This window comes from Engystomops pustulosus, chromosome 3 (assembly GCF_040894005.1).
Source record: "Engystomops pustulosus chromosome 3, aEngPut4.maternal, whole genome shotgun sequence".
NCBI classification, from domain to species: Eukaryota; Metazoa; Chordata; class Amphibia; order Anura; family Leptodactylidae; genus Engystomops; species Engystomops pustulosus.
Genome location: NC_092413.1, coordinates 17,401,058 through 17,689,415, shown reverse-complemented (window position 1 = coordinate 17,689,415; position 288,358 = coordinate 17,401,058). Strand labels below are relative to the sequence as shown.

General features: G+C 44.3%; 8 protein-coding genes across 18 annotated transcripts; 5 read left to right on the top strand and 3 right to left on the bottom strand.

The window, feature by feature from the left end:
- Positions 1-19,794: 19,794 nt before the first annotated feature.
- On the bottom strand, positions 19,795-33,567 carry BATF3 (basic leucine zipper ATF-like transcription factor 3). The gene is made up of 3 exons (XM_072139469.1): positions 33,111-33,567; positions 24,364-24,468; positions 19,795-21,065 (listed from the first exon to the last, which is right to left on the bottom strand). The coding sequence occupies exons 1-3, from the start codon at positions 33,195-33,197 to the stop codon at positions 20,877-20,879; spliced, it is 381 nt and encodes a 126-aa protein (XP_071995570.1). The 5' UTR covers positions 33,198-33,567; the 3' UTR covers positions 19,795-20,876.
- Positions 33,568-51,434: 17,867 nt separating this feature from the next.
- NSL1 (NSL1 component of MIS12 kinetochore complex) lies at positions 51,435-60,407 on the bottom strand. Its single transcript, XM_072140156.1, has 7 exons — positions 59,852-60,407; positions 57,550-58,239; positions 55,991-56,066; positions 54,760-54,890; positions 54,503-54,557; positions 53,508-53,575; positions 51,435-52,770 (listed from the first exon to the last, which is right to left on the bottom strand). Exons 1-7 carry the CDS (start codon positions 60,254-60,256, stop codon positions 52,489-52,491), a joined length of 1,707 nt encoding a protein of 568 aa, XP_071996257.1. The 5' UTR covers positions 60,257-60,407; the 3' UTR covers positions 51,435-52,488.
- Positions 60,408-60,669: 262 nt separating this feature from the next.
- On the top strand, positions 60,670-69,015 carry LOC140121029 (putative deoxyribonuclease tatdn3-B). Of its 2 annotated transcripts, none has more exons than XM_072140158.1 (10): positions 60,670-60,774; positions 61,227-61,259; positions 62,089-62,162; positions 62,266-62,350; positions 62,724-62,786; positions 64,286-64,395; positions 64,848-64,903; positions 66,542-66,654; positions 67,708-67,785; positions 68,855-69,015. In XM_072140158.1, exons 1-10 carry the CDS (start codon positions 60,682-60,684, stop codon positions 68,996-68,998), a joined length of 849 nt encoding a protein of 282 aa, XP_071996259.1. In that variant the 5' UTR covers positions 60,670-60,681; the 3' UTR covers positions 68,999-69,015. The 2 variants fall into 2 exon arrangements, with proteins under 2 accessions (XP_071996259.1, XP_071996258.1); XM_072140157.1 differs by having other exon boundaries at positions 67,705-67,785.
- Positions 69,016-71,776: 2,761 nt separating this feature from the next.
- LOC140121027 (putative deoxyribonuclease tatdn3-A) lies at positions 71,777-83,052 on the top strand. Of its 2 annotated transcripts, XM_072140154.1 has the most exons (10): positions 71,780-71,920; positions 75,811-75,843; positions 77,323-77,396; positions 77,874-77,955; positions 78,321-78,383; positions 78,719-78,828; positions 79,406-79,461; positions 80,746-80,858; positions 81,019-81,099; positions 81,322-83,050. In XM_072140154.1, exons 1-10 carry the CDS (start codon positions 71,864-71,866, stop codon positions 81,463-81,465), a joined length of 813 nt encoding a protein of 270 aa, XP_071996255.1. In that variant the 5' UTR covers positions 71,780-71,863; the 3' UTR covers positions 81,466-83,050. The 2 variants fall into 2 exon arrangements, with proteins under 2 accessions (XP_071996256.1, XP_071996255.1); XM_072140155.1 differs by lacking the exon at positions 75,811-75,843 and having other exon boundaries at positions 71,777-71,920; positions 81,322-83,052.
- A 6,275-nt stretch (positions 83,053-89,327) lies between these two features.
- Positions 89,328-121,102, top strand: FLVCR1 (FLVCR choline and heme transporter 1). 4 transcript variants are annotated; one of them, XR_011854017.1, is made up of 11 exons: positions 89,328-90,153; positions 99,131-99,272; positions 105,356-105,496; positions 105,923-105,990; positions 107,695-107,798; positions 107,901-108,011; positions 110,748-110,853; positions 111,814-111,925; positions 116,727-116,794; positions 117,022-117,252; positions 119,377-121,102. XR_011854017.1 is itself a non-coding variant. In XM_072140150.1 (11 exons), exons 1-10 carry the CDS (start codon positions 89,560-89,562, stop codon positions 117,079-117,081), a joined length of 1,506 nt encoding a protein of 501 aa, XP_071996251.1. In that variant the 5' UTR covers positions 89,328-89,559; the 3' UTR covers positions 117,082-117,127; positions 119,377-121,102. The 4 variants fall into 4 exon arrangements, 2 of the variants coding, with proteins under 2 accessions (XP_071996251.1, XP_071996249.1); XR_011854016.1 differs by having other exon boundaries at positions 117,022-119,490; positions 120,926-121,102; XM_072140150.1 differs by having other exon boundaries at positions 117,022-117,127.
- VASH2 (vasohibin 2) lies at positions 119,401-179,308 on the top strand. Of its 3 annotated transcripts, XM_072140151.1 has the most exons (9): positions 119,401-119,490; positions 123,031-123,130; positions 141,771-142,243; positions 148,407-148,495; positions 152,333-152,389; positions 153,703-153,777; positions 165,944-166,325; positions 169,907-170,019; positions 172,782-179,308. In XM_072140151.1, the coding sequence occupies exons 3-9, from the start codon at positions 141,905-141,907 to the stop codon at positions 172,852-172,854; spliced, it is 1,128 nt and encodes a 375-aa protein (XP_071996252.1). In that variant the 5' UTR covers positions 119,401-119,490; positions 123,031-123,130; positions 141,771-141,904; the 3' UTR covers positions 172,855-179,308. The 3 variants fall into 3 exon arrangements, with proteins under 3 accessions (XP_071996252.1, XP_071996253.1, XP_071996254.1); XM_072140152.1 differs by lacking the exons at positions 119,401-119,490; positions 123,031-123,130 and adding an exon at positions 134,408-134,530; XM_072140153.1 differs by lacking the exons at positions 119,401-119,490; positions 123,031-123,130 and adding an exon at positions 134,561-134,796.
- A 2,362-nt stretch (positions 179,309-181,670) lies between these two features.
- On the bottom strand, positions 181,671-192,824 carry ANGEL2 (angel homolog 2). 2 transcript variants are annotated; one of them, XM_072140146.1, is made up of 9 exons: positions 192,671-192,824; positions 190,183-190,644; positions 188,647-188,864; positions 187,590-187,659; positions 186,447-186,868; positions 185,553-185,676; positions 184,547-184,610; positions 184,171-184,334; positions 181,671-182,021 (listed from the first exon to the last, which is right to left on the bottom strand). In XM_072140146.1, the coding sequence occupies exons 2-9, from the start codon at positions 190,634-190,636 to the stop codon at positions 181,873-181,875; spliced, it is 1,665 nt and encodes a 554-aa protein (XP_071996247.1). In that variant the 5' UTR covers positions 190,637-190,644; positions 192,671-192,824; the 3' UTR covers positions 181,671-181,872. The 2 variants fall into 2 exon arrangements, with proteins under 2 accessions (XP_071996247.1, XP_071996248.1); XM_072140147.1 differs by having other exon boundaries at positions 188,647-188,861.
- Positions 192,825-192,956: 132 nt separating this feature from the next.
- Positions 192,957-284,630, top strand: RPS6KC1 (ribosomal protein S6 kinase C1). 3 transcript variants are annotated; one of them, XR_011854015.1, is made up of 17 exons: positions 192,957-193,379; positions 199,772-199,807; positions 201,013-201,133; positions 205,626-205,741; positions 207,874-207,964; positions 217,630-217,689; positions 218,618-218,980; positions 224,373-224,494; positions 228,817-228,909; positions 248,289-248,336; positions 249,919-250,051; positions 263,090-264,586; positions 264,860-264,949; positions 272,498-272,580; positions 274,654-274,749; positions 282,266-282,661; positions 282,770-284,630. XR_011854015.1 is itself a non-coding variant. In XM_072140144.1 (16 exons), the coding sequence occupies exons 1-16, from the start codon at positions 193,275-193,277 to the stop codon at positions 282,374-282,376; spliced, it is 3,165 nt and encodes a 1,054-aa protein (XP_071996245.1). In that variant the 5' UTR covers positions 192,957-193,274; the 3' UTR covers positions 282,377-284,630. The 3 variants fall into 3 exon arrangements, 1 of the variants encoding a protein (XP_071996245.1); XR_011854014.1 differs by having other exon boundaries at positions 282,724-284,630; XM_072140144.1 differs by having other exon boundaries at positions 282,266-284,630.
- Positions 284,631-288,358: the final 3,728 nt, after the last annotated feature.

The following is a 288,358-nucleotide window of genomic DNA, read 5'->3' as shown; positions in this document are numbered from 1 at the left end:
GTTTGTGCAGCAAAAAATTTCGTTTGTGCCGCTATCATTTTTAATATATTCATACTTTTTTGCAGAGGTCATCAGAGTTCATTTCTTCCAAAGTACAATGGGGCAGATTTACTTACCCGGCCCATTCGCGATCCAGCGGCGCGTTCTCTGCGCAGGATTCGGGTCCGGCCGGGATTCACTAAGGCAGTTCCTCCACCGTCCACCAGGTGGCGCTGCCGCGCTGAAAATCATCTCAACGCGCCGGAATGCACCACCTCGGACCAAGGGAAGGTAAGCGCTTCCCATGCGACACTTTTTCGGTTTTTAAATGCGGCGGTTTTTCCGAATACGTCGGGTTTTCGTTCGGCCACGCCCCCCGATTTCCGTCGCGTGCAAGCCGGCGCCGATGCGCCACAATCCGATCGCGTGCGCCAAAATCCCGGGGCAATTCAGGTACAATCGCCGCAAATCGGAAATATTCGCGTAACACGTCGGGAAAACGCGAATCGGGCCCTTAGTAAATGACCCCCAATGTGTTTGCTAGCTCCCCCTGGTGATCAAACCAGGGAAGTGTCACTAGGTTTGTTTTTTACCAGTTCATCCTAAACACCTCAAATACCTGAACATACCTTAAAAATAATAGCGGCACAAACAAAAATTTTTGCTGCACAAACCAGCACAAACGGAGCACTAACGTTTGACACCAGTTTTGTTTGATTCGGTTAATGTGGGGGGGCTGCTTGAACTTTTGAACTTTAATTTTTTGTTCATATATTCAAAACAAAAGCAGCACAAACAAAAAATTGCGCAGCACAAACGTAGCAGAATTGTTCGGCACCAGTTTTGTTTGATTTGAACAAGGTGGGGGGGCCAACTTCACTCAGGTTCACCAAAATATGCAGCAAAGGGAACTGCAGAAAATTCACACAGATGTATCATTGTCTGTTCCTTACACAATGGTAACCCAAATAAATTACTATATATCCATAAACCTCTCTAATTAGATAATAAAAGTAACTTTTAGATGTGCGCCATTGTATTAGCTGCACAATAACAGATCCCTCCGCACTTCATAAGAATGAGAGTGAGAACGTCATAACATAGGTGTAAATAATGGAGGATGATGGGAAATAAAAACTTTATTCCAGGACATGTGAGTGTTTTTGGTGTTACATATAACTTTATGGACATGTTCTGGTCGCGGTGTAGTCACATTAGGCGAAGAGGATTGAATGTTCATCGTATCAGTCAATTTTCCCAACAAAAAATAACCATCACAAAATAAAAGGGAATAAGAGAGAAAGGGCCACATTTATCACTTTTGTGCGCCTAAGTGTAGTAGTTGCGCCTAAATTCTGGCGCACTGTTTTCCAGAATTATCACAAGCTACAACCATCTGTGATAAGTATATTTTCTGCCTCTTATTAATCACTTTACTTTAACACAGTTTAGGCGCAATTTTGGCGCAGTTTAGGCGCAATGTTAGATTCGGGCAGTTACATGTGATCCTGCTACAAGCTCCTCTCTGCTTCTCCCACAGCCCAGCATGAGAATGACCCCCACAGCAGCACCCAGGTGTGTGACACCCAGCACCCAGTGACCTCCTCAGCAGTGGCTTCTCCTGGAGGGGATCCCCCAGTGCTGGTCTCCTGCTGCACCGCTGTAATTCTGCACAGTATCCCCCTCAGACACAGAATTACATGGGGGACACTTGTATGCCGTATCTGCAACATTCTGTAACGTTCTCTTCTCTCCTGCTCTGAGCTCAGGATTCTGCAGAATGTTTTGTAAATTGAAGGTGATGAACTGTAAATAGTCTGCAGCTCCTGTCTGCAATGTATCTAATGTATCTATTATATGTTCTAGTGTCTGCAATGTATCTAATGTATCTATTATATGTTCTAGTGTCTGTAATGTATCTAATGTATCTATTATATGTTCTAGTGTCTGTAATGTATCTAATGTATCTATTATATGTTCCAGTGTCTGCAGTGTCTGGATGAGCTTTGCAGAACAGCTCATTTCTAGCAGCAAAGGGGCTCAGTGCTTTCTTCTTAACGCCACCTTCGGGCTGGAGTGTTTTTGCGCCCGTTTTTGCGCCTAAATGAAAAGTCGCAAGTGATGAATATCATTAGGCGCAGCAAAACATCTGGATTGCTAGGATAAATGAGGGAAAGCTGGTTATTTTTGCTGCGCGGCTAATTTGGCGTTTAGTCGCAAAAATGGCACAAAAATGTTGCGCCTGACTGAAAAGGCGCAAAAACAACAGAAAAAAACGATTAATACATGTGGCCCAAAGTGTGTTAGTTCTGCATAGAGAAGGGTTAAAAACATGAATATTAGTTGATATTATCCCTTCTCAAAATGTAGCAACATATTGGGGCAGATTTACTTACCCGGCCCATTTGCGATCCAGCGGCGCGTTCTCTGAACAGGATTCGGGTCCGGACAGGATTTATGAAGGTAGTTCCTCCGCCGTCCACCGTGGCGCTGCTGCGCTGAAAATCATCTGAACGCGCCGGAATACACCGAGCTGGACCAGGTGAAGGTAAGCGCTTCCCAAGCGACACATTTTCGGTTTTTAAATGCGTCGGTTTTTCTGAATACGACGGGTTTTCGTTCGGCCACGCCCCCCGATTTCCGTCGCGTGCATGCCAGCGCCGATGCGCCACAATCCGATCGCGTGCGCCAAAATCCCGGGGCAATTCAGGTACAATCGGCGCAAATCGGAAATATTCGGGTAACACGTCGGGAAAACGCGAATCGGGCCCTTAGTAAATGACCCCCATTATCTGTGAGGTGCAGCAGCTCCTGTGTCCAGTAAATGCTCCCTGCAGCCTGATGGCTAAAAATCTGGATTGGGGGGGGGGGGTAATTTCAGGGGGCTGTATCTCTGGCTCTGTGACACATAGAACCTCACTTCTTTTTTCCTTTGAAACAAGAGAGTCTCCTCTTTTATATGAATCTAAATTTGTGTTTCTAAAATATAGGAAAACGGAAATATTAACTGTTAAACTGCCGTTGGGAGTGATTTTTAAATATAAAAATGGCACCTGATATTCTCACTTTAAACCTGAATATCTCTGGATCCCTGGCACCTAGAAACAAAATTCAAGATTCATTTGAATGAAGAGATTCTCCCCTTTCTCCCTGGGCCCTGGGCAATTGCCACCTTTGCCTACCCATAGCGCCGGCCCTGGGTATGAGCTCTGAAGCCTCTCTAGAGCACTTGCCGTTTGGTTTATTTTAATTTCTTCTGCCAGGAAATCCCAAGAAAATGCCCCATGTTTTGCTTGGGGTTTTCAGTGTAGTAATAATACGGCACTAGGGGTATTTTTCGATGAGCAGTGTGAATGAAGTCACTTGTAGCTGAAAGAAATTTAGCTCTACGAGAATAAATCTTGAAGGGGTTTTTCTGGACACTGATCATTTTTGGATACTGTTGACCTATGTACAAGATAGTATAGATCTGACCATATTTGATTGTTGAAATTCCCCGTCACATTGGGTGGAGCTGCTCGGGAAAGAGAACCTCAGTGATATTAAAAATATTTAAAATCAACCTCTTGACAACCAGGTAACTTAAAAATGTGTAACCATTTTGTTACTGCTGTGTGTTGAGGGCTCACAGGCTTATTGCAATAGTGGTCAGACCCCTAGGGTTAAAATACACTAGGGGGGCCTGAAAAAATAGTAACATATTTTTTAAAGTTTAAACTTCAAGTAAAGATTCTAATCAGCTTTACCCAGAATGCATTTATAAATAAATGAACAAATCTAATTGCAACATCCCCCACCGGGGCCAAGCCTTTTCTTGGGGCCTGGAGGCAGCCGGGGCCCAGAATACTGGAGTGCGTCCTTGGGTGCGCTGATGTCACAATACTTAGTATGGGGACCCTGGTAGGTCTCCAGCAGGTGGTGTGTGCAAGAAATATGGAAGGAGAGGCTGATATACTGGTTTCTCCTTGGGGCAAACCCTGAGTTTGTGGTGGATAAATCCCTGGGTAATGGATGGGGAAGCCCGTGGTGGTAGACAGCCGTATCCAGGGATCAGACGGAGGCAACCTTGTGCAAATCAACTTACAGTTCTTTAATCAACAGCAGGCAACAGCCAAACGATTAACAGCAGATTCTCAAGCTGGAAGAGTCATGGAGAGACTGTCCGCAGGAAGGTTACACGCAGCCTGGTAGTAGCTTCAGGCTGTTCTGGTAGAGTCCGAGTAGTGGATCTTACCTCTATGGCTTAAGTCTCCGAATTTGCCCTGGGTGCTAGTCACGGGCATAAGGCACCTGTGGTTCCTGGTATTAGGACACTGGCTGGTGCAGCACTGACATGTGCTGCTCATTGGAGCTGACATGTGCTCCAAGAGTCCTGACTATGTGCTCCTGCCCACCAGGGGTTTATATACAACCTTCGTCAAATGGTAGCACTCTCCAATCAGCTTCCAGCTTGCTTTACAACATCACAAGAAACATCATTGGACAATAACATTTGGCATTGTTAACTCTTGCCTTACCAGGCAGTGGCTACAGCTGCAATTACTAAGTTCTCCAGTACTCAGAGACCTCCTAGAGAGGTGATCAGTCTCCCTAACAGCTCCTGACATTGAGTGGGCGCTATTCGCAACTACTACCTTGCTTCTGCATTGGCAGGGGTGTTGCATAATCATCAACTCCATATATGCTCAAAATATAAAAATAATGATTGTATACAGTGCAAAAAAAAAAGTTCTGGCCCTTAGACCTTTACGTACGAACATTCTCTAAATATGCCCCGGTCATTAAAACCTTTTAAGGCCTGGTCAGAATAGAGTTAACAATCAGTCCTTGCAATAAGTTGTGTATCACTTAGTGATGTGACCCGTGTACCGCCCCCCCCCCCCATCCCGAATTACTTTTGTTTTTATTTTCGCATCCTGTCAGTGTGAGGGCAGGGAGACGCTAAAGGGCAGATGACAGCGATGTCAGTAAGTGACAAGTGGAAGCAGAAGTTGCTATTTCCTATTTCTTCTAAACCCGGCGCGGCCATTTACAGGCGACTGACAGTAATCTCTCGCATTTAGGGTCCGAATTCCTCTCCTCTCCTCCGATGTGTCAGCGAGACTTCACTTCTTTTTACTTTTTTAGATCCGTCCATCATCATCAAAACCATTTCCCCTGGCAACCCATAAATACTGTCTATATTCCTGACTCATCCGCTGCTCTCATACTGGTGAAATGTATATGTTATTTAGGGGAATGCTGGGAAGTGTACGGATTATACTATGAATAACAATACGAGAGCAAAAGGTTAAAGTTAAAGGTTTCAGCAAATAATTGATATTGTTTGTGTAATGAAAAGTTATACATTTTTCCAATATACTCTCTATATCAATTCCTTGTGGTTTTCTAGATCTCTGCTTGCTGTCCTTGCTTCATTATTTACTTCCTGAGGATAAAAAACAGTCCGTGGTAATGTGATGTCACACAGGTGCACGGCTCATTATATTCCTGGTCATGTAATGTCACACAGGTGCACGGCTCATTATATCTGTGGTCATGTGATGTCACACAGGTGCACGGCTCATTATATTCCTGGTCATGTAATGTCACACAGGTGCACAGCTCGTTATATCCCTGGTCTTGTGATGTCACACAAGTGCACGGCTCATTATATTCCTGGTCATGTAATGTCACACAGGTGCACGGCTCATTATATCTGTGGTCATGTGATGTCACACAGGTGCACGGCTCATTATATTCCTGGTCATGTAATGTCACACAGGTGCCCGGCACGTTATATCCCTGGTCATGTAATGTCACACAGGTGCACGGCTCATTATATCCCTTGTCATGTAATGTAACACAGGTGCACGGCTCATTATATCTGTGGTCATGTGAAGTCACACAGCTGCACGGCTCATTATATCTGTGGTCATGTGATGTCACACAGGTGCACGGCTCATTATATCTGTGGTCATGTGATGTCACACAGGTGCACGGCTCATTATATCCCTGGTCATGTAATGTCACACGGGTGCACGGCATGTTATATCCCTTGTCATGTGATGTCACACAGGTGCACGGCTCATTATATCCCTTGTCATGCAATGTCACACAGGTGCAGGGCACGTTATATCCCTGGTCATCTGATGTCACACAGGTGCATGGCTCCTTATATCCCTGGTCATGTGATGTCACACAGGTGATCAGCTTGTTATATACCTGGTCATGTGATGTCACACAAGTGCAGGGATAGTTATATCCCTTGTCATGTAATGTCACACAGGTGCACGGCTCATTATATCCCCTGTCATGTAATGTCACACAGGTGCACGGCACGTTATATGCCTGGTCAGGTGATGTCACACAGGTGATCGGCTCGTTATATACCTGGTCTTGTGATGTCACACAAGTGCAGGGATAGTTATATCCCTGGTCAGGTGATGTCACACAGGTGCATGGCTCGTTATACCCCTGGTCATGTAATGTCACACAGGTGCAAGGTTCGTTATATCCCTGGTCATGTAATGTCACACAGGAGCTAGGGGTCTTTATATCCCTGCCGCTATGGGACCCTGCCTTTCCTAATTACGCCATTGGAAGTGCATAATCAGGTATAAATTAGGTGTAAACAAAGGAGAGGAACAATCTTGATTCAGGAGAATATTCTGTAATCTATACACTTTATTTTTTAAGTTAGCAGAAGTTAATCTACCACCAGGATGAAGGTTTGTACACCAGGCACAGAAGCCATACAGCCTCGGGTCTTACAAAGACCTGAGGTTGTCCTGACAATCGATCACTGCTCCTTGATGGCATCACAGGGAGAGACGATCTCGGAGGCAATCAAAGAGTTAATACCAGATATATGACGAGGGCTTTGCTTCATACAGTGTTAGCAGCTCTGCGCCATACATGTACGGTGAATAGTGTTTAAAGGTATAGGGAGCTTAGCTGTAAAGTCTGATGATGTTCACATTTATTTTTGGCTTCTTATAAAGGAAGTCTATATCGTATGGGGGTCTGGATTGTGATTTGGTTCTGCTTGGTCCTGTTGTATTCTAAGGTATGATAAAGGGGTCCATCTATACTATGGGGTACATTTATCATAAGTCTTTTAGAGCAGAACTATTGTAGTTGCCCATGCCAACCAATCAGAGCACAGCTTTCATTTCCCCACAGCTGTTTATAAAATTAAAGCTGAGCTCTGATTGGTTTCCATGGGCAACTAGAACAGTTTTACCTCAGAAACTTGATGATAAATGTCCCCTTATATGTCTGTCAAATGCTGTTGATTTGGGATACAATTTTTTGCTGAACTTTGCATATGTGTATTAATTCTGTATATATTATATATGTCACCCCCTTCACAGCTTCAGATCTCAGGAGATGTAACGTACTTGTGACTCGCCCCTGTGTAATGATCACTTCAGGGATGTTCAATGTGACCAAGAAATAAAACATATTCTTAGAAACAGAAAGGATCAATCATCCTCCCCTCCATATATCACTGGATGTGGCCAAGTGTGAGCGAGGGCAATGCCCGACATTCATAAAAGACACTTAGAAGTGGGGACATTAGAATGGCTTTCCCCGGATGACGCCTCCTGGATGCTGAAAATATTGCTCAATTAGGGCTCATTCACATGGGGACGTATATGCGGCCTAGGCCGAAGCCTCTTGATGTATCGGGAGTAGAGTAGAGGCGGAGCTATCATACGCCGGTGCTCATGCGCGACATTTGTTGATTATATACAACAACAGCAACGTCTGTGTTTGATGTTGCTTATATAGATAGCATCAACATATTCTGCAGCGCTCTACAAAAAGTGTCATCTGTCACATCTCCAGGCTCATAATGTGGTTTTTAGTCTAGTCCACCGATTTATGGATGTGTTTTTTGTAGAGGTAGATTTATGCAACCAACAACAGGTGCCCACACGGCAGTGTGCTGGCGCGGGCCCCTTCCCCCAATGGGCCCACAGGGATCACACCTGCCACAACCCCAATAATCAGTTTTTTCTATAAAAAAAAAAAAATGCATAAAACAGTAAAACATATAGTGGCTGGTACACATTGGGGCAGATTTACTTACCCGGCCCATTCGCGATCCAGCGGCGCGTTCTCTGTGGTGGATTGCGGGTCTTCCGGCGATTCACTAAGGCAGTTCCTCCGACGTGCACCAGGTGTCGCTGCTGCGCTGAAGTCCACCGACGGCCATCGGAGTGCACGAGCCTATACATTTTTTTTTTAATGCGGCGGTTTCACCGAATCCGTCGGGTTTTCGTTCGGCATTCCAACCCCCCCCCCCCCCGATTTCCATCACGTGCATGCGCCACAATCCGATCGCGTGCGCCAAAATCCCGGGGCAATAAAGGGAAAATCGGTGCAAAATGGAAAAATCCGCGTAACCCGCCGGTAAGACGCAATCTGGCCCTTAGTAAATGACCCCCATTATATGAATTAGAATTATTCTCAGATAAGAGAAGAAAGTTAGAACCCCCCAAAAAAATAATATTGTAAAAAAAATAAAACAGTAAAACATATAGTGGCCGGTATATATTATAATATAATTATTCTATGAGGATTTGAGGTGGATATGGAGGAAAAAAAGTTAGATCAAACAAAAAATTATATATGTAAAAGAAATCTACCCGTATATACTCGAGTATAAGCCGACCCAAGTATAAGCGGAGGCCCCTAATTTTACCACAAAAACCTGGTAAAACCTATACATTTTTTACTCGAGTATAAGCCGAGTTTGATTTTTCAGCACATTCTTTTGTGCTGAAAAACTAGGCTTATACTCGAGTATATATGGTAATTAATAAAATTCAAAAACTGTATAATAATAAAAAATAACAAATAAATATATTTTTTTTAAAATGAATAATTCTTGTGTTATTTTTGTAAATTGTGGTTCCCCAAAAATGAATTCTTATATTTTGGCAGGAAATAATGTGGCTTTTAGATTACTGTAATATCTCATTTACTTTCTAATCTGTGGGCGTGAGTCTATTGTCAGACGGTTCCTGTGAGTGCTGTCATTGTAAATTTTTTTGTGGTACTTTTTTTTTTCTGAAGGCTTCCTGCCTGCCCTAGATGAGGTCTTCTGGGAAGCTAAGGAGGATATAGTCCACTAGACTTTTTTTTTATTGATTACGTGAGAAAAATTTTTGAAAGATGTGTTCCGGGCTCGTTCAGGCTTCACTAGTCTGTGCCGTATCGGTAGGGTGTAAAATTTGAGAATCCTACTGTGTGTTTGTGGTCTGTTGGTATAGTGAGTCACCATTCATAGGGAAGATGATGTTGTCTTCAAGGTGGTAAACAGGTTCTCAAGAGACACAACAAAAACAATAAAAACATTTCGCGATAACTTGCTGTCTTTTGTTACCTCTGTCATACATAATATCCCAATAATCCAAAATCAATAAGACAAAAAGGTTGTGGTCCCCAATTTTTGGATGCAGATGTCAGATGCGTAAAGACATAAGCACAAAGCTGAGTCAGGGACAGACCAGGAGAGACCCCACACAGAGGTACAAACAACAGAAACAAACAGACAAGTGAAGTCAGGTAGATCCGGGTCAAAACCAAGGCGAAGCACAGAAATGTATAGCGGGAGAATGGTTACGTAAACGTAGCAGAGGTTGGATACACAGAATAGCAAAGTAATGATGAGTAGACAATAGGAACAGGTATAATGGGACTAGTAGAACCAGTGAAGTGTAAAGGAACTGGGCAGGTATCTATAGGAGTTCCTGAACGCCACCTCCAGCAGCTGACAGTACCAGCCGTCCATCCCTATAGTAATCCTTGCCGGACAGGGCAGTGCTTCAGAGAGCTGGGGGTGTAACAATTCATAAACACATTACTTCCACATACACGAGACATAAACTAATCAACCTGAGTTGGATGACTCATACACAGGAGCTGGGGGATGATGCAGCAATTGATTACTTCTGCCTGTCAGGGACAACACAGTGATGACATATTCTCGGCTTATGCTGGGCAGTGCTTAATAAGGGTAAGAGGAGAAGCGTCAGGGCAGCCACAGGAGCGACAGATACTCATTACCATAATTTTATAATTGTATTTTCAACAAAACCACTCGGTTCAGGGATTAAACAAGATATGTGTCTGCATCAGTGTAGCTACAGCATTCTCAGGGTACGTTTGGTTCATAATGCATAAAAACAAATGGTAGATTTCATTTAAGCCACAGTAAAGAGACATGTTTATGGGCTAAAGAACCTTTGATGATGTCATTGTAGGTCCTTTAACAGGGATTATTACATATCAGCTAAATTGCATTTTTATCATTGTTTTTGATGATGGGAACCCTAGATGGGTGCCTGCATTTATCTACCCCTTGTCTTGGCCAGGCTAGAGACTCCTTTGTGAGCTTCTAATAAAACCTAAGGAGAAGACAAGCTGATTTAGAAGTGACAGAAGATCTAAGCTCTGTTTCTTATGGGTTAATTTTCAAAAAAGTGAAATGTTTTGCTATATGGTTTTAATGAGTCAAAAAGAAAACCGGATGATACATTCCCTTTAAATGCAATGAAATGTGTTTACTATTATGTCCACAGGGGTTTTAAGCTTTGCCTTAAGTTAAGTTCTCCAGTTTGGGATCAATTTTAGATTTTGCCTTAATAATAATTATTTATATAGCGCACACAGATTACGCAGCGCTGCACAAAGCATGAGACTTCATTTCCTTTCCCCAATGGGGCTCACAATCTAATCAACCTACCAGTATGTTTTGGAGTGTGGGAGGAAACCGGAGGACCCGGAGGAAACCCACATAAACACGGAGGGAACATACAAACTCTTTTTTAACACTTTCCCTTCCGATCATATTCCTATTATCATAAATAGTCAGGAAGAACGTCGTCCTCTGGGTTTGTATGTTCTTTGCACATTCATAGCAGGAGAATCATCATTTTCCCCATTCGGGACGTAAAACAACTCAAAGACTCCCGAGAGAATTCACAGCCCGACTAAAATGGAACGTCATTCATACTGAGAGCTGGTGAAAAGTTCCCGCGATAACTTTTGGTATTTTTTGTAGCAAAAACATAATTAGTTCTTCTTTCCAGAAAGGATTTCATTGTCAAAAAGTGTTTCAATAAATAATTATGTAAATATGTCTAAACTTTTTTGCTAAATCATCTACTTACAGATCTCCTACATCATATATGCACACACATTTAGAGCACATACACATCACATATACACACATACAGCATATTCACAACCAATAATCCAGATGCTGGGCCCCCCTGACACTGTGGGCCCCATAGCAGCTGCTTTGGTTGCTTTCACTGTAGTTACAACCTTGCTCCTATCTATCTACGTATCTATATCTGTCTATCGATATGAAGGAAAGGCAGCACTCCACACAAAAATAGAACAAAGAAAAAGGTGGTGTAACCCATGTACAACGTGGCAACGTTTCGGCCTTGGGGAAGCCTTGGGAAAGACTCAATGTGGGGTATTTATCAGGGCTTCTGCAAATGATAGCTTATAGCAATTATAGCATAGAGATAAACTCTGCGCCGGACCCCGCCAGATACATCAAGAAGCCTGACGCAGCACAGTGTATAAACAAACCATGGATGGTCCGGTGAAGCCTCCACAGATTGAGTCAATGGGGCAGATTTACTTACCCAGCGGCGCGTTCTCTGCGGTGGATTCGGGTCCGGCCGGGATTTATTAAGGTAGTTCCTCCGACTTCCACCAGGTGGCGCTGCTGCGCTGAAGTTCCCCGGAACGCACTGGAATACACCGAGCCGGGCTGAGTGAAGGTAAGTGCAAGCTCCGCGACACATTTTTTCGGGTTTTCGTTCGGCCACGCCCCCCGATTTCCGTCGCGTGCATACCAGCGCCGATTCGCCACAATCCGATCGTGTGTGCCAAAATCCCGGGGCAATTCAGGGAAAATCGGCGCAAATCGGAAATATTTGGGTTACACGTCAGGAAAACGCAAATGACCCCCATTCTTCTCAAATATATCCACAGAAAAGAGCAGCACTCAAAAAGTAATGAGAAAACCATAAAGTGTTGGATCTTCATTCCATGGGGGACATTTATCATAAGCTGGTGCTAAGCATGACAGCGTATGATGGCTCCGCTTCCTATTAAATCCATTGGGTGGCAGCGCATTATTGGACCACTCCTCCGAAGACGGCGCCCCCTGTTGCCCCCCTCCACGTCCACTTGGCATGGAGGTGGCATAATGAGGAAATTCCATGCCATATTCCTGCACCTATTTCAGGGCTTGTATGACAGAAAATTGGTATTTTTTGTGAAAAATTGGTAGAATATTGGTGCCCCCATGTGTTTCCACAGACTACAAAAAACTGGATAATCAGGTCTTGTATTCAAACTTCTTTCTATGCCCTACTTTTTCCTGACACACAAGTAAGAGGAAACTACAAACAGTTAAAGAATATATACAGGCGGTCCCCTACTTAAGGACACCCGACTTACAGATGAACCGTAGTTACAAACGGACCTCTGGTAATTGGTAATTTACTGTACTATTGCCTTGGGCTACAATAAACAGCTGTAACAGTTACTAAAGGTGTCTGTTATTCCTGGTTCTCATGAGAATCAAACATTTTTAAAATCTAATTGTCACAGAGACCAAAAAATATTTGTCTCGGGTTACAATTATAAAATATACTGTTCCGACTTACATACAAATTCAACTTAAGAAAAAACCTACAGACCCTATCTTGTACGTAACCCGGGGACTGCCTGTTATTTTGACATAACAGTTGTTCACATGCTGTGTTTTTTTCTAGTACTTTTTTTTTTATCAAACTTTAATGATAAATGCTGTCATCATGAAATTAATGATTCATTAATTTTAATTTTTTTTTTATAAAAATGTATATTGTTTCTTGAAAATACACATAAATTAGCCAGAGCTTTATAAGGACAATTTCACGACAGAACCAAAAAATAGGAAATATTTAATCACCTATTCATTTTGATAAAACGTTTCTATATACATATGTAAAGCATTATTTAAATCAATGTCTTATATTACTCATTATTTTGTTTATGTATTTTATATATTAAAAATTATTTTTTTACCTAAGTTAACAGTCCCAAGAAGCTTTCGCCCTCCGAGACACTGTGAGGAGTTTCTGCACTTTGCATTTCTGTATTTAAGTTTCAGGCAAGTTACGTCTCAGTGAAATTCCTCTTTGCTCGTATGGTAAGTCTTTGCACGTTTCAAAAATGTTTTCAATGTTTAGGCTGGGAAGTTTCCACCCAAAAAATCAGTGAATCATGAAAAAGAAGCTGCATTTTCTCACTACGAATAATTTTTTACAAAGGACCCTGAGGTTTATATATACAAGACACGTGTGAAGAACAGGAAATCAGAGATGGAACAACAGATGAGCCACAGTTCTTAATCAATGACATAATTCACACTAAGGGCCCAAATCGCGTTTTTCCGTCGGGTAACCTGAATATTACCATTTTGCACCGAATTGTTTTTGGCGCACGCGATCGGATTGTGGTGCATCGGCGCCGGCATGCACGTGACGGAAATGGGGGGCGTGGCCGTAAGAAAACCCAATGGATTCGGAAAAACTGCCGTATTTAAAAAAAAAAAGTGTCGCTTACCACGCTCTTACCTGCACCCAGGATAGCTTGGTGAACGCCAGTGAACTCCGACGGACTTCAGTGCAGCAGCGACACCTGGTGGACATCGAGCGCACGACTTTAGTGAATCGGCGGAAGACCCGAATCCTCCACAGAGAACGCGCCGCTGGATCGCGACAGGACCAGGTAAGTAAATCTGCCGCAATATATCCAAAGAAATGTCAATAAAAATTAACAATGAGAAAATATTGATGTAGATTCGATAAGATTGGTAGACGTTTTAAATGAGGTTTTAAGGTTTCACGCTGCTACAAAAAAATTAAAAATATTTTTATTCTATTTGAATGTGATTTTTTGTTTCATTTTTAATAGTTTTTTTAAGCATTTTCGGCTCTAAATTACACATCGGTACTGAAACAAGACCATGTCACTCTAGGGTTCTATACTAAACCTGCCCCATTAATGGTGGGTGTCTTCTGTATTATACAGCAGACACCCAACGCTAACAGCCGCAATCAATTCTGTCATCACCTGTGGATGTCATGTGGCATGGTAGAACCCCGAAACAGTGGCAGTGCTTGGGCATTGCCACCTGGTCGCCATTGGGGATGGCAATCAGTCGAGATAACAGCCAGGAGCCATACAGAGCATCACCTGGAGGCGAGGTGTAAATTGGAAGCCCCAAACTGACAATGTACTGCAATACTGTTGTATGAGTGATCAGACTCCTCAGGGTTTAAGTGCCCTATGGGGCGTGAAAAATTGAGAATTCTTTTATAAAAGTAAAAATAAAAAAAAGTTAAAATGCAAAAATTCAAATTCAAGTCGTCCCCTTTCAAGTGAAGTGATTTGTAGGTCATAAACCACAGGAATACGCAGTTATAATGTAAAGTAATGTATCACCTGAAACTATCGTCACTACACCAAAAATGAAACTGTACATGGGAAACCTCTGACGTCTATGCTCGTCCTATGTGTGAGAAGCCATGTCTATAATGTAGTAACTTCTTCTATACTTCTGTGAGAAATACACCCACTGGCCCAGACTGACTAGGGGGACAGCTTTATGGGTTGCATAGGTAGAAACTGCATCAGTTTTCTGATTTGGTGGCTAAATAAGATGACACATTAGAGGTCACCAATATTTCATATAACACAGGGCCCCCTGGTAGGAGATTTTTTTTTTGGGGGGGGGGGGGGTGAAGCTTCAAGTTAGGTCTCAGGAACAGCAGTCTCAACTTGCAAGATAAGTAAGAAAATTACCTGTTCCCTAAAGACGCTTCTAGGTAGGTGTCAGTAGTGGATTATAATATAGGCTATTTGGGCCCATGACCACCTGAACCAATCACCCAGTGCAATACTGCCCTGTAGATATAATAAAGAGAAGGACCTCCAGGCCTGAAATCTTCAAGCTCTCAACACATATGTATACAAGGGCCCTTCCAGGGTCCTCCAAAAGTCCTCAAACTGCAGAACTAACATTGGATAGAAGGGACCACCCTCTTTTCCCAAATAGCTTGATTCTAGTACCATTTGAAGGTAGTAAATGCCATTAAATAGACTGTAATGGCCCACATTTTTCATACAGCCCAGGGTCCATGGCCTTCTTAATCCTCCCCTGGTAGGTGTCTATTAAAAGGTGTAACCAGGGCTTTGTAGTAGGTCTTGTCCTGAGTTGAAGAGGCCCAGAACAAGTGAGAACAAAACATGAAAGTGTGATCTGCTCCAGTTCCAGCGTTATGGTGGTCTTCTGTTCCCATGACCCACTTTTGACAACTTGTGCCCCCCTTTGACCACAGGAGGTCACTTCCTCTTACTTTACATGTGGTCAAAGGAGACCACTGATAGGCTAAAGTGGGTCCCCTGACCCCAAGCATTTCCATCTGAGGTGTCAGTGCTGAAGCCCGCCAGAACACTAGTACCAGGAGTACCTATGCACCAGGTCCTGTAAAGTGTGTTCTTCTCAAGAGAGCCCTTCAAGGAAGATTCCACTTACCAGTCAGAACTCTTAGTCCACGGTTAGAGAAGAGAGAATAATCCAAGATTTTCTTTGCTAAAGCTTTGCAGAATTTTTCAAAATGTTTAATTCGGATCTAAATCTATGCAGTCCAAACTGATCTTGTTACAATTGTTCTGGAAATTGGTATGTAACGCCCTTTAGTTCTCTAAAATTTAGCATGAAATGCTCCTATCTTGTTTTGTAATTTTTTGCAATTTTTTTTTACTTTTCCTCATTCCTCCCCCTCTCAAAGCTCGGGGATGAATCACAGTATTAGCTATCCGTCATTTTCAAAGAAAATATTCAGATTCGATGAGTGAAAAATGGCAGATTCGTAGTGAGTCTACCAACCAGCAAATTTGCTCTTCTCTAGCCATGGTCTTCGAAGTAGCCACTGATTTAGCCGGGAACTAGAGAGGAGTAATACAGAGTCATACGACCTAAAGATTAACCAGAAATGACAAATCCAGAAGGAGAAAATGGTCCAAGCCATCACATGGATGTATGGTGGTCATCCAGGAAGTGAAGAGCTTGGAAATTAGCGATTGGTTGAAACGGTCACAAATTTGGACCATCCCTAGTCATGGGTAGGTGACATTTTTGCTTAGATTTTTGGTGTTTTTATCATCTACAATACTCATTCTACTTACTAACATAATCTTCAGTGAATTCTTCCACAGAATGGTCAGATGTGAATGATAAGAACATGAATGTCTACCTCATGGTGACGGCACTGATCAGGTCTCTCGGTCTCTAGGTCTGGATTACGCCTGTCCCAGTTTTGCAGCTTGGGTGGTGAATTAGGTCATGTGGTGCTTTGAATACTTGTAGCAAGCAACATTTCCCATCAACAGCAGTAAACTCTATGACTCTGGAGGGAAATTCTGTAATTCTGTCGTCAGTGTAAAAAGCTTGTGTAGATCCCCCTTAAAGACTTCTATGTGGACATTACCGTAAAGCTTAGTATCGTTCAAGGGTGGGTGCACTTTTGCAACCAACGTTTTATTGCTCCAATGGATTTAGAATAAAGAAAATGAAAAAAGTTTCAACATCTAGCGCACTAGAGTAAATAAAAAATCTTTAAAAATCCTGTTTTGTGTGTACTGATCCTATAGAGGACTACACTGTATGGTCAAAAGAAGCAGGCCACACCTTTGTAAATGATGAATTCAAGTGTTACATTCATGCCCAACAGCTGGAATATTGACAGAAAAATTGTACCCCTCTGCCGGGAGCTTCATGGCATGGGTTTCCATGGTCAAGCAGCTGCATGGAAGTCGGACATCAGATGGAACGTTAAAGACACAACTATCCAAGAGTTGTCTGAAAAATGGGTGACCTGCCAGAGTCTTGATGAGTTGGCAAATCCCCCTGTGAAATGGATGCATCAATTTCCAAAAGGGGGCATGTCAAGCCTCCAAATAAGGCATGACTTAAAGGAAACCTACCACCACGGATCTACCTATTAAGGTAGATCCGGTGGTAGGTGCATCTATTGGATGTGAGGATAGCCCTTTTAAGCTCCACATAGCTGTGCGCCGAAGATATCTGGTAGAAGGATCAAAGAGGCTACTTAGGCGTGGAGTAGCCACACCGTGTAGCCTCAGCTCTGGCTACTCCATGCCCCAGTAGCCTCTTTAGAAAATTAGAATATTGGGAAAATAAAAGTTATAAAAAGATTGCGGGGACGTGAAGATTAGCCCTTAAAAGCTATCCTAATGTCCTATAGAGGCACCTACCACCCATTCTACAGTGGGGGCCATGCTTAACCCCTAACAATTTCAAGACAAATCCTGCAGCAGCCTCCTTTACTCCTCCTGTCAGACATTACCTGCCTAACTATAGGCCTTGATCCGTCAGCTCCAGTCAAGCAAAATCTTAATGTTTCAGCTTATGAAGACATTCTGGAAAACTGCATGCATTGTAAGTGTCCATTTAGTAGATGAAAGTTTCATTAGGTGATTTGTTGTGACATCACACATGTATTTCAGTAGGTAAGCTCCTATGACATCATAAAAGCATTTTAATTAGATGCTTTGCCATCAGAACAAGTAACATCAGGTAAGCCCCTTACTCCACCCTCATATTGTAGCTTCCCCAACAGGTTCCCTTCATACCCACATAGTGTCCCCCAGCAACTGCCCTCATAGTGTCCCCCAGCAGCTCCCCCTCATATTTCCCCCCTCATTAGCTCCCCCTCATATTATCCGTCCTCAGCAGCTGCTCCTCATATTATCTCCCCAGAAGCTCCCATCATAGTGTCCACCAGCAGCATCCCCTCATATAGGGTTCCCCCAGCAGCTGCCCTTCTTACTGTACATCCGCTCTTCGAACAGCTGCCGGTGTGTGTCTCCGGGATGAGGGGCGGGGCTTAAACCTGGACTGTGGGAAGGAGCTGGCAGCAGTCATGTCCCACCTCCAGGTCCCAATCCTCGTGCTGTGCATCAGCAGCTAGCATGTCATGACCAGATGAGACATGGAGCACTGGAAGGGAGGAAACAGTCTCCTGGTCCTGATGAGCGATTCCTTTTGGCACCAGCAGGTGGGAAGCAGAAGAAATATGTGGGAAACAGCGGGACAAGCCGGGACATTCTCCCTAGCATTTGTGATGGCAGGACAACCCTGAAAAACCAGCATTATCACGCCGAATCCAGGATGGTTGGAGCTACGCATGTCTGCTGCCAACTATCACAGTCCTTGCTTCAGCCCCGTCCCTCCTCTCTAAATAAAATTTTGGCAGCTGCTGGCAACTCATTTTGGCAACTCATGCAGAAGGGCAGCTGATAATATGAGGGGGAGCTGCTGGGTGGGATAATATGAGGGGGAGCTGCTGGGGGCACATTATGAGGGAGAGCTGCAGGGGGGATAATATGAGGAGGAGCTTCTGAGGGGCACTATGAGGAGGGGCTGCGGAGGGGTTAATATTAAGGGGAGCTACTGGGGGCATAATATAAAGGGGAGCTGCTGGGACGGGTACAATATGAGGGGGGGGGGCTGCTGGGGGGATACAGTATAAAGGGAACCTCCCGGGGGAGCTACAATATGAGGGGGGCCAGAATATATGGGGTACAAAATGTGAGGGGAAGATGGGGGACACCAGGGGGGAAATTATACTGTGTGTCTATGGAGTTCCACGGTGCACATAATCCATCTTTTACCACCAGGTGACTGTCATGACATCACCAGAGGTTTCTTTCGTGTACGGTAGTGATAGCACCAAAGGTTTTCTGTCAGGTGACTGCTGTGACATAAGGGAACCTACCACCACGAATCGGGTGTTAGGTGGATCTATAGGATGTGAGGATAGCCCTTTTAAGGGCTAATCCTCATGTCCCCACACTTTTTTGGCAGCTTTTATTAAGAGAATATGTAAATTTTCTAAAGTGGCTACTGGGGCGTGGAGTAGCCAGAGCTGAGGCTACATGGCGCGGCTACTCCACGCCCCAGTAGCCTCTTTGTTCCTCCTACCCGAAATCTTCGGCGCGCAGCTACATCATCGTCCGACAAACCTGTTGTCTGCGCATGAAAAGTTATCAAAAAGTGCTAAAAGGGCTATCCTTACATCCTATAGATCCACCTACCACCCAATCTACCTTAATAGGTAGATTCGTGGTGGTAGGTTCCCTTTAAGTGACTTTCTATCAGGTGACTGTCATGACATCACAAGAGGTTTCTGTCAGGTGACTGTTGTGACATAAAAAGTGAGTTTCTGTCGGGTGACATGAAGATATCACCAGAGGTTTTCTGTCAGGTGACTGCTGTGACATATTAAGTGTCTTTCTATCAGGTGACTGTCATGACATCACAAGAGGTTTCTGTCAGGTAACTGTTGTGACATAAAAAGTGAGTTTCTGTCAGGTGACATGAAGATATCACCAAAGGTTTCTGTCATGTTCTGTAGTGATATCACCAAAGGTTTTCTGTCAGGTGACTGTAATGACATCACTAAAGGTTTTCTATCAGGTGTCTGTAATGACATCACAAGAGGTTACAGCAGAGGTCGTGTTAGCTATGATACTTTCCCACTCATTGACTCTGCTCATCTTTTTCCGAAGGTGTCATGCTCCGCCATCATAGTCAGCGGCCTACCTACTACCATGTCAACCTCTGCTGACAGGAACCGACATGTTCCCTATTTAGTCCAGCGATTGTCAGTAAACCAATGAAAATCATAGAAGTTTAGGTTCACATTTTTATTCAGTGCAAAACAGAAACAATATTCATAATACCAAAAAAATAGTCACTTCACTCAATCAACGTTTCAATAGTTTACTGTATTTTTACTTCTATGACTGCAAGATCTTAATCCCTATTAGTGTAAAAAGGGGATCAGGGGCCTTGAGTCCAGCGAAATCCAGAATCTGATACCATCCATCCTCGGTCTTATATGGTTCTGTAGATTATCATGTGGTAAAATTTTGTCAAGTCGAAATGGTCAAAAGACAGACTGCACTTCAGAGCGGCGCCCGCTCCACCCATAAAGTGTCAGGACAGAAAGGCTTAGCGTATCTTCCCCATTAGGACCCTTGGCCCTATTCCATCCAGGGAAGGGGGTCCTGTATTACTTTTTATTCCCTAATATACCTGGGTAAGACTTCCCAACTTAGTGCCTCTACATGGTTTCAGTTTCAAAAACTTAATTTGAACACAGTTGGAAGAATATGTCTTCTTTTCCCCATTTTACAGACCATAACCCTATTACTTATGTCTTAAAGGGTATGTATAATTTAGAAGCCTTATAAGATTACACACTGGGTTTGTAGTCATTAAATAAGAAACACAAAATTCTGCATAGGAGCTGTATACCCAGGCTTTTCAATATACATATGTTATTGACTGTAAATACATTTTAAAAATTAAACCAGATGAAATTCTTATTAGACTTGATCCATGAGTTTATCTGCAGATATTTGTCCAAGATCCTCAAACTTCTTGATTAGTGATTTTTACCTCAAATTAAAATTTGTTGAATCTGTATATTGTAGGTTTAGGTTTTCTTTGAATAGTCTTCAGTCTAAAAAAATGTAATTAACAAAAAAATTCCTTTGTATGATAAACTTTGGTCTGCCTCTTGTTACCACTAGGGGGAGTGTATGAGCTTACTGCATACAGTAAAGTCATAAATTATGACAGCTGTAATGATTGACTTTGTCCAAGGAAATGTCCCATCATGCACCAAAACATGAAGATTTTGACACTTTATTTCTAGTCCCAATGGTCAATCCAGAAGAAGAACCTTGTTAAAGGGATATTTCCATGGAAGAGAGAGTCTTGTTGGGTGGATGGGAAATCATCGGGGCAAGCACCCGGCTACGGCGTCTGTCATCCTAGGTACAGTCACAAAGTTCACAGGGCAGTGGAGATACGGACACATCTGCTCATGGTCTTTCAATATCTGACTTAAGTGTTTGAGTTCGTCTGTGAGTTTTCCGATTTCCCTTTTCAAGGAAGAGTTTTCTTGTTCCAGACACTCGTATTCCTGCAATATGAAGGAAAAATGGTATATTATTCTATTATATTTGATATTTATATATTGCTACATATACCCTCAGAAACCATCATATAGGCAGCATACTGCTTTATAACCTCTGATATCATCATATGTAAAAATGCTACCATACAGTCTAAGGTACCATTATACAGGCAGTATACCTCCATATAACCACAGATACCATCATATAGGCATATAACCTCCACATAACCTTGGATACCATCATATATACAGTAAACCACAGGGCCGGCGCCAGCATTGGGCATACCCGGGCAGGTGCTGGGGCCCTAAGCTACTGGGGGCCCATATGAGGCTGTACATAAGAAATCCATGGGGTCGAGGAGGGCTGTATCTAATGAATCCATAGGGGTTAGGGTGGCTTTATATAAAATAAGCATGTGGGGGCTGTTTGGAATGATAAACTAAGGAATATTTTAGGGAACAGGAGACTATTTTTCTGAATTTTGAATGCGCAATGTGAGTTCACTGCAAAGGGGCCCACTGAGGCTCTGCCGCACAGGGGCTTCCTGAAACATGGGGCGGACCCTGGTATACCGCTATATAACCTAAGCTATTATTATACAGGCATATGGATATTATCATATGGAAAAAATACTACCATACAGCCTCAAGTACCATTATACTGACAGTATACCTTCATATAACTGCAGATACCATCATATAGGCAGTATACCACCATATAGCCTCAGATACCATCATATAGACAGTATACCACCATATAGCCTCAGATACCATCATATAGACAGTATACCATCATATAGGGGCTTATTTACTAAGGGTCCCGCTGCTGCATTTCCCTCTGGTTTTTGCGATGCTTTTGGAACAGGTATTTAGCAGGCGATTGTGTTGCACGCGATCGGATTTTGGCGCAATCGCGGGGACGGGCCACGCGCATGGACGGGTAAGTAAATGTGCCCCATAGCCTCAGATACCATCACATAGGAAATACATTTCCATATAATTTCCGCATTATACTGACAGTATAGCTCCATATAACCTCAGATACCACAGCATAGAAAATATACTGCCATATACCCTCAGATACCATCATACAGGCAGTGTACTTCTATATAACTTCATCACATCATGTAGACTGTATACTTCCATATACCCTCAGATACCATCATATAGACAGTATACCGCCATATAACTGGTAATGGCCCACTTTACTAGGGACGCCAAAAAAACGACAAAAACAAACTGAAACATCTTAGTATTAGTTATATGTGGTTTTGTTCTTAGATTATTTGGCTGGCGTGTGGTGGTATTACATCAGCTGAAATTATTATAAAAACTACACTATATCACCCTCCCCAGTGTTAGCTAATACATGCAAATTCAGGCGTGGGCAATCACCAATGTTATCCCCACTATTTCCCCCAACTTTATGGGTTGCCCCAAGTGTCGACAGGAATATAAGAAGTCCAGGGTTTCGCCCGATGTGTCAATGCTACTTGGCACAGATATGACTTTTGTAGATTTCTCTTTTACTTTCACCTTCACTTCCCGCCCTGTAGTTCATAGTTACACACATTGTTTTGGAGAAGTAAAGTGCGGAGGGCGAATACAAGCTCTAATAATAATAATAATTCTTTATTTATATAGCGCACACAGATTACGCAGCGCTGCACAGAACTTGCCAAATCGGTCTCTGTCCTCATGATGTCCACAATCTAATCACGTACCAGTATGTTTTGGAGTGTGGGAGGAAACGGGAGGATCCGGAGGAAACCCACACAAACTCTTTGCAGATGTTAACCCTGGGACTTGAACCCCAGCATTTCAAGGCTGTAGTGCTAACCACTAATCCACCGTAATAGATTGACCAATGTTCTAAAAATGTATGTTCTCTCAAGACTCAGTGACACAGGCTGATACTTTATGGCTCCATCACTTTCTTAGAACAGAAGGAATATGTCATAGGAACATATCACCAATAACTAATCTACAGCGCACTACAAGAAGTCATCAACCCTAATTGGAGGCTCACTTCCTACCACAGATCATTGGCATGGAAAAATTACGAAATATTGCAAACATTTCAAAACCTACTACTGTGTATTCAGCTCCTATGTAACTCCATGGTAACAGACTACAAACAAATCTTGTAGTCTGATCTTGTATTGCCCCATCTAGTCCGGAGATTTATAAAATAACCTAAGTTTGTACATTTACTACAATTTTATTCGATGGTTTAGGGTTAAAAAGATTCGTTGAAAAATGCACGAAATGAGGAAGTAAATAACTATTTCCAGAACAAATGGAGAATCATTGGTTCGTACCGATTCTATTTTGCCACAAATTTTGAAAAATGTAGGGAAAGTTCAAATCTTGGATAATTCATTCATCTCAATTTAGTAAGAAGTAAGGAACAAGTTTGCCTAAATAGAAGCTATAGATAAAATACAATAGAAGATTTTTTTTCTTGTTATTGTTTTGTATTTAAACTTGCCATAAACTTGTCTCTATGGCAACAGACTACAAACTCAGTGTAGTCTGACCTTTCAGTTAAAGGCTACTTGCAAAGCTGCTGTGGCATGTTCTTTAAAGGAAATGTCCCATCTCCCACTTTTTGTGACAATGGCTCTACCGAATCATCGCTATTAAAAAAAAACTCTTTACAGGAAATCTACCGTCAGAATGATGCATGATAAACCAGGGAAATTACTCATAGATCGAGGCATCATGACTGTGGTAATCTTATATTTATTATGCATGGCCTCCTTCTTTCTAAAATCAACTTTTATATTCATGCTAACAAGCCTCTGAGGGTGTTACCAGACCCCCTCCATGTTGTAGCTTACCAGACCCCCTCCATGTTGTAGCTTACCAGACCCCCTCCATGTTGTTACCAGACCCCACTGTGCAGGATCACTCCCTCCTCCCATTGTGAGATTACCACAGACAGACAGAGGGGGGGGAGTGCTGAGGGAGTCAAGGGAGGGGAGACAGTGTAACAGCCTGTGAAGCTACAGCATGGAGGAGCTCTGGTAACACCCTCCAGAGCCCTTCTGGCTCAATAGCATAATTTTAAAAGTTGATTTTAGAAGGAAGGAGGCCATGGATAACACATATAAGAAGATTACCACAGTCACGGTGCCTGGATCTATAACTAGGTGTCCCTGGTTTATCAGGATGGATTTTGTTAGTAGATTTCCTTTAAATGCCTTAGTATTTCACGGTGAAAGGCTAAGTACTCTTGCATTTTACAAGCTGTAGTGCCTTAAATATATAAACATTTTCCCCAAAATACAGTCTCCATTACCTCGTGTAACTTGTCAGCTTTTTGTGTCTGTTTTTTGCGGCTCCTCTGTGCGGCCACCCTGTTTTTCTCTCTCCTTCGTACTTTTCTGTTGCAGACATCAGAGCCCTATAAAGAAAAGGAGATTTTGTTACATCGCAGTAGTTTATATTTCTTACATTTACAACAAAACGCTGCATCCATTTTCCCAGGAACAGCGCCACACCTGTCCTTGGGTCATGTCTGGTACTGCAGCTCAACCTCAAATAGAAGAAATAATTTGTGATTTCGGTTCTTTTGAGGAACTTGCATCTTACTTAATTTTTTTCTTAGTATCTGAGATATTTATTAAAGGAACAGAAACCTTCATCCATTAGGGTTAGATTTCTAATAACTGAGTATATTCCACGTCATAGTACTAACGCCTGGCACTGGTTAAAGGCAAAGTCAGGCTGTCCATGAGGTCAATTCCAAGGGGTCCATGACCCATTAGTCTATGACAAGACAGGGCTAGGAAATAACACCCCTAGTAATAAGTGCAATTTGTGAACCCAGGCCAAGTTTTCGGTCATAGGGACTGGTAAATTTCCTAAAAGCTATAATCTCCTGAGGGCCAGATTAGTGTTTTTACCCTTGGTTAAAGGGGGTGTATGCAGCAGGGACCTCTTTAAAGTGAACATTCTCTTGTGCATTCGGATATAATAGACAATGGGGCGTTGCCATGGTCAGTAGTTTGGAGTTGCTCTCTCCACCCCTGTCGGCCTTGGATGGTGTCATGAAATCTTTAAATTGGACTTCTTCTGGATAAACAAAATAAGTTGTTCTGCTGTTTTGTGTGTGTGCGCCAATTTTTCCTGTACCGTACTATGTTATAGACGACACGTGGTCAATCCCGGCTTGTGAAATGATGCTACCCAGACTGTGCAAGTGCAGAGGTGAGATTTGTAGAGAGTCTGACTGCACGCTTTATATTGTGGTTGTAGTGTGCAGTGAGCCATGAAGAGTGCAGGCAGCCAAGGGCAGATGTAACGTGGCATATGACAGCATAGAACCAGCCTGGTTTGTAAGAGGAGTTCAGACATTGCTACTGAGCCAACAACCATGGGATCAGCATCCTAGCCTTGACCAGGTTGTAGTGTCCACAACAAAACTGTAACCACTAAGCTGTGTGCCCACAAGAGAACTGTAACTGGCAAGATGTGTGCCCAACGGAGATCTGTAACCACTAAGCTATGGGCCCACCAGAGAACTATACAAAGCTGTGTCCACCAGAGAAGGGTAGCCAATAAGCTGTGTGTCCAATAAAGAACTATAACTAATAGGCTGGGTGCCCAACATAGATTGGTAACCACTAAGCTATGTGCCCACAACATGACTGTAATCACTAAGCTGTGTGTCCACCAGAGAACTATACTAAGCCATATGCCCACCATAGAACTATAACTAATAAGCTGTGTGCCCACCAGAAAACTGTTACCAATAAGCTGTGTGCCCACCAGAAAACTGTTACCAATAAGCTGTGTGCCCACCAGAAAACTGTAACCACTAAGCTGTGTCCCCACCAGAGAACTATAACCACTAAGCTATGTGCCTACAAAGAACTGTTACCACTAAGCTGTGTGCCCACCAGAAAACTGTAACCAGCAAGATGTTTGCCCAACAGAGAACTGTATCCACTAAGCTATGTGCCTACGAAGAACTGTTACCACTAAGCTGTGTGCCCTCCAGAGAATTATAACCACTAAGCTGTGTGCCCACCAGAGAACTATAACCACTAAGCTGTGTGCCCACCAGAGAACTATAACCACTAAGCTGTGTGCCCACCAGAGAACTGTAATCACTAAGCTGTGTGCCCACCAGAGAACTATAACCACTAAGCTGTGTGCCCACCAGAGAACTGTAACCACTAAGCTGTGTGCCCACCAGAGAACTGTAACCACCAAGCTGTGTGCCCACCAGAGAACTGTAACCACTAAGCTGTGTGCCCACCAGAGAATTGTAACCACTAAGCTGTGTGCCCACCAGAGAACTGTAACCACTAAGCTGTGTGCCCACCAGAGAACTATAACCACTAAGCTGTGTGCCCACCAGAGAACTATAACCACTAAGCTGTGTGCCCACCAGAGAACTGTAACCACTAAGCTGTGTGCCCACCAGAGAACTGTAACCACTAAGCTGTGTGCCCACCAGAGAACTATAATCACTAAGCTGTGTGCCCACCAGAGAACTGTAATCACTAAGCTGTGTGCCCACCAGAGAACTGTAATCACTAAGCTGTGTGCCCACCAGAGAACTATAACCACTAAGCTGTGTGCCCACCAGAGAACTGTAATCACTAAGCTGTGTGCCCACCAGAGAACTATAATCACTAAGCTGTGTGCCCACCAGCGAACTGTAACCACTAAGCTGTGTGCCCACCAGCGAACTGTAACCACTAAGCTGTGTGCCCACCAGAGAACTGTAACCACTAAGCTGTGTGCCCACCAGAGAACTGTAATCACTAAGCTGTGTGCCCACCAGAGAGCTATAACCACTAAGCTGTGTGCCCACCAGAGAACTATAACCACTAAGCTGTGTGCCCACCAGAGAACTATAACCACTAAGCTGTGTGCCCACCAGAGAACTATAACCACTAAGCTGTGTGCCCACCAGAGAACTGTAATCACTAAGCTGTGTGCCCACCAGAGAACTGTAATCACTAAGCTGTGTGCCCACCAGAGAACTGTAATCACTAAGCTGTGTGCCCACCAGAGAACTATAACCACTAAGCTGTGTGCCCACCAGAGAACTGTAATCACTAAGCTGTGTGCCCACCAGAGAACTATAACCACTAAGCTGTGTGCCCACCAGAGAACTGTAATCACTAAGCTGTGTGCCCACCAGAGAACTGTAATCACTAAGCTGTGTGCCCACCAGAGAACTATAACCACTAAGCTGTGTGCCCACCAGAGAACTGTAACCACTAAGCTGTGTGCCCACCAGAGAACTGTAACCACTAAGCTGTGTGCCCACCAGAGAACTGTAACCACTAAGCTGTGTGCCCACCAGAGAACTGTAACCACTAAGCTGTGTGCCCACCAGAGAACTGTAATCACTAAGCTGTGTGCCCACCAGAGAACTATAACCACTAAGCTGTGTGCCCACCAGAGAACTATAACCACTAAGCTGTGTGCCCACCAGAGAGCTATAACCACTAAGCTGTGTGCCCACCAGAGAACTGTAATCACTAAGCTGTGTGCCCACCAGAGAACTATAATCACTAAGCTGTGTGCCCACCAGAGAACTGTAACCACTAAGCTGTGTGCCCACCAGAGAACTATAATCACTAAGCTGTGTGCCCACCAGAGAACTATAACCACTAAGCTGTGTGCCCACCAGAGAACTGTAATCACTAAGCTGTGTGCCCACCAGAGAACTATAATCACTAAGCTGTGTGCCCACCAGAGAACTGTAACCACTAAGCTGTGTGCCCACCAGAGAACTATAATCACTAAGCTGTGTGCCCACCAGAGAACTATAACCACTAAGCTGTGTGCCCACCAGAGAACTATAACCACTAAGCTGTGTGCCCACCAGAGAACTGTAATCACTAAGCTGTGTGCCCACCAGAGAACTATAATCACTAAGCTGTGTGCCCACCGGAGAACTATAACCACTAAGCTGTGTGCCCACCAGAGAACTATAACCACTAAGCTGTGTGCCCACCGGAGAACTATAACCACTAAGTTGTGTTCCCACAAGAGAACTATAACCACTAAGCTGTGTGCCCACCAGAGAACTGTAATCACTAAGCTGTGTGCCCACCAGAGAACTATAATCACTAAGCTGTGTGCCCACCAGAGAACTGTAATCACTAAGCTGTGTGCCCACCAGAGAACTATAATCACTAAGCTGTGTGCCCACCGGAGAACTATAACCACTAAGCTGTGTGCCCACCAGAGAACTATAACCACTAAGCTGTGTGCCCACCGGAGAACTATAACCACTAAGTTGTGTGCCCACCAGAGAACTATAACCACTAAGCTGTGTGCCCACCAGAGAACTGTAATCACTAAGCTGTGTGCCCACCAGAGAACTATAACCACTAAGCTGTGTGCCCACCAGAGAACTATAACCACTAAGTTGTGTGCCCACCAGAGAACTATAACCACTAAGCTGTGTGCCCACCGGAGAACTATAACCACTAAGCTGTGTGCCCACCAGAGAACTATAACCACTAAGCTGTGTGCCCACCAGAGAACTATAACCACTAAGCTGTGTGCCCACCAGAGAACTATAACCACTAAGCTGTGTGCCCACCAGAGAACAATAACCACTAAGCTGTGTGCCCACCAGAGAACTGTAACCACTAAGCTGTGTGCCCACCAGAGAACTATAATCACTAAGCTGTGTGCCCACCAGAGAACTATAACCACTAACTAGATAACTGTTACTACTAAGCTGAGTACAGCCCTGTAGATTCTGAGCCCTGTGCTCGTTTGTTACTGTAACCACCAAGCACCAAGGTGATGAAAGGTCCTCTTTACTTACAGTGTGTGCGTGCAGCGGATTTGGAGCTCTGTACCAGAAATACTGAGCTCTGGTAACTATACAGACATACCATGAAATGAATAAGAGCTCTACGTGATGATGAAGAGTGGACATTCCCTTGAGGTTTCACAATTTTTGTCTTTTTGTTACTTTTTTATTCTTTTTTTTTACAGCTTCACTTGAAAACCCCTGTATCAGATTACAGAGAAATCCTTTTTTCTTAGGAAACGCACATGAAACCGTCCGCTGCGTTAGAGCAGGAGGCGCTGACACCGACCTCAGGAGGACGAAGATGAATGAAAACTGTTTGTGGTGTAGATGGGACTCCCCCTGCACCTGTCAGACTGATATTATCTGAGATCATTCATAGAAGTAAGTGCAGACATGGAAAACACTGGATCCAAGGAACAGATAAGACCTACTGTAGAGGTAAGTGACTTCTGAAGAAATCTGTAAAGGGATTCTAATCTGTACTTCTACTAAAATTTTCTATTTAAAGTTTTCTCATTGTCTAGTTATTACATTTATATAGACCTGTAATACCTAAACAGCCCTCTGATTGTAGTGGCGCTATTACCTTTCTTCAGACTCTGATCCTCCTAGCAAAAAAATCCTAATAAAATTATCATAAAGCGTTGTACTGCTGAAATCCACTGGGATCATCTATGATCTCTGGGGGAAAAAAACCCTTGCAGTAAGTGTTCAGTTTCCCTGCAGCACCCCCAGAGGGGAATGAGGTATTACACCATGCATATTCAAAACTATAGACTGTCTGAGTAATGAAAGAAGAAGAAGGTGCTCCAGAGGGGGAGACGTTCTTTGTAACTGCAGTTCCCTGTGATTAAGAGATGAAAGTTCAGAACAGGGGACCCCAACCCCCTCTATTAACTAAGATTTAGGTGATATAATTATACTTCAATGACCTTATCGTTAATAAAAATTAGTGTAATAATAATAATGCTTTATTATATAGCGCAATCAGATTACGCAGCACTGCACAAAGCATGTCAAATTGGTCCCTGTCCCTATGGGGCTCACAATCTACCAGTATGTTTTGGAGTATGGGAGGAAACCGGAGGACCCGGAGGAAACCCACGCAAACACGGAGAGAACATACAAATTCTTTGCAGATGTTGACCTGGGTGGGATTCGAACCAGCTCTGCAAGGCAGAAGTGCTACCCACTCAGCCACCATGCCGTCATGTATAATGCTCTGTGCTGCGATTCACTAAGCCCGTGCGCCCGATATCCTGCATGTGTCGCTTCCCCGCTCAGGTCCGCCGCAGTTCACCTTCTTCTTCCTGGTGCATGTAAGTGCTTGATCTCGCGACACAATTTGAAAGTTAAATCCCGCGCTCAGTCCGAATCAGTCGGATCGTCTGACGGCACATCCCCCGATCTCTGTCGCATGGAAGCAGCGCAGCTGCGCCAAAATACGATCGCGTGCGACACAATCCCAGTGCAGACACCTGTTAAATACCTGTCCGAGCCGTGCAATCCCCGAAAAAGGTGCAAAGTCTGAGGAAAGTGAGCAACGCAACCCTTAGTAAATGAGCCCCAGTATTGGGCTAGTACCAGCTGTGCAGCTACACAAGGTGCTGGGTGGGATGGACCGGCACATAATGTTTAGCACTACAACTTGTAATATCAACAGATTGCAGAGAGATAACTTAATGGCGCCGGGCACCCATGCAACTTCTGTATAATGAGTATAATGTGTTGTTGTATTCACCCTAAAATGGGGACAATAGGAAAATACAACTCGTCCCACAAAAAAAGTCCTTGTATAATAGTAACATAATTCTTTATATATATATATAGCGCACACAGACTCTGCAGCGCTACACACAGCTTGTCACATCAGTCCCTGTCCCCAATGGGGCTCACAATCTAATCAACCTAATGTTTTGGAGTGTGGGAGGAAACCGGAGGACCCAGAGGAAAAACTCTTTGCAGATGTTGACCCTGGGACTTGTACCCAGCACCCCAGCGCTGCAAGGCTGTAATGCTAAACACTAAGCCTCCGTGCCACCAGGCTATTTTTATTTTTCATCTTAGCATCCAAGAGCCAAAACGTTTTATATAACGACCTAATAGTATTCTGTACGGGGCTTGTTTTCTGCGTGATGGGTTGTATTTTTGAATGGAACGGTTTTGAGTACATATATACAGACAGTCTCTGGGTTATGTACAGGATGAGTTCTGTAGGTTTGTTCTGCAGTTAAATTTGTATGTAAGTTGAAAGTGTTATATTTTGTCAGTGTTACTCCAGATAAACTATTTTTTTCACCCCTGTGACAATTTTCATAATTTTGGGTTGTCATGAAAAAAAGGATTAACAATGAAGCTTCATTACAGACACTTTTAAAGGGGTTGTCCTCTTTCAGCAAAAAATTGATATGGTTTGTATAAGGAAAAGTTAGACAATTTTCCAATATAATTTCTGTATCAACTCCTCACCGTTTTCTAGATCTCTGCTTGCTGTCCTGCTATGGAAAGAGGATAGAAATCTGCCCATGGCCACACTGGTGCACGTCTCGTTAGTATCACACGTGATCACAGGTGATATAACGAGCCGTGCACCTGTGTGACCATGGTCAGATTTCTATTCACTGGAAGTAAACATAGAAGCTTTCTATAGCAGGACAGCAAGCAGAGATCTAGAAAACGGTGAGGACTATACAGAAAGTATATAGGAAAATTGTATAACTTACAAGTTACCGTATTTTTTGGACTATAAGGCGCACAAAAAATCCTTTGATTTTCTCAGAAATCAAAGGTGCGCCTTATAGTCCAGTGCGCCTTCTATATGAACCGTACTTACAGACGACAGCTGCCTTGAACTGTGCACAGGTCTGCCACCTGCTGGTCAGTCATCCTTATAATCCGGTGCGCCTTATAATCCGGTGCGCCTTATATATGAAGCTAGACGTTTTAGCAGGCATTTATTGATGGTGCGCCTTATAGTCTGAAAAATACGGTATTTGCTAAAAGTGGACAACCCCTTTAATTATTCCTATGTTTGTCATTGCAGCCTGGGGCCAAAGTTCAGTTAATTACCAGCATCCAGAGATCTAGGGGTTGTCTGTAAGTCGGGTGTCCTCAAGTCAGGGACTGCCTGTATTGAATTGATTTTCTGTACTTTTGTAATTGGTTTTGTAAGGTTATAGAAGTATAAGGGGTTCTCTGCTTTGGGGAATCATTCTTTGGTGAAAGGGAGCCCCAAATTATGTGTGTGACCCCCCCCCCCCCTCCCCCCAGAGATCCACTGTAATCTGTTCAGGAATATAGTAGTACTTGTTCAATTTTTCGGTAGCACCTTCACAGGGGAATGGACCGGCAGGACCATGATTACAACTCCAGGGAGTCGAAACGCGTAGGTAAGTTCCTACCTTGATGTGTATGAGGATTTTAGATGCAACTTTGGAAAAAAACCCTCTATTAACCAGGTCTCCTTGGGATAGGCTGGATTTAGTTTTTCTTGTATATTTGTGTGCTTTATTGCCTTTATTGTGCACTGAACGAGAGGACAAGAGGGTGGGCCGCTTCCGGAATTTTTATATATCGCCAGTAATGTAATTTGCCAATAGTACATGATCCAAGTACTATGCCAATTCTAATATATCGATAATATAGCAGTCATGAAAGATAAAAATGGTAAAATATACTAAAATAATACTTAATAATAAACAAGTAGGAATAATACATAATAATATACAAGAAGGCTAATACACAATTATCAAGCATTAATCTATTATACCAGTAGGTTAATGCACAAAAATATACAGGAGGTCCCCTACTTAAGAACACCTGACTTACAGACGACCCCTAGTTACAAATGGACCCCTGGATGTTAGTTATTTACTGTACTCTATCCTTGGGCTACAATAATCAGCTGTAACAGTTATCTAATGTGTCTGTAATGAAGCTTTATTATTAATCCTGGTTCTTATGACGATCCAACATTTTTAAAATCCAATTGTCAAAGAGACCAAAAAAAAAAATTGTGACTGTGGTTATAATTATAAAATATACAGTTCCGACTTACATACAAATTTAACTTAAGAACAAACTTACAGAAGCAATCTTGTACGTAACCCGGGGACTGCCTGTACTTGGTTTCATGATATAAAATAGTAGAAGACAATATAATATACATTCAAGTATTAATATAATAGTAGTAATGTATATAATACACAGAAATATACCAGAAATATATATAAAAAAAAAATATTATATACCTGAGATAGGACGTCTGCCTCAGAGCCAGACGTGTTGTGCGCGCTCCTAGGGTAAGAACTGCTGGTAGAGGGTGACGGCTGGGACATCCTGTCTACTTGGAGACGCTCAGCAGTCAATGGGGACACATGGGGTGGCTTAAGGACCGGTAGACCATGGGTAGGAGGAGACAGAGGTGGGACCACAGAGACTGATGATGATGAGATGCGACTTCCAAGAAGACCAAAGACCGACAGCAACGTAAAACCGGGAACCTAAGAGATCGATGCTCCAGGGGCCATTCCTATTCTGTAGTGTGAATTTTCCAAATTTAGCCCAATCTAATCACAAACTTGGCTGTTGTGGGAGAAAACTAAAAAAGTCCTATAAAAAGTAAGTGCAGGCACCACAAGGGGAGCAGTGAGCGCACCTCTACACCCTGATTCTTGGGGCCCCAGGTAACGCAGAGTAAGGGTCGTGAAGGAGACGCAGGCGATGTGCGGCCGCTTCTGCTTCTTCTTGGAATGAAGACCTTAGCTCATTTCATGTAAGTCACGTGGGAAACCCTTTGAAACGTAGAGGAAACCACAGTGGTGCGAGTGTCAGGGAACTGAGATGGGTGCTCGGCCCTCCGCCATAACCTGAGAATTACTCACTGTATACGTGTTACATGAGACGAAAAAGACACAGAAATTCCACATTAGCCGTGACACCCGCCGCGTGTCTTGTACTGATAATCGGACGAGCTGCCGACGGGTCCTTCCTCTTTATTATCTCGGTGAAAATGGACAGAAAGTCATCAGTTACAGTATTACATCGCTTAATCATCCATGCAAGTGAGACATAGGGGGTCATTTACTAAGGGCCCGATTAGCGTTTTCCTGACGTGTTACCCGAATATTTCCGATTTGCGCCGATTTTCCCTGAATTGCTCCGGGTTTTTGGCGCACGCGATCAGATTGTGGCGCATTGGCGCCGGCATGCACGCGACGGAAATCGGGGGGCGTGGCCGAACGAAAACCCAACGGATTCAGAGAAACCGCCGCATGTAAAAAAAAAAAAGTGTCGCTCGACACGCGCTTACCTTCACTCAGCCCGGCTTGGTGAACTCCAGTGCATTCGGCGCAGCAGCGACACCTGGTGGACGTCGGAGGAACTGCCTTAGTGAATCGCCGGAAGACCCGAATCCACCGCAGAGAACGCGCCGCTGGATCGCGAATGGACCGGGTAAGTAAATCTGCCCCATAGGGTCCAAACATCTGCTCCGAGGTCCCTGAGATCATATATATTTATATGTTCTGATTCCAAAGCATGATAATGATACAGAGATAAGCGGCAATAAGTCTCCCGTGTCACCTAAAAAGTTTTCTCAAATGTCCTTCTTCAGCGTCTGAAGTGTGACCCAGAACTGTGTCCAGATGCTGCAGAACATCATAACACGCATCTCAACCGCTACTGAAAATCACAGAATATTAGAACCTCATAATGCACGCCTTAGCTGCTGCAGAACATCCTAATACACACCTAAACTTCTTCAGAACATCAGCGGCCGCAGAACCAGATAATAGACACCTCAGCTGCTGCAGAACATCATAATACACACCTCAGCCGCCGCAGAACATCATAATACGCACAAAAGCTGCTGCAGAACATCATCATACACACCTCATCTGCTGCAGAACCTCATTACACGTAACTGAGATGCAGCACAATGTCATAATATACAGAGTATTAGAAAATCATAATGCACGCCTCAGCTGCTGCAGAACATGATAATACACACCTCAGCTGCTGCAGAACATCATAATACACACCTCAGCAGCTGCAGAACATCATAATACACACCTCAGCTGCTGCAGAACATCATAATACACACCTCGGCTTTTGCAAAACATCATAATGCAAACCTCAGCTTTTGCAGAACATGATACTACACACCTCAGTTGTTGCAGTATATCATACTACAGATTATAATATACATAATATATAATATACAGGGTATTAGGGGGTACCCCACGCCGTTTTTTCCTCCAATTTTTGGCAAAAATACGCGTGGAGTCCCCCCTTAAAGGGGGCTCCCAGGCTTTTTCCCACATATTTACAAAAAAATGGGGGGAAAAACGGCGTGGGGTGCCCCCTTTCAAATCAGCCAGATACAAAAAAGCAGCAGCAGCCTGCTATTACTGAGCTGGGATAGGCCACTGTTAGAGGGCTATTCCAATGCAACAATAACAGCCTGCGGACGCCCCAGCACTTGTACATCTATAGACGGTCAGGTACTGGTTTGTACCCGGCTCTTCCCGGCACCCCTGGTGGCGGTGGGTACCGGGGTAATGGTATGGGCGTTAGTGTGAATTTGCAAAAAAATTGAGGCAAACACTAAGGCCAGCCCTTAGTAATGAGCACCGTCATCTAGCCGGCACCACTACTATGGCACACTATGAAGAGTGTCGACACACCCTCGTTGACCATTTTATTTGTTAGAACTGTCGGTCATCGACGTAAATCATTCGAATCCGAAGTAGTCCACAGCAGGCACGGTCCTGGAAGATACAAATAATACACACTGTGGCGGATGCACTGAATTATTGTGACATGCTCCGTGCACCCGCTCAATAAGATGTCCCCAAAATGGTATTAATGTGAATGTCATCTCATACCGCAAAAATGACACCTTAAAGAGGACCTGTCACCCAGAAATTCGGCACTAGATGTTACTAAAGTAATCAGCTCCTAGTGCTAAACCAAACGCAGCGGTGTTACACAGAAACCTCTGATAACGCTAACTAACACCGCCGCGCTGTACACTACAAACGCCGGACCGCTCTCAAAGTGGCGTATTCATGAGGGGGCGGGATTGTGGGCGGTGACTGCCGCATGACACGCGGCAGTCACCGCTGGCCTATGGAACGAGCGGGGCGGTCAGGGGAAGAGGCAGCGCCTCGGACCGCCCCCTCATGAATAAGTAGGACCCTTAGAGAACGGTCTGGCTTTTCTAGGGTACAGCGCAGCAGTGTTTGTAAGTGTTATCGGAGGTTTCTGGTAACGCTATCAGTATAACACCGCTGTGTCTGTCTAGGAGCGGCTTACTTTAGTAACATTTCTGGGTGCGTTTACACGTTGCGTTTTGCCTGCGTTTTCATTGCGTTTGAAACACATTACAACAGCTGAGGAGGTGATTTGCCTAATTACATTACTGTTTACACTTGTTAACACATGCATTGACATTGCGTTTAAAGTGCGTTCTGTAAACGGAAACGTTAACAGTAATGTAATTAGGCAAATCGCCTCCTCAGCTGATGTAATGCGTTTCAAATGCAATGAAAATGCAGGACAAAACGCACCGTGTGAACGCACCCTCCTAGTGCTGTTTTTCAGGGTGACAGGTCCTCTTTACACAGCTACACACACCTAAGTATAGAAAAGCTATTGGCCCCAAAATATGGCAAAATGAAGAATTTTTTTTTTCTACAAAATATTTACCGTACGTTTTTAAAAAATCTACTAAAACACAATAATTCTTCTATAAATGTGGTGTCTCTGTGATTGTACTGACCAAAGAATAAAGCAGAGGTGTCATTTGGGGCGCACATTGAAATCTGTAAAAACTGGGAACAAAAGAAAGTGGCGCAAATGCATTTTTTCACCATTATCACTGCATTTAGATTTTTTCCCCACTTCCCTGTACATGGCGCAGAATATTTAATACCGTTACTAGAGAGGACAATGTGTTACACAGAAAACAAGCCGCACACAGCTCTGTACATGGAAAAATAACAAGTTATGGAATATTGAAAGTGGGGAATGAAAAATGGAAATGCAAAAATAAATAAGGGCCTGGTGGTTAAGGGGTTAAGTCACATCTAGTAAAATAAAAGCAGAATAGCAGGCACTGGGGGGGGGGGGGTCCTATTTGGCAGAGGGTCTATGGCAGTGATGGCGAACCTATGGCACGGGTGCCAGAGGTGGCACTCAGAGCCCTTTCTGTGGGCACTCAGGCCATCACCACAGGACAGAGGTGACCAAATAGGACAAATCCACCAAATCTTCCTGCAGTCTCAAGCAACATATGAGATGCTGTTCTCAGCTCTATTTTAAAGCGACACTTCATTGGCTGATTGGAACTGCAGGAAAAGTGAGGTGTGGACAGGGCTGCATTATCTTTGGAGGTCCTCCTGCTGGACGCACCATTCTTCCTCTACCTTTCAACTTTATTGGTGGCCCTAGGTGGCCGATACAATTGAAAGATGTGGAAGAACACGTAGCAATAAATTACAGCTTAAAATGCCACGTTGGCACTTCACAGTAAATTACTGGATTTTGGTTGTAGTTTGGGCACTCGGTCTCTAAAAGGTTCGCCATCACTGGTCTATGGGAAGTGAAGTATTTCACATTTGTATCAGACACACAGCAGATAGGAGGATCCTCCGAGTGCAGCTCTCGGCATGGAGAGCATAGAACAGCCCTGGGGGAGGAGGAGACTGGGCTCTGATTGGTCCCTGGGCTGGGGGCGTTGATGGGGGAGGTGCCGGGCTGTGCAGGAGATCGCACAGACCTGAAGATACCAGGAAGGCAGAGGCGGCGCTGGGGGCGGGACACGGAGCCAGGACACCCACAGGTAGCGCCGGGAAGGGAGGGACTAATCGGGACTTTATCTTAGTGGCCCGTTCCAGCGGGACAGGGGTTAAAAACCGGGACTGTCACGCTGAAATCGGGACGGTGGGGAGGTATGCGAGTGGTTACAAAAAACTTCTCTCTCTCTGGCGGACCAGATCTGTCTTGGAATATAAAGACAGCCATGTAATATATAAAGCTGAGTGTATGTATGTATGTGTGTATGCATGTATGTATGTGTGTATGTATGTGTGTATGTGCAACACCCTCGCCGATGCAATGGCGAGGTAGGGTTTGCGACTACGTCCCACCTGCATGTAATCCCATTACACAACATGGTTCTGATAAGACATAGGGATATTGCAGTGGTTAATCCTGCCTGGCAAGGCAGAGGTTAAGTATTTTGTATAATGCAAGATGCTGTTATCCAATGATATGTGTTACATCCTGTGCTCTGTAAGCTGAGATGTGATTGGAGGAGCAGCCACCACCTGACCAAAGGGAGGTAATAAAACTCCCTGGCCAGGAATGTTCTGGAGAGAAAGAGAGAGGTCTCAGATGAGATGAGGTCTTTCCAGAGATCTTTTCAGAGAGATTCTGTTGTAGGAGAATCAGTGAGTGAGTGAGTAATCTCTGTCTAGCCCATACCAGAGCAGGAAGAGCCTAGCCCCTGCCTCTGAAGAGTGGAGCATCAGACTAGAGTTAGTGTAGTGAGGAAAAGGGGTATCATCTTACCTTTGAAGGTGATACCTGAAGCCCTACAGGACAAGCTGAAGCTTCCTACCAGGACACAGCTGCCTCCCAGCCTGCCCTCTACATCCAGGCTGGTGAACTATCTCCTGAGGCTCCCTCCAACTCACATCTCGGCACCCTACCTACCTGTTAAAGGCACGTTTGCTGCGGTTCAAATAAAGAACTGTAAGTTGTTTTCTTCAACTTCTGTCTCCGTCTGGTCCCTGCTAATACGGCTGCCTTCATCACCGGCACCCTGTCCATCACCCAGAGACTCACACTCGGGACATTAAGGGGTTGCCCCAGGGAGATCCGCTATAGCAGCCGCTCCCTCATCTTTTCTTGCCAACACCACCCTGCTGGAGACCTGCCAGGCTGTAGGACAGCCCTCCGGTTCCCCCGTACCAAGCACCGTGACAATAGCGTGCTTAGGCCGCAACCGCCAGCCACTCCGGTACCGCGGGCCCCGGCTGTCTCCAGGCCTCCCCTTTAAGGCTAGGCCCCAGTGGGGGATGTTGCAAGTGGCGTCACGAACACAGGATATATACTTCTGTGCCTTATTCTGGCACTAAAGACTGTACTTTATTAAGAAAAAGACTGTGCTGCCTAACCCTGCTGCCATCCGGGTTAGGCCCAAGTAATTGTGTGTTTCTGGATTGAACTGTGTTATACCGCTGCCACGTGCTGTCGAGCGCCGCTCCAGCACTCGAGAGGTTAATCCTTGCAAGAACTGTACCAGCTCTGCTACATCCGGCGTTGCCGCGCCTGAAGATTTTACCTCACGAAACTGTGGCGCAGCAAGTAATTCCAGCCCGCCAAAACTTTCACTGGCGGGAAACCCAGAGACATCGCTAAGCTCCGCCCCCTGCGCGTATGGCGCGAATCCTGCCTCAGCGCGCTGTGGCGCAGCAGAAAATTCAGCCCGCCACAGCTCCTGGCGGGAAAGACTCAAGCTCCGCCCTCTGGCGCGAAACTCTCCCGCGCTGCAACGCCAGGGAGAGCCCACGAGGTACCTCAGAGTCAGCGCAGCCGCCATCCAGCATCAAAGAGGTTAATCGGCCATCTTGGATTTCTCCACGTGCTGTCTCCTGTCCTGCCGACATGCCGCACAGCCTTCGAGATGAAGAACCAAGTGTCGCATGGCTTACCCACGAGCCTCGGGCCCCTTCCTCTGCTGCACTGCTTACTGCTGTCTCCCGTACGCAGTCTTCAATGGCGGATTCTCCACAGCGGCTGCCTCCTCCGATGACGGACCTCCTGAGGACCACCGCGGATGTGAGTACCATGGCCCCCAGGGCCTATATCACAGTGACTGTGACTTTATCTCCCTTAGCCCCGGCTGGGGTACAGTCCGGCCCCCCTGCAGAGGGTCAACATCTCCCCATAGGAGGCCTGGCTACAAAAGGGACTCTCTTAAAGGGGCCTGACCCCTTATCTAATGCTGCTGATCGTCCTGCGGAGTATCCAGGACCACCTGCTAAGAGGCCCAGGCTGTCCGGTGAGAACGCCCTGCCAGCTACAGAGGTTACCACCGCCAGCGCAACAGCGCCCCCAAGAGCTACAGGTCAGTCCAGGAACAACAATCCTTCAGCTGTCAGCAGTGAAGAAGTTACAGCTCCTGCGGTCATCATCATGCGCTCCACAGCGCCCCCAGCTACAGAAGGTCAGCCAGAGAAGTGCCTGTCTCCTTCCTTTGCTGAGATGCCTGCCGCCGCAGATGACCTCCCTGCTGTTCCAGCTCCAGCTTCTGGGTGTTCCATGTCAGCAGTTCCAGTGTCTACCACCAGATGTCTTCAGGTGACAGATCTCAACACTGCTGTCTTCACCCAGGCTGATGATGTCCCTGCTGCAGTTCCTGCTTCCATGCCTGCAGCCATTGCTCTTGAGCTTCAAGATTAACCCCTGAAGGGCTGTAGCCCACTTCAGGTACTGCACTGTGTACATATTGTATATTTCTGTCCTTACCCCAAAGAGCCAGAGACTTTCCTGAGACTCTCACCCTTATTTATCTCAGTCAAGAGACATACCTTGAACTGATTATTGTCATGTGCTATGATAGCACCCCTTCCTCTGCCACAGCAGAGATTTCTTCAAAGGACTCTGTCCCTCTCCAAATAGAGGAGACCCTTTGCTTCTCAGTGCACTTTTCCCCACATCAAGGGCTGTACCCAGAAGACGGACTTTGTCATTAGAGACCTTCTGAGAGACTTTTGCCAGATACTCCAAGGAAAAGTTGCTATTGCTATTGACTTTTATATTGCACTTAATGCCTTCCTTTTAGGTACAGACATTCTGTTTGCACTTTTTATGCCTTTCCTTTGCAGGAAAAGAGACATTTGCTATCTTGCTACCCTGAGTAGCCTATCTACCTCTGTAACGTTTGTAACGTTCAAGATGTGTACCCATTGGGCTCCTAAGCCAATGTGAATTTATCACCTGTTTGCACACTGTCAGAAGATATGCCAGTAGTCTGCATTAACCCTTTCATAGGCTTTTCAGGTTGTAGTGTGGCTGTGTCGGACCGTCTTCTATGTAAAACACTGACCACTACCTGATCCCTCAAACTGAGGTTTGCACATGGGGGTAGTCCGTAAACTGCGGGTCTTACGGGGACCGGGGGTGTTACACAGTTAGCACCTGGATGCCACCCATACATGGGTAAGGGTACCAGTCAGGAGGTACTCGTGTCGCATATGCTAACGCTATGCAGGTAGACACCTTATATAATTGCCGCCAGGGAAGAAGTGTTGATAAAACAAATATACAGGCCTTGGTGCAAGGAGTGGATTACAGGACATGACACCACACCTTTCCTACTGTACAGTTCGGTTTAATGGCGTCAGCGACCAACTGTCATACAGCTACATGTTTTGTCTTAGTCCGACACCAACTCAGGTGCCTGTCTCCAGGACCATGGGCGGTTTGTCCCTACACCTCACATAGCCTGCACTTCCTAGAAGTGCCCTTAGCCCCCTCTGTGCCCCAAAACATCTGTAGTCGAGCCGAGGGCGGCTCTTTCAATTGCCCCCGGGGTATGCAACACCCTCGCCGATGCAATGGCGAGGTAGGGTTTGCGAATACGTCCCACCTGCATGTAATCCCATTACACAACATGGTTCTGATAAGACATAGGGATATTGCAGTGGTTAATCCTGCCTGGCAAGGCAGAGGTTAAGTATTTTGTATAATGCAAGATGCTGTTATCCAATGATATGTGTTACATCCTGTGCTCTGTAAGCTGAGATGTGATTGGAGGAGCAGCCACCACCTGACCAAAGGGAGGTAATAAAACTCCCTGGCCAGGAATGTTCTGGAGAGAAAGAGAGAGGTCTCAGATGAGATGAGGTCTTTCCAGAGATCTTTTCAGAGAGATTCTGTTGTAGGAGAATCAGTGAGTGAGTGAGTAATCTCAGTCTAGCCCATACCAGAGCAGGAAGAGCCTAGCCCCTGCCTCTGAAGAGTGGAGCATTAGACTAGAGTTAGTGTAGTGAGGAAAAGGGGTATCATCTTACCTTTGAAGGTGATACCTGAAGCCCTACAGGACAAGCTGAAGCTTCCTACCAGGACACAGCTGCCTCCCAGCCTGCCCTCTACTTCCAGGCTGGTGAACTATCTCCTGAGGCTCCCTCCAACTCACATCTCGGCACCCTACCTACCTGTTAAAGGCACGTTTGCTGCGGTTCCTGCAGTTCAAATAAAGAACTGTAAGTTGTTTTCTTCAACTTCTGTCTCCGTCTGGTCCCTGCTAATACGGCTGCCTTCATCACCGGCACCCTGTCCATCACCCAGAGACTCACACTCGGGACATTAAGGGGTTGCCCCAGGGAGATCCGCTATAGCAGCCGCTCCCTCATCTTTTCTTGCCAACACCACCCTGCTGGAGACCTGCCAGGCTGTAGGACAGCCCTCCGGTTCCCCCGTACCAAGCACCGTGACAATAGCGTGCTTAGGCCGCAACCGCCAGCCACTCCGGTACCGCGGGCCCCGGCTGTCTCCAGGCCTCCCCTTTAAGGCTAGGCCCCAGTGGGGGATGTTGCATATGTATGTATGTATGTGTGTACGTTTGTGTGTGTATGCATGTATGACCCGAATAAATAAGCAAACTAGATTAGGGGGATATAATAATATGTCCAGGGTTGCAGGAGCAGGAGCACACGTGTGCCTCCCTTCACTTACCTTGCCGCACTCCAGCAACAGCCAGTGCACCGCTAATTGGCGCTGGCCACCTGACTACCTGTAAATAGCCAGCCTCTTCCTGTGTCCCCTGCCGGATCTTTGTGCTTCTACGCATGAGAGAAAGCTGTGTTCCATGCCCTTTGCGATTATCCTGATTTCCCGTTGTGACCTCGATTCCGTTCCTGACTTTGCTCCTGTGCCGCCTGTCCTGACCTACCGCTACGTCCCCAACTCTGATCCTGTGCCACCTGTCCTGACCAACCGCTACGTCCCCTACTATGATCCTGTGCCGCCTGTCCTGACCAACCGCTACGTCCCCTACTATGATCCTGTGCTGCCTGTCCTGACCTACCGCTACGTCCCCTACTCTGATCCTGTGCTGCCTGTCCTGACCTACCGCTACGTCCCCATCTCTGATCCTGTGCTGCCTGTCATGACCTACCGCTACGTCCCCAACTCTGATCCTGTGCTGCCTGTCCTGACCTACCGCTACATCCCCAACTCTGATCCTGTGCTGCCTGTCCTGACCTACCGCTACGCCCCCAACTCTGATGCTGTGCTGCCTGTCCTGACCTACCGCTACGTCCCCAACTCTGATGCTGTGCTGCCTGTCCTGACCTCCTGACTTTTCCCGACTACACTTTTGCCTTACGTCTCTGTACTTCGCTTTGGCCGCCACCGCGGATAAAGTCGCGCCTGTGGAACAACCTGGTGGTATCACGCCGCAGCAAGTTTATCCCGCTTTGCGGCGGGATCTGGTGAAAACCGGGTACCACGTAGACTCCAGTCCCAGGTGTCGGTTTACGTCATCGTCCTCGGTGATCGAGTGGGTCCACTACTTCTGGTTCCTTACAATCCTTGTCCCAGATGATGCCACCCCCAGACAAAGGCGATTCAGCCGAAATGTGTGCGTCGGGACTCAGGCTACAAACATGGGTGTGATTGAACTACATTGGTGTTGGCACATTTCTCCATGTGAATTTGGTCCACTTGGATCCTAAGATTTATCATGATCTCACATAAGTTATATAGTGTGTTTCCAAAATCCACTTATTCACCACCACATACAGGAGCCATTGGGGCTCATTTACTAAGGGTCTGCACGGCACATTTTCGTCGGGTTTCCCGACTATTTCCGATTCGTGCAGCATTTAAGTGGGGTATTTGGCGCAAATCAGGGGCGTGTCTGACGGACAACCCGACTGATTCGGACTGAGCGCGGGATTTACAATTTAAATTGTGTCGCAAGACAATGCACTTACATGCACCAGGAAGAAGAAGGTGAACTCCAGGGACCTGAGCGGGGAAGCGACACATGCAGTATATCGGGCGCACGATCTTAGTGAATCTTGCCGGACTTCATCCTCGTCAGAGAACGCACGTTGGAAATCGCGACAGGATCGGGTAAGTAAATCTGCCCCATTATGTGCTGCTGCTGCTGTGGCAGTTGGAAGGTGAGCTGTGATTGGTTGCTGTTTTTCCACAGGTGATTAATGTGAGCTCTGAGCTGTGATTGGTTACTACAGGCAATGAGTATAAGACACTTATGTGTGAGGTAAGATGGATAGAGACAGAGATAGGGGAAGATTATCAGAAATGTCTGAGGTAAAACTGTACCAGTTTCCCATGGAAATCAATGAGACCTCAGCTCTAATTTCATAAACATCTGTGGGAAAATGAAGGCTGAGCTCTGATCGGTTGCCATGGGCAACTAGAGCATTTCTGCTCTCAGACACCTCTGATAAATCTCCCAATATACAAAGTGACAGTCGGGGACAGAGACAGTCACTGGAATGAGAGTGTCAGAGACAGTCACTGGAATAAGAGTGCCAAAGACAGACAGCCACTGAAATGAGACTGCCAGCAACAGAAGTCACTGAAAGAGACTGCCAGCGACAGACAGACACTGAAATGAGACTGCCAGCGACAGACAGACACTGAAATGAGACTGCCAGCGACAGACAGACACTGAAATGAGACTGCCAGCGACAGACAGTCACTGAAATGAGACTGCCAGCGACAGACAGTCACTGAAATGAGACTGCCAGCGACAGACAGTCACTGAAATGAGACTACCAGCGACAGACAGTCACTGAAATGGGATTGCCAGCAACAGAAGTCACTGAAAGAGACTGCCAGCGACAGACAGTCACTGAAATGAGACTGCCAGCGACAGACAGTCACTGAAATGAGACTGCCAGCGACAGACAGTCACTGAAATGGGATTGCCAGCAACAGAAGTCACTGAAAGAGACTGCCAGCGACAGATAGTCACTGAAATGAGACTGCCAGCGACAGACAGTCACTGAAATGAGACTGCCAGCGACAGACAGTCACTGAAATGAGACTACCAGCGACAGTCAGTCACTGAAATGGGATTGCCAGCGACAGACGGTCACTGAAATGAGACTGCCTGTGACAGACAGTCATTGAAATGAGACTGCCAGCGACAGACAGTCACTGAAATGAGTTTATAATAAAAGGGACAGAGCAGTATGAGAAAGTATAGATACATATAAAATATTTTTTGTTAACCCATTCTATTTTGTTGCAGATAAGAGCAGTTATTTACTATCCTGGGCAACACTTGGAGCTACATCTAGCTTGATATAAATGATGTGTGATGCTTTATGTTTCCTGTGGTGGCGCTGCAGGTACACTGAACAATTACTACAAGGTTTCTTCACAGATGAAATCACTGGGGTTTCCAACAGGAGATGATTACTGATCAGTTAATTGTCTAGGGACCAGAGTAACAAGTAGGGACTGTCCACAGTACAGAACTACATGAATATATAGCAGGGACTGCAAAAGTAAGTTATATGATTATAATGGGGAGTGATGAGTCCATGATGTTTAATAACTCCATCCCCACCAGAGACCCAGTATACTGACGGGAGACCCCTATAACATACCTGTTGGACGACTTCTCTTGTTAACTAAACTGTCAGTGTGTACATACATGACATTACTTATCCTGTACTGATCCTGAGTTACATCCTGTATTATACTCCAGAGCTGCACTCACTATTCTGCTGCTGGTGCAGTCACTGTGTACATACATGACATTACTTATCCTGTACTGATCCTGAGTTACATCATGTATTATACCCCAGAGCTGCACTCACTATTCTGCTGGTGCAGTCACTGTGTACATACATGACATTACTTATCCTGTACTGATCCTGAATTACATCCTGTATTATGCTCCAGAGCTGCACTCACTATTCTGCTGCTGGTGCAGTCACTGTGTACATACATGACATTACTTATCCTGTACTGATCCTGAATTACATCCTGTATTATACTCCAGAGCTGTACTAACTATTCTGCTGCTGGTGCAGTCACTGTGTACATACATGACATTACTTATCCTGTACTGATCCTGAGTTACATCCTGTATTATACTCCAGAGCTGCACTCACTATTCTGCTGCTGGTGCAGTCACTGTGTACATACATGACATTACTTATCCTGTACTGATCCTGAGTTACATCCTGTATTATACCCCAGAACTGCACTCACTATTCTGCTGCTGGTGCAGTCACTGTGTACATACATGACATTACTTATCCTGTACTGATCCTGAGTTACATCCTGTATTATACCCCAGAGCTGCACTCACTATTCTGCTGCTGGTGTAGTCACTGTGTACATACATGACACTACTTATCCTGTACTGATCCTGAATTACATCCTGTATTATACTCCAGAGCTGTACTAACTATTCTGCTGCTGGTGCAGTCACTGTGTACATACATGACACTACTTATCCTGTACTGATCCTGAATTACATCCTGTATTATACTTCAGAGCTGTACTAACTATTCTGCTGCTGGTGCAGTCACTGTGTACTGTCATCCTGTATTACACTCCAGAGCTGCACTCACTATTCTGCTGGTGCAGTCACTGTGTACATACATGACATTACTTATCCTGTACTGATCCTGAGTTACATCCTGTATTATACTCCAGAGCTGCACTCACTATTCTGCTGCTGGTGCAGTTACTGTGTACATACATGACATTACTTATCCTGTACTGATCCTGAGTTACATTCTGTATTATACTCCAGAGCTGCACTCACTATTCTGCTGCTGGTGCAGTCACTGTGTACATACATGACATTACTTATCCTGTACTGATCCTGAGTTACATCCTGTATTATACTCCAGAGATGCACTCACTATTCTGCTGCTGGTGCAGTCACTGTGTACATACATGACATTACTTATCCTGTACTGATCCTGAGTTACATCCTGTATTATACCGCAGAGCTGCACTCACTATTCTGCTGCTGGTGCAGTCACTGTGTACATACATGACATTACTTATCTTGCACTGATCCTGAGTTACATCCTGTATTATACTCCAGAGCTGCACTCACTATTCTGCTGCTGGTGCAGTCACGGTGTGCATACATGACATTACTTATCCTGTACTGATGCTGAGTTACATCCTGTTGCACTCACTATTCCACTGGTGGTGTCACTGTGTTCTTGGCCCTCTCCGCATGTTGGTTCTGTATTATTAGACATGGTGTGACCTGAGGAAGGAGCAGTTTGTGCACTTTTTGACTCTAGACTTTATGAGGCTTTTGCTCCACTTCTCCTTTATGTCACACACATTTGGTCAGACTCTTTGGTCTGCGATACATGACTGGTCTCATGAACATGATACAACATATTTGTTCTAGTTTGTTTATCTATATAGATAATATCCTCTTAACCCTTCAATGACCAGTGCTGTCCATTCATAATGACTGCAGCACAAGGCCGGACAAGAGTTCTGTGGATTTATATATCGCAAATAGATTGTGCTTCCAAATCATCCGGTACGCAGCAGGGCAGTTCCAGATTTTGGGGTCTGTCCTGTTGACCCGAGGTGCGGGAATAGAGTATTATAGAGAATAGAGTATTATAGAAAAGCGGAGACACGTCAGCTCCAGGAATCTAGGTTCTTGGAATAAATTGAAAATGAGTCCTGCTCCTCATCATGTATTATTCAAGGAATTAGCTGTGATTGGAGCGTTCCTTTAAGACTCCTATTTTAGGTATTCATGATCCCCTGATGGGTGCTGGTCTTGCCTTTGGCACCTAGGCACACCTTAAGAATAGAGGTCTCTGTCACCCCCATCCCACCACCGGCTGAATAGGGAGTTGTGCATAATGGTGGCTCTTCATTGAAGACAATGGAAGTTGTGACTTCATCTCCACCTGGAATCCGCCTCTATGACACATCCTGTGGATATGGGATGAGTGGGATGGGAACAGCCCTTTAAAGAGAATAATGCGTCACCACAATCTACCTGTTACGTCGGGCTATGTGCACACACGCCATCCATGTTGCCTTCTTCGTTTCAGTTGCTTCTTCTGTGCCAAAAGGTAACTTTAGAAACATGCAAATTAGCTGGAAGTGCTTTGGGGGGCGTTAGCAGAGCACCTCAGTAATAACAATATCCCCAGCTACACCTCCACCTCCCAGCGCAGTCTCTCATCCTTCTCCATCAAGATGTGGAGTTAGAGCCATTAGGTGCTCTGCCAAAGCACTTCAGCCTGGTTTGCACATTTCTGTGAAGTTTGGGCACCAAAGGAGAAACTGGAGTAGCATAGCAGTTAGTTCTGGTAGGTAAGTAGTAGTGACCGATTCTCTTGAAGCGGAGTTCTGCATGTTCCCCTCTGGCACGCAGAGCCTGGTGATGTCGCATTGTGGTTGGTGAAGTTGTAGACTGGATGTCGCTGGAGACCACAGAGAAGACTTCCTGCACGCTGCCACATACAAGTCTGACTCTCTTATTTACATGTCAAGTGTAGTAGCGAGCGCCGGATGCCCGTGTCATAAGGGGGGGGGGATTCCCCGAAGTTCTCTGATGTCACAGTGTGTAGGTGATGATGTCATTGAGGTGCCCTCTGTACATGGATCACTTTAAAGCAGGACCGAATGGTGACGTTACAGAGTCATACCTTGTGCTGGATGACTGTGGATAGGTGCTACACCACAAGCACTTAGGGGGACATTGATCATAGTTTTTAGACAGTTTTTAGCGTTTTTTTGCACAAAAACGTGGCACAGTTCGTTAATTTGGCCCATTTTTGCAACATTTTCTGGCGCATGGCAAAGTTTGGCACTTAGTGGTTCTGAGTCCCTGCGCTTTATCTGACATAGTGAGCGGCTGTTATACAGATGTTTGCACGGAATCTATCACTAATTTGTGCCTAAAAAGTCGCAAAAATGCCCCTACTCTGAGCAGCGGCACTTGAAAAAAACTTCACTTTTCATTACTGAAAACAAAGGTTTTTGCTTCCCAAATGAAAAATTCCCTCTATGCAACATGGAAAATACTTCGGAGCAGTTATAAAATGTAAACTTTCTCCAGTAACGACTTCATCACTTTCTATGGGATCATCTCTGGGAGTGATTATTGTCTTATTGTACAGATCTGAGAATATTATCAGTCTCCATTTACTGGACATTATAGAGCAAGATTTTTTTTCTTTTTTTTTTCCATCTCTGTAACTTTTAGTCCCTGCAGTTACATCACAATGTGCTCCGGACATTGTACAAGCTGAGACGTTATGTGCAGAGATGAAGCCCTGAACGTTCTGTCACATTGTTTCAATCTTGTTCCATTATTGGTCACAAATGAGATTTACTTTGTAGGGTAAAAATTAGAGACAAATTTGGCGCAAATGAATCAGACATGAGACAATTCCAAAACGCTTTTACTAAGTCAGAACTAGGAGGGACTGGAAAGGAGCAGTTCCACCCCACCCACCCACCCTTGGGAAACATGTGACCTTTTCAAATATATGAATAACTCCCCACACTCGGGATTGGCTGTAGAGGAGCAGGGGGCGTCGCTAAGCCAAGTGATGGGTGTTTTCATATATTTGAAAAGGTCACATGGAGAAGCTGTTTCCCAAGGGTGGGGGGGAACTGCTCCTTTCCAGCCCCTCCCATTTGGCAACTGCCTAGTCACACAGCAGATGCTAATGAAAGGTACAATATAACAGATCTTTTTTTCTGTAAAACCTATTTTTTTTATACAAAAACACTTTGGCAGTGTATGTACTATGCTCTGTGGGGACAACGGGAGTGCTAAAAATGGGTCTCCTGGTGACAGGTTCCCTTTAAGATCGGTAGCGATATTGGATAGGAAATGGCATATTATTACAGGAAGAGCTTCTTCTGCTTCTCCATCTGCAGACAAAGCATTTACCTGCAGCAGCCACTAGGTGGAGATAGCTGCAGGGATTATTTCAGAATCTGCTAGTTAAACAGGAGCTGATTGATCCACATACAGAGGAGCTCCCCCTAGTGGTGGCTCTGGGAGGCAAGTTTCAACATTGACTAGGAAAACATCAAGATTTTACATCATTAAGACCTTCCCCTTTTTTATCTCTTCCCCTTTAAAATCTCATCATTTTTATTGTAAATAGCAGTGTTTTTTGCATAACAAATTGTACGACTTAGTGAAGTTATTTAATATTTCATGCGGTTTTCTGCAAAGTGTGAGATAAATTCCAAGTGTTATGAAAACGGCAAAATAACCCCCTGCACTTACTCTACTTTCTTGTGGGCTCCGTTTTTACAGCGGTCACTATTCGCTTCAAATGACACCGCATCTTCATTCTACGGGTCGCAGCGATCACAGGGAGACAAGTTTTATTTGCTTTTAAATAGATTTTAAATAAAAATAAAACCTATATGGAAAAAAAAAAAAAAAAAAAATCTTGGTTTCGCCATATTCTGAGGCCAATAACTTTTTCATACTTCAGTGTACAGAGCTGTGTAAGGAGTCATTTTTGCGTTACGAGATGCTATTTTCATAGCTACCATTTTGGGGAATGTACCCGTTATTGATAGCGTTTTATTAAATATTTGTGTTCCAAAATGGTGAAAAATTGTTGTTTCGAACATTTGGCTAAAATTTTTCATTTCAATTTTTACCGTCGGGAACGACTTATTATATATTGATAGATCGGGAATACTGGGACAAGTTGATACCTAACTTTTTTTTGTTGTTTTTATGGGCAGCACAGCAGTTTAATGGTTAGCACTACAGCCTTGCAGCGCTGGGGTCCTGTGTTCAAGTGCCAGTGTCAATATCTGCAGAGTTTGTATGTTCTCTCCGTGTTTGCGTGGGTTTCCTCCGGGTCCTCCGGTTTCCTCCCACACTGCAAAACATACTGGTAGGGTGATTAGATTGTGAGCCCCATTCGGGGCAAGGACCAATTTTTCAAGCTCTGTGCAGCGCTGCATAATATGTGTGCGCTATATAAAGGAATTATTAATATTATATCAGTTCTAGGAAAAGAGGACGATTTGAACTTTTAGATTTTTGAAAGTATTTTTTTTTTAACTGGTTTTCAGTCCCCCTTAGGTACTTTAACCCCAAAGTACCCAAGGGGGACTGATTGGTAGGTGGTCTGATTGTTCCTACAATATACTGCAATTTTTCTGTAGATCTGTAAAAGTCTGTGTTACGTACCTTCAGTAATCACAGGTCCTGAATAGGTCACGGTTACAGACCACCGCTCTCCAATGATGTCACGACGCTCCGAGACAGTATGGCGTCTCCCATGCGCCTCTGTCAGCATTGCTGAAGGCATTTAATGACTAAGAGCTCCTAACTAACACCTCCTTGCATCAATGTTTTATAGGATTTTTAAATCAAATACAGTAGAATCATCTATTTTTGAACCATTTGGAGGATTATTACAGAGCACAGACCAGCCGCCCACCATTGCACCATCTTCTATAAGTAGTCTATGAAAACCCATCAAGGCAAAGGGGATGCAAAGAAAAGATACAATAAGACCTGATTCAAGTCCCATCTTTAATAAACAAGGACAGATAAGAAAAAAAAAATGCATCATTACAAAATGGTTATTAAAACTGCAAAATGCATATATACAAATATACAGCTCTGTGAGAACTAGACAATTTACACCATCATACAAGATGGTTGTGCAATGTACAGGATTGGCCGAAGACACGTGATCCCTGAATTCATCTATGTACAGCACCTGGATGAGCAGAGGGGGGGCTACAGCGCATTACTAGGCAATTCCCTCTAGGATCACCGCTGCTTACAATACAATACTATGGCCAACACAAGTGTATCACTACCTGCACAGCTTGGATGGCCAAGGTCATGTGTCATCTTCATGGAGTCTTTTGTATTAAAAGCAGGTTGTTCCAACCTGTCAGGGTGGGCGACTGACAGCGGAGACTACCGGCAATCATGAGAATGGGACCCCCTAACAATTAGAAGAGTGGGATTGCCTTTCTCAGGAAGGGATGAAGTTACAGGTCATGATACCCGAGTGCTGTGCTCGGCAACGTTTGGCCACTCGTAGGATTGAATGGAGCGACGGGACACATTCTCTACCCATTAATGAGAGTCAGATCGTCACCCTAATTGCAGGGCGTCCCAGCTGTCAGACCCTCATTAATTAGGAAGGTACCCCCCTGTACTGTGGATTGGAGCTGCCAAAGTTGGGAAAACCCCTTTGTGAGCTGTCCGACAATTACATTGTACCCCGCCGCAGTGTTTGATAGCGTTACAGGAGGTTTCCGGTAACGCTATCACTCTAACACTGCGGCGTTTTATCAAGCACTAGGAGCTGCTTACTTTAGTAAAATTTAGGTGACAGGTCCTCTAAGTATTAGATTTATAATTATTGCACGTGTTAAATGAAAAAAACTCTTCTCCTAGGTCGATAATGAATATACACCACAGAATGGAGCACTTACCGCCACATGGGGGGGCAATGGAGTAATGTGATCCAGTGCTCACTGCTCCTAGACCCTCAGTGTCTGGCGTTGGGATATACAATAATAAATTACACTTCATGAAATCTACATAGGGGATTTTCATCCTTCCAGACTTATCTTCCTCTTTGACCTCAGGGGATACAAGTTATTCTGGACTGATGGGCTCTGCCGCCTCTTCATGACCCGCACTGGTGCAACATTGGCCGCAGGCTCACTTTCCCCTGGGGTGGTCTCTAACACTGTGGGTACAGTCTTTGCCATGTCCTTTAATACTACGTGACTAGAAAAGATGTCTTGTCTTATCCGCGATCCCTGCAACATTGGCTGGAGGTTGAGAACTTGAGAGAATCCTTCCGCTTTTTCTAGCTGTGCCGGGAGTGACTGCAAAAAATACAGATGTGCAGTTACTTCAATGTTGGGTTAGTTACAAAAAATATCAATATACAGTGGAACCTTACGTGTATTATTCGTTCAGAGAACATGTAATCCAAATTGCTTGTACATCAAAGCAAGTTTTCCCATAGGAATCAGAAACAATTTGTTCCACACCCCAAAAATATTTAGTCTTGTATTTATTTCTTATACTTCTTCAATGTTGCGTTATACAATTTTGTGAGAGGGAGGAAGATACAGTGGAGCTGGGGCTCACATAATGCTTGTAATATGAAATTTTGCTTGTAAATAAAGTTCCAATTTTTGTGAAATGTCAGGACAGACACTTGTAATCTTATAAAATGTCATTACTATTGATGTCTCATAAGGCATAGCGCCACCTGGTGGCTGGAATCTTATCTATGCCGCACATTGCAGCTGCTTCTTTGTAATCCCCTTGAGACCGTCAGTATTTGGGCATCAACCCAGGACACACATGGATCAGCAACACCAAAGATATACATGTATTCTACAAACCCACAATAAGGGATAGGGATAAAAGGTGGGATTGATGCTCTGCAATTAAAAGTGCCGAGAACAGCTGATTGATCGGGGTGCTGGGTAGCAGACGCCTATAAATCTGGTATTGATGACCTATCCCAAGGGAAGATAATCAATATCAAACCACCCGCCAAGGCCCACTCTCAACCCTTTTGAGAGCATTTTCACCTTCCTAGGTTTCTTACCTTCATGGTTTCTTTAATCTGCTGAGAGATGGAGGCAGTGGTAGAAGTTAGCTCGGCCATTCGCGCTTCTAAAAAGACACAGATTGTACACTGAACACACACAAATATTATATACAATAATAAAATGATAATATTTTTATATAATTCTATATTCAGATTATAGTGGTAACACCCACAGTGATCTCTAACATATCCTCCATTCTATAACTTATTATGGTGGGACAACAACAACTTTAACCGAGTCGCCGCTTTCTATCCAGTTTCTCCATTTTGTCCTAATCAATAATCTTTATTTCTATAGAGCCATCACATTCCGTAGCTTTACAAATCATAGGGGACGTATACAAATAAAATATGACGTTACAGAGAAAATACAGTCATGTGGAACACCAGGAGTGAGGCACCTGCTCCCAAGAGCTTACAGTCTACTTTGATGTGCAGCGTCAGGCTGTGTTGTGGGACTTGCCGACAGGTTAGAACCATCAGGCTCAACCAGCAAGAACAACCTCGGTACCAGCCAAAGGCCGGGTCTTCCGGCGGTAGCTAATCAACATCTTAGGAAAACTGTTGCATTAATAAGAATCGAGTCTACAAGGTTTTCCGACTAGGAGAGAAAGTTGTTACCACCACTTTGCACAATTTTGTGTGTGTGGGGGGGGATTAATTTATAAGTATTTTCTGCTGCAGATGTCTGACCATGGATAGTAAATCTGGATAGCTCAATGAAGGCCTAGTTTACACCTCCCATTTATTTGCTTATGTTTTTTTTTGGAGCAGGCTTCCACTTAGGCCACCAGTCTCCTCCATCTTTCGAAAACCCATAATAAAAGTGGCGTTTTATGTATTGTAGGCTTTTGGCTTATTAAATCGTCTTTTATAGCTTTATAGCTGATCCTGATGATGTATATATAGATGAGCCATTATGTGTCGGCAGCTCCTATGTGGATCCAGGCCTGTAGTTACTTCAGTTTTTAATATGCTGTGGAAACACTCACCGGATGTGGAGTCAAGCTTCAGCTTCTTTGGTTCCACCACCGGCTTGTAGTGATCCTGGAAGAAGGAAATTGTGATTAAAAATAAAAATCAGTGTCGCTAAATTCAAATACCTCATTGTAGTCATGTATTTCAGTTTTTAGAAGGTGCCATACAATCCCGGCCTCTCTAGAGGTAACTGCTAAACCCCAGGGATCACTTCATCACTGAAGACAGACCGCACTTACAGAGCACAATGAATAAGTATTCAGCCACATACCAATATTTCCCGCTCAACCTTCAGCCCTTTTACAAAGTGGCCGAGGATTTTTCTGGGGTGTCGCTTCCTTTTCATGGCAGTCTCTACAATGGCGTCATCCAGCTGGTCCTCAAGAATTTTGATATCCGGTTCTGTGTATGTAGCAAAACAGATAAAAGTTAGTTTTATCCGGCAAGTTTGCAAGACATCAATTATCATAAAGGAGAGACAAACTGTAGATTTCTGACAACTACCTGCCTTAGGCCGGCGAGTAGTGACGCTTGTGATTCAAAATATGGATTTGCTGTACCTATGAGGCTGCTCACATGTACTGTCATTACCATGCCGTATTCAGAACTACACTAAGCTTGGATATTTTGCCATGTAGTGACACCTGCACTGTAGGGAGAGGGGGGCTATGCATGTCTTATGTAATTTGGAGTGTGTTTATCTTTTCTGTACTTATTATGTCATAAAAAAATTGTTCAATAAAAATGTTTAATTCAAAAAAAATGGAGCAGAACGTTCATGCGCGGCCGTCTGCTCGATTAATCTGACGGAGCGACGAAGGATCCGCCGAAGGTACGTGGGACCCCATCGGACAGCACTGAGACCACCACTGATCAGCAGGTTAGGCCCTATCCCGTGGATGGCTTTCTGCCATCAGCTCCCAGACTGGATGTGGCTCACCTCAAAATCTCATATCTCCAGCAGCAGGGCACCTAGAGACACAAATGGTGTCCATTTAAAGTGGAGAATCTCCCCTTTAAATGTGATATCAGCATTGTTTTTTAAGGTGAAACTGAAGCAGAGATATCCCCTCTTAAAGTTACAGTCAGGACAGTCAGGAATTGAGTTCTGCATTAAAACAAAAAAAAAAAGAATTCACTTTTTTTACTGTAAATTTAAGGCTGGATCTCTCTGGTTTTGTTTTACCTAGAAACACAATCCTGATATTATATTAAAGGGGAGATCCTGTTAAATAGGACACCAGAATTATGTTTCTAGGTGCCACAATTCTGGAGATAAGATCTTTGAAGTTTGACACCGTCATCATGTATGTGTGTATATACATATATATTATATATGCGCCACCTGCATGGGGCATTTAGGAGGTATATAGCCATATGTTAGTTGTGAAGGGGTTAAAAGGGTAGTTGTAATTAAAGTATGTCCAGCAATGCCTCATTACCCTGCTACACTTCCAGGATTCCTACAAGGCTAAAGAAGTGTTGTCATAGGTCATCCTTACCAGAGGCAGCGTCGGGGGCTTCGTGCCAAGACTCTCCATTAATGCTGATGTTATCTTGAAAAGTCGTCTCAAAGTTCTAAAATTAAAACAAAAATATCAGTCATGTATAAATCAAGACAAAATAACTGCTAGCAAAAAATATCATTTGGAGTTATGTTTTATAAACTGCAGCCCTAAAATAAAAATAAAACCCATACATGGCTCCCCTTTCAAGTACGGTAACTTTGCAGAACTCAATAGCCCAGCGAGTACATGAGGAGCAGCGCTGGTTGTGCTCATTATAAGCTCGGCATTCTATATGTTTTTAGCAGCTTTCAGCACAACCTTTACAAGTCGTGTGTATTTTGTGCAGGGAAGAGCTCTCCTTACGGAAAACTCTGGGTGCTGAACGCGTGCGTTTCAAAGCGCAATGGATCAGCTGAAGAGAGATTTGCCCAATTAAACGCCTGTTAAAACTAGCGTTTACAAAACGCATGCGTTAACAATTGCGTTTTGTAAACCCAAATGTTAACAGCCATTTAATAAGGCAAATCTCTCTTCAGCCGATCCATTGTGCTTTGAAACGCATGCGTTCAACGCCACCTGTGAGTTTATTAAGGTTGCCATGCAGGCGTGTGGAGACTTAGGGTGGCCATGTGTGGCGTTTCTGGTCCGTTTTTCCCAATTATCTTAATAGATAAACAGGTTGTAAGCAGCCAAATGCACGGTAAACTGCCAAAAACGGACTGAAAACGGATGTTTAAAACCGGACCAAAACGCCATGTGTGACATAACCCTCAAGGTGATGCCACACATTGCATTTTTGCTCAGTTTGTAAGCATGCGTTTTTTGATTGTTTACCATGCTTTTGGCTGCTCACAACCTGTTTATCTATTAAGCTAATTGGAAAAAACGGTCAAAACTGATGCGTTTTTGAACTGACTGAAAACGCATGCTTAAAATAGCCATGTGTGTCGACACCCTTAGAGTGGTGGCACACGTGCCGTTTTGTCTGCGTTTGCAAACGCAAACAAAGCTGCAACCACCAGGGCGGCCCGATCGCATTGGTGTTTGCAGACAAAACGCCACGTCTGCCATCACCCTTAGGGTATGTGGCCATGACTCTGCTGCGATGCAGTCGGCCGTATCAACTAAGGAAAAGTAATTATTAATAACAGTGTCACGAACTGTTAACATAAAAAGCTCACTAAATTTTCTTATAAATTATTGTTACAATTGAGGAGGCCGACTGCATCAAAACTCCATCATGGCCGCACAGTCTATTCATACAGTTATAGTCATTGATGCTCCACTGGGGGTTTCTGGCGAAATATGCAAATACACTTTTTACAGTTTCTTGTACAACTTAGCACTTCCAGATTATGCAAAGTTTGTGTTTCCCTGACCATTTACGTCTTACACCCATGCACTTGTTCCCATGTTACTTCACCGTCTGACAATTTTAGCAAGTTTTTGTTTTAAAGTGACATTAGAAAAATCACTACCAGGTCACTTCCGCTCAATAATAGAGCAAGATAAGAAATGGAGGGGGAATGACAAGTCCATGGTATTCTCCTTACCCAGATGACATTCTTGTGCTCCAGTTCCTTTTGCTCTGGGTTCAAGTACTTTTGACTTTCCAAAATTTCTTTGCTGAATCCAGCGCACATCCCCAGGACCTCCTGTAACAATTGCTTGGAGGTGCAGCGCACCCTGCTGTCTCTTGGGGGAGCAGGATCCATTGTTCCCTGGTCTGCATTTCTTACAGGGCTCTTGCTGCCACAAGCAAAGCGCTTTGAAGGACTTGATACAGAAGAGATCGGGTTCTTATGACCTGAGGGCCCGGCATTCTCCCTGCTGTCCACACCCACGGGCCTGGCTTTGTGACTGCTGGCCACTTTGTCCACTCCTGAGGGCCCGGCTTGGTCACTGCTGCCCACTTTGTCCACACCCGAGGGCCCGGCTTGGTCACGGCTACCCACTTTGTCCACACCTGAGGGTCCGGCTTGGTCACTGCTGCACACTTTGTCCACACCTGAGGGCCCGGCTTCTTGGTCACGGCTACCCACTTTGTCCACAGCTGAGGGTCCAGCCTCTTCTACATCAGTCCTTGTCTTCACTATAGAGGGTTCAGCTTTCTCACTGCTCAAGATGGAGGACAGCGTTACTTCACTGGTCATATTGTTAGTTTTTCCCATATTTTCTTGACCTTTCTTTCCGCTGACCTGGGAGGACCCCGCATCTGCTGCATCAGTTTTTACTTTGTTAACCTGTAATGAAAAAAAAAGTGAAAGGGAAACTAACTTATTACTTATAAATAGAAATTGTCATAAATAAAGATTCTAAATATTTTTTTTCTGTGTAGGATTCAACAAACACCACTAATCGATGATACTGATAACCTATCCAAAGTAATTTGGAAACCTGAAAACCCCTTTAACACAAAACTTGTCCAAGTCCCCAAAGTAAATACAAGACAAGACTAAAAGTTCATTCACTTCTATGGAGCAGCTGCTGGGCACAAATCACTTAGGGTTTTATTGGTTATAGAAACTGATGATCTAGCCTGAATAATAGGGAGTCTGAAACCCAGTGGGCAGATGAATCATGGGGGCGTCGAGCCTCAATGATGTTAATAACCTCAACAACTGTATCCTGGAACCCCCAGTTAAAGCCTATGACCCACAAGAGCGTTCATCCCAACAAATTCAATCCAGGGAGCTTGTGGGAATTACTTGCTCGAACCTAAAATCCCTGAACTGAAAACACATGATGAGTTCAAGTTCAGCCCAGGAAATTCCACAAGTGCATGGATCATGGATTTGTTGGACCACACTCCCTTATGGGCAACAGGCTTTAAAGGGAACCTGTCACCAGGGGCCTCATTTCCACCAAAGACCGGTTGAAGCTTATTACATCTGCAGTGCAAATCTGCCTTTTCTAAGCATTTGCATTACAATATAATTGTGTGTTATAACTTACCTTGCACCCTGACAAAATCCTGGGGTAGTCACAGGGGTTTAGCTTTGGTTTGGATGCACTTTAAATAATATGTGACTTGTCTGTGTTACCCACTCCTCAGAGCTTGGCCCCCACCTTTGTGCTCCTGTACAACTCCTCCCTCCTGCTCCTTCACAGAGCTCACAGCCTGGTGAGATAAAATCAGTGGGGGAGGGACAAGCTGTACAGGAGCACAAAGATGGAGACAGCCTGCAGCTCAGACAGGTCACATGTTTTTTTTTTAATGCATCCAAACCAAAGTCTAGCCCCTGCGACTACCCCAGGATTTTGTCAGGATGCAAGAGTAAGTTATAACTCACAATTATATTGTAATGCAAATGCTTAGAAAAAGCAGACAGCCATTTTTGCACTGCAGCTGTAATGGGCTTTTACAATCTGCCTTTAGTGAAAATGAGGTCCCTGGTGACAGGTTCCCTTTAAGGGGTTGTAAAACATGGCTGCTTTCTTACAAATACAGCGCCACACCTTGGTATTGCAACGGAGCTCCATTTATCTTTACACAGCTGAGCCGCAATACCGGCACAAACCTTAGTAAGGAGGGGCGCTGCTTTGGGAAGAAACAAGCCATGTATTTCTCTGTCCTATCCCTTTAACCATTATTCTGTGGTAAATAGAAATCCCTCTGTTATTCCTCCTGTAAGGTGGAAATGTATAGATAAACTGACTTTAAGTTGTCACCATTGCCCTGATCTCCAGGGACCAGGGAGTCCAAACATTATCCGATCAGTGGAACTGGTGGAGGATCCCGGAAAGAAAAATGGGAACTCCTGGTCATCGACTCATGCATTCCAGGAGGAATAACAGAGGAAATCCTTAAATATTGTGTAAAATTGACACCCATGGAGGGTAAGAATTACACACCACGGATGGGCTCGGCTTTCCGTTGTCTTGTGGAAGCTCTCGACTTCTCCTCGTCCTTATGGATCGCCCATCAGGGGCCGCAGTCGCCTTTTGGGGACATGTGGCTCCTCCTGGTAGCTGGACCTCCGCTGTGGCCCCTGAGGGCCCCACATTCCCAGCCTTAGCTCCTGCTCTGCTGCCATCATCCTCTGCTTTCTGCCCCCTGGAGCTCCTCTGGGGTCTCTTCTCAGAGCTGCCTCCTCCAGACCCCGGATCATTCCGTTTCCCTCCAGAGAGCCGAGTTCTGGGGCCTGATGTTCGACTCTGTGGCCCCTGAGGGCCCCGGGCCTCAGGCGGTACATGGTCACTACTGCCTTTCTGCAACCGTAAACTTCTCCGTTTCGGGCTGTCAACATTTGCCGCCATTTTCAAAATTCCGGAAGCCGGGGCCGGATGTGTCCCCCGACAAAACTCTTCCCCGTTGAGGCGACAACAAAATAGTTCCGCATGCTGAAGAAGAAGTCTAAATGTCTATAAATGTAATTACAGTATGCGTCTCTTAGAAACTATCGGTGCCGGAGTTTTAGTATACAGAGGAATAAAATAATGTCAAATATTTCATATACCAGCTGGAATCCCGTACACCGGAAGTGGCGGCGCCATCTTAGTGCTCTCATTGCTCGATTTAAATGTCTTCGGCTGATAATTGTTTTATAATTTTCAGTCACATATAATGTGAATAGTGTTTACTATAGATAAAATATTTATCTATACTGCAAATAATATAAATTTTTTATTTCTAATTTTTATGTCTTCATTCTAGTTAAGAGGTGTACAAAGATGGCGGATTGATGCGCATGCGCATTGGGGCCGTAGCATTCATGGACTGGAGCAAAGGGTTTGTGGATTGTCACTGTCATCTGTCTGCCGCAGAGTTCTGCCATGTAAGAAGTTTTTGTGATTGCTCTTTGCAAATATGTCATATATAGGTGCAGCAGTTACTGACTATGAAGAATGCTGGGACTTGTAGTCCCACAGCAAATCTAACCTTAGTATGTTATTAAATGATTTTCTGTTAATAAGATGTGCAATTGGTGCGACTATGATTCCAGCAAAATTGGGATATATTGGTACAAGTGCATGTTAGCGATGCCCTAATATTAGTGAATGAACGCCATGATGGTCACATGACGCTTGTATATAAAATAAGAATTGCGTTGCCTAAATCTTGTGACATATGTTATATCATTGGGGGGTCTGGACATCAAACCTTACTGTAATAGAGGTCCCCACAGTCAATACTCTGTGATTGGTGCCTTGTAACTTTTTAAATAAAGTTTCAGTAACAAACTTTTATTTTCTTTGATTGTTAATATTTGTATTGTGATCTGTGCAGGACATTGAACATGTCTTGGATGAAGCCAAAGCGGTGAGTATTGTTCACATTCTTACTGCAAAGTATTTAAAAAAAAAAAAATCTTTCATTTCTCTTGTTCTATCAAATTTATCTTTAGCTGGTCCTCAGAAAGTTTGGTATATGGCTAACAGTTCTTATTTTTTGCAAAAGGCTGCATATTTATAGGCCAATATTTATAGGACAATGATGATGTTACCTAAGGCGTAACTGAAAGATGTTCTTAAAGGGGTTAATCCAAATTGCAACATAATTCCCTATAAACAGAATAGATCACATGTGGTTTCTCAACCTTCGTGAAGATGAGGTTCCTGTTCTTCTGAGGAGCATGTGCACCGCTTGTTTATCCATCGTGTATGGGAAAGTGGAAGATGGCATAGTACAGTACTTGGCTATCTTTGGCAACGTGGTCAACCCCTTTAACAACTTGCTTGAAGGTGTTATCCAGAAATGAACGGGATTGGTTGCAGTTCCCTGCTTAGCCAATAGGCCAAGAACACATCTACGCAGGGAATAACAGTGCAGACCTGTGACCCCTCATTCATGTTCAAGTGTGGCACTGTTCTTGAAAGAAAGCAGCCCCTTTAGAGGATTTTTTTGTTGATTTTTTTTTTTTTTTAATCTTTTGCTTAAAGGAACACTCCAGTCAAAGTTGATTCATTTTATTATACCTTAGGCAGGGGGAGGAGCATGACCCAAGGAATACAATGAAAATGAGTCCTGCTCTTGCCTTCAGGCACTGCACAATGTATTATTCAACAAATTAGCTTTGACTGGAGTATTCCTTTAAGTTTATGATTTTGCCCCATAATACCCTTATGTACCATTTCGCCATCCATTGCAGGTCGGTGTCCAGGCCCTTGTAGCTGTCGCAGAACACTCGGAAGAGTTTGATAAAGTGATTCATCTAGCTAAACGGTGAGTGAATAATGTTCCCTGACCTAATGCAAGTAAATTGGGGGCTAGGACATGGTTGTCTGTAGTGTCCTGTTGTCTATGTGACATTATGTATATGTATTAGGTATCCGGAGCTGGTTTTTCCATGTCTTGGAGTGCACCCAGTACAAGCATCACCGGCAGAACAACAACGCAGCGCCACACTGAAGGTAAGGAGGATTCGGAGACGTCCTGGTTATCTTGATTTTAAATGGAGTGGAGAACTTATGTGTCATCTGGTCATACAGGAGACACAGCGTCCCTTTTCTCATGATCAGTTGGGGTCTTGTTGGTCGGACCCCCAGCAATAAGATGAATACCACAGTATTCTGTTGTGTGCTGGCGACTGCATTGCCTCCTGGTTTGATGTTGGTTTTTACCCAGCAGCATCATGAAATCTATTTTCTCCATTATTTAATTAGGACTCTTAACAGATGAGCAATGATTGTCCAGAAACTCCCAGAACTAAGAAGCGGCTGGATAGAATTTGTGACCTCTTAAAAAAATAATTATACCTAAAATAACCTATTTTTTTTCCCCCAGGACTTAGAAGATGCCCTACCATTGATAGAACAGTACAAAGATAACCTGGTGGCTATTGGCGAGGTATTATTATATATATTATAATATATACACATACATGCAGATGCTGGTCTCTGGTTCTGTGCAGTCTGATTGCTGCTTTCTATAATTCTCATTTTTTATCATCTATCTACAAAAATCAAATCAAAAAGTAGCTTCAGATATCTTGGGACCTGCATGTGAGTTCTCTGATGTAGAGGAGTATCAGGCTGTATAGACATCTATGCTGCAGAAAGTTCTGTGACAAAATACACCTACGGGACTAGTGGATTTTTCATGCAGACTTTTCCCCTATTATGGAAATAAGGAAAGTCGGCACAGACAATTGATATTCTGTTAATAAAATCCATAAAATGCCTTCCTAGGTGTCTTGTGAAACTGAAACACAGCCTGCGCGGGCCCTGCTGGCATGTTCCCAAGTGGCATGGATGCACAGGGCGGAGCGGCCCTGCAGAATTTACTTAGCCCTTAGCCTATTGCAGTTCATAGATGCTTCTGCATGCCCTGAGTATCCTCTGCCAGGGGTGTAGCTAGAGGTAGTGCAGAAGGTGTGATCACAACCGGGCCCATGAGGCCTGAGGGACCCATAAGGTGTCACTATCCCATATAAAAAGACTAGCTTTATAAACCATACATTCTAGTCACGGGTCTGGCACAGACTTTGCACTGAGGCTAATCGGCTTCAAGTTATGTCACTGGCCTCTGCACGTAATTTTCATATTAATAGATTGAAATTAGGTTTTGTAGAGCAGGTTGCATACTAGGGGATATTTATATAACAGTTTAGTGATGATGCAGCCATGAGGAATCTACCACGGGATCTACTTCAGTAAGTACATTTCTGATGGTAGATTTCCCATTAAAATATTAGCTGCCTGCAGTCACCACTAGAGGGAGCTTACCGCATACAATTTAGAATGCAAGTTAAAAAACTAAGCCACTACAGGGGGGGGGGGGGGGTAAGTAAGACAAAGGCTGGTGGATCAACATCAGGAAAAAGGGATTCAACTCAAGTATATACTACTAAGGCTACATTCACACTGCTGTTGCCCGCCCGTACCGTACTGTAGCGGGCAACAGCAGTGCACGGGGAGAGGAGGAGGTGAGCGTAGCTCACCCCCGCCCCTCTCCATAGGGATACATGAGGCACGGCGCCGTATTATGGGTAAAGATAGGACAGGTCCTATCTTTTTTCCGGGTACGGAGCGGTACGGTGCCGCACGTGTGCTGCACCGTACCGCTCCCGTAGGGCGCCGTGCGCCCATTGCCGTCTATGGAGGACGTATATCGGCCGTATATACGTCCTCCATACGGTCGTGTGAATGTAGCCTAAGTGTTTTGTTTCTTTCTAAAATGTAGGTGTCTTGGGGATTTTGCATGGAAATGAAAATATAATTTAAAGAACAAAACACAGTATCCTATCAGAGATCTACCCCTGCCCCTCTAGTTGAGAGGCTGCCCAGGTTTAGGACAGGTCTTTACTTCCAGGTGATACTTAACGCTCCGCACCGTTTTCTCGTTAGGTTGGTTTGGATTTTACGCCACGGATAGCGAGCACAGACGAACAGAAAGAAGAGCAGCGTCAGGTGTTCATCAGGCAGATACAACTGGCCAAGCAGCTGGGGCTGCCGCTGTGAGTCCTGCTTCATTCAGTTTTTGCTTAAATAGGAAGTTTAAACGATCCTCATAAAACCCATCATGATTATCTCTTTCCAGTCGGGACAGAAATTGTATGGTAAGATCAGATGCAGTTTCCAAAGACTATCCACACCACAGTCCCTGATAGTAGGGGTGTCAGGTTTTGGTGGTTCTATGTTCCATTTTGTCACAGTAGTGCACTGTCAAGCTACACGCATCGGACTGCAGGCGAGCAGCGGCCGGGTGCAGAATAGGGGAGGTGGAAGAAGGCTCTCCTCACCCCTCCCCTCTCCATAGAAAGCTGAGTGCCAACAATTTGACATTGGGTGCACATCAGATGTTGGCAGGTCACATCTATGCTTTCAGCCATTCGTTTATCCACAGTGCCATGAGCTAAACGTGACGTAAGCTTATATTAAATGTCTTTTCTTTCCTTCTTCATCACAGAAATGTTCACTCACGTTCAGCTGGAAGACCAACTATAAACCTCTTAAAGGAACAAGGTAACATACGCTTCATTTCTGGACTCCTCTTAAAGGAAATCTACCACCCGGATGAAGGATTGTAAACCAAGCAAACTGACATAATGGTGTGTGCCTCCTCATGCAGGATCTGCTTTTCTTTAAAGGGGTTTTCCCACAAACAAAAGTTAGGCCTTATCCAGCCCAACTTGCTGATCTGTGGGGTCTCTGTACTGAGACCCCCACAGATCACGAAAATGAGGGGTCCGTCGGACTAATGGAGCAGACGGCCGTGCATGACCGTTCTGCTCCATTAATCTCTATGGAGCTGACAGAGTTGGGTGAGCGCAGTGCTCAACAATTTCTGTCAGCTCCATAGAGATTAATGGAGCAGAACGGTCATGTGTGGCCGTCTGCTCCATTAGTTTGACGGAGCGACAAGGGGTCTGATGGAGGTACGTGGGACTCCATTAAACCCCTCGTTTTTGTGATCTGTAGGGGTCTCCGCACTGAACCCCCACTGATCAGCAAATTGGGTCCTATCCCGTAAGGACCTTACTTTTGTTAGTAGGAAAACCCCTTTAAACTTCCTGTGCCCTTTTTTTTTTTTTTTTTTTTTTTCAAATTATTTTTATTAGTTTTATCAAAAAACAACATAACATGTATTCCAGTGTTGTACAGTGTCATATAAATCAGATAACAAGATTTTGTAGATCTTATGATTACTTTATATCTTCTTGTCTTCTCGTATCGTACTTGACATATCTGATGATGACGACAATTTTAGGGATATCATATAGTATACATGTCCTTAACTTTATAGAACCTTATTTAGTCCTTTAACAAGAAAAAAAAGAAAAAAGAAGGTATGGGGGGGGGGGGGGGAAGCAAATGAGCCTGAGGGGCTCTGGGCTCAATTAACAGCTTAGGAGCCTGGAGCCCCTCAGGCTTATTTGCATAATGTTTAAAGTCTATTTGTGTAAAAACAGGGCATGAGATGCTAAAATAAGAGCGCATCCTGCCTGAAATGGGGATAGGGCGGCATGTAAGTGTGCTTGGTTTACAATCCTTCATCCTGGTGGTAGATTTACTTTGAGTACAAGGAGTTTTCTGTCCCTCCAGCTGTGTTTCAATGTCTTTGGGGTAGTCTCAGACACACCCCTTCAGTCTTCATTGGTTTAATCTACTGCTTTCTCCCTCCCTCTGTGCTGAATGACATACAGGCAGTCCCCGGGATACATACAAGATAGGGTCTGTAGGTTTGTTCTTAAGTTTAATTTGTATGTAAGTCGGAACCGTATACTTTATCATTGTAACCCCCAGCCAAATCTGTCCTGTGACAATTGGATTTTAAAAATGTTGGGTTGTCATAAGAATCAATATTAACACTAAAGCTTCATTACAGACACCTGTGATATCTGTTATAGCTGATTATTGTAGCCTAAGGCTAAAGTACAGTAAATTACCAACATCCAGAGGTCCATTTGTAACTAGGGGTCGTATGTAAGTCAGGTGTTCTTAAGACCGCCTGTATTTGAAACATAGCTACTATAACAATTGTGCACTAACTGTTGTGTACTAAAATTTGCAATTCAGTTCCATTGCAGGTTGAAGGTTATGCTGCAGAGACTTTAGTCAGCTCTTTGGATTACTGATTACTGACACATTTTGATCTTTTAGGCGCTGAGCATGTCCTACTCCATGCATTTGATGGGAAGCCATCAGTGGCTATGGAAGGTGTCAAAGCTGGATTCTTCTTTTCTATTCCCCCTTCTATTATCAGGAGCGAGCAGGTATAGTAGAAATATAGAAGAACTGTGAACTTCTAGAGAAGAGATGTATCCTGTCGTTTTAAAATATATATAATTAATGTATCCTTTATATAAAATGAACATACAATGCAGAGTTATTGTGGAGGTACATGGCATTTCTTATTTTATACTTCTCTTAAGATACATCCTGTATTATACCCCAGAGCTGCACTCACTATTTTGCTGCTGGGGGTGCAGTTACTGTGTACATATATATCATTACTTATCCTGTACTGATCCTGAGTTACATCCTGTATTATACTCCAGAGCTGCACTCACTATTCTGCTGCTGGTGCAGTCACTGTGTACATACATGACATTACTTATCCTGTACTGATCCTGAGTTACATCCTGTATTATACTCCAGAGCTGCACTCGCTATTCTGCTGCTGGTGCAGTCACTGTGTACATACATGACATTACTTATCCTGTACTGATCCTGAGTTACATCCTGTATTATACTCCAGAGCTGCACTCACTATTCTGCTGCTGGTGCAGTCACTGTGTGCATACATGACATTACTGATCCTGAGTTACATCCTGTATTATACTCCAGAGCTGCACTCACTATTCTGCTGCTGGTGCAGTCACTGTGTACATACATGACATTACTTATCCTGTGTTACATCCCGTATTATACTCCAGAGCTGCACTCACTATTCTGCTGCTGGTGCAGTCACTGTGTACATACATGACATTACTTATCCTGTACTGATCCTGAGTTACATCCTATATTATACTATAGAGCTGCACTCACTATTCTGCTACTGGTGCAGTCACTGTGTACATACATGACATTACTTATCCTTTACTGACCCTGAGTTACATCCTGTATTATACCCCAGAGCTTCACTCACTATTCTGCTGCTGGTGCAGTCACTGTGTACAAACATGACATTACTTATCCTATACTGATCCTGTATAACATCCTTTATTATACTCCAGAGCTGCACTCGCTTTTCAGCTGGTGCAGTCATTCTGTAAATGTGCAACAATCAGAATTTTATGTAATTAATATTTATTTTCTTTAAGAAGCAGAGACTGGTGAAGCAGTTGCCTCTAGAGAACATATGTTTGGAAACTGACTCCCCTGCTCTAGGACCAGAAAAGCAGGTATTGAAGAGTCGCCTGATATTGTGTCAATTAGTTATCAGTGATGTGACTTCATTCAATGACTTCTTCCAGAACAGAGAATATTTTATGATGTCATTAATATCTTTTTACTAATATGTGATCTTACTCCCTGGTATACTATAAAGTCTGGCACACTATGACATCATTAATTGCTTAAATCTGGTATTCTGTGATGTCACTAATTGCTTTTAGAGAAAGATGGTATTGTGCTGCAGTACCACACATAACCTGTGAACAGGGGTGGCACTGTGCTTTATAAAAAGTAGCTATATTATTCTAATAATGGATAACCACTTAAAGTGTTATTGCAGAGTGCACACAGCGTATGGACTTGGCTTATTTGTGTGTCTCCCTGCCTTTCCCTGATGTAGTAACGCCAGACAATATATATTTCCATGCGGTTATTTTGATATGCAAAATATTTTAAATCAGACCGGATTGAAGCTTGTCATCACTTATACAAAGAGTCCTGTAACCGCAGTGATGTCATGGACTAGAGAGCCTAAAGGGATTGTCATGGACTAGAGAGCTTAAAGGGATTGTTGAGAATTAGGAAGGAAGAGCTTTGTATCCGGAAACTGCGCCACTCTTGTCCATTGTCTATTTGTGGTATTGCAGTTTTCATTTGAATAAGGCTGAATTACATGGATAGCAATACATTATCTTCCTCTGAACCTCTAACCCTTATTTCTCTTAGGGTGATGCCACACATGGCGTTTTGAACCCGGTTTTGGTCTGTTTTTAAGCAGTCCGTCCAAAAATGCATGCGTTAAAATACGCATCCGTTTTTGACAGGTTTGACCAATTAACTTAATTAAAACTGGTCTAAAAGCGGATGTGTTTTCAAGAAACGGACTGCTTTAAAACGGACCAAAAACTGGTTCAAATTGCCACGTTTGGCATCACCCTTACAATTCGTTATGAATATCTAAGGAGCCACTCTTTCTATACTATGACATGAATATGAATTTCATATGGCTATAGATGAATTAACAAGCATTATCTCTGTTCACTGAATTCTCTCTTGATTTATTTTTCTATCTTTTAGATCAGAAATGAACCTAAGAACATAAGATACGCTGCAGAGTACATTGCCAAGGTCAAAGGAATCTCCATGGAAGAAGTTATCCATGTAACTTCTAAGAACGCCTTAAGACTGTTCCCAAAAATGTTGCAAATTGTACATAAATAAAGAAGCTATTTTAGTAATTTTGTCATTTTTTAATCTTATGTGAGGGGTAATAACGGAGAGACATCTACAATTTCAATTGTAAGGAGTTGAAGGAAAGATGGGGAGTGGGTAGGATGAATGGATAAGGTATAGGGGACATGTGGAGTGCTACAGGGAGACGGGGAGGGTGAAACTACACAGGACATAGCAATGATATGGGATAAGTGCTGTATTCTGACTTGTGGGATGTGCTGGATGATGTTCATCTTTGGGCCACAAGCAACAAACCTATGGACCTGCTTCTCATCAGAGTGTGAGGGGCGCTGACGTGTCGATAACTGAAGAAGAGCGTGCCCAAGCCGCAAGCACGTCAGGAATAGATTTGTTATGGGGTTGGGGCAGGTGACGCACATACTGATACGTGCAAACTACACCCGTGTGTGGGAGCGGATTCAGATTCTATTTGCTGTGTGCTAATCCTATGGCTAGAAAGTATGGTTCCTCCTTATTGTCTTGGGGCGAGGGGAAGGGAGATGTGCTCACAACAAACCCTGACTTTCGAATGAGCTTTTATAATCAAAAATGGCTACCGGTCCCGGGATGAGAGCAGACGCTAAAACTCACCAGTCTCTTAGAAAATGCAGACTCACAGTGTTAATTAGCGCGTAGCCGTATATATAAAACGCAGAAAATCATCTGCATAAGGGCGTGAAAAGGTGATAAAATACCGCAATGCTATAGGCCAGCTGAATATACCAGAACATCCCCTTTAAGGCCTCATTCACACGCTCGCCTGTGGGGATGTATATGGAGGGATCACCTCCTCCTTTTCTCCAGCACCGGGTGGGCATACAGCAGTGTGAACGTATCCTGAGGGCGCGTTCACACGTTCCACTAGCATCGCGTTCATAACGCGACGCTAGCGCACAGGGGGCAAGGCTCGGGGTGATGGCATATGCTTTTCTAAAGAAACGCATGCCATCGGGTTATCAATCGCATGCGTTTCCCGGGAAACGCATATGCAATCTGCCCGTTATGAACGTGGCGCTAGCGGAACATGTGAATGCGCCCTGAGGGTGATGGCACGCGTGGCGTTTTGAACACGATTTTGGACCATTTTTAAGCAGTCCGTCAAAAAACGCATGCGTTTTTGACCAGTTTAAGATAATTGGTCAAACCTGTCAAAAATGGATGTGTCTTTTAACGGACTGCTTAAAAACGGCCAAAAAATGTGTTCAAAACGCCACGTGTGCCATCACCCTAAGGCCCCTTCCACACTCGCGTTGCATTTCACGTCAGAGTTTGATCAGGGTGCGATCAGTTTTTGGTCAGTGAAAAATGCACATTTTGCATCAGAGTGCAATCAGTTTTCAGTCAGAGTTTGTTCAGTGTCTCAGTTTTTCACGCGCGTTTTTGATGCAATTTCAATGCAATTTCAATGCGTTTTCAATGGACTCAGGACTGAGCTCTATCTTTTCTATGGCAATTGATGCATGAAAAATGCATTGCACTTGCAAGTGTCTCAGAGTGCGATGCGTTTTTGATGCGTCTCCATAGACTTGTATGGTGCGTTTTTCACGCGCGTGACTTGCAAAAGTAGAGCATGTCGAGATTTAAGCGCGCGTTAAAAAAAACGCGGGTGTGTGCGTGAAAAAAAATGCAAGTCTGAAAAGACCCATTGATTACAATGGGTCAGAGTGCAATGCAAGTTCTGCGCATCAAAAGCACGCGCAGAAAACGCGCGTGAAAAACGCAAGTGTGAAAGGGGCCTAAGACATTCTCCCAAAATGTTGATGAACTATGCACCTCGTTCTCATATAAACAGAATGTTTCTACTAATTGTCCTTGTGTTAGCTTTGTATAAGTCACAACATGGCCTTCAAGCAGAGAAGCTGCAGAAAAGATAAAGTAAACAACAGCGAGGACACAGTAATTTCTAAACTGTTCACACAAAATAATGTTTGACATGGCTGGACAGTGATCAGCATGACCCCTGGATAAGACAAGATGGCCTCCCGTTGGACCAAAATGGCGTCTCTGTTGAGAAATACTGGCGGCCCCGACTTAAGGACACCCTGCCCACTATGACCTCTGGTGACCTCTCTGGATGTTACTATAGTCCCAGGCTGCAATAATCAGCTGTAAAGTGTCTGTAATGAAGCTTTATTAATAATCCTTGGTTCCATTACAGCAAAAAATTTTGAAACTCCAATTGTCCCTGGGACAAAAAAATGTTTGTCTGCAGCTACAACTGAATAAAATATTCAGTTTCGACTTACATACAAATTCAACTTAAGAACAAACCTATGGACCCTATCTTGTACGTAACCCAGGGACTGCCTGTATCTCTCACAGCTTGTTATACCCAATCCTGTGGACCCCTCACCCATCATAGACACTGCGCGCACTGCTGCTCTCCTTATATCCAGGTTACTACTGGAAATAACCAAATACAATCAGAAGTGGACAAGAGACTTCATTTTTGATATCACGGGGGCAGAACCTGCTACAATTTTCAATGTATTCATTATCTGGGGGATGTGTTGTATTAAGATCGTGCGAATTCCTTGAAGCAACGTTTTGTGTCCCATAGCAACCAATTACAAATCTAGTTTGTATTATTTATATTTCACAAAAATAAAATCTGTGTTGTGATTATTATTAAGGGCGATTTAGACTATTTATTTTTTGTATGGTTTACACACATTTTAGCATTATTACAAATTCTCCAAATATGAGGGAAAATACTTTATTAACCAGGACATGGCAGACATGCTCAATCGATTTATCTGCACTCAGCTACATAGACTTTCGCGGTGAAGCCTTAAGCCCCGCCCACTAAGCTTTGGTGACTGAGGGAAAGGTTTGTCTTATTTTGGAGCAGGAATGGCCGGGGGTTATGTGGACTGTCACTGCCATATGACAGCCGAGGAGTTCTCTCAGGTAATCACTGCGCAGTAGTTATGTGTTTTCCTCGCACACTGCACACACCGCTCTATAGATAAAACTAACGGCGACCACGGAGTGACGGTTTTTCCTCTGTAAACCTATGGCGGCGGCCATTTTCTTGGAGACCACGGCTGGAGACGTCTTGTGTTTGATCTCTAGTGTTTAGTGTCAGTTCTTCACAATGTCTTGTGGTGTTATAATGAGCTGATAGTACCACTGCTTGCTGTATGTCAGTATAGGAGGTGCGCTTTGATATGAGTGCTTCCATAGACAGCTGCTGTCCTAGCTACTTGCATGGGGGTCAGTTCCTATACAGCCTGTAGTTACAACAGTCACTGTTTATGTAGGCACTATGATTCATAGTCATTTATTTAGCAAGAAGTTCCTACTTTCTTTCCACTGGAAGTAAACACAGAAGCTTTCTACAGAATGACAGCAAGCAGAGATCTAGACAACAGCAAGGAATTGATACTGAAAATATATTGGAAAATTGTATAACATTTTCTTACACAAACCATATCAATTATTTACTGAAAGTGGACAACCCCTTTAAGCACAAGTAAAGGAAGCATTGTGTAGAGCACTTTATAACCTTTCCAGACTTACATAATTTTTTTCCCGTATCATTTTAGAAAAATTAAGTTTTTCTAATCTTTATGCAAATTAGCTGTGCAGTGGAGACAGGCCCGCTGTGCACCTGTTCTTTCACAGCACTGACCAGCAGCACCCATTTTAATAGTGACATCCCTTGTAGAAAGAAGCTGAAGAAACAAGAAGCTAATTTGCATAAGAAAACAAACTAAATTATCTGTAAAATGACGGGTGGCTCAGAAACAAGTAATGTACATCAATAGTACTTATGGAGCGCTCTGCACAATGCTAGCCTCACTCAGGATTCCTTTACAGGAAATGTACAAAATCAACCACGATAAACCACGATCAACCACGATAAAAAATTCTTTTTTTTTTGCACTCGATCTTAACAGAAAAAAAAATTAAATGTAGAGATTTTTACTAATTTATTAAACAAGAAAAACTGAAATCTCCCCTGCTGATTTGCCCCCTGGTGTTAACTATTTGGCCACAGGTGATGAGTATTCGGCCCTCGTGATGAGTATTCAGCCCCCGGTGATAAGTATTCAGCCCCAAGTGATAAGTATTCAGCCCCAAGTGATAAGTATTCAGCCCCAAGTGATAAGTATTCAGCCCCAAGTGATAAGTATTCAGCCCCCGGTGATAAGTATTCAGCCCCCGGTGATAAGTATTCAGCCCCCGGTGATAAGTATTCAGCCCCCGGTGATAAGTATTCAGCCCCCGGTGATAAGTATTCAGCCCCCGGTGATAAGTATTCAGCCCCCGGTGATAAGTATTCAGCCCCCGGTGATAAGTATTCAGCCCCCGGTGATAAGTATTCGGCCCCCGGTCATAAGTATTCAGCTCCTTGTAATAAGTATTCAGCCCCCGGTGATAAGGATTCAGCCCCCGGTGATAAGTATTCAGCCCCCGGTGATAAGGATTCAGCCCCCGGTGATAAGGATTCAGCCCCCGGTGATATGGATTCAGCCCCCGGTGATAAGGATTCAGCCCCCGGTGATAAGTATTCAGCCCCCGGTGATGAGGATTCAGCCCCCGGTGATGAGGATTCAGCCCCCGGTGACAAGTATTCAGCCCCCGGTGATAAGTATTCTGCTCCTGGTGATAAGTATTTAGCCCCTGGTGATAAGTATTTAGCCCCTGGTGATAAGTATTCAGCCCCTGGTGATAAGTATTCAGCCCCCGGTGATAAGTATTCAGCCCCCGGTGATAAGTATTCAGCCCCTGGTGATAAGTATTCAGCCCCCGCTGATAAGTATTCAGCCCCCAGTGATAAGTATTCAGCCCCCGGTGATAAGTATTCAGCCCCCGGTGATAAGTATTCAGCCCCCGGTGATAAGTATTCAGCCCCCGGTGATAAGGATTCAGCCCCCGGTGATAAGGATTCAGCCCCCGGTGATAAGGATTCAGCCCCCGGTGATAAGGATTCAGCCCCCGGTGATAAGGATTCAGCCCCCGGTGATAAGGATTCAGCCCCCGGTGATAAGTATTCAGCCCCCAGTGATAAGTATTCAGCCCCCGGTGATAAGTATTCAACCCCCGGTGATAAGTATTCAGCCCCCGGTGATAAGTATTCATTCGCCCCTTTGCTCACTGTGGAGTAGAAGCAGTTTTGGAGCTGGTACAGCCAGGAGTCTTCTTGGGAAGATGGTACAAGTTCCTCACCCCTGGATTTGGGGATCCTCTGCCTCCTCCTTGAAGTTTCTTTCCCTTCTGTCAGGTTGGATGGTGAACGTTGGTGGAAGACATTTTCCAGTCTCCCCAGAGATGCTCCATTGGGTTTAGGTCCGGGCTCTGGCTGGGCCGGTCATGAGGTCGTGGAGGCTGCAGTGATTGGAGACTCCCATCTCCCTACTGCATCTCTGGAGCTCAGTCACAGTGATCCTGGGGTTCTTATTTACCTCTCTCACCAAGGCTCTTCTACCATGGTTGCTTAGTTTGGTTGGACGGCCAAAGTTGTAGTGGTCCCAAACTTCTTCCATTTAAGGATTATGGAGGCCACTGTGTTCTCAGGAAACCTCTTTGTTGTAGCTTCACAGGCTGTTACACAGTACTGAGAGGTGAGAGGGAGACATTGTAACAACCTGTGAAACTACAGCACTGAGGGTCTCTGGAAACATTAACCAGTCACGGTGCCTTGATCTTTGAAGAAGTGCCCCTGGTTTATCATAATGATTTTGATGGTAGATATCCTTTAATCAGTAAATGTGTCTTTTTGCAGCTGCACTGAATGTAGAAGTGACCACTATTTGTGCCCCTTTTCAGTCACTTCACAATTAGCGCTAATTGCTGAGCTGAACCTGTACCTCCTTGTGAACCGTGCGGAATTGCAATTATTTCCCCCTCTACACCCATAGCCACTGATTAACTGTCCTCGCAGTATATAGTAGATGAAGCTGGATATATAGCAGCAACACAGGGAAAGCTTCCTTGAATAGGACCGGCTACTGCATGGGGTGCCCCTTCCCACTTAAAAAATATACATATTAGTATACTCACACATTGTTACAATCACATATAAATACACTCATGTGCACACACAGCATATACACACACATACAGTGCCAGATGCTACATACTCACATACAGTGTATACAGCCACCATATACACATCACAGATACTGCATATATACATCACTGTATATGTTATATACATATTATGCTGGACATGTGCAGTACAATATAGATATAATGGTGCACACTCTCCATTCTTTATTGTGTCAGGTCAGATGACGGGGCCCCCTGACACTGTGATAAAAGTTGATTTTAAAAGGAAGGAAGCCGTTGATAACAAATATAAGAAGATTACCAAAGTCACGGTGCCTGGAGCTATAAGTAAGTGTCCCTGGTTTATCAGGATCAATTTTCATGGTAGATTTCCTTTAATGCATGACCCATAAGGCATCCTTGGAATTTTTCCTTCATCTCCCTCCCACATCCCAGATTCTTTAACAAGCAATGACACATTTTGCTGAATTGGCTCAGACTGGTGCACAACATTTTTCGTTCACAGTTTTTTTTCCAAGGAAAAGCCTCCTGTTCCGTCAGGAAATGAACAGAACAAATCTCTGTAATTATCACCCATTGTCTGTAGCACCCGCTGCGAGGTACCTGTGCGCTTCCTTCTCATTGATCCCTGTACATGTGTATGGACCAGTGACATAGATTTCTTTGAAGACAGAAATTGATCAAATAAACAAATTTACAGGAAAGAATAAAACATGACTCCGTTCTTGCTGTGTGGCTTCTTGTAATGTCAGCAAAAGTAACACAAATATTTGTATTCACAGGACATAGCGGATATTCTGGAAAGGTCAAGAAAAGTAGGTGGAAGTTGCTTTTTTTCCCCCTACAAATTATTTAAAGGATTTTTCCAAGACTTAAGAGATCAGTCCCTGTACAGGCGGTCCCCCTACTTAAGAACACCCCATTTACAGTGATCCCTAGTTACAAACGGACCTCTGGATATTGGTAATTACTGTACTTTAGCCCTAGGCTACAATAATCAGCTGTAACAGTTATCACAGGTGTCTGTAATGAAGCTTTAGTGTTAATCCTGGTTCTTATGACAACCCAACATTTATAACATCCAATTGTCACAGAGACCAAAAAAATTAGGCTGGATCTACAATTATAAAATATACAGTTCCGACTTACATACAAATTCAACTTAAGAACAAACCCAAGGAACCTATCGTGTACATAACGCGGGGACTGCCTGTATTAGTGCAGCAAGATCCCTACAGAGTGTATGGAGCCGCCTGTACACTGTGCGGTTATCAGATAGTGAGGGCCTGGGGGACAGACCCCCACAGATCTCCAATTCATGGTGTTAAAGGGGTTGTACCGAGTAAGAAAGTTATCTCCTATCCATAAGATCGTGAAGACAAGCTGATCAGCGAGGGTCCGACTAGCAGGACCTCCATCGATTTGGATAACCTAGTGTCTAATTCTCACTAATGGGTGGCATTCGTATAGACGCTGCTTGCATTGAGTGGAGAGGTAGGACGGTGGATGCTCATCCTGCCACTCCACCCATTAGTGAGAACAGGACCCCCATTTTATAAAGTATCCTGTTAATACAATCAGTGGGGGTCGCTAGACAATCAACTTGTTATCTCTTATCCTGTGGCTGCTGCATAGGGGATAACACGCTAATCAATGGGGGTCAGAAAACTTTTCCAAAAACAGCTCTGCACCTGCCCATGGTTTGTTTGGGTATTGCAACTCTCTGATATAAGCTGCAATACCACACACTACCCATGGTCAGGTATATAGATTTGTCTCTGAAGAAAGCAGTCAAACTTTGCAGAACGCTCTTAAAGGGGTTTTCCATCAAAGCAAGTTAGTGGATCCTGTGGATAGAGCCTAACTTGCTGATCAGTGGGGAGCTCAGTGATGGGACCCCCACATATCACTAGAATGAGGGTCTGATGTACCCCTATTGCACCTCTGGTAGCACCACTGATATGCTGGTCGCGATCTGCAATCTCCGTCAGCTCCATAGGGCAGCCCAGCCATACACGACCGGCTGCTCGGGGCATATCGGTGGTGCAACGGGGGAACAACAGACCCTCGTTCTCATGATCCTTGGGGGTCCTTTCACTGAGACCCCCACCGATTAGCAATTTAGGCCCTGGCCTGTAGATAGGGCCTAACTTGCTTTGTGGGAAAACCCCTTCAAAGGGATAAAATGTTATAACTATTCTTCATACAGAAGTGAAATACCCTGAAATCCCCTTTAAGAACTCCGATCTCTGCCTTCTTGTGTTACTGAAGAAAAGTATTCATGTATTTTGCAGGGAGGGGTCCAGGCTCTTGTGTCGGTGACAGAACACGCGGGGGAGCTGGAAAGTCTTCTACATCTTTCAGAGAGGTTTGCATTTTTTTAGTCGGAATTAAAGGGATAAGGTTGTGGCATATCTATTGCTGCGTACACGTAGTGTGTAGTAAGCTGGATATGTGTTACGTAGATATGGGTGACACCCATAGTTGTTAAGCCCCCAATTAATCTATCATTTATAATAATGGACTTTATGCCCACCCATGGGTGATGCCACACGTGGCGTTTTTGGTCTATTTTTAAGCATGCTTTTTTTAAAATTCATCAGTTTTTGACCGTTTTTCCTGATTATCTTAATAGATAAACAGGTTCTAAGCAGCCAAACGCATGGTAAATGGTGAAAAAGTCCAAAAAATGAATGCATTTTTAAAACAGGCTTAAAACGCATGTTCTAAAACGGACCAAAAACGCCACGTGTGGCAATACTCTTAGGCTAATGCATCCTCCACACCCCTTTCAGGTACCCCTATACATATGTCATGATATTTACGTATTCTATGTGTTTTCCAGGTACCCCCATTATATCATGCCATGCTTCGGAGTACATCCTATCCAGAGTAAAGCGGACGGCTATCGCAGTGTCACATTGCAGGTAGACAATCACTTTATGTACCTCTAATACTTGTCCAATACTGAGCAGTGATGACCAGTGGCCATCAGAATGCAAAGAGTGAAGTGTTAGCACCATGTCCTATAAAGAAGCTGTAAGAACTGTTATCGGCAGTGCAGTTCAGCAGATTGGGAGTCCTTGCATCATATTTCTGTATGATGCAAGGACTCCCGTCCTGTACAATGTGTTCAGTCCCTGGGATCAGACTGACATACGGTTTAGTTTCCACAGGCTGAACAGGTCATGTGCAGTCGTCCTTACAGTACAATTATATTGCGTGTTTTTGGCGCAGAGTGATGCAGCTTTATATTCTATTACTTATTACATATTACTTCTTGCTATTGCAGGACCTGGAAGCCGCACTTCAACAGTTTGGAAAGATTAAAGACCATCTTGTCGGAATAGGAGAAGTAAGGGTTCAATTATGTTAAAGATCTCATTTTGTGTTTTTTTCAGTTTTTGCTCAAAAAACATTTGACTGTATCTGTATCTCAGCTGATCTGAGTTAATCACTCCTTTAAAGGCATATGTTCCCATTATCAGCAATGTGGATTTTTCACGGATATCCCACTAGACATATGATCAGGCACCAATAGGAGTGTGTATTGAGAGGAATACAAGGTGTATACATTCATATACAGTTTAGCACCCCCTAGTGTTGGCTGCTTGCAGATCCATTATGTCATTTTTTTCAAAGTGAAAAGAACTTAAAAATATAATGTTAAATATTATTTTAAACTTATAGATTGGATTAGATTTCACCCCCTGGCTCACCCCTACAGCCAAGGAGAGAGAAGAGCAGCTAAAGGTCTTCCAGGCACAGCTGGACGTCGCCAAACAAATGGACTTACCAGTGTGAGTATGCAGCAGAACCAATGCAGATACCACATCTGAGATAAATCCATCTTCCTGGGTCTACGTAGAGTATCTTTGACCTTTTAAAAGGATATTCCCATCATTTATTGCATATCCCATAGCAGTGAAATCAAAGAGGTTAGGACTTTTGCAGTCCCTTGCATCATCAGATGCAGATCCTAGAGATGAACATATTCTATATTCTTATACAGGCCGTCCCCAGGTTACGTACAAGATAGGTTCTGTAGGTTTGTTCTTAAGTTGAATTTGTATGGAACTGTATATTTTATAATTGTAACTCCAGACAAATTTATTTGGTCTTTATGACTATTGGATTTTAAAAATGTTGAATTGTCATAAGAACCAGAATAAAGCTTCATTACAGACACCTGTGATATCTGTTATAGCTGATTATTGTAGCCGAAGGATAAAGTACAGTAAATTACCAACTTCCAGAGGTCCGTTTGTAACTAGGGGTCGTCGTAGGACTAGTAGGACCCCCTTCTACTGATCACCTGGAAGGGATCTATGACATAAGATAAAGTTGTAAAAGTTTAAAAAATTTCTATTATTACAGAAATGTCCATTCTCGATCAGCTGGAAGACAAACTATAGCTTTCCTTAAGGAACAAGGTAGGAAAATTGTAACCAAAAAACTAATTGACATATCCAACTCAAAGGGATAACTTGCAGATTGCTGGGGGTCTGATTGAAAGCCCCCTGAATCCTCTCTGTGAGTGAGTTGTTCTTGCACAGACCTATAGAAATTAATTGAAAGCTGGTCACACATGTGCATTGGCTCAGGTATTTTGGTCCCCTTTTTCCCCTATTGTTGGAGGTCTCTGTAGTCGGACACATATTGTCTTTATTTAGGAAGCTATCCCTAACGCACCAGATAGGGAATAACTTCCTAATGGTTGAAGTCCCAACAGTTGGGACCCCCACTGATAATGAAAACGAGACCTCCATTAGGAGAACAGATATCCCGTTCAGGCCAAGCATGCACCCTGCTTCTCCATTCAGTTCTATGATATTGGCTGGAGTTAACCAAGCGCTGCGCTTGGCAATCTCCAAACGCTCAGTGGAGTTCCAGCTGCAGGACATTCAATATTTAGGAGGTTATTCCCTGTCCTGTGGATTGGTGATCACTTCCTTAGTTGGCACAACCCCTTTTATGCTGTGCATAGTATATATGTGTCTTTGGCAAGACCAATCTCTTTGCGGGGTCCAACCTTCTCATTCTAAAGACGCCCATACACATTAGTTATATGTAGGAAGAACCTTCAGATTTCAGCTGGACTCTACTATATACAGTTTGTAAGCCTTCTGAACCACAGGATTACAAGCAGATTAAAAAGAGTTGGATATGCTGTGACCCCACTGATCAGAAGAACAGCACCCCAAGCGATCCAGAGAATGGGGGTCCCGTTCTCATTGATGGGTGGAGTCGGACAAGAATCCTGCTTCCCTATTCAATAGTATGGTTGGGTTGGAAATTGCCAAGCACTCACCTATCTCATAGACTGTGAATGAGAATGCTGTAGATACCGCAGTATTGTGCGCCTCCCATAAGTGAACCCATGTGGTTAGTGGGGGGTCTAAGCTGTTGGACCCTCATTGATAAACTTGTTATACCTCACCCTGTTAACAGGGGATAACTTGCAGTGTTGTAACTACCCTTTTAAGGGTGATGGCACACTCGGCGTTTTGAACGCGGTTTTGGGCCGTTTTAAGCAGTCAGTTAAAAAACGCATACATTTTTTGAAGCGCATCCGTTTTTGACAGGTTTGACCAATTATCTTAATTAAAACTGGTCAAAAAGGGATGCGTTTTTTAACGGACTGCTTAAAAACGTCCCAAAACGGGTTCAAAACGCCATGTGTGGCATCACCCTAAGGTGTGTGGTGTGTATTTCAGGTGCTGATAAAGTCTTAATGCACAATTTTGCTGGCCGCCCCTCCGCCGCTCTGGAAGGAGTGCACGCCGGATACTTCTTCTCCTTCCCTCCCGCTGTCGCTAATAACGATCAGGTAACTTGAATTATTACAGTCTTAATAGCCTCGTAGAAGGCGGAATCTATATTGTAATTTGTGTAAATGTTTCCAGATTTTTGATTAGTTATTATAACTTCATACAATCTATTCAACAATATCCTGCTGATTACCGATTTTTGTCTTCTGCCAACTAAAGAGAGAGAAATTGATCAGACAGATCCCGTTGGAGAATATCTGCTTAGAGACGGACTCACCAGCTCTCGGCCCTAACAGGGAGGTATGATATGTCCGATCACAGGGGGTCCGACTGCTGATATTGGCCTCAATGCATAGATTTAGACTCTGGCATTGGGTAAGGAGTCCCAAAGAAGTGAATGGCAGCCAAACATTCTGCCAAACATGGGGGTCTAACCCCCACTATAAGACATTTATCCACAGGATACAGTTATCTAGTACACATAGTGGACATTGTATATTAACATTTCTTTCTATATTTCAGGAAAGGAATATACCATCCAATATCTTTATCTCCTGTGAATACATCGCTCGTGTGAAGGGCCTATCACCGGCCAAAGTCTGTGAGGTGACTGCACACAATGCCTTCCGGCTCTTTCCAAAGATGCGCCACAAGCTGAATGAATAACCAATATTAAAGGGAGACTATCAGCAATTTTGACCACCTCCTGCAAACTCCACTCCCCCTCCCCACCCCTCCGTGCCTGTGTGACAACTTTACTGTCCAATCAGGAGACCCTTACAGAGCAGAGCGTCCGTTAAGAAAGTCGTGAAGGAAGGGTCCGCCCCTTTGACACTTAAAATTACAGCATTACCCCGGACTGCAGTGGCCAAAGCTCAGGAGAGTGATGTGTCCTCTTCATTGTCTCTACCAGACACAGCGCCAATCATTTGGTAGTGGCCGTGTCTGGTATTATAGTGTCGCTGTATTTACTTCAATAGAATTCAGCTGAAATTAGCTGTAATACCAGGTATAGACACTAGCCAGAATATGGCGCTGTTTCTGATAAACAATGAGGGGGATGTGGTTTGGTTGGAAGGGGTGCAGGTAGTCAGACCCAACTCCTTCTGATATTCTTGACTTTTCCTAAGGAAAATGTATTAATTCCAAAGTCTTGGAGAAAACTGAAAAATTCTATGAATAGAGTATGAATGAATAAAATGGAGTAGTCTGTTTGTCTATAAAGTTAACTTTGAAGTTGACTCCGTTTTTATATGGCTGCAGTTTTCTCAGCCCCTAAATTGGAGATCCATCAAATCTGTTGTCTATATCATCCAATCACAGCACAGCTTTCATTAGTCAAAAGCAGAATTTGAAACGTGAGCTATGCTGTGATTGCTTATTATTGCCCATAAAGATTGGTTTTCCTTATACAGATATGTATGGGTGTCATACATTTCCCCATAACGAAGTCAGATGAGATCATCATCAAAGCTGAGGACAATGGATACTTATGAAACATGACCATGTTTTGTTGACTATAGAAACCTATCATACTGCAGCTTTTAGGGTTGCGCCTAGTTTGCACATCACCGAGACCCCCACAGATCACGAGAACGGGGGGTTCCGATGTGGTCCGAGGTACCTCATTGGACCTCTTGTCGTTCCCTGCATGTCTGTTCTGCTCCATTCATCTATATGGAGTTGACGAAGATTGTCCAACTTGTTAGGTGGGAAAACCCCTTTAAACTGTCTTTTTTTTCCTAAATTACACCCCCTTTGCGATGTGACATGTCCCATGTTGTGATGCTGATACTGTAGATAACTATCACATCCCAAAAATTTGCCATCACATATAAAGTATCTAAGCCAGTGGATGCGGGAGCACTGCGTTGGGTCCCAGAGATTTGGCGACTCTGGCAGGACATTGGGAGACTCCTAAATGTTCTAAAGTTTAATAGGGGGCTCATAGGTATTTTTATTTCCCAAATATCAGAATACGGTTGTGTAGCTGATTGTGACTGCAACGTCTGCCTCCATTTGCTGTAAAACAAACATGTCATTGTTCCCATCTTGTTGTGATAACCTTCACCCGCAGAGAATATCTGGAGTGCTTCATTCTGTATGTGACTCTGAATGTTCTCCCTGACCGCGCCATTAACAGCGGGAACAGGACAAATAGCGAGAACGAGCCTCCTGAAATCTTACCAAGCTAAACAGATGGAAATAAATGTGTAGTGAGCACGGCCGTGGCTGAAATCTTTTATGGAAATGCTATTTTTGCCTAATACAACTTGCAAACTTTCCACCGCCTCCTGCTGGGGTGTTCTTTAAAGGGGAAATCCTTCCTGACTCCCATTGATTCTCAAATGAATGGGCTGGGGAGCTCCATAGAGGACCTGAAGCCCTTCAACGACGGATGGAAATTTCCATCCCTGGTTGAACAAAAATGGGACCACTTACCACTGACACCACTCGACACAGCGCAGAACCTTTAATCTAGGCATACAAGTTGTGTTTGTTAACACATTGTAAACGTAATCCAATTGCATTTACACTTTGTAAACATTCTGTTGACATAGCTTTTACATTGTGTTAACAGTGCATAAGCGCAATGTAAACACATGTATTCACTCAATTTAAATGTAAATTTAGTTATGCGGCTACTGGGGCGTGGAGTAGCCGGGCACGAGGCTACACGGCGCAGCTACTCCACGCCCCAGTAGCCACGTTACTCCTCCTACCCTGTGGTGTGCGGCGCACAGCTCCTCGTAGCTGCGTGCCCTCATCCGACATGCAGGCCCGCGGCAGAGCGGCAACAGCTCCGGGGCCGGAGCTACTGCGCATGCGCAGTAGCCGGCTTGTCGGACGACAGGGTAGGAGCCGCACACAACACGGTAGGAGGAGTAACGTGGCTACTGGGACGTGGAGTAGCCGCGCCGTTTAGCCTCGTGCCCGGCTACTCCACGCCCCAGTAGCCGCATAACTAAATTTACATATTAAGGGAATAAAGTTTATTAAAAGTTAGCGAGGGCGTGAGGATTAGCTCTAAAAAGAGCTATCCTCACGTCCCTTACATTCGCCTACCACCCGATCTACCTGTATAGGTAGAATCGTGGTGGTAGGTGCCCTTTAAGTCACTTTACTTTTCTGTTGTCCACCTCGTACGTCGTTCCCCTTAGGGTGCTGAATGCTTTTACAAGGCACTGTATATACTTATCTATTGTACATCTATGTCTGCTTTTCTCCATCCCAACCGAACAAGAAATACACAGAGAACATACAGTAGCACATATGAAGAAACACAAGGGAAGGCTTCATACACTATTTATTAGATAGTATCTGAAGAGTGGGAGGTAGCAGTTCACATTGTAATAACCATAAATATTCCTAAACGTTCTGCAGGTTGCTGGTGGCAGTGGCCATGTCATATGTTTCACAATAAGAAGCTTATACTGCTTACACCAGATGTCCAGCACCTGAAAGACAAATATATACAGATCAATCACCGTGCATCATATATAAAGGACATACTGTACTGTATATAGGAAGGTACAGCCTTCTGTATAAGAGTACATTCACATTATACATACGAGATGATCTGTAAATACAACATTCCCCCACGTGTGTATGACAATGGTTTGTTAATATTTAGGAGGAGACCGTCACCATGGTGCATTCTGTGACAAGGAGATGAAAACATCCACGTTACTAATGCCATGTACATTACTTTTAAAGGGGGTTCCCTTACTGTTGTCTTGAGTAAAATGCGTTGACCCTCAAAAAAAAGCAATAACTACTATGAAATGTGAGTGCAGATGGATATTTTGTTTCCTCTATTGATGATCTATCCTTCGAACAGGTCATCCTTTTCACACTGGAGGGGGTACAGGATTTTGTACTCCCAACAATCTGATATTGATAATCACCCTGTCCATAAAGTTACTCTCTCTCTGAAGGACCTCTCCAGGTTTTATGTAATACTTAATTCCCCCTGTGGAGGCACTATAGGGATATTGAATGATTATGTTTAAAGGGAACCTACCACCACGATTCTACCTATAAAGGTAGAAAGGGTTGTAGGTGCATGTATGGACGTGAGGATAGCACGTTTTAGAGCTAATCCTCATGCCCCCACTATCTTTTTAAAATCTTTATTGCCCTAATATGTAAATTTTGTAAAGTGGCTACTGGGGCGCAGAGTAGCCGGACATGAGACTACACGTCGCGGCTACTCCACGCCCCAGTAGCCTCTTTGCTCCCCCTACCCCAAGATCTTCGGCGCACAGCTCCTCGTAGGCCCCTGCTCCAAAGCCAGAGCTACTGCGCATGCGAAGAAATCTGGCTTTTCGGACGAGGGCGCGCAGCAACGAGGAGCTGCGCGCCGAAGATCTCGGGATAGGAGGAGCAAAGAGGCTACTGGGGCGTGGAGTAGCCACGACGTGTAGCCTCATGTCCGGCTACTCTGCACCCCAGTAGCCACTTTACAAAATTTACATATTAGGGCAATAAAGATTTTAAAAAGATAGCGGGGACATGAGGATTAGCTCTAAAAAGGGCTATCCTCACGTCCCATACATCCACCTACCACCCGTTCTACCTTTATAGGTAGAATTGTGGCGGAAGGTTACCTTTAACCACAGATTACAACAGTTTGTTCGGGTCCCTGCCAGAACCGAGAGAGATCCTTCTAAGAAGTCAACTTAGAGGCTGCCTATACTGTATATCTGTCATCTTGCTGACCGAAACCAACATACCCTACACGTTTTTGTTCTTGTACAATAACTAATTGTGGTGTTTAGTCTGTGATGACTCAAAAATGATCAAAAAGCAAGTTCTTAGTATTTTATGATGATGGGACTAATTCCTGTCACCCAGAACAGTTTAGATTGCTCAATACCTGTCATGATAATTGTGAACAGATTGTTCCGATTGTATTTATAGCAATTATCAAAGTGTATGGGAACTTTAACATGTATTACAGTATATCTTTGACTTTCGTTCCTTTGTGTCACCCCAGTGAGTTTGAATGGAAAGCTACTCTACTTCTCCACTTCTAATGCAATAGGGGTTGTTTAATCCTTAAAGCAACCAATACGATTTAAAGCAAAAGAAAAGCAGGAACAAAAATAGCCTTGTGACCCCAATTTTTTAAGTTTCTGCAACAAACCTGGCTACTAGTAGCTGCTGACAGATTTCAGATGGCGATCCTATATAGGGCCCAAGGCGGAACTTTTTCACTGTTCATTAGATACACCCCTGAATCGTTCATATTTTAGACATATACCAGTGGCGTAACTAGAAGCTGGTGGGCCCCAGTGCAAAGTCAGTGCCAGGTCCCTGATTATAATGTATGGTTTATAGTAATAGTCTTCTCATGTGGGAAAGTGACATCATAAGCCTAAATCTCTTGGGCCCGGGTGCGATTGCAACCATTGCACCCCCTCAGGTTACGCCCCTGACATATACCATCTCCATATATGGTGAAAACTGACTTATAAGGAGTCGGCCTTATACAGCAGTAGATTAGAATAGTGAGGATTTGGGTGGTAGCCCGGGGAGAGGGGGGCAGGCATGGCCACCCAAACCGCCCGCCAAATTTGATGCCGAGTAATCCTTGTACATCTGTTTCTGCTTTCAATACACAGTTACCCAAGAGCCATTACGGAACCTTTGAAGGTCCTCCATAGGTCCTGAAACTCTAGATTGAAAGCAGGCAGAAGGGACACATTCTGCATTCCCTAAAAAGTTTGATTGTATCATATGTAGGAAGTGATTCCAGACTTGTAGGGGCTATAATATTCCTAATCCGTCCCAGCGATTGTGTATGGAGCACTCAGTCCCTGAAGTTTAACATGATAACTTGTACTGTCATTGATTTAATGGTCACCTTTTTTTCCAGCCCCTAGTCTGGTACGGTCCATCAGCTCTATATGTTCCTTTACACTCCAACTTCATTGCCCACTTACCTGCATTGGAAAAATGCCTCCTTTCTCTATGCACTGGTGTCATAACGGTCCATGAGCTTCTAGACTCCATGGATGGTGCCGGCCTCTCATTGATGACGCTTTGCAGGTGTTGATGGAAGTGTCTCCTCTCCCGCCTGCACCAGTACTGGTTGGGATGTCTCTCCACCAGACACCCGCTCTCTCTTTTCTCATAGATTTCCTGCAATCTTTCGGCTTGGTCGGACATTTGGTCAGCAGCGCTGCTCATCACTGAGATGATCTGCAGATAATCTGTCTCATGTTACCCAGGGCAGTGGACAATGAGTCCTGTTACCATGGTGGTGAAACATAAGCCTCTCCATGGAAACCCAGAACAGGATTCCTACCATTTTTGGGATGTCTGGACACTTTGGAAGGAAGAAAGAGGAGTAATTAGATCACATTATATTAAACATTTCTAATAAAATTTTATTAATTTACTTTTTTAGAAACGTAGCTACTTGCCAGAGTTGTTACTTATGTCCCATCTGTACAAAATAAATAAAATGTAACAATGCAAAGAGTAAAAAAAAAAAATAGATAAAACGTTACATGATAAAGAATTAGCGGAGTCAGTGGATGTTAAATTAGTGTCTAAAAGGGACTGGAAGATAGAGTTACCGGGAATGAGATAACTTTCTCCGAAGTGCTGTGTTTTGCAGTGTCAGTATCACACCGAGTCCATCTCATTAATATATTCTAATGCATTGTGGACAGACTCCTGATAGCAGAAGTGGAGGAAGAAGTGACAGATGTGTTTTATGATGAGTCTACCTTGGCTTACATACACAAACTGATGGACAGAGAGCTGTCAATCACTGTGCGTGGGTGGGGTAATCAGGACTCTCCCTGTCAATCACAAAGTATGGATGGGGTAATAAGGGCTCTCACTGTCAATCACCATGTGTGAAGGGTAATTAGGACTCTCCCTGTGAATCACTGTGTGTCGGCGGAGTAATCAAGACTCTCTCTGTCAGTCACTGTATGTGGGCGGAGTAATAAGGACTCTCACTGTCAATCACTTTGTGTGTGTGGGGAGGTAATCAGGACTATCCCTGTCAATCACTGTGTGTGGGCGGAGTAATCGGGACTCTCCCTGTCGCTCACTATGTGTGGGCGGAGTAATCATGTTTCTCCTTTTTAAAATCACTGTGAGGGCGGAGTAATCAGGACTCTCCCTGTCAGTCACTGTGTGTGGGCGGAGTAATCAAGACTCTCACTGTCGATCACTGTGTGTAGGTGGGGTAATCAGGACTCCCTGTCAATCACCGTGTGTGGGCGGGGTAATTAGGACTGTCACTCACTATGTGTGGGCGGAGTAATCATGTTTCTCCTTTTTAAAATCACTGTGTGTGGGCGAGGTTATCAGGACTCTCTGTCAATCACCATATATGGGCGGAGTAATCAGGACTCTTACTGTCAATCGATGTATGTTGGTGGGGTAATAAGGACTGTCCCTTTCAATCACTGTGTCAATCCGGACCCCAATATGTGTGCATGGAGTAATGAAGAGTCTCACTGTCAATCACTATATCAGGGCAGTGTACAAGAAATTGTGATTATTTCATTGCAGACAGCTCACAGCTGATCATTGCAGCCTGGGACTTAAGTAGAGTAAATTTCCAGCATCCAGAGAGCTTCACCAGAGGTCACAGTAGGCAGAGCAGTCCATCTGTAACTAGGGGACGTCTTTAATTTAGTTATGTTGTGGACTGCCTGTATATTATGTGGGGGGCCACTAGGATATGTATTATAATGTGTGGGAATGCTAGGTGGTGGGACATAGGATCCGGCTTAGGGTGTCCTCACACGTACCACAAAGAATCGGTAACCAATCGGTGTATTGTGTTAGTTACCGATCACACGCGTTTCCTTAAAAACACATATGCAATCGGGCTGTGGCATGCCACTGTGCGCTTTCACTGCGCTTCTAAGGCTGTGGTCACATGTGGCGTTTTGAGCCCGTTTTTGGCCCATTTTAAGCAGTCCGTTAAAAAACGCCATGCGTTTTTCGAAAACGCATCTGTTTTTCACCGGTTTTACCAATTAATGTAATAAACTGGTCAAAAACTGATGCGTTTTTAACGGACTGCTTAAAATTGGGCAAAAAACTGATTCAAAACGCCACGTGTGACCGCAGCCTAAACGGAATCAAACCGGTACGTGTGACCGCACCCTCAGGTCTTCAAAAACCTTCTTTCCCTTTTCCACCCTCACAAAAATTAGGAGGTGTGTTAAAGGAAGTCTACAACCTCCATCAAGCTTTATTTTGTGCCTGTAGTAGACAATTGAGCTGAGATTCCATTCATTATTTGTGTCCATAATGTCCATCTCCAACATTTATTTATATATTTCACACAAAAATCTAATATTGTCAATAAAGTTAAGAAAACATAAACCGTTATCGCCTTCATTTGCACAAGCCAATCACACATAAGATAACATTTCTGTTCTGTATGCCGCATAAATGAAAGTCGTCATTTGATTGGTGGTCGCTGCAATTAGCTCAAAACGTATATGGCACGAGGCAAAAAAAACCCCGCCTATTTTCTACGCTTCCTTTTATCTCTAGTCATACACACACACCCCACTTTCAGATGAATGGGCGTCTCCACAATAGTAGAAGTCAGTATGTGATTGGTTGAATATATAATAGGCGGTTTGTGATTGGTCGTGGTGTGCCGGCTCATTTCTGGAGGAGGGGATGACTAGCGGGAGCTGTCAGCCGTGTTCTCTCACACACTGTATACACGCTGAGTGATGCGTCCTGTCTCCGCCGGTCATAGCCGCTATCATGGTGTTAACGGAGCTCAACCATCACCACAACGGCCTCAGCCTGAGTAAGGAGGTGAGCGGGGACGGCCTGGCCAGCCCGAGCAGTAATGGGGTACCGGTGCCGGTGCAGGAGGAGAGACAAGCCATGCTCCCCGGTGCCGGGCCGCTGCTGGAGACCCGGCTGTACCGGAGACGCTTCGTGGTGCTGGCCGTGTTCTCGCTCTACTCCCTGGTGAACGCCTTCCAGTGGATCCAGTACAGCATCCTCGCCAGCATCTTCACCGGCTTCTACGGCGTCTCGTACCAGGACGTGGACTGGCTGTCCGTGGTCTACATGGTGGCCTACATCCCGCTCATCTTCCCGGCCACCTGGCTGCTGGACACCCGGGGGCTGCGGGTCACTGCGCTGCTGGGCTCCGGCCTCAACTGCCTGGGAGCCTGGATCAAGTGTGCGAGCGCCCGACCCGACCTCTTCCCGGTCACCATGTTCGCGCAGGTGGTGTGCTCCCTGGCGCAGGTCTTCATCCTCGGGCTGCCCTCACAGGTGGCGTCTGTTTGGTTCGGTCCAAAGGAGGTGTCCACTGCCTGTGCCACAGCTGTGCTGGGCAACCAGGTGGGTACCAGGAGCTGGGTGGGGTCCTGGGCATGTATTAGTATGGGGTATCCTAGCAGTGGTCTGTATACTGGGCAACCAGGTGGGTACCAGGAGCTGGGTGGGGTCCTGGGCAAGTATTAGTATGGGGTATCCTAGCAGTGGTCTGTATACTGGGCAACCAGGTGGGTAGCGGGAGCTGGGTGGGGTCCTGGGTATGTATTACTATGGGGCATACTAACAGTGGTCTGTATACTGGGCAACCAGGTGGGTACCAGGAGCTGGGTGGGGTCCTGGGCATGTATTACTATGGGGCATACTAACAGTGGTCTGTATACTGGGCAACCAGGTGGGTACCGGGAGCTGGGTGGGGTCCTGGGCATGTATTAGTATGGGGCATCCTAGCAGTGGTCTATATACTGCACAACCAGGTGGGTACAAGGAGTTGGGCATGTATTACTATAGGACCTACTACGAGTGACAATATACTGGGCAACCAGTGCCAGGAGCTGGGCATGTACTACAATGGGGCATACTAGCCGCAACATATATACTGGGCAACCAGATAGGTGCCAGGTGCTGGGCTTGTATTATTATGGGGCATACAAGCAGTGGTTTATATACTGGACAGCCAGGTGGGTACCCTGTGCCAGGTGCTGGGCATGTATTACTATAGGGCAGTGGTGGCAAACCTATGGCACGGGTGCCAGAGGCGGCACTCAGAGCCCTTTCTTTGGGCACCCGGGCCATCGCCCGAGCAGGGGCGTAACTAGGAGAGGCTGGGCCCCATAGCAGATTTCTGCATGGGGCCCCCCTACCCCTTAAAATATATATATATGGCAGGCACACGTCGGGCGCGCTGGAGAGGAGGAGAGGTGAGCGCGGCTCACCCCTCCCCTCTCCATAGAGAATAGAGCCGCATGGCCGTTCTTACGGCCATAGATAGAGCACGCTCTATCTCTTTTGCTCAAAACAGTGAGTACTCGTTGTGCTCACCGTGCCGAGCCCTGGCGTATAGAAGCTTATGGGGGAAGTATATCCGGCAGCAAATCTGCGGCCAGATATACGTCCCCCATATGTTCTTGGAAAGGTACCCCTATACAGACATGTTTATACAATTACACACATTTATACACTGATATATACACACCTTTATATACACACATAAAGTTCTACTCTCGTATACTCACACCCTTATACAGTGGCGTAACTACCCCCGTAGCAGCCGTAGCGGTTGCTACGGGGCCCGTGAGGTTCAGGGGCCCGGGGATGCACGCTCCCTGCAGTGCTTTGCCACGGCCTGGGGTAAGTGGTCCGGGGCTGCAGTGCCGGATCGTGCCCCCGGGCCCCTCCCTCTCTGTGTATCTACACGTCTCCTGAGCCCGCCCGCCTCTTTCCGGGATCCCTGCCTGCTCATATCCTTGACCTGCCCCCCAGCCACCTCTCTGACCCGCCCCCCTCATCTCCCTGACCTGCCCGCTCATCAGCCTGCAGGGCGGCACAGTTGATTCTCCGCCCCCCCCTTCCCCCGCTCGGCCCCCCCCTTCCCCCGCTCGCCCCCCCCCCGCTCGCGCCCCCCCCTCCGCTCGGCCCCCCCTTCCCCCGCTCGCCCCCCCCCGCTCGCGCCCCCCCCTTCCCCCGCTCGCGCCCCCCCTTCCCCCGCTCGGCCCCCCCCCCCGCGCCGTCTGAATGCATCTGGACACCTGCCTGAACACCCATACAGCCCCCAAACTTCCTAAAAGGTAAGTATATACAGATGTATTTATCTGTATGTATATATGTATTTATCTGTATGTATATATGTATTTATATGCATATACTGTGTACATAGTAGTGTGTATATGTGTATATATTGTATATATACTGTGTATGTGTGTATATACTGTGTATATGTGTATATATTGTATATATACTGTGTATATGTGTGTATATACTGTGTATGTGTGTATATACTGTGTATGTGTGTATATACTGTGTATATGTGTATATATTGTCTATATACTGTGTATATGTGTATATATTGTCTATATACTGTGTATATGTGTATATATTGTCTATATACTGTGTATATGTGTATATATTGCATATATACTGTGTATATGTGTATATACTGTGTATGTGTGTATATACTGTGTATATGTGTATATATTGTATATATACTGTGTATATGTGTGTATATACTGTGTATGTGTGTATATACTGTGTATATGTGTATATATTGTATATATACTGTGTATATGTGTATATATTGTATATATACTGTGTATATGTGTATATATTGTATATATACTGTGTATATGTGTATATATTGTATATATACTGTGTATATGTGTATATATTGTATATATACTGTGTATATGTGTATATATTGCATATATACTGTGTATATGTGTGTATATGTGTATATATTGTATATATACTGTGTATATGTGTGTATATGTGTATATATTGTATATATACTGTGTATATGTGTGTATATACTGTGTATATGTGTGTATATACTGTGTATGTGTGTATATATTGTATATATACTGTGTATATGTGTGTATATACTGTGTATATGTGTATATATTGTATATATACTGTGTATATGTGTGTATATACTGTGTATATGTGTATATATTGTATATATACTGTGAATATGTGTGTATATACTGTGTATATGTGTATATATTGTATATATACTGTGTATACATAAATATATATATATATATATATATATATATATATATATATATAAATCCTATGTATATATGCATCTACTATGTATACATGTATATACTGTGTATAAATGCATTGAAGCAAATACTGTATTTTTACATGCATGTATTTATATTAGCATATATATATATGATGTGTGTTTTTGTATGTGGTAAGTATGTATGCTGTATATACTGAATGTATGTTTATATTCTGTATGTATAGCAGCATGTGTGTATATGGTGTTTTTATCCTGCATGTATGTGTATATATGGTCAGTGTATACTGTATTTGTGTATGTATGTATATATATATATATTTGTGTGTGTATTGTAAATGTATTATATGTATATAATGTGTATATTGTATGAGTTTGTATATACTCTGTGTATTAGTGTATAAATGTATATGAGTGTATAAATGTGTGTATAAGTGAATGCTTGTATGTATAAGGGTGTGAGTATACGAGAGTAGAACTTTATGTGTGTATATAAAGGTGTGTATATATCAGTGTATAAATGTGTGTAATTGTATAAACATGTCTGTATAGGGGTACCTTTCCAAGAACATATGGGGGACGTATATCTGGCCGCAGATTTGCTGCCGGATATACTTCCCCCATAAGCTTCTATACGCCAGGGCTCGGCACGGTGAGCACAACGAGTACTCACTGTTTTGAGCAAAAGAGATAGAGCGTGCTCTATCTATGGCCGTAAGAACGGCCATGCGGCTCTATTCTCTATGGAGAGGGGAGGGGTGAGCCGCGCTCACCTCTCCTCCTCTCCAGCGCGCCCGACGTGTGCCTGCCATATATATATATTTTAAGGGGTAGGGGGGCCCCATGCAGAAATCTGCTATGGGGCCCAGCCTCTCCTAGTTACGCCCCTGCCCTTATACATACAAGCATTCACTTATACACACATTTATACACTCATATACATTTATACACTAATACACAGAGTATATACAAACTCATACAATATACACATTATATACATATAATACATTTACAATACACACACAAATATATATATATATACATACATACACAAATACAGTATACACTGACCATATATACACATACATGCAGGATAAAAACACCATATACACACATGCTGCTATACATACAGAATATAAACATACATTCAGTATATACAGCATACATACTTACCACATACAAAAACACACATCATATATATATATGCTAATATAAATACATGCATGTAAAAATACAGTATTTGCTTCAATGCATTTATACACAGTATATACATGTATACATAGTAGATGCATATATACATAGGATTTATATATATATATATATATATATATATATATATATATATATATTTATGTATACACAGTATATATACAATATATACACATATACACAGTATATACACACATATTCACAGTATATATACAATATATACACATATACACAGTATATACACACATATACACAGTATATATACAATATATACACATATACACAGTATATACACACATATACACAGTATATATACAATATATACACACATACACAGTATATACACACATATACACAGTATATACACACATATACACAGTATATATACAATATATACACATATACACACATATACACAGTATATATACAATATATACACATATACACACATATACACAGTATATATGCAATATATACACATATACACAGTATATATACAATATATACACATATACACAGTATATATACAATATATACACATATACACAGTATATATACAATATATACACATATACACAGTATATATACAATATATACACATATACACAGTATATATACAATATATACACATATACACAGTATATACACACATACACAGTATATACACACATATACACAGTATATATACAATATATACACATATACACAGTATATACACACATACACAGTATATACACATATACACAGTATATATGCAATATATACACATATACACAGTATATAGACAATATATACACATATACACAGTATATAGACAATATATACACATATACACAGTATATAGACAATATATACACATATACACAGTATATACACACATACACAGTATATACACACATACACAGTATATACACACATATACACAGTATATATACAATATATACACATATACACAGTATATACACACATACACAGTATATATACAATATATACACATATACACAGTATATACACACATACACAGTATATATACAATATATACACATATACACACTACTATGTACACAGTATATGCATATAAATACATATATACATACAGATAAATACATATATACATACAGATAAATACATCTGTATATACTTACCTTTTAGGAAGTTTGGGGGCTGTATGGGTGTTCAGGCAGGTGTCCAGATGCATTCAGACGGCGCGGGGGGGGGGGCCGAGCGGGGGAAGGGGGGGCGCGAGCGGGGGAAGGGGGGGGCGCGAGCGGGGGGGGGCGAGCGGGGGAAGGGGGGGCCGAGCGGAGGGGGGGGCGCGAGCGGGGGGGGGGCGAGCGGGGGAAGGGGGGGGCCGAGCGGGGGAAGGGGGGGGCGGAGAATCAACTGTGCCGCCCTGCAGGCTGATGAGCGGGCAGGTCAGGGAGATGAGGGGGGCGGGTCAGAGAGGTGGCTGGGGGGCAGGTCAAGGATATGAGCAGGCAGGGATCCCGGAAAGAGGCGGGCGGGCTCAGGAGACGTGTAGATACACAGAGAGGGAGGGGCCCGGGGGCACGATCCGGCACTGCAGCCCCGGACCACTTACCCCAGGCCGTGGCAAAGCACTGCAGGGAGCGTGCATCCCCGGGCCCCTGAACCTCACGGGCCCCGTAGCAACCGCTACGGCTGCTACGGGGGTAGTTACGCCACTGCGCCCGAGCACACCAGACAGGACTCAAAGAATCTTCCTGCAGTTCCAAGCAACTTAGAAAATGCGGCTTTCAGTCATATTTTGATACTGACTTCGCTACTTGGGACTGTTGGAAGAGCGAGAATGAATAGACAGGGACGAATTATCTTTGAAGGACCTCCTGCTGGCCCCTACAGGTCTACAGAGGGACACTGGAAAGAAGATAAAATTATGCAAATTTTCCATCTTTCTACTGTGTTGCTGTCCTCTGGAGGCCAATATGATTGTTGAAGAACAGAGAGCAGTAAGTTACTGCTTTCATTTTTGATTGGCACCTCGCGATAAGGTTTTGGGTGTCTTTTTGGGCACTCGGCCGCTAAAAGGTTCGCCATCACTGCTATAGGGCATCCTAGTACTGGTCTATATACTTGCAGCCAGGTGGGTACCATGTGCCAGATGCAGGGGTTGTATTACTATTGGGCATCCTAGAAACACCATATGTACTGGGCATCCTGGTGGGTATCTTGCCTTGTGCTGGGTGAGGTATGGGGCATCTTTGCAGTACAATATGTACTGGTCTGTACAACCTGGGCATCTATTTCTATGGGGAGTCCTAGCAGTGGTATATGTGCTCGGCACCCAGGTTGGTATTATTCTAGGCACTGGGCTGTCATGTCTGGGCATGTGTTAATAAAGGGCATCCTAGCGGTGCCATATGCACAGGGCATGAGATGTGTATTATGTGCCAGGTGCAGGGTGGGGTCCTGGGCTTAGGTCTGGGCATGTTTTACTATAGGGCATCAGACATTCACATGGCAGGGTGGGTATTGTAAGTATATTGGGGGTCTGGAATCCACAGTGGGTCTACAGCAGGTGTGAGACTCCCAAGGCCTCACGGTTATTATGGCTGAAATAAGTTATAGGGGTCTTACAGCAGAGACCACCCACATTAAATTGGAGAGATGACTCAATTATTTCAATGAAGTGAACCCCATAAAGCAGTAAAAAGGGGTCTGCAACACACTGTTTAGTGCGGTGGTCTCTGGTTTCTGCGAGACTGTAACTGCATCATGAAGCTGCTGATACATAGTATCCTGGATGATGAGGGGGTCTCCTGGAGCTGAGGTGGTCTGATGGCTTATATATGTCAGAACTGCTCCAGGCATGTGACGGTGACACAAGTAATGACATATTGGGGGGTCTGCAATCTCACAATCTCCAGTAGATTTTCACCTACATAATAATAGATGAAGACTTTGCCTTCGCTTTCACCAGAAATTGGAATTGATCTCTGATAATTTCTCCTAATTTTCATTGATTTTCTCTTTGGAGGCTTCTTCTTCAGCGCTGGATCCCCTCAGTATTGAGATTGCTGGGGCCCCAGATAGCAGACCCCCCGCTGCCATGATACACCTGGTATAGGTGTAGATATAGTCAGCAAAATGTTCTATTTTTTTCTTTAATAAGATTTGGAATATTGCAGCCGCGCTTGTCTGGTACGTGGGTTATCTAGCGCTACATTATAGAATACTCTCCTGCAGCAGGGTCTGGAGATGCACAATGTTGTAGGCTCCGTGCTGTATATTATATGGGGTTTATAACTCAGAGGGGAGCACTTCTAGGATACATCAGCCGTGCACTATGGCACAGAGCAGATGGCAGAGTGAAGTCTCATTTTCTGGTCTATAATAAAATGATGGAGTAAAGGTGCGGTTGTCACTAGATCCGGTGTCTGCACCTGATGCCTTTGTGTCCGGGTACCCAGCAAGTCCTGTATTATCGGGTCAGGGGGGAGAAAGCATCATTGAGCGCTGTCTACACAGAGGTGAGGAAGGTCGTGTATCTGCCATCTCTGTGGCCAGGCTGCCGGTCAGTAGTTTTCCCTCTCGTGCGGACATTGCAGTGGCATTTGAAAGTGCCGGATATTTACAATTATCAAGTGTTTAAGCCTGTTCTGTGCGTAGGCTTTATTCAAGTGTCCATGGGATTGCATAAAGGGGACAGTGATTGTGCAACAACTAGATTAACCCTTTCCTTTGATTGCAGAGGTTGGGGGGCACTGTGGAAACAACCAGGAATAGAGATGCTCAATAAGAACAATATTGGTTTACATAAGTGGATCCTCGTCCAATTAAAGGGATTTTTTTTCCGATGGGAGGGGGGCATGAGGATAGGCCATCAATAGTTAGTCCTGGTCCACCCCTTTAAAGAGACCATAAGTGCTTCATTGCTACACATTGTGGACCTATTCACTCCATCCCCTGCATATGGACACTACAGAAGTCCCCTCTCATCCTTCCTCCCTGCTCCCTCAGCACTTGTGCAGTGAGCAGGAAGTGGAAGGAAGCAGGGGGAGGATAAGACAGTGTAACAGTCTGTAGAGGGGCTTTATAACTAAAGGGGTTTTCCCACAAAGCAAAGTTAGGCCCTGCTCAGTGGGGGTCTCAGTGCTGAGACCCCCGCAGATTGCAAGAACGTGGGGTCTGTCGGATCCCTCACTGTTCGTCAGACTAATGGAGCAGACTGACGCCCATGACCATACTGCTCCATTAATCTCTCTAGAGCTGACGGAATTTGCTGAGCCGTGCTCACCGATCTCCGTCAGCTGAATAGAGATTCGTGGAGCAGAACGGTGATACGCAGCAGTCTGCTCCATTAGTCTGATGAGCAGTGAGGGGTCTGATAGACCCCTCGTTCTCACGATCTTCGGGGGTCTCAGCACTTAGACCCCCACTGATCAGCAAGTTAGGCCTTATTCCCCTGGATAGGGCCTAACTTTGCTTCGTGGGAAAACCCCTTTAATGACTCTTCTTTTATCACTTTTGGTTTTGTCTCCCAATAATTGATGCAAATCACTGCAAAAATTATGTGTAACGGCCACTCCTTATATTGTATTTATAGGGGAGCAAAGTGCTCCTTGTTCAAATACTTAATATGTTGGGAAGGAGCGTGTGACGTCTTCGGTGTTCTGTAGATAGATCCTTCTCCGGCGTTACAATAGCTTTTCTTTGCACCCACTTATACTTAGACTAAGTGCCTAATATCTGCTGGTGCCAATGAGATGGTGAAATCTCCCAGTAATAAGAGTCCTATAATGGGAGACACAAGCAAAGATTAGCCAGACCTTTAGATAGCGGTCAGATGAATGGAGCTCAGCACATGCACACTCAGTTGTATAGGAGGGGAGAGAAAGCCACACATCTGACAACAGTTTATTATCTCCAAAAGGATTGAATAGCTGGAACCTTTAACTCCCCAGACATCTGCCACGGAAAGCAATCCGGGCAGCCACACATATTAGATAGTTGGGGGGGTCCTGCATGGATTGTGTCCCATATATATATTAAATGTATATAGGCTGCTCTAGTACAATAATGTCTGCACTGTGGGATGTATAGTAACAGTCTCTCTTATCTGCTCCACAGTTTGGCACTGCCATTGGCTTCCTTCTCCCTCCCGTGCTAGTGCCACGATCGGACGACCACGAGGAGACATCGCATAACATCAGCATCATGTTCTATGGCACGGCCGCGGTGTCCACACTTCTCTTCGTCCTGACTGTGGCAGGTGAGTGTTCGGACACATCCTACATATTACTCTGGCAATGCACAGGCTGAAGAATGATGTGCTGTGTTACTATTCAGCTTGTTGAGCATTTATCATCTGTGTCCGGATGTAATGTTGCTCTATCCAGTATTCCTCTCAAGGTCCCTATATACATACAGGTCTAGTGTAGCCTATTCTGCATGTGCATTGAGTATGAAGAGGGGAATAAACACTTGCAAAATATCCAGCAATTTCTGATATTGAAATGCCTGACATTGTATGAGGGGATTCTCATACACATTGCCCACATTTATCAAATGTGTCAGTTTTCTGTCTGACTTTGCATTGAAAAGAAGGTGCAAACTGCTTCCACATGTATTTCTGAAGTGTCTGCACCAGTATTGTGTCGTGGCTGCACTTTGTCCGCTGTGCCACAAAATTCTGCTCCTAAATGGGCATTCAGGTGCGATTTGCACCGTACGCCTCATTTATTACAGCGACTCGACAGAATTGTGTTGCACTCTCTATGTTAAAGGTGCACCAAAAAAATAGATAGTGCTCACTTCCTGAGCAGTGCCGGGAACACCAGATTACTGAAGATTGGGCCTCAGGATTGGGCGATCTGCCGCACCCTGCACATTCGAAAAAAAAAAACATATGCAAATGAGACCTAAGGGGCTATGGGCTGCATTGGTGTTAATGCTCTTTTACATAATTTTTAGAATTGGGGCATGGGAATCTTAAAGAGGAGAGGATCCTGCCAGAGGGGGGGACACGCCAGTATGTCAGTGTGCTTGGTTTACAATCCTTCATCCTTGTGGTAGAGTGGCAGTGGATATCTCTGTATAAGTTTCACCCAGTAACAAAATCCTTGTGTAATATTAAAGGAGATATTTTCTTTAATGTGACACCAGAACTGTGTTTCTAGATGTAACACTACAGAAGTTATAGCTGTATGATATGTGCCAGCTGAATGCAGCAAAGCGGTTATAAGGACAAAGAGGGGCTGGTGTATGGAAAGTGCTATTGCTGGACGTGAGGGGCTAAGGGCACAAGGAAGGGTCACAAGAAATTCACAATGGAATAAATGGTATGTGGAGTTGTGTTTATGTTCCACAACATGAATATATTACATTTGAGTAAATGTTGATTTTTGAATTCCTGTTTCATCTCCTTAAAATAAGCGCCAATCCATTTTGGGCCAAAAATATAAGCCCGGGTCTTGGCACTTCTGTTCTCCTATCCCTGTATCTGCCATCTGGTCCCTGATGTACATTGCAGTAGGAGAAGCAATATCCACCTGCAGTAACTCTGCGCCAGGACGAGGTGACCGAAGCTGCTGTTGACAATCATTAAACCATTCCCTCACATTCTGGCGGCCCGTGTCCCACATGAAGATACCGTAGGTTTTTCTTCCCTCCGTGTTGCAAGAAGCTCCAAGCTGAGAACCCTGGCGAGATCCCAGCGGATGTACGCGGTGTTGTGCCGTCTCATCCTCGTCTTGTTAAAAAATACAGAGTTGTGTAATGACTTCTCCTCCACTGAGATGTAAAGTTTATGACTGGGACATGAAATGACTTGTCCCCCTAAAATCATAAGGTTTTTGTTTTTTAAAGGAGAAGTAAAATGAATGATGCGAGTCATATACTTGTCCTTGCTGTTGAATGTTGTCTGCATTTTCCTTATCTCAAAAGGGACATAGAAATCCTTCAGAGAACACGGGGGTTCCTCTCCCCTCCTCTCATTTTTTGACTGACTGCAATGTGATGGGTCTAACTTTTCTAAAGATTAGATTTAATTTTTAATTTAACAACAAAATTGAGAGAGCGGAGCGCTTGTGTTTCGGCAGAGGTGCTTGGTGTTCGTGTTTAGCCTCATTTTTTGGGTTGCGCTGTCACACAGGCCACATGACGGGTCACCTGAGCGCAGCCGAGGTTTATGTTCGGATATTGATGCCAGAGGGTACAGGTCACGCCACCTTGCTGGCAGGTCGTGTTTTATACCTTTATATCATTTTATGACTTGCTATAGAACATTATTTTATGACATTGATGCTCTATGACCTTTGATGTACAATGACAGCTTCCCTATAAAATAAGTTGTGTCCATAGTGTAACCCATCGTAAGCCTTACAACAAAATAAAACTTTGTGTTTTGGGCACCTTTATCGCATGTCTCCACTTTCCCATCTGCTTTCTCCTAAATTAAAAAAAAAAAAGAAAAGAAAATGCAGGTGAAATCTGCAGGGCAGTAAGTTATAGACACAGCCCCCTCCATTGTGTCAGGCAGTCTATGACTTAAAAGCAAATTCTCTGTACAGCTCATTTAAAGGGGTATAGAAATCTTTAACAGGGTAGACATTGGCGTCAGCGTTCTGTGCTTACCCTTCTATAATTGGTCAATCCCTTTAAAGGGAACCTGTCAGCAGGGACCCCATTTTCACTAAAGACCGGTTGTAAAAGCCCATTACAGCTGCAGTGCAAAAATGCACTAAGCATTTGCATTAATAATTAATCTGCATTACAATATAATTGTGTGTTATAATTTATTCTGTCATCCTGACAAAATCCTGTGGTAGTCCCAGGGCTTGGGCTTTGGATGCATTTCAAAAACCAACTGACCCGTACTGCATGTCTGCTGTATGCCCAAGCAGTGGTCGTATCTTGAGCAGTGCATTTTGTAGCTCCTTCCCGACCTCTCCCAGGCATCATTGCTGGATAGTACAGAGGGGAGTCACAACCTGGAGACTGGGGACAAGTGCCGGATACTACAGAGAGGAGTCACAACCTGGAGACTGGGGGCAAGTGCCGGATACTGCAGAGAGGAGTCACAACCTGGAGACTGGGGGCAAGTGCTGGATAGTACAGAGGGGAGTCACAACCTGGAGACTGGGGGCAAGTGCTGGATACTACAGAGAGGAGTCACAACCTGGAGACTGGGGGCAAGTGCTGGATAGTACAGAGGGGAGTCACAACCTGGAGACTGGGGGCAAGTGCCGGATACTGCAGAGAGGAGTCACAACCTGGAGACTGGGGGCAAGTGCTGGATAGTACAGAGGGGAGTCACAACCTGGAGACTGGGGGCAAGTGCTGGATACTACAGAGAGGAGTCACAACCTGGAGACTGGGGACAAGTGCCGGATACTACAGAGAGGAGTCACAACCTGGAGACTGGGGACAAGTGCAGGACACTACAGAGAGGAGTCACAACCTGGAGACTGGGGACAAGTGCAGGACACTACAGAGAGGAGTCACAACCTGGAGACTGGGGGCAAGTGCAGGACACTACAGAGAGGAGTCACAACCTGGAGACTGGGGGCAAGTGCAGGACACTACAGAGAGGAGTCACAACCTGGAGACTGGGGGCAAGTGCAGGACACTACAGAGAGGAGTCACAACCTGGAGACTGGGGGCAAGTGCAGGACACTACAGAGAGGAGTCACAACCTGGAGACTGGGGGCAAGTGCAGGACACTACAGAGAGGAGTCACAACCTGGAGACTGGGGGCAAGTGCAGGACACTACAGAGAGGAGTCACAACCTGGAGACTGGGGGCAAGTGCAGGACACTACAGAGAGGAGTCACAACCTGGAGACTGGGGACAAGTGCCAGATACTACAGGGAGGAGTCACAACCTGGAGACTGGGGGCAAGTGCCAGATACTACAGGGAGGAGTCACAACCTGGAGACTGGGGGAAAGTGCAGGATACTACAGAGAGGAGTCACAACCTGGAGACTGTCATAACAGTCATGTTCAGCTGTATGACAGGGTTAAAATAACCCTAACAATAACTCGCCCATATTCTTTGATGAAGTTAATAAAGGTTGTGGTAAGAGAGCGGCTGGTAATGTACTGAATAGATCAGGCATATCACTATAACTTCTCTTCTTCGACTATAAATCCTCCTCCGAGATACTAAAAGGGGATTTTTACTCTGCCAGCAAAGAGGGCGCGACCTCTGAGGTCACTACAAATCTTCTACCTATTTTGTAGTGATCAGTATCCTTGGGTACGGGCTGTGTCTGTGGTCCACGTGGAAGCTATAGAAGGCTCTTTGCTCTATGTGGGAGGTGCGGGGTAACATTACCCAAGTGTGGTGGAGCCGCCGTGGAGCAATTACTTCAGTTACATGAACTTGGCCTGGAGTTGTGCTTGTAACAGACCCAATGTACACAAGACGTGCCGGGGCCTCTCGCTGCTCTTGTGTATTGCAGGTGATCACAGCCAGAGGTCACGTCACATGGAGCCGCTTCAAGGCCGGGAGCCTCCATCCTCCATCCCTCCAGCTCCGTGCAGCTTATTATCTGTGTAATGGGGCCACAGGAAAGCAGAAAAGTCTCCACACACACACAGGGGCCCCAGAGTTTTCCCCAAAGTGCCGCTTACACCAGGATCGCTGTATGCCTAACTTTTCAGCCCCCTGCCCCCCACCCCCGTTCGTGATCAAAGGAGGTCTGAGTGTTCAGATGCCGGCAAACAGACATATTTTACCAATACAATAGATAGAAATAAGAATTGTGCATATTTTGGAGCAGTAACTGAGGAACAGCAATAACCCTAAATGTTACTGGATGGGGAATACAAGGCAGAGGAAGACTAAGGATTGTATAATCCACAGTAATTGGGTTAATCTGTCATTAGCTGGGATGATCACCCCTGGATTATATCTGTGTATGAACGTCTTCTTATTGATGAGTTATTGGAGGAGGCTTTGCTGCCTATCCATGAGGTGTATGTGTAGTTAGTCAGCCATGACTAAGGACAGAGTGACTGTCCGAAACGCGTAGGCATTTTTTTCTGTCTGTCTGAGTGGACTGCTTGATTCAAGAATATGCATTAAATAAAGAAACTTTTGGTGTTTGGAGCCGGGCTGGACCATGCATTTCTATATGTAGTTTTGCCTTTCCTTTTATAAACTTCATCCCTCTCTTGGCTTGAGGTTCTGTTTTGCGCTTGTGTCTGCCATTTGTACAGTTCATTGCTCCGTATTTTGAGCGGGGTAGTTTTCTATTCCGTACCTTGTTTTCTTAAAAAAATTCTTTAATTTTAAAGTGTTATTGGAGGAAATCCTAATTTAAAATCCATCCTTAGCTGATCTGGAATTATGGTGAAGACTTGTGACATCATGGCGGGTGATCCGATGTATTATATCTGGATAGCTCTGGATTGCAATTTAATTATCTGTAAAACCCCCAAGAATCGTTAATAACATTGAATTAGTGTAGTCAGTGTTTATAGGTTATCTAGAAAGTGGGGGGCAATGTCTGCAGCCGTACAACCCCTTTAAATGTTTTTTTTTTTTTTTTTTTTTGTGCCAGTTTCACATTACGTGGAACCAGTTTGTCTCTTCTTTGCTTTACCATAGTTTGTGTCGATGTTGGACCTTTTACGTTTTTTCCATTTTATGCTGGTTACTGTGGAAACAGACTACGCTTATTAGCCGCTCTGTTGTCAGATGTGTCCTAGTGGTTTAGTAGGGACAATATTGAACCCTCTTGACCATCCACAACCATTGATGCTTTACATCGTCCTTTTGTGCTTCTTATCTGTTGATGTATTACATTCTGTACATTGTATTATTGATGTATTGCATTCTGTACATTGTATCATTGATGTATTACATTCTATACACTGTATCATTGATGTATTACATTCTATACACTGTATCATTGATGTATTACATTCTGTACATTGTATCATTGATGTATTGCATTCTATACACTGTATCATTGATGTATTGCATTCTATACACTGTATCATTGATGTATTACATTCTGTACATTGTATCATTGATGTATTACATTCTGTACATTGTATCATTGATGTATTACATTCTGTACATTGTATCATTGATGTATTACATTCTGTACATTGTATCATTGATGTATTGCATTCTATACACTGTATCATTGATGTATTGCATTCTGTACATTGTATCATTGATGTATTACATTCTGTACATTGTATCATTGATGTATTACATTCTGTACATTGTATCATTGATGTATTACATTATATACATTGTATCATTGATGTATTACATTCTGTACATTGTATTATTGATGTATTACATTCTATACATTGTATTATTAATGTATTTTACAGTCTTTAAAGAGAAGCCGAAGATTCCTCCCAGCCAGTCTCAGGCCGTCTTGCAGGATTGTCCGCCGGAGCAGTACTCCTACAAGCAATCCATCATCAATCTCTTCAAGAACATCCCCTTTGTGCTGCTGCTGGTCAGCTATGGTGAGATGGGTGTCCATGTTCTATGAGTCGGGTCCAGCGCTGCTGCATAGTTCTGTAATCTCTGCTCTGTATAGTTGGGTTAAATCCTTACTTGGGAGTTTGTAGGATTGTGAACTCTGAACTCCACACCAAATCAGAAGATGCTGTGATATTGGATGTGGACACCGTGTAATAGACTTTGGATCTGCTGCTGTGGTGTAACCCGTCCATTATTGTGTAGTATATCTGCATCTTCTTGCCTTATTCAGGCCTGTGTGTGATCTTATCAACTTTACAGTAAATGTCAGGAAGTATTGGGCAATTATTTGATTCCGGCTTTCATCTCTCGATGAGTCATTTTATTGATATTTGCCGTGTCTCGTCTCCACCGTCTCCAATAACTTTGGCCTTCGCAGAATGATAAGATATTGTTCCTTTTCATTTCAGGGATTATGACCGGCTCCTTCTATTCTGTGTCCACGCTGCTCAATCAGATGATCACATTTCATTACGAGGTCAGTGTCCACGCCGAATACAAGATCTGATGGTGGAATGATAGGGAGCTGGGGGTTATTTAAGCAGCAGTTGGCGGTCTCCAAACAAACCATTATATAGGGATCAGATCACTATGTCAGCTTATATTGTACACTGCACGGCAATGCGGCCTCAGATGCCGTAAGCTGTGAAGTCTTACATATACTGACCCCATCACTCCTAGCATCTGCACTGCTGTAACTGACCATGTGCCCTGCCCTGTACACACAGTACAGCCTGTGGCTCGTATGACCTGTCACTGGTTGACCTTCCTTGGACCACATACCGACCATTGCATACTGAGGACACTTTACAAGACCTGACAGTTGTCCTAGATCCTGAGTTTTCCCCTTTTGTTCTCGCTTGTAAATCAAGATCAATGACTGACTGATCACTTACTGCCTCGTATATTGGAGAAGGATATGTTATTGCTTTTAAAGGGATGGACCTACTATTTAATCAGGTGAATGGGGGATAACAAGCTGATGAGTGAAGGTTCGTATGCTGAGATCCCCACTGATCACAGGAATCTGGACCCTCAGCAACCCGGATAATAGGGGGCCTGTTCTTGCTAATTGACTGGCCATGCGTCCTGCCTCTCCATTCAGTTTTTTTTGGCATTGTCGGAAGTTGCACAGCCTGACCGCTCCTGTAGATGATGAATGCGGCTGCAGGAGACGGGTGGGCACTATACAACTTCCAATACTCCTACAGTATTGAATGGAGCACCATGTGCCTTGCTGCCCAATCCATTAGTGAGCATGGGCCATCTGTTGATTGCTGGGGGTCTCATTCTTAGGATCAGTGGGGATTCTAGAAGTTGGACCCTCATGGATCATCTTGTTATCCTCTCTCTTGCTGCGTAGGGGATAAATCAATTAGTTGGTACAACCCCTGTAACCTCATAGCTGATCCATGGATATGGTTGAATTTCCTACTTTTATTGCAGTCCTTCTTCCCCCATTGTATAGCCTGCAGAGTCCTGTAATTCGGAGGGCATTATCATTGCAGGTAGGGTGCAGTGGCAGTGCAGAATCTCCTTTGGGGGGTGTCTGGTCTGGTTTTAGCCCATTGTCCTTTGGGTACTTATTTGTTAATAGCGGGGTGTTCTCTGTTCAGGATCCTCACCTCTTGGCCAGAGTGGAGAGAGGTTTCAAAGGGCGTCTCTCGCTTTGGAGGACCCGTCCTGTCCTGCATTACACAGACAACACATTGATGTGAGTGGGAACTGTGTAATAACTAATATCCCCTGTGGTGGCGCTGCAGAGGCGATACATTGACTATGGGGCCTAGTTGTGGGTCACTTTGTTAGAAGGATCTATTAACAATAACCATATCCCAATTAGGAATTTTCATTTTAAGTTTTTTTTTTTTTTTTAAATATTGCCTAATATTTATCACGCTAGTAACAATGCACTGCTGGGTTGCCGAGAGTCCTGAATGGCAGATATGGCACTTGGCCGTGGGAATGTGTAACCACATAACCAGACAGATATGCCATTCAGAAGGCTGGAAAAGCTGGATAACACTTCAGTCGAATTCTCAGTTTTGTGTGGGCTTTACCTGCAAACATCTACTAATCTACTATCTGCCTCTTGTTCTGGAAGTTATTGGGGGGGGGGGTGTACAAAATATGGGAGGACTAAATTGTTCTGGAAATTGCCTAAATGCACGTTTTTTGACAGGGGGAAGAAGTAAACGCCGGCAGGATCGGGCTCACCCTGGTGATAGCAGGAATGATCGGCTCCGTTATTTGTGGTATATGGCTGGACCATACCAAAACATACAAGTAGGTGACCTCCAGCCCCCTGCTCTTATATGTTGTTGTGTAATGTTCTTGTCTGGCCTGTGTTTTGTCCCATTATAATACTTTGCTTCTGAATCCTTGCAGGCAGACCACGCTGATAGTCTACGTGTTATCCTTCATCGGGATGATAGTCTTCACCTTCACCTTGGATCTAGGGAACCTCACTGTTGTGTTTGTAACTGGAGGGGCTCTGGGGTAAGACACATATTACCTTCCTCAAAGCAAGTGTTATATGGCAGTTGTGTATTATACACCAGAGCTGCACTCACTATTCTGCAGTCATTGTGTACATACATGACATTACTTATCCTGTACTGATCCTGAGTTACATCCTGTATTATACCCCAGAGCTGCACTCACTATCTGCTGCTGGTGCAGTCACTGTGTACATACATGACATTACTTATCCTGTACTGATCCTGAGTTACATCCTGTATTATACCCCAGAGCTGCACTCACTATTCTGCTGCTGGTGCAGTCACTGTGTACATACATGGCATTACTTATCCTGTACTGACCCTGAGTTACATCCTGTATTATACTCCAGAGCTGCACTCACTATTCTGCTGCTGGTACAGTCACTGTGTACATACATGGCATTACTTATCCTGTACTGACCCTGAGTTACATCCTGTATTATACTCCAGAGCTGTACTAACTATTCTGCTGCTGGTGCAGTCACTGTGTACATACATGACATTACTTATCCTGTACTGATCCTGAGTTATAACCTGTATTATACCCCAGAGCTGCACTCTCTATTCTGCTGCTGGTGCAGTCACTGTGTACATACATGACATTACTTATCCTGTACTGATCCTGAGTTACATCCTGTATTATACCCCAGAGCTGCACTCACTATTCTGCTGCTGGTGCAGTCACTGTGTACATACATGGCATTACTTATCCTGTACTGACCCTGAGTTACATCCTGTATTATACTCCAGAGCTGCACTCACTATTCTGCTGCTGGTACAGTCACTGTGTACATACATGGCATTACTTATCCTGTACTGACCCTGAGTTACATCCTGTATTATACTCCAGAGCTGTACTAACTATTCTGCTGCTGGTGCAGTCACTGTGTACATACATGACATTACTTATCCTGTACTGATCCTGAGTTATAACCTGTATTATACCCCAGAGCTGCACTCTCTATTCTGCTGCTGGTGCAGTCACTGTGTACATACATGACATTACTTATCCTGTACTGATCCTGAGTTACATCCTGTATTATACCCCAGAACTGCCCTCACTATTCTGCTGCTGGTGCAGTCACTGTGTACATACATGATATTACTTATCCTGTACTGATCCTGAGTTACATCCTGTATTATACTCCAGAGCTGCACTCACTATTCTGCTGCTGGTGCAGTCACTGTGTACATACATGACATTACTTATCCTGTACTGATCCTGAGTTACATCCTATATTATACCCCAGAGCTGCACTCACTATTCTGCTGCTGGTGCAGTCACTGTGTACATACATGACATTACTTATCCTGTACTGATCCTGAGTAACATCCTGTATTATACCCCAGAGCTACACTCACTATTCTGCTGCTGGTGCAGTCACTGTGTACATACATGACATTACTTATCCTGTACTGATCCTGAGTTACATCCTGTATTATACTCCAGAGCTGCACTCACTATTCTGCTGCTGGTGCAGTCACTGTGTACATACATGACATTACTTATCCTGTACTGATCCTGAGTTACATCCTGTATTATACCCCAGAGCTGCACTCACTATTCTGCTGCTGGTGCAGTCACTGTGTACATACATGACATTACTTATCCTGTACTGATCCTGAGTTACATCCTGTATTATACCCCAGAGCTGCACTCACTATTCTGCTGCTGGTGCAGTCACTGTGTACATACATGGCATTACTTATCCTGTACTGACCCTGAGTTACATCCTGTATTATACTCCAGAGATGCACTCACTATTCTGCTGCTGGTACAGTCACTGTGTACATACATGGCATTACTTATCCTGTACTGACCCTGAGTTACATCCTGTATTATACTCCAGAGCTGTACTAACTATTCTGCTGCTGGTGCAGTCACTGTGTACATACATGACATTACTTATCCTGTACTGATCCTGAGTTATAACCTGTATTATACCCCAGAGCTGCACTCTCTATTCTGCTGCTGGTGCAGTCACTGTGTACATACATGACATTACTTATCCTGTACTGATCCTGAGTTACATCCTGTATTATACCCCAGAGCTGCCCTCACTATTCTGCTGCTGGTGCAGTCACTGTGTACATACATGATATTACTTATCCTGTACTGATCCTGAGTTACATCCTGTATTATACTCCAGAGCTGCACTCACTATTCTGCTGCTGGTGCAGTCACTGTGTACATACATGACATTACTTATCCTGTACTGATCCTGAGTTACATCCTATATTATACCCCAGAGCTGCACTCACTATTCTGCTGCTGGTGCAGTCACTGTGTACATACATGACATTACTTATCCTGTACTGATCCTGAGTTACATCCTGTATTATACCCCAGAGCTGCACTCACTATTCTGCTGCTGGTGCAGTCACTGTGTACATACATGACATTACTTATCCTGTACTGATCCTGAGTTACATCCTATATTATACCCCAGAGCTGCACTCTCTATTCTGCGGCTGCTGATTTTTGTCAGCGTGCGCCAAAAACCCCATGTTAAACGCAGCGCAAAATCGGAAATAGTTGGGAAACCCGATGGAAAAGCGGTGTGCGGACCCTTAGTAAATGTGCCCCACTGTGTACAAACATGACATTACTTATCACGAATTACCATATACTATGTATTAAATTAACTTTGGACAGAACCAATTGCTGGGAGTTGTAGTTAAACCCACTAAACACTGATTAGTAATGTTTTTTTCCCCATTTGTTTACCATCAGGTTCTTTATGACCGGATATCTACCTCTTGGATTTGAATTTGCTGTGGAGATCACATATCCAGAATCAGAAGGGACGTCATCCGGACTGCTTAATGCTTCAGCCCAGGTCTGTATACAGAGAGGGGTATGGTGTACTTGCAGTATACACATCACATGAAGGCTATGCTGATGTGCTGTGTATAATCTGTACCTTTTGGCCGAATTCACACAAACGTATGGGGGATGTATGTACACGTGTGGCACCGTACTGCTCCGTACACAGGGAAAAGTAAGGACATGTCCTATCTTTCCCCGTATGCACGGCCATACGCCGTGCATCTCTATGGAGAGCGGAGGGGTGCTGCCTCCTCCTCTCCAGCGCACCGGACGTATGCACGCCCACCTGTAGCCGTATAATGCAGCCTTTTGGCTTCCTTGTGCAATCAGTCTGTTGCTTTAGGTTGTCTCTGTGATGGACAATATATCAGGTCAGTGTCAGGCTGCGTTCACACGTGATGTTTACATAGCGTTTTGAAAAGAAAAAAAACCAGCTGATGAGGAGATTTGCCTAATAACATTGCTGTTAACATTCACACTTACAAAATGCCATGTTGGCACATTTATTCACATTGGCGTTTTGTAAATGAAAATGTTATTATAGGCAGGTTTGTTCTTAAATTGAATTTGAATGCATGTTGGAACTGTATATTTTATAATTCGTGACCCAGCCAGAATTTTTTGGGTCTTTGAGACAATTGGATTTTAAAAAATGTTGGATTGTCATCAGAACCAGGATTAACAATAAAGCTTCATTTACAGACACCTGTGATAACTGATGTCATCAAGTCATGGATGTGACTGCATGAGCTATAAAGCCGCCAAGAAGCTGAATTCAAGATGTAGAATTTTTATGCTTCTGCAGTGTAACATGTTTTAACTATTTGCAAACTTTTGAGCTGCCTAAAAGAAGGGACTGCTAATAGCGCTGCCATTTTTACTGTTCTCCTTTAAGACTCCCACATTGCTACTCATCTGCTGTTAGTGGTGTGATGTGCGGCTGTGAATGAATCTTTATTTCTTCTTGCAGATATTTGGGATTCTGTTTACCTTGGCGCAGGGAAAGCTTACCACAGACTACGACCCACGGGCCGGCAACATCTTCCTCTGCGCCTGGATGTTTGTAGGAATCATTTTAACAGGTTAGTTTCTGTATGAGGCTGATAATGATGGCGTCTACGTTTTCACCTGCAGTCTCTGGCTTTTCCCAATGCTGTAATCTGCTTTCACTTGGTTGTAATTCCATAGTAGAAGCAGGCGAAACAAATATTTGTTCAGTGTGGAGCAGGAAATCAGCAGCCGGCAGCAGATACGTGTCCTACAGATGTAGCAGAGCGAAGACTTTACATCGGAATAGTCGGAACGTGTCCACACAGAATTGTACTGTGGTTTTCAGTTTTTACAGATTAATGTTTCCCACCCTACATTTCTACAGTGCACCGTGTATCCGATTTCTACATCTGTCTTTTCTGATATGTGTATTCGCAGTGTCAACATGGCCCCGATGGCCCTTTTACAAGAATTTGCACCAAAATGTGCCCCTATTGATTTTGGGTTCTGTTTATGTAATTGTGTTAATGAGCTAGAAGGGCTCGGGGTGGTGTTTCCAGTGCCCCTCCGTGCTGTAGCTTCACAGGCTGTTATACTGAGCAGGATCGCTTCCCCTTCTCACTGTGAGGGATTACAGCAGGCAGAGGGAGGGGGCATGTGCTGAGGGTGCAGGGAGACAATATAACTGTGAGACTACATTCAGACGAACGTTTGGGGGACGTATAAACAGCCGATATACGTCCCCCATAGACGGCAATGGGCACACGGTGCCCAACCGGAGCGGTACAGTGCAGCACCTGTGCGGCACAATACCGCTCCGTACCACGTCGAAAGATAGGACATGTCCTATCTTTCGACGGAATACAGCGCCGTGCGCCATATAGTCCTATGGAGAGGGGTGCGGCGAGCAACGGCCGTTTGAATGTAGCCTAAATCTGTAAATCTCTTATAGAAGCAGGTCATATTTCTGGGGTTCACAGATGGCGGCCTGTGCACATGTGCGGTGTATAGAGTCATCCTGACTTCTTGGCGCTTTTCTTTCATCATACATAACAAGACCAGGCTTCCCGGCATTGTGTAATACATCAGATGTATTGTACATATTGTGAGGCTTTGTGCCGGTTCTGGGCTTGGCTCCAGCCTGGAGGTGATGGGGTTTATCAGGGGACAGGTAAGACTCCTACTTTTTCACCTAGGAGTGATTCGCTAGCCGACGTTTCCTGCCTGTCATGTGTTTGTATAGGGAGGAGTGTGACCGATGTGACCCTGTCCTGTTATAGGTGATATCGGGTCAGCACTTCATAGCGCCATCTGGTCACACAGCAGTTGTGTAAATACGTCTCTCTGCTTGGGACTTGGCTGCGCAGGTGGTGACTGGTGAGATCAGGCTTTCTAGGTACTAATAATGCACACTATGGCGGCACAATCCCATAAGAGGGGTGAATCGCTGGTAATTGTGACAAAAGAAGTCATCTGTGTTACAAGGTGCCTGAATATGCTGCAAGTCCGGAACACGTTCATTACAATGGAGACACGCACATTCATGTGTATTTCACGGTTCTGTATGGAGGCTGTAGATAACTGGGAGCAGACTCAAGCCTTTACATAGTCTATGGGGGGACATGAAAAATGCGGATCCCACAAAGGTGTCATCCGCATGTGAGCTGTATATGCTCAAAGTTTTTAGGTAATACAGTCACGTGACCCTTGAATGGGCTGGGGTAAGCTAACAAAACTGTGAACCTATCACGTGCCACAAACATTGAACCATGGACAATAATAATAATTCTTTATTTATATAGCGCACACAGATTACGCAGCGCTGCACAGAACTTGCCAAATCAGTCCCTGCCCCCAATGGGGCTCACAATCTAAACAACCTACCAGTATGTTTTGGAGTGTGGGAGGAAGCCAGAGGACCCGGAGGAAACCCACGCAAACACAGAGAGAACTTACAAGCTCTTTGCAGATGTTGACCTGGGACTTGAACCCAGGTCCCCAGTGCTGCAAGCAAGGGCGTAACTCTAGGGGTGCAGAGGTTGCAGTCGCACCAGGACCCAAGAGGTTTAGGGGGCCCTTATGGTGTCACTTTCCCATATGAGAAGACTATTACTATAAACCATACATTATAGTGGGGTGCCTGGCACAGACTTTGCACTGGGGCCCATCAGCTTCTCGTTACGCCACTGGCTGCAAGTGTTAACCACTGAGCCACCGTGCTGCCCCTATGGACCATTGTGTGTGGGCGTTCGTATCCGTGGTCTCAGGCAGTCTGCTCACACAGCGGCCATAGAAAACACTGCAGTGTGTATAAGCCCTTAGAAGTGTATGTGGATGTGTGCAGGAAGCCTAAAACTTAGAACCCACCTGCAAACCCACTGGCCTTTCATGGGTGGGGAAGACGTTCAATATGGTGTGTACCCACAGCCTTGTCTGGTATCTCACCAGGGCATACATGTACGTCATGACTCCTCAAAGGGGTTAATCATTTTGTTATGTGATTGTTGTTCCCCCTCCATCTCTTGCTGATAATATAGTTAATTGATTTTGATAGACCACCCCTTACCCAAACCAGATTTCTTCAAGTTCCTCTATTTATTATATACACCTGTTCAGTCTTGTTTGAGAAGACCACACAATAAAAAGGGTGGTCCTGGAGGTTGCAGTCCACCTATTATCGTGTCCTGCTGGTAGGGCCACACGTCTTCTAGAGCTGTTTGCAGGAATCACTCAATCACTCAAGGTGACTGATGTACACAGGATATATCTCCAGGTAGTGAGGGTCACATGATCTGTGTACTCACCTGTTGTGTAAACGCCTCGCTCCAGGTTACTGAAGGGCATAGGGCGGTGCGTGCGGTCATGTGACTGTGCAGGAGCGCAGAGTATCTCAGCTGAGTGGGCTGTAAGTGATGAGATACAATATGAATTCCATCAATCTCGATTTCCACACTTCTCAGATCTTTATCAAACTGGAAGAGCAAGTATCCGTATCCGGGCACGGCTTATATTCCAGCTAGCTGAGCGGACGCTCCTCCGCAGGGAGAGTGCACGCTTCATCGGTTCATTTGCACATCTTGAACCAGTTTTTTTTTTTTTTCTTTTCAGACTTATCAGATTTATCACGGAGGCTTAGAGTATAACTGCGGCACTTGAGGTGTTAATGTCTGCAGTGAATAAGCCACTATTTAGTTAAAAAGTTGCACAAAGTTCCTAAGTTTTTCCTATCCCAGGAGGGGACCAGAGTGGATTTTGGCCTAAATGTGTAGATGACTACATGTTGGTGCAATGAGAGCCGGGGCATCATAGTGGTTGTTATACGTATCGCACCCCTCCTGGGGCTTATTCAAATGCAATTATCTTTGATGCAAGGAGTCCCTGCATCTCACCGGACTAGGGCCCCAAACTAAAAACTTCATTACAGTACAAATTTTTATTCCTTTTGGGATGCAGAGACTTTTAGTCCTGGTGCTTGAAATACGGTCCACATGGTCGTTATTTCATAGACCTCATAAAATGGCGTTAAGAAGCCCATAGTGGACTTCATCTCCCCTTTCTTTCCTTTCAGAGGTCTATTAATGGTTGTACAAGCATCATAGACGCTTGTACATGCAATTTTACTCTTTGAAAGAAGCCTCATGCGTATTAATACGCTTGTGACATTTCTATCCTCTTTTGGGATTGGGAGACATCATGTTACTTTCCTGCTGCAGCTCATGGCTCTGATGTGACCGGAGCTCAGTTATTCCGCATAGGTCGGTCACATGACCTATAGTAAGCCCCGCTCCTGCAGACATGGGGCCCGGTAGGACGGCCCGAATCTGAACCGTATAATCGGTCCCCTATCACAGCAGCCCTGGAATATAGTGCGTATAGCAGGGGACACCTATATAATGTATATGATGTGTCTGGCTCTGTAGGGTTGGATCTGCAGGGGCACCACGTGCATTGTGGGCAATGAGGCGCAGCATCCGCCTCTCGGCTCAGTGAGAGAAATCCCAGGAATTTAGACTTTTGACTCTTTGTTGATTTTGTCTTGCGCATCTGTTTTCTGTCCCCTGTTGTTGCTGTGATTAGATTTACAGTCGCCGCAGGGCACGGCGTATTATTAAAGCATATGCACCGTACCAGGGGATCGGTATCATTAGGGTGTGGACTGCTGCAAAGCATCCTGGGAGTGTCGGCCAGGTAATCGGGAGAAGGGGGGGTATTGTGTAGGAGCTGTAGTAAAATTCAGGTGAAGGGTTATCCCTGACTTTGCTGAACATACACACATCAGGCTAATAGTTAACAGTCTGTATGTGGTGTTTATGCTGTTTTTGTTGCTTTTCTGCAGGTTTTGTGCCTTGCTTTGTTTTCGGTTACTTATTAGCAATGTACATGAGCAGCCGTCAGCATTTCCAGAGTCTCTATACCATGAATCAGAGGATAGTAATGGCTCTTACCTGGAATGTGACAGCGATTCTGAGAGGCGAGGCTCTCGGCGTGTCTTAAAGGGCCAGCGACAAAAATCTCCCACTTTACATAGACGGGTAATGAGGACGCAGGCTGTTCTGGTTATTCCTTTGCCGGCTGTCTCCTGTGTATAATAGATTTTGTGCTAGGAAGGAAATAAAAACTTGAATAACCTCCTTTCTTTATTATAATGGGCGGGATGCAGGCCAGACCTGCCGCTTAATTCAGTAAGTGAGAACAGGACTCCCTTTATCGGACAGCTACTGATCAGATTGTTATTCCCTATACGGGTGTAAAAAAATTGGTACCTTTTAAGATGCCTACTTGGTCAAAGAGTTACTCTGTTTTGCCGCTGTATGAAATAGTCTTGTTTCCTATTCGGTGACCTAATATACTTTCGCTTTATGAATTGTTGTGTTTTTTATTTTTTACTTGCAGCCCTCATCAAATCTGACCTGCGGAGGCACAATATAAATTCTGGAATAACCAAATCCGATGTCAAGTCTGTAAGTATCCCAGGCGGCAAGTCCGGATAACTATTCACTATTCCAGAAAAAAATTGTATAGATCTGTGTGTGTGTGGTTTTTTTTTTTTTTTTTTTGGAAAGTGGAAAACCCCTTTAATCCCTTGCATATATTGGCTTCTTTTAAAGATGATCAGCTCCCCTGCCCTGACCTTAGACATCAAGGTTTTCTAGCAGTATTGAGTTCTATATTTTCTTTGTTTTGCCAGGTACCTGTGGACAGTCCTGTAGAACCAGCGCCGAGTATACAGTCATCTACACAACTGTAGTCTGCAGCTGGAGCGGCGCTGTCCAGTGACTCGTATTTAGCACAATGTATTTATTGGACCTCCTAGTATTTATTTTATGGCCTCTTTTCGCGAGGTTTTTAACGCTTGACAACAGAACCACAATCTTCATCTATCGGCGCCGACGCTGTGCGGAGAAGTGACGGAAAAACTGTACGGAGCCTCTTACAAGTCTTCTGCCTTCTTTGCTGCGATGCTTTTATGTTTGTACTTCAGTGGTCTGAATGTTATCTATGATTTTTTTTTACAAATTTTATATGTAATCTGTAGGACATTGTTCAGAGGGCACAAGATGCTGCTGCTAAGCTAGAAATACCCGGTTATATATTTTAAGGAGGTTCTTTGCCTAAATTAGGTCCGCCACTTTGCCACAGACACTATTGGGGTCCCTCCGCTCTGCTTCCTTGTGAGTGAGGGGGGACTGTGATCCTTTGCTTCATTCACACAGAGGACAAGCCCTCAATTCTTGTGATTTTTGGGGATCCCACTGATTGGCCAAACCCTTTTATATAGGTCAGAATGGCCTTGGCTTATAGGGGTTGATTTGATTTAGACACCATAGTTAGGCAGATGAGCTCTTTAAATATTTGTATAAATGCTATGATGGAGCGGTTCACACACATGCTGAATACTGTCAGTGAGGTGACTAAGGCTACATTGCTATAATGATTTTCTGACATGTACGCTAGGAAAGCTACCGGCGTATACATAGACATATACCGGCAGGTGACCTTCTTTTTGCCTCCATCATCTGCTCTATCATCCTGCTGGAGAGCAACGTATACGCTCAGCTATGGGGTGCGGATGCAACTGTATGGCCTCCATCCCCGCCCTCCGCTGAGCGTACACTTCGGCTGTCTCCTTGGTGATGTAACTGTCTGAGTATGGATGCCCGGCAAATCACTGCTTTCTGCCGATATATTTGCCCCTCCTCCTGCTTTCAGGGGGAGGAGTTAAACTGGAGACTGTATCCTACTGTTCTAGCATACAGTGGGATACACTGCTGTCTGCAATGTATCCCTACAACAGTGATTTGATGGTTATCTTGTACCAGAGCTTTAACTCATGAATGTGACACGAGTCGCGGTCACATTCTCTGTTTTGATTGATAAGGACCGAGCATTGGGTTGGCGAAAACCTTATAATAATCTGCATTGTTCCCCCTTAAAAATCTATAAATGATGGAGGTCTGTAGCCAGGTACCTAGTATCTACCCTAATCACACAAGTCTGCTCAGACAGTCTGCACCCTGCCCCTACTTTTTTTTAGTAAGTATGGGTGCACTCTTGTTACCATTTTCAAATGTACGGTCTCCCTGCTAGAACCCCTGGATCCCCAGCCCTCATGTATAGTTTACTTCCGCTTCATTCCGCTTCATTGGTGTAGGCCACACATTGCTATCGTTTCGTGTCCACAGCCCCTATGCAGAGTCATGCGTCAGATCAGACATCTGCTTCACGCTGGGGTTAGCTAGAGCTGTGAGAGGACAACACACAGAGGGACACGGGAGAGCCACATAAGTGAAGTGTACAGTAATAATGCGCTATAAGACAGACCTCTTAGCCTAGCCAAAAAAAAATTAGACAATTTTCTGCCCCCCCCCTCCCCCCTCTTTAAAATCAGTGTCAGATGCCAACCAGTGTCAGATTTTCTGTTAACCAAAATATTATAGACAATGGCTTTTCTGAAATCCTTAATGTATAATCCAGAATACATAAATTAAGGTGTGGCCTATTTAGTGGGCGGGGTTTGACAAATTTCTGGTGTTCAGACCAGATATCACACGGTTCTCCCTACAACGATGGCCTTGGGTTTGACCAAACCTCTGCTGGCGCTACATGTGACCGTCTCTTTGTGATCTGTGACAATCAGATTTTGTGATTCGTGGCTCATGACCCCCTGTCATCTGTATTTGTTAGTTTTTTTTTTTTTCTTTGGTAGAAAGTAACCCTGAAATGTCTTGTTCTGGAATCTATTGTGTATGGGAAGAAACCATAGAGGTAGAGCATGGAGAACAAGAAGAAGGGAGATTTATTGTATTTCGCTGACGGTTATAAGGGACAAAACTGCAGAACTTCTCACAATTTGTGCATTGCGTATATTATATGTATTACGTCCTCCATTGAGGATACTGTGATATGCACCAGATCCATCTGTCTGGTGTAAAAGAGGGATAGATGGCACAGCAGTGTCACTGCTTTGAACCTGTCTTTACCCTAATATTTACAATTACATTTTAATTGAAATTTTAATTGAATTTCTTTTTTAATTCCTTAGGTGGCAGCGCTCTATAGTATCGTACTGAACGCCATGATAAAGAATCCCATTATTATCTATACAACCTATGAGCTGACGAGATAAGAGCTAGATAAGAGAGTCCTCAAAGTGCAGGTAGAGGTACAGTATAGTAGCGATTATATAAATTAATGATAAATGTAAACTTTATAGAGCAGAGAGTATAAGGCCTGGAGGTCAGTGTCCTCGTGTAACACTGTAGATGGGGCAATAGCTTATCAGTAATAGCCTGTTCTATGTTCTCATCCCTGGAGGTGACCTAAGGTAATGGTAGATCAAGGGCGTCTGTATACAGGGCCTGAGGTTGTGTGTGAATAAAGATACAGTTAAAGAGGATATCCAATAAAAGAAAATGTACAGGGGGTCTACTGGGGGTCCCGTAATATAAGAACTCTTTATTCTCACATAAACCAACATTCTGGGTGTCCCCAAATTCCACAGGAACCTAGAACTAAAACTTTGGTTAAAGGGTTGGTCCATTTGTAGAGCGTCTCAGTCTAACAAGAAATCTATCATCAGAATCCATTGGGATAAACCAGGGACACTTACTCCTAGATCCAGGCACTGTGACTGTGATAATCTTCTTATATTTGTTATCCATGACCTCCTTCCTTCTAATATCAACTCTTTAAAAATATGTGGATTTGCCTGAAAGGCTGAAAGGCTCCGGGGGGTGTTACCAGAGCCCCTCTGTGCTGCAGCTCTACAGACAGTGCAGGAGCACTTCCTCCTCCCACTGTGTGAGATTACAAAAGACATGGGGAGGCGCAGACCATCTAACAAGCCGTGCACAGCAAGGAAGGGCTCCGATAACACCCCTAGGTGCCCTTCTGGCTCATTAGCATAATGCTAAAAGTTGCTTTTTAGAAGATGGGAGGTCATGGATAACAAATATAAGAAGATTGCAACAGTCCCGGTGCCTGGGTCTATGAGTAATGTCCCTGGGTTATCAGGATGGATTGTGATGGGAGATTTCCTTGAAGATGTGGTGTGGTACATTCTAAAACCCCAAGCATGAGCCCTAGAAAGCTTCAGTAATATCATCTTCTATTTATCCTCTAGGTAGGACCACTAGAAACTGTTTTTAGAGCTCCCCTTTAAATCCTTGACCTACCAAGGACGGTACAGTCTTCTCCAGATCAGCCGTGGTCTTGCCTTTCTTTTCAGATGCTGCTTTAAGGATTTTTTTAATTTGGGACCAAATGAGACCGATGTGTTTTATATACTGTGAGTAGTGATGGATGTGTGTGTTATATAGGGGAAGGATTGTACACAACATCTCTCCTGCTTAAAGGGGTTGTCCACTTTCAGCCGATAACTGATATGGTTTGTGTAATGAACAGTTCTACAAGTGATACTTACTGTATCAATTCCTTGCTGTTTTCTATATCTGCACCGTACGCTCTGTTCTCACCGAGGTCTCCGGATCCTTATTCTTGTAATCGCTGGTGGTCCGAATATTCCGACTCCCCCCTGATCAGGCACTTTTTATATTAATCTGAATGTATTTTTTTTAACATTTCTGTTTCAGTATAGAAGTAACAAGTAATTTGCTCCCTGTTGTCAGCAGTCGATAGACGTGTTTGACTGAAGCTTTACATGGCTCTTCTGGGTCGGGCATTGACCCTCCTGTGATGCTTTTTGCAAATTTCTTTGTTTTTCATATGGTTCTGCACATTTCTGCTATTAAAGGTTTTTTTTATATGAATTCTGTATGCAAGTGTTATTGGCTTCTTGGCTCACATTGGTGTCTTTGCTCATTAAAGAGAACCTGTCACCAGAGTTTACAACCCCCCCCCCCCCCCACTGCAGGTAAGGGATGAAAGGTTCTTTCAAGAATACTCTCTTTTATGTGATATCACTCTCATTTATCTATAAAATAGTGTGTGTATATATGTATTAAGCAGAAAAGAGTCATATTTTGGCTGAGATGAGTCAAGTTTAGAGGCTGCAGGGGGAGTGTCACTTCAGATCCCCCACATCTTCAGTCCTATATTAGTTATAGAATAATTGGTTTGCCCTGAGGGAAGGCGGTTGTTGTAGAGGATTGCGGCAAGGTTTCTGATAGATTTGCGCTTATCACTAGGGTCTTGGCGGCAGGACACTGTTATCAGAGGACTCTTTTTGTGAAAGGTTTTTCCAGCTCAATTCCAAACTTGAGGGATTTTGCCACATGAGAACCACTCCAAGCAGTGAAATGAAAGTCTACCCGTAATAACTTTACCCAAGACACCTGAAGAAGGGCCTGGCACCTTACCAGTGGTGATGTTGAAAGGAATTTCTACCATCATCAATCATGAACTTGCTTATAAGATGACCACAGTCACGGTGCCTGGATCTATATTTATTATCCATGGCCTCCTTATTCCTAAAATCAACTTTTTAAATTTATGCTTATGAACCAGAGTGGCTCTGGGGGCTGGGTGTTACCAGAGTCCCTCCATGCTATAGCTTCACAGCCTGTCAGACTGTCTCCCCCTCCCCGTGTCTGTTATAACCTTCTACAATCAACTTTTATAATTATGCTAATGAGTAGGAAGGGCTCTGAGGGATGTTTCCAGAACCCCCTCCGTCCTCTCCCAGCACTGATGTCATCTAACACAGTGGAAGGGGGAGTGCTCCTGCACAGTGTAACAGCCTGTGAAGCTACAGCACAAAGGGGCTTTGGTAATGCATTTTGTTTTATTCCAAAGGTAGATTTCCATTGGATCTTACGCTCACATTTCCAGGGGGAACAACACAATATTCACACATTTGAAATTTTTGTCATTATATAGGGCAGTGGCGGCGAACCTATGGCATTGGTGCCCGAGGTGGCACTTGAAGCCCTTTCTGTGGACACCCAAACCCTCACCCCAACACAAAGTTTGCCAGATACGACGCAAGGCTTTCTCCTGTGGTCCATTACAGCCCAGGATGTGACGTGCTCAGCGATATTTTAAAGCAACATCCTTGGCTGCCAGGACTACAGGAGGAGCGGGAAGGGCTGGATAGAGACGGATTGTCATTGGAGCTCCTGCTCTGGGTCCCCTGATTCTGCCTCTTCAGGGGAACCTGGAGGGAAGCTACAATCCAAATTTCTCCATCTTTCTATTGTATTGGTGAACTCAGGACACCGACAGGTTTAAAACCTGTGATACAGCAGGAATCAATAAGTTACTGCTTTAATTGTCATGTTGGCACTTTGCGGGATACAAGTGGGTTTTGGTTGTAGCTTGGGCGCTCTGTCCCCAAAACGTTTGCCATCACTGAAATAGGAGATCCAGAAATCCATATAGTAACCACACATACATCCCCCTTCACATGCAACACAGAACTGATTTTCACCTATAGATATTTCTATCATTTCGGCAGGAGGGAGGAGTGCAACAAAATCGCGCACCCTGTAGCCTGGGATCCGGTTAGACTTGTTTACATGAGAAGCGAAGAAGATTAATCTCATCTGACATGGGATTATCCGGGTTTATTCTGCCCCGATCTCCCAGTATCACACATGTGCACCGCCCGGGGGTCTCCCCGCTCCGGTGAATGCTCCAAATGACTGATCCATGGGTTTTGGTTGATGAGATGTGAATGTATTACTCCTATTGCTATCCTCCTCTCTTGTATTCTCTGACATTGTGTTTCTCTTCTCAGACAGTTTTGTTCTCCATGAGCAATTTCAGAACATTCCTCCCTGTAAAAACTATTTATATGAGACGCCCCGGAATGTGTCGCCTCTGCTGACAACGTATCTGTAAGCTGTACTCCGATTATATAATCCTAGTCTGTGCTGTTATGTAAGGCTCTGTTCACATCTGCCTTGTGGTTTCCACTTATAACTGAAGCCACTGTGCAGTTTTAGGTCCTAGCACAGTGTCCGATGTTTATATGGAAAAAGCTTTTCATGGTAAAATAAGAGTAAAAAAAAAAAAAACTCATCTAACCATTTACATTTCATGCAGTTTTAACAAAGAGCCTCACAATTCCTGTTCTGTAGAGATCAATTTTCAGTAGTCTTCTTGTTATCATGGCAGGATCTCAGCAAGATATAAAATCCGTAGATAACACAGGATCACACCATTCACAATAGGTGATTGGCACTGATGGATGATAGCAGCCGCGTTATCTTATTTCTTCTGTCTTGACTTGGAAAATGCGAATATGTTGCATTTACGGAAATGATTGTCTATGGGGTCATTTTTATTATAGAAGATATAACTACCTTATAGATTACACTGGATCACGCCATTCACAATAGGTGATGGTCACTAATGCTATTTATGAAAGAAAGTAGCTGTGTTATCTTACTACTGTCTTGACTTAGACTATGCAAGTATAGTCCATGTACAGAAAAGATTGTATATGAGGTCGTTTTTATTATTAAAGATCTAACTTCCATACAGATAACACAGGATCACACCATTCACAATAGGCGATGGGGACTGATCACTATTCAGGAAAGAAAGTAGCTGTGTTATCTTACTACTGTCTTGACTTAGACTGTGCAAGTATAGTCCATGTACAGAAATGATTGTCTATGGGGTCATTTTTATTATAGAAGATATAACTTCCTTATAGATTACTCAGGATCACACCATTCACAATAGGTAATGGTCACTAATAGCTATTTATGAAAGAAAGTAGCTGTGTTATCTTACTACTTTCTTGACTTAGACTATGCAAGTATAGTCCATGTACAGAAAAGATGGTATATGAGGTCATTTTTAATATAGAAGATCTAACTTCCATACAGATAACACAGGATCACACCATTCACAATAGGCGATGGGGACTGATCACTATTCAGGAAAGAAAGTAGCTGTGTTATCTTACTACTGTCTTGACTTAGACTGTGCAAGTATAGTCCATGTACAGAAATGATTGTCTATGGGGTCATTTTTATTATAGAAGATATAACTTCCTTATAGATTACTCAGGATCACACCATTCACAATAGGTGATGGTCACTAATAGCTATTTATGAAAGAAAGTAGCTGTGTTATCTTACTACTTTCTTGACTTAGACTATGCAAGTATAGTCCATGTACAGAAAAGATGGTATATGAGGTCATTTTTATTATAGAAGATCTAACTTCCATACAGATAACACAGGATCACACCATTCACAATAGGCGATGGGGACTGATCACTATTCAGGAAAGAAAGTAGCCGTGTTATCTTACTACTTTCTTGACTTAGACTATGCAAATATGTTGCATGGACAGAAATGATTGTCTATGGGGATAATTTTATTATGGAAGCTATATCTTCCTTATAGATAACACAGGATCATACCATTCACAATAGGTGATGGTCACTGATGACTTTTTTTTTTAGAAGAAAGCAACCAAATGATTGACCCTGATCAAATATTAAGGACTACAAGAAAAGGTGCAAATACGTTGCATCTACAGTAATGATTGGTAATAAATTGCCCCCACAGAAAAAGTTGTAACTTCCATAGAGATAACACAGGATCACACCATCAACAATAGGTAATTTAGCCAAATAGGACCCCATATATTGTGATGGGTGGGATTCCCAGCGGTCAGACCTTACTGATAAGGCTTTCATCCCCAATCTTGTAAACACCACTGACAATGACAAAGTAGTTGCTAAAACACCTTCCCGCAGACTGATCTGGAGGTGATTTGCGTTTTCCCGACGTGTTACCCGAATATTTCCGATTTGTGACGATTTTCCCTTTATTGCCCCGGGATTTTGGCGCACGTGATCGGATTGTGGCGCATCGGCGCCGGCATGCACGCAATGGAAATCGGGGGGCGTGGCCGAGTGAAAACCTGACGGATTCGGAAAAACTGCCGCATTTAAAACAATAAAAGTGTCGCTTGGGACGCACTTACCTTCACTTGGTCCGGCCCGGTGAACTCCAGTGCGTTCAGATGCTTTTCAGTGCAGCAGCGCCACCTGGTGGACGGCGGAGGAACTACCTTGATGAATCCCAGCCGGACCCGAATCCAGCGCAGAGAGCGCGCTGCTGGATCGCGAACGGAGCGGGTAAGTAAATCTGCCCCAATGTGTTGCTTTGTCTCAACCTGTATTAAATTTGCAAAAATTGTCGTTCTGCTTCCAAACAATCACATTCAGAAATCTTTGCAAAAAAATTTCTGCTGAATGCGCAAACACCCTTAGGCTCTTTACGTATTTTTATAAGAAAATATTCATTGTATGTGATGACGAAGCTCCGAAATATGAGGGAAGGAGAGAGGTGTAGTGTGCGCGCTGCCACCCACACTGCAGGGCACATACATGGTAGTAACAGGGTGGTTATGTCCAAGGTGTTAGATCTGGTAATGTGCAAACACCAGCTAATTCCTCACAGCATCACATCCTTAGGGCTCATGCACTCTAATGTGTGCCCCCCCCCCCCCCCCCCCCTCAGCCGTAGCCATATGGGCACATGTAGGGCGCGGTGGAGAGAAGGGAAGTGAGCGCTGCTCACCACTCATCCACAGAGAATAGGGCAATAGGGCCGTTCTTACTGCCAAAGATAGAGCCACAGCACAGGCGCCATAGACAACTATCGGGGACGTATTTATGATTGATAGGTAGGTGATCCTAAGCATTTTACACCTATGCAACCTCAGAAAATACTGACAGTCATAATACACCCAGTGATGTCACAGTACAGGGATAATACACACAGTGATGTCACAGTACAGGGATAATACACACAGTGATGTCACAGTACAGGGATAATACACACAGTGATGTCACAGTACAGGGATATTACACACAGTGATGTCACAGTACAGGGATAATACACACAGTGATGTCACAGTACAGGAATAATACACACAGTGATGTCACAGTACAGGGATAATACACACAGTGATGTCACGGTACAGGGATAATACACACAGTGATGTCACGGTACAGGGATAATACACACAGTGATGTCACGGTACAGGGATAATACACACAGTGATGTCACAGTACAGGGATAACACACACAGTGATGTCACAGTACAGGGATAATACATACAGTGATGTCACAGTACAGGGATAATGCACACAGTGATGTCACAGTACAGGGATAATACACAGAGTGATGTCACAGTACAGGAATAATACACCCAGTGATGTCACAGTACAGGAATAATACACCCAGTGATGTCACAGTACAGGGATAATACACAGAGTGATGTCACAGTACAGGGATAAGGCACAGAGTGATGTCACAGTACAGGCATAATACACCCAGTGATGTCACAGTACAGGGATAATACACACAGTGATGTCACAGTACAGGCATAATACACAGAGTGATGTCACAGTACAGGGATAAGGCACACAGTGATGTCACAGTATAGAGATAATACACAGAGTGATGTCACAGTACAGGGATAATACACACAGTAATGTCACAGTACAGATATAATACACACACTGATGTCACAGTACAGGGATAATACACACAGTGATGTCACAGTACGGGGATAATACACACAGCGATGTCACAGTACGGGGATAATACACACAGCGATGTCACAGTTCAGGGATAATACACACAGCGATGTCACAGTACAGGGATAATACACACAGCGATGTCACAGTACAGGAATAATACACACAGCGATGTCACAGTACAGGGATAATACACAGAGCGATGTCACAGTACAGGGATAATACACACAGTGATGTCACAGTACAGGGGATAATACAAACAGTGATGTCACAGTACAGGGGATAATACACACAGTGATGTCACAGTACAGGGATAATACACACAGTGATGTCACAGTACAGGGATAATACACACAGTGATGTCACAGTACAGGATAATACACGCAGTGATGTCACAGTACAGGGGATAATACACACAGTGATGTCACAGTACAGGGGATAATACACACAGTGATGTCACAGTACAGGGATAATACACACAGTGATGTCACAGTACAGGATAATACACGCAGCGATGTCACAGTACAGGGATAATGCATACAGTGATGTCACAGTACAGGGATAATACACACAGCGATGTCACAGTACAGGGATAATACACACAGCGATGTCACAGTACAGGGATAATGCACACAGCGATGTCACAGTACAGGGATAATGCACACAGTGATGTCACAGTACAGGGATAGTACACACAGTGATGTCACAGTACAAGGATAATAGACACAGTGATGTCACAGTACAGGGATAATACACACAGGGATGTCACAGTGCAGAGATAATACACACAGTGATGTCACAGTGCAGGGATAATGCACACAGCGATGTCACAGTACAGGGATAATGCACACAGTGATGTCACAGTACAGGGATAATACACACAGCGATGTCACAGTACAGGGATAATACACACAGTGATGTCACAGTACAGGGATAATACACACAGCGATGTCACAGTACAGGGATAATACACATAGCGATGTCACAGTACAGGCATAATACACACAGTGATGTCACAGTACAGGGATAATACACACAGTGATGTCACAGTACAGGGATAATACACACAGTGATGTCACAGTACAGAGATAATAAACCCAGTAATGTCACAGTACAGGAATAATACACACAGTGATGTCACAGTACAGAGATAATACACACAGCGATGTCACAGTACAGGGATAATACACATAGCGATGTCACAGTACAGGGATAATACACATAGCGATGTCACAGTACAGGGATAATACACACAGCGATGTCACAGTACAGGATAATACACACAGTGATGTCACAGTACAGGGATAATACACACAGTGATGTCACAGTACAGGGATAATACACACAGCGATGTCACAGTACAGGGATAATACACACAGCGATGTCACAGTACAGGGAAAATACACATAGCGATGTCACAGTACAGGGATAATACACACAGTAATGTCACAGTACAGGGATAATACACACAGCGATGTCACAGTACAGGGATAATACACATAGCGATGTCACAGTACAGGGATAATACACACAGTAATGTCACAGTACAGGGATAATACACACAGTGATGTCACAGTACAGAGATAATACACACAGTGATGTCACAGTACAGGATAATACACACAGTGATGTCACAGTACAGGGATAATACACACAGTGATGTCACAGTACAGGGATAATACACACAGTGATGTCACAGTACAGAGATAATACACACAGTGATGTCACAGTACAGGATAATACACACAGTGATGTCACAGTACAGGGATAATACACACAGTGATGTCACAGTACCGGGATGATACAAACAGTTTTTGCTGAATCAAGAACAACAATTATACAATTGTGATCAATTGATAAATACTATGATTTAGGCGTCCCAGTCACATGAATATTGATCTTGTAGGCAGAGGCAGAATGTCTTATCGACCCCTTCAATGTCAGACATAAGATGTGATAGGTCGGGGAGGAAGTGGAGGACTATGTATGGAGCGTCTCTGATATCACTGGATGAGTTCTGTGTAGCAGCACAATGATTCTTCCTCAGAGAAAGTGAAAAACTCTAGCGCAGGTAGCTCGGTCTTCTAAAATCCCATTCTTTATTTGTGATACAGCTTAAAGGGGTATTCTCCTCTCCTCTGGGCATTCACATTCTGTTTCATTAATCTTCAATATATAAACATTTCTTCAATTAGATGTTATTAAAAAAAAAAATGTTCCTGTGTGAAGATAATTTCTCATAAATGTACTGAAACAAGACTGTGTCCCTAGATACGGCCACCTCTGCTGGAGGGATTGCACAAGGAAACAAAAAGTTTTTGTATATGAAATGTCCGGGAGTTACTGTATATCCCGCAGCCGTCCTGTGGTAGTGATTGCTGAAGCCAAGTGGTCGGACAGGACTTAATAGCACATATCTGGTCACTGCTGACAAAATGTGAGGTGGTCGTATCCAAGGAAGCCATCTCGTTTCTAAGGGACAACATGACTACATTTATGAGAAATTATCTTCACACAGGAACATTATTTTTAATAACATCCAATTGAAGAAATATGTATATATGGCAAATTAATGAAACTGAATGTGAATGCCCAGATGAGAATACCCCTTTAACGTTACATCGGGTAAAGCACAAATTTACGATCAACGTGTTTCGGCTGAGCGCCTTAGTCCTGATGAGGACTGAGGCGCTTAGCCGAAACGCGTCGATTGTACATTTCACCTCCCCTGAAATGCAATACCAGACCTATCCTGTAGACGCACGTGGTGCTGTTTGCAGAACAAAGTGACAATATTATTCTACTATAAAGCAACTTTTCCTTTACTAAGTAGTGTAGAAATGGCTTCACCTACAGCGCCATCTGTTGGCCAGCTTTAGCCTATGGCAGCCATTGTAGCTACCAGATACCAAATATTCAGCATCTCCTAATCTACACAAAAGTGATGAACTTGGGCCCCCTGGTGTATAATATGTGTAATAGCAGCCGCAGAATCATTACTGTCTCAAGTACTGTAGTCATGACGTCCCATGAGACAATCCCTTTAAATATATATAAGCCTTATAGTAATAATAATCTTTGTAATATTGTACAGCACTTTCTCTATCTGTAAGGTACCAAGGAGGTTGTCACTATTCAGTATTGGGCCGTAGATGACTAATATGACCCATTTATATGTGGTGGGTATATGCACATGTCCATATGGTTCATATATGTGTTGTTAAAGGCATCACAGTGTCCAAAAACTTCTCCTAAAAATTAGTATTTGTAAGTTGGGATAGATATAAGTGTCATATCCAGGGTCTCTATCTAAATACCCCGGTCTTAGCTGGTTGCTTCCCCCCTGACACTGACCTCCCCATAAGACACAAGTCTCACAAATGACACTTTTTCCCTATCACAGGATCGGTGTTGGATTGGGATGCTTACGGCCCACTACTAAGATCTGTATTTGGGGGTCCCCCACTGTCCAACTACATGTAACTATTACCTGTCGCCCATTCACAAATTCCTAAAACACTAATTTCCTCCAAGTATTAGATTATGATCCTGGGAGCCTGTCAGTAACCTGCTGACTTTCTCTTGCCTTGAGCTTAAAGAGAACCTGTCACCAGATTTTTTCTCATTAAACCACCAGCCCCTTTAGGTCAGGTATGAAAGGTCCTTTCTATAATTCCCTCTTTTACATGACATGTCACTTATTTACCTGAAAAGACTCTCCTCTAAAAGTCACGTGAAAATGAGCAGAGAAGTCAGATTTTGCATGAGATGAGTCACGTTTAGAGGCTGCAGGGAGAGTGTGATTTCAGATGCCCCTTTCTTTGGTACGATAGCACCTAGAAACATGTTATGTCATTAAAAATAAGAATCTCATCTTTCAGAACACATCAGACTTGTGGTTCTATGAGCTTTAGAATTGTAGAACACAGAACCACAGTGCTGATGCAATCTGAAAGATTGGGGCTTATTTACTAAGGGTCTCACGGCCGCATTTCCGTCGGGTTTTCTGACTTTTCGGGGATCGTGCTGCCGAGATAGGGATTTAAAGGGGATTGTGTTGCATGCGACTGATTCGGGCTGAGCGCGGGATTTAACATTTAAAATTGTGTCACATCCAATGCACTTACATGCACCAGGAAGAAGAAGGTGAAATCCGGCGGACCTGAGCGGGGAAGCGGCACATGCAGGATATCGGGCGCATGATCTTCTTGAATCGCGGCAGATGTGCATTTCGGTGGACATTCAGGATCGGGGATCGTGCATGGACGGGTAAGTAAATGTGCCCCATTATCCTTAATATGACACCAGCATGTTTCTAGGTACTATACAAGCAAAGATGGGGCATCTGACGTGAAGCTCGCCCTGCAGTCTCTACACTTCACTCACCTCACACAAAGAGGCTTATTTACTAAGGGTCAGCGGATGCACTTTAGTTGGATCTTCTGACATTTTCGGGGATTGCACGGCTGTCACAAGTATTTAGCAGGGGATTGTGATGCACGTGATCGGATTTTGGCGCAGCTGCGCTGCTTTCATGTGACAGTAATCGGGGCGCGGGCCATCAGACGATCCGACTAATTCGGAATGAGCACGGGATTTAACATACAAATTTTGTCAAAATCCAATGCACTTACATGCAACGGGAAGAAGAAGGTGACTCCGGGGACCTGAGCGGGGAAGCGACACATGCAGGATGTCGGGCGCACGATCATAGTGATTCCCCGCACAGCGCATTATACACGGACAATGCACTTTCTGCAAACTCCTCCGGACGGGTAAGTAAATGTGCCCCAAAATCTGACTCTTTTCTGCTCATTGTCACATGACTTTGGAGGAGATTTTTTTAAAGGTAAAATTGTGAGATTTCACATGAAAGAGGGAATTGTAGAAAGGACATTTCTCCCCCTACCTGAGGGGGCTGGGAGTTTAATGGGGTAAAACTAATGACATAATAACCCCTCTTAGCGCTGTGAAACATATTATGGTATGAATGTATATGATGCTGTATCTATGTATAAGCCTGAGGGCCACCTAGATCAGGAGGGATCTACCTCTTACCTGTGGTCCGGTCCTAGCTGGTGAGCTCAGGTTCCTTTCCAATCACCAGGATCCGGTCATTGTAAGAATCAGTTGTATGGGATGATGGGGTGATTGTCACTATGGTGCACACTGGTAGTCAAAAGTGATTCGGAGAGTACTTCACAACAAAACTGTTTATTGGTGTCTCGGTAACACAACGCGTTTCGGAATCAGCAGCGATTCCTTTTTCAAGTGAGGAGAGACTAGAAGCTCAGGTCTTAGGTGTCTTCCCAGAGCTTTTTGGTCTCTCCCTGTTCGCCTTTCCTAAGAATCATTTGTGTCATTGTAAGATCTATACAGTAATACATGGAGGACCGTCATCATGTATTAATATGGGCAGATATCATGTATCCTTCTCCCCGCAGTATTGGTCATTTTCTACATCTCTCTTGAGGTTTTTATCCCTACGTTCAGATATTATTTTCTACCTCCAGGGGGCAGTCACGCTATGAAATTTAAGGCATTTTCTGTGGATGTAACTTTTTTTTTGTGTCTACAAAGGCTATAAATCCTAACCCACTCTGAATATCCTTCAGGACTGGTGGGGGTCCCAGCAGTCAGACCTCTTTTAAAGGGATGGGCGTAGGCTTTAATATCCACAGTATAGGAAACATGTTGTTTGGTCTGATAGCTGGGACCCACTTACCTTGGAGTCCATTCATCATGAGAAAGTGAATGGAGCAGCAGTGGATATGCTCGGCTTGCCACTTCATGCAGAGGGACAGCTGGAGCATAGAGAACCTTAGAGAATGTATGGCACCCCCTTTCTTGTGATCGATGGGGGTCCCAGCAGTCAAATTTCCAAAGATCAAAAAATGACATCATAATAATCTTTATTTGTATAGCGCCATCAAATTCTATAGCGCTTTACAAATCATAGGGGACATATACAACTATAACATAATACTACGTTACTGAGTACAAACAGTCATATAGAACAATAGGAGTGATCACAAGAGCTTACAGTCTATGAGGATGAGGGGGGGCACAAGAGCTTACAGTCTATGAGGATGAGGGGGTGACACAAGAGCTTACAGTCTATGAGGATGAGGGGGGGCACAAGAGCTTACAGTCTGAGGATGAGGGGGTGACACAAGAGCTTACAGTCTATGAGGATGAGGGGGTGACACAAGAGCTTACAGTCTATGAGGATGAGGGGGTGACACAAGAGCTTACAGTCTATGAGGATGAGGGGGTGACACAAGAGCTTACAGTCTATGAGGATGAGGGGGTGACACAAGAGCTTACAGTCTATGAGGATGAGGGGGTGACACAAGAGCTTACAGTCTATGAGGATGAGGGGGTGACACAAGAGCTTACAGTCTATGAGGATGAGGGGGTGACACAAGAGCTTACAGTCTATGAGGATGAGGGGGTGACACAAGAGCTTACAGTCTATGAGGATGAGGGGGTGACACAAGAGCTTACAGTCTATGAGCATGAGGGGTGACACAAGAGCTTACAGTCTATGAGGATGAGGGGGGACACAAGAGCTTACAGTCTATGAGGATGAGGGGGTGACACAAGAGCTTACAGTCTATGAGGATGAGGGGGTGACACAAGAGCTTACAGTCTATGAGGATGAGGGGGTGACACAAGAGCTTACAGTCTATGAGGATGAGGGGTGACACAAGAGATTACAGTCTTTGAGGATGAGAGGGTGACACAAGAGCTTACAGTCTATAGTGTATACTAGTCTATACAGTCTACGGCTGTTGTCAGCTTGATATCCTGACTCATTCGGTGGCGAAAGGAGAGCTCCTTTAAATATTAGCCTTATCCAACTATCTAGTCCTGTATCAGTCTGAAGTCGGAATCTCGATTGAAACCATTATTTACTACATAGAAGAGGAAAGAGCAGCTGTGAAGTTTGTGAAACATTGGCTTTCTGTACACATTGCCAATTGTTTCGTGGAAAATCTGCATGAGAATCTGCATCAAATACGTAGTTTTTATGTAGGTTTTTCATGCTGATTTCATGCAGATTTGACTGCTTACTAATGCGTTTTTGTGCGCTTTTTTTAATGCAGAGTTTTAGTTTCTTTATCCGTTTTGTTTTCCTTGATCTGATGTCATTTCAAGCAAAAATCTGCATCCAGTCTCATGGTGAGGATTTGATGCAGGTTTTTAAATCTCCCATAGACCCCAATGTAAACAAAACGCGAGAAGGGGGAGACAGTGTAACAGCCTGAGAATTTGAAGCACAGAGGAGCTCTGGTAACATCAGACTCCTGAACATAATTATAAGAGCAGACAGCGTAAAAGATAAAAGTTAAAAAAGTTACCAGAAAAAATAATAACAATCAATTAAACCAACTACTCTAGTGGAAAAACCACAGTATCAACAAAATAAAAAAACAAAAACAAAAAATATATATATCCTAGTATATTGTGGGGTCCTAACTGGCCCCTCCTGACCTCCCACCCCTGTATCCTCCGCTCTCTCATCCCCAGCCCGTGGCCCCGCCTCTATACACTCTCCGCTCATCATGTCCGTTCTATCCCCGCCCCTCTTTGTTGCACTGACCAATCCGTGATGAGTAGAACGTCGCTGCTGCCGCTGCCGGGTGACAGTGATACAATGTATCGTCCTGGTGCCGCTGCTGGCGGGAGCTGCTCCCCGGGGACCCGGAGACACTGACTGCAGGTAACCGGGGGAGAGGGGGCGGGGCCCTGCTGCGGGGTATCACCGCTCCAACCTCATGTGACACAATGCAGCCTGCACCCTTCAAGGAATTGTCCATATTCCCCTGTCTATCATGCAGCTAGGCTCCAGCCATCCCTTCATGTGGTGCATGCACAATAAGCTGATGGCACTCCCCAAATATGACGCTGTGCCCAGGATTTATCCTCTCTAATCCAGTGCATTACACATCCCAGGGCTGTCAGCGCCTCATTGCCATGTGCAGCCTGGTAAGTGGTGAATAATGGGCGGCAGGGGGTGAAGAATGGCACATGTCACCAGGTAGTGTGGTGCAGGGGCACAGGTTTGTAGCGTACGCTGCGTACTATGTGGGTATAGTATGGGGAGGGGGCTGCTGTACTATGCGCTGCTCTTAGATTGGTGGCTCCTAAGGAGTCAGGAAGGGAATGGACCCAAATGTCAAACACAGGGGTTTAGGCAGTAGAGTGTAAGCTCTTGGGATCAGGGCCCTCACTTCTGTTGTTATTACTCTGTAATGTCGTATTATATTTGTATCTGATTTGTAAAGCGCTGCCGAATATGAAGACGCTATAAAAATCACGATTATTATTATTAGGACCCCGTATCACTTCCTCCTGTGTGTCCTATAACCATGGGGTCGTTATATGGTGCCCCTTATTAATGGCACAGGGGTATAGAACCCAAGTGCCCCTCTTGTGTGTAACAGATTTGTATCAGACGATGGTGATGGGACCTATTGGGTGCTACCAAGGGAGTACTGAAGGTACTAAACTATTATGAAATTAGCCTAATATATAAATTTATTTGGATTATTGATGTTCCTGCATCATAAACATTTCTGCAGCAGGCGGGATAATCACCAGGTCCCCTCTAATATTCAAGATTCAGTCCATTGAGGCCGGGTCTATGCCCCCCATGTTGTGTATCTGTCATTAGGTGCCCCCCGTCAGTGGAGGATTGTGCCACATCGCCAGTTTTTGTAGCATTCTCATTCCGCCACCATCGAGGGGTTAATCCATTGCAGCTGTGATACTGTATCCGGCCATAATGAAATCCCTGAATAGCTGCCGAGTTGGGTTACAGATATGTGTGTAGCGGATCAGGTTTCCTAGTGGTGTCCAATAGGCTACAACTTATTGTATTCCCTGGGACACATGTGGATCCCATTAACCAGTGTCCACCCCCAGACCAGCGCCCCAGTGCTGATACCACAGATATTAGGGGACAGCTGCTGGAAGAGGACAACTCGGAATATGCAGATCCTGACTCATCCACTGCCAGGATACTCTCCATATGTGCAGAATCATATTCACCTCAATTACACTTTCCGAAAATGTGTATTCCAGCAGCCACTAGATATAACTACAGGATGTAACTAAGGAGCAGGACAGAATAAGCAACAACTCAAAGTGATCTGGTACCATGCAATGATAGCAGCCTTTATACCCCAGAGCTGCACTCACTATTCTGCTGGTGCAGTCACTGTGTACATACATGACATTACTTATCCTGTACTGATCCTGAGTTACATCCTGTATTATACCCCAGAGCTGCACTCACTATTCTGCTGCTGGTGCAGTCACTGTGTACATACATGACATTACTTATCCTGTACTGATCCTGAGTTACATCCTGTATTATCCTCCAGAGCTGCACTCACTATTCTGCTGCTGGTGCAGTCACTGTGTACATACATGACATTACTTATCCTGTACTGATCCTGAGTTACATCCTGTATTATACCCCAGAGCTGCACTCACTATTCTGCTGCTGGTGCAGTCACTGTGTACATACATGACATTACTTATTCTGTACTGATCCTGAGTTACATCTTCTATTATACTCCAGAGCTGCACTCACTATTCTGCTGCTGGTGCAGTCACTGTGTACATACATGACATTACTTATCCTGTACTGATCCTGAGTTACATCCTGTATTATACTCCAGAGCTGCACTCACTATTCTGCTGGTGCAGGCACTGTGTACATACATGACATTACTTATCCTGTACTGATCCTGAGTTACATCCTGTATTATACCCCAGAGCTGCACTCACTATTCTGCTGCTGGTGCAGTCACTGTGTACAGGCATGACATTACTCCAGAGCTGCACTCACTGTTTAGCTGTTTCCCAGAATTTTGAAACATCAACAATAGACTGGTGGCCTCCCCCTAGTAGCCTGTGCAGTGGATGAGGAGTAGTATGTATGGAGCACATGTTGGAGTTACAGAAACAGCAGAGGGTATTTTTGGTGGTGCCCTGACCTTTGGGACCCCCAACATTCTTTACCTGATGGGAATTGACTTCCTACACAGCTGTGATAATCCTGAACCGTGCTTATGATCTATATACACTTATCATACAACGCTGTATACCGCCTGCCGCTTCCTTCATAGACACACTTAGCCCCTTAATGAATTACCTAATTTCTTGTGGGAGTTGTGGAGCCTCCTATAATTACAGGCTCTGCTGTATGTGGATTCCCAGAGGCTCCCGTCTGTGTCTATAGACCGTACAGCAGGGACCCTCGGGGGTGTGTCATACCATCGCTCCCATAGCAACACAGAGCGCCTCCGAAAACAATGTTCCATGAGGGAATCTTCCATTCCGTTACATGCCCACGGATAGCAGCACTGGTTATATTGTATCACTGCTGCCGTACCAGTTAGATTGTAAGCTCTTCAGGTCAGAGACCCCCTTTTCTGTCATATAGGGCTATGATGCTTGGTACTTGATTTGGCGATAATTTTCCCCCAGACACGTGTTTAGCGCAGTCTGTAGTCACTAATATCTGTACACGACCGCCGGAGCAGATTTATTGAATCATATTAGAGGGAGATGTGATAGAGTGCGCTGCCGCCATCCTGTAAAGGTTAAGACACATCAGGCGCGATGAGAGCGCAGCAGTGATGGGCCCAAATGCTGGAAATCATAGACTGAAGATGGAAAATGTCAGCGACCTTCAGGTGTAATGATGTGGACTATTATTCAGTATGATCGCTCCTGCCTTCTGAGCTCAGGTATAAAATATACCGCAGGCAGATGCCTTCACCTCTAATAGTCATGTGACCACTTATCTGATCTGTGGACCATGGTGGTGGCCCGTACCACATCTCAGTCTATGTATATATGTCATATAAGTCTTCCTGCCTCACTTTTTGGGTTGATTTTGACTGATTTCTATCAAATCTGCTTCTGGAATCTAAAATGCTGTATAGCTCTGTTACTTGGGCAATTTAAAATACTCTTATGTATAGGTAGGTATTTTTCTGTGTACTATGTAGTGGTATACACTCACCGGCCACTTTATTGGGTACACCATGCTAGTAACGGGTTGGACCCCCTTTTGCCTTCAGAACTGCCTCAATTCTTCGTGGCATAGATACAACAAGGTGCTGGAAGCTCCTCAGAGATTTTGGTCCATACTGACATGATGGCATCACACAGTTGCCGCAGATTTGTCGGCTGCACATCCATGATGCGAATCTCCCGTTCCACCACATCCCAAAGATGCTCTATTGGATTGAGATCTGGTGACTGTGGAGGCCATTTGTGTCCAGTGACCTCATTGTCATGTTCAAGAAACCAGTCTGAGATGATTCCAGCTTTATGACATGGCGCATTATCCTGCTGAAAGTAGCCATCAGATGTTACAGGGTACATTGTGCTCATAAAGGGATGGACATGGTCAGCAACAATACTCAGGTAGGCTGTGGCGTTGTACCAAGGGGCCCAAAGAGTGCCAAGAAAATATTCCCCACACCATGACACCACCAGCCTGAACCGTTGATACAAGGCAGGATGGATCCATGCTTTCATGTTGTTGACGCCAAATTCTGACCCTACCATCCAAATGTCGCAGCAGAAATCGAGACTCATCAGACCAGGCAATGTTTTTCCAATCTTCTACTGTCCAATTTCGATGAGCTTGTGCAAATTGTAGCCTCAGTTTCCTGTTCTTAGCTGAATGGAGTGGCACCCGGTGTGGTCTTCTGCTGCTGTAGCCCATCTGCCTCAAAGTTGGACGTACTGTGCGTTCAGAGATGCTCTTCTGCCTACCTTGGTTGTAACGGGTGGTGATTTGAGTCACTGTTGCCTTTCTATCAGCTCGAACCAGTCTGCCCATTCTCCTCTGACCTCTGGCATCAACAAGGCATTTCCGCCCACAGAACTGCCGCTCACTGGATGTTTTTTTCTTTTTCGGACCATTCTCTGTAAACCCTAGAGATGGTTGTGCGTGAAAATCCCAGTAGATCAGCAGTTTCTGAAATACTCAGACCAGCCCTTCTGGCACCAACAACCATGCCACGTTCAAAGGCCTCAAATCACCTTTCTTCCCCATACTGATGCTCGGTCTGAACTTCAGGAGATTGTCTTGACCATGTCTACATGCCTAAATGCACTGAGTTGCTGCCATGTGATTGGCTGATTAGAAATTAAGTGTTAACGAGCAGTTGGACAGGTGTACCTAATAAAGTTGTCGGTGAGTGTATGTATATGTAGTGGTCATCACTGTGTACCTGCTAGTATTATTTGCACAGTATACATGATGGCATGATAGGCATAGTGTATATAGCTGTATTATTTGTGCACAGTGCATATGTATCTGTATAGGAATCTGTCACCAGGGACCTCATTTTCACTAAAGACAGGTTGTAGAAGCCCATCACGCCTACATTGCACATCTGCGTTTCTGCTTTCTATAAGCATTTGCATTACAATATAATTGTGTGTTATGACTTACCTTTCACCCTGACAGAATCCTCTGTGTAGTCCCAGGGGTTGGGCTTTGGTTTGGATGCATTTGATAAAAACAATACATGACTTGTCTGTGCTGCTCACTCCTCAGCATCATCCCCCACCTTTATTCTCATGTGCAGCTCCTCCCACTGATGTCAACTCACCAGGCCGTGAGTTCTGGGAAATGTAGCACAGACAAGTCACATGTTGTTTTTTAAAATGCATCTAAACCAAAGCCCAACCCCTGGGACTACACAGAGGATTCTATCAGTGTGCAAGGTAAGTTATACCACTCAATTATATTGTAATGCAAATGTTTAGAGAAAGCAGAATTGCAATGCAGCTGCAATGGGCTTCTGTAACCTGTCTTTAGTGAAAACGAGGTCCCTGGTGACAGGTTCCCTTCAATGCAAAATTTCTGGAGATGTTACTTGTATACTGTATTTATGGTGGTTGTATTAGTACACACTATAAGTGGCGTATTGAAGTTATTTGTGCACAGTACATAGGAGTATTATTTATGTGCATAATATAAGTATTATTATTAAGTATGTGTATGTTGTGTGTGTGTGTATATATATATATAAGTAGATGATTTATGTGTATAGTGTGTATGACCGTATTATCTGTGCTTGGTACATATATGTGGTATCATATGTAAACGGTACATATAGTGGGATTAGTGTACAATTATATGTGTTATTTGTGCACACTATATAAGGTGGTGTTTTTGTGCACGGTATTTTTATACGAATAATATTTTTATGTGAATACTTTTGTGGTTAATAGGATGTACAGTCCTAATCTGATTATGTTCCTCGTCTGTGCATGACCGGCAGCTTCAGGAGTCACGGGGTTAATGGCAGTCTTCCTATTTCAGTAACAATGGGCTTATTTTGGGAATACTCTGCCCTTGTGTCTTATTTGGTTACATTCGTTGCCTTGAGATTGTTTTCTTCTCCGTTTGCTTTTTGATACTTTTGAGTTTCTCTGAAGGACAGGTTTCTATTATTTCTCTACTATAATATCGCTATAATAATACGGTAATTGTAATTATCTTATTGTCTCATTCTGTTGTTTTTCTAAAAAGCCTAAATTTATAGGGAACCTGTCACCAGTGTTGACTATACAAACCCCAGCCGGTGTTAGGTATTGTCCCTGCAGTCATGTGTAACCTTATCTATGTGTATGTTATTAGTAGCAGCAGTTCTGTGACATAGGGATTTATATAAGTGCACTGGAGGTGTGTCCTCACACTGCTGTACTCTTGGCTCTCTGTTATGAATAGCTGTACAGCCCCTCTCGTCTGCTATGCGCAATTAATTTAACCAGAAGCCTGCTTCAGCTTTTACTCAGAGCAGAGAAGAGGGGCGGTGGACTAGCTCAATGTAGAGCACAGCACTCTGAGCACAAGCCACCATTGCAGTTAAATAGCACAGCAGCAAGAGGACACACCCCCTTTGCATTTGTAGAGCACAGCAGTGTTAGGACTCACCCCCATTGCAGTGATGAAGCACAGCAGCATGAGGACACCCCCCCCTTGCATTTGTAGAGCACAGCAGTGTGAGGATATGCCCCCATTGCAGTTGGAGAGCTCAGCAACATGAGGACACATCCTCCTTTGCATTTGTAGAACACAGTAGTGCAAGGGCACAATCCCATTGCAGTTATAGAGCACAGCAGTGTGATGACACGTCCCCATTGCAGTTGTAGAGCACAGCAGTGTGAGGACACGCCCCTATTGCAGTTGTAGACCACAGCAGTTTGAGGATATGCCCCCATTGCAGTTGTAGAGCACAGCAGTGTGAGGACACATCCTCCTTTGTATTTGTAGAACACAGTAGTGCGAGGGCACAATCCCATTGCAGTTGTAGAGCACAGCAGTGTGATGACTCACCCGCATTGCAGTTGTAGAGCACAGCAGTGTGAGGACTAACCCGCATTGCAGTTGTAGAGCACAGCAGTGTGAGGACTTATCCTCCTTTGCATTTATAGAGCACAGCAGTGTGAGGACACGCCCCTATTGCAGTTGTAGAGCACAGCAGTGTCAGGACATGCCCCCATTGCAGTTGTAGAGCACAGCAGTGTGAGGACACGCCCCATTGCAGTTGTACACCACAGCAGTTTGAGGATATGCCCCCATTGCAGTTGTAGAGCACAGCAGTGTGAGGACACATCCTCCTTTGTATTTGTAGAACACAGTAGTGCGAGGGCACAATCCCATTGCAGTTGTAGAGCACAGCAGTGTGATGACTCGCCCGCATTGCAGTTGTAGAGCACAGCAGTGTGAGGACTCACCCGCATTGCAGTTGTAGAGCACAGCAGTGTGAGGACTTATCCTCCTTTGCATTTATAGAGCACAGCAGTGTGAGGACACAAACTCATTGCAGTTGTGTCTGGGGAAAAATTTTGCCCCTACAGGAATCTTTAAGAATTCCTAGATTTCCAAACTATTTATTGTTTCTTCTATTGTATTTTAGGTCTCCTGGATATGACTGTTGTCTCTGTGCCTTCTTCATTGTTGTGGATGAGTTTTAGAGATTAGAAATGGACACTACACCCCCCTGGATATATTAACCCCTCCAGCCCCTGGTGACTGGGCTATTGTCTCGCCATGACGGGCTCTAGCTCCACCTTTCACCGCGCTCACAGTAAGCATTGCCACCACCAGAATGTGGGGACAAAGACTAGTAAGCCCGCCCGCTCTCGGAGCCTGCATGACCGCCCATTGGCAACGTCTCTTACACCAGCGCCGGCCAGCGCCTCCGGGAATAGCTCAGGCGGCTACTCGGAAGAAGAGGACAAAGAGGTGGGGGCGCTCTTCTACGTCAACAAGAGCGGGTTCCCCATCGACAGCCAGACGTGGGAGCGGATGTGGGCACACGTAGCCAAAGTCCACCCGGAGGGGAAGGATATGGTGGACAGAATACGCAACGCAACTCTTCTCCCCAAGGTGAGGCGCACTCTATGTCAAGGTCGTGTCAAGGTTATGGGGAGATTAGAGCAGGCTAGGCTATTCACTTACTATTCATGCTGGTGCCCTATAGCAGATCTGCCCACAATGTTGCGATGCAGCAGTCGCTTTGATTAATTCTTCTCATTTCATCACATTAACGTCTCGTTAATAGAGATACATGAAAGTGTCGCAGACGACGGAGCTGATCTAATTACATGTTCCCTCCTAATGCCATAAACTGATGACTGAAGGGTATCACAATCTTATGGATTATTCACACACAACAAAATTTCTGCGACTGTTAAATGAAGCTAAATCAGACTCAAAAAGCTCCATATTATCAAATTTTTTGGGGGGGTTTCCATAATTTCTAATAATCTCGTAATAGGGCAAGTCCAACTGCTATGAACCCAATCATGAGAACATGGGCCCAATTAGTCTTTGGGTCCCAGCAGTCATACGCATTGTGGTATCAGGTGACATAGAGGTCTATGGAGAGGGGAGGGGGAGGAGTGAGTCACAGCAGCTAGGTCTCTGCTCAGCAGCTCTGAGAGGACTGCAAAATTACAGCCAGAGAATGCAGAGGGAAAGCTTAGTCTTAGTAATGTACTACAGCTTAGTCTACTTACTGAGTGGCAGCTATTTCTGTGGGGTGTCAGATATAGAGCAGTGATGTCAAATCAACAGAACAAAAGTGAGAAAACTCTATTGGCATCTTGTAATTAAAGCCTCTGTGTAACATGTTGGCGCCATAGTTAGCAACTTTTAGCTTCATTCTTTGCTTCAATTCCTTTATAAGTAGGGGAAAAAAAATCCGTTTGACTTAACTATTTCGCTTAATTTTGGGCTTTCAAGTATAAAACATCAACAGAATCCAGGGGTTTGGTTATGGAATTGATTGGAGCTGACGCTGTCACTTCCCGCTGGGAGAGGGGAGAGAGAGCAGCTTGTTTTTTGCAGCTTCATCATTGTAAAACTTTGGTGTATTACAAAGTGAACCTAGGATTCATGTGAGTGAGGAAAACAACCCCAGTTTTGCTGACACGTTATAACCCAATACACACAGGACTCCGGAGCTAAGTCTACTGATACCTCCATCTGTCTGTCTCTGGTTACATGATTGACTCCTTGCTCTGTTATCCCCCTCCTGTTTGGGTTCCTGAGCCTCTTGTAGCCAAAATATGACACAGCGGGATCATACAAGGCACCGCCGCTCGTCTATGAATCACTGATAATAGACGCAGCTCGCATTGTGTTCATTCACTCCTGGAGAGTTTTGCCTTTGAAAGTGATGAGTAATAGGAACGCGTCTTCCTGTCTGCTGGGAAACTCCGTGTGTATTGTACAAATTACTCCGGATTGTCCCCATCACTAGGATGATGGATCATGTTGGCTCCGGCACTGTGATAATGTGTCCCTGTTATCTACCCCCAGATGGCTCATTCACCCCATGGAAGATGACTGACACCTCCCAGGAATGGAAGGAGGGACAAATCGCATTGTACCCACATTCATTGTGCCGCTTTGTGTACCCCACATAGTAACGGTGACATTAAATTGTTCTGCACACATTAATGGTGCCCTCTTGGTATACTACAAATCGAGAGGGGCCCATCGTGTACCCCACACTGTAATAGTGCCCTATACTGTCCCCTATATAGTTATAGCGCCCCACATTATCCTCTACATAGTGATAGCGCCCCACATTATCCCCTACATAGTGATAGTGCCCCACATTGTCCTATACATAGTGATAGCGCCCCACATTATCCCCTACATAGTGATAGCCCCACATTGTCCTATACATAGTGATAGCCCCCCACATTGTCCCCTACATAGTGATAGCGCCCCACATTATCCCCTACATAGTGATAGTGCCCCACATTGTCCCCTACATAGTGATAGACCCCACATTGTCCTATACATAGTGATAGCCCCCACATTGTCCTATACATAGTGATAGCGCCCACATTGTCTCCTACATAGTGATAGCCCCCACATTGTCCCCTACATAGTGATAGCGCCCAACATTGTCTCCTACATAGTGATAGTGCCCCACATTGTCCCCAACATAGTGATAGCCCCCACATTGTCTCCTACATAGTGATAGTGCCCCACATTGTCCCCTACATAGTGATAGCCCCCCACATTGTCCCCTACATAGTGATAGCCCCCACATTGTCCCCTACATAGTGATAGCCCCACATTGTCCCCAACATAGTGATAGCGCCCCACATTGTCTCCCACACAGTAATAGCCCCCACATTGTCCCCAACCTAGTGATAGCGCCCTACATTGTCTCCTACATAGTGATAGTGCCCCACATTGTCCCCTACATAGTGATAGCCCCCCACATTGTCCCCTACATAGTGATAGCCCCCACATTGTCCCCTACATAGTGATAGTGCCCCACATTGTCCCCAACATAGTGATAGCCCCCACATTGTACCCTACATAGTGATAGCCCCCACATTGTCCCCTACATAGTGATAGTGCCCCACATTGTCCCCAACATAGTGATAGCGCCCCACATTGTCCCCTACATAGTGATAGCCCCCACATTGTCCCCTACATAGTGATAGCCCCCACATTGTCTCCTACATAGTGATAGCTCCCACATTGTAGCCCATACACCCTTCTGTAGTTTTTGGGCTATGGGTGGTCCATGGTCAGCATGTTGCATTTAGGAGTGTTTCTGGATAAGACTTTTGGACCCGTTCAAAGGACCATTTTACCCATTGGATTGAATGGATGAGTTAAAATCCCGGATCTGGACTTTAGGAAAGACGATTGTTCTTTCATATGGAAAACAAGCATTTAAAAAATCTGACAAGTCGGAGGGGGGTGAGATGACCCCTTTAAGCACACACCCTGCCACCTGCTTCTGTATATGGGGGGCAGGTGCAGATTTTATGGTCAGAACCATCACTCTATATATTATTTATACCAGGGCCGGGAGTCATTACGCACCAGACTGTAATGTTGGGGGTGATATGAGGATGATGAGTCTCCGCAGCAGCTGCCGACCTCGGCCCAGAAGCAGAAAATCACATTGGACACAAGTCCCGGGTGCGGAGCTGCTCCTGGAGGGGCTATCTGTGGTGTCCACTGCCCTCGCGCCATGTCACCATAGTTCATAGTCCCTGTGCTAAAAATATTAACTTTACAAAATATTTAAAATACTGCAATTTTTGTAAAAATCTCTAGTTCTGGGAAATGGAGGCCGTATAGACATGTATGGGGTGGAGAAGTGATGTCAGTGGGTGCAGGAAGACGGGTGAGAGGTCAGGACAGGCAGCATTGTGCTGGGAGGTGACTTCATATCCTGCACCCTCTGTGCCATGGGATGTATCCGGAGGCCTTCCATGTACAGTGGAGGGAAGGCAGGATTTTGGTGCCGTATTTGTGTTCACTTGTGTGAGTAAAGCCTCGACTTAGGGGACATTGTCGCACATCCATCAACTCTTTGTATACTACAATAGTCTTTTCCTTCTAAAATCAACTTTTAAAATGATGCTAATGTGCCTGAAGGGCGTTACTAGAGCTCCTCCATGCTGTACCTTCACAGTCCTCCTTCCCTTGTGTGAGATTACATCAGGCTGAGGGAACAGATGTGGAGGGGGAGACATTGCAACATCCTGTGAAGCTGCAGTGTGGAGGGGCACTGGTAACACCCCCCAGAGCCCTTCTGACTCATTAGCATAATTTTACAAGTTGTTTTTAGAAGGATGGGGGACATAGATGGCAAATATTAGAAAATTACCACAGTCACGGTGCCTGGATCTATGAGCAAGGGTCCCTGGCTTATCAGGCTTGATTGTAAGGGTAGATTTCCTTTAAAACTCACTTGTTTAACTATAAAAAAAAGAAAAAAATAATCACCTCCAAAGTCATATGCAGATGAGCTGAGAAGAGACAATTTTTTCTTATTTGAGATGAGTCAATCTTAATCATTGGAGGGGGAGCGCCACTTCTCACTGCCTTATCTTGAGCGCTTTATTACCTAGAACCATGTTACTGGTGACATTGTAAAGATAAGAATTTCATCTTTTGAAAAACACATCAGGATTCTGCTAGATTCTGAGGAAATACAGTATGTAGGTTTCTTCACAACTATGTCAATCATGATGGCTTTTGAAATATGAGATTCCATTCTTTACAGTGACACCAGAACCATGGTTCTAGCTGCTTTAGAGCCCAAGATAAGGTCCTTAGTGTGACTCTTTTGAATTCATATGCATATAAATTAGAAGACATGTCTTACAGGTAAACGAGTGAGATTTAACTTAGAGGAGGGAATTCTAGCGTGGACTTTTCATCCACTACATGTGGGTTGACCTTTAAGGGGGGATCTAGCTACAAGCAGTGCACCATGGGAAAGTTATGCAAATTATCCCTCCTCCAAAAAGAAGAGACCTGTTCCTAGGTCCATCAGTAAGTAGCCACAGGTAGGTTCCCTAGAAAGTTCATAACAATATAAGATACATTGTCCGCATAATAGTGCAGTCACGGCTCACAGCGATCGATAGTGGCTCTGTGATGTCACTAGAGGGGTGTGGCCTGGCACCGTTTAGTTGCCTTGTACCTCTTTTTGTAGTAAATTAGATGTCGGTCCTCCAGGCCCTGCACGGGCACAGGAAGGGAATAGCGTGGGAGATGTTGTTACTTCTCTGAATATTATGAGCTGACACCAGGATTCAGGTGATAATGAATTCCTTCTCACCTATGAAGTGCGGATCACACAGACGCAGCTTCTACGTTCAGGATTAAACTAAAAAAATAACCTTACAGAAGTAGATTTTTTTCCATTCTATTTTTTTCTTGCTATGCCGATTTTACCCCATTTCAAGCAGGAGGGTCCTGTAAAGCTAGAAAGTCTGAATCCACTCTGAATCGGGGGTGGAGGATGTAGTCCCTGACCTGGGAGTTGTGGAAGTAGTCCCTATATCCTTCAGGAATTGTTAGTGGAGGATGTAGGACCTGAATCGGGGGTGGAGGATATAGTATCCATCCTGAACTGGGAGCAGAGGATGGAGTCCCTGAATCTGTTCTGAATCAGGAGCAGAGGATGTGGTCCCTAAATGCAACCCTAATTGGGAACAAAGTATCTGGTTCCTTAATTCAGCCCTAATCGGGAGTGGAGGATGTTGTGTCCACTTGGGAATCCATCCCGAATTTGGAGCAAAGTATATAGTCCCTGAATCCATCCCAAATTGGGAACAGAGGATATGGTCCCTGAATCCTTCCTTAATAGGGAGTGGAGGATGTAGTCCCTGAATCTATCCTGAATTTGATGCAGTGACTGTAGTCACATCCCGGGAGTGTAGAATGTGGTCCCTAATTGGTAACAAGGTATCTGGTTTCTTAATTCAACCCTAATCGGGAGTGGAGAATGTCGAATTGGGAGCAAAGTATAAAGTCCCTGAATCCATCCCAAATCGGGAAACGGAGGATATGGTCCCTGAATCTTTCCTTAAAAAGGGAGTGGTGGATGTAGGCCCTGGATGCAGCGACTGTAGCACCAAAATTGGGAGTGTAGGATGTGGTCCTCTTCATCCTGTGAACATGTAGTATTTTGGAGTAGTCCCCTCTGCTGATTAGGAGAATACTCTCTATACTATTTATACTCTCTATACTCCCTATGTATAGTATGGGGAGAACATCTATCTATATACATTGTCAGGGAATATACACATTAAATACTTTGTGACTTTCTATTGCAGAGAGCAGCTCCCACTATGACCACGTCCACTGCAGGAGGACTGACCTGCATGGACCATTGTAATACCTCCGTCCTCCTGCAGTGGCCGCTGTGTAACATCTTCTCTTGCCTAGAATAGTTACACGACCCGCAGCGATCCAATGATTCTCCCGCAGAACATACGTTATCTTATGGCAGGACTTGTACCTAGTGACAATCTCAGCTCTGCTACATCTCCCTATCCTCTAGGGCCGTGTTGTAGTGATTGCACAGTATCTGTTGTTGTGGATTTTTCAGGAAAGTATCAATTATCTGTGTAGCACATGGAGGAAATCCTGCGGATATGAAGTCGCACACATAGGGAGGTCGCGGCCATTGTGTCCTCCGCTGCCTCGCTACACGTAAACCAATGTGTCATGGCCGGGGGTCTCATCACTGTCGCTCTTGTCTTCCTTTCAGCCTCCTGTGCCGCCTGTACCTACCTACAAGACGTCCATGACCATCCCGGAGTGGCTGCAAGCCGTGCAGAGATACATGAAGACGCTGCAGTATCCTTTCCCTTATTATCTGTAGGGGGTCATGTGATGTCTCCGGGGGGGAGATGAGGGGTCACTTAAAGGACATCTACCACCAGGATGAAGGATTGCATGCAAATTAGCCTGAGGGGCTCCGGGCTCCATTTACATCTACGGAGCCCGAAGCCCCTCAGGCTAATTTGCATACAGTCTTTCATCCTGGTGGTAGATGCCCTTTAAGGTGGAGGAAGTTAAACATTGTATATAGGTATTGCTATGAGCAGCTGTGACTTATATACAAGACGCAAACAGCGGATGTGAGGCTTCATGTATCCAGACCCCAGAAGAAGACTCCTCCTTAAAGGGGTTGTCCAATATCTAATTGGTGGGGAAAGGACAAATGACCCCTCAAAAGGACCATTTCTACGTTACCTAGTATCTCAAGACTGTGTAAACTTCCTTAAAGGGGTTGTATTTTATGGACAACCTCCTTAATCTACACTACCTTTATCTCAGGACCTTCTAAATCACCTTAAAGGAGTTGTAGCTCTGCAGAACACAATGGGGGTCATTTACTAAGGGCCCGATTCGTGTTTTCCCGACGTGTTACCCGAATATTTCCGATTTTCCCTGTATTGCCCCGGGATTTTGGCGCACGCGATCGGCGCTGGCATGTACGCGACGGAAATCGGGGGCGTGGCCGAACGAAAACCCGACGGATTCGAAAAACCGCCGCATTTAAACAAAAAAAAAAAAATAACCTGTCGCGGAGCTTGCGCTTACCTTCACTAGGAATAGGCCGGTGAACTTGAGTGCGTTCCGATGCTCTTCAGCGCAGCAGCGCCACCTGGTGGACGTAGGAGGAGCTGCCTTAATGAATCCTGGCCGGACCCGAATCCACCGCAGAGAATGCGCCGCTGGATCGCGAATGTACCGGGTAAGTAAATCTGCCCCAATAATGTAGTGGTCAGGCTCTGGAACTGCAAGTCAGGTCCCAATGATGTGAATAGGAGCTGAGGCTGCAGTTACAGCACCTGGCCACTGTCTGTGTCTGCGTCGCAGCATTATGTTGTGTCAGGCCCATACAGCTGACCACTATGTTGACCAATCAATCGATAAAAATTAACGATTTTCGACCTCTCCCTATTTTGAAGATTTCTTCTTGCTGTCATTGAATGGAAACACTTCGCTATAGACTAAAAGCTTGTGGTCACATCACCCTTTACAAGTAACTGCCCTGATACACTATCACGCTCCTTCAGCTGTGTGATGACCACACAAGTCTAGGGAATTGCGAAGAAGTGGGTTCCTATTCACTGACGGCAAGCAGAGATCTGCCATACCTGTCCTGGGGCCTGTGTATACGGCCTGTATATGATTTAGGAGACGGGACACTCAGCATATTGCCGTGTACTCCACCTCATTTGTCACAGAGAGGGTTTGGCTCTGGCGATCGCCTTCCATCAGGATTTGTCCGGGACGCAGCTGCTTCACGCTTCGTCCTGTTCCTGGAAACCAGCTGCTTCCTCCATACACAATCCATTCAGAAAGTAGAACAAAAGCAGAGGGAGAACTTTTCCCTCTTCAACAGCGCCCTCATGTCTATGGGCTGTGTCTGGTACTGCAACTCTAATAACATGACCTGCAATACCTGACACAGCCTGTATATAAGAGTGGCGCTGTTCCTGAAAGGACTGGACAAGCACTTACCTACATCCAATGTAATCTCCAATCCGCAGCCACAGGTGCCACGACTATCAGATTAAAGGGAATGTCTGTAAACATACACCCCCTTTGAGTACATTTAATAGGTCTTGACTTAGAGATAGCGTTGAATAAAGGGGTTGTTTTTAAAGGTTCAAGCCCCTTTAAGAAGATTAAGCAGATCCGGAGATGCAGTAAGCGTCCATAAAGCTTTAACTCCTTGTAGAGTGCCCTGAGATACAGGTAGTATAGATTAAAGGTGTTGTCCATACAGGTACAATCCCTTTAAGGATTTTTAGAAGGTTCATAGATACAAGTAGTGTAGATTAAAGGGGTTGTCCATACAGGTACAACCCCTTTAAGGACTTTTAGAAGGTTCTTAGATACAGGTAGTGTAGATTAAAGGGGTTGTCCAAACAGTTACAGACCCTTTAAGGACTTTTAAAAGGTTCTTAGATACAGGTAGTGTAGATTAAATGGGTTGTCCATGAAGGTACAACCCCTTTAAGGAGATTGAGAAGGTCTTCAGATGCAGGAAGTATAGATTAAAGGGGATGTCCATAAAGCTACAACTCCTTTAAGGAGATTAGAAGGTGCTGAGATAGAGGTAGTGTAGATAAAGGTATAACCGCTTTGTGTAGATTAAAGGGTTTGTCCATAAAGTACAACCCCTTTAAGGAAGTTAAAGCAGTCCTGAGATACTGGGTAGCACTGGTTGATTTTGTTTTGCATCCTCCTATTTACACAACCTGCCATTACCCAGTACAGATGGGTTGTGGTTCTTTACTACACATCGGATCCTGGGAAAGCTGGGTGATAGTCTCTTTGGCTGCCACTTACTGGAAGTTACTAGACATAGAAGGGCTGGGATCGGCAGTACAATGGCGTCTTTGTCTGGATTGTCTGTTTTTTACATTGCCGCCACAGTGTTGTGGTCACGTGTTCATCACACGTCTGTCTGTGTGGTGTCTGTGTGTCCATATGGCGTCTCTCAGCACAGCAGTGTTTATTCTAGTCACTCGTGGCGTTCACACAATTTCCACATGGTTATATTCACACCGTGGTTTCCTGATAAACCTACTTTTTTATTTACTGCTGCCTACGGGGGAATCCTGCTGCTGATATCCACTTATATTCCAGGATTGTAGCTGGACTTGTGCTGTGCTCACACTGCTGTGCTCTTAGCTCTCTGCATTAAACTGCTTCACAGCCCCTTCCCTTTGCTATAAGTAAATATTATAGCAAGTTTCTTAGTGAGTACTACAACAGCTCTGTGCAGAGAGCCAAGAACACTGCAGTGTGGGGACACACCCCATGTAAATTTTTAACGGTTTTTACTGCAGATTCTGTGATTAAAGGAGATCGGTCAGTAGAATTTACCCCATTAAACAAGCAGCCTTCTGTTTACATATTAAAAAATCTCCTCCAAAGTAATGTGAAATTTAGCAGAGATGAGTCATGTTTTGAAACTGCAGGGGGAGTGTCACTTCAGACACCCGTATCTTTAATTCTATAGTTTCGAGACACATTGACACAGCTGAATGTTTCTATGTTCACTAGAGCCAAAGATAGCGGCGTCTGAAGTGATGCTCTCCATACAGACTTTAAACTTGACTCATCTCTGGAAAATATGACTCTTCTGTGCCAATTTTCATATGACTTTGCATAAGATTTTATATAAAAAAGTGAATTTTAGAAAGAACATTTCATCCCCTACCTGCGTGGGCTGCTATTTTAATGGCGTAAAATCTGCTGACGGGTTCCCTTTTAAATCCATGGTGGAAAATCTCTGCATTACATGTATTCCAGGGGGCATTTGCCTTGTCTATATAAGGGTCACCACTCTGTGGCAGCACAGTATATGATCATAGCCTTGAGGGACATATTGTACAATTAGGTCCCTATGACAACACTTCTTGTCCATAGGCAGAAATGCAAATTGTTCACTTCAATGTTCACTCTTCTACATACATAGATCATCAGGACATTGATGTTACTGTTGTTTTGGATCGACACAGTCTGACTATGAGAGTTCTGAACCAGATCAGAGCACTGACAGGAAGTGTTATCATAGGGTTATTAGGGTACAGAACTCTTTCCTCTGTGACATTGATCTTGTTGTTAACATAAAGTTTCAGTTGTTTCTCCTTAATGTCAGAAATTCAGATACAACCACACCGGGACGCAGTTCTTCGAGATCAGGAAGACCAGACCCATCAGTGGGTAGGTACTATCCAGCGCACAGACTCGGGAACACCCCGATCCGTACCCATCCCTCCACGGGCTGTCCCCCCCCCCTTCTGGCCCCCTTGCTGTGGTGGTTCGCTGGCAATCATGGTTCTCTCTGGGTTTGGGTACCAGTTTTCGGGCATAGAAGCGCAGATATATCTCCCGCATAGACCCAGGCGACCCAGTTACTCATATTTGTACCTTTGTGTATGTTTGGAGCTGCAGGTCTTTGAAAAATGGATTTATAGTTTCTCCAAATTCATTGGGGTGTGTCCTCACACTGCTTAGCTCTTAGCTCTCTGCACTGAACAATCCCCCTCCTCCAACTTTAAGTTACTGCTGCACCTGCTACAGTTTGGACTGGTACTGTAGTGTAGCTTACTGCAGAGAGCTAAGCACACAGCAGTGTGAGGACACTCCCCCTAAAGCAACAATCTTGGAATTTAAATCCATGTCTCACAGTCCTGCTGCTACTAACAATATACACAAAGGTATGATTACACATCTCTCCAGGGACAATATAGAACAGTGGCTGCAGAGAGCACAGAGCACAGCAGTGTTGGATATGGTTTAGGAGCAGCAGGTCTTTGAAAAATGGATTTATATTTTCTTTGAGTGCATTGGGGTGTGTCCTCGCACTGCTTTGCTCTTAGCTCTCTGCACTGAACAACCCCTCTCCTCCAACTTTAAGTTACTGCTGCACCTGCTACAGTTTTGACTGGTGTTGTAGTGTAGCTTACTGCAGAGAGCTAAGCACACAGCAGTGTGAGGACACTTCCCCTTAAGCAACAATCCTGGAATATAAATCCATGTCCCACAGTCCTGCTGCTACTAACAATACATGCAAAGGTCTGATTACACATCTCTTCAAGGACAATACAGAGCCTGGATATAGAACAATATAAAACAATCTAGCTCCTCTAGGGGGAGCTGCAGAGAGCACAGCAGTGTTAGGTAAGATGACACATCTCTCCTTCATGTCTCTTGGTGACACCAGACAGGATACATATGTTATAGGGGTTTTTATTAGACTGCGCCCCTCCTCAGCTGATGTCTTGATTCATTAGCGCTCTTTTTCCTCGCAGTCTCGGAGGAGAGACAGTCCTGGTTTATGTTAGCAGACGATTCGTGTGATTTGTTTGTAAGCAGCTGACAGCCGGGTCGTCCAGATCCCAGCGATACAAAGCCTCCCTTATAGCGGGAATCCTCCAGTGTAGACGCCTGCTGGACGCCTCTCGTGACACATGTTGATACAATCTGTCCGGATGTCTCTGCCATGTGTGTATATCTCTGACTGTCTCTTCTAGGTTAATGGAGACTGCTCGGGAGATGACCAGAGAATCCTTACCCATCAAGTGTCTGGAAGCTGTGATCCTGGGAATGTATCCTTTCATAGTAGCATAGGGAGTCTCCGATGTCATCATTGTCTGTAGTAGCTACATGCGAGAGGTAAGTCCGGACTTACAGTCTCCTGGTCAGCAGCCAACATCCTTGTTCTAACTTGACAAGTCACTGCCTGCCGCAAGGTCATCAAACTCTTCTTCTGCTGTCAAGATTCGCATGATCTAATTTAGTATATGGCGTTCTATCCTCTGCGCCCTGACCATACACTGTATTGTTCTTACACAACTACATGAATGGACAGGTCACTGCCTGCTGCAAGATCATCACACTCTTCTTCTGCTGTCAACGTTCATATAATCTAATTTAGTATATAGTGTTCTATATTCTGCTCCCTGACCACACACTGTATTGTTCTTACACAACTACAAGAGAGGACAGGTCACTGCCTGCTGCAAGATCATAACACTCTTATTCTCCTGTCAACATTCATATAATGTAATTTAGTATATAGTGTTCTATATTCTGCTCCCTGACCACACACTGTATTGTATACAATGCGTTACATACAGTAACTACATGAATGGACAGGTCACTGCCTGCCACAAGATCATCACATTCATCTTCTGCTATCATAAATCTTGTAATCTTATTGGATGTTCAATAGCCTGTCACTTTATGATATCAATCTGATTGTATACCAACTTCCTCTGAGATATAATCCCATGAGAGGACAGGTCACTGGCTCCAACCAGAACAAGGCACTCTTCTTCTGCTGCTGCCATTATTCTCATGATCTTATTGAGTGTAGGGTGTTATGTATCTGGAGGTTTTATAATACCTCCCGGGGCAGATGCAGCCCATACATGATTGCATTAGTGGGCAGGTCACTGCCTCCCACAAAATCAGGATACTCTTCTTCTTCTGTTATCATCCTGACAATCTTATTAGGTATAGGATGTTGTATATCTATAGACTTTATACCTCTCTAGACACATACAGCATTGTCCTTACATAACTACCTGAGTGGACAGGTCACTGCCAACACACAAAATCAGGACACTCTTCCTCCTCTGCTGTTATCACCCGCCTAATATAATTAGGTATAGGGTATTCTGTAGCTTTAGGTGTTATGATACCTCTCTGGACACATACATACCCTTACCTCTTACCCTTACATAACTACCTGACTGGACAGGTCACTGCCTCCCACAATATCAACACACTCTTTTACTTCTGCTTTAACAATTATTATTTTGGTATTGTGTGTTCTGTATACCACTTTGGACATATACCACCGACAATTTCATGAGTGGACAGGTCACTGCCTCCTACAAGGTAAACACACTCTTCTCCCGCTGCTATTACTATTTTTGTGACCTGATTAGCAACATAGTGTTATATATTCCTAAACAAATTATATTGTTAATATAGTGCATGATGGGAGCAGAATAATGTGTCACCCCCTACATTCCCCAATTATGGTTCCCCCTACCTTCCCCAATGGAAACCCCTCCGCTGCCTATGGGGGAACCCCCCCTACTGTGTAATTTTTTTAGTAATTTTTCTATCACAGACAGGTCCAGGTTCTCCTCCTCCCTCGCTCAGTATTCTCATCTAGTCCCATATTCTGCATCAGGATGTGATGTCCCTGGGTAATGAGGTGTCTGGTTATGGCAGGGATCTTCCTCCTGCGACAGTCACTTAAGGTCACCCCCCAAACGCAGGAGCAGGGGGGGCGCATGGGTTGAGGTCTGCGGGGGGATCCTCTCCTTTTCCTTACTTGGTCACAGAGAACACTCAGGCTGCAGCTGTTTAGTTTTATTCCAGATATGTGGAGCACAATGATTTATAGGAATATTACTCATCCGACTGTAGTTTGTGAACCTGGACTTAAAGGGGATGTCCATCTTTTAAAACAAAAGCCTAATGTTCCTTAAGTTGGTTGGGGCTCCGCTTTTTTATAATATAGAGCTCCAAATCCCCTGCATAGACATTGTCATAAATGATGCATTTCTTGCTGCTTGTAACTGCCTCTAGGGGGAGCTGAAGAGCCTTCCGTATACAGTTACTATTAAAGCCTCTCCGTAGGACCCCATGGTTCCAGCAGCAGATCTCCAAGGCTTTGATCCTTCCAGTTCTTCCAGTCACATCGTGCACCGATTTCTGGCCTTTTGGTCACACGCTCCTCAATTGGACCTGACTGCCAGCGATTGGCTCAGTTACCACATGCACTATGTAAATGACATAATCGGTTCTGGTTCTGGTGGGTTGGAAGCCTTAGAGGCAGGAGAGTCACCGCTGGGAGCAGTGAGAGGTGAGTTTGTTTTTTTTCTTCTATTTTCATACAAAAATCAGGCCCTTTTTTCAGGATAATGGAAAAAGTACGCAGTTAGCTCCACCTGGTGGTGACTGCGAGAAGCCAAAATATGTGTATATACAGGAGAGGAGGAGCATTGTATCATAAAGAAATCTGACTGCTGTAAAGAGAGTGCAAACCTTCCCTGTAAACCTGGGAATGCATGTACACTGCATGGGTATAGAGGGCTGAATTGTAACTGAAACAGCGCTACAACTGTCCACAGGTTATGTCTGGTATTGCAGCTCAGCCCTAGAACTAAACTGCAATACCACACACAACCTGTGTACAAAAGTGGCGCTGTTTCCTGAGCAAGCCTTGATTTTTTTTTCCTGATCCTGTACAACCCCTCTTTAAGGCTCTCTGTCTACTATTACGAGGGCTTGTCCTGTTCTATAAGTACAGTATCAGTAATTTCTATATATTATGTTATTAGGAGCATTTTGACTCTTTTTGATGCAGAAAATTGTCATGAGTAAGTACATAATGGAAAGACCTGATGACTTGTATGGCGTACGTGGCCAGTTACAACTAATGGATGGGGTGTAGGTCGGGTTTAGGTTCTGGGGTGGGGGAAGGGGGGGGTGTGTGTTTGAAAGTTTCATTAAAGGTGATGGAGACCGCAGAGTATTAAGAATATGATGACTTGACTCAGTCCGACATAACAAGCGGATGCGACCTATTCACAAGGACAATGATGGTACGGCCCGGACTGAGCCATGTGCGCGGGGTAAGGGGGTGCTTCATGCTGAATCGGCACAAAATTGCTTACATTGTGGGACTGCAGAGAACAATACACACTATGCAGCGTTACATTGCAGCAGGGTCAGAGGGATGTCGCCTTGTTCTGGTTATTCATACAGACAGAATGATCCCGGTATCAGCAGCACAGAGTATTTCAGGGGAAATCACATTCTAACCAATAAGGTTCTATGAATGGTCATGGCAGCAGAAGACGAGAGTGTTGAACGTGTGGCAGGCAGTGACCACTACACGTATAATTATTTGTTACCATACTTGCGTTTTACTACTTTTTTTTTCAAAGTTGCGATGAAATTTCATCACATTCTAAACAGTAACGTTCTATGAATTCTCAAAGCAGCAGAAGAGGAGTGTTTTGACCTTGTTGGAGGCAGTGACCATTGCATGTACGATTAATAATGACTGGTTTACATGTAATATGGGTAGGCTTATAAAAATGTGCTTTAATTTGATCACACAGTAGCAAATAAGAACAAACGAATGGTCAGGCACCAGCGGAGGAGTGTGTTGAACTTGCAGGAGCAGTAACCATTAGATGTATGACTATTAATGCCATGCTTGCATGGAACAACAGAATTTTTTTTTTGAAGGTGGTGCTCCAATTTATTCTTATTGTAAGCAATTGGGTCATATGAATTGTAAAAGCAGCAAAAGAGGAGTGTGTTGAACTTGTGGGTTGGCAGTGACCATTGCCTGTAGGATTCATGATAACTAATTTGCATGTAATATGCATAGGCTTATTAAATGGCGCCCTAAATTGATCAAGGCCTAGCAAATAAGAACATATTACTGATTAAGCAGCAGCGGAGGAGTGTGCTGAACTTGCAGGAGCAGTGACCATTAGATGTATGATTATTAATGATGAGCTTGCTTTGGGGAATGTTTTTGAAAGTGGTGCTCAAATTTTGTCCCACTGTAATCAATCAGGTTATATGAATTGTCAAAGCAGCAGAAGAGGAGTGTATTGAATTTGTGGGAAGCAGTGACTATTGTCTGTAGGATTCATGATAAATGGTTTGAATGTAACATGGATTGGCTTTTTAAATGGTGCTTTAATGTGATCACACTTTCAGATCATATAAATGGTCAAAGCAGCAGCAGCAGCAGCAGAGGAGTGTGTTGAATTTGTGGGTTGCAGTGACCATTGCCTATAGGAGTCATGATAACTGGTTTGCATGTAACATGGATTGGCTGATTAAATGGTTGTCTGATTTGATCACACTGTAACCAATAAGATTATATGAATGGTGAAAGCAGCAGAAGAAGAGTGTGTTCAACTTGTGGGAGGCAGTGACTGTTGCATATAGGATTACATGGTGTATATGTAACAAATTGGCTTAATCAATGGTGCGTTGATCACACTTTAGCCAATCGGATTATATAAATGGTCAAAGCAGCAGCAGCAGATGAGTGTGTTGATCTTGTGGGAGGAAGTGACCTGTTAACGCTTTGATGAGCCCACTGGAGTGTGGTACGTTTCTAATTTACACGGATTTCATGTTATCGCTGTATTCTGGGATAAATACTGGGGCAATGTTTCACACATGGGTAGTTTTTTACACTGCTGTTACTCCGGCTCATCAAACCGTCTTTCCGTATCTGTGTAATTAACCGTTCATTAATTGCCATGTTAAAGACTGTTCTGGAATCATCTCTGTAATGTGAAAGTAGAAATACCCTAAATACCTAAAGGAGGAACAATTAATATCCTACCTGACCCTGTGGGCTGTACTTAAAGGGATACTGTACTGTCATTTTTGGACAAGCATATCGCCTTAATGGTCGTCATGAAAATCGGAAAACACCTAAATGTGTAGCACCTTCATCTGTGCCAAAAGCATCAGCAGGAGAAATGATTTTAGTGAATCAGTTCAATGCAGAGAGCTAAGAGCACAGCAGTGTGAGGAAACAAAACTAGAGATACAATACTGCAATATAATCCATTCTGAAAGTCCTGCTGCTACTAAGAACAGACACAAATGTATGATCGCACAGCTGGGACAACGTGACACAGCCTGCACAGAGCACAGCAGTGTAAGGAACACGCCTCCTGGAATATAAATCCTGGAACAGGAGAGCGATCAGTTTTTTTAATGACACCTAAGGAGTGTTCATTACTATAGGGGGCTATTTTGGGCATTCGTGATCAGCTTACTTCTTAACCTACAGTGCCATATGGAGTTACTGACGTCACTGTTAGTACTTTAGAGGCCACCACTTATCCCTATGTTCTATCCTGGGATCTATAGAACATTCTCCTGTGCTGTAGAATGTTCTTTGGATTCCTGAATTATCCATCATCTGCCGGAATCCAGTCAGGTGACCGGCGTCGTCTTGTGTACACAGTGTAGCCGTTGCTTGGAGATAGTGAGCGCTGACAATCAATGTGAGACGAGCAGATTAGGGAAATGTCACCTAAATCAGGTCACATAGTAGAGAGAGTCGGGGTGCGGTGTTATTACTACAAGGCAGTTTTATAGATATGGGAAGTGTGGTAGGAAAAGCCTCATTCTCACAATTTGATAACCATGAGAGTCCTTACGACATCCACACACAGTGAGAGTCCGGATTACTTCGCCCACACACAGTAAGAGTCCGAATTACTTCGCCCACACACAGTAAGAGTCCGGATTACTTCGCCCACACACAGTAAGAGTCCGAATTACTTCGCCCACACACAGTAAGAGTCCGGATTACTTCGCCCACACACAGTAAGAGTCCGGATTACTTCGCCCACACACAGTAAGAGTCCGGATTACTTCGCCCACACACAGTAAGAGTCCTGATTACTTCGCCCACACACAGTAAGAGTCCTGATTACTTCGCCCACACACACAGTAAGAGTCCTGATTACTTCGCCCACACACAGTAAGAGTCCTGATTACTTCGCCCACACAAAGAGTCCTGATTACTCCGCCCACACTCATTGATTGACATGGAGTAATCAGGTCTCTCACTGCAAATCACTGTGTGTGGGCGTTGTAATCAGGACTCTTCCTGCCAATCACTATGTGTGGGCGGGGCAATCAGGATTCTCACTGCCAACCACTGTGTGTGGGCGGAGTAATCAGGACTCTCATTGTATCTCCTAGGAGTCCTGTTAGAATTTACACAGAAATCCTGCTCCAAACTCACATAAACTTCTATATTTTAGAACTCAGCTTTTCTCCCTCTATCATAAACTGCTCTCAGATGGAGCAGCAGAAATCACCCTTAAAAGCTCACTTTAAATTCAATCTAATATTCCCAGTTACCTGCCATTTCAGCAGTGGCCACACTTTAGCCCTGTGATCCCTGATCTCTAAGGGGCACATTTACGAAGGGCCATGCGCCAGTTTTCTGTCGGATGTTGCAGAGCAGGGGGCCGCAGATTCATGCTTTATGTGCGCCAGAAATCCTGAATCTGGCGCCCCCTGCACGCTACACAGAACACTGCACATAGTACACACTGCACTGTTCTTAGTAATTCTGGGCCTATATGTTATTAGTGTGATATATTTTATGTTGTGTGCTCTGGACTATGACACTTAGATGTACAAGAAGCAGCGACAGTCTGTAAATACACCATCCTACGCATATTGGGGTGTTTCACTGAAGGCCTCTGCCATCTGCCCCGCTGCTTTCTATTCCCTTAAGTTGATCCGGGTGGTGGAGGGGGCTGAGAAGACGTGGGAGGAGGTGACTGTGAAGTCTTTGTGTTGACTAACAGATGGGAATTTGGCTCGAGCGAAAATGATACAGTATTATGTATTATGTAAACCGTACACAGCTCAGACATAAAACCGCAATATCCAGCCCTCAGTATGCCACTAATGTACAGCTGCTATGTTATGTATGTCTACAATCGGGTCAGAACCTTCTCCAGTATACCCAGTACTGTCTCCTGGTCCAGTATACAACCGGATCAAGTATGAACCTGTATTACAGCTCTGCTGTGTATAGTAGAAATGAATGAAGCTGCAATACCAAATGCTACCAGTGGTCAGGGGGGTGGCGCTGTTTATGGAAGAGAGCAACTGTATTTTTCAAATCCTGGACAATCCCTTTAACGCGCAGTTCTTTATATATATGTGTGTCTTTGTGATGCAGTAACCAGGGAAGCAGGAGACGCAATAAGCACCCGGAGGATGAGTGTGTTGATGTTGTGGGGGCAGTGACCTGTTCACTTCTGTGATTATTATGTCAGTGAGGACAAGGACTGTATATAACATAAAAGCAGGGGAAGTGGTTAAAGATACAACACCCTATAACCAGTCACATGTATAGAGCTGTGACAGCAGCAGGGGATGATGATGTTTACTCTGTCGCAGCCAGTGACCGAATCCCTGGTCTTTATTCTTAGCTCCAGGTAAATATTCAGTCTGCGGCTTCTGCACTCCATGGCTGAAAGATCTTTAAGAACAGGAACTTCTTAACCTACTTCTCGACTTCCTCGGGGCAGTTTGCTATTTTGGTGTGAATATTTCTCGAATATGGTGTTTTTTTAAAGATTTAAAGTGCAGCTATGCCCAGTGGGGGGGGGGGGGGGGCATATATTCGGATCAGTCGTGGTGTCGGGCCCTCCGGTATTGATGTGCGGGTGACAGATCCTGTAATACTTGTTCATGCCCCGGCTCATACGGTAGGTGTGATGGCCTATTGTTGGCGTCCTCCTAGGTAAACACGGCCTACGTTTCCATGGTCGGGGTAGAGATCCTGCTGCTACAGGTCAGTGAGGCAGGACAATGGCGTCTCCATCATGGTTGGCCGCCGCTGTCTAATAGAGGGAGTCACTGTTTGCTCTGCGGACGGTGATTTGCCTTCAAAACACGTCTGGGACCAGGTAGAATTTAGCAGCTGGAGATTTTCGAGTTATTTATGTCACATATTTACTAGTATTTCTCCACCTAATAAACCCAAATTTTTGGCTTTTTTTTTTTTACTAGGCCCCACATGGGATTAGTACCGTATTTTTCGGTGCGTTTTTACCATATTTTCCAGTGCGCCTTATATATGAACCGTATTTACAGACCTGTGCACAGGTCTGCCACCTGCTGGTCATTCATCCTTATAATCCGGTGCGCCTTATATATGAACTTAGACGATTTAGCAGGCATTTATTGATGGTGCACCTTATAATCCGGTGCGCCTTATAGTCCAGTGCGCCTTATATATGAACCATACTTACAGACAACAGCAGCCTTGAACTGTACACAGGTCTGCGATCTGCTGGTCATTCATCTTTATAATCAGGTGCGCCTTATAATCCGGGGCTCCTTATATATGAACTGTACTTACAGATAACAGCAGCCTTGAGCTGTGCACAGGTCTGCCACCTGCTGGCCATTCATCCTTATAATCTGGTGCACCTTATAGTCCAGTGCGCCTTATATATGAACCGTACTTACAGACAATAGCTGCCTTGAACTGTGCACAGGTCTGCCACCTGCTGGTCATACATCCTTATAATCCGGTGCGCCTTATATATGAACCTAGACGTTTTAGCAGGCATTTATTGGTGGTGCGCCTTATACTCCGGTGCGCCTTACAGTCCGAAAAATACTGTAGATGGCGTAGACATTTCATTCTATGTCTACTTTCACGTTCAAATCTGTGAAAAATAATACAAATTTGAGTTCGGTCTTGGTAATAATATACTACATATAGCTTCCGTGCTGACCTATGTCTCCATGGTAACAGACAACAAAAGGACCCGTGTAGTCTGATGAAACAGACACTTTTTTCTTCTGTCTATATCTTCTATATATGTATGTTGCCATTTAGTAGAAGCAGATAGAAGGATGTATGACTGTAAGATCCGACTACACAATGTTATTTGTTGTCTGTTACCATGGAGACATACATTTTAGATGCATTGGAAACGTAATTAGTTGAGAAGGTAAGTATAGTCTTTTACAATGAACATCGATCCATGTGATATGTCAGACCCCCACATGATACATAGCCTGCCTACCCAGACCATCTATAAGGGGAGTATAGGGGTCCAATGGTTTAGAATTTGGACTTCCCATCAGTAGTTGATTGATACTAATGGCTGAAATTACCCTTTTTTCGTCTAAATTTATTTTGGCCAGAGGTTCACAGTGACTTTTGTTGTTTTGACTTTTGTCAATTGCAAAGAATAGCATTTTTCCATGCCAAATACCGACCACAAACATTTTTCCATGCAACTTTTTTCCCCATATGGAAATGTTATGGAAAGACATCTTCCACCAGGATGAAGGTTTGTAAACCAAGCACACTGACCTACTGGTGTCTGCCTCTCTGGCAGGATCTGCTCTTCTATGAGCTTCTTATGCCCCGGTTTAAAAAAAAAAAAGGATTTCAAAATTATGCAAATGAGCCTAAGGGGCTCCATGTTCCATAGGTGTTAATGGAGCATGTCGCCCCTCAGGCTCATTTGCATCATTTTTAAAGACTTTTATTCATAAAACAAAGGCCATAGGAAGCTAAAAGAAGAGCAGATCCTGCCAGAGGGGACACACACCAGTATGTCAGTGTGCTTGGTTTACAGTCCTTCATCCTGGTGGTAGATTTCCTTTAAAGGAAACCTACCACCACAAATCTACCTATAAAGGTAGATTGGGTGGTAGGTGCATCAATGGGACGTGAGGATAGACCTTTTAAGGGCTAATCCTCACGTCCCCTCACTTTTTTGGTAACTTTTATTCCATATATATTTAAATTTACTTATGTGGCTACCGGGGCGTGGAGTAGCCGCATATGAGATTACATGAGGCGGCTACTCCACGCCCCGGTACCCACTTTACCCCTCCTACTCACCCATCTTCGGCGCGCAGCTCCGCGTAGCTGCGCGCCCTCGTCCGTTGACCCTGCCGTCTGCGCATGCGCAGAAGAGCAGGCCCGCGCCTGCGCGGTCACTGCTCCGAAACAGGCGCGGGCCTGCTCTTCTGCGCATGCGCAGACGGCAGGGTCGCCGGACGAGGGCGCGCAGCTACGCGGAGCTGCGCGCCGAAGATGGGTGAGTAGGAGGGGTAAAGTGGGTACCGGGGAGTGGAGTAGCCGCCTCATGTAATCTCATATGCGGCTACTCCACGCCCCGGTAGCCACATAAGTAAATTTAAATATATATGGAATAAAAGTTACCAAAAAAGTGAGGGGACGTGAGGATTAGCCCTTAAAAGGGCTATCCTCACGTCCCATTGATGCACCTACCACCCAATCTACCTTTATAGGTAGATTTGTGGTGGTAGGTGCCCTTTAAAGTTGTACAGTGCTTGCGGTAACTTGTCGTGTGACCAAACATCTCTCTGAAACCCTAATCTTATTTCAATCTAATGGGGGATGGGCAATCAATATCAGATCCTGGTGGGTTTGGCTCTAGACATCCCTGACTATCAGGTAAGATAAACCAGAAAACCTCGTTAATATTATGACTTTTTCTCAAATGTTAATACTGCAGCTCAGGAGTCAATATTAAGTTAAAGTAGTTTAAAGAAAATAAAAACAGTAAAAATTCAGATTAATGGTAATTTATTTTTGAATTTTTGAATATTTATAGGACACTGTACCTTTAAGGAACACTGATTCTTTTATTTTGTCTTACGCTCTACTGCCATCCAGTTGTGGAAACTGGTACTGCAACCGATGATATTAAAATGAGTAAAAGGAACTGCAAAAAATTTTTCTTTGCTAGTTGAAAATTTTTTTTTTGGGAAGAGTTAGGGGGGTGCGTGCTCTTATAATGGGGCTCTGTGTAGGGTTTTTCTAGTACAAATATAAAAAAATTTATTTTTTACATTTTATTTTCGGAGATGAGGTGTGCGGGTGCTCTATGCTATGGTCGCTGATCCCTATGGTGACCGCTATGCGTGCTCGTCCATGTATAGCTATGGATAGCTGCAGGAAGTTCTCTTCTGTCTGATGTTTTCTACCTTGGCACCTCGCAGTGCGGTTTTCCTCTCGTGTTAGTGTCTTGGCGTGCATCCTGGCGTGCAGCATTGTGATAACTCGAGAAGGTAGAGGTCACCCGGGAGGATGCAGCATCTGAAATGTTACCTCCAGCCTGCGGGCTGCGCCGCACTCTGGATCCATCCTTTTTTTTCTTAGAATCTGTGAATTGATGATAATTCTCCTTGTTGTCAGGGGGTGGGGGGCTTATGCCATGTGCGGGGGGCCACTGTACTGTGTAGTCTGCTGAGATTTGACTATATTGTACAGTATAATGAATGCGCCAAGTACATTCTATCATGAAGAAAGTATCACCGTTCCGTGCTGTATCCATTACAGGACTACATACCAAGTACAAAATGACACATTTGTGTCAGGAAATGATGTCCCACGATAGAATCTATCCCTTTAAGGGATCCTGTCACCAAGTATGAAATCCTGAATGAGTTACCTCATGTGATTGCCGCTGTTACCCTGATCAATTAGGTGTTTGTTTTTTAAAAATCCGTGCAGGCGTTCAAAAGATATGGCCCCCGGAAGTTTATATGTGAAATATCTCATACAAGCCAAGGGGGCGGTAACCTTATTAATTTCTCTGGTGGCTTTTCTCTTGGTTACTATTCACGTATAAACTTCCAGGGGCCATATCTTCTGAATGGGTGGACGGATTTTTAAAAAACAAACACCGAATTAATCAGTGGCAGAGGGGCGATCACCTGAGGTTGGTCATTCAGGGTTTTTTACTTGGTGATAGGCCCCCTTAAAGGGACAGATTTCATTGAATGGCATCACTTTCTCTTAGTGTTAAAGCATCTATGTTAGGAGCTCATGACTTTCATCACATGGTTACACTAGAAAACATCTAAAGCAGTTTCCTAATACTAAAACTTTGATAACCGTTTGGTGTCTGTCTGATCGCACCAACGTTTGTTTTGAAGAGACCCTTCGGTTTAGAAGGACACTGTTGGCTGTTCACTTCTTACACAGCACAGTGCCATACAATGTATAGTGGCTGTGCTTAGTATTGCATCTCAGCCCAATGTATTTGATTGACGAGCAACACTCGCCAGAGCTGATCAGTAGGGTTGTCAGATGCACACCTATGTTATTGATGATTGGCTATCACCATATTAGCAATACCATATAATTTTAACTTCCTTAACTTGCTCTTCAAGATATCTTACTAATGGTCAGACCAGCGTGGAGCGGTTCCCCATCAGCTTTAAAACCCAGTTCTCCGGGAACTTCTTCCACCACGTTGTCCTGGGGATCCACCATAATGGCCGCTACGGAACCCTGGGCATGAGCAGAAGGTCGGATCTTATGGATAAACCTATGACCTTTAAGACTCTAAGCGAGCTCATCTTTGATTTTGAAGACTCCTACAAAAAGTATTCCCACACAGTGAAGAAGGTCAAAATTGGATTATACGTCCCACACGACCTCCATACGTTCCAGCCTATTGAGTGGAGGTATCTCGTCATCAACATGGGCAAGATGGTCCGAGCCGATATCAAGAAGGAGCTGGAGAAACATGCCAGGGACATGAGGATGAAGGTAGGGGGCTACTCTCCAGGTCTTTTGGGACTTTGAGAAAGTTTTCAAAAATGGGATGCCCTCTCAAGGTGTCTTAGTAGACAACTTTGGAGGCCAATCTCAAGTGCGCTGATATCTTACCGGTGGTATGGCCACTGTATATGCTGGTCCAAATCATTTTTTGGGGATGTGCCACACCCTTAAAGGGTTTGTGTGGCACCTCCATATAGGTGTGGCTACTCCTGAAGATTTTCACACTGCACTGGTTTGCATCCATCCTCACAAGTTTTAGCACATATGCTCTATAAGACAATGTAATTTGCAGAACTCTGTCCCAAACACCTTTAAAGGGATCAGTGGAGAGTGGTTACAAAGCGTGTCTATTGGTTTGGGAGACCTGTCCTGTCCTGTCCTGTAGTATAGTTTCATAGTTTATACGGTTGAAAAAAGACACTTGTCCATCAAGTTCAACCAAGGAAGGGAAGGGATTGCATGAGGAATGGATTTAGGGGAAACAATTCTATATAACATAACCATATAGACCTCCCACAGATATGAATGAACATAATGTAATACCTAATGTCACCTGTGGTGGCGCTGCAGGGAAATGGAACACTTCCTGCTCAACTTTCCCCACAGATTACAGCTGATTCCTGGGTGTCAGGGAAACACAATGGGGCAGATTTACTTACCCTGTCCATTCGCGATCCAGCGTCGCGTTATCTGCCCGGGATTTATTATGGCAGTTCCTCCGACGTCCACCAGGTGGCGCTGCTGCGCTGAAGTTCCCTGGAACGCACTGGAATACACCGAGGCCGAGCTGAGTGAAGGTAAGAGCAAGCTCCGTGACACAATTTTTTTTTAAATGCGGCGGTTTTTCCGAATCCGTCGGGTTTTCGTTCGGCCACGCCCCCCGATTTCCGTCGCGTGCATGCCAGCGCCGATGCGCCACAATCCGATCGCATGCGCCAAAATCCCGGGGCAATTCAGGGAAAATCGCCGCAAATCGGAAATATTCGGGTAACACGTCGGGAAAATGCGAATCGGGCCCTTAGTAAATGACCCCCAATGTAATACATAATGTCACCTGTGGTGGCGCTGCAGGGAAATGGAACACTTCCTGCTGAACTTTCCCCACAGATTACAGCTGATTCCTGGGTGTCAGGGAAACACAATGGGGGTCATTTACTAAGGGCCCAATTCACGGTTTCCCGACGTGTTACCCGAATATTTCTGATTTGCGCCGATTCCCCCGGGATTTTGGCGCACGCGATCGGATTTTGGTGCATCGACGCCGGCATGCACGCGACGGAAATCGGGGGCGTGGCCGAACGAAAACCCGACGGATTCGGAAAAACCGCCGCATTTAAAAAAAAATAAATCTGTCGCGGAGCTTGCACTTACCTTCACTCAGCCCGGCTCGGTGTGTTCCAGTGCGTTCCAGGGAACTTCAGCGCAGCAGCGCCACCTGGTGGACGGCGGAGGAACTGCCTTAATAAATCCCGGCCGGACCCGAATCCAGCGCAGAGAACGCGCCGCTGGATCGGGTAACTAAATCTGCCCCAATGCGATCTGTTCCGTTTATTTAACCTCAAAAAGCACGGATTTTTTTAAAATATGGGAGAAATATACCGTACATCACATAATTTCGTATAGTTCTTACGAGGAGCCCATTTTCTACAGCCGCTTTCCATCTCTAGGCTCAGCAGGAGGCGGCCATTTTGCACAGTCTCCATTTATTTCGGAGAACTTTTTACTCGTTGCCACAGAAACAGAGTGTTTTTTTCCCTTGCGTTTGCTTTTTAGCGGCAGGAACATAAAGATTTTCCGTGCCATTAGGATTAATTCCGTTTCTATAGAATTGTATAAATATAATCCTGTAATGTGCGATGCCGGCCGTGACATTCCCCGGATGAGATGCCAACAGAATGAATCCGTTTTATATCCGGCTGCCCAAAATATTTCGATGATTACAGCAAAACTTGGGTAATCTGTCATGCTCGGAGCCGCCTGGATTATCTGTCATACCCAATAACTGGATTTATGGTGTCCATGTCTGATGCCTCCACCACTGCCCTGGTGACTTCTGGGTAATACACTCTTCTAAATTTGACATCTCCTCCAGTAGAAATTGTACTTTCCTTGCTTGTTGGCTGATCTCTCGTAAAACATAGTTGTGATCAGTGACTACAGATTAGCTACAATGTGTACAGGGAGCCTGAGGTAGTCTAGGACACACCCCCTGCATCGCTATTAGCTGAGGCTGCTGTTCTCTCCTTCCATCTGTAACTCTGTCTCCTCCCATTGCCTGCAGTGTTTAAAGGGGTTGTCCACAATCCACACAAGGTCCTGGAATAAAGTTATCTTTAAAGGGCATCTACCACCAGGATGAAAGATTGCATGCAAATGAGCCTAAGGGGTTCCAAGCTTCATTAACACCTATGGAGCCTGGAACGCCTAAGGCTCATTTGCATACAGTCCTTCATCATGGTGGTAGATTCCCTTTAACTTGGTCTTCACCTCCCAGGCCTGCATGGTGCTTCCCATCACCACCAGCATCTGTTGGTATACAGAGCCTCAGCGGTGACATCACATCAACAATGCGTACCTGCTATGGCCTAATATAGTCTTCCTCCAGTAACTGTAGCAGGTCTGCGCTGTCGACACAACATCATCACAGGACGGAGGTGATGGAGCATGTCTCAATGAATCAGAGGACAAGATGATGTAGGATGCTGCAATGGACCAGAGCATGGAAGTGATGGAGGCTGCCGCAAAGGACCAGAGCATGGAAGTGATGGAGGCTGCCGCACTGGACCAGAGGACAGGATGATGGAGGATGCCGCACTGGACCAGAGGACAGGGTGATGGAGGCTGCCGCACTGGACCAGAGGACAGGGTGATGGAGGCTGCCGCAGTGGACCAGAGGACAGGGTGATGGAGGCTGCCGCAGTGGACCAGAGGACAGGGTGATGGAGGATGCTGCAGTGGACCAGAGGTCAGGGTGATGGAGGATGCCGCACTGGACCAGAGGTCAGGGTGATGGAGGATGCCGCACTGGACCAGAGGTCAGGGTGATGGAGGATGCCGCACTGGACCAGAGGTCAGGGTGATGGAGGATGCCGCACTGGACCAGAGGTCAGGGTGATGGAGGATGCCGCACTGGACCAGAGGTCAGGGTGATGGAGGATGCCGCACTGGACCAGAGGTCAGGGTGATGGAGGATGCCGCACTGGACCAGAGGTCAGGGTGATGGAGGATGCCGCACTGGACCAGAGGTCAGGGTGATGGAGGATGCCGCACTGGACCAGAGGTCAGGGTGATGGAGGATGCCGCACTGGACCAGAGGACAGGGTGATGGAGGATGTAGAGCTCAAAACCTTAAAAAGGACATTAATTACATAGAAAGGATAGACTAATGAGGCAAGTGATCCCATATCCTAAATTATACTACAAAATGCCAAGATTATTATTATTATATCAGGAGGTACTGACCTCAGCACCCCAAATGTTACACCACAGCCGCTCTCCAGTAGTATAACTACAAATGGTCAGATATGTACAATAAAACCTTCACCGCACTAAGGCTTATTCTTTCATAGATCCTGAAGTCTTCAAGCGTTCAATCTCCTGTTAAAGAAAGACGAGGAAAATCTGTGTCTCCACCAAGAGTCCGTATCAGCCCCCAGAGGCGCGTGTGCCGGAGAGATAAATCGTGAGTGTTATCAGAAATATCTTAATCCTGAGGAACTTTCTATCCACAATTATTTTTCTATCTATATTTGAAATATACCTTCTCCCATAAAAAGCAAGCCCTCATATGGCTACATCTGTAGAAAAAAAAAGTTGTGACTGAGTTTTAATGTGGTGACGTAAACCATTTTTCATAAAATGTGCCTTTAATGACACCTAGAAAGCATGGAAAAAAATAAAAATTATACATTATTTGTGCCTCTAGGTTCAAGACTACTTAAGGCAATGATGGAATTTCGTTTATTCTTTTTCAAAAAAATATGTTAACAGAAAAATATCACTCCTGTGGAAAAAAAAAAAACCAGACCCCTTAAATATATCTATTTATGCTGTTAACATATAACTTCTCCCATACATCTGATATTTATCTATCTTGTTGAAATACAGCTTCTCCCATAAAAAAACATGCCCTCATACATCTCATATCTATCCCAGAAAAAACAAGCCCCATACATCTTATATTTTACTAGCTAGTTGAAATATAACTTCTCACATAAAAAACAAGCCCCCGTACATCCCATGTCTATCTAGTTGAAATTTACGGTAACTGCTCCTTTAAAAGACAAGCCCCCATACGTTTCATATCTATCTATCTAGTTGTAATACTGTATAACTTTTCCCTTTAAATAAACAAGCCATCATACATCTCATATCTATCTTGTTGAAATACAACTCCTCCCATTAAAAAAACAAGCCCCCATACATCCCATGTCTATCTATCTAGTTGTAATATAAATTCTCCATAAAAAATAATCCCCCATACCTCTCATATCTATCTAGTTTACAAATCTTCTCCCAAAAAAAACAAGCCCCCATACAGCTACATGGATGGGAAAATACAACCGTTATGCCTCCTTGTATGGAACCTTGAATCCTATAGGCCAATCGTGATGGGGTTAAGATCTTGATATAAAAAAAAAAATTGGTAAAACAACTTGTTCCTCAGCCGTGAAGGAGTTAACAGTCGTGGTAATGTCGGGGAGGCGCAGGTGGCGGGTAGTGAGTGACGCCGGCCGCTGTGTAGTGTAACGTAACCTTATAATTACAGATTCTGCTGCCTCATGTAACGGCGCGCCCCTGTCAGTGATGCGCCAGGCACGCCGGAGCGCTGCCTAATTATTTCCCCCTGTAAATACTAGTGTTGTCAGGGATTACATAAGCGCCAAAGACAGGAGTAAGCAACATGTATCCAAACATATCCTACAGTAAGCGGCAGCAGCTGGGGGCGGCGGCCATGACACAAAGGCCTATATTTACCAGTGAATAACAGCCCTGGCACCTGTGACGCCACCGCTCCCCCCCCAGCAGATAATTATAGCCACGGTGTCACAGCATCAGGCTTCCCCCATTCACCCCTGGCCTAGAGGTATTTAGACTGCGGCATTCAGTAAGAACACAGGAGTCTATATCGGGATTCACTACATCATCGTCCCGTTATACGGGGGATCGGGAGGGGGCGATGCCGCTCTGCTGCCAGCTGCCGTCACCACATTCCTGGATGAGAGAATAGCCATGAATGAACAGGAGCGAGCCTGGCGCTGCGCTCATCCTCTGACATTACTATAAGGTCACGATTGTTTCCCATGATGTCAGGAAGCGACACGGATATCGTTCCGGAAATTTTTTATCTTATTTTATCATCTACAAATATTTTTAAAAAAGTGATAAAATAGATATAATTATGGCAAAGTATGTAAAAGTGTAACCCAGCTTTCTCATAAAACTAAGCTTTGTGTATGTCATTAGTAGCAGCAGGACTGTGGGGTGCGATGCTTGGAACACTGCCGGAGTGTCCTCACATTGCTGTGTTCTTAGATCCCTGCATTCAAACTCCTCCCCTGCCCATCCCCTCTTCTGTAATACCTAACCAGAAGCCTGCTACCATAGAGTTAGTAAGAGCACAGCAGTGTGAGGACACGCCACCAGTGGACATCGCGAAAATACAATACTGGAATATATAAATCCCAATTTCACAGTCCTGCTGCTACTAACAACACACACAATTTGATCATCACACAGACCTCCATGAACAGAGCTCACACTGTGGCTGCAACTTTATAAGCTCAAATTTTCTTTAAGGTTATGGGACAACCCCTTTGAAGGGAACCTGTCATCAGCAATTGGCCTAATAAACCACTTACCAGTATATTGTCAAACATTGTAACACCTTTTAGTTTTTCTTTCTTTCATGGCCCAGTGTGATGGCATTATTCAGAAAATCAACTTTGAATTGATATGTAAATTGGTTGTATAAAGTCAAGGAGGCGGAGAATTTAACACTGAGGTCAAGGTAGGAAACTCTGAGCTCCTCCTCTGTGACTGACATCATGCTTCAGGAGATCTGGTTAGTGATGTCTCTGGATGCAGAACCATCAATTACAGTGAAGGGGTTTTTGGAGGAAGGGAGCTTGACTTCAGTGTTAAAATCTCCGCCTCCTTGACTTTATACAGCCAATTTACATCTTACCTCACAGATGATTTTCTGGATGATGCCACCACGCTGGGTCATGACAGTAACGTAATCTGGAAGGTGTTCAACTGCTTGGCAACATACTGGTAGTGGTTTATAAGGACACTTTCTGCTGACAGGTTCCCTTTAAAGCGGTATTTTAGTCATAACATTAGCTTCCACAGCTTTAAACTTTAAGGGCTCTAAAAAAAAACCTGTTGTGTTTACACCACTTTAGGCTCCACCCACTAACCTCCTGTCCCTTTTTTTAATAGGCCGGCCAGGATGGACAAGACACCGGCGGACCTTAGCACCCTCAACGATGTTGGCTACCAGATTCGGATCTAAGAACTTCCCTGGTGCTTCCATTTGCACTTTACCCCCCCTCACGTGTTGTTTTTCTAAGGATTTGTGACTATTTATTATCAGGTTTTTATTTATGCTTTTAACTCAATAATTTGCATTTTTTACACTTCTTTTTAATATCGAGTTTGCCAGCTTTTTATTTTTTTGCAAAATGACCCAACTCTGGGACTCCTTGGACAAAACCTGCAAGTTTACAGCCGCCATTGTGAATCCTTACATTGTTCAATAACTGGAAGTGACGTATCGGTATCGGCGTAACCCGTGCCAAGGGGAGAAATTTATGATATCACCGTGTATTAAAAAATTTGGACCTGTTTATGGAGCATTTGATACAATTTCTACTATTTGTGGCGGCCATTTTAAGCATCTGTTTTTTGCCAATGCTTTCCCGATGTGATTCAAAATGGCTGCCTTTACTCTTTTTTCTGTTTCCTAGTAACGTGCACCACAGCTTTATTGTTCCAAGGCCGATTGACACACGACTAGACTGTATGTGTCCCATAGTAACTAGTTATGGTTTCACTTTTTCAGGGCGGTTCCCAAAATGAAAGATGATCTCTAATTGGTTGCCGTGACGGAGAAGGTCATTAGGATACCTGTGTGTTTTTTTACTGAACATGGCTGACCTGCAGGCTTCACATATGCAACTACTGTATGATATAATGGTGACCATACTGATACATACTTTGTGTGTGTAAAAACAAGTCACAAAATTAAAAATTTTGTGGCCTCATAAATGATAGCTAGTGCTGGCAACCAATCAGCTTAAAGAAGTGATCTGATTGGTTACTATGCTTAACCTATGTAACCGTCACTGATCCTGGCAACCAATCAAACTCAACGTTTCCTATGGAACATAAATGCGATTGGTCACTAGGGGACATTTTGTATACAGGATATTTCTAATTTAGATGCTGTGATCGTGGGCTTCAAGGGGGACTCCACTTTTTAAAGAACACATTAACATTAAACTCTGACGTTGAATCAATTAGTAAATACTTATGTTGGGTCATTTGATGTTTTCCTCTTCTGTTAGGTCTAAAGCTGAAATTCTGATGGTTTTCTGTTACCAAAGAGCAGTGCATTGTGGGAACTGACTGTTATGTCACATGTTTGAGAAGCAAAGTAGACAAACTGTAGTCTGTTTCCAAGGGCAACCAAACGGATTTTGAAATAAGCTTTCTGGGGTGTGGCTACAGGGGGTGAAAAGTTTTGATATGCATCATAAATTTGTCTAGTAGCTTCAAATTATGATAGGAATGGGAAATAGAACATAAAATGACTCAAAACAGTGAGAATGTTGCATGTATGAAATGTTATAAAAGGGGGCAAACATTGTGTGGCACGAGGAGCATTTCATATGCCAAATTACTTGATGACCTGTCAGTTACACTCACCCACACCAATTAATCTTACTATTATACAGCAGTACAACTATCCCTATATTGTTATCCCCCATGCCTGAAAAGTTCCACAGTCCGTTTGTAAAGTTACTCATCATCTATGCATATTCTTGTTCTTCTAGCTCAGCCTCCAGCTTCCTGACTGACATGTAACAAGTAAACCTGCTTTCTCTTCAGCCAAGTGAACTCTGCTCCGCTACATCATTCACAGCTGTGGAGAGAATTCCTAAGGATGGGGTGAATGATGGGTGGGATAGAGACACTGGCTGTACGTGATTGGCTGAAGAGAAATCGTCTTCTTCCTCTTCTGGAATTCTCTTTAGTGAAGGGAACTAGAGTTGCAGCTGAGCAGAAAGGACATGAATATGCTGAACACAGCTCAGAGAAAATATAATGATCGGACTCACAAGGGGTTATTTAAATAAATGGTGAGTCAACTTTATAAATGGACTGTGGAACTTTACAGGGATGGGGAGGAACAATATAGGGATAGTTGAACTGCTGTATAATAGCAGTTTATAAAGATATGTTTAGTTAGTGGGTGGGTAAGTGACACGTTCCCTTTAAATTACCACCTGAGGAGCAGCATCTTCCCTGCCTTCCAGAGAGGCGTCAGCCCGAGAGGCGGAGTCTATCATTAGGTAGGCACAAGGTACCTCCCCCCAAAATAAAAGTAAAATTTTTGAAGTTCTTATTTTAAATTCAAACACGAGATACACGTGACATCGTTTTGTTATATCAAGAATTTAAATTTACGTCAGGGGTGAATAACTATAGCATAAAATTAAAAAAAAAGTACAATTGCAGATATTACCGAGTGGCAGTTAATATAGAGAACTATCTCTAAGTTTTTGTGCATATTTTATCATGTGGGATTTGGGCAGGGGGTGGGAGGTGATTGTGTCGTACCACTAGCAGTATGTATCCTTGCAATCATTTCGTGTTGCTCCAGTTCATGCAAAATTCAAAGATGAAGCAGCTTTATAATTAGTTTTGTGTCTACAGCTGCTGTGCAGATCTGTGCGTATCTATGGTTACAGACTACAAACAAACCCTGTGTAGTCTGACCCTCCTGTTATGTGTCAATCCCTTCAATGCGACTCCTTTTCTGTTGCCTATGGCAAAGCGAGAGGAGGAAGCATATGGTGCAGAGGTATATATTACTATTGTAACCATGGAGACACAAAGCTCTGCATAGACGCTGTATACCCAAAACGGTACCTTTGTAGTTAGGGATATTTATAACGCTTCTTCATTTTAAATGAACTGGATCTATAAAAGTGATTGCAATGGTGTTTCTAGCAGATAGTAAGGCAGAACTATGCAAACGCTGCTTGTCGTGTGTACAGTGTTCACGGCGTATTCATAGAAGCTTGTTCACATTTACCATTTTAGCTGGCGTTTTACCTGATGTCATTTTTACAGAAAGGATGAATTTACGTTGCATTCAGATGAAAAGGAGAAATTTCTCCAACATATTTATGTGTAAATTGTGTACGATGTGATCAAATCTCGTGCTCATCTAGTGCTAGGGGCTTCCTGAGGTGTTTTCCCGCCTTTTTTCACACCATTACAAAATGGAGATCGCTGCTGTGTGACTGTTGCTTTAATTGATAATCTGACGAGCAGACAGAGAATATAGATGTCCAGGGATGAAATATTACCTCAGAAATCTGACGGTAGATATGCAAGACAAGGTTATCCACACCTGTCGCCATGATTACCATGTATTGATTGGGGCTCCCTGGCCACATACAAGAACGCAATGTGACACCTATTAAAAGTGAATGTGATGGGCCATAAGGTTTAGCCAAAATTCAATAATTTTTGTGCAATTATGTTCACACTTATTACTTGCTCATGGCAGTTTGTGGTCTTGATGGCCAAAAGTCACTTCCCTGGGCTAAACACTGGTTGGACAACCCTGCTCAGGACCGTTTCCAGAGAGTCAATAGTTCTGTGTCTTTAAAGAGGACCTGTCACCCAAATTTTCGGCACTAGGAGCTGTAAGCAGCTCCTAGTGCTTGAACAAACGCCGCAGTGTTAGAGTGATAGCGTTACCGGAAACCTCCGGTAACGCTATCAAACACTGCGGCAGGGTACAGTGTAATTGTCGGACAGCTCGCAAAGCTGTCCGACGTATATTAATGAGGGGGCGGGGTTGAAGCGTGGCTAGGGGCGGTGACTGGCGCCTAGTGTGTCAGTCACTGCCGGCCTATGGAGCAAGCGGGGGGGTCCGGGGGAAGAGGCAGCGCCGATGATTACACTGTACCCTGCCGTAGTGTTAGATAGCGTTACCGGAAGGTTTCCGGTAACGCTATCACTCTAACACTGCGGCGCCGGGCCCTGTGTTACTTTATGGAGAGGGGCGGGGGTGAGTGGTGCTCTCCCCGGCGCCGATGTATGCCCGCCGTAGTACATTGTGTGAATGTAGCCTAAGTGTAATTCTACATTTTCCTGTCAGATTACATTTACGCATATTTTTTAAGAATCGGGTTGGGTTTACCTCATTACGGATGCTTCTGCGAAAAGTTTTTATTACGTTTTTTAAATAAAAATGACAAAAAGCACAATGAAACCCTGAGGGATTCAATGATAATTTTGTGTCGCCAGTCAGGGGCCATTTGGATAATCCATACATGAAATTTGGCACAAATTGCTTGTAAGACTTAAAGGGGTTGTCCCATTTTCTATCTTGCGGATAGGGTATAAGTTACTGAATATTGGGGGCCGAGCACTGGGACACCCATTGATTGATTGGGAGAATGTGTGTCATCTTCGGTCACTGTTCTACAGAGTCCTGGAGCTCCCACCGATCAGAGTACCACACCATCCGGGAAAGTTACTTCCAGAGCACAACTCCTTTAAGTCTAGTTTCCCTTACTATAGGTAGTACACACTGACCAGCACAACTTAGGGATTGAGGGAGCCAAAAAAGTACCCGTATAACCATTAAGATTGGAAGGGGAGACCAACTGGTCATATTAGTCATACTAGTTTTCCATTGCAGAGCTCTGACTGGTCGTTATAAAGAATAATTTGTTCATAACGACCTATCAGAGCCCTGCAATGGAAAAATGAAAGGTGCGCTCTTATTGGTCGGTTTTAAAAACCAGCCCCCGCCCCCAGCTCATTTATCGTCTTCTTTATCGTCTTACCAATAGCGAAAATTCCAGATTAAGGAACTGAGTGCAACTTTTAAACCCCACCCACTTTTCCCTCGCCATATTCTACCCAGGCAAGAGGACAATGGAGGTGTGACCCCCCACCTAACCTCAATCATGCAGGTTTTTGTTCTGTATGAACATTTAATTACCGTAATTGTTTTTTACTTCATTTTTTTTTATGGTGTTATTTGGATTTGTCATGTAGTGAGAATTTTTTTTGCCTTATTACTGTGATTTACACATTTAAAATGTATTTTAATTCAGAGGTTTTTTTTGGATTTTTTTTTTTTAACATGTGGAGAAAGTGTAAATCCTTCAGTATCTACATCTATTAACCCTTTGCACTACATTTGACCACCGTCCTACTACCATATATTTTTTATTTAATCAAAAATACTACCGCCATATTCTAAACATTTCCGCTAGAGATTCACTTTGTTTACCGTAAAAAAAAAAAAAAATCTATAGTATTTATTGAAATGGAATACCCAGAAATATTTATTTTCCTTTGTTTATAAATCTGTAACTTCAGCCATGATGTATATGTGGAGGCGCATTCTGTAGGACTCCCCCATTTACATGGGTGTGATGTAATACCACAGTTCTCCAGCAGTGGCCACTGTTTCGATCATCTGATCGGCAACGGTTTCGGATACTGGGTCTTTTTAGAGAAACTAAATGACGTTGTATCAGACGGGGATAACAATAATAATAGGGCTAAGCTTTTATACCCCTTTGTGGTTATAAGGACCGATGCAACCGATATTTGGGTTACTTTTAACGCCTTTTCTCGTTTCGTGTAATTAAAGTTCAAAGGGGTGTCCAAGTGTAAACAAATGACGATCATTTTTTTTATATAATGAGAGGTTTTTTCAATTTACTTTCTGTACGGGTTCCTCGTGTTTTTTTTTTTTTCCTTAGATCTCTGCTTGCTGTCATGGAATAGTAACCTTTGTTATTTACTTTACTGTGGACGCAAATCTGTCCTTGTCTCAAGGTTCAGACCACCTATTAAAAGGGACAGGACACTCCTCCAGATCAGCTTAGAATGGGACAGGAAGCAGACAGCGCTGTCTCTATGTAGTGGTCAGACCAGGTACTACAGATCAGCTTCCATTCATTTCAACAGACGCTGAGCTGCAGTGACTCAGTTTCATCACTACACAGAGAACGGCGCTGTCTGCCTCCTGTCCCATTCTAAGCTGATCTGTAGTAACTGGTCTGACCACTACACAGAGAACGGCGCTGTCTGCTTCCTGTCCCATTCTAAGCTGATCTGTAGTAACTGGTCTGACCACTACACAGAGAACGGCGCTGTCCGTTTTCTCTCACATCAGATCTGTGGAGATGCCAAGTGTTGGAACCCCGCCAATCGGATATTTAGGGCTTAACCCCAAGATCGGTCATGGGAAATTCCCTTTTAAAGGGGATGTATAGAAACAAACATGGCTGATCTTTATGTCTGACAATACCACGTAGGTGGCTTTGTGTATAGGTTGAGTTTGATATTGCACCTCAGTCGTCCATATTTCATCTGATCAGGACTGCAGTACCAGACCCGACCTAGATAGACGAGAGGCGCTGTTTAGTATAAAAAAAAAAAAGCTACAATACGTTTTTCAATCTACTTTTAAAACCCCTTTAATTACAAGTCCACTGAACCAGGAAGGAGTTTCTTTGTTTTCCTAAATCCGGTGCAGTTTTTCTTATGATTTTGTAAGAGTTTCTATTTCTCTTATGGGTTTATTCACATTAGCAATACGGAACCTCGTGTCTTTTTATATCTCGGTCTCCCGCTTTGTCATCTGTGTGTTTTTACCCTGGCATGTAAGTTTTCAATAAAAAGATGAATGTTTTTAATCTTAAGTCTGGTTTGATTTAAAGTGAAATTTTTTTTTAATTTTTTTCCTTTATGATAAAATTGTCCTTTTATCAGTATATCATAAGTTGGATCGGTAGAGAAAGTTTGGTAAATGTATTTTACTTCCTTACGGAGATATCGGCATTTTAAATGTTAAGTTTTGGTGGCCATTTTGAATAAAGTAACAACAGGAAGTGCTGCCTTATTGGTTGTCACCTTTGATGTAGATCCTTGGTAAACTATAATTTTGTCCGTGCATTTTCATAGGGTTTTTAAAATCAGTTCCTGGTGGGTGAACAGGTTAAAAATTGCCATAACGGCGCCACTTCCCGCTGATACCGTATTCAAAATGGCCGCCGGAACACAAGACTGAAAAATGAAGATATCTCTGTAAGTATGTAAAATACAACCATCAAACTTTTGACTATTGCCCATAAGTGTGATCTAGTGTCGGTTTGACTATTTTATGTTAGGGGTGGAGACTCACTTTAATTTTAGGGGTGTGGCTTAAAAAAACCCCATTGTATGGTCATATTTTTTTGGAGCAGAATACCAGATAATGGTAAATATTACCTTGTGGGTTATGTATGAGCCCCTGCTGTTATAATAGGCTCTTTGTAGCTCCCCCCATGCTTTATACTGTAGCTCTGCTTGCTTAGATCGTATGTAAGCTCAGCAGGAAATCAGATGTATATGGGTCACATTGTAAATCGGAACACCAGCTACGCCATCCCTGGACTAGGGGGTGGGGGCATGGGCACAGATCCTATAGGGCAGCCAGTCCCCATAACCGCCCCTTTAAGAAGATGATTATAACAACAGAGATACTGGGTGACAGCTCCAGTTATGTCTCCATAATAAGGAGATTACCACCATCATGTCGTCTTCTGAGTGGGATTAGCCGGCTGCTCCGGGTCATAGTTATCAGTCGGAGCAGCTGGACGGACACCTCTGATGGAAATACACGGATTACTAGTCACGGAAGCCTCTCCAATCCAGGTTAGAGGGGAGCTCAGATCTAGACGAATATATACACTAAACGTCGCCCCCTAAAGGTGCTTAGAGGCTGGTAATGAATATGCACTTTATTATAGTAGTTATATTCCTGTACATAGAGGGCAGTATTATAGTAGTTATATTCTTGTACATAGGGGGCAGTATTATAGTAGTTATATTCCTGTACATAGGGGGCAGTATTATAGTAGTTATATTCCTGTACATAGGGGGCAGTATTATAGTAGTTATATTCCTGTACATAGGGGGCAGTATTATAGTAGTTATATTCCTGTACATAGGGTGTAGTATTATAGTAGTTATATTCCTGTACATAGGGTGTAGTATTATAGTAGTTATATTCTTGTACATAGGGGGCAGTATTATAGTAGTTATATTCCTGTACATAGGGGGCAGTATTATAGTAGTTATATTCTTGTACATAGGGGGCAGTATTATAGTAGTTATATTCCTGTACATAGGGAGCAGTATTATAGTAGTTATATTCTTGTACATAGGGGGCAGTATTATAGTAGTTATATTCCTGTACATAGGGGGCAGTATTATAGTAGTTATATTCCTGTACATAGGGAGCAGTATTATAGTAGTTATATTCCTGTACATAGAGGGCAGTATTATAGTAGTTATATTCTTGTACATAGGGGGCAGTATTATAGTAGTTATATTCTTGTACATAAGGGGCAGTATTATAGTAGTTATATTCCTGTACATAGGGGGCTGTATTATAGTAGTTATATTCTTGTACATAGGGGGCAGTATTATAGTAGTTATATTCTTGTACATAGGGGGCAGTATTATAGTAGTTATATTCTTGTACATAGGGGGCAGTATTATAGTAGTTATATTCCTGTACATAGGGGGCAGTATTATAGTAGTTATATTCCTGTACATAGGGGGCAGTATTATAGTAGTTATATTCCTGTACATAGGGGGCAGTATTATAGTAGTTATATTCCTGTACATAGGGGGCAGTATTATAGTAGTTATATTCCTGTACATAGGGGGCTGTATTATAGTAGTTATATTCCTGTACATAGGGGGCAGTATTATAGTAGTTATATTCTTGTACATAGGGGGCAGTATTATAGTAGTTATATTCTTGTACATAGGAGCAGTATTATAGTAGTTATATTCTTGTACATAGGGGGCAGTATTATAGTAGTTATATTCTTGTACATAGGGGGCAGTATTATAGTAGTTATATTCTTGTACATAGGGGGTAGTATTATAGTAGTTATATTCTTGTACATAGGGGGCAGTATTATAGTAGTTATATTCCTGTACATAGGGGGCAGTATTATGGTAGTTATATTCTTGTACATAGGGGGCAGTATTATAGATTATCAGGAAAGGTTTATCATCCATATTGTTTTATTCTTTTTCATAAGAAATTATTTACAGATTTATAACTTTACAAACAGCACAAAGTTTAGTAAAACAAACAACCAGTAAGTGGGAGATCAATTATATTAAAACAATTATAAAACCAGGAATAAATAAAAATGTCTGCACCGTCCTGAAATCAGAAGAAGAAACAACTAAGGGCTCGTCACCGTCATAAGTTCAGCCGAAACTTGGCGAGTAATGAGAGGTGATCCGAAGAGTTAATCTCGTTAGGAAGCCCATTAACGCTCCATAGATCCTGTTCTGTGAGAAGCGACAACCGACCCAGGAGCTGCAGTCCATCACACGGGGCATCAGAACCTGGAAGAGGAAGAATATGGAAACCTCTGGTTATTACAGGGAACCTGTCAATGGTTTTACCCCATTAAACAAGCACCCCCCTCAGGTAAGGGATGAAATCTCCTTTCTGGAAATCCCTCTTTTATGTGACATCTCACCCGTTTACCTATTAAAAGTCATTTGACAATGAGCAGAAGAGAGTCATATTTGCCTGAGATGAGTCAAGTATAGAGGTTGCATGGGGAGGGTCACTTCAGACGACCCTATTTCGGCTCTATAAGACCTAGTTTTTATATAGGTACACAGGTGAGATTTCACATAAAAAAGAGGGAATTATAGAAAGAACATTTCATCCCCGACCTGAGGGGCTGGGAGTTTCATGGGGTAAAACGTGGTAACAGCTTCCCTTTAACTACGCAGGGAAACGCTACCCAAAATTGCATGGAAATGAATCATATTTTTTTCTTGCATATTACAAAAAAATGAAATTAAAAAAAAAAAAAAAAAAAAGTTATAATAATAATAATTTCAGGACATTGGAACCCAAAACTTGGATGCCTCATACAGAGACACAGAAATGTAACACGTAGTCTGTGCGCCATCTAGTGACGGTTCTGGGGAATGACCTGGCTGATACAAGTAGTAATGTCTTATACCGTTACATAATGACATAACACAGAAAGAAAACCAAAAAAAAAAAAACTTTTAAAAAGTTCATCTTTTAAACTTCTAAACGTCTCATTCCTTTAAGATAACAGGATCCCCAAACTGCGGCTGTAACAGCACCTCCCTGGACGCCCTGCATGCTGGGAGTTGTAGTTTCACTACAGCTGGTGATATATAGTCTGCTATTAATCTAATATATCTATATGTAATCACCCACTTCCTAGGTAAGGTAAACGTGTCCCTCCCAATACAATATGGTGATTGTCATCCTTAAAGGGATTGTCCACTTACTGCAAATAATGGATATTGTTTGTGTAACAAAAAGTTATATAATTTCCCAATATACTTTCTGTATAAATTCCTCATGGTTTTTTTTTTTTTTTTTTCTAAAAACGTCTGCTTGCTGTCACTGTACAGGAAGCTTCATTGTTTACTTCCTGTGGCTAAACACGGCTACCTGGTCATGTGATGTCACACAGGTGCACTGCTCATTATATCCCGGGTCATGTGATGTCACACAGGTGCACGGCTCATTTCCCTGGTCATGTGATGTCACACAGGTGCACGGCTCCTTACATCCCTGGTCATGTGATGTCACACAGGTGCACGGCTCCTTACATCCCTGGTCATGTGATGTCACACAGGTGCACGGCTCCTTACATCCCTGGTCATGTGATGTCACACAGGTGCACGGCTCCTTACATCCCTGGTCATGTGATGTCACACAGGTGCACGGCTCCTTACATCCCTGGTCATGTGATGTCACACAGGTGCACGGCTTCTTACATCCCTGGTCATGTGATGTCACACAGGTGCACGGCTCCTTACATCCCTGGTCATGTGATGTCACACAGGTGCACGGCTCCTTAGATCCCTGGTCATGTGATGTCACACAGGTGCACGGCTCCTTAGATCCCTGGTCATGTGATGTCACACAGGTGCACGGCTTGTCATATCCCTGGCCATGTGATATCACACAGGTGCACGGCTCGTTATATCCCTGGTCATGTGATGTCACACAGGTGCACGGCTAGTTATATCCCTGGTCATGTGATGTCACACAGGTGCATGGCTCGTTATACCCCTGGTCATGTGATGTCACACAGGTGCACGGTTCGTTATATCCCTGGTCATGTGATGTCACACAGGTGAACGGCTCGTTATATCCCTGGTCATGTGATGTCACACAGGTGCATGGCTCGTTATATCCCTGGTCACGTGATGTCACACAGGTGCACAGCCTGATGTATCACCGAGCTGTGTGTTATAACGAACCATGCACCTGTGTGACATCACATTATAAGAGACTGTTTCTTATACACAGGGAGTACACAATGAAGTCTCCTAGAGTAACTGCAACCAGAGACTTAGAAAACTGTGAGGAATTAATAACAAAAGTATATTGGAAAACTGTGTGTCATATGTAGTTTACTTTTAGTGTGAGGTTGGAGTGTCCCTGCTGGTGGGGCGATGGTGGTGTCAGGCAGGAGGGAGCTGCTGGTACCTGGCTGCCTGAAGACATTGCTGTCACTGGCAGAGTAGAAGATGTAATCCACAGTGACGGCGCATCTGGAGTGACACGTGGTGACCTCAGGCATCCCGCTGTCCGGGAAGTAATGGGAATACACGGAGGAGAGGCTGAAGTGATGCCGCAAGCTGGACGCCACCCTGAGCAGACACAAGAGTAGAGCATAGCACAGGATTACTCAGATCATCATGAAGAACTCTCCATCCCCTCATCTATCTGTCCCCAAATGTAACAGAAAGATGGAAGGGAGTGTGACTCCAGGACCAGACTACACAAGGCTGGATTGTAGTCTGTTGCTATGGAGGCGCATAGTTCTGCAAAAGGATTAGCTGTGACTGACACACACAATTACCTCTTATCAGATTCTGTGTCCTGCCCATCCGTCTTCATTACAGTTTCCTCTGCTGAACTCTGTCCTAAAAAATAATCACATCACATGTTACATGTGCAATCCACACAGTCATAACTATGTGTACTTATCTCGAGTTACATCCCGTATTATACTCCAGAGCTGCACTCACTATTCTGCTGCTGGTGCAGTCACTGTGTACATACATGACATTACTTATCCTGTACTGATCCTGAGTTACATCCTGTATTATACTCCAGAGCTGCACTCACTATTCTGCTGCTGCTGGTGCAGTCACTGTGTACATACATGACATTACTTATCCTGTACTGATCCTGAGTTACATCCTGTATTATTCTCCAGAGCTGCACTCACTATTCTGCTGCTGGTGCAGTCATTGTGTACATACATGACATTACTTATCCTGTACTGATCCTGAGTTACATCCTGTATTATACTCCAGAGCTGCACTCACTATTCTGCTGCTGGTGCAGTCACTGTGTACATACATGACATTACTTATCCTGTACTGATCCTGTGTTACATCCTGTATTATACCCCGGAGCTGCACTCACTATTCTGCTGGTGCAGTCACTGTGTACATACATGACATTACTTATCCTGTACTGATCCTGTGTTACATCCTGTATTATACCCCAGAGCTGCTCTCACTATTCTGCTGCTGGTGCAGTCACTGTGTACATACATGACATTACTTATCCTGTACTGATCCTGAGTTACATCCTGTATTATACTCCAGAGCTGCACTCACTATTCTGCTGCTGGTGCAGTCACTGTGTACATACATGACATTACTTATCCTGTACTGATCCTGAGTTACATCCTGTATTATACCCCGGAGCTGCACTCACTATTCTGCTGCTGGTGCAGTCACTGTGTACATACATGACATTACTTATCCTGTACTGATCCAGAGTTACATCCTGTATTATACCCCAGAGCTGCACCAACTATTCTGCTGCTGGAGTCATTATGAGCCTCTCTGTACCTGGCTGCTTCTGATTCTTGGCTGGAGCCTCGTACACACATTGCTGGTTGATTCCCAGGGTTTGTGGCCATATTGGAATAGATAAAATCCTTTGTCCTCTTGTGTACTTTTCTTGTCCAGACACCTGAGAAAAAAAAAATCTTGTTTCATCAACACTGCAAACCTAATTTAAGGTTGAGGGTAAGAGGTTTCTGCTACAGCGGCGTCACAAGTCGACATTGTGATAACCGAATTGCAATGGGGGGGGGGTGTATCAGATAGGAGCAGAGAGGAAGTGACATCTCACGAGTTTACCTAAAAAAAAATCCTTTCCAAGTTCATAATGCCAATGATGAGAGTCATATTTTGCCTGAGACGAGTCAAGTTACGAGGCTGCAGTGGGAGTGTCATTTCAGAAGCCCCTATCGTCAGTTCTGTATCACCTAGAAAAATGCTGCTGGTGTCATATTGAAGATAAGAATATCATGTCATCTTCAAAATCTGGTTTTGTGATCTACAGAGATAGAGGCAATTCAAAAGAAAAAAAATTTAGGAACGGGATAATTATCGGCAGCTCACATTTGTAATTATGTCTTTAGCTGCCTGTATCTCCGCTTCTCACACAACCACTAGTCTGATGCGATCTGAAAGAGGAGATTCTTATCTTTAATATGACACCAGTAGCATGTTTCCAGGTGCTACAGAACCAAAAGATGGGGGCTTCTGAACTGTCATCCCTTGCAACCGCTAAACCTAACTCATCCCCAGTAAATATGACTGCTCTCTACTCATTTTCACATGACTTTATAGGTGCACAGGTGAGATTTCACCTAAATGAAGGAATTCTAGAAAGAATTTATCCCCTTACCTGAGGGAGGTAGTTTTATGGGGTATAATTTTTGGAGTCATTCTTACCTTCCCAATGGTCATCCCCTCATAGTGGAGCGTCCCCTCCTTTATAAAGCGATGTAGTGGTGACCCCGGCACGGAGTTGAAGTCCCCGCATAAGACAATGGGGTAGAAGCGGCTGTCCTGTACCTGCGCCACCCGGGTGATCTCCGCCAGCAGTATGGCCAGCTGGGTGAGCTTGATGTCCCCTCTCCTGGGGTTGTACAGGAGGTGGGTGTTGGCCACGCAGATCATGGGGGCGTCTTTTTGCTTGGTTTCGGGCTGTAACATTAGCACCAGGCCGATGTTGTCCCGGTCTAGGAGGGCGATGTTTCTTCGGAAATATTCCACGGGTTTCACTAGTTTTAGCTTAAATTTATCAGATTTGAAACAAATGGCGCAGCCGTCGGGTTTGGTTCCGGTGCGCGACTTGTATTCACACGCGTAGCCTGAAACACAGTGACAAAAACGGCACAGCTATTGGATTATTTCCCCAAATGTATCAAGAGATTATTCATAAAGGAGTCTGTTGCTAATAGGACTGTCTAAGTAATAGTGCTACTCTGGCCTGTAGGTGGTATGTGGTACTGCAGGTCACTTACATTCACTTGAATAGGGCTGAATTGCAATACCAGATTCAGTCAGGAAGAGGAGTGGCGCTGTTCCTGGATCAGACAGTTATTTTGACCTAAAGGTGACACTTTGCTTTTTGCAGAAAACCCAAGAATAGGCAGTTTTTAAGGGGGAAGAAGTCCAATAGTACACCATATTTATCCCTTCAGTGAGCACCCTGGCTCCCAGTCATCTATCAAAAAACTAATATGACGTCATCATCAGGAAAATATGCTCATTGTGGGAGCCAGGGACACCCTTAGAAGTGGCAAGTATAGCCAGCACATAAATTCTGCCAGTTTTAAGGGGTTTTCTATATAAGCAATATTCAAATCAACAGTCTGATCCAAAAACGGCGCCCCTCTTGTCCCTGGCTTGTTATTACAGCCCTATACGAGTAAATACAAGTGACCTGCAGTACCACACTCGGCCTACAAACAAGAGTAGCGCTAGCACTAACAGAAATCCATTGAGTCGCAAATCCATTGTTGAATAGTACAAAAAGACAATATAATAAAAGTCAAAAACAACAAAACACAAAGTGGGAGAGCTGCGTACCGAGGGCCTCCAAGCGCGGCTTGATCTGCTCTTCGTAGTGATCTTCTTGTACTTCTTGTAAACAAAGGATCTAAAACAGAAGAAGCTTTACAGGTGGAGGCTGCAGAGTGTGCACAGGCGTCTAGGGGTCAGGATTTAGGGGATGTGCCTTGTGACCCGCATATTGCTGATTTTGGTAACCACCCAGGACTTCTTCAATCACATCCAATTCTCATTCTTTTGTCAGGCTACACTCACATCTGGTTTTCTGGACACATTCAACATTTACGCCAGTAAAGCGTCTGCTGTACATGGTGAATGTTTCAGGTGAGTATTCACTCAGTGGAGGCCATAATCTATGGGAGATGGAAGCCACTATATGACCCCCATCTCCGGCCTCCGCTATCGTATGCTGTGGGTGTTCCCCAGTGATGTAACCACCCATATAAGGACAGTTCTGTCACTCAGGAGACGCCCCCAACATTGGCAGCAGCCAATAAATAAACAGATGGCAAAGACGTGATATGAATGGAGACTAATTAGAGGTGTAAACCATAATAGACAGGATATTTAGCTATTCCTCCTGTACACATGCACACTGAGCCCGGCAGAGTGTGCATGTATCATACTCCTGTAGCAGCAGCTTATCTTCTCATCATAATGGGATCAGACGTGTTGAAATCCCTCTGTTCCATCATCATCTGCCAGAAGGTGAGAATAAGGAGACCCCCGGACCTGCCACTATCTAATGTGTATTGGCATCTTTACATGTGGCCTGTCCAATAGGCCACAATAGAAGCATGAAGCTCCCAGGGCATGCTGGGAGTTGTAGTTCAGAAACTGCTCCAAAACCACTTAAGAAAGCGACGATTGTGCTTATTTCAAGGGCAACAGGGGCGAGGGGGTTATAAAACAACAAGAGCCATTGTCTGTAGTAAACTCTGACTAATGGGGCCCATCCTCAAAGCACTTCCAGGTTAATGTAAATATCCATAAGACCAATAGACGAGGGTCCTGAACCAGCGACCCCCCTCTGTTGGTTCTAATACACAGGTACTAGACCGCCCCAGATACTCACATCAGCGTTCATATCCTGTAGCTCTCGCAGGATGTTTGGCAGCCGGTAATTCCAGAATAAATATGGCCGCCGGCAATGACTGTAGAGACCCGAGTTGTCTTCCAGCAGGTCTTGGGATAAGATGTTATAGGACATCACTGTGAAGTCAAACTTGTCCTTACTAGATCTCTCGGGGTAATGGCGGCTGAAGTCCTCCCATCTTCTCTGTGCTGGAGCTGCTGAGAAGGACGGGAGAGGTCAGTGTCACTATGTGTTTCTCATCTGCTACATCACAACCTTATAATTATGTACCATGCCATCACCGTCGGAGACAGGCCAGGATATCCCCCTCCCTACGAACATGAGATCACTTAAAGGGGTTTTCCAGGAAACTAAAATTGATAAGGATACATCATCGGTAGTTTGTGTAAGTCTGACACCTCGATCCCCCAAGGATCACCTATTTGAAGTAGCTACCGGAGTTTGGGACATCACATGTATGGGGTACATGGCCTATTCAAGCGAATATGATCTGCCTGCCCAGCCCCCTGTCGCATACAGCCTGCCCAGCCCCCTGTCGCATACAGCCTGCCCAGCCCCCTGTCGCATACAGCCTGCCCAGCCCCCTGTCGCATACAGCCTGCCCAGCCCCCTGTCGCATACAGCCTGCCCAGCCCCCTGTCGCATACAGCCTGCCCAGCCCCCTGTCGCATACAGCCTGCCCAGCCCCCTGTCGCATACAGCCTGCCCAGCCCCCTGTCGCATACAGCCTGCCCAGCCCCCTGTCGCATACAGCCTGCCCAGCCCCCTGTCGCATACAGCCTGCCCAGCCCCCTGTCGCATACAGCCTGCCCAGCCCCCTGTCGCATACAGCCTGCCCAGCCCCCTGTCGCATACAGCCTGCCCAGACGCCTGTCGCATACAGCCTGCCCAGACGCCTGTCGCATACAGCCTGCCCAGACGCCTGTCGCATACAGCCTGCCCAGACGCCTGTCGCATACAGCCTGCCCAGACGCCTGTCGCATACAGCCTGCCCAGACGCCTGTAGTAGGAAAAAAAAAAATAACACTGTACTCACCTTTCTGACGTCCCCCGTAGGTCCTCTTCTGTCTCCGATGCTCCGGTTCCGCCTCGGGTCCTTCGGTCCTCTTCGGGTCTCCATGCTCGGCCGGTACACAGAATGACGTCAGCCGCTTGCCGACGTCATTGAGGAGCGGAACTTCCCAAAGAGGATCCGAAGGACTCGAGATGGCACTGGAGCATCGGAGACAGAAGAGGACCTACGGGTGACGTCAGAAAGGTGAGTTTTGACTTTATTTTTTAGTTGACTTGAGTATAAGCCGAGTTAGGGTTTTTGAGCACAAATTTTGTGCTGAAAAACTAGGCTTATACTCGAGTATATATGGTAATTATTCCCCCATTGATCCACAACTTTTCCTCTCTCCCTTCCACACCATACATCCTATGGATTCTCCCCTATGAACAGGCCACCAGGAGGGCCCCACCGGTGATGAGCTGCTTGTAACACTTTGTCCTGATGAGCAGCGAGGTCCTTACCTCTAGATTCTGTCGGAGGACTGGCAGGGACAACCACCTCAGGTGTTCCATGAATAGGTGGGACCCGTAAATCACTTGCGGGGGGATAAGGTCTTTTAGTCCATGATTTCCGCTTGTACTGCTGCTCCTCCCCCTCCCCCATTTCTTTCTTTCGTTTCCTGAACGGTTCCTCCCCCTTAGCGTCCATATTGAAATGAGATAAGTGAAGCCACGATGCCGGAGGGGGGAACCAGGGGAAGATGGGGCCGCCAGGCAGAGGGGGTCTATGGGGGGCAGCGTAATGGTGGGGTCTTGAATTATCCTGAAGATGCCAGGTTGGTGCAGGGAAGAAGGAGGACCACGGCCGGGGAGGTCCAGACCACCACGGGAAGTTTCCACTCATGCACAAAGGTCGTGGGTTACAAGAAGGGGTAAAACATCTGCCACCCACAGTCCTCAGATGACGGGGCAACATCTGATACCCTGGAGAAGACAAAGGGCATTAGTGAATAGTGATTAAAAAGTATTAGTCCTGATTAAAAATGGTAACAAACTACAAACCAGTCTCATAATAATAATTCCTTTATTTATATAGCGCACACAGATTACGCAGCGCTGCACAGAACTTGTCACATCAGTCCCTGTCCCCATGGGGCTCACAATCTAATAAATAATCAGTATGTTTTGGAGTATGGGAGAAAACCGGAGGACCCTGAGGAAAACCAAGCAAACACGGAGAGAACATACAAACTCTTTGCAGATGTAGACCCTGGCCCCAGCGCAGCAAGGCTGTAATTCTCACCACTAAGCCAGCGTGCTGCCCTACCTCATGTAGTCTGACCTGCAGTGTCACCTCCTAAGAAACCATTAGAATGGATGGAAGGCAAAGCGACCGCTGGAGCTGACTACACAGCGCACATCTGCAGTCTGTTACCATGGTCACACAAAACTCAGGATAGGAGCTGTATACACACATAACAAGTGGGATATTATATTTAAATCCATCATGATAAACCCGGGAAACTTACTCAAAGATCCAGGCACCGGAACTGTGGTAATCTTATATTTATCCATGGTCTCCTTCCTTCTAAAATCACCTTGTATATTTATGCTACTGAGGTTGTTACCAGAGCCCCTCCATGCTGAAGCTTCACGGGCTGTTAGACTGTATAGGAGCACTTCCCCACCCCTCCCACTGTGTGGGCTTACAGTCGGCAGAGGGAGGGGGAAGTGCTAAGGGAGCATGTTGATGCCTCCCATGAGTCCTTCTGACTCATTAACATAATTTCAAAAGTTGATATAAGAAGGAAGGAGGCCATGGATAAGAAATATAAGAAGATTACCACAGTCCCGGTGCCTGGATCTATAAGTAGGTGTCACTGGTTTATCGTGATGGATTTTACTGGTAGATTTCCTTTAACCAGAACTGGTTATAAAGGAACAGATCCTTGAAATATTCTCCGTTCCCTGTAACGCAGCTGCTGTAGGAGCCCAGATGGGAACCAGCATTAAAATTTCAAAACAGATAAAAAATAATACTAATGGCGACATCCATCTAGATGTATATGGGGGGAGGGGGGGTATTTGCCTTCATGTTCGGTATTTTTGGGAGGAGCTGGTTAGACCCCACTGGAGGCTCAGAATGGTAAATGGTCTCAATCTACAGCAGAGTCTGTAGCACCAGGACTCCCTTTTTATTTCCGAAACAAAAGTAAAAATGATGCATCTCATCCCTCAGCAAGTAACGTGTTAGGGGGTCTATCTTCTAGGCATTGCCCAAAACATGGCCGCCATCTTGAATGCTGCCGTATTGGATCAGGGATCCGTTATTTACCAAAGGTGTTCACGTAGCATCAAAGACCAGAATTGTCTCAGAAATCGATTGCTGCAATCAGATCTGTAAGATCTCTTGTGGTCTCAAAGTTATCAAAACAGAGATTCTCCGTAGATTCTCCTGCGGGTTCACAATAAATTGGATCCAGCGCCTTCTGTGTTCAGCACCAGGTACAACACATCACATAGCTGTGCATCACAGGGGACGTTCCTGGTTGTTGGCACAACTTTCTGTGTTGAAACAACGAGAGACGTTACAGATCAGATTGCGGCAATCGGTTTCTGAAACAATTCTGCCCTTCCCAGGGGTAAAACTTGCCCTTTGATCCAATATGGCGGCTTTCAAGATGTTCTGGAAATTCCTTATTCGATTACTTACTGGGGATCTGACTCTTATAAGTAATAATATAAAATAAATAATATTTACAATATCATTTTGAAAATATATGGGTCCTGGGAGTTCTGCCTCATCTGTTTTTATGTGTATGTAACCCCTCAGTCCTGCCATTGGGGGCTAGTGGCTGATACCAGAGAACAATAGTGTGTGTTTACCAGCCCAGTGATAGGAGTGGACAGAAGGACTTCAAGGGCAGTGTCAGTCAGTGTCCTATCATTTCTGCCTCCCACACATTTCTAACTGCAGAATGAGGAGAGGTGGGTGACCCCCAGTACCTACCTGACAGTCACCACATTGGGATTGTCGCTCCACTCAGGCAGCAGCGACCACTACCGGCCTCCATATATGTGGGCGGAGCTTGTAACGGATTAGGCGGTGCGGTTCAACTACCGGAAACAGAAATAACCTGCTCTCTGGTCTTTCTCGTTATGCGTCTCATTCACCGGAAGCGGAAATAACTTCCTCTTTGCTCTGTCTTTGGTCTCTATCATTATGCGTCTCATTCACCGGAAGCGGAAATAAGCTCCGCTCTGCTTGGTCTCTGCTCTCTATGGATATGCGGCTCATTCACCGGAAGTGGAAGTGGTCACTGAGGTGTGGCTTAGAGGGCTGTATGACAGTGGGGCTGTCTATGTGCTGTGTGTGTCCTGAGCTGTCTGTGACACAGTATAGCCGCGCATTAGTGTGATATACAGGCTCTATAACCTATATACTGCTGGGCAATGGCTGCCTGGAGCTGGATCCTTACATGAATGATGTGATCAGTGACTGGTGAGGTGCATGACTCCCTGGGTGACTGATCTGGCTGAGTGTGCAGGTTAAATGGCTGCTGGTCAGGGTGCTGATCCTTTGATGGGTTCTCCCTGGGTCTAACTGGAACAGTATGATATCCCAAAGAGACACAGCAGGGGATCTGGCCCGCTTCTACACCGTCACCGATCCCAGGAGGCACCAGAAGGGCTTCACCATCTACAAAGTCACCGCCAGGGTAAGTCCTGGGGGATTAAGGGGTAATTATATGTGTTGCAGACATAATATATAAAATATCTGGGGTGTTTTATAACTTCTGCAGCAGCTGAGGTGTGTATTGTGATGTTCTGCAGCAGCTGTGGGAAAGTAGAGAGATATTCATAGATATTCTGCAGCTCAGAGGTAAATCATGAGGTTCTGCAGCAGCCCAGGGCTTGTACTGTGAGCACTATATGGCCACTCATTGTTTGGCACAGAAGAGGAATCGCTTGAGAAGGGTTCTCAGAGGATAAATGGCGCCTGTAGCCTGTATAGCGCCGCTCATCTCATCATAAATGGGTTGTAGTGTTCAGCGTTATATACACTTCCACTGACTTGTAAGACTATAAAATAATAATTATAGATCATAGCTTATAATATATGGCAAGTCTGACTCCCTTAGGGAATTGCCTTGTGAGCAATTGTCTGTTTGCCTTTATCAGGCGGATATAGAGGACAGCCCAGGTGTTTTATTTACAGGTATTTGTGGTACAAAGTTAGCAACAGCGCCACTCTGGTCTATGGTTCCTTGTGGTACTGCAGCTCATTTGACACTTTCTACTTGTTATAATAATTTGTTTGGTCTTGGAAAATATCTGAATGTGCAGGATATCTCTTATGGGTAAAGTGACACTTCCTCACTTTCCAGCGGATTGTAGTTCCCCTTTCTCTGCATGAAACTCCTTAGTCAATGACAGATCTAAATCACTGCAAACACTGAGGGTGCGTTCACATGCTGGAAGTGTAAGCGGATGTGTTAACATTTTCACAGCTGCTTACACTTACAGCAATGAAGAATATCTCTTTCAAAGAAGCCAAGCATATGGTAACATGAAAACGCGTGCGTTTAGACTCATGCGTTTCAAAAAGCCATGTGTGAACACACCCTGAGTATGATAGGAAAAGCAAGGGCTATGATGCTGCAGACTGGGGTGTGAGCCTGTGCTGTGGGAGGGGAGGCAGCTCTGCCAATTCTTGGCTAAGAAAGGGTGCACTGAATCATGTCACTGATAGCCACGACTAATGCAGGTCATGTCACGTACAAGGACATACGTTTAGTTTATAGTCACTGAGTTCCCTTTTAAAGATTCACAGACTATATGAGAAAACGGCAAGTCTCTATGTAGTTTGCTACAATGTATCAGTCTGCAGTCTAGAATTGTCTACACTGGATACATTTGTCTCCACTTCTCAGCAGAGAGCAGGACTAGCTGTGTGCAGGGCTACTGCTTCTGAATGGAACCATTCACTGCCGGCAAGCAGAGATCTTAGAGACTCCGTGGATTGGAAATATAAAGTATCTTAGAACGTTGCAGAACTGTTAATTAAAAATGGTTCCCACAATATCCACATCTCTTAGGTGTTTGATCACTGAAGGTCTGACCCCGATTGCCCCATAGGAAGTGAATAGTAACTTGAGCTGCAGTTCTCGGGCTGGCCACTATTCATAGGGCAGTGCTTAACTACCGACTGCATTCTTTGTTTTTGTTCAGCTGATCGGTTGATGGCTCTGCAGTCTTATTACAGTACAAAACCCCATTAGAGGAAATCTACCAACAAAATCAAGTACAATAAACCCGGTGGGGGGGACTTACTTCTAGATCCAGGCACCGTGACTGTGGTATCTTCTTATATTTATTATCCATGGTCTCCTTCCTTCTAAAATCAACTTTTACATTATGCTAATGAGCCTGAATGGCTCTGGAGGCGATTACCAGAGCCCCTCCATGAAGTAGGTCTCCCACTTTGCCCTATCTGATGTAATCTCTCACAGTGAAAGGGGGAAGTGCTCATGCACAGTGTAACAGCCTGTGAAGCTACAGCACAGAGAGACTCTGGTAACGCACTCACAGCCCTTATGGCTCATTAGCATAATTGCAAGAGTTGATATTAGAAGGAAGGAGGCCCTGAATAACAAATATAAGAAGATACCACAGTCCCGGGGCTTGGATCTATGAGTAATGTCCCGGGTTTATCAGGATGGATTCTGATGGAAGATTTATTTACATAAAACTTAAAGATCTAGGAGAAGCTACATAAGAATTTCCTCTTCTCTTCTTTACCTGTAGTATAAGGGGAGGGGGTCACTTATTTTGCATGGGTTTGTATGATCCGTGCGCTCGGTGACATCATTTCTCCTGTGATTTGCACCATGGAAACCCGACGGCTGCTTATAATTGTCACCCGGGATGAAGGTGCGAGGGAGGAGGTTATACTCCGGCTGAGGAGATGCCAAGCACAGGCTGGCACCGTAGTACATGGTATTGTCCCGCACATCAGGAATCTCGTAATATCACAATAACCTGTGATGTCACACTGTATTGTAATATACTGGCCCCTCGGAAACGGATCTGGCCCCTCGGAAACGGATCTGGCCCCTCGGAAACATGGACTCTGATGGGATATACTGTAAACAATTGTGCCTCACCTTTAATGGAGCTCCATGACTCATCCAGGTGTAAACATCCCTTTAAGGGGGACCTGTTTGACCATATAATACTGCTGCCATTATTTGGTATAGTCCCTGGAGACCTGTGTAATTGCCTCCTCTGTGTATGTTTGTAGCAGCAGGACTATGAAATATGGATTTATATTCCTGGATTGTAGCTTCTTCACGTGTACTTGGGGCGTGACCTCGCACTGCTGTTCTCTGGGCTCTCTGCAGCAAGTGTTTGTGTTGTCCCATAACTGGTGTGTGATCATACCTTTGTGTTTGTTATTAGTAGCAGCAGAACTGTGAAATATGGATTTATATGGCAGAATTGTAGCTTCTCCGGGTGCACCAGTCGTGTCCTCACACTGCTGTGTTCTGTACTCTCTGCAGCTAGTGTTTGCGTTGTCTCAGGAGAGCTGTATAATAATACCTTTCTGTGTGTTTTTAGTAGCAGCAGAACTGTGAAAATGTATTTATATTCCAGGAATGTGGCCTCTAGGGGCGTACTCACACACTGTTTTGCTCTTGGCTCTCTGCACTGTACTGCTCTATTCTCTTCCCGGAGTTCCAACTGTAGAAGAATTCTGGTTGAATACTACCCAAGTCATTCTGGGTAGTCACCAGAATGAGAGGACATGCCCCTAGAAGCTATGATCCTGGAATGAAAATCCATCTTTCATAGTCCTGCTTCTACTAACAACATACACAATGATTACACAGACCTCCAGGATCCATATCCAACTATGTTTGAAGAGGGCACAGAGCACAGCAGTGTAAGGAGGACACACCCCCAGTTTTCTTGGAGAAGCTACAATCCTGGAATATAAATCCATCTTTCATAGTCCTGCTTCTACTAACAACATACACAATGATTACACAGCTCTCCAGGATCCATATCAGACTATGTTTGATGAGAGAACAGAGCACAGCAGTGTAAGGAAGACACATCCCCAGTGTTCCTGGAGAAGCTACAATCCTGGAATATGAATCCATCTTTCATAGTCCTGCTTCTACTAACAACATACACAATGATTACACAGATTTCCAGGATCCATATCCAACGGTGTCTGAAGAGAGCACAGAGCACAGCAGTGTAAGGAGGACACATCCCCAGTGCACTTGGAAAAGCTACAATCTGGGAATATAAATCCATCTTTCACAGTTCTGCTTTTACTAACTCCATACACAAATGAATAATCACACATCACTCCATGGACAATACATAGCACTAGCTGCAGTCTGCCTGCTGCTACCTGCTGACAGTTTCCCTGTAAGTCTCCGGCCTTCTCCTCTGTGTATACAGGATGAGATTTCCTATTATTTCTGTCTCTGTCCTTCTTATACATTAAACTCGTTTCCATTGAGTTGTTGGCTGTAACCTGACGCCTCCTCTGTACGTGGGATGTCTGGGGGGAGGCTGCGATGCTCTGCAGGGGAGTGATGTCCTGACATGACACTGGCTGCAGCATCGGGGCGGATGATAATAATCTTCATCTCTATAGCGCCATCTTATTCCGCAGCAGCTTCACGGATTGTGGGGGACACGTACAGATAGAATGAGACATTACAGAGGAATAACCTGGTCATATGATACAATCAGAGTGAGGGCCGTGCTCCCAAGAGCTTACAATCTATAATGATAGACACATTTCGGCTAGGACCTTGGTACTGCCGGCTTATATGGTGGTAACATTGGGGGTCATTTACTAAGGGCCCGATTCGCGTTTTCCCGAAGTGTTACCCGAATATTTCCGATTTGCGCCGATTGTAGCTGAATTGCCCCGGGTTTTTGGCGCACTCGATCGGATTGTGGCGCATCGGCGCTGGCATGCACGCGACGGAAATCGGGGGGGCGTGGCCAAACGAAAACCCGACGGATTCGGAAAAACCGCCGCATTTAAGAAAAAAAGTGTCGCTAAATTTACACTTACCTTCACCAGGTATAGGCCGGTGAATTTCAGGGCATTCCAGAGTGCCTCCGGGGAACTTCAGCGCAGCAGCGCCACCTGGTGGACGGCGGAGGAACTACCTTAGTGAATCCCGGCCGGACCCGAATCCAGCGCAGAGAACACGCCGCTGGATCGCGAACGGACCGGGTAAGTAAATCTGCCCCATTGTGTCTATCATGTAACCTTAGATATTCTATACGGGACACAACTTGCAAAAATTTTAAGAATTCTTAACATGCTGTAATTCTGGAACTGTTACCTCATCATTTAAAGGGGTTTTCCTCCCACAAAGACAAGTTTCTTATACTGTATGTACTCAGGATAACAAAATAACACATTCTCTAATTCACTGTTATTTACAAAGATACAGCATTTCACAGATATAATTCCAACCTGTCTCTATCAGTCCTGGTTACACAATTTCAGTTGCCCCTAGACACGACCCTGTAACTTCTCTTAGGGTCGGACCATCTTGGATGAGATCCGGTAGCTGAGTTTCTGTCTGTCTCTGCTGTGTGGCTGTAGCCCCGCCCCCTGCACGGAGCTCAGAGACTCTCACTGATTCACAGCCTGTCAGCACACGTGAGCAGAGAGAGAGGCTGCAAACTACATAAGTGATCCAGGGGATGGGGGAGGCAGGCACTGATCTGTGAGATGTAGCAGGGCTCACAGTGTACCAAGCTACAAGGAGATAGGTGATAGGCGGGGGAAGGAGGAGGCAGACACATGTCAGTGAGATGTAGCAGAGCTCACAGTGTAACAGTGTAATGGTCTATCAGCCTCTGTGTAATCATCTCATGCATCTCTGATCTGTCTCATCTCTATGGGCACATTTACATACCCGCTTCAGAGGAGTTCCCGACTGTGCCGACTATGCACTGTGCCACGATTCAATAAGATTGTGCGCCCGATTTCCTGCGTGTGTTGCATCCCCGCTCAGGTCTGCCGGAGTTCAGTCTTCCTCCCGGTGTATGTAAGTGCATGTCTTGCGATACAATTTTTAAGTTTAATCCCACAGTTTGTCCGAATCCTGCCGCATGAGAGCCGGCGCCAAAATCTGATCGCGTGCGACACAATCGCCTGCTAAATACCTGTCCCAGCGGCGTGAATGTGAACTGTGGGAAACCCGACGGAAATGTGATCCGCGGACCCTTAGTAAATAAGCCCCTATGTGTCAGTGTGTTAGTACAATGTCAGACACGAGATGAAAGTGTATATAAACCCTGTACCCTGAATATGTAACCACATTGTCACCCCACAGGACTAAATGGATAATACAGTAATGTGTCTGCTTAGAGAGGCTCCGCCCACACCCTGGGATTTTACACTGAGCAGCCTAGGGAGTTATAGGAGCTAAAACAGCAATAAAACTGAGTAAATTGTAAAGTAAAGGGTTAAAATGATCTTTATTGTGGTAACATCACCAGGGGATTGAGATGGGAGAATTTTCTTTAGTGGGAAAACCCCTTTAAGGTTCTTTACCATCTTGGTGACTTAATGGGAACCTGTCAGCAGATTTTTACCCCATTAAACTAGCACCCCCCTCTAATATGACACCAGCAGCATGCTTCTAGGTGCTATAGAACTGAAGATGGAGGCATTTGGAGGGGCGCTCCCCCTGCATCCTCTAAACTTGACTCATTTTAGGAAAAATTGACTTTTCTCTGCTCCTTCTCACGTGACTTTGGAGGTGATCTTTATATGGAGACGGGTGAGATTTCACATAAAAGAGGGAATTCTAGAAAGGACATTTCATCCCCGACCTGAGGGGGGGGGGGGGTGTGCTGGTTTAAAGGGGAAAAATTTGATGACGGGTTGTAGCGGAGGGGTCTAAAGTGCACTGCAGATTCTCAGCCATTCGGTCACATGACCAGCGGGATACAGTGTTGTCTGTTTCCCAGGGAACCCAATGCGTTTATAAGATGACTGTGAAGGGTTAAAAAATATTTCCATTAGATAAATGATAATTTGTTATGTTTCTTTCTTTAGATTGTTTCCAGAAAGAACCCGGAAGACGTGCAGGAGGTAAGTAAGTTACATTGTGTTATGTGGTTACTCCCAGGCCAGCAGAGAGGGGAGAGGAGGATGGAGAACGCTGGACTTCAGCACCCCCATCCTTTTATTTTTAGGGAGATAATCTGCTGTAGTCTCTCAGGACACATGTTCCTTGGATCAGCTGTATGGGGGCCTCCGATATACCCAAATATTCTACTGCCCCCAACATCTGGACAGCAAGTGTTACTATGGTGAACTAGTTCTGCAGATTATCTCATGTCTGTGGTCAGTTTAAAGGGAACCTGTCAGCTGGTTTCTGTTTCCCTATCTGACGTATGATGGAGGAAGAGAAGCTGAGAGCTGTGATTTATAGGATTATGGCTTTGAAACAAGAGTGATAAAGGGATAATTCCAAGACAGTGCAATGAGTGTCCTGATTACCCCGCCCACACACAGTGATTGACAGGGAGAGTTCTGATTACTCCGCCCACACACAGTGATTGACAGGGAGAGTTCTGATTACTCCGCCCACACACACGGTGATTGACAGTGAGAGTCCTGATTACCCCACCCACACACAGTGATTGACAGTGAGCGTCCTGATTACCCCACCCACACACAGTGATTGGCAGTGAGAGTCCTGATTACCCCACCCACACACAGTGATTGACAGTAAGAGTCCTGATTACTCTGCCACACACAGTGATTGACAGTGAGAGTCCTGATTACCCCGCCCACACACAGTGATTGACCGTGAGAGTCCTGATTATCCCACCCACACACAGTGATTGGCAATGAGAGTCCTGATTACTCTGCCCCACACGGTGATTGACAGTGAGAGTCCTGATTTCCCCACCCACACACGGTGATTGGCAGTGAGAGTCCTGATTACCCCACCCACACACAGTGATTGGCAGTGAGAGTCCTGATTACCCCACCCACACGGTGATTGACAGTGAGAGTCCTGATTACCCCGCCCACACACAGTGATTGACATTGAGAGTCCTGATTACCCCACCCACACACAGTGATTGGCAGTGAGAGTCCTGATTACTCCGCCCACACACAGTGATTGACAAGGAGACTCCGCTGCAGGAGTAGATCTATTTCCTTTGATCTGGGATATTACTGTCCAAAATTTTGGATAATCCAGCCCTAGTTCCCAGCGGGGAGATGCTTGTATTTGGGTGTAGTCTGGATTAGGGTGTGACGCCCTTTTCTCTCTTCTCCTGCAGATTGTGACTTGGAAAAGATACAGCGACTTTAAGAAACTGCACCGAGATCTGTGGCAGATCCACAAGAATCTCTTCAGACAGACCGAGCTCTTTCCTCCTTTTGCTAAAGCGAAAGTCTTTGGTAAGTCCCGGGGGCTTCTGGGATGAGGAGGGGACATTGTGCGTCTCCGGTCATGTCGGAGCTTGTACATGTTACACCCTCATCTGACCTCTGACCTGTGACCTATACATCGTGTCTCCTGCTGGGTCATTCCATATGTTCACGACCTTCTGCTCCATCAGTTGGTTATTACTATACACCTTGTGGGGGGCTCAGACCAGCAAGTTAACCCTCACCAATCAGGTTGTTAAAGGGGTTTTTTGTTATCTCCTATCCACAAGATATGTGATGACAATCTGATCAGGGAGGGTCCAGCTGCTGGGACCCCCATGATCATAAGACTCCCTTTCGCAGTAATAGATGCAGTGGCAGGTCTAGGTTGAATCCTGCCATTCCATTCAATAGTATGAGAGTGGCAAAGATACCTGAGCGCTGTGTTCAGCAATTTCCAACACTCCCATAGTATTGTGTGAAGCGGCAGGACGCATGCCCCATAAGTGAGATTGGTAACCCCGTTCTCCAAATTCCTGGGGGTCACATTATTGTGATCTGTGAAGATCCCCTCAGTCGGACCCTCACCAATCAGCTTGTTCTCCTGTGAATAGAGGATAACCTGCAAGCTTGGTACGACCCCTTATTCTGTGAAGTTGCGGTACGGTTGTGAATGGCTCTGCGTTTCAATACCAAACAGAATTGATAAAAATAAATCTTATTCTGATGGAAAGGAGATACCATTTAAACATAGTTGTCCTTGAACATGGGGAATCCCTTTAAGAGCGCCTCACATACACTGCTGTGTCACAGCGCCCCCTACAGATTAACCATATACTACCGCCCATGCTTGAGAAGAGCAGTGCAGTGCTCCCTCTAGTGGTCTTATATGGTAAGTACTTTGTTTAGATGATAGCAGAGAGAATCTTGTGCGTTTCTAAATCATAATCATCACAATCTACAACTCCGCTAAGGCGGATTTTCTGAGGATTTTCTGAGGATTTTCCTCTTACTCGGGCCAATTGGATTGATCATGTTTCAGAAATGAAGACCTCATTCTGTGTTTTCCCTATAATTCCAGACTGTTTAGCTCACAGAGCGTTGTCTAGACTGGATGCAATGGCCTCCACTTCTCAGCTGAGAGCAGGACACACTATGGACAGGGTTACCACCTCTGAATGGATCCAGGACTTTTCTCATTCATTGCAAGCAAGTAGAGATCTTAACCTCCGGGAGAAGTGGAAGCTTAAAGTGTATTACATAGTTGTAGAAGTTCCCTTTATAATCTAATAACTTTATGTACAGTAACTGTCGAGTGTTACAATGGTTTGTGCCCCCTACCGGTTCTATACCAGGGGTACACAACACATTGTGGGACTGGTAGTTGCCCGCAGGTTCCTTTTGAATGTTGAACATTAAGGGAAAAGATGTCATTTTCTGATACAAACAAATGTAAATCAGAACCAACCCATTTAGACCCCAGATTGGACCCCCAGACCAATAAAGTGACGTAGATCCCACACCAGACTGTAACCCCTAAAACTATTTCAGACACGATACAAGGTCTGTCACAATCAATTCAGTAAGGCAGCACGGTGGCTCACTGGTTGGCACTATAGCCTTGCAGCGCTGGGGACCTGGGTTCAAGTCCCACGGTCAACACCTGCAAAGATTTTGTATGTTCTCTCCGTGTTTGCGTGGGTTTCCTCCGGGTCCTCCGGTTTCCTCCCACACTCCATAACATACTGGAAGGTTGATTAGATTGTGAGCCCCACTGGGGACAGGGACTGATTTGGCAAGCTCTGTGCAGCGCTGTATAAATAAAGGGATTATTATTATTAATTCAGGTCCTGGACAAGACCCCTAAAATCAGAGCAGCTGGCCCTTGTAGTAGTCCTGCTCCTGGTATGGACCCATATTGGAGGGGGCTCTGGTAGGTGCGGACAGCTGGGGTCCCAGGTTTTGGACCATGGCCCACCAGTCACATATTGCTGCTATGCTACAAGCCTGCAGCTGGGTGTTTGCTTAATGTGTGCTGTCCAAACATTATCGGATCCATCTGTGCGACCCCCCCCCCCCCCCTGGGATCCCGTCCTGTAGTTTTCCATTCTCCCCCTGTTGCTTCTACTGCAGGAAACAAACCCAGGGCTCCTCGTATGTGATAATATACCCACCTTATCTACACACACAACTCGCTGCTGCCACTCATGGGGGGTGATTGTATCTGCAGGTAACGATGGGAATCCCCTATGTCATGTTATTGTGTCGCCTTATCCGTAGGCAGCGTATATTTCCTGCAGGATCCTCTTCCCCTAATCCCATCCTGGTCCATGCATCCATATAGTCTGATAAAACTGCTCAGATTTTACAAACACTTTGGCTCCTTCTTCTCTTATTACATGTATTCCTCATAAATAATAATTTAAAGGGATGTTCCCATTACAGCAAATTAATGTCTTTCTTTTTATGATAAAAAGTGATACAATTTTCCAATATACTTTCTGTATCAATTCATCACGGTTTTCTAGATCTCTGCTTTCTGTCATTCTATGGAAAGCTTTTATGTTTACTTCCAGTGAATAGAAATCTGACCCTGGTCACACAGGTGCACGGCCGTGCACTTGTGTGACATCACATGGCCAGGGATATAAGGAGCCGTGCACCTGTGTGACATCACATGATCAGGGATATAACGAGCCGTGCACCTGTGTGACATCACATGGCCAGGGATATAAGGAGCCGTGCACCTGTGTGACCATTGACAGATTTCTGTCCACTGGAAGTAAACTTAGAAGCTTCCTATAGAATGACAGCAAGCAGAGATCTAGAAATCTGTCAGGAATTGAAAGTATATTGTGAAAATTGTATAACTTTTTATCATAAGAACAATAACAATAACCTGATGGACCCCCGGCACCAATGGTGGACCATTCCTACCCCATGATTTGAACTAATTTGGTAACAGAGGGCGTTTTTTAGGAACTGAATAACCACCTGGATGCAGTGGTCAATATTGACCATGGCCTATAAGGGGTTACGCATCCGTGTTATGAGTCGTCCACAATCCTGGCCATTACAGGGCTGCGCTGTCCACTAGTGGATGTGATTATAGAGATATTTGGGAGAAGATTCCTATTAAAGGGGCCCGGAACACGCTACTTTTACAGTACAGAATCCATCACTCTGACTGTATTGAGACAAGGGAGGTCCAGGACATGTTGAATTGCATCGTGTCCGTTCTTTTGTGCCCTGATATAAAAGCCGCCCCCAGAGTTGTCTTTCAGTCCTCACCCTCTTATTTAAAACACATGTACCCTTGGCTAAACCGAGCATTCGTGTGTATAATGGAGTCAGGAGGAATAGCTGGTGTTAGAGCACAACAATCTCAAAGGGTCAATGTTCAGCTTTTTAGTCCTCGCTGCCTTGTTTTCTCCTATAGTTTCTATAGTAAGTGATTACTATGCACATCTGTCTGCTGTTTAGATTACTTTAGTAACTCTGCTTGCTGTCGTTTACTGGTAACCTGCCTTATTTGATTCTAGTAGGTAAAAGACTGTCCTAATTATGTTTGGGGTGTCATTACAGGACTGTCTTAAACCAACCTAGAATACAGAGCCTATAGAAAAGCTCCATTGTATAGTGGCCAGGCCTGGTAACTGCAGATCGGTTCCCATTCAAGTGAATTCACTGAAATAGGAGTTGAATTGCAGTAACACAGCTTCACCACTAATCAGAGAATGGAGCTGTCCTTGAGCCTTATTGTTCTATATTGACCCTTTTCTATGGATAGGTCATCAGTATCAAGAAGCTGCAATACCAAAAGGAAACTCATCAAAATGAAGCATGGATAAACCAAGGACACTTTCCCATAGATCCAGACACCAGGAATGTAGTTATCGTTATATATATTTGTTATCCATCTAAAATCAACTTTTAAAATTTTATAACCCACCAGAGCCCCTACATGCTGTAGCTTCACGGGCTATTACACCATCCACCTCTGTCTCGTGTAATCTCACACCGGGGGAGTGCTCCTGCACAGTGTAACGGCCTTTGAAGCTTAAGCTGTAACACCCTCCAGAGCCCTTTTGCCACATTAACATAATTTTAAAAGTAGATTTTAGAAGGGAGGAGGCCATGGATAACAAATATAAGAAGATTATCACAGTCCCGGTGCCTGGATTTAGGAGTAACGTCCCTGGTTTATCATAATGGATTTTGATTGTGCCACAGGTCAATCTCTGCAGAACATGGATGATTTTTGTGAACCCTGATCCAGATTGCTGCGGATTATTTGCACTGTATCCACTGCACCCTGTGTCTATCATCATTGATTCCCATTACAGTCCTGTCTAGAAAATATAAGGAATGGATGGGATTGCTCCCTATGGTCCACTGCTATTTCGGGTCTCCTTAGACCCATCTGTTCCTTGCTTCCTGGTCTCCTGTGTTCCTAAGATGCAAGTTTTGTATCGGTCTGTGTCGTCTGGTCTTCTTTCTAACGAGCCGCGTCTTCTTCCAGGGAGATTTGACGAGTGTGTGATAGAGGAGAGGCGTCAGTGCGCCGAGGATCTGCTCCAGTTCTCCGCCAACATCCCGGCCCTGTACAACAGCTCCCAGCTAGAGGACTTCTTTAAGGTAATCCACCGTTTTATTCATAGACATTGGCGCTTCCTTTGTCTTTGGGGAAACTCCCACAATGCCTTGCACAGCACCTTCCGTGGTTAAAGGGATCGTTCTATCGCAGAACACGATTCCATACCTCTCGGAATATTCCATCACTTTCTGATCCATGGTTTATTCACACAGATCCTGAGAATTTTAGGGACTCAACTCAATATAAATTTTACGTATGGCCTTGTAGGTGAAGAGTTCTTAAAGGGGTTGTCCAGTAATAAGTTAGTGGATATAGGATATTTTTCTTGCTGATTGGTCGGGTTTCAGTTATGGGACGGATCATGAGAATGTGGGTTTGTTGTACCCCTGTTGCACCCCAAAAGAACGGAGCGGGCGGTTGCAGATTTACGTTGTCGCTCCATTCACTGTCTATTGAACCGACCTCTTCAGCATAGAGATGAATAGAACCGCAGGGCGCACAACAGAGGGTACAACAGGGTTGCAGTGTACCCCCATTCTCATGATCCCTAGGGTCCCCGTCACTGAGACCTCCATGACGAGCAGGTTTTCTGTGGACACTGGACAACTCCTTTAATCATAACCATGAACATTGTGTACTTACCCGGTTCTGGTGTTGCTCCAAACCTTCAGCTCTAAGGTCCCTCAGCCCGGCGGTGACAGGACCTGCTTATATCGGTGGTCTTCTCTGACCACGGGGCGTCAGTTGTGAAGACTGTAAGTCCTGGAGCATTGCAGAAGCCAGAATTCCTGTCCTGACCCCACAGGGTTTGCCAGAATTACTAAATTAAATGTATATAAAACCAGGAGGTTGACAATCCCTTTAAGACGCTGCTTCTCTGGCTTTTCTCTGCACAGTAGCGCCCCCTATCACTGCGTAGGACACTGGAACTGGTTCATAACAACTGCTTACCCTTCATTTTCATTAGTCAGAATGTGTGTATTCCAAAATATGCCAATTTACTGATGGAGACTGTAAGCACTGTTCATCCTGTTCCTCCTGGTTCAGCAGAATAATTTTAAAACTACAGCAATGAATGGTGCCAATTATCAGTCATACATATTGATAGTTACTATTTATGCTCTTGGGCGTCCTGCCCCTATCATCTCTGGGTCCTGTAATGATGTTTTTTGTTTCATTGATCAGACAGTATATGAATAGGTTTCCTTCAGATTGTAAGCTCCTGTGTCTAGTGTGTCCTTCTCCCTCCTCCAGACCCTGTATGTAGTGATGGCATATGGCAGCAGTACAGGGGATGCACTACTACAGCTATGCCTTTCCTCTTGGAGCACAAGATATTCTTTTAACACCTCTTCACACTGCTGTGTGCTTATCTCTCTGCATTAAGCTGCACCACAGCCCCGCCCATCCCCGCTCTGAGTGACAGAAGTCAACTGAGGTTTTTACTCAGAGCACAGCAGTGTAAGGACATGCCCTTAGTGCACTTGAAAGAGTTACAATCCTAGGACATAAAACCATACACAAAGGTATGGTTACACCTCTCACCAGGGACAATACATAACGCTTTAGAGCGTTATGAGCACAGCAGTGTGAGGACACAACCCCATTTCACTGGGAAAAGCCACAGCCCTGGAATATAAATTCATATTTCACAGCCCTGTAGCTACTAACAATGTACACATCTCTCCAGGGCCAATACCGGACACTGGCTGCAGAGTGCACAAAGCAAAGCAGTGTAAGGACATGGCCCCAGTACACTCAGAGAAGCTATAATCCCGGAATATAAATCCATATATTTCTCTGCAGTTAAATTGGGATATTTTTGGGGGATAAATAAATGGTAGGTGCCTGGTGGAGTGGCTGCTACCTCTGGACCCTGAAGTGGATCTGTCATAAATGGTCCCAATCGGAAAAACCCCTTTAATATCCAAAGATCCTCCGGAGTTTGTAGCTTCTTGAATGAAATCACGTTTTCTCATCCTCCATGCGGCCACATGATCCTAATTATAAGCGCACGGATATCGGATCCCATTCAGTGTCCGGGAGCAGTCAGGGCTACATGTGCGAGCGCTGCTCTGAAGGGGAAAACGCTGCAGCACCCACAGGAGGACCGCAGTCACTTCATTCCTAGGAGACTGGGTATTAACTATATATCTCCTGTTTTGTCCCGCAGGGTGGTGAAGTTCATGATGGGTCGGATCTGATTGGCCCAGCAGAACCGTTTGGAGATTTCCCTGACAGCCTCTCGGACTGTAGCTCTGATGGTGAGTTCTTCTTTCTTCTCCCTCCATATATATGGACACCTATACACAAATGCAAAGACCATGAACCTGAGAGAAAAGTCCAGTCAGTATTGGGTTCACCACCTTTGCCTTCAGAACATCATCATCTCTTGCACACAAGAGTCACCAGGGAGGTTGTTCCAAACATCTCGGGGGGGCTTAAGCACTGATCTTAGTTTGCTTGAATCCTTCATCGTAGGCAGGACCATGTTCAGATCAGATGGGGATTGGGCATGTTGGATTTCCACATGTCCATTCCTTATGATTCCAGAGAGATTAGCCTTTCCCAGAGGAGTGCAGGACCCACTTACTCCACCGGTCCCCTGCGTGTTCAGCCAATCTCTGACCTGTGGGAACCTTAAGTGTCATTACATTATGCAGAGGTTAACCCTTGCAGCCTAAGCGGGGGGTGCTGACTACTCTGCGGACGGCCTCGCTTTGCACTTCAGTTTGGCTTATGATTATTCATTCCTTATTCTAGAGAATAAGGTGTTATTGGTGAGGGATCCCCAGGGATCCTATAAAGGGGGCCCTGTTCTCACTAATGGGTGGTGTCACGGGTTGTGCATGTACGCTGCCTCTCCATGTAATACAATAGGAGTGAGGGAACTAGCTGAGCACAGCGCTTGGGGATCTTCGGTATTCCCTCTGTGTCTCCGGATTCTCATGATCAGTGGGGGTCCCAGCACTTCCATTCCTCAATTATCTTGTCGTGCTGTGGATAGAAAATAACTGGGGGCTACCCGACGCTAAAAGGGGGTTTACTGTTAAAGACCTGTATCCACAGCTTAGTGGATAATTTTTTTTATTTTTATTTTTTTAATTATTATTTATTTATTTTTTTTAATAATTAGCAGACAAGTAACTAACAAAAATACCGTATATGATTTTTTTTGTCATTTTTTCTCAGTAATACATTTTAATAAACAGTTAAATTGTATGACCCGTTACCAAAATATGTTATACATATGAACAGTATCAATCCATCCCTGTTTCCCTGAGGCAGAGGGTGCATGTACTTTTGCAAAAAGTCTTCTGCAGCTCATCCTGCTTTCTGCAGACAGGCTACAGGAGGCGCACAGTCAAATCTCCTGAACCATGGCACCTAGAAACACAATTCCGGTGTCCTATGAAAGAGGAGAATCTTCCCTTTCATATAGTCTCAGGATGTTTTTCTAGGTGATACAGAACCACTCTTAAATTAGAGTCAGGAATTGTAACCTAAAGATATATATATCTCCTTTAATATAATTTCAGTATTGGTAAACAGGTTAAACAGAATTGGAGAAATACACCATTAAAATTACAGTAACAAAAGTGATTTTTTTTTTTAAAGGACATCTACAACCAGGATGAAGGATTGTAAACCAGTCACACTGACATACAGGTGTGCCCCCCCCTCTTGCAGGATCTGCTCTTCTTTTAGCTTCTCTTGTCCTGGTTTTTATTTAAAAAAAAAGGCTTTTTAAAACTATGCAAATGAGCTTTAGGGGCTCCAGGCTCCACAGCTGTTAATACAGCCTGGAGCCCCTCAGGCTAATTTGCATAATTGTAATTTTTTTTTTTTGTAAAAAACAAGGGTATAAGAAGTTAAAAGAAGAGCGGAACCTACTAGAGGGGGCACACACCTGTATGTCAGTGTGCTTGGTTTACAATCCTTTATCCTGGTGGTAGACGTCCTTTAAAAAAATCACTTTTTTAGCTGTAATTTTAATGGTACTGAAATTATATTAAAGTAGAGATATTCCTTTTTAATAGGACACTAGAATTGTGTTTCTAGTAGCCACGGCTCTTTAGATTGATACTGTATTCGTGTGTGTGTGTGTATGTAATACACACACGTACGTACGTGTGTATATATATATATATATATATATATGTATGTGTATGTATGTGTGTGTGTGTATATGATATGTTTGTGTGTATGCTGTCTTCATTGGGCAGGTGCAAATAGGATATATAAAGCCATACGTCAGTCATAATGGGGTTAAATATAACATCCTTTTAATCCTATAGTTAGATTTTGCCCTGCAGGTCCGTAGTGAAAGTTATATTAGATTCAAAGAGCCCTAATGACATATCACCTACCGTAGTCATACAGTTACATTACATAAAGCCCCCTATGCCCGGGCTCCCTACTTTTTGCTACTTTATGGTTGCACTTCAAATCTACAAAATGCTGAATCTTTGGATAAAGCGGGTGCACTTCCCCCTCTCACCTCTTGGTGGCAGTGTTGCTTTACTTTGCCTCCTCTCGGCGCCGATCGGGGGCCGCTCCGATGAATGTCTTTCGCGTAAATATTTAGAATTTAGTGTCAGAATCTGGAAACATCTGTGATTGAGAGATGCAAATTCAGTGCCGGCCTTCAAAACACTTGAAAAATGAATACCTGTTTTTTTTTTTTTTTTTTTTCCCCTTCCACATTTCAATTTTTTGTTTTTTGATTTTTTTTTTTTTTTCCTTAAGTGACAGTGCCAATTAAGTGTTGTGGCACTCAGCGACAATGATTGCACATAATACAGCTGTCAATGGTGACCCACAATAATCTACAGAATCTGAATTAATCAACTGCTAATTTTGCAGGGCAAGTAAATGGCATTTTATCTGGAGGATGGCGCCGGGCGCTTTGTAATGTGCAGGACCTGAAAACACGCACCGCAAACCCAGCGGCATCTGCACTTGTTATCCCATCGCCATTAACTGTTTAAAGGCGTTCGGCTCAGAGCAATAATTGCCTCTAGGGAGGGATGAATAAATGCAGAACTTACAGAGAACCTGTCAGCAGCTTTGACCCCACTAAACTACCAGACCACTTAGGTAGGGGGTGAAATGTCCTCTCTAGAATTCGCTCTATTATGTGAAATCTCACCCAAAATCTCCTCTAAAGTCGGGCAAATATGACTCTTCTCCTCTTATTTTCACGAGATGAGTCAAGTTTAGCGGTTGCAGAGGGAGAGTCACTTCAGAAGCCTGAATTTTCTGTTCTATAGCACCTAGAAACATGCTGCTAGTGTTATATTAAAGATAAGGATCTCATCTTTCAGATAACATCAGGCTCATGGCTTTGTGAGCTACAGAAAATACTTGCAGCGCTGGGGACCTGGGTTCAAGTCCCAGGGTCAACATCTGCAAAGAGTTTGTATGTTCTCTCCGTGTTTGCGTGGGTTCCCTCCAGGTCCTCTGGTTTCCTCCCACACTCCAAAACATACTGGTAGGTTGATTAGATTGTGAGCCCCATTAGGGACGGGGACTGATTTGGCAAGTTCTGTGCAGCGCTGCGTAATCTGTGTGCTATATAAATAAAGGAATTATTATTATTATAGTTGGAAATGCAATTATAGTGGGAACTCGATACTAAATATTCAGCTTGCATTTCCAACTATGTCTTTAGCTGCCTGTGTCTCTGGTTCTCACACAACACTAGTCTGATGTGATCTGAAAGATGCGTTTCTTATCTTTTAATATGACACCAGTAGCAGTTTCTAGGTGCTACATAACAAAAGATAGGTTACACGAAACGGTCAAAGTGAAGCTACACTTTGGTTGATGACGCATAGCATTGGATGTCTTGAGCATTCTGGTGACTACGTAATCCGCCAGTGTGAACATTTGGACAAAATCTGTCCTCTTGTATAAAACCGCGCCTAAAACTGAGTCCGTCTGCTTTAAAGAATAGAATAAGTGACTTCAAGAGTCTTTGTAATGTATCTTATTAGAACATGGGGCTTCTTTCTCCACTTACCAGGCACTACAGGTGGTCCCCTACTTAAGGACACCCGACTTACAGACAGACCCCTCTGACCTCTGAAGCTTTCTGAATGCTTTACTATAGTCCCAGACTGTAATGATCAGCTGTAAGGTGACTGTAATGGAGCTTTATTGATAATCCTTGGTCCCATTACAGCAAAAAATGTTTAAACTCCAATTGTCATTGTGGCAGTAATTTTTTGTCTGGATCTACAATAATAAAATATACAGTTTCGACTTGCATACAAATTCAACTTAAGAACAAACCTCCGGACCCTATCTTGTACGTAACCCGGGGATTGCCTGTATTTATCTCTGATCTGTTTGCTGAATTCTTTCTTACCTGCAAACTCACTGAGTTGTTGGATTACCTTGGTGTCTATGGAGAGGGGAGGGGGAGCAGTGAGTCACAGCAGCTAGGTCTCCACTCACCCACTTAGAGAGGCCGGAGTGGGGAAAACTGCTGGGAAATCAAGTCTTGTTAAAAAGGTAAGTTGCTCTGTAAGGTACTGCCCCCTTTTATGTTACATGAGGTGTAACATATTACAGAATTTAGGAATTCTGTTCCTTACATATAGAGTCAGTACCAATGATGCCCTGTAAAACGTGTGCTCCTGACCGGCCCCTGATTATATTGTCCAGCATAGTCCAACGCCCCCAGACAAAAAGTTGTGGAAAAATAGTGGCTTCCTTGTCTTGAGCCTACCATGCAATCTTTATTATATGATATAACTAAAGAGGTTTTCTGGTCATTTTTTGGGCCCCCTTTCCAGTAATGTTGCTCTCGATTTGTTTGCGGACCCTCTTGGTTGAGAGGAGGTTACCGGCCCTCTGTCTCCAATCAATGGACTCATGAGACTCCCGACTACTTCACTAATTCCATGTCCCATTAAGACTACAGATCGGCATCAACAGATTTGATTTAATGCTCCAAAGTATAACAAAACCCCGCCCCTCCGGCACGCTGGATACATCAGGAGGGTCTGGCTTCCCGAATTTGGTGGAGCCACTATTTACAACTGAATGGTCGCTGGCCTGTAGCAAGTGCACAGGCCCCTTGCTTGCCCCCCTCGGCTGCTGTCTGCGGCCCCCCCTCGGCTCGCCCCCTAGGAGCCCATTCTGCTTTCAAAACGCGTAAACTGTTTTAGAATTTATTTTTAATTCCATTTTTTTATTTACTTTTTTTTTTTTTTAATTTTATTAGAATTCCGTTTGGAATGGTTTTCTTATTTACTATACTTTTTTTTTTTTTTTTTTTGCAAAATTTGTTAATTCCTACCCAAACAAATATTACATCGAGGCACCCACAAAAAAAAAAAAATTCTTTCCGTGTCTGATCTATTTAGTTGTACCTCTAGTATCTGCGTTTTATTTCCTTAAAATATTTCCTTAAAATATTTCATAAATTTTCACGAAAATTTTAAAAGAAACATTTGAATTCTGAGTTCCCGTTAACGGTTACGTCGACGTGTAAAGCCTGTGCCGTTTCTGCACCCGAAGTGTTAAAGATGTGCCATTTCCAGGCGGTTTTTGTTTGTTTTTTTATTAGTTTTTTTTTTCCTGTATGTGTCTCTATTTCTCCCCGCGCCTTTGCTCGCTCACCTGTAACACAATAATAATTGTTAGTTTTTTCTGCGTCTGTGTTGGAAGCTGAGCAGGGGAAGGCGCTGCCAGGAGCGGGCGCCAGGAGTGTGTATTCATGAGCACATCTGAAGGATGGCCGCGCCGCACTTACCGCGTGAAAAGCCTTTTCTATAATCATGTAAGATGCCTGCGAGACAATCTCTTCTTCTGACAGAGGTCGAAACTGATGCATATTCATTTTTCCTGCACTTACATTCAAATTGCCTGACAAGCATTTACAAGGGGAATGTTAAGTTCATATTATGACACCTTACATAGGATATTACTCAGGCTGCTGTTTTTTTTTTTTTTTTCCTCAAACCAATCTGTCATTTTTTTTTTCTGTTGCAATTTGCAGACCACGGGGTAAAATGTAATTATTTTTTTTTAATTTAGAAAATAAAAAATTATTGCTTTTTTTTTTATTATTTTTTATTTTTTTTATTAAACGACTATCAAACATCAAATCAAACGGCAAAAAGAAATTAAAAATCATTAAAAAAATTTAAGTTTTGTCCTGTTTTTTTGAGCCGAGTACAAGTTTGATATTTGCACAGTGACTCCAATCTCTTCTGCAATGTGAAGTTAGTTGTTTCTTTGAGCTATTTTATAGCTATATTATACATTTTTTTAAAAAAAAAATTATGCATTACGTTCACAGGTTTTCTAAATTATAGTAAATGAAATACAGGCAGTCCCCTACTTAAGGACACCCGACTTACAGACAACCCATAGTTACAGACAGACCTCTCTGACCTCTGGTGACCTCTCTGAATGCTTTACTATAGTCCCAGACTGCAATGATCAGCTGTAAGGTGTCTGTAATGAAGCTTTATTGATAATCCTTGGTCCCATTACAGCAAAAAATGTAAAACTCCAATTTACATTGGGACAAAAAAATTTTTGTCTGGATCTACAATTATAAAATATACAGTTTCGACTTGCATACAAATTCAACTTAAGTACAAACCTATCGACGCTATCTTGTACGTAACCCGGGGACTGCCTGTGTATAATTTCGTACCAAATTCTCCTACCATAAATTTGGGTGGCAAATAATGTTCAGGGTGATTTGTATTTCAATTATTGGTAAAAGTTTATTATGACCACATAGAACGATTTTTACATTTAAAAGGCTCTGGCTCATTGGAGTTGAAAAAAAAAAAAAAAATTTAGGCTAAAGTTACAAGAGCTTTAATTAAAAAAAAAAAAATTAAGAAAAAAATTTGACTACTCAAAATTATATAAATTGCTTACTCTCTTAACATTTTTTTTAAAAGCATTATAATAACGTCTTTTAGATTTTCTGCATTTGGATTTTTTACTAATTGTTGCTATCAGTATCGATCTCTGTTTTGTGTCTCACAATTGCTTTTCACTGAACGTTAGAGTGTCTTGGAAAATCATTCAGAATATTTACACTTCTGTTTATTATTCCCTACTTTTTTACATGAGTTAAATATCTATAATTAAAATTAATTAAAAATTGAAATTTGACAGTAAAAATCTAATTTTTAGTTGTGATCAGTATTTGTATGTCTTAATGTTTGTACAGGGAGTCCCTGGGTTATGTACAAGATGGGTTCCTTGGGTTTGTTCTTAAGTTGAATTTGTATGCAGCTTATATACTTGAGTATAAGCCTAGTTTTTCAGCACAAAAAATGTGCTGAAAAACCCAAACTCGGCTTATACTCGAGTCAAAAAAATAAATATATCTAAACTCACCTTTCCGGCGACCCCTGTATATCTTCTGTGCGATCTGTTCGGCAGTGGCGGCAGGCTATATACACTGGGGCAGGGGCTGGCTGGCTATATACTGGGGAGGCTGTGACCAATGCATTTCCCACCCTCTGCTTATACTCGAGTCAATAGGTTTTCCCAGTATTTTGTGGTAAAATTAGGGGCCTCGGCTTATACTCGGGTCGGCTTATACACGAGTATATACGGTAAGTCGAAACTGTATATTTTATCATTGTAGATCCAGACAAAAAAATTTTTGGCCCCAGTGACAATTGTAGTTTAAAATTTTTTTGCTGTAATGGGACCAAGGATTATCAATAAAGCTTCATTACAGACACCTTACAGCTGATTATTGCAGCCGGGGACTATAGTAACATCCAGAGAGGTCACCAGAGGTCACGCTGAGAGATAGGGACGGATGGGAGGAGCCGGCCACATCGCGGACCGGAAGCTCCCTGTGCACGGCTTCCGTGCTCCTGTAAACAACAGGGGCAGGGATCGAAGGGACCGCGGCGCGGGACATCGGCGGCGCCGGAGGAGGTAAGTCCATGTTTATTATGTTTAACTAGCCCTCCCCAGCCCGGCCATAAAACATTTTTTAAACCCAGATAACCCCTTTAAACCTCTTCCACAGTTTTGTGACTAATGAGGGTTTCTTGCGCCATAACTTTGTCGCCAAGGAATTTCCAGGTTTTCTATTGGGGTTAGATTAGGACTCTGGACCATTCCATTGTTTCAATGTTTTCTGTTTCAAGGAACTGCTGTATGGCAGGAAATATTCCCTAAATCATGACACTTCCACCTCCACCACCTTTTCAACGTCCTCCTAACTACTTTGCACACTTTGGGTTCAGTCTTTACCCAGTTTGATGGCGAACATAATGGGGCACATTTCCGAAGGGTCCGAATCACGTTTTTTTTCCGTCGGGTTTTTTCGAATTTTTCCGTTTTGCGCCGAATTGCCCCGGGTTTTTGGCGCACGCGATCAGATGTGTCGGAAATCGGGGGGAGTGGCCAAACAAATAAATATTTGACTAATCTTTAAAACTAAAACACTTTAAAAGCTTATTGTATAAATTGCCTGGAGAGGCTACCGGGGCATGGAGTAACACCCCAGGCGCAGGGACGCCCACTAGCACATTGTGGGCGTGCTCCTCTTTTAGAAGTGCTGTGTGCTATGGAGCACACGCACAGTAGCTCCGACTCCTGTCCCGGATTAGAGTTATTAGAGCTCCCAGAACACTCTGCACGTTTCATCACTGTCATCCCAGACAGGAGTTGGAGCTACTACGCGGGCTCCATAGCACACAGGACATCGAAAGAGAGGTGCGTGCCCGAAACGCTCAAGTGGGGGTTATGCCACTGGGATGGGGAGTAGACACTGCGCCCGGCCAGAAGCCTTTCCAGCCTTCACGCCCCAGAAGCCTTTCCAGGTAATGTACATATTAAGTTTATAAAGTTTTTTAATTGTTAAATTAGATTTAAAAATCAGGCAGAAGTAGTTATAAGGAATAAAACCATCAGATCTACTTCTAATGGTAGATTCCTCATGGTCGGTTTCCTTTAAAAATTGCTACACTGTATGAGGAGACAGATCTGTACCCTGTTCAGTGCCTAGCAATTCCATCTGCAGAGATGAAACAATTACCCATGGAGATTCTCCGCATTATCCTGTCCTCTCTTGCATTGTTTCTCAATGGCGACCATCCTTCTTGGGGGATTTGAATGAGTTTGGAATGTTGTAAATATATAATATTCTAGAAACCACGGACTTGGAATGACCACCTTCTCTTACTACGGCCGATAGGGTCTCCCCTCTGTCCTTAATCTAGATATTTGGCTGCTGGAGGGTTTCACTCACTTTGGAACGACACAACATTTTTGCAAAGTCAATGAAAACTGAAAAGTTAGGCACCAGTTATATCGACTTTGTCAGATTATGAAGGAGATTAGCACTGGATTTACCAGATTTACACCAATAACTTGCAAATATGTAAAAGTGTTCTTTAATTTTGATCGTTGTCTTTTTACTATGGTCTCATAGACTTTTTTTATTGTGCGCTGTAGAATAGATACAATTTATAAAGTAAGCGTAATTACGGCTATTTACGTATATATTCGAGTATAAGCCGACCCAAGTATAAGCCGAGGCCCCTAATTTTACCACAAAACCTGGTAAAACCTATATTTTTTTTACTCGAGTATAAGCAGAGTTTGGATTTTTTCAACACAATTTTTTGTGCTGAAAAACTAGGCTTATACTCGAGTATATATATTGGGCTTATATTCTTATATTGGGCTATATTCATATCGGACGACACAATCACCTGGATATTTGGGAATTGGTTCTCCAGTATACAGCACTAGGTTAGTATTACAGCCTGAGGGGGGCCCAGTCATCACCCCCCACTGATGGCCAGAATCATCTTGTGGTTGTAAACCGAGTTCCATGTTATAATGAATAGAGTTGATTTTGAACTTTAAAAACTCACAAATCTTTATTTTTGATTAATTTCATTATTCATTTACTTTTTAGTAAGGAAAGACTCTTGTGGACTAGATGACGTGACGTTCACCAGCCAGTCTGAATGTGGGGGTGAGTTATCGGCTGATATACAGCCCGACTTATGTTGTATTGTGGCACGTGTGCGGTGCCAGCCCTATAGCCCGGTCTTCAACATTTTATATAGGATACAATCTGCAGCGTGTTAGGCTTCTTTCACACTAATCTATGCTATGGTCGTGCCGGGAACTCTCTCTCTTTTTTCTGGCAATGACACAGTATGGTGACACACGTGTGTACTTACTGTACTGTGCTGTGTGCACTGCACTTATGGCGTGCCTGTGCTGGCTGCTGTTCAAACGGCTAGCCTATGGCCGCTATAAACGTTGTGTAAAAGGGGGCCTTACAAAGCTTCCTGCTCTATAACATGCTGCCTGCAGATAGGACACTGTACAATCTGCTCAGCTCCTCCTGCTCTATAACATGCTGCCTCCAGATAGGACACTATGTACAATCTGATCAGCTCCTCCTGCTGTATAACATGCTGCCTGCAGATAGGACACTATGTACAATCTGCTCAGCTCCTCCTGCTCTATAACATGCTGCCTCCATATAGGACACTATGTACAATCTGCTCAGCTCCTCCTGCTGTATAACATGCCTCCTGCAGATAGGACACTATGCACAATCTGCTCAACTCCTCCTGCTCTATAACGTGCCTCCTGCAGATAGGACACTATGCACAATCTACTCAACTCCTCCTGCTCTATAACATGCCTCCTGCAGATAGGACACTATGTACTATCTGCTCATATCCTTCGGCTCTATAACATGCCTCCTGCAGATAGGACACTATGTACAATCTTCTCAGTACCTGACAACAGCCACCATGTATTAGGCGGCAGTATATAACCTCTGAGTTTATAACTTTGTGTCCCGGTAGTGGAGTATGATGGGCCCTGGTGGTCAGAGGGGTAATAAGAGATTAGTAGTCACATCCATTCCCTTTTACTTTTCTCAGGTCTCTCCAGTGACAGTGACCTCATCTCATTGACCGTAGACATAGACTCTCTCTCCGGTGCGGATGATGGAATGGCCTCCAACCAGATCTCCCCCAGTAAACCGTTCTCCGTTCCTCCGTCCCCTGGATCGGCAGCGCAGAACTTTCCTGGTTCCAGTTTTGAAGGGGTAAAACCTGAAGGTGAAAAGGAGAGCCGCAGCTTGTTCACCGCCAAAATAAAGCAGAAGCTCGGAAAATCTGACTACGTGACGCGGGCCGGGGAGCTGATAACTCTGGCGATGAAGAAGGAGACGGAGCAGGACTACGAGGCGGCATTTGGGTACTACCGGAAAGGGGTGGATCTCCTTTTAGAGGGTGTACAAGGTGATTACTTCAAGTAGCTTTATTGAAACTTGCTTGATCAGGACGTCAAAGCTGTCCTGACATTTTAAACCCATTTTAAAGGGGTTTTCCAAGTCTTTGCAGCGATGGCCTATCTCTAGAAGATCAAGGAAATTTACTATCAAAATCCATCATCATAAACCAGGGACATTACTCATAAACCTAGGCTCCTTGACTTTTTGGTAATCTTCTTATGTTTGTGATCCATACATTAAGTTTTAAAATTATGCTAATGAGCTAGGGCTCTTGGGGACGTTACTAGAGCCCCTTTGTGCTGTAGTTTCACGGGCTGTTACATTGTGGAGAAGCACTTCCCCCTCCTACTGTGTGAGTTTCCATTAGGCAAAAGAAGGGGGGAGATATTTTGCAAAAATTATCTTTGTATGCTTTCTGGATTTTCCCAAATTTTTTATGCCCTTTAATCATATCTCTGTCAGATTCTATATCCAGGATGTTAATAATTTTTTCTACTGTCAAGAGGGTGGTCCTGGGTGGGAACAAACATCCTCCTGACTTTGTGGAGCCTAATTTGCATATTGGGTGCAGGTTAAGTGGAGCAACAATTATGGAAGGATACAATAAGGTTACCAGAGCCCCTCTGTGTGCTGCAGCTTCACTGGCCTGATGTGATCTAACAGCAGTAGAGTGGGAGGGGGATGTTCTCCTGCACAGTGTCGCAGCCTGTGAATCTGCAGCATGGCCCCCTTCCTTCTAAAATCAACTGTTGATGAGTCTAAAGGGCTCTGTGCAGGAGCACTTCCCCCTCCCACTGTTTGAGATTACCGCATACATGGGGAGGGGGAGACAGCATGAAGAGGTTCTGGTAACATCCACCCCTGGAGGCCTTCTGGTTCATTAGCATCATTTTTAAAAGTAGATATTTTTAGAAAGTAAGTGTCCTTGGTTTATCATGATGGATTTTCCTGGTTGGTTTCCTAAAGGGATGCAATAAAAAGCAGGCCCTCGATAAAACAGCCGGAACTTAAAGGGTTTGTTCTAAGTATTTCTGTGAACAAGGTAATTGTTGAGCCCCCAAATGCTGAAACCCCCACAAGAACTAGACCCCCAAAATCTTTACAACTCGGGTCCTGGTATAGGTGTAGCTCCAACGCGTATCTCCAACAGCTCGTCCTGCCGATCCACCCATTAGTGGCAATAGGGTCACTGTTCTCCAGATTGCTGGGGGGTCCGTTCTCCTTCCCTGTGGATCGGGTATGACTTAAATTCTTGGGACAAACACTTTGCCTGAGGCCTGGCTATAACCTAGCCCCAAGCCAAATGTAACATATGTATCCCATTTATTTCTTCTATGCAGGGCTTGTGATAACTGATACTTACCTGCGGGGGCCTCCAAGTCCCCCACACTTCTCCAGAGAGGCCAGGACTTCTGGTTTTGGCTTGTCCGCCTGAACCATTATGGAAGTCCTATAGAGCCTCCACTGATTTTTATTGGTTGGCTTACAGTGTGTATGCCCCTTTCACACGAACATATGAAAACTGCCGTATACTACCCTTACCCTACCCCTATCATACGGCCACATTAGTTTCAATGGGCAATACGGCCATCACTTTACATGGCGGTATTGTTCATCGTACCGTATCATGAGCACGTCCTATGTTCTCCAGTATTTCGGTCTTCACCCATCTCCCTCCATAGGCAGACAAGTGTCCCAACCCATTGGCGGTCAAGTGACGCACTGCGTGCTCATCGAATCGTCATCGGGAGCCATAGAAGGCCATAACGTGGCCCTGACAATGAGCCTTTAGTGTATGGGCAGATTATTGGGACTTGCTGCCGCCTCTACTACTGATCTTTGGAGTTATCCAAGCTGTTTGTTCCCAAATATTCATCCCAGTTCACCTTTGGTTTCACTAATAACCAACCAGGTCTCCCCAAAACGCAGTGGAGCTCATGGACTCCATATGGAACCATTCCCTTTCCTCTACATTCCATACGTTGTACGCAAAATTCCAACCCAACCCAACGCCAATCCAATCCCTCTCTCCCCCCTCCCTCTCCTGCTACTCCCTAATTTGTTTCCACTAAAAGGATTATTTACATTCCGCATCAAAACAGTCATTTGCCCGGTTGCGACTCCCGGCACATTTCTATAGGTTGCATTGTGTAAAAACTCTGCACAATTAATTGGTGTTCTCAGGCAGCTCATTGTTCCCGGGAGATGGGCGCCCAGGCGTGTTATTGGTACGTTTTTTCGGAGCGAAGGAGTAATTTCTCGTCCGCCTGTAAATGTGTGTTAAGTTTGGTTTTACAGGTAATTAAGTAGCTTTTGAGTTTATGTTGTGTTTGCACTAACCAGAAAAAAAAAAAAACTGCCTCCGAAATAAGCAGTTGCACAGCGCCGCCACCGCCGCACCATCATTTGCTTAAAAAGACTTATAATTACAGCTGACGAAGCATGGACACCATAAAAATGCATTAGTTAGGCTTGACACGTTAATTACCTGTTTTTGCAGATGTTTTTATGTATTGTTATGCGAACAGTTTACAAAATAATTACAGGAAAGTCAAATGGAAAATAAACCGAGGGGGAGGTTTCTGTAGCTGAAATATTCTCATTCATGCGGATCTGGATTAGGCGCAGCTGCTGATCCCCCCCCCCCCACTCCCCCCGCCCCCTGGTAAAAGCCGGGAATCTCGAAGGGTTTATAGTAGGGTCTTTAATTCCTGCATTTTTAGAAGTGTGAGCTGATAATTTATCAGTAGTCCCGGCTGAGAGCGCAGAGAGCACTAGCGGGGTATACAGAAGGTATATACAGAATATATAGATATTGGGAGGACAGTCTGTATTTGTAGATCAGGATAAGAACCTTTTACCTGGATTGATGAAGCGTGAACTGTCCCTCGCTCAACTTTATTCTCTCACTCATTCTGTCTCTCGCGCAATAGCTGTAGTTCACTCTCCAGTGTCGATTGCTCATTTCTCTTGTCTTTTGTTTGCTTTATTTACCTTTCCCCTTCTCTTACTTTGTACCTTTTGTCTCTTTTACTCTTTACCTCCCATCTGTTGCCCTCTTTTGTCCTCACCATTTTTGTCACCCACCTCTGCCCTCGCCCCTTCTGTTGCCCTCCTCTACCTGCCATCGTCTGCCCTCCCCCTTCTGTCACTCTCCTCTGCCTTCCCCCTTCTGTTGCCCTCTTCTGCCTTCCCCCTTCTGCCTACCCCTTTCTGTTGCCCTCCTTCTGCCCTCGCCCCTTCTGTCGGCCCTCCTTCTGCCCTCCCCCCTTCTGTCGGCCCTCCTTCTGCCCTCCCCCCTTCTGTCGGCCCTCCTTCTGCCCTCCCCCCTTCTGTCGGCCCTCCTTCTGCCCTCCCCCCTTCTGTCGGCCCTCCTTCTGCCCTCCCCCCTTCTGTCGGCCCTCCTTCTGCCCTCCCCCCTTCTGTCGGCCCTCCTTCTGCCCTCGCCCCTTCTGTCGGCCCTCCTTCTGCCCTCGCCCCTTCTGTCGGCCCTCCTTCTGCCCTCGCCCTTTTGGCGCCTTCTCTGCCCCTTCACTTGTGTTTCTCACCCAGTGCCCCCCTTTTTTTTAATGCTTTGCTTCCACCTCAAAACAGCTTGAACTGCACCCACCTTCCCTTGCCTCACTCCATCCCTTTTGGTATCGGACATCATTTGGTTCATCCCCAATAAATATTTCAGAAAATCCATGCTATTCAGTATATGTCTTACATTAGTCTTACTTTATATGAGGTCTGACCCATCACACAACAATCAGGACCTGATCCTTGGGCCAGGTCCCATCATCCACAGCTAAACATTACTCTTGGCAACACCCACATGACATCTACCTTACTCCTCGATGACTGAAAACCTCATCACCAGGATAAGAGGACAAATTGTACAAATTTTTAAAAATAATAACAATCTTATAATAGACGGCGAGGGTCGTATCGTCATCCATATTTATACTTTGCACATGTGACCGGCGCTGCTGTCCGCTGTGTCTGTGGAGTAAATGTCATACATAAGACTTTCCGTGCCGTCCGGGTCTCCATCGGCCGGATACAAGATGTGGAGACCCTTCCAATGTTAGTTGGACTCTGTTCTGGCCATGAACCGGTGGCTGATGGATGGATTCATGCATTGCTTGGTCAGCATCTGGTTATCACATCGCTCCCAAAAGCTGCCATTATCCATCTGGCCGGTGAGGCTCGCCGGCTGCCGTCCTTTATCCCGGATCTTGGGAACGGCCGATTACACAGTCCATGTGCGCTTCTTGGACTCTGCTTTTGTAGCTCCCTTGTGAGAAGCCCACAGCCGAGACCCCCCGAAAATGATCCGCATCAACAAAGACTCTATGGAGGGTCTGTAAGACGTAACTCATGTGTAGATACAATACACGATAAAGGGGCATAGTAATAAAATACTCAAGAAAACTAAAGCAGATTTTAGTGTAAAATTCCAAATTTTTTTACATAATAAAGTGTATAAAATTTTTACATTTGTCTGCCTTGTTACCAAGTACAAAATCCTGACTGATAAGCCTCATGTGATCGCCACCGTGCTCCTGATCAATATGGTTTTTGTTTTTTAAAAATCCGTCCACCTGTTCAAAAGATACGGCCCCCAGAAGTTTATATGTAACATTAGAGCATTCTCTGGGGGCGGGTCCCTTTGTGATGTATAAAAATAAACGGTTACCGCCCCCTTGACTCGTATAAGAAAATTTGCATTAGTTTTTGGCCATAACTTCTAAATGGGTGGATGGATTTTTAAAAAACAAACCCCACATTGATCAAGGCCTCACACAGGATCACACGAGGTGTGTCTGTCAGGATTTCATACTTGGTGACAGGCCCCTTTAACAAGATCTATTTATCAAAGACTCTATATAGCAGGTGTAGTAGTGATATACAACAGTTTAGTGAAAGGGGTGGAGCTTAGACTGTCAGCACCAGTAATAGGAGGTTTCTCTGCTGCCATAGAGACCAGGCAGTCAAGTCCCTCCCTCTTCTAACTGAAAGTGGGCGGTGGAGAGGGAGTAGAGTAACCAACTGTCTAATCTTTGATAAGTGACATTAGGGAGGTGCTTGCTTGTATTTTTGTTTATTTTTCCGGACAATAAGCATCTTAAAGGGGTCGTCCACTGGCCGATTTGTCAATGTTGGTCCCACAATTAGGAGTTCCACTTATCACATAAATGGGGTTCCTGGTTGTGCCTCTTCTGTAATTTTAGGGTGACAGTGATAGAATAGCTGTGTACTTGGCTGTGTCGGGCCCTAGGGATGGAGTGGAGCAGCACTGGGCATGTGCGACCATCCATTCATTGCATTGATGGACATAGGTTTCATGATCAGTGGTTCTCAGGTAATTTGGACCTATAACACCTCTTCTAAAACTTTCCGTCTTCTCGATGCAGGAGAGGCAAGTCCTACACGACGTGAAGCGGTGAAGAAGAAGACGGCGGAGTACCTGATGCGCGCGGAAACCATTTCTAGTCTCTGTCTTAGCCGTCCATCAGAGGCGAACATGCTGCTAGATGTAAGTTGTAGAAAATACTTGTCCCTATGGTGGTGATGGTGGGGGTGAGATTCTCAAATTTGCATTGTTAACTGCGTTACAGCTCACCCTGCCGCGCTGCTCGTACCATGTGCGGTCATGAATATCGGAAGCTTCCCCTGTGCAGCAGAGAAGGTCCTGCTTTGATTGGGGGAAAATCCATTCGTGGGGGGGGGAAATCTTTTCCAACACTATTATCTTCAATTTTATTCTGATCCGTTAGAAGTTGGTTTGCATTATAGAACACGATTTATCCTGACGCGTTTCGGGCAGATACAAGTTCTTAGTCTTTGAAGCCCATTTCAGGTCTAAAATACCTCCCGTATTAATGATGGTACAATGTAGAGGCAGAAACATCCTAATATGGCCACAAATTTATAAAGCTGTGATAAAAAAAGATGATTTCGTCTTGGATATGCAAATAAGCTGTTAAAGGGGTTGTTCACTTTCAGAAAATAATTGATATTGTAAGTGTAATGAAAAGTTACACAGGTGACATCACATGACCAGGGATATAACGAGTCATGCACCTGTGTGACATCACATGTCCAGGGATATAACGAGCCGTGCACCTGTGTGACATCACATGTCCAGGGATATAACGAGCCGTGCACCTGTGTGACATCACATGACCAGGGATATAACGAGCCGTGCACCTGTGTGACATCACATGACCAGGGATATAACGAGCCGTGCACCTGTGTGACATCACATGACCAGGGATATAACGAGCCGTGCACCTGTGTGACATCACATGACCAGGGATATAGTGAGCCGCGCACCTGTGTGACATCACATGACCAGGAATGTAATGAGCCTAGGACTTGTGTGACATCACATGACCAGGGATTTAATGAGCCTTGCACCTGTGGGACATCACATGACCAGGGATATAATGAGCCATGCACCTGTGGGACATCACATGACCAGGGATATAATGAGCCGTGCACCTGTGGGACATCACATGACCAGGGATTTAATGAGCCTTGCACCTGTGTGACATCACATGACCAGGGATATAATGAGCTGTACACCTGTGGGACATCACATGACCAGGGATATAATGAGCCGTGCACCTGTGGGACATCACATGACCAGGGATATAATGAGCCGTGCACCTGTGGGACATCACATGACCAGGGATATAACGAGCCGTGCACCTGTGTGACATCACATGACCAGGGATACAACGAGCCGTGCACCTGTGTGACATCACTTGAGCTGGTGATTATACACAGGAAGTAAGCAATGAAGCTTCCTGTAGTATGACAGCAAGCAGAGTTCTAGGAAAGAGTGAGAAATTGGTACAGAAAGTATATTGGAAAATTATTTAACTTTTCATTACACAAACAATATTGGTTATTTCCCGGGAAGTGGACAAACCCTTTGATTACAACGAGGTCTGTTGTCTGTCATGGGACCTACTTCAACCAATGAGGAGACTTTTGAAAGTGACGCTGTTCAAGGAGGCCACATGTCAGCTCAGGCAAGTCCTGAAAACCTGAATTATGATATTTGACTTCAGAAACAGGACCTGGGGTGCTGTGTCTATTCCCAACATGGCCCATAGATTCTGGGAAAACCTCTTTAAAGGGAATCCATCATCAGTTTTGACCATAATAAGTTGCAGACAGTGCTAGGTAAGAGGCCTCTGAGATTTGTGCAGTTATATCTTTGTGTGTGTGTAGTAAGTAGCAGCAGGACTGTAAAAAGTGAATTTGTATTCCGGGTTTTCAGCTCCTGCAAGGGCTCTGGGCAGGTCTTTCAGCCTGAAGAGCTTTCTACTCTTTATAATCAACTGTTCCACAGCCCCTCCCCTCTGTTCTGCATGGTTGCTGTAAGTATCCAACCAAAATCCTGATACAGCTCTTTCTCTAAGCAGAGGGGAGGGGCCATGGAGCAATGCATTACAGAGAGCAGGAAGCTCTTCAGGTGGATGGACCCGCCCAGAGCCTTTGCAAGAACTGAATTATAACTTCACTTTTCAGTCTTGCTGCTACTAACAACATGCACAAAGATATTATACGGAGCTCCGGGATGCGCCCTAACACTGGTATCACAGGGCTTACCAATGTCAGGACACAGCCCCCGTCCCCAGTGGACTCGGAGAAGCAACAATCCTGGAATCTATATCACAGCCCTGCTGCTATTAACGACATACACACAGCTATGATTTCACAGCCCTCTATGGACATTGCCTAACACTGTCTACTGCTTTGTATGGTCAGAACTGCTGACAGTTTCCCTTTAAGCCACAGTTTGCAGAAACTTGCCTGTGTTTTTGCTTGTTTCCCCCACTTTTGCAGGGTGACAGGCGGCTCCGCTTTACTGCTCGCGCTCATCCGCAGGTTGTTAATCTCCGGTTGTTCCGCGTTTTTCTTCTTTACTGCCGCACCTGTGCTCATTCACTCTTTTATACCGTTCCCGGATCACAATTATTATGGACAGGAGGTTACGACTCGCTCTTTACTGTATTGTTAGGCCGAATTTAAGAGCTGGGGACACGGTTCAGATTTTTAACTTTTTAAAGTTTTTTTGTTTTTGTCTTTATCTTTGTGATACTAAGTTTATTTTTTTAGGATAGACCTTTAAATCCCTCCCCCTCTCCGCCCCCCCCCCCACACTACTAACTCGATATCTTCACACGTATCCACTTCACTTGACCTTTGACCACCTCCACTCATGCCAAAGGTAATTTTTAAAGGGATATTTGGGATTTGTTTATTATTCTTAAAGGGATTTAGCACTGCACCTGACCGTGCTTTGTGCCGGTATTGCACCTCCGCTATATAGAGATTAGTGGAGCTTAGTTGTAATACCACTTACTACCCATGGTCTGGTGTGGCGCTGTTTTGGGGGAAAAAAAGCAGCCGTGGTTTTTTTATCCTTTGGACAATCCCTTTAAGGGGGACCATTTCCAGATCATGGGTGGTCTGATAACCCCCTGCGTTATAACTAATACATTTATCCAATGGCCCATGCACAACTCGGTCTCATTGAAGTCTACAGGGCTAAGCTGTCATACCACGCACCACCACTATGCAATGTAGGGCGATGTTCTCTACAGGCAAATGCTCTGACCTCTTCAAACATGTAATCGAAAGGGGAGATGGGTGTCGCCTTCCACCATCCATATCCATGTGGTTGTGTCAGGTACTGCAGCCCCAGCCCTATTCCGGTTACACCTGCTCATACTGTTACCATTTTTCAATGATATTTTGGGTTAATTAGTGTGACAAGTATTTGCAGTCCGGTTTTTCCTGCTATTGCGGACCCTTAAAGGGAATGAATCTTCACATTTTTGTGACACATTCCCTTTAAATTATTTCCTTCTGCTACTTTCCCGATTGCATTTTATCCCTCCTCAATCTGTTATTTGATTGTCTATAGTAAGTGTTGCTTATCGTCCGTTTGTACGGTATCCAGCACAGCGCCACCCTTGTCCATGTGGCCATGTTTGGTACTACAGCTCCAGCCTTTTATGCATTATGAAGCAAACATACCTTGAGAATGCTGTAGCTGCACTGATGCAGGCACATATCTTATTTAATCTTTGAGCTGAGTGGTTTTGCTCAAAAAACAGTTCTAAAATCATGATAATAAAATTCTGTCGCTCCAGTGGCTGCCCCGGCTCTCCTCTTACCCAAATTATGCACTGCTTCAGAGAATGATCACTGTGTTGTCCCTGACAGGCAGAAGTAATCAATCGCTGCACCATCCCCCAGCCGCTGTGTATGAGTCATCCAGCTCAGGTTGATTAGTCCTGTCTGGACAGTTCAGGAAGCTCCTTGTAATGTGTTAGGTCCTTCAGGTCCTTCATTTTATAATTAGTTTGAGCAAAACCATTCGGATCAGGGATTAAACAAGATATGTGTCTGCATCAGTGTAGCTACAGCATTCTCAAGGTTTGTTTGCTTCACAATACATAAAAACAGATAGTAGATTTCCGTTAAAGGGGAATGTATCACCAAATTTGTCGACACAGGCTTTTTAAACCAAGATCTTTCCGATACTTTTCCCTATAATATCGCGGAAAGCTCGGTGTATTTTTTTTTTCTCTTTCCAAAAAAAGGAAAAAAACCACTTGTGCATCTCTATTACATTTTGTTTTTTTCCTTCTCCATCCTCTTAATTTATTTACTCGCAACTTAATAATTAGAAGCTGACATAAAACGTCATCTTTCATCTCGGTCTCTGTGATTTATGATAAATTTAGTTTCCTTCGGCCTGGCATTTGCTCCAGCAGGCGGCCTTCCTTCAAGTACCACACTGATTGATGTCTTATCTTTGATATGTTCCATTAGCCTCCAGGAGCAGAGAGTTCAAGGCCCTCTCCGAACCTGAGGAGTCCTGCGGAGGAACTGAAGGCCTTCAGAGTCCTTGGGGTGATTGACAAGGTAATTCTTCAGCATCTCTTCAAGAGTTCACTCATAAATCGACCGCATGCTGACACGGCCTCTTTGAAGCCGAGGATCTTAAGGATATGAAACAAAAGGGGGGAAAATGACTCGAATGCATCTGCACTTTTAAAATAACAAAAGCAACGGAAGGAAAAAAAAAAATATATATATATAAAAATCGTTAAAAAAAAAATCTGCTTTATGTAAGCAATTCATCTATGGGAGATAGGGGGCAGAGTACAGCTTATCATGGTCAACAGGGTGGCGTGACGCATAAAGAGGGGTCGTTGTATGTAATTGGGGGTCAATTCGGCGGCTGTAGGGAACGCGATAATCACGGCTTGGCAGTCAGTACTGCTGTCAGTACTTCGTACACAGAGGATATAGAGCAGTGGTTCTCAACCTGTGGGTCGCGACCCCGGCGGGGGTCGAACAACCAAAACCAGGGGTCGCCTAAAGCCATTGGAGCCGCAATTTTATTGCGTTTTTACTGCAAATCGCATGGTTTGGGGTCACCACAACATGAGGAACTGTATTGCGGGGTCACAACATTAGAAAGGTTGAGAACCACTGATATAGAGAGATATGGACTTTCATGGAGCCCCCTCTGGCGTTGCATCAACCTCCTACTAGGTTCCAGACAAGGGGACCTTTATCTATGGGTTCACCTTTGGCTTCTATTCTTTAGTTCTCCAAAATATGTGGAAAAAACAGCTTTAGGTAAGAAATTCATCTAAAAAATGTATTTGAAATGGCGGGGGGTGGGGGGAGGGGGGGATAGCTATCCTTCGTCAGTAGGGTGCACAAATGGTCATAATATGTAAAGGACGTTGTGATTCCTCCTAACTTGGGGTCAAGATGGGGGCTGTAAGGAACGGTTTAGTATTGCATGATAATCGCGCCTCACCAGACAGGTAGCGCTACTTTCCTGCAGTCAGCAAGTTATACACAGGGAATAGAAGCACATTGACTCTCGTGGAGCCCCCTCTGGAGTTGCATCAACCTCCTACTAGGTTCCATTTTACCCTTTAATCCTCTAAAATATGTGGAAAAAACAGCTTTTTCTAAGTTATTCATCTAAAAATCTATTTGAGATGGGGACAAAGTACAACTTTCCTTCGTGATTAGGGTCATGGTATGTAAAGGGAGTTATGATTCCTCCTAATTGGGGGCCTGGATGGGGACTGAATGGACCTGGTGATGCTTTATGTGATAATCTCACCTCACCAGACAGGTAGCGCTAGAGGATATAGAGAGATATTGACTTTCATGGAGCCCCCACTGGAGTTGTATCAACCTTCGTACTAGGTTCCACACCATTTTAATGGGCCTTCAACATTGGGTTCACCTTTATCCTAGGACACTATAGCCTTAAAGGGAACCTGTCACCACATTTTCACATATACAGCCAGTGACTGGTTCCTAAAGAGCCCTATTAAGTAAATGATGTCCTTCTTCTAGATGTCCTTGCTTCCATTACATCCACATAAATCACCTTTTATGTTATGTTACCTGCATCAGAGGGGGCGTGTCCTGCTCGGCCAGTCCCTCCCATTTACTCCTCCCCATGCCTTTTGCCTCCTTACTATTCAGCAGTTCAGGTCATGTGACCAGGGTGACATCATCTCAGGTCCTTTAGCCTCTTAACAATAGCAAACTGTACCCTATGCATGTGATTGCATGAAATCACAGCAGCCTCCATGGAGGATGGAGAGGAGTAGAAGTCCATGGAGGCTGCTGTGATTTCATGCAATCACATACATGGTGTACAGTTTACTATTGTTAGAAGGCTAAAGGACCTGCAATGAAGTCACTGGTCACATATCATGAATGTAACACAAGGCACCATGTAAAAATTTGATACAATATTTCCCATTTGTACATAGATCTTTAAATGTTTGTAGTTGAATATTGACAGTCCCTAAGTACAAGGAGGCAGAGCTGTGATTTGATGGGACATAGAGCTGTCACAATAATGGGGCGTGGCTCACTGCCAGCCTGAGAGAGAGAAGAGTCACAAAGACCAGGCATGAGTTAGGAAAGCTAATTTGCATATCAGAAAATCAACTATTAATGAGCTCATTTTAGGTGATATGGGGAGGACCCGTAACCCTTTATCAGCAGGCATTGTTAGTCCGGGTGGTAAGATTGTAGTTTAGCTTTTCTTGGTCAATAGGGCGAACAATTATGGATCATGGCATGTAATCCCTCTATACTGGGGATCAAGAATGGGGCGTGGGGAACTGGACTGATTATGTGTTAGTGCTACTTTCCTGCAGTCAGTACATCATACACAGAGTTTATAGAAGGATATCGACTCTCGTGAAGCCCCTACTGGAGTTGCGTCGACCTCCTACGAGGTTCCCTATAGCGGTTCATTGGACCTTCAGCATTGGGTTCACCTTTATTCTAGGACACTTTACCCTTTTGTCCTCAAAATATAGGGGAAAAAAATGTTTTTTCTAAGTAATTCATCTAATAATCTATTTGAGATGGGGACAAAGTACAACTTTCCTTCGTCAATAGGGTGCACAAATGGTCATGATATGTAAAGGGAGTCGTGATTCTTCCTAATTGGGTGCCAGGATGGGGACTGAATGGACCTGGTTATGCTTTATGTGATAATCTCACCTCACCAGACAGGTAGCGCTACTTTCCTGCAGTGGGTACATCATACACAGAGGTTATAGAAGGATATGGACTCACGGGGAGCCCCCACTGGAGTTGCATCAACCTCCTACTAGGTTCCCCATAATGAACCTTCAGCATTGGGTTCAGCTGACCTTCATTCTAGGACACTTCAGTTTGTGCAGTGATTTCTGTGCTGATGACTCCCTTTAAGAGTCATATTTTTTTTTTGCCTGATAGGAGTTTAGAAGCTGTAGGGGGAGGGGTCACTTCAGACTCCCCTATTGTCTGTTCTGTAGAACATGATGCTGGTGTCATATTAAAGATAAGAATCTCATCTTTCAGATCACATCAGGCACAAATCGGATGTGATCTGAAAGTTGAGATTCTTATCTTTAATATGACACCAGCAGCATGTTCTATACATGTGATCCTCCCACTGCAGCCTCTAAACATGACTCGTCTCGTACAAAATTTTACTCTATACTGCTCAATTTCACCTGATTTTGGAGGAGATTTTATAGGTAAACTGGAGATTTAAGAAAAAGGACGTTTCATCCCTAACCTGAGGGGGCTGCTAGCTTAATGGGGTAAAATCTGGTGACTGGTTCCCTCGTGGTTCAGTCTTTGAGGAGTCTTATTTGACATTGTGAGGCTGGTGGAGAGGAGATGCCATCAGTAGCGTCCCCGGTGACCTTGGCTGAGGTGACGAATGTCTGGCCTTGCTCCCTGGTACCATGGGCCTGCCTGTTGCCTGCCTCCGGCTCCGCGCCTCCCCTTCTGCTGACTTGTGCCGGATTCCTTCCATCTCATGTCTCAGGGCTTTGATGCATATGTTGTGAAGGTGGCCACACTGACTTTGGTTGGGAGCAGATGGTAAACCTTCAGGCTGCCACCGGCTATACTGGTGTTAAGTTGGAGAGTTAGCGTTTGATGATGGTTCAGCAGTGCATATGAAAGGATGTGACAAGAGAAGGAGCTTTAATTAAAAAAAAAAATTAGCATAGTAAACATTTTTACATTTGTATGCAACGAAAATATGGAGAAATGAACTTTATTAGAAAAAAAAGCCAGAGGGCATTCCCATTTATACTGCCGGAAATATAGGAAAGGTACCGGGGGGGGGGGGGAGAAGTCTGTTCTACAACTTTGTGATCCCGAAGAGGTGAGATGTGTGCAATATCGGAAGGTAGAAGTGCCTGATAGATTAGATAAGATACAATGTAGATGTGTAAAGAGATGAAATGGATATATAGAGGCATAGACAGAGAGAGATATGAGATGGGTAATAGAGAATGCATAAATGGCTAGATAAATATAAATTATACACTTTATAGAGCTGGATATGAGAGAGATACAATGGGAAAGTCTCAGCAGCACAACTAGTAAACAAATAGCAGCGGGTGCACAGTATTGTTAAGGGCTCCCGGGGGGGGGGGGGGGATTCGGGTTAGTGTCTAGTGAAGAGAAGGGCTCCCGGGGGGGGGGGGGGGTCTGGTGGATAGAAGGGCTCCGGAGGCGGGGGGGGGTGCTCTGGTGGTCATTAACTGCTCACGGGTGAGGGGGGTCTGGTGGAGAGAAGGACCCCGGGGGGGGGTTGCCCGGTGGAGAGAGGGACCGGGGGGGGGGAGTGGCTGTTGGATAGAAGGGCTCCGGGGGGGGGGGGGGGGTTGTCTGGTGGAGAGGAGGGACCCGGGGGGGGGGGGGGTTTGTCTGGTGGAGAGGAGGGACCCGGGGGGGGGGGGGGGTTTGTCTGGTGGAGAGGAGGGACCCGGGGGGGGGGGGGTTTCTCTGGTGGAGAGGAGGGACCCGGGGGGGGGGGGGTCGTTGTCTGGTGGAGAGAGGGACCGGGGGGGGGGGTTTGTCTGGTGGAGAGAGGGACTGGGGGGGGGGGGGGGGTTGGGAGTGTCTGGTGGAGAGAAGGGCTCCCGGGGGGGGGGGGGGGTCTGTTGGAGAGAGGGACCGGTGGGGGGGGACTTGGGAGTGTCTGGTGGAGAGAAGGACCCTGGGGGAGTGGGGTGGCTGGTGGAGAGAGACCCTGGGGGGGGGGGGAGGCTGGTGGAGAGAATTTTTATCATGATCGATTGGGAGTCCCAGTGGTCAAACAACCATATAACCATATGATAATTGATTGAATACACTGGGGTACCCTGAAAATACCAGCATATCCCTTTAAATACTCTACTGTTCTATCAAAAAAAGAAATTGATAAATAATTTAAAATGATACTCTGATACTCAGCATATCCCTTTTAAATACAGACAGTCCCCTACAGTTTCGACTTGAATACAAGTTCAACTTGAGAACAAACCTATGGACCCTATGTGGTACGTATCCCAGGGACAGCCTGTACTGTATTGAGAGATATATATATATATATATATATATATATATATATATATATATATATATATATATATATATATATATTTATTATTATTATTATTTATTATTATTATTTTTTTATTATAAACATTTGTATTTTTCTCATAATCAATGGGGGTCCCATTGGTTGAACAACCATATGACCATTTTGAGGCTTCCCCTGGGAAGCCTGAAAATACCAGAATATCCCTTTAAATATTTTACTGTTCTACAATAATAATAACATTAAATAAGTTCTCGTTCTCAGGATGTATGGGGTGATAATGATCATTATCCCCTTTTGTATCCCTTTAAATATTCTACAATGCCAAGAATAAATATATATATATATATAGGACAATATTCAGACACGTCTTATAATTGTAGATGATCTCTTCTTGGGTCGGCGTCTACAGGAGAGGGGTCTCCCAGAACAATGGGGAGACTGGAATAAAACAACACCATCTTTAATAACCTCCTATTGAGGGAGTGAAAAGCCTCTTGTGCCCGTATCCCCCTACCCCCTGTCATTGTGCCGGCGGAGCTCCCATTCAGCCCATTGTGTGGAGGGTACTGTACGGCAGATGAGACAATCTCATAAGAAGCAGGTTATAGAGGCAGCCATTCTGTGTTATACTATAGCCTCTCCCATCGCAGCGCCGTCTCCTATTGTACCGTATGCAAATTCTCGTCTCTCTCAACGACGAAGGGGGGGGGGGGACGAGAGAAAAAAAAAAACCTCATCAGGGAGAAGAGGAATCTATTAATTGTATTCACGGAGGAAGGTGTTCTATCAAAAGTAATTATTTCCTAATCGTTATTTGTTATCCCCGAGTATGTTTTATCACAAAACACAAGATCGTTTTAATAAGAGCCTTTCAGCGGGAGGACAATGGGGCCAAATTAGAGCAAAATGAGATTTTTTTTGTCTTTCTAGATTGTTGAACAAACCAATGAGCTGTCGTCATTTGCTTCTTTTTCTCCGAATATTGCTGCGCTCTTGGCTGGCAGGGAACAGATCCTATCCGAGGGGTTATCGGCGCTCTGCCTCTGTCCTTTATGTCGACAGCTTCATTAGAAATTGGACTCGTGTCAGGACGGCATAAAAAAAAAAAAAGCGCTACTTGGCCGCGGACGGGCGGTGGTGAATGGAGCCATCATATTAATACACAGCCGCAGAATTGTTCATTAAGAAACGACTTGCGCTAAGAGTGATGCATGTTAAATGCGAACTTCTCCAGATGGTCGGGACGAGAGTTTCCCTTTTCATAAAGCCGGATTGCTGATCGCTTTCCCGAGGACTTTGTACGCGGCTGCGCGCAGGCGGTTAAAGGGATGAAATGTTTGGGAAATGAAGTTAGTTTGTACAGAGTAACGATGGATGACCTTCACGAACGTGTCGTTGATTATCCGAGATGTAGAATTAGGGCGTTTTTTACGTGGGTATTTTTGAGAAGAGAGTGCCACCAGCTGTCCTGTATGTATATAGATACAGGCGGTCCCCTACTTAAGGACACCCGACTTACAGACAACCCATAGTTACAGACGGACCCCTCTGCCCCATGTGACCTCTGGTGAATCTCTCTGGATGTTACTATAGTCCCAGACTGCAATGATCAGCTGTAAGATGTCTGTAATGAAGCTTTATTGATAATTCTTGGTCCAATTACACCAAAAATTTTGAAACTCCAAATGTCACTGGGGCAAAAGAAAAAAAATTGTCTAGAACTTCCATTATAAAATATACAGTTTCGACTTACATACAAATTCAACTTAAGAACAAACCTCCAGACCCTATCTTGTATGTAACCCGGGGACTGCCTGTATAGGTGGTAGTCTAGTCAATCTAATATGTAGGGACAACTTATGAGCCCATCATTTTTAAGTTTGGCGGAACCACTTGTTTTGATGGGAGCGGCCAACTTTCTGATATCTATTGGTGGTCTTTTGACTCTCTTTAGATAAGAAAAAGCCAAAAGACTACCAAAAGATATCAGATGGTTGGCCGCTCTCATCAAAACCAGTGGTTCAGACAAACTTAATCTAATATGTGGGGTCAACATATGAGCCCATAATTTTTATATCTGATATCTATTGGTGGTCTTTTGACTCTCTTTAGATGGCAGTTTTCGGTGGAGATAAGAGAAAACCAAAAGACCACCAAAAGATATCAGATGGTTGGCCGCTCCCATCAAAACCAGTGGTTCTGCCAAACCTTAAAAATGATGGGCTCATAAGTTGTCCCCACATATTAGATTAAGTTTGCCGGAACCACTGGTTTTGATGGGAGCGGCCGACCATCTGATATCTTTTGGTGGTCTTTTGGCTCTCTCTTATCTCCACCGAAAACTGACATCTAAAGAGAGTCAAAAGACCACCAATGGATATCAGATGGTTGGCCACTTCCATCAAAACCAGTGGTTCCGACAAACTTAATCTAATGTGTAGGGACGACTTATGAGCCCATAATTTTTGACTAGACTACCTCCTATATCTATATACATACAGGAACCCGGTAATTCTACATCTCGGCTATCCAACGACACGTTCGTGAAGGTTATCCGTCGTTGCTCTGCACAAACTAACTTCATTTCCCAAACATTTCAATAAGTTATAATGATAAGGATCAAGCAGTTGGGTGTCAACGCCTCCTTATCTCTTCAGATGGCAATGATTGGAGGAGATGAGGATTGGGCATGTTGATGTGGAACTGCCCGTTCCTTAGCTGCCATTTAAGGAGATGTTGAGCAAGGTCCGAACTTCAACGTGTCCCACCCTTATCTCCTTAGATCACAAGTGTGAGGCAAGTATGAGTTGTACAATTGCATTTACCCCCCCCTGTAGGGCAGTAGTTGGGTGGGTATGTCGTCATCTAAATGCTTGATCCTTATCTCTTCAAATGGCAGATGTTGAGGATGAGTATTGGATATGTTGATGGAAAAATCCACCCGGAGATGTTGAGAAAATTACAAATGAGTCAATTGGACTTCAAAATGTCCCATCCCTATCATCCCTGGTTGTTGAGGGGGGTAGGAATCGCGCAATTGGACCTAAACATGCCCAGATAAGTGTCGAGCAGTTGCATGTCAACATGACCCCATCCTTGTCTCCTCAGATAGAAGATGTTGGGGGCTATAAGAATTGTATATTTTAATGGTAAATTATCTGAACAGCTTCATCTCCTTAGATGGCAGATATTGAGGGAGGAATAATTCGGGCAATTGGACGTCAACATCTCCGATCTATTATCTCCCTATATGGCAGACAAAGTTAGACGTCAACATTCTTCTTGTCTTTTTTTAGGGTGTTGACTGATTTGGATTAGGTAGTTGTTTTTGCACCCACGATTACAGATGTTGGCGGTCGTCCGGGTCAGGCTGTTGGACTTCAACTTGTCCCATCCCCTTCTTTGTGAGATAAACTTTTGGCAGCTGGTTTCCAAATTGGATTGGCTGCTGTTGTATCTGCTTTTTTTTTTTTTTTTTGATGGATCAGGACTTTTGGAATGCGGTCATGCCTAACATGTTTGATGTTTTTTTGGGTTTATTTTCATATCAGTTCTAGGGAGATTTTTTTACATTTTTTTAAAGTTATTATTTATTTATATTCACACTATTTTAGCCCTCTGGGGTGTTTTAACCCTGTGGATCTGATTGCTTTTTCCATATACTACTATACTACTGTATTGTCTTTCGGAGACACTTAGAGATCAGGCGGAATGACAGACCCTAGAGTAACAGAGACTCCAGGCTGCCATGGTAACTGATCACCGCTCCAGTGAGGTCACGTGAGGCAGTGACGTAATCCAAGATGGCCGCCATTTAAATGTGAAACGGAAGCGGAGATATCTTCTGTTAAATTTGCTGTCGGGAAATGAGATCTCTATGTAAAAATCAATTTTTCTTTTGCTACAGCTTTTTATTGTGAAATTGGGTATTTAATTAAAGGGGAAAATCTCTTTACTAGGACAACAGAATTGTGTGTTCTAGGCGCCACTGTTCAGGAGATACGACCATTTAAATTGTGACAATTTTTTATTCCTTTGATTTGTAATTGGCTAACAGTTTTGGTTTTACTGTTCCCAATGATGGTCCCTATACACACCTAATGCTGCATGAAGTCGTTAGTTGTTGGTCCTATAATATCCCGTTAAGGGGTGTGGCCTGAATGTTAAGGGCGTAGACCTAGAGGAAAGCGCGCGGCCTAAAAATTTTTGTAGCAGTTATTAGAAATGGTTGAAAACTCAGATCACACTTCGCCGCTCCATTACAGCTTCCAAAAAGAGTTGGCAAGGAACATATTTGGAAGACTTAAAGGGGTTGTCCATTTTCAGTAAATAATTATAGTTATACAATTTTTCCAAGATACTTTCTGTATTAATTCCTCACGGTTTTCAAGATCTCTGCTTGCTGTTCTGCTATAGAAAGCTTCAATGTTTACTTCCACTGGATAGAAATCTGTCCATGGTCTGTGATGGACATGTAGGTGCAGGAACTATGTTCCTTACCAACTCTTTTTTGAAGCTGTAACCGAGCAGTGAAGTGTGAGCTGAGATTATAACCATTTCTAATAACTGCTACACAAATTTTTAGGCTGACGTTTCTCCAGGTCTACGCCCTTTACGTTCAGGCCACACCCCTTAACGGGATATTAAAGTAACAGCAACTACCGACTTCCTGCAGCATCATTCAACACGGGTCTATAATGGGACCATCAGTTTTTTTGTTCACACTTGTATTGGGGGCATCGATAACTGATGGTGATAACTGCACAGGATGCAGCGCTACTCTTACCACTAATATTCCAGAAACCCTTATGGAAACCCAATGGGCCCAATAAGCAAATAGTAGGTCCCATTGGGAACTATTTGGATTACAGCCTTGCAGCGCTGGGGATTCAAGTCCCAGGGTCAACATCTGCAAAGATTTTGTATGTTCTCTCATTGTTTGCTTGGGTTTCCTCCGGGTCCTCCGGTTTCCTCCCACACTCCAAAACATACTGGTAGGTTGATTAGATTGTGAGCCCCATTGGGGACAGGGACCGATTTGGCAAGCTCTGTGTAGCGCTGCGTAATCTGTGTGCGCTATATAAATAAATAAATTATTATTTGGACTAGTGAGGGTAGACCGGTCAGATCCGGATCAGAGCTTTTCTGGTAGTAAAATTGTGGAATATGCAATGGGCACTGTAGAATTTAAAGGAAATGGGTCATACTTGTGTAGGGTATTGGGTGCGGGATGCAACTAACCCTTTAAATGCTTCCACCATTGCCTCCAGCTAGGCGAGGGTTAACCCCTCTGCAGCACCCGGCATGTGTCGGAGGGATGCAAGTTGAAGGTGCTTCTCTTAAAGACTGTTGTTAACTAAACATTATTGCCAAACAGATGGGAAGCTCTCAGCAGCCGGATGTTTTCAGGCCTAATTATATTATCACCAGTCCTGTACGGCTCGGTGGAAGAGGTGTATCCAGGGGCCAATTTATAATCATTTAGGCAACACCTGTTTGGGAGAAACTGACAGTCAAAGGGCACATTTAAAAAAAATCACATATGTTCTCGTATTTATTACTTGAATGTGGACGGTATCCAGCTGCAAAGGAATCCGGGGAGTGCGAAACGCGTTGTGTAGGAAGCTCTTTGCCTCTGCCGGGGAAGTCTCCGAACAAGGCGTAAATGTCAAGTGAAGTGATGATTAAGGAGGTCGCACATGGAGAAGGTCTGAGGTGCTCAACTTTCTGCTTTATTCTCCCGGAGAACTGCACAAGAAGGAGTAATTATAGGCGATTCGCCTCCTGCCATAAGGCAACAGCCCCTGTCTCTAGTGGGAAAAAGGTCTTAAAGATCAACCACTCAAAAAAAAACAAAAAACCCTAGGAATACTTACCGTATATACTCGAGTATAAGCCGGGTTTTTCAGCACAAAAAAATGTGCTGAAAAACCCCATCTCTGCTTATACTTGAGTCAAGAAAAAACAAAGTGCACTCACTTTCTGACACCTCCTGGCAGGTCCTCTTCTATACATAGCGGCTCCGGCATCGGCTCCGTCTCCCTGCGCTATCCGTTTCGGGCAGGCTGTGTACTCCAGGGGGGCCGGGCAGGCTGTGTACTCCAGGGGGGCCGGGCAGGCTGTGTACTCCAGGGGGGGCCGGGCAGGCTGTGTACTCCAGGGGGGGGCCGGGCAGGCTGTGTACTCCAGGGGGGGGCCGGGCAGGCTGTGTACTCCAGGGGGGGGCCGGGCAGGCTGTGTACTCCAGGGGGGGGCCGGGCAGGCTGTGTACTCCAGGGGGGGGCCGGGCAGGCTGTGTACTCCAGGGGGGGGCCGGGCAGGCTGTGTACTCCAGGGGGGGGCCGGGCAGGCTGTGTACTCCAGGGGGGGGCCGGGCAGGCTGTGTACTCCAGGGGGGGGCCGGGCAGGCTGTGTACTCCAGGGGGGGGCCGGGCAGGCTGTGTACTCCAGGGGGGGGCCGGGCAGGCTGTGTACTCCAGGGGGGGGCCGGGCAGGCTGTGTACTCCAGGGGGGGGCCGGGCAGGCTGTGTACTCCAGGGGGGGGCCGGGCAGGCTGTGTACTCCAGGGGGGGGCCGGGCAGGCTGTGTACTCCAGGGGGGGGCGGGCAGGCTGTGTACTCCAGGGGGGGGCCGGGCAGGCTGTGTACTCCAGGGGGGGGCCGGGCAGGCTGTGTACTCCAGGGGGGGGCCGGGCAGGCTGTGTACTCCGGGGGGGGGCCGGGCAGGCTGTGTACTCCAGGGGGGGGGCCGGGCAGGCTGTGTACTCCAGGGGGGGGCCGGGCAGGCTGTGTACTCCAGGGGGGGGCCGGGCAGGCTGTGTACTCCAGGGGGGGGCCGGGCAGGCTGTGTACTCCAGGGGGGGGCCGGGCAGGCTGTGTACTCCAGGGGGGGGCCGGGCAGGCTGTGTACTCCAGGGGGGGCCGGGCAGGCTGTGTACTCCAGGGGGGGGCCGGGCAGGCTGTGTACTCCAGGGGGGGGCCGGGCAGGCTGTGTACTCCAGGGGGGGGGCGGGCAGGCTGTGTACTCCAGGGGGGGGCCGGGCAGGCTGTGTACTCCAGGGGGGGGCCGGGCAGGCTGTGTACTCCAGGGGGGGGCCGGGCAGGCTGTGTACTCCGGGGGGGGGCCGGGCAGGCTGTGTACTCCAGGGGGGGGGCCGGGCAGGCTGTGTACTCCAGGGGGGGGCCGGGCAGGCTGTGTACTCCGGGGGGGGGCCGGGCAGGCTGTGTACTCCGGGGGGGGGGCCGGGCAGGCTGTGTACTCCAGGGGGGGGGGCCGGGCAGGCTGTGTACTCCAGGGGGGGGGGGCCGGGCAGGCTGTGTACTCCAGGGGGGGGGGCCGGGCAGGCTGTGTACTCCAGGGGGGGGGCCGGGCAGGCTGTGTACTCCAGGGGGGGGGCCGGGCAGGCTGTGTACTCCAGGGGGGGGGCCGGGCAGGCTGTGTACTCCAGGGGGGGGGCCGGGCAGGCTGTGTACTCCAGGGGGGGGGCCGGGCAGGCTGTGTACTCCAGGGGGGGGGCCGGGCAGGCTGTGTACTCCAGGGGGGGGGGCCGGGCAGGCTGTGTACGCTATACAGGCCAGAGGTGGCTATAAGGGGCTCTGTAGGGTAAAAAGGGTGATAACATGAAGATAGAGACCCCCTTAAGCCCTTACATGTCTTTCCGTTTTCTCGATTACCACCTCCCTGCTAACTGTATGATGGCATTGCCTGGACTATACCACAAAAGCTCCCTAAAGAAGGGAAGAAAAAACTCCTATGACAAGCCCCTAAGACACTAAGGAGGAGGTAACAACCTTCCTGTCTATAAACTTATAGGGGCACATTTACTTTCCTGTCCTGCCGCGTTCCCCGAAAGTGCATTGCCCTTGTATAATGCCCTGTGCCGCGATTCACTAAGATCGTGCGCCCGATATCCTGCATGTGTCGCTTCCCCGCTCAGGTCCCCTGAGTTCACCTTCTTCTTCCTGGTGCATGTAAGTGCTTGATCTTGCGACACAATTTGAAACTTAAATCCCGCGCTCAGTCCGAATCAGTCGGATCGTCCGACGGCACGCCCCCCAATTTCTGCTGCATAAAAGCCAGCGCAGCCCAGTTAAATACCTGTCACAGCGGCGCCAAACCCGAAAATGACGGAAAGTTCGATTTAAAGTGTGTCCACAGACCCTTTAGTAAATAAGCCCCATAGTCTATTTTAGATTTTATGAAAAGTTTAGCATGAAGAACTATCACACTGTCCTTCCAGCAGACACAGATGATACATTCCCTAGATCAGTCGTGGCGAACCTAGGACAGAGTTCACGAAACTGGACCAAATCCACCGAATCTTCCTGCAACTTAAGAGATGCTGCTCTGAGCGCTATTTTAAAGCGACATTTCATTGACTGTTTGGAACTGCGGAAAAATGAAAAAGTTTTGGAGGTTTTCCTGTGGGACCCACCATTCTTCTTGTACAGAAAGACCCTGGAGAGAAGCTACAATGATGGTCTGAATTTGCCCTCCTTTCCACTGTATTGGTGGCCTCGGGCGGCCGATACAATTAAAAGATGTGGAAGAACAGGTAGCAATAAGTTACTGCTTAAAATGCCACGTTGGCACATCACGGTAAATAAGTGGATTTTGATTGTTGTTCGGACACTCTGCCTCTAAAAGGTTCGCCATCACTGCCCTAGATGAACATGTGATGCAGTGCTGAGGCATCATGGGATTGATAATCGTGCAGAGATGGAGAGTAACAGGCAAATGATGTGTGATTAGAGCAGGGAAATGCGTACAGGGACAGTAATATTTTTTTAATTTTTTTTTTTTTCTGGAGTTCTGATTTTACTAATAGAAATTTATCATTTTGATGCATGTAGAGAACAAGTCGTGTCAAAAGTATTTGCCCCCCTTATTGCAGATTAATAATAATGTACCGTAAATCTTTATATAGCCCCATGAAATTCCGTAGTGTTTTATAAATCAAAATTGTTACCACCGATCATTTTCTCATCTCCCCTGTATCTAAATATAATATTAGAAAAGTGTCATCTGAAATATCTGAATTACCTAAATCATCACCCACGTTATAAAGTATCTGCCCCCTTAATTATGGGTTGCCCCCCCCCCCTTTTTGCGTAAGTAATTACACCTGACCTGTTCCTTGTTGTTACTCATCTCTCTATTGAGTCATTTTAACCCCGCCTTTACCTTGTAACGCTTCTGCCAATGAGACCTGTCATAGCGGGATCTACGCGTTTCAGGTCCTGCGTTGGGTTCGTATAGATTGCAGTATGCTGGCATCAAATGTATCACTTACTACTAATTATAGCATGTCATTAAATTCCGACCTGATTGTAGTTTGTGATGTTATCCGCTATGTCGTAGATCTGGATTGGCGTAGGTCTGCATAGGACCTGGATACGTGTGACGGCAGACATATACAATATCATGGCCTTGTCATGTGATGCTTCTCTGTTTAGTATATGTATTAGAGAATTGCTTATATAACAATGCCCCAATGATAGATCCCCGTGGAAGTGACCTGTAGCTTTACACTGTATTGGCGTCCTGAGGGTGCTGATATAATTTATAGGACTTCTCCCTGATCTCTGCAGGGTCTTCTTTATCTGACCCCTTCCAATCACATGGAAATGACTTGAGATTAGGTAATATATACTGTTCATCCTGTTCCTCCTGGTTCATATGCAGAACACCAGAATCGCACATGCCTTCAGAGCAGTAGGAGACACGGCGAAGGGTTGTGAGAGGTATTTTCTATTGCTCTATTCAGGGTGACTTCTGAGGTCCATAGCTATTCCTTCCTATGTCTCTATACACATGCACACTGGGTTGAGTTGTGCATTCATGTGTTTTAAGTGCAGATAGGAAAATAAAACTAACCCAGGTCCAAAGGATTGGACATAGCTGAATGTTATCTCCCTCTGATGTTTTCTGTTGGGGGAGAATTCTTTAGTAATGCATGTGAAGTGTGTGTGTGTGTGGGGTATTATTGTTCCTTTAAGTGGTTTAAATGGTCATCCCCTAATCATAGGATTGGGCAGTACCACTCTCATCCTGTGGGGGAGTCATAAAGAAAGAATGGAGCGACAAAAAAACATCCTTAACCTGTTGCTGGAATGAGACCCCTGCTCTCATGATCGGTGGGGGTCCCCACCAATCATATCATGTGGATATGGGGTACCAAATAAAGGGGTGGTCCACTTTCAGCAAATAATTGATATAAAAAGTTATAAGATTTTCCAATACAGGTGCACGGCTCGTTATCGCACACAGCTCTGATTACTCTCTGTGTTATAATGCGCTGTGCACCTGTGTGACATCAGATGACCAGGGATATACCAAGCCATGCACCTGTGTGACATCACATGACCTGGGATATAAGGAGCCGTGCACCTGTGTGACATCACATGACCAGGGATATAACAAGCCATGCACCTGTGTGACGACATATGACCAGGGATATAGCGAGCCATGCACCTGTGTTACATCACATGACCAGGGATATATCAAGCCATGCACCTGTGTGACGACATATGACCAGGGATATAACGAGCCGTGCACCTGTGAGACATCACAAGACCAAGGATATAGTGAGCCGTGCACCTGTGTGACATCACATGACCAGGGATATAATGAGCCGTGCACCTGTGTGACCTCACATGACCAGGGATATAATGAGCCGTGCACCTGTGTGACATCACATGACCAGGGATATAATGAGCCGTGCACCTGTGTGACATCACATGACCAGGGATATAATGAGCCGTGCACCTGTGTGACATCACATGACCAGGGATATAATGAGCCGTGCACCTGTGTGACATCACATGACCAGGGATATAATGAGCCGGGTTTATCAACAGAAGGTAAACAATGAAGCTTCCTATAAAATGACAGGACGCAGAGATCTAGAAAACCGTGAGGGAACTTTTTATTATAAAACAAGATCAATTTTTTGCTGAAAATGGACGAGCCCTTTAAACTTAGGACCTCCCCTTTAATATTTTCAGCGGTTAGTGCTGTTCTGTGCCTCATTGTCGGTTGTTCTTTTTTTTTTTATGGCTAAGTTATAAATTTGTGGTGTTTTTGCATGGCGGCTGCTCCCGGGTAATAAAATCTCGCCCTTCTGTTTTGCTAACAAATGAGTATTCGGAGCCGGAGCCCAGCGTTTCCCCATTGTGAGACATTTGCATCTCTAGCAGGATTGTGTTTTGTGTGAAAGTCACCAGTCGTGTGCGGGCAGCGGGGGCGGGCGCGCGGGCAGCCACTTGTAATTAGTCTGCAGATTGCTGCTCCTTCAGACTGAAGATGACCCTTCTGGATACATCCGCGACAAAGTTAACAGCTGGCGTATTCCCCGGTGGCCCGTTTGTCCTTTGGTTTGTAACCAACAGAGTCGCAGCCTCATCCCAAGATCCGCAGCAGGACGGCCGCGGCCTCCAACGCTGGACGGCAGACGAGACACTAATAAATGTGATTACAAGATGTGGGAGCGCGATCAAGAAACGCTCCGCCGCTAATACCGAAAATTACAGCCGCCATGTCACCATTTTGAAAGATATATCACTTATTTATCTATAGGAAGGAATAACCGGAGCCGGAGGAGCCTCAAATCTGCATAACTGGGCGAGAGGGGGGGGCTCCATGATAGGACATAGAATATTCACACGTGGGGTTAAATAAAAATTACGTTATCTTTATCCCCATTATTAGTTTCTGTGGGGCGACTGTTCTGACCTTGAACGGCGCCGAACAGACCCCCTGATGGTCTATAGGCACCAAATGTGATGTGCTCCGGGGGTCTTCTTGAGGGGCTCTGTTTTATCGTGAATGATCTGTCTCGTATCCATCTACCTCTATCTTATATATCGCTATCTCATACCAATGTATCTCATATCTTCTATCGATTCAATTCAAAGAAGCTTTATTGGCAAGACCAAATACAAGTTGGCATTGCCAAAGCATTTACAGGTGATGGGGGACATGGGGTGTGGGGGGTTATTATAGTCCATGGTATCGTATATGTCTCAGTCCATGGTATATCACACATCTCTATGTGATACATTATAGTGATGGGAAGTCCGGCTCTTCTTAGCGAGCTGGCTCATTAGGCTTCCCTCTCTAAGATAAGCCGGCTCTTCTGGCTCCTGAATGGCTCCCTATTAAATAAATAATAGGGAGCCGCACGCCAGTCAATCACCCCACACCACTCTTTAACCCAATTGTATCTGGTTAAAGTGGGCGCGGTGAGCCGGTTATGGGGTAAGTACATAGTGAAATTCGGATAACACTTTGAGGGAGATTTCTCAAAAGTTGAGGACCTATCCCCTCAATATATCCTTTTTATTCATAAGCTGGCACACAATTCTACCTCTGTGAAGGCATGGGGCCAGATTTATCTTTTGTTTTTTTTCTGTTGTTTTTGCGCCTTTTCATAGTGTTGCACTGTTTTTGCTCCAGCTTTGCAACTTAACACTAAACTAGCCGCGCAGTAAAGATAACCAGGTTTTCCTAATTTATTCTACCAATCCAGATGTTTTGCTGCGTCTAATAATCATTCATCTTTAGCAACTTGTTAATTTAGGCGCAAAAACCCTCCAGCCTGAAGGTGGCGCAAACTGAGAAGCAACACTGAGGTCTAGTGCAGAGCAGCTTATCCCCATTAGCAGAGCTCAGCAGACACTACAGACATTACAGACACTGCCTGCAGCCTCTGTTTACAGTTCACAACCTTCTATTTACAAAACATTCCGCAAAAGCAGCAGCTCAGCAGGATAGAATTGAAGTTTGTTGGAGCTGCAGACAGTACAGAGAAGTGTCCCCCGTGTAGCAGGATAGAGGAGAAGTGAGTGAGAGCTGCAGACAGGACAGAGAAGTGTCCCCGTGTAGCAGGATAGAAGAGAAGCGATGGGAACCTGCAGACAGCACAGAGAAGTGTCCCTGTGTAGCAGGATAGAAGAGAAGTGAGTGGGAGCTGCAGACAGCCCTGTGTAGCAGGATAGAAGAGAAGTGATAGGAACCTGCAGACAGGACAGAGAAGTGTCCCTGTGTAGCAGGATAAAAGAGAAGTGTGTGGGAGCTGCAGACAGGACAGAGAACTGTCCCCCATGTAGCAGGATAGAGGAGAAGTTTGTGGGAGCTGCAGACAGGACAGAGAAGTGTCCCACATGTAGCAGGATAGAAGAGAAGTGATAGGAACCTGCAGACAGGACAGAGAAGTGTCCCTATGTAGCAGGATAGAAGAGAAGTGAGTGGGAGATACAGACAGGACAGAGAAGTGTCCCCCATGTAGCAGGATAGAGGAGAAGTTTGTGGGAGCTGCAGACAGGACAGAGAAGTGTCCCGCATGTAGCAGGATAGAAGAGAAGTGATAGGAACCTGCAGACAGGACAGAGAAGTGTCCCTGTGTAGCAGGATAGAAGAGAAGTGAGTGGGAGATACAGACAGGACAGAGAAGTGTCCCCCATGTAGCAGGATAGAGGAGAAGTTTGTGGGAGCTGCAGACAGGACAGAGAAGTGTCCCGCATGTAGCAGGATAGAAGAGAAGTGATAGGAACCTGCAGACAGGACAGAGAAGTGTCCCTGTGTAGCAGAATAGAAGAGAAGTGAGTGGGAGATACAGACAGGACAGAGAAGTGTCCCCCATGTAGCAGGATAGAGGAGAAGTTTGTGGGAGCTGCAGACAGGACAGAGAAGTGTCCCGCATGTAGCAGGATAGAAGAGAAGTGATAGGAACCTGCAGACAGGACAGAGAAGTGTCCCTGTGTAGCAGGATAGAAGAGAAGTGAGTGGGAGATACAGACAGGACAGAGAAGTGTCCCCCATGTAGCAGGATGACCACACTGGTGTATGAGGAGGATACTGGCCAGAATTACAGGGGTGCAGCAGGAGACCAGCACTGGGGGATCCCCTTCAGGAGAAGCCATTGCAGAGGAGATTACTGGGTGCAGGGTGTCACACACCTGGGTGCTGCTGTGAGGGTCATTCTCTTGCTGGGGGGGGGGGGGGAGCTTGTAGGAGGATCACATGTAAGAGCCCAAATCTGACATTGCACCATTGCACCTAAACTGTGCCTAAAGTGATTAATAAGAGGCAGGAACTCAACTTATCACAGATGGTTGTAGCTTGTGATAATTTTGGCGCAACAATGGACCAGAAAATAGGCGCAACTACTACACGTAAGCCCAGAACAGTGATACATCTGGCCCAAAGGTCTCAGGTCAGGGTGAGGGGAGGAAGTTACCTGCCACCCATTCCCCTGGTGGTGACTAGTAGCGTGTGTCCTGCAGGTTTTTGTCCTGCCGTATGACGCCTGCACTGATGGGGACGGGGAGGGATCTGTATTATTGTATCATTGTTGTTTTTTTTTTTTTTTTTGTAGGTTCTGCTCGTCCTGGACACGAGGACCCAGGAGACCTTTATTTTAAAGGTGAGTTTATCTTGCAGAGGTTATGAAATTTTCCTAATAATCACCGACTGCTTAGATGATATATTGATTCAGCGAGTACCAGCCACAGTGCTATGCGTTGTACAGTGGTTGCTTATGGTATTGCAACTTAGTTCCTTTTGCATGAATAGAGTCAGCTGTAATAATAAGTACAGCCACTGCCCAGTGTGTGGCACTGCTTCTTTCCCAGAGTGCAACGTCCCTTAAAGAGAACCTGTCAGCAGGTTTTTACCCTTATACCTATTTTCCTTGAGAGACGTTGGTTGTTTGTGACTCTCTGACGAGGATACCTGAAGCAGGGGAGAAGAGGGAGTTGAGGGAGACGTTGGTTGTGGGTGACCTACTAAAGAGAATTCCTCAGGGAGGCAGAATGATCAAGTTGAGATAAAAATTTGCTGTGTGCGCCTCGCTGAAGAGAATTCCCGAGGGAGGATAGAGCTGAGAGAAACTTGAAGAAGAGAAATGCTGCCCCTTGTGATCTGGAGAGTATCCTGGTGAGGTGAGGATCTTTTTGAAATGATTTTAGCTAGATCTGAGCTATGGATTTATTTTTTTTTAAGCATGGGGCACAGTATGAAGATCTCTATGGGAACCTGCCGTTATGGTTTAAAGGAAATTTACCACCAGGATGAAGGACTGTAAACCAAGCACACTGACATACTGGTGTGTGCTCCCTCTGACAGGATCCGCTTTCATTTAAGCTTCTTATGCCCTTGTTATTGAGATAAAAAGTCTTAAAAAAAATTATTCAAATTACCCTGAGGGGCTTTAGACTCTATTAATAGCTATGGAGCCCGCAATCCCTGAGGCTCATTTACATAATTTTGAAAGCCTTTTTTTTTATAAAAACAAGGGAATTGGGAGGTAAAAGAAGAGCAGATCCTGCTAGAGGGGGCACACACCAGTATGTCAGCATGCTTGGTTTACAAACCTTCATCCTGGTGGTAGATTTACTACTTTAATGCTGAAAACCTGATGTCGGGTTCCCTTTCTAACCTGATATCAATGGTTTATTCTAGTGGTAGGCCATTAAAGGGGTCTTTTAGCTCTAATTTTTTTTTTCTTATACCAAGAAAGAGATTTCACATAAAGGAGGGAATTCTAGAAAGGACATTTCATCCCCTACTTGAGCTGAGTAGTTTGGTTAGGTAAAGCCTGCTGACAGGTTCCCTTTAATAGGGATCTTGATGTGCCAGACTAAAGGTACGACCTCTGTAAGAAGTGGGTGACCCCAGTATTTCAGCTGTATACACCATGTGCCAGAAAGCGAGGTTAGCTGCAAAGTACACAAAGTTGTCACTCTGATGACTTAGTTTGAGAGTGAGATTCTAATAAAAACGTTGACCCGTGTAATTGATTTTAATGGTAGCTTTGTGCCATCTCCTGCTCTCTGGATACCTGCCAGATGCCATCAGCCGAGCCTCAGGGGATGGAAGGACATGTAGGAGCAGATGAGCCGCTTCTCGCCAGTCGCCGGGACCAGATTAGTTTGGTTGATAAACATAAAGCACAGCAGGATCCAGAGGAAGCTCAGGGTACGACTGACCTTTCTCTTCTCTGTCAGGGTCTGAAGAAGAGCAGCGAGGAGTCTGGGAGCAGAACGACGATCATTCCCCGCTGCGTGCCCAACATGGTCTGTCTGCACAAGTACATCATCTCCGAGGAGTCTGTATTCCTCCTGCTGCAGCACGCCGAAGGTCGGTCACTCTATCAAAGACGATTGCAAATATAGCGCTTAGCTAGGACGCCGAGGTCACCGAGACCGGCTGCGTCCACGTACCGCGCTGCCATTTATCACACAGGGCGGTGCGGCCCCATAACATGAATGCACTAGATAGAAGAGTGTGTGATAGACCCATTTCAGTGACCATTGTAGTTTAGGGTTTATCACTGTAGTACAAGCTCGGATGTGGTCACTCTATAGAATAATAATAATAATTCCTTTATTTATATCGCATACACAGATTCCTCAGTCAAATCAGTCCCTGTCCCCATGGGGCTCACAATATAAACAACTTAACAGTATGTGTTGGAGTCTGGGAGGAAACCGGAGGACCCGGAGGAAACCCACGCAAACACGGGGAGAACATACAAACTCTTTGCAGATGTTGACCTGGGTGGGATTCGAACCCAGGATCCCAGCGCTGCAAGGCAGAAGTGCTACTCACTCAAACACCGTGTCGCCCCTATATAAGAATGTAATCAAAATTTTAAAGGGATTTGAAAACATTTTGGAAGCACTCTTCCAAAAACATCGGCGCACGCGTCCTCAGGTTGGATGTGGTATTGCAGTTCAGGCTTATACATTATAATTGAGTTTTGCTGCGATATCTGCTGTAGCCTGGGGGCAGTTGTGGCGCTGTAGCGGGAAGAAAGATATTATGTGGCTAATGTATTAATGGGGGGAGGGGGGATGCGTGGGTTGGCCCAAGGTTAGCCAAAGGTTAGCCAAAATCTCAACTACTGGACCCGAGAATGGCTCTGTGTTCTCCCTTGTTGATAGAGCTGCAGGTTGATTGTCCGTCACTTAATATATATTCTTAATACACTCAGTACTATAAAATACCCTGCTCTCCATGTGAGATACTTACTCTTCCATACACATGCATGCTCAACATAAAGTGAATAAGGACAAATATCTGTGGCTAAACTAGATTTCGTCCAGCAGCTACTTAAATTTAATTGGGCAACATTACGTTGCTTTAGACCGTAGATTTGTACCTTAAAGGGGTTGGCCACTCTTTTACAAAAACTGCCCATGTGCCTTTACTGCCTTAATAATACGCTCAATGTTCATCAAGTCATTCGGCAGTACTGCTACTTACTTAAGTGCTGTGTGCAGGCTCCCTGTGATTCTTTGTTTACATGTCTAAGCACTGATGAACAGGAGGAGCTGCAGCAGCAGAGTTATGACTAATCCAGCTTCCTCCTCTTCTTCTGTGTCTGTCAGTGTGATGGACTGTGAAAGAAAAGAGACCAGTGGGTGACGCCATTAGGACAGACTGAAGAATTGAGAAACAGGAAGTTGTGTGTGTGTGTATATATGCCGCGGGCAGCTTGGTGAGAACAGGGAAAGGCTGAAGCTCTCAGAAGGAAAAATTACAGGTACATATACATGCAGAGACATGTCTAATGTATCGGAAAGTGGCCAACCCCTTTAAGATCAATGGAAAATGCAGCATTCTTTGACATCTTTGTGACCTCCACAGAAATCAGTTTCTTCGCTGAAGCCTCCAAATTTAGCTGGATCTGCCAATGTTATGTAGATAACTGTCCAGTGTCTGTGTCCTGAGGATCATCTATTGTCTATGGAGGTCTCACAATTTTGCCTGATGGGGGATTTGATGATTGGGCTGATGGAGTTGCACTGACTCATCCTTTTTTACCTGTATATGACTATACATGGTTACATTTTCCTCCCTTCTCATAGTTCAGGACATATTCCACGCTCAACCGACAAGCATAAAGGGTAGTCGACCAACTGATGGCTGAGCAATGGCTTGGTGGACATCTCTCTTACGTGTGTGGCCATATGCCAGACGGATTGGGCATGTTAACAAATTGGGAATATCCACATCAAACAGGGGTCTGGCCACCTTCTTTCGGAGTAGAATCTGGATACCCCCCATACCTGCCCAATAGTCGGGCGCTATTGCCTAAAGTGTCTGCTAGAGTGTAAAAAACGAAAAAAGAACGGTGGAGCTTCGGAGATGAAGAACGGTCGTGGTTACCTCATACTGGGGATCCATGAGTAATGTCGCCTTTTCATTTTTGGCTGAAGGTGCGGTGGATTTCAGTAGTTACTAGATCTTCTCTCCAGTAACGCTGAGGCCTGGAAGTCATCTCTATTCAGCAAGAACGATGAGATAGAAAACCCCATGATCTACTTTTTTCGCGAGTCTTTGCCAAGTCCTTCCGCTCATGTTAAGAGTTCCACTGCTGGAATAAAAAGGAACGAGCCAATTCCCACAAGACTTCATTAGGATGTCGCCTTCTTTTTTTTTAACAAGAGGAGTTTGTGCCTAACATTTTTAACATTCAACATTAATCCTGCAATATTACGGCTAACAATACAGCCAGTGGCGACACATATGGACACAAAGCAGAAACTCGAGTGATACACACAGTAAAATTGCTTGTGATGTCCCCTTTTGTGTTCCGATTCCCCTCCACGTGTGCGGAGCAGGTGGCAAATGAAATGTAATTGTCACACCTGGATGGTGATGACTCACTTAGAATAGCTGCCGCTCATTCACCCTTTCGATACTGAGGCGATGCACATTTTCCTTGGTCTGACCATGTGATGAGCGGAGGACGGGGTTGTCTCTTGAGTCTTTTGATAAAAGACTTCTAATACACAGATATCTATCTTCGATGTGAGGGTTTTAGCCTCAAATATGGAAGTTGAAAACCTTATGACAGTGATGGCAAACCTTTTAGAGACCGAGTGCCCAGATAGAGTGCCAATAAAAGTAGTGATTTATTTATTTATTTGTTGAACTGTTCTCCCACAAATTTCAATCATATACCTGCCTCCTGAGAAAACTGATACAATTGAAAGCAGGAGAGCAAATCCAGACTATCACTGTAGCTTCTCTCCAGGGTCCCGCAGTACAGGAAGCGTCGTGCGGCCAGCAGGAGGACCTTCAAAGATAATCTGGTCTTCTCCAAACCTTCTTGCTTCTCCTTCAGTACCAAGCTGCCAAGAGATTCTAGGTGCCAGGGATCCAAAGTTATGGATCCTACAATACAGGATACATCCTATACACACTTGGCTACTGAGGTGCCAACCTCTGATGACATATGAGATACTTCCTTGGAGATTAAAGGGTTAAAATAGCGGAGATCAGTAAATCAGTGTGGAACTGCAGTTAGATTTTTTTTGAGTCTTGTCTGGTGAACTCTCTGAGAGCACTCTGAGTGCCACCTCTGGCACCCATGCCATAGGTTCGCCACCAGTGCCTTATGACAATGAAACTTTGCCTTAGTACTGATCAGATGATGACCATACTAATTCGTAGACTGGGGCATCTCATCTAGGGTCATAAATCATGTATATACATACAAAATCTTTAGATGTTTTCCCAGAGTACCTTGAAAAGTAGATCCATTAGGCTAAAAATGGTTCTCGACTCGGGGGAGTAGGTCAATGGATCCACCATTTCTTCACCAAGGATATCCATAGGGTAGTTAAGACTCTGTAGAAGAACCCTGAAGTTGGTGGCAGTGGGCTATAGCAGCAATGACAGAAATTGAAGAGTAGTCAGACTGGGCCTTGGGTACGAAACATAAGATCGATATGACGGAGATGATCTACGAGGAGAAAACAAAGGCCAAGTCAAAGTTTAGGCCAGGAGTCAAAACAATGGCATAGACAAAAAAAAGTCAATCAAACGTTGCAAGGCAGTAGGACAAGTGTAAAGAAGAACGTGGTCAATATCAAGCAGTTATAGGCTATTCCAGTGAATGTTCCTAAAGAAATCGATATGCAATGAGTCAAAGACATAGATAAGCTTAAACAATCGCTTTGATGACCTTATCAGAAGGAACGGAAGACTATGCAGGCGGCTGTATTGCAATGGATTATTATGTGAGTGCCGATCTTGCGACACAATTTTGTTTTTAAATTCTGCAGTTGTCCGAATCAGTCGGTTTGTTTGACGTCCACGCCCCCTGATTTGTCGCATGCAAGCCGGCGCCTATGCGCCACAATCCGATCGCATGAACCAGGGGCAATTCAGGGCAAAATGGGAAAAAGTCGGGTGTTTGGACCCTTAGTAAATGTGCCCCAATGGTTTCATACAAACACATATCATGGGGAAGGCTATATGTTGTGAAGTCATTATTTTGAAATAATCAAAAAAGAAATAGAAGAATTTTTCAGAATACAGCACCAAGTAGATCTTGGGTAATCTTTGACACGGCACTATCCAACAGTAGACCTTACAGAGTGTAGAGTCTTACAGAGTGATATCGTTGAAGCATGGAATATGTCTTTCACTGACCAGTTTTGACCCTATTTTTAGAAACCATTTAATCCCAAATAGTATTAATTGGTTTATTATAGATTGGGTTTCTATGGTGGAGCAGCCTCATACGAGCTTGAGACCCCCATTTGTGAAGCCAAGATTGTACTGGAGCTGTAGGGAGTCCATTTCTTGAGTGATGAATCTGGTTTTGCCAAAATGGAAGTCTGACTGGTTGTGTCAAATGGAAGTCAATCAAATACTGATACGCTTCTGGTCTTCAATTGGAACTTGAAGACCCTACAAAATGTCAACCCAATTGTCCATTAATGCACATAAAGGGGCTCATTTACTAGGGGCTCCAAGGACGCATTTCAGTCGGGTTTCCCGAATTTTTCCGTTTTGTGCCGAATTCCGCCGGGTTTTTGGCGCACGCGATCGGATTCTTTAACGCGACAGAAATCGGGGGCGTGGCCGTCGGACAACCTGACGTATTTGGAAAAAATGCAGAATTTAAAAAACTAAAAGTGTCGTAAGAGCACTCACTTACATGCACCAGGAAGAAGCAGGTGAACTCCGGCGGACCTCGGCGCAGCAGCGACACCTGCAGGATATCGGGCGCACGATCTTAGTGAATCCCGGCAGAACCCGAATCCTCGTCGGACAACGCGCCGCGGGATCGCAATTGGACCGGGTAAGTAAATGAGCCCCAAAGTATTTGTACAGCCAAAACTATCTACCGAAATGGTTTAATGGCACAAGCAACGATGATGCTCACGGACATGGAGATAGATGTAGAATGAATATATATAATGTATGAGGTGGTGATCGCTCAATCTTTTGGTGTCCTGATTGATTGACCCATATAGGATACCAAAATTAGATGCTGTAGGTCACACTCTGATCCTGACTTCTGTATTGAAAGACTTCTTTTGTGTGGGATAGATTCTTTTTTTAAAAAAAACGTTCTTTGATCCGGCACCCTACTGTCCAAAATTTCTACCAGCCCAAACTATGCTAAAGATAGTCTCACGCGATTGTTTTAATCTGAAATTGGAGCCAGAATCCCACAGGAGGTAATACAGACAATGGATATAGAATGTCAAAAATATGAAGATGTAGATGAAGACGTCTATAGAAGACGCTGGAAGATGCTTTATGTAGCAGAACCAGAGAGAAGGTGAAGCCTGGGTGCTTAGCTTAGAGGTGCTGGGTACTTGTATTGTGATGCCTGGTCTGAAAAACATAGGAAAATGTCAACTGTTCAGTGTCATCACTTTACCGTTTGAGGCCTGTTCATTTGTGTATTAGTAAGTTTAAAGGGAACCTGTCATCAGCAATTGACCTACTAAACCAATAACAGAATAATGTCAAGCTGCCTAATGCCTTCTAGTCCAGTCTGGTGGCATCATCTATAAAATCAACTTTGAAGTCAGATGTAAATTGAATGTATAAAGTCAAAGAGGCGGAGAGTTTAACACTGAAGTCAAGGTGGAAAGCTCTGAACGCCTGCTCCTCTGGGATTGAAATCGTGCATCGGACTTCAGGAGATCTGGTTAGGGATGTCTCTGGATGCAATTACAGTAAAGGGAGCTTTCTGAGGAAGAGAGAGCTTGACTTCAGTGTTAAATTCTCCGCCTCCTTGACTTTATACAATGACTTTACATCCTACTTCAATGTAGATTTTCTGGATAATGCCGGGTCGTGAGAAAAACATAATCTAGAAGGTGTTCAGCTGCTTGACAACATACGGATAATTGATTATTAGGTCAATTTCTGTTGACAGGTTCCCTTTTAAAAAAAAAATAAACATTTCAAATCATACAGTAACTTTACAGCTGACGCTATATAACATTTTTGTATCAATGTAAAAAAAAATTGGCAAACTCCAGGTTCACATTTAATCATAAAAACTTTGTTATATGTGATGTTATCAAAGAAAAAGGCTTCTTTCTCCGCGTACCAGGCTCTTCGCCTCTCCCCCAACCTTCAAATGATCCAATTGTGATTTATCACAGGTCTCCGGTTTCGTCTACGTTTCAGAAAATGTAATCAATTTTGCCGAGATTTTGATAATTCTGCTGCATATCTTAGTCTGTGTTCCTTCCCACACTAGACAGTGAATGTTTTTTTTTTAAAAAAAAACTGTCCTATATCAACCTATTCGTCAAAACATGCCCCTCCCCTTTCCCCCAAGGAAGGCACAGAGTAAAACCCCATTCACCACTGAAGATAGAGGTAAGTAGAGTAGAGATGAGTGGACCCAACTTTTAAGAAATTGAAATTTTTTCTACAGTGGCTTTAGGTCAGTCCTAAGGTATGTTACTTCTAGAGATGAGCCATCCCAAAGTTCAAGTTTGACCCGGTCATATTGCCGGATTGGTGGCCAAACAGCCAATTCAGCAAATGATGAATGATTCAACTATGATTGGCCAGGGGGACAAAAATGCAATATTAAAAAGTAAAATAAATACTGTATATACTCGAATATAAGCCGACCCAAGTATAAGCCGAGGCCCCTAATTTTACCACAAAAACCTGGTAAAACCTATATTGTTTTGTGCTGAAAACTAGGCTTATACTCGAGTATATATGGTAAATTTTGCCTGTTTTTGAAAGCAAATTAGAATTTCTGTGAATATGGGTCAAATCTTATTAAAACCTTCAGTTTTTTTTCGACAGCTAAACAACTCACACCAGGTTTTACCTATATGATCGTAGGGAATTTAAAACCTTCATCATTCCAGCATCACGGAGTGTCCATGACCTTAAAGCGTCCTCCCTGCTTTGAAACAATTTGGATCTGTAACTGGGCACCGTAGGACGTGGCGATCCACCTGTGCCAGTAACACCTTTGTTGACAGAATTACAGTAAAAAAAAAACAGAAAAACAAAAATTACAAACTTTGATGCCGGTCAAATAAAAAAAAAAATAACAAAAATAATAAATAACACCTTTCATTCCGAAAGCTCTTTTTTCCCCTCCTGTCCTATATCTATTACAAAATCCATCTATTCAAATATAGCACCAATAAGATTCCTGGCATTGGCCGGTGTTGTATTTGGAATTGATTGCGGCTTGGCAGTAGTCGCCCGGCTTTGTGCGTAATTAATGCCAAACTGTGATTATGGGCACAGGCGAATAACGCCAGTTTAAAGATACTGTTAGATGTTCCAGTTCATTGATGACTTTTTTTTGCCCCTTAAACGTTGTTCTTATCCAGCGACTTTACGTCGTTATGATGTTAATCGATGAGTAAGTTATGGGTCCGAAGCTCTTGATTTTTTTTTTTTAAAGAATTTTTTACTCTTAGTGGCCTGAAATCTGTGTGCACTGGTAAATAAAGGGTTACTGGTCCGTTGGTCCAAGGTTACTGGTCCGTTGGTCCAAGGTTACTGGTCCGTTGGTCCAAGGTTACTGGTCCGTTGGTCCAAGGTTACTGGTCCGTTGGTCCAAGGTTGCTGGTCCGTTGGTCCAAGGTTGCTGGTCCGTTGGTCCAGGGTTACCGGTCCGTTGGTCCAGGGTTACCGGTCCCTTGGTCCAAGGTTACCGGTCCCTTGGTCCAAGGTTACCGGTCCCTTGGTCCAAGGTTACCGGTCCCTTGGTCCAAGGTTACCGGTCCCTTGGTCCAAGGTTACCGGTCCCTTGGTCCAAGGTTACCGGTCCCTTGGTCCAAGGTTACCGGTCCCTTGGTCCAAGGTTACCGGTCCCTTGGTCCAAGGTTACCGGTCTTTTGGTCCAAGGTTACCGGTCCCTTGGTCCAAGGTTACCGGTCCCTTGGTCCAAGGTTACCGGTCCCTTGGTCCAAGGTTACCGGTCCCTTGGTCCAAGGTTACCGGTCCCTTGGTCCAAGGTTACCGGTCCCTTGGTCCAAGGTTACCGGTCCCTTGGTCCAAGGTTACCGGTCCCTTGGTCCAAGGTTACCGGTCCCTTGGTCCAAGGTTACCGGTCCCTTGGTCCAAGGTTACCGGTCCCTTGGTCCAAGGTTACCGGTCCCTTGGTCCAAGGTTACCGGTACCTTGGTCCAAGGTTACCGGTCCCTTGGTCCAAGGTTAGCGGCCCTTTGGTCCAGGGTTAGCAGCCCAGGGTTACCGGCCCAGTGGTCCAGGGTTGCCGGCCCAGGGTTACCGGCCCAGTGGTCCAGGGTTACCGGCCCAGGGTTACCGGCCCAGTGGTCCAGGGTTACCGGCCCGGTGGTCCAGGGTTGCCGGCCCGGTGGTCCAGGGTTACCGGCCCGGTGGTCCAGGGTTACCGGCCCGGTGGTCCAGGGTTACCGGCCCAGTGGTCCAGGGTTACCGGTCCCTTGGTTAAGAATTGTCGTGTTTAGCCCAAAATGTGGAGATTATAACGGTAAGGGTATTTTTGGGCCACAAACAATCGGTTTGTGGTCCGTGTGTCATCTGGGAACCATATGTCACCCGTTTTTGTGTTTCAATTGGGAAAATGGGAGGCTGGCAAAATATGTCACTAGCTGGTCTCTACCTCTCGAAGGGTCACATGATTGTGTCATTTAGAAACTGACAGATACGGATGGCACACGGGTCTTTAACATTCTCGTATGTTTCCGTGGGAAGGTTCGAACCACAAAAAGGGCAGAAATTGTACTTGTGACTCCAAATTTTCTATGGCCTCCTAACGAATCCTCAACAAAACACATTAATGTACAGGGGGACCATCCAACCGGCTCTCTGCCTTGACTAGTGATCAGATGAGGTGATCAGATGACGTGCTCATTTGTAAGTTTTTTTTTTTTTTTAATTTTTGTCAAATTCAGGCTGATGCAGAAACATATCTTGTTTAATCCCTGCTTTGAGTGTTTTTGCTGAAAAAATTATTATAAAATTATGATAATGAGGCTCTCACTCCTTTGCCTGGCTCAACGCTTTTCCTAATACATTAGTTATGCACTGCTCGAAAGAGCAGTGTTGTGCCTGACAGGCAGAAGTAATCCATCGCTGCATCATCCCCCATCTGCTGTGTATCAATGAACCAGCTCAGGTTGATTAGTCCTGTCTGGACTGTTCATAAAGCTCCATGTAATGTAATGTGTTTATCAGCGGCAGGCTGAAGCAAACCCAGCTTTTCCAAGGTCCTGAATGTTATAATTGTTTTTTCAGCAAAACCACTCAGCTCAGGGATTAAACAAGGTATGTGCCTGCATCATTGTAGCTACAGCATTCTCAAGGTATATCTGGTTCATAACGCATGAAATCAAATGGTAGATTTCCATTAAGGACACCTGACTTACAGACGACCCCTAGTTACAGACCGACCTACTGACCTCTGGTGAAGCTCTCTGGATGCTTTTCTCCCAGGCTGCAATGATCAGCTGTAAGGTGTCTGTAATGAAGATTTATGGATAAGCCATAAAAAATTTTTTTTATCTGGAGTTACAATTTTAAAATATACATGCTCCAACTTGCATACAAATTCAACTTAAGAACAAACCTAAAGAATCTATCTTGTATGTAACCCGGGGAGTGCCTGTAACGGTAGTCTTTCCATCTCTTATAGACACCTGTATCAATCAGTGTGTGTGCCTTGGGTTGGACCCCCACCTATCTGTAACGGATGTCCTAGTGACGCGCAGATACTCCATATAACTAGCCCTGGGTCATGCTGTGTTTTGATGGTAGGGATTTTTGACATAGTAGGACAATCCAACAGACCCCAAGATGAGTCTATCACGATCTTATGTGGACAGAGTCATGCTGCTCTTGGTTAATATTCATTGTATTATTAGACTTTAGATTATTTTTGACCCGATTGCTCATAAGTAAATATTTCAAGGTCTACTGATATGTGGTAATCAGTCGGAGGTTGACGAATCTTCTGGACATCATCCTTATCTCCCAGGATCTCCACCGGAGTCATCGCTAGTTTCACTTTATCTTCTTCAGATTTTTTTTCCTTTGGTGACAGTATTTTGGAAATGACTCAAGTTATTGATTCTTATTGTGGATTAAATATTTGAGGTTGTTCGTTTTTATCACATGGACCAGAGGTCATTCTCCTTCTTACTACACACACTATATAAAGGTTTACTGATGACCTTCACTTGGCTCCCGGAGAGTTTTGCGAGTCATGTTTTAACTCAAGGTTGGCAGCGTTAAGACTTTTTAAATTTACAACAAGTTGGGTGAATTTTATTTCTTGTCTAAACTGTGTATTTTAGGCCTTTTCTACAAAGACATAAACTTCCTGGTTAAATGGTTGTCTATACTTTAGATTGGTTTCCTGCTTCTCCATATACTAAAATTGTCCCATTCCAGCCCAGGTGGAAAAGACCAGTTGTATCCCCATTTCTGGCCACTTTTCTCCTCCGAAGCCAAAGCTGTATGATACTTGGTCACTAATGATAACTCTTAGACACAATGGCGCACATTTATTTACCTGGTCCTGTCGCGATCCCCAATCCGGACGGTCCAACGAAGATGAAGTCCGGGGCGATTCACCAAGTCGGTGCGCTCGAGTTCCTGCATGTGTCACTTCCCCGCTGAGGTCCGCCGGTGTTCACCTTCTTCTTCCCGGTGTATCTGAGTGCATGTCTTGCGACACAATTTCAGATGTTAAATCCCGCGTGTTGTCCGAATCCGTCGGATCGTCCGAGGGTCCACCCCCCCCATTTGTGTCGCGTGAAAGCCGGGGCCAATAAGCCAAAATCCGATCGCGTGCGATAAAAAGCCCATCTAAATGTGGCACACATCGGAAATCGTCGTATATAGTGCGGACCACGGAACCTTAGTAAATGAGCCCCATTATGAGGAATAAATCATTAGATGATTGCCATGATTGATGAGTGAACCACCAAGACACATTCAGCTTCTGCCTCTTCATCCTGTCTAAATTGTATAGTGTGGCATAATAGTCCTATTTGTTTCATAATCTTCATTTGAAGCCACTCATAGTCACATCCATTGGGACATGTAGCTTGCAAAAATCTTATGATCCCTTATACTAATAATCAATGCTCTTAGAACCAGTCAGGTAAGAGTTGAATTCAGCTTTGAAGTCCTAAAGTCACAATCGCAAGTCACAACTGGTTGGTTAACTGGTGTCTTACTTCAAAAACTTTGGCCACTTGGCACAATTTAAGGCCACACTATTAAAAAATACTTGGATCAGCAATGGCCTCTTATTGAGATGATCAATGCCCATAGAACCCGACAGGTAACACATCAATTAGACTTTGAAAGCCTAAAGTTACGATCGTTCTTCAAAGGTTGGTTAGCTTGGTCTTACTTCTGAGACTATGACCAATTGACACAATGAATGATGATACTATATCTGCAACTGTAGCCTATAAAACCTTTATCCACAATGACCCCTTGTTCTAATGGTCAATGCTCATAGAACATGACAGGTAAAACTTTAAATAAACTTATGAAGGCCTAAAGTCACAATCTTCCTTCAATGGTCAGTTAGCTTGGTCTTACTTCGGAGACTTTGGCAAATCGGCACAATGAATGACCACAGTATTCCTGCAATTGTAACCTTTAACCTCGGTAGCCTAAAAACTTGTATCCACTATAAGTTTTTGAATTTTTGGAAGCTTCCTAGTAAGAATGTGAACAAGCCAACAAACCCTGTGACCTTTGTGATGCTCAATGGTCTTTCAACTATAAGGCGCACATAAAAGCCTCGATTTCCTTAGAAATCCAAAGTGCGCCTTATAGTCCGGTGCGCCCTATGTATGGCTCAGGGCAGCGGACCCTACTTACATAGGTCCCCGCTACCGGAGACAGCAGATCTCCAGCGGGAACAGCAGACCACGCGGCACAAACAACTTCTTCCGCGTCGTTCTGCAGTTCCCGCTGGAGATCTGCTGTCTCCGGTAGCGGGGACCTATGTAAGTAGGGTCCGCTGCCATCCTCCACCTGAAGGGACCCCCTTCCCCGCTCACCTCTCCGGTCTCCGCTCCGCTCACCTCTCCGGTCTCCGCTCCGCTCACCTCTCCGGTCTCTGCTCCGCTCACCTCTCCGGTCTCTGCTCCGCTCACCTCTCCGGTCTCCGCTCACCTCTCCGGTCTCCGCTCACCTCTCCGGTCTCCGCTCACCTCTCCGGTCTCCGCATCTCCGCTCTGCCACGCCCCCAGACCTCTGCCACGCCCCCGGCCACCCTGCGCCTTATAGTCCGATGCGCCTTATATATGGAATAATTCCATATATAAGGCACATCGGACTGATGCGCCTTATATTCCGGTGCGCCTAATGGCCCGGAAAATACGGTACTCCATTATACATCCACTTTTCTTCCCCTTAATTGGGCTAGTTGGTTGAGCTCATGGTGGTCATAACCCATTAAATCATCCCTGTTTGGGCTAATTTGAAGATGGTCCATGTTAAAAAAAAAAATAAAAAAATTCTTACGAACTCCATTCATGAAACTCCATTATATAACCTTGCGCAATGTTTTTTAATCCCGTCACCTTGAATTCCTAATTTCTTCATAGTTGGTCCCCTGTAGTTGTGGTCATTCAACATGTGGTATTATCCGCTGATGGAATTTTTTTTTTTTTTCTCTCGTGTTATATATTCAATTTTTGTTTTGGTTTTCATGCCTCATATATACAAACAGTATAATTTAAAAATGTAATCTCAGGATAACACATTCTGAAAATGAAGCCACCACACTGGTAAATGAGGTACTAAGTGTATGCGTGTAATGATCGTTTTCATTACCGTGCTAGCAATAAGGCATATGTGCAATCTCTGCTATTTGCATATGAGTAATCATGTTTAATTTCAGTGTTTTTGTTTTGATTGCAGGTGGGAAATTATGGTCCTACTTAAGTAAGTTTTTAAGCAGGAGCACAGAAGGAAGCTTCGACGTCCCACTGGCTAAAAGTTCTCAATCCAACGAAGAGCTTCTGAAAAACCTAGCTCCTTGTCCAAGAAATAGCGTGGAGTCTAGGGCAAGCAGTAGCGGAAATAGGCTTTCGGTACAACCTCTACATAGTAGCCTTACCCTAAGTTCTCAGGATGATAGCAGCACCCAAGATGAAGAAGGAAGGGAAAGTCCATTGAAGTGGGCCGATTCAGCCTCCAGCTCCGAGGAAGAATGTACCACAAGCTATTTAACACTGTGCAAAGAATACGGACAGGAGCAAATTGAACCGGGAACTTGTGATGCCCATTTGCTTAAACTAGGGGATGGGGACAGTACCAAAGATTTAGATCTAATGCACAAACCTCTTCCGGCCAACAAACTTGGGTCTGAGCTCAACTTTGATGAGTTTAAATTGTTAAACGAATACGGTGAGCAGGAGATGGGTGGACACTCAGGGATGTCTGAAGCTTTGAACAAATCCAGGAATAGCCCGATGGAATTTTTTAGGATAGACAGCAAGGAAAGTGCTAGTGACTTGCTTGGGACGGAATTTGTCGATAAGGGATATAGCCTAAAATCTGAGAATTTCAAACCGTTTTCTCCTTTCCAAGATGATGAGATTGACCCTGAAACTCAAAGCCTAGACGTCGATAAGCCAAGTGTAAGCACTCATGACACTATAAGCCGTGGGTCTAATGACTCCGTCCCTGTTATTTCCTTCAAAGAGGCGGCTCTTGATGACGTGAGCAGTCTCGATGAAGGAAGACCGGATCTGCTGGTAAACTTGCCTGGTGCTCAATCGGTAGAAACTGAACAAAGCTCAAAGAATGTTTACATAGAAAGCGATGTAATGGACTCTATGTTGCTGGAAACTCCTGACGTCTTGCAAATAAAAAGTAGTATAGATAAAATGGTTGAACATCAGGAAAAACTTCTTGTTGTAGGAGAACATTCAACTGAACACCCATTGCCCAGCATAACACTATGCCCCGTTACTGCGGACAACGTTGACGTATTGTCTACCGGTGGTTCGGATTTACTCCGTATCCTAAAACCCTTGGACCCACTATTGATTAACTCCTCTTCTTCCTCCATATCTCCCAACTCCTCTGTTCTTGAATCTTCTCAAGCCAACGATGACCCATGTAACGCTCAACTTTCGAAAGAGTTGCCCACCGACCTAATGCAACTTCAGATTCGAATCGAGGACACAGATGAAACTTGTTTGGGGCGGAGAGATCTCCGGGAAGACAGTGAGATACATAAAATATTTCAAGAGCTGGATTCGAAATTATCAGAAGCCTCACATTTCTTCATCCCCGAGACGTGCATTCGGAGATGGGCTGCCGAAATGGTGGTGGCTCTTGACGCTCTCCACCGAGAAGGAATTGTGTGTCGGGATTTGAACCCAAACAACATCTTATTGAATGATAGAGGTCAGGAACTTTTGCAAATGCATTTCTTTTTATTCCGATGTTGCTTCCAATTAACTGAGTAGGCGTTTTATCTTGTAATTAGTATCTTCATTTCCTGTCTCCAGCTTCATTATCAGTGCTGCAAATTCACCCACTGTAATAGCTTCTAGTACTTAATGATGCCATTATTCTTAATGATACTGTTTTTAGCTAGAAAGGAGAGTAATTACAGTTCACTTGTACAGAAAATGGATGGGAAACATGTTTTGATTTCTCCTGTCATTTTGTTTTTAGGACACATTCAGCTAACATATTTTAGCAGGTGGACGGAGGTTGAAGATTCGTGTGACAGCGATGCGGTGGAAAGAATGTACTGTGCCCCAGGTTAGATCAATCACCTCCAAACGTTTCCCTTGAAAAGTAGATTAGCAGCTTTCATTTCCTCCGCCCGCGGCACGTGTAACCGACTTTTATTGGACGTGCAAGTTAATGCATGGCCTGAAATTCACACTAATTCCCGTCCTGTCATGTCACCCGCGGGGAGATATGGCTAATAATTGAGGCCTTCTTGAAAGGTAAATAGTCTTTTCGGACTGCGCTTCGTGTCACTCTGCTATTAAGACGCGTGGAAGTTAACCGGACGCGCGTTCGCTGATGACGAGGAGGATGAGAAGGGGTTAAAAGGGAATGAGGGCGGTTTCAGGAATTGTGAAATTTTGTTTTGGAAATGGGGGCTAAAATTTTATTTATTTTTCATTTACATTTTTTTAAAAAAGTTTAAAGATCAATTTAGTTAATTTAAATGAGTTCTGGGTGACGTATAAATTTCATGTAGTGTGGATTGTCCTCCATCGTAAGTGTCAATGTTTTTTAAAAAAAAAATCTTTGTGGATATTTAGCATTTTGTTCAAATGCAAATGAACACAAATTAGCATCTCGGCGCACAATGGGGCACGTTTATTCACCCGCACCTGTCGCAATCCCCAATCCAGACTGTCCGACAAGGATGAATTCCGGCGCGATTCACCAAGATTGTGCGCCCAAGATCCTGCATGTGTCACTTTCCCCCGCTGAGGTCCACCGGAGTGCACCTTCTTCTTCCCGGTGTATGCGAGTGCATGTCTTGCGACACAATTTGACATGTTAAATCCCGCACGTTGTCTGAATCCGTCGGATCGTCCGATGCCCCCCCCCCCCCATTTGTGGTCATGTGAAAGCCGGCGCCTGCGCGCCAAAATACAATTGCGTGCGACAAAAAACCCTTCTAAGTGCAGCACGTATCGGAAATCGTCGGATATTCCGACGATATTGCAGTCCGTGGACCCTTAGTAAATGAGCCCCAATGGGTTTGGTTGTGAAATCTGGTGCACCTTTTCTTGCCCAGTTTCACCATCTGAGATTTCCAACTTTGTTTCACGACCCCCAACCTACTTATGTAACTGGACAAGAGAAGGGCGCACCTCAACTCGTAGCCCCGCCCATTATCAACAGATCTACTAATTTGCATATTGAAGAATAAAAATGCATCCAACCCATTTTCTCATATAATATGTGCCCTGGGAGCTAGCGGTGAAGCCTAGTTTGCTGTTTTAAAGGGATTGTCCATACATCGGTCTACTTGTAGGGACCATCGGAGTCGCTGAATACGAGGCAGATGAACAAAGATTACCCAATGGACACTCAGTTAGGATTTTCATGCTCTGGCTTTAAGGGGATGGATCATAGTTATCGATTTATTGCCTATCCACTGGTTGGGGTAACTACCGGTAGCAGATCAGTTAGAGTCCGACTATTAGGACACTCGCCCGTTCTAGAATTAGGTCTTATTTCTTTAAGTAAATGGAGCAAGAGGCCCCTGTCATCTCTGTTAGGATTGTCGTAGATGGCCCAGTATAGTCTTCTACTATTTCCGGGTGTCCCATATGAATTGAGCACCCTATTTTTCATTCCATAAGCAGGAGAAAGAAATGGGAAGTGTTCTAGGATCTAGGATAATCTAGGATGTTCTAGGATAATCTACGGTTGCACCTCAGGGGACCCTGTGCCACTCATTGCTCTTTTTAAGTTTAAGTTTCCATTTTTTGCTACACACCTTCAAAAATCCATAATGTTTTTATTTGCTGTATGAGGACTTGTTTTCTGCAGGACCAACTGTACTTCCTAGTGACGGTATTATATATTCCACGCCATCTACTGGGAAGCTGGGAAAAATTTCCAAATGGGGTGAAATTGACAAAATAACTAATTTGTGCCATTGTGGTGCACCTCAATAATCCCCTCCCCCCCACACACACCACACACACTCACTCCACCCCAATTTTATTGACCCCCTCCCTTTTATTCTTTCGGTTTATTTTGTTCACGGAGATGCCAAAGTTATAAAGCTTTTGTTATGTTTTAAAAAATTGAAGTCTTTTTTTAATAGAAAGAGCGAAAAAAAAGCCTTTACTAAGGGCCCGATTCGCATTTTCCCGACGTGTTACCCAAATATTTCCGATTTGCGCCGATTTCCCCTGAATTGCCCCGGGATTTTGGCGCACGCGATCGGATTGTGGCGCATCGGCGCCGGCATGCGCGCGATGGAAATCGGGGGGGCGTGGCCGAACGAAAACCTGACGTATTCGGAAAAACCGCCGCATTTAAAAACGGAAAATGTGGCGCTCGGGACGCGCTTACCTTCACCCAGCCGGCCTCGGTGAATTCCGGCGCGTTCAGATGCTTTTCAGCGCAGCAGCACCACCTGGTGGACGGCGGAGGAACTACCTTATTAAATCCCGGCCGGACCCGAATCCAGCGCAGAGAACGCGCCGCTGGATCGCGAACGGACCGGGTAAGTAAATCTGCCCCTTTGTGTTTCCATATTGTGACACTAATTACTTTTTTTTTAAATTACTTCGGAGTACGGACCTGTGTAAGGAGTCATTTTTTGCGTGACATGATCTTTTATTGCATTTCGAAGACTGTACGACCTTTTGATCACTTTTTAATCACATTTTTATATGTTGTGAAATGGTTAAAAAAAGTGAAGATTTGGGCACAATTTTCCATTACAGGTTTTCCCTGGCGGGAAGAACCCTTTTTATATTTTGATACACAGCGATCTCCAACGTATTTAGATTTTGTTAGTATATTGTTTTTTGCATTCCAGGGAACTTTCTTCTGGGTGACGCTTGTTTCTATTAAAAAAAAAAAAAAAAATGCTGTTTTTAAGCCCCCTTAGGTACTTGAACCCTAGGGGGTCTGATCACTTGGACAATAACTGCAATACTACTGCCAGCATAAAGCACCCTCCATGTGTGGATAGGGATCTTCCTCAAGACCCATATAGTGAAGGTTTCTGTAAGGTTGGATAGTCGCCTATTAATCATATATTGGAGAAAGGAAAAAAAATCGAAAGGAAATTTCTTTTCGGAGGTGGAATATTTTGGGGAATACCGCACTATACAGCCTGATAAACCAGGGACATTACTCCTAGTTGCAAGCAACGTGACTGTGGTAATCTTCTTATATGTGTTATCCACGGTCTCCTTCCTTCTAATATAAACTTTTAAAATTATGTTAATGAGCCAGAAGGTTTCTGGGGGTGGTACTAGAGCCCCTCTATGCTATAGCTTCATAGGTTGTTACACTGTCTTCCCCTTCCCCTGCCTCTCATAACTTCCCCCTCCGACTGACGAGATTGCATAAGACTGAAGGAGCCTGTGAAGACGGAGGGCCTCTGATTACGACTTCCCCCAGAGCCCTTCAGGCTCATTAGCATGATTTTAAAAGTTGATTTTAGAAGGAAGGAGACAGTGGATAACAAATATAAGAAGATTACCACAGTCACTGTGCCTGGATCTATGAGTAAGTGTCCCTGGTTGATCATGATGTCTATTGGACAGCAACAAAAACACCCATTAGCGCCACACATAGATTGTTTGTGGTATTGCAGATAATGGGGCAGATTTACTTACCCGGTCCATTTGCGATCCTGCGGCGCGTTCTCTGCGGAGGATTTGGGTTCTGCCGGGATTCACTAAGGCAGTTCCTCCGATGTCCACCAGGTGTCACTGCTGCGCTGAAGTTCCCCGGAATGCACTGAACTTCGCCGGGCCGGGTGAAGGTAAGCGCGAGTCCCGCGACACTTTTTTTTTTTTTTTTTAAATGTGGCGGTTTCTCCGAATCCGTCAGGTTTTTTTACAGCCACGCCAAAATCCCAGGGCAATTCACGGAAAATCAGCGCAAAATGGAAAAATTTGCGTAACCCGCCGGAAAAACACGAATCGGGGCCTTAGTAAAAGACTAAGCTGCAGTACCACTTCCAACCAGGACACAGGAGAGGCATTGTTATTATAAGAACACATGGACAACCCTTTTACCTTAAGCAGTGCTGTGAGATGAGGTCTCCTTCAGCCGGATGGCTTTATGATTCTGTTCTGTAGATTGATACGCCCTCCATGCCGGAGGACTGACAAGGGGCCAGATGGCAGGGTGCCACGGGGGCTCGTCCTTACAGATGACATCCACCAGTCTCTACCAGTGGCTTCCCATCTGTCTACATGTTCTGTACCGTCATATCGTAGAATTTCTCCATCATTCATCCGGATCTCTCCCCATTCATGTCAATGCACCAGATTTAGGACAGTGACTTCCTTTATTACTCCCCCCCCCCCCCCCCCCATAGTTACTATATTCGTTGTTTCCAGAAGGACCGTGATAAGTATAATATGCCAAAATAAGAACTTGAGTCATCCAAATAATAGAAACCCAAGAAAATCTGGTTTTCCTCCAGCAAATTTTTGACTAAAGTCGCATCTGGGGGGTGAGCAGTTTGGGGTACGGCCCTGTGCACCATGACTCTCTCTCTCTCTCTCTGATGGGTGCAGATGTGTGTACAGACAGAAACACCGAGCCAGAGATTGCAGCTCTGAAGGGGGCGGAACGGTTAATGCAGCTCTGGAGATGAAAATACTGTAATTTATTATATGTGTACAACCTGGTCTGGTGGACAGAGGTCTCCGAAGTTTATTGACAAATTCAGCTCAGCTACATCTGGAATCCGAAAATTAAGAGGGAACAGATATGACACTACGATGCCAGGCTGCATCCGTATACACAGCAGTGGTATAGCTAGATGTTCTTGTATTGAGAGTTCTTTTTGCCATATCTATCTCATATCTATCTATCTATCTCCTATCTATCTATCTATCTATCTATCTCATATCTATCTATCTCATATCTATCTATCTATCTATCTATCTATCTATCTATCTATCTCATATCTATCTATCTCATATCTATCTATCTATCTATCTATCTCATATCTATCTATCTATCTCATATCTATCTATCTATCTATCTCATATCTATCTATCTTATATCTATCTATCTATCTATCTCACATCTATCTCATATCTATCTATCTCATATCTATCTATCTCATATCTATCTATCTCATATCTATCTATCTCATATCTATCTATCTCATATCTATCTATCTCATATCTATCTATCTATCTATCTATCTATCTCATATCTATCTATCTATCTATCTATCTATCTATCTCATATCTATCTATCTATCTATCTATCTATCTATCTATCTATCTATCTATCTATCTATATATCTCATATCTATCTATCTATCTATCTATCTATCTCATATCTATCTATCTCATATCTATCCAGCTCATATCTATCTATCTATCTCATATCTATCTATCTATCTATCTATCTATCTATCTATCTATCTATCTCATATCTATCTATCTATCTATCTATCTATCTATCTATCTATCTATCTCATATCTATCTATCTATCTATCTATCTCACATCTATCTATCTATCTATCTCATATCTATCACATATCTATCTATCTATCTATCTCATATCTATCTATCTCCTATCTATCTATCTATCTATCTATCTATCTCACATCTATCTCATATCTATCTATCTCGTATATATCTACCTCATATATGCCTAAATAATTTTTATCCATCTGCCCATCTTATTTAATCTATTTCCACTCTCCCTGATATGTATCTGTCTCTCATATTTCTCTCTCCTATCTGCCTCATTATCTGTTGGTGTATTTCGTGCCTCCTATCTATCTATATCATATGAAGTATCCTACACGCTCATAGACCTGTATACAGACATCTTTATTAGTACATGTGATGGACAGTGACGAGGACTGATGAGCGGCCTCTCCCGGTGCTGCCCAGCAGGTGGCGCTCCGTCACCAACTTTTCTCCCCTTCCAGTTTTTTTCATTGTCTAAGAAAGTTGTTGGTTTTTTTTTTCCATCATCATCCGGTGCGGTTGTCACCAGAAGTTTTATCCCCTCCTTTCCCCATCATTGAAGTCCCTGTGTTATCCTCCGGTGTCTCATCCGGCTCTCCGTAGCCTCTCACATAACCAGACACTTTAAAGTCCTGCCTGAGACTCCCTTTGATGAATATCCAACCCAAATCATCCTGCCCGGCCGCCATAACTTCACGTTTTATCGAGGTTTTTTTTTAGGTTTTTTTTTAAGGTTTGCTCCTGAAAACCCTCCCGGGACTTGGAGAACGTATAAATCATTCACTGTCCATAAAATCGGTGACACGAACTCGAAACGCGGCGCTTTGTGTAGATGCCAAAAATTTGCGCCTTACACATGAAAAAGTCACACAAACAAAAGCTCCGCGATGTGACATGGCCGCGCCGGTGACGGGTAAATAAACAGATGAGAGATTATTCGTGTTTTTGATGTTTTTCCGGTGGGGGGGAAGGGGGGGGATGCGGCTTCAGAAAAAAAGTTTATCAGTAATTTCGGATGAAAATGATTCACCTCTGTTCAAACAAGCCTTTGCTCTACACGTCGCCCCCCCCCCCCGGGACCTCTTATCTGACATTTCTCTCCAAAACATCATCCACTCACTCGTTATTGCAGGATATCTTTTATCTGCAGGTCACATGCTCGCGACGCTTGGCGTCGGGTCCGAAAAAAAAAAAAAAAAATTCCAAAAGCCATCACTTTCAAAAGTTGAGAAAGTTCCATAGGAGGGAGGGAGGGTCAGGATCTGACCCGATCTATTAATAAATGACCCCCTTTTCCATCAAAAACTCAGAAGGTGACGTCGCGTTATAATGGAGGGGATTTACAGTCGGATCAGTTCTTAAAGGGAACCCGTCACCAGATTTTACCCCTTTAAACTAGCAGCCCCCTCAGGTAGAGGATGAAATGTCCTTTCTAGAATTCCCTCTCTTATGTAAAATCTCCCCCATTTACCTGTCAAATCAAAATCTGCAGGTGAAAATGAGCAGAGAACAGTCATATTTTGCTTGAGATGAGTCATTTAGAGGCTGCAAGTGGAGGGGTGTCCTACAGGGACCTCTATACTCAGTTCTGTAACACTTAGAAAGGTGCTACTGGTGTCATATTAAAGATAAGAATCTCATCTTTAAGGTTTCTCGTTCTGTCACACAGATCCAAAGATACAGACGGGAAGTAATTGGATTTTTAGCCACATCTTTTTTACTTTCTACATCTCCTGTTCTGTAGATCAAAGAACAACAAGCCTAAAAGATGAGATTCTTATCTTTTAATATGACAATAGCAGCATGTTTCTAGGTGCTATAGAACTGAAGATAGGGACATCTGAAATGACTCTTCCCCCTTGCAGCCTCTAAACTTGACTCGTTTGGTATAAATATGACTCTTCTCTGCTCCTTGTTACGCGACTTTGAACTTTTTATAGGTGAGGTTTCTGATAAAAGAAGGAATTCTAGAAAGGAAATTTCATTTCTCACCTAAAGGGCCGGTATTAATGGGGTCAAATTTGGTAATAGGTAGTTTAATTTAGTATAATTGGCGAATTGTGAAGTTTTTCATGGTTATTGTTTACTTATTGGGTCCGCAGAATCCTTTAATTATTTCTAATCTTCATGCCTTCTTATCTTTAGAGATTGGAAGTATAGCGGAGGAGACGGAGGCCTGTGATTGGTGGAGCCTGGGGGCCCTTCTCTTCGAACTTCTCACCAGGAAGGTAAGTCTGGGTATAAGGGGCTTTTTACACAAATAGGGTTTGTGTAAGGCAGACCCCGGGTTACATACAAGATCGGTTCTGTAGGTTTGTTCTTAAGTTGAATTTGTATGCCAGTCGGAACTGTATATTTTATATTTGTAACCCCACCCAATTTTTTTTTTTTTTGCTTGATAAGCAGGGGGACCTGGGCAGATTGTACATAGTGCCCTATCTGCAGGCAGCATGTTATAGAGCAGGAGGAGCTGAGCAGATTGTACATAGTGTCCTATCTGCAGGCAGCATGTTATAGAGCAGGAGGAGCTGAGCAGATTGTACATAGTGTCCTATCTGCAGGCAGCATGTTATAGAGCAGGAAGAGCTGAGCAGATTGTACATAGTGTCCTATCTGCATGCAGCATGTTATATAGCAGGAGGAGCTGAGCAGATTGTCCATAGTGTCCTATCTGCAGGCAGCATGTTATAGAGCAGGAGGAGCTGAGCAGATTATATATAGTGTCCTATTTTCAGGCAGCATGTTATAGAGCAGGAGGAGCTGAGCAGATTGTGAATAGTGTCCTATCTGCAGGCAGCATGTTATAGAGCAGGATGAGCTGAGCACATTGTACATAGTGTCCTATCTGCAGGCAGCGTGTTATAGAGCAGGAGCTGAGCTGATCAGATACAGCCCTTTCCCATCTATACCATGTTCCCCATAGATATGACATGGTGGTTCCCCCTTAGGCTGCATTACACATCCCATGATACAGGTGGTGCAGTAGCATCCGCTCCGGGGTCTTGTGATGACTCTCGGCAGCACATTAGTAATATTGCTGGTGAAGCAGGTAGAGTAATGCATAGGAAGTGTCTTATGTTACACTTTGTAGATTTTAGCTGGAGCAGCAGCTTCCCTGCTATTCTGGGTATCACTAATATATAGGGACGGAAGATGAAAGTTAAGGTTATCAGATTTATGATACTTACATCCTCCGGATTCTATTTCTGTCTGTGTCCTGGACGGGACGAACATGTATCCAGCGCCGGGCATCACCCACACATACAGGGGAACATATAGTGCAGCGCTGGACGGTAACATATCATAGGATACTGAGAACTTACCGGCAGAATTATTTAGTTTTATCTATTCAAGATGTAATAAAATTAGTAGGAGACGAACACCTAATCCTGCACTGCAGATCTCCAACACTATAGACCGGAAGAGCGATGTACCGACATATGTTTTCTTAGAAAAAAATGTGATAGGTAGATCTATCTATCTCATATCTATCTATCTATCTATCTATCTATCTATCTATCTCATATCTATCTATCTATCTATCTATCTATCTCATATGTATCTATCTATCTATCTATCTATCTATCTATCTATCTATATATCTCATATGTATCTATCTATCTCATATCTATCTATCTATCTATCTCATATGTATCTATCTATCTATCTATCTATATATCTCATATGTATCTATCTATCTATCTATCTATCTATCTATCTATCTATCTATCTATCTATCTATCTCATATGTATCTATCTATCTATCTATCTATATATCTCATATGTATCTATCTATCTATCTATCTATCTCATATCTATCTATCTATCTATCTTCCTACCTATCTATCTATCTATCTATCTATCTATCTATCTATCTATCTATCTTCTATCTCCTATCTATCTATCTATCTATCTATCCATCTATCTACAAGACTTTATTTGTGTATAGACGGAGAGATGCCGGATAGATTACGGGTATCATATAGAGAGAGATTCCGGGCGGATAGAAATGACTTGGACTGATACATATTAATGGATATAAGACATCACATGCAGAGTAATAAGGTGAACGCAAAGGTAGATTGATAGCAAATGAATATAGATACAAACTATATACTGTACTGTATGGATAGATAATTGTCAGCATGAGATACCTGAATCAAACTATTGATGGATAGATACATTTTAGACAGACAGATAGATAGAGAGATGGAGAGAGATAGAGATAGACAGATGCTTTAGATATGAGAGATAATTCTTCTATATACATCTTTGTAAATATTTTTGTTTGTCCCCCGCAGGCTCTGGCAGATTGCCACCCGGCAGGGATCAGCACCCACACGTCCATCCACATGCCGGAATATGTGTCCAAAGAGGCGCGGTCCCTTGTACAGCAGGTAATGGTTCTATCTATGGTGACACAGGGTCCATCACGGTAAGGGGGTCCTACTCTAGATCCCGATCCTGACCATAAAGTGATACCATTTTTTGCAGCATTCTCTGTCCGTAGAAGTTTTCCGCAGTCTTGTATTACTCAGTCACATTTGGAGGAGCGATCCGATCCTTCCTCGCCGGCAGCGGCTCATTATTCCGCACAGATCGCTGTTTATTCCGGGAATCCGGCATCAAATGAACACTTGACGTCGGCGAATCAAACAATCGGGCGTCGGATGATGGTTTTTCTCCGGCTTTGCTTATTTCGGAGCAGCTGGTTTGGAGCTTCTTCCCGCCCCCAGTGAAAAGCGTCGTCTCACTGATGAAATATTAACAAAAAGCCAATGTTGTCAAACGCCGGGGCCCCCGTCTGACACTGAACTTCTGAAGCCGCCATTACAGGTGCCTTTAAACCGGAGTCAGCAATTCGCTCCTGATCTTGGCTCGCGCGTTCCTACATCTTGACAGCGCTGGCTCCGGGAAGAGAGGAAGAAGTGCAAAGAATTCCCTCTGCTTTCCCGCTCTGTGGTGCCTGGAGCAGGTTTTTGGCTCGGTCGATGAGCGTCGGGTGGGGTGTGGGGGGGGGGGGATTCTGATGATCTGCGCTCGTTTCCCCTATTAGAAATGGGATCATTTCAGACATCTGTGTTTTACAAATTCTCTCTGATGGCAGAGCCTTGTCTCATTTTGTCTGCCTCGCACTTGTCAAAATACATCGTCCTCTTTACACATCACATCTGAGACCCCGGCGCTGTGTTCTAAGGGAGATCCAAGGACGGCGGCTCCCCCGGGATCAGCGTGCAGGAGGTAGCACAGCGGGGCCCGACTAGAAGGGCAATTATGGAAGGGGCTCGTTTTTTTTACTTTTACAGAAATTACGCTTCGGAAGCAATGAGCGTCGTCTACGGCAGAATGCGATGTCATCCCAGATACGTGGGGAGTAAAAAAAAAGAGTAAAAAACACTCAAAATGATAATAAAAAGTATATATAAAGTTCATTTTCTTTAAAGGGGTTTTCCCACAAAACAAGCTAGGACCTATTCATAGCATAAGGCCTGACTTTTCGATTGGTGGGAGCCCCACAGATCACAAGAACAGGGGGTCTGAAAGGGTCCCAGGAACCTCCGTCAGGCCCCTCATCACTCCCCCAGATGAATGGAGCAGACGGCCGCACATGACTGTTCTGCTCCATTCATCTCTATAGGGCTGACGGAGATGAATGGAGCATATGGTTATGCACCGCCGTCTGCTTCATTCACCTGGGGGGAGCGACGAGATGTCCAACGGAGGTCCTGGGACCCCCGTTCTCATGATCTGTGTGGCCCTCATCACCTATCCTGTGGATAAGGCCTAACTTGCCTCGTGTGACTTTAAGGGGGCCAGAAGTAAAAAAAAGTAAGTGCACCTGCCCTGCTTCGATTTGTACCATCACCAGGGGCTGGCAAGGCTACTGATTGGCCAAAGTGGCTCATGTGACCATGTAGACTTCTGGCCTAGCTGGGAGTGTAGATAGGAGGGAGCCAGAGCAGGTAAGTACTTTTTCCCCTGTAATGTGTTTATACTGTATCTCTATTTATTTTATTATCTTGATTTTTTTAATATAATTTATATATTTATTTTAACGGAAAGGCCACAAAATAGAAGTTTTTAAACTTTTATTTTGAGTTTTATTCTGCACACACCTTAAAGGGGTTCTTCCAAAAAAAATAGCACCACACTTGACCATAGTTAGTGAGTGGTATTGCTACTCGGCTCCATTTATCTCTACACAGCTAAGCTGCAATACCAGACACTACCTGTGGTTCGGTGTGGAGCTATTTTTGAAAGAAAGCAGCCATGGTTTTTAAACCTCCAAAAAAAAAACACCTTTAAAGGAAATTTACCATCCAAATCCATCCTGATAAACCAGGGGAACTTTCTCATAGATCCAGGCACCAGGACTGTGGGAATCTTCTTATATGTGTTATCCATGGCCTCCTGCCTTCTAGAATATACTTTTCTAATTATGCTAATGAGACAGAAGGGCTCTGGGGGTGTTAACAGAGCCCCTTCCGTGCTAATAATATATTTTATTATATTATATAAATTTGAGGATTATTTTTGTAGCTTCTGCCCCTTAATAGTAACGAGCCTCGTCCTGCTGTGCGCTCCATAGCTCCTTGTACTGCTGTGCGCTCCATAGCTCCTTGTCCTGCTGTGCGCTCCATAGCTCCTTGTCCTGCTGTGCGCTCCATAGCTCCTTGTCCTGCTGTGCGCTCCATTGCTCCTTGTACTGCTGTGCGCTCCATTGCTCCTTGTACTGCTGTGCGCTCCATAGCTCCTTGTACTTCAATGTATGGTAGACCCCAGGGGTCAGACAATAAATTGTCAGCTCTTGCCCCCTGCCCTGTGTCTGGGGCCCTTGTCTTTAATCTGGGGTCAGCACCAGTACAACGTGTCTATGGAGGATCCTTGGCCGCCACCTGTGCTGGAGAACCAGAAGTAATAAAGACGGGAAGGCAGGCTCTCGAATTAACCTATTGACCTCCCGTGACCCTGCCACTTCATTACACCTCATAAGACTCTCACAAGTGCCCACCGGGGAGATGCAGGATTGTCGCCTGTTGTTTATCCGAGGAAGCGGCCGGTGAGAGGCTCAGGAAGTCTTTATCAGGAAAGGGAAAGGCTGGAGGAGAGGCCTGAGGGCTCCAGACCATCGTCCTGACCTTTTCCATTTACTAAAGGGACAGAAACGTCCTGGGGGAACGTCTGCTGATACAAGAGGGAACATGTACCAGGGCTAGGATATTGTTTTATAAGACCATAGATAGATAGGAGATAGATAGATAGATAGATAGATATGAGATAGATAGATATGAGATAGATAGATATGAGATAGATAGATAGATAGATAGATATGAGATAGATATGAGATAGATATGAGATAGATATGAGATAGATATGAGAAAGGTATGAGATAGATATGAGAAAGGTATGAGATAGATAGATAGATATGAGATAGATAGATAGATATGAGATAGATAGATATGAGAGAGATAGATAGATATGAGAGAGATAGATAGATATGAGAGAGATAGATAGATATGAGATAGATAGATTGAGAGATAGATATGAGATAGATAGATAGATAGGAGATAGATAGAGAGGGCTATGAGAGAGAGGGCTATGAGAGAGAGGGCTATGAGAGAGAGGGCTATGAGAGAGAGGGCTATGAGAGAGAGGGCTATGAGAGAGAGGGCTATGAGAGAGAGGGCTATGAGAGAGAGGGCTATGAGAGAGAGGGCTATGAGAGAGAGGGCTATGAGAGAGAGGGCTAGAGATATGAGAGAGAGAGAGAGAGATATGAGAGAGAGAGAGAGAGATATGAGAGAGAGAGAGAGAGAGATATGAGAGAGAGAGATATGAGAGAGAGAGATATGAGAGAGAGATATGAGAGAGAGAGATATGAGAGAGAGATATGAGAGAGAGAGAGAGATATGAGAGAGTAATATACAGTAATATATGTATACACTCAGTAATGCTCACAGTAATATATGTATACACTCAGTAATGCACACAGTAATATATGTATACACTCAGTAATGCACACAGTAATATATGTATACACTCAGTAATGCACACAGTAATATATGTATACACTCAGTAATGCACACAGTAATATATGTATACACTCAGTAATGCACACAGTAATATATGTATACACTCAGTAATGCACACAGTAATATATGTATACACTCAGTAATGCACACAGTAATATATGTATACACTCAGTAATGCTCACAGTAATATATGTATACACTCAGTAATGCACACAGTAATATATGTATACACTCAGTAATGCACACAGTAATATATGTATACACTCAGTAATGCACACAGTAATATATGTATACACTCAGTAATGCACACAGTAATATATGTATACACTCAGTAATGCACACAGTAATATATGTAGACACTCTGTAATGCACACAGTAATATATGTAGACACTCAGTAATGCACACAGTAATATATGTAGACACTCAGTAATGCACACAGTAATATATGTATACACTCAGTAATGCACACAGTAATATATGTAGACACTCAGTAATGCACACAGTAATATATGTAGACACTCAGTAATGCACACAGTAATATATGTAGACACTCAGTAATGCACACAGTAATATATGTAGACACTCAGTAATGCTCACAGTAATATATGTATACACTCAGTAATGCACACAGTAATATTTGTATACACTCAGTAATGCACACAGTAATATATGTATACACTCAGTAATGCACACAGTAATATATGTATACACTCAGTAATGCACACAGTAATATTTGTATACACTCAGTAATGCACACAGTAATATTTGTATACACTCAGTAATGCACACAGTAATATTTGTATACACTCAGTAATGCACACAGTAATATATGTATACACTCAGTAATGCACACAGTAATATATGTATACACTCAGTAATGCACACAGTAATATATGTATACACTCAGTAATGCACACAGTAATATATGTATACACTTAGTAATGCACACAGTAATATATGTATACACTCAGTAATGCACACAGTAATATATGTATACACTCAGTAATGCACACAGTAATATATGTATACACTCAGTAATGCACACAGTAATATATGTATACACTCAGTAATGCACACAGTAATATATGTATACACTCAGTAATGCACACAGTAATATATGTATACACTCAGTAATGCACACAGTAATATATGTATACACTCAGTAATGCACACAGTAATATATGTATACACTCAGTAATGCACACAGTAATATATGTATACACTCAGTAATGCACACAGTAATATATGTATACACTCAGTAATGCACACAGTAATATATGTATACACTCAGTAATGCTCACAGTAATATATGTATACACTCAGTAATGCACACAGTAATATTTGTATACACTCAGTAATGCACACAGTAATATATGTAGACACTCAGTAATGCACACAGTAATATATGTATACACTCAGTAATGCACACAGTAATATATGTATACACTCAGTAATGCACACAGTAATATATGTATACACTCAGTAATGCACACAGTAATATATGTATACACTCAGTAATGCACACAGTAATATATGTAGACACTCTGTAATGCACACAGTAATATATGTAGACACTCAGTAATGCACACAGTAATATATGTAGACACTCAGTAATGCACACAGTAATATATGTAGACACTCAGTAATGCACACAGTAATATATGTAGACACTCAGTAATGCACACAGTAATATATGTAGACACTCAGTAATGCACACAGTAATATATGTAGACACTCAGTAATGCACACAGTAATATATGTAGACACTCAGTAATGCACACAGTAATATTTGTATACACTCAGTAATGCACACAGTAATATATGTATACACTCAGTAATGCACACAGTAATATATGTATACACTCAGTAATGCACACAGTAATATTTGTATACACTCAGTAATGCACACAGTAATATTTGTATACACTCAGTAATGCACACAGTAATATTTGTATACACTCAGTAATGCACACAGTAATATATGTAGACACTCTGTAATGCACACAGTAATATATGTATACACTCAGTAATGCACACAGTAATATATGTATACACTCAGTAATGCACACAGTAATATATGTATACACTTAGTAATGCACACAGTAATATATGTATACACTCAGTAATGCACACAGTAATATATGTATACACTCAGTAATGCACACAGTAATATATGTATACACTCAGTAATGCACACAGTAATATATGTATACACTCAGTAATGCACACAGTAATATATGTATACACTCAGTAATGCACACAGTAATATATGTATACACTCAGTAATGCACACAGTAATATATGTATACACTCAGTAATGCACACAGTAATATATGTATACACTCAGTAATGCACACAGTAATATATGTATACACTCAGTAATGCACACAGTAATATTTGTATACACTCAGTAATGCACACAGTAATATTTGTATACACTCAGTAATGCACACAGTAATATTTGTATACACTCAGTAATGCACACAGTAATATATGTAGACACTCTGTAATGCACACAGTAATATATGTATACACTCAGTAATGCACACAGTAATATATGTATACACTCAGTAATGCACACAGTAATATATGTATACACTTAGTAATGCACACAGTAATATATGTATACACTCAGTAATGCACACAGTAATATATGTATACACTCAGTAATGCACACAGTAATATATGTATACACTCAGTAATGCACACAGTAATATATGTATACACTCAGTAATGCACACAGTAATATATGTATACACTCAGTAATGCACACAGTAATATATGTATACACTCAGTAATGCACACAGTAATATATGTATACACTCAGTAATGCACACATAGTAATATATATATACACACACAGTAATGCACATGGCTTAGTTACACATGAGATGGTTGGTTGTACAGTAAAGACGTTCTTGGATACTGATATAAAAGGCCGATTAGTATTAGACATAGATATATATATATTAGATGGATACATAGATATGAGATACTGTAGATGTTACATAGAGATTAGGAGGATAGATGATAAGTAGATACATAGATGCTGAGATAAGTTATGATGATGGCATGTGATCTGTATAATCGGATCTATAGATCTAATCCTTTGCCTCTGCTCGTGTGTAGCAGGTGATAGGATCCTGGGTGTAGGTTCTAGTGATCAGTCCAAACCCAAATTATTCTCTTCCCATAGTAAATTGGAAGATTCTGTGGAATGTGAACTGATGTGCGCGGGTGGGAATTTTTTTAAATGATTATTTTCTGTACTAAATCTCCCTGGTCATTATGTGTCACTGCCTCCTCCTCCTCCTTCCCGTCTTCTTCACCCTCATCGATAATTCTCTCCATAACTTAAATGAAATTTCCCATCATGATAATCCAGGGAATCTTACTCAGGGATCCCGGCACCATCCTTGCGGTAACCTACGTATATTTATTATCCATGGCCTCCTTTCTTCTAAAATCAGCTTTTAAAATTATGCTAATGACACTGGAGGAGCAGTACCAGATCCTTTCTGTGTTGTAGCTTCACAGGCTGTTACACTGCGCAGGAGCACTTCCTGCCGCTTCTACATAACAAAGGGCAGAGAGAGAAGGGAGAGAGCTGGGGTTGGGCGAGACATTTTCAGTACAGTGTAACAGCCTGTGAAACTGTAGCAGGGAGGGGCTCTAGTGACACCCCAGAACCCTCCAGGTTTATTAGCATAATTTTAAAAGTTGATTTTAGAAGGAAGGAGACCATGATATCACATATAAGATGATCACCACAGTCACAGTGCCTGGGTCTATGAGTCAGTGTTTATCATGATGGATTGTGATGTGTTTTAATAAAGATAGTAATAATAATGACAATGTACTTTTCTCATTGTCTTCCAGCTGCTGCAGTTTAACCCTTTGGAGCGCCTGGGCGCGGGGGTCGCTGGTGCGGAGGACATCAGATCTCACCCGTTCTTCAGCGGCGTGGACTGGGAGCAGTTCTCTAGATGAATACGGATGTGTCCGGACGATTGGAGAGACTTCTCCTTTAACTCTTTGCACTGCTGTGAGCGAGACGAGACATTGGACCTGTAGCGTATACGCGGCCAACGCAACGGTTACACGGTGACCTGACAGCCACGGAGCACAGTGCTGGCCAGGAGCAAGACCGCAGCAAGACTGCCCCCTATAGATGATATTACATTCCCCTAAAATATTGGATGTGAAAGGTCAATGAAGTGTCGGTGTTGGTGTGGTGTGCATGCGCTGTGACGAGGGCTGGATGTGTAGGTGCAGGTGTTGGTGTGGTGTGCATGCGCTGTGACGAACGAGGGCTGTATGTGTAGGTGTAGGTGTAGGTGTTGGTGTGGTGTGCATGCGCTGTGACGAGGGGGCGACATGCAGGTGTTGGTGTGGTGTGCATGCGCTGTGACGAGGGGGCGACATGCAGGTGTTGGTGTGGTGTGCATGCGCTGTGGATGTGTAGGAAATAATAGAAGTGAATGGGCTGAACATTGTGAGTTCTGCAGGGAAGTAGCGGAGCTGAGTTTGTTATGTTACATGATACAATGATTGATTATTTTTATTTTAATAGATTAGGGTGCACTGCTCTAAATCGGGGGTAAGGATAAAGGATAGGACTAAGCACTGCCAGGTTTTACACTCATACACCATTTGTTCCAAAGTTAGTAGCAGCAGGACTGTGAAAAGATGGATTTTTATTCAAGGATTGTAGCTTCTGGGGGCATATCCTTACACTGCTCCATAGCCCCTGCCCTCTGTACACAAACCAGTGTGAGGAGACGCCTCCAGTCCAGCTACAATACTGAAATTTAAATTGATATTTCACAGTCCTGCTGCTACTAAAACACGCAAATGTAATATTACATAGCTCTCCGGGGCAATACCTTACACTGGCTACAAAGAGTATAGCAGTGTAAGGGCACATCCACATTGCATTAGGAGAAGTTACAATCATGGTATAAAAATCCACATTTCACAGTCTTGCTGCTACTAGCAACACACACAAACACAGTTATGATTACACATCTCTCCAGGGACGGGACCCAACACTGGCTCATGAGAGCACAGCAGTGTGAGGGACCATTCCCAGTGCACTGAGAGAAGCTGCAACCCTTGAATAGAAGTCAATATTTCACAGTCCTGCTGCTCTTAACATTATACACAATTGTATGATTATATATATTTCCAGGGGCAATATCTAACACTGGGAAGAGTACAAAAGTGTGAGGACGCACCCCCAGTGCGCTAGTAGAAGCTACAATCCTGGAATATAAATCCATATTTCACAGTCCTGCTGCTCCCAACAACACACAAAGGTTATTATATATCTCTCCAGGGGCATTACCTTACACTTGATGCAAAGAGCTCAGTACACAGCTGTGCGAGGGAAAATCTCCAGTGCACTAGGAGAAGTTACAATCCTGGAATACATCTCAGTCCTGCTGCTACTAACATTATAGACAATTGTATGATTATATATATTTCCAGGGGCAATATCTAACACTGGGAAGAGTACAGAAGTGTGAGGACACACCCCCAGTGCACTAGTAGAAGCTACAATCCTGGAATATAAATCCATTATTCACAGTCCTGCTGCTACTAACAACATACACTAAGGTCTGATTACACATCTCTCCAGGCTGCAGTCCACATGGTCACATCTGCTGACATGTTCCCTTTGATAGAAATTATCACCTGTTTGGATATATATTGCATAGTTTCTGAATCCTGGGGGTCCAACTTCTGAGGCGCCCACCCATCACCTGTCGCTGGACTCCCATTTTTTTTAAACAGGGGCAATGGTTCTACCTCCGGGCGCCTCAGCCTCTCCGTTCTCGAGATCGTTGGGGGTCCCCGCAGTCAGATCCCCACCGATTAGACACTTATTCTCTGTCCTTTGGTTCCAATTTCAGCAACTTTAAGACATCTGATTAGGATTAAACTCTGTTTCTCTCCCGCTGAGTCTCCCAGCTGTGCACCCCCGATGGACTTTCATTCGCTATTGTCTGTGAGCTGGACCCGCAGCAATCGGCTGATCCTCGTGGGTGGGGTCTAGTATGCAAATGACTCCCCAGGACTTGTAGTCGATGGCCTATCCACCGTCTGACCTCCGCCGATCAGTAATGATCATTCCAACCCCCACATTAGGAAACACGTTCAGCTCTGCTACATCTGTGCGCTGTGCTTTGTTTTAATCCAAAAAAATATAAACGGTTCTAGAATAAAATACTGAATAATCTGAGATTTTTTTTGTTGTGCTTCATCCCTGCACCGGAGACCTCTGGATGACCCGCTCCGTGTCTCCTCTGTGTACGGCAGATTGTGCGGTTTCCTTTCATTCTCCCTCTGCGTCTCCCTAATCTGATGATCACATGGCTCCCACCATTAACATCCTATATCCCATACATTTGCAGGTTCCATATGTCCAGAGGTAGTGAACATTACGTTGAGGTATTGGCGCTATTTGGCGGAGGCGTCTTCGGCTTTTTTCCGGAGGTATTTGTAGAGCTGCAGGTAGGAGTTGGCTGCCAGGTGATGTATCCGATGCCACACATTGTCTCTTTCTCCATATTCCAGACACATAGCGCTTGTGTACTCGTGTGCCTCGGGGTTCATTAGATATTCCTACAATCTGTGGTCGCCCTAGGAGATCCCGGAGGAGAGCCGGAGAGAGTGCGAGAAGGAGCCCCCCCTTACAGGATTCATACAAGATTAGCATTAATGATCACGCAGTATGTATTATGTATAGAATATTCTATATGCTGCTATATATATATATATATCTTCACACTACAGGATCCGTATATCCATATCCATTACTTCTTTTAGAAATTTGGGAATTATTCGTTAAGAAGGAAGACTAATATTTACTAAAACAAACCGCTCCGAACGCCAGTTCCCTCTCCCCAATCCGAAAAAAAGATAAATTGAATTTGTGTACTTATCACGGTATATGAAGGTGTCATCCCGGAAAGCAAACTACTATCCATTGGACAATGGACGCCACAGCAAATCCATTAGTGCCTATTTGTCTTTTTTTTTTAGCTGCCTTATCTCCAGTTCTGTAGCTCCCAGGACCACAGTCCACATAGGTACCTGAAAGATAAGATTTTTATCTTTAAAATGACACCAGCAGCATTGGTTGTAGGTACCAAAGAACAGAAGATAGGAATGTCTTAAATCATCTCTGGCAAAATATGACTCGTTTTTGCCAGACTGTGGAGGTGATCTTTCAAGTGGATAAAAAAAAAAAAAAAATCCACATACACAAGGGAATTCTAAAGAGGATAATTCATATCTGACCTGAAGGGACAGGGAATTTAACCAGATAAAATCTGGTCCCTGTAAGGGAGTTGTCTCAGGACGAATATATTAATACCATATATTTAGGATAGATCACAGGGGGGGGGGGGTATTACAAATGATCAGATAGGAGCACTGCGGTCTCCTCCTAGCTAACCAAGCACAGCGCCGTACAATGGGATTTCTACTCGCCCCTTTATATGTTTGCCTAGATTTCAGTTCACCTACAGTTCTTGACTCCTTAAAGGGTTTGTCCAACAAAAATAGAAAGCCGCTTTAATGCAATAGGGGATTACGTAAAAATTCTCTAAAAAGAATTGTAGTCCGGTTATTTCTTGCTGCTGATTGGTTTCATTTGAGTAGAGATGAGCGGACCCGATGATCGGGTTCGGCCACCTGACATGGACGCATTGGCGACGGAAAAGCCAATCCGGTCATGTGACGCTCCTAGCAACTAGCCATGGCTATGATTGGCCAGGTTCCCCCGACCATCCTGTCCGTTCATCTCTAAGGACCACCCCTGAGACCCCTGATTGGCTGCGACCATACACACAGCGCATCTCAGGACAACAGCCGGACAAGAGCTGGAGCCGCTGGATTGGGCGGTGGGAGGGGTCAGGATTTTTTTTTCTTATTTATAAAACATTGATACATTGAAGCAGCATTTTACTTTGGTCGGACCACCCCTTAAAATTAATAGTATATCCTTGGCTATATAAGCAGTTACTATCTCAGTTTTCAGCAGATTTATCTTCTTGATCTAATAACCCACAAAATGATCCGTCTCTGTAGTGCTGTAGCACCTGGGCCCCCAGGCAGGGTCCTTCTGGTCCCGTCCACCCCTTGTACTCCGTCTTCACGTCGTGTAGGGCGTCCGTACAGAGAGCAATGATCACTAGTTACCTCCAGTCCTAGGTCCCCTCGGCACATTACATGGGAAATTAAAGTGCGTTGGATCAAAGGGAAACCTGATCGCATATTTTCCTCTTACAAAAATTCCCCCTGGCTCTTCTTTCCTCCTTTCACGGGACGAGCGCAGGACTGCAATAACACTGCGCTGTGTAACAGGTCACCGAGCCCTGTCCTACATGACATCATCATCATCTGTCTCATAACAGGATGTCCCACAGGTAAGCCACAGGAACAGCCGCCTGAATGGGACCTCTAGGAAATATCTGTTTGCCCCCCTGACCCCCCCGTCCTAATAAAACTTCCTTCCACCTTTTCTCTGACTGTCACTCTTAAGCTTTTTTGCCTGTCAGGTGGGGGTCCTGAATTCCCACATCTCCAGATCAGACAAAAGAAGCTGAATGGAAGGGGGAGGGGGGGTGACATAATGATTTAGAAATTCCAATCTGGAACCCAGCTTCCGTATCCTTCTGCAATAGACCTTAATTTATAGTTAGAGTGTATGTCCTTCCAAAAGTTCTTCCCCCCCCCCCTTAATATATTCAGATTACTATCCTAATTTATGCATTTATTTATCTTTCCTATAGTAAGACCAATGTCTCTTTTATAAAGAGCTGTAATACCTCTGCATTACATAAGATTTGATAAAATAAAATAAAAGTCTCCCCAGGTCACCATGATGGCACCTACCACTCCTACAAAATCAGACCTGTTACTACTGCCTCCTACACCACATATTGGGATCTATTTACGCTACCCACTACCAAGGATACATAGTTATATCACAACTAATGTTGAGCGAACTCGTTGAAGTTTTGGGTTTGGCCAAGTTGGCCAGTTCTCGCACAAAAACGTCCACAAAACTTTGGGTGATTTCGGCTCAGTATGGTAAAGTTGGCGGCCCATGGGTTTCATATGGTCTTGTGGAAGGACAAGGCCCCCTTGCGGAAATACAGAGGTCCCGTAGGGATTCGCAACCTCATAGATACTCAGAACCAGCCTTACTGTGACTACTGGAGAACGGGATGGGCCCTTGTTGCAAAATATAGGGAAAGATGCCCTTACTCTGACTATTGCAGCACTTTGTAACACTTTGTCCGCTGGGATAGGTATTTAGAAGGGGATTTTGGTGCACGTGATCGGATTTTGGCGCAATCGTGCCAACTTTCATGCAAATCGAGGGGCGGGCTGTCGGATGATCCGACTGATTTGGACTGAGCGCGGGATTTAACTTTCAAATTGTGTTGCATCCAATGAACTGACATGCACCAGGAAGAAATAGGGGAACTCCGGCGGACCTGAGCGGGGAAGTGACACATGCAGGATATCGGACGCACAATCTTTTTGAAACGCGGCACAGTGCATGATCATCGGACAGTGCACTTTCGAGAACTCCTCCGGACTGGGTTAGAAACTGTACCCCAATGTGTAATGTGATGTGCAAAGCCCTGTAAAAGCATGCCATGTGCCCAAATTTGATCCAAGATCGAACTTGAACCCCATTGAATTCAAGGGGGTTCGAGCTTGGGTCAAATTTGGGTACCCAAACTGAACTTTATTCTGAAGTTCAGCCAAACCTGAACTATGGCACATTTGCTCAATACTAGTTGTGATACAGTGGGATGGGATGTGGGCCCCAATATGTGGCGTAGGAGGCAGTAGTAACAGGTCAAATTTTGTAGAAGTGGTAGAAGTCATCATGGTGACCTGGGGACACCTAACCGATATGGACAAGAACACACAATAAACGTGAGTTTG

Bases quoted from the DNA above. Each gene is read 5' to 3' on its own strand.
- BATF3 (XM_072139469.1), bottom strand. From the start codon at position 33,197: ATGTCCCAGCCGTCACCCTCTACCAGCAGTTCTTACCCTAGGAGCGCG. The intron at 24,469-33,110 runs GTATATAATATT...TTTTCTTTATAG, and splicing joins AGGCAGACGTCCTATCTCAG to GGCTCTGATGTCTGCAACAG. The intron at 21,066-24,363 runs GTAATGGAGACT...TTCATATTGCAG, and splicing joins AAGCTGACAAGTTACACGAG to GAATACGAGTGTCTGGAACA.
- NSL1 (XM_072140156.1), bottom strand. From the start codon at position 60,256: ATGGCGGCAAATGTTGACAGCCCGAAACGGAGAAGTTTACGGTTGCAG. The intron at 58,240-59,851 runs GTGTGTAATTCT...TTTTCATTACAG, and splicing joins GAAAGCCGAGCCCATCCGTG to GTTAACAAAGTAAAAACTGA. The intron at 54,891-55,990 runs GTAAGGATGACC...CTACATACACAG, and splicing joins AGCCCCCGACGCTGCCTCTG to AACCGGATATCAAAATTCTT.
- LOC140121029 (XM_072140157.1), top strand. From the start codon at position 60,682: ATGCGCATGCGCATTGGGGCCGTAGCATTCATGGACTGGAGCAAAGGG. The intron at 62,163-62,265 runs GTGAGTGAATAA...TATATGTATTAG, and splicing joins GTGATTCATCTAGCTAAACG to GTATCCGGAGCTGGTTTTTC. The intron at 62,787-64,285 runs GTATTATTATAT...TTTTCTCGTTAG, and splicing joins ACCTGGTGGCTATTGGCGAG to GTTGGTTTGGATTTTACGCC.
- LOC140121027 (XM_072140154.1), top strand. From the start codon at position 71,864: ATGGCCGGGGGTTATGTGGACTGTCACTGCCATATGACAGCCGAGGAG. The intron at 75,844-77,322 runs GTAGGTGGAAGT...TGTATTTTGCAG, and splicing joins TTCTGGAAAGGTCAAGAAAA to GGAGGGGTCCAGGCTCTTGT. The intron at 77,397-77,873 runs GTTTGCATTTTT...TGTGTTTTCCAG, and splicing joins CTTCTACATCTTTCAGAGAG to GTACCCCCATTATATCATGC.
- FLVCR1 (XM_072140150.1), top strand. From the start codon at position 89,560: ATGGTGTTAACGGAGCTCAACCATCACCACAACGGCCTCAGCCTGAGT. The intron at 99,273-105,355 runs GTGAGTGTTCGG...TGTATTTTACAG, and splicing joins CTTCGTCCTGACTGTGGCAG to TCTTTAAAGAGAAGCCGAAG. The intron at 116,795-117,021 runs GTAAGTATCCCA...TTGTTTTGCCAG, and splicing joins CCAAATCCGATGTCAAGTCT to GTACCTGTGGACAGTCCTGT.
- VASH2 (XM_072140151.1), top strand. From the start codon at position 141,905: ATGACGGGCTCTAGCTCCACCTTTCACCGCGCTCACAGTAAGCATTGC. The intron at 152,390-153,702 runs GTAGGTACTATC...TGTCTCTTCTAG, and splicing joins AAGACCAGACCCATCAGTGG to GTTAATGGAGACTGCTCGGG. The intron at 170,020-172,781 runs GTGAGTGTTATC...TTTTTTTAATAG, and splicing joins GTGTGCCGGAGAGATAAATC to GCCGGCCAGGATGGACAAGA.
- ANGEL2 (XM_072140146.1), bottom strand. From the start codon at position 190,636: ATGTTGCCCCGTCATCTGAGGACTGTGGGTGGCAGATGTTTTACCCCT. The intron at 184,611-185,552 runs GTACAGAGAGGC...ATTATTTTTTAG, and splicing joins CAAGAATCAGAAGCAGCCAG to GACAGAGTTCAGCAGAGGAA. The intron at 184,335-184,546 runs GTAATTGTGTGT...GTGTCTGCTCAG, and splicing joins GACACAGAATCTGATAAGAG to GGTGGCGTCCAGCTTGCGGC.
- RPS6KC1 (XM_072140144.1), top strand. From the start codon at position 193,275: ATGATATCCCAAAGAGACACAGCAGGGGATCTGGCCCGCTTCTACACC. The intron at 218,981-224,372 runs GTGATTACTTCA...TTCTCGATGCAG, and splicing joins CCTTTTAGAGGGTGTACAAG to GAGAGGCAAGTCCTACACGA. The intron at 264,587-264,859 runs GTCAGGAACTTT...TTTTGTTTTTAG, and splicing joins CATCTTATTGAATGATAGAG to GACACATTCAGCTAACATAT.